This window comes from Dendropsophus ebraccatus, chromosome 1 (assembly GCF_027789765.1).
Source record: "Dendropsophus ebraccatus isolate aDenEbr1 chromosome 1, aDenEbr1.pat, whole genome shotgun sequence".
In the NCBI taxonomy this organism is placed as follows: Eukaryota; Metazoa; Chordata; class Amphibia; order Anura; family Hylidae; genus Dendropsophus; species Dendropsophus ebraccatus.
This window is the reverse complement of record NC_091454.1, coordinates 88,553,266-88,834,650: the sequence shown is the minus strand read 5'-3', so window position 1 is coordinate 88,834,650 and position 281,385 is coordinate 88,553,266. Positions and strand designations below refer to the sequence as shown.

General features: G+C 43.9%; 3 protein-coding genes across 5 annotated transcripts; 2 read left to right on the top strand and 1 right to left on the bottom strand.

Moving 5' to 3' along the window:
• Positions 1-5,919: 5,919 nt before the first annotated feature.
• On the bottom strand, positions 5,920-23,466 carry IRAK3 (interleukin 1 receptor associated kinase 3). The gene is made up of 10 exons (XM_069974684.1): positions 23,308-23,466; positions 21,427-21,603; positions 20,485-20,636; positions 19,255-19,319; positions 17,634-17,748; positions 14,337-14,452; positions 13,678-13,876; positions 12,521-12,580; positions 9,700-9,864; positions 5,920-6,830 (listed from the first exon to the last, which is right to left on the bottom strand). The coding sequence occupies exons 1-10, from the start codon at positions 23,423-23,425 to the stop codon at positions 6,399-6,401; spliced, it is 1,599 nt and encodes a 532-aa protein (XP_069830785.1). The 5' UTR covers positions 23,426-23,466; the 3' UTR covers positions 5,920-6,398.
• A 40,184-nt stretch (positions 23,467-63,650) lies between these two features.
• Positions 63,651-106,966, top strand: TBK1 (TANK binding kinase 1). Its single transcript, XM_069974670.1, has 21 exons — positions 63,651-63,773; positions 68,528-68,644; positions 70,611-70,751; positions 72,865-72,994; positions 73,494-73,675; positions 78,915-79,075; positions 79,996-80,106; positions 84,895-85,074; positions 85,340-85,536; positions 88,030-88,088; positions 88,169-88,260; positions 89,126-89,227; positions 89,425-89,491; positions 93,037-93,158; positions 93,267-93,343; positions 100,391-100,430; positions 102,232-102,333; positions 102,408-102,504; positions 102,817-102,923; positions 104,434-104,505; positions 106,631-106,966. Exons 2-21 carry the CDS (start codon positions 68,558-68,560, stop codon positions 106,680-106,682), a joined length of 2,178 nt encoding a protein of 725 aa, XP_069830771.1. The 5' UTR covers positions 63,651-63,773; positions 68,528-68,557; the 3' UTR covers positions 106,683-106,966.
• A 20,179-nt stretch (positions 106,967-127,145) lies between these two features.
• On the top strand, positions 127,146-276,622 carry RASSF3 (Ras association domain family member 3). Of its 3 annotated transcripts, none has more exons than XM_069974582.1 (6): positions 127,146-127,472; positions 212,154-212,278; positions 271,299-271,406; positions 273,605-273,875; positions 274,379-274,494; positions 276,409-276,622. In XM_069974582.1, the coding sequence occupies exons 1-6, from the start codon at positions 127,190-127,192 to the stop codon at positions 276,556-276,558; spliced, it is 1,053 nt and encodes a 350-aa protein (XP_069830683.1). In that variant the 5' UTR covers positions 127,146-127,189; the 3' UTR covers positions 276,559-276,622. The 3 variants fall into 3 exon arrangements, with proteins under 3 accessions (XP_069830683.1, XP_069830691.1, XP_069830701.1); XM_069974590.1 differs by lacking the exon at positions 127,146-127,472 and adding an exon at positions 206,657-206,739; XM_069974600.1 differs by lacking the exons at positions 127,146-127,472; positions 212,154-212,278 and adding an exon at positions 238,566-238,819.
• Positions 276,623-281,385: the final 4,763 nt, after the last annotated feature.

Sequence of the window (281,385 nt, the reverse complement as noted above, 5' to 3'; positions counted from 1 at the left end):
GCTGGATTTGGATGGAATGGATTTCGAGGGGCCATGTTGCATTCAAAAGGCCTCTGTGTTGCCAAGACAGTTGAAACCCCCCACAAGTGACCCCATTATGGAAACTACACCCCTCAGGGAATGTAACAAGGGGTGTAGTGAGCATATGGACCCCACTGGTGACGGGCACAAATGTGGAACAATGTGGCGTGAAAATGAAATATTACATTTTTTACACTATAATGTTGGTTTAGCCTTGAATTTATCATTTTCACAAGGGGTTAAAAGAGAAAAAAACACACAATATGTGTAGAGCAATTTCCCCCGAGTCCGTAAATACCCCACATGTGGACATAAAGCGCCATGTGGGCGCAGGGCAAGCCTCCGAAGGGAAGGAGCGCCATTTGGATTTTGGAGGTTGGATTTGGCTAGAATGGATGATGAACGCCATGTCGCATTTACAGAGCCCTCCTGCTGCCAAAACACTGGAAACCCCCCACAAGTGACCCCATTCTGGAAACTGCACCCCTCAAGGAATCTAACAAGGGGTGCAGTGAGGATATGGACCCCTTGATGACGGGCACATTTGTGCCATGAAAGTGAAAAAATGAAATTTTTCCCTTTCACGTCACATTGTTCCACATTTGTGCCCGTCACCAGTGGGGTCCATATGCTCACTGCACCCCTTGTTAGATTCCTTGAGGGGTGTAGTTTCCAGAATGGAATCACTTGTGGGGGGTTTCCAGTGTTTTGGCAGCACGAGGGCTCTGTAAATGCGACATGGCCCTTGAAATCCTTTTCAGTGAAATTCAGCTTCCAAAAGCCAATTGGCGCTCCTTCCCTTTGGAGGCTCGTCCTGCGCCCCCTTGGCACTCTATCGCCACATGTGGGGTATTTCTGTACTCGGGAGAAACTGCGCTACACATTTTTTGTCTTTTTTTGCCTCTTATCCCTTTAAGAAAATGAAAAATTGAAGGCTAGAACAACGTTTTAGTGTAAAAAATAAATTTTTCTTTTTTCACGCCATATTGTTGGGAAAATCTGTGAAGCACCTGTGGGGTCCAGATGCTCACCGCACCCCTTGTTACATTCCTTGAGGGGTGTAGTTTTCTAAATGGTGTCCCTTTAGGGGTGTTTTTTAGGTTTTGACACCCCAGAGCCTCTGCCAACCTGAAGTGGTACAGTCAAAAATGACCAAATATAACGGAGGCGTTGAAATTCACTAGGCGCTCCCTTATATCTGAGGCTTGTGGTTGCGTCAAACAATGCATTAGGGCCACATATGGGGTATTTCTATAAACTGCAGAAACGGGGCAATAATTATTGGGGTGCATTTCTCTGGTAATAGGTTTATAATTATGAAAAATATTGGATTACAATAAAATCTCTGCACAGAAAATTAAAATTTTCAAATTCCTTACACACTTGGCTTTTATTTCTGTGACTCCCCTAAAGGGTTAAAACACTTTCTGGATATGCTTTTGCAGAGTTTGGGGGGTGCAGTTTCTGAAATGGGGTGCTTTGTGGGGCTTTCTAACATACAGGCCCCTCAAATACACTTTAAACCTGAACAGGTCCCTAAAAATATCTGATTTTGAAATTTTACTGAAAATTTGGAAATTTGCTGCTAATGTTTTAAGCTTCCTATCGTCGAAAAAAAATGAAAGATAGTTTAATAAATACCGCCAACATAAAGTAGACATGTTGCTAATGCTATTTAATATATAATTTATGTGGTATAACCACTTTCTGTATACGCAAAGAAGTTTCAAAGTTGGAAAAATGCATTTTTTCACATTTTTTCACATTATTTGGGTTTTTTTCATAAAGATTTGTTATGAGTATCGACTCCAATTTACCAGAAATGTAAAGTACAATATGTCACGAGAAAACAATCTCAGAATCAGCCGGATAGGTAAAAGCATCCCGAAGTTATTAATGACTAAAGTGACACTGGTCATATTCATAAAATTTGTCTCTGTCATTAAGGCCATTTCAGGCTCTGTCCTTAAGGGGTTAAAACCTGGGAAAAGGGGGGTGATTCAGACTTTTATTAGGGGAGGGGGCTTTTTACTATTAACAACACTTTTTTTTTTTTTTTACACATATACTAGAAGCCCCCATGGGGGACTTCTAGTATATACACTGTGATCTCTCATTGAGATCTCTGCAGCATAGATATGCTGCAGAGATCCATGAGATCGGCACTCGTTTGCTTTCGGCTGCTGCAGCCGAAAACGAACGAGTGCCGAGCCGAGGACGGCGCCATCTTGGACGCGTCCCCGGCCGGCATCAGTAACGGAGATCGCTCCTCCGGGACAAGGTCCCGGAGGAGCGATCTCCCCCACTAGACACCAGGGAAACGTTGCCTCCGGTAATCGGAGGCAGCTGTCAACTTTGACAGCTGCCTCCGATTAGCTAATTAGCGGGCACGGCGATCAGACCGTGCCCGCTAATAGCGGCGGTCCCGGGCTACACGCGGCACCCGGGATCGCGGCACTTCAAAGCGGGGCCGCCGCGCGGCCCCGCTTTGAAGTGCAAGTGAGGACATAGGACGTACCGGTACGTCCTATGTCCTTAAGAGGTTAAAGTATTATAAGGTTTTTTTTTCGCACGAAAGTCATCTCGTGTAATAGCAACAGAATCCTCCACTCCACAGCTGGGTCCAACAGGCGCGGGTCCAGGTAAAAAAGCATGGCAAAATAAAGTACTAAAAATTTATTTTAAAAAAACAACGCAATGCATTTCAGGATCCTGAAACGCGTTGTCGTTTTTTAAAAATTATTAGTACTTTATTTTGCCATGCTTTTTTACCTGGACCTGCGCCTGTTGGACCCAGTTGTGGAGTGGAGGATTCTGTTCTGTCTTGTGTTGTGTCTTGTATTTGCACAATACCATCAGGTGAGAATCTCTATTTTCTCTTTTTCCTGATGCCCTTCTCCCTGATTTCTACACTATGGAGCGCTGTTCATTTTTATATCCTTTGTAATAGGGCCCTTATATTATTGTGGAGGGGGGTTAAATCTTTATTATCTGGAGTTCCCCTTTAAATACTTGCATGATTAGAGCTATCAAGCTGTAGCCAATTCTTTGTACCAAATTGTTACTTTGCTTTAGACATACAAACTGAATATTGGCATCATGGCTATACATGAGCATAAGATCTTTTGCCATAATAACAATCCCACTCTATAAACAAGTCTGTTGGCTGGGTTTCAGAAAGCATTCAATTAACAGAAAATACTCTAAAATATTGAATATGAAACTGAATCTTTAATTTCTACGCATCTGGCGTTGCAGTCTATCTGTCTTGCAGACTTAAAGCTCCCCCTTGTGGTCATTTAAACTCTGAATACCCCAGCCCCATTTGACTATTCTTTTCAATATTAATTGTCATACCTTAGTTCTGCTTTCTCTTTATTTAATTCTTAAGTATTTATTTGTCTTTATTTATCATTTATATTATAGCAACAAATTCTGCAGTGCTGTACACAGATGTATAAACTCCCATCCATTTTCAGCCCCATCTGGCTATTGGCAGTCTCTGTTTTGTTATTGTTGTTTTTATCTTTCCATGTGTTCTGACTATTGCTATCTTGTTTGCTGAATGAATTCCTTATAGGAATAGGCATCCCAGCGCATAGAAACAACTCTAAACAACACTCTTGGCTGGTTATTTACCAACATTGTCACTAGCGGCGCTCCTGCAGCCGATAACTGGCCCGTGTAAAAGAGACATTGATCAGCGGAAGACCGGGCAAATGCCCTCCGGGGAAGCAGGGCCTGAAGATACAGCCGACGCGAAGAGCAGTGTGGCTGGTATGTATAGACTGCTGTTTGTGATCTGGAAACTGACAGGACAGATATATACATATTTGTGCTATCAGTTTCCTGGGTTGCATGAGCGATACAAAGATCATTCATGCAGCCCATCTGCTCGATTTCTTATGCTGTATAAAGGCACAGCAAACAAGACGCCGATCTCACATACCATAGAAATCCCTTGGTCTAAAAGGACCCTTAGAAGGAAAAGTTTCTAACAATAAAAATATGGCTGCAGGGCTCAAAGATGAATTTTATCAAGCAACTGTAATTGCATGGCTGAATTTTTTTCCACCATTGCTTCACACAGTAATAGTGTCCACTTTGTGTCCCATGAAGTATTTACATTTAATTTGGGTGTTTAAATAGTATTTAGGCTCTACATGCCCTTGTACAGTAAAAAGCAAACAAAAAAAAACAAAAACTAAAAAGCCACATGAAAAACCACATCAAAATCAGTACCACAAACCACACAGCAAAATCTATGCTGATTAGAGATGAGCGCAGCTTAAACACGCTTGAGTCCGATTGTTTGGCATTTGAGTAACGGTGACTGAAGAAGTTGGATACGGTCCTATGGAATCCGGGAAAACATGGATACAGCCACAGGCACTCCCTAGGGCTGTATTCAACTTCAGTCATCAATATTTCAATGCCAAACTATTGGGCTTGAGCATACGAGATTTGCACTCATCTCTAATGCTGATTTTGAGGTGTTTTTTTTTTTCAGACCAAATTTTGCCCATTAAAACATACCTTATAACTGGCTAAAATTATCCCATATACTAGAAACCCCTAAAAAAGTGACTTTACCCCTTCTTTGATGGACCGGGTTCAGTACACTAAACATAGTGTGGGTTGCACTGAGCCTGGACCAGTGAGGAAAGGGTCAAGTCAAGTGATTAGACTCTTTTCCCGCTGTGCCAGGCGCAGTGCAACCCATCTGCGTGCACTCTGTACGGCCAAACAAGGAAGTGGTTAAGTGACTTAACTCTAACTTTGCGGACGTTCGAGCACAGTACGCTCAGCAAGTGGGACAGCTCCAAAAGGATTAACCCTCCGGGGGCCAGCCTGTCCTCCACTTGCTGTGCTGAGTGCACTGCACCTGGCCCAACAAGGAAGGGATTAAGCAACTTAACCCCTTCCTTTTTATAGTAGGTGCAGTACACTCTAGTATAGGGGCCGCAAAGAATCAATCCCAGTGAGGAAGTGTTCAAGTGACTTGCAGCGCTGTGACACCCATCTGCTGTGCTTAGTGCAATCATGAGAGTTACATGCAGAATAATTCCTCCTATTGAAGCCCCTTCTCTTCCTCAATGCTGCAAATACCTCACTTTTGCTCTTAAACTTAAAGGGAACCTGTCACCCCCGGTGCCGGGGTGACAGGCTCCCGACCCCCCGTTAGAGACCCCTATACTCACCTAATCCCGCCGGGTCCTGCTTCTGGAGGTGGTCGGGTGATGAAGATCTCAGCCGCTGCAGCCCGGCGCGCGCGCTGAGAGATGAGTCCAACACCCATAGAGAATGACGGAGCGCTGGACTCTCCTGTCATTCTCTATGGGTGTTGGACTCATCTCTCAGCGCGCCGGGCTGCAGTGGCTGAGATCTTCATCACCCGACCACCTCCAGAAGCGGGACCCGGCGGGATTAGGTGAGTAAAGGGGTCTCTAAGTAGTAATATTCCCCCATTTTGCTCTTGAAGTAGTAATTTTTCCCTCTTGCGTCCCCCAAGTAACAATATTCCACCTTTCTGTGGCCCCCTCCCCTATGCCCCCAGTAGTAATGATCTTCTTCATGTACCCCTAGAAGTGATGATCCCCCTCCTGTGCATCCCATTAGGATGATCCCCCTCCTGTGCCCCCAGTAGAAATTATCCCTCTCCTGTGCCCCCCCATAGAGATGACCCCAACCCCCCCCCAGTAGTGATGATTTGCTGAGTGACCGTGGCAAATACGTCCTGGCTCTAATGACTTGCATTCTTCATTGTGTCTTCTTTTTCAGGCTCTGTACAGTAATCTGGTGTATAAAACCCATTTAAAACATCATTATTAGGATTCACAACTGTTAACTTTGACTGTTAAGAATTGAGAATGCATTTTATATATTTATTATAATATATTTTAAATAAATAAACATACAGAGAGGCAGACAGTATAGAAACATAGGACTCTATTCTCATGATCAGTGTGGCTAGTGGTTGAAAACCCACGGTTAAAAAACTTGTGTGACTATGTGATACCTTTTTAACCTTGGAATAACCTTTTAAATTGAATAATAAATTACACATTAACATATTATAAATAAAACATGTTTATACAACAATTACCACCTGGTAGAAGGCTTTTGAATTATTGTTTAGAAGATGAAAAAGTGCATAAGCGCTGAATGCAACTCATCATGTATGGGGGTAGGCATGAGAAAGGGCACAAGGAACCCTAGGGTAGGCCTTTGTGACACTTTCCTGGGTATAATAAAAGATTTATGACACGTTGTGCTGCTAGGACAGGAATACTTTTGTTATAAGGTATGCTGCTGTGTGTCAAGTTACTTATGAAGTTGGGGGTGGCAGTTTCACTTTAACCTTTATTATTCATTAATTATTTTTCATGGCTTAAGCCATTTGTCAGACATTCCTCACAATATGATGTGCTGTCTGGTCCTGGTGAGCAGCTACACTCCACCGGCCTGCTTGTGTAAGACAGATCAGTCATCTGCAGCTTATGACCATTTAGTGATGTATTCCTGCTATGTATTGGTGTACATAAATCAATTTTGGCACTACATTTTCTGGAGCCTCCTACATATGTCACTTCAGACTGGCTGCATTCACAAGGGGTTATGGTTCGACGTTTTTTTTCAAACAAACTTTCAGACACAGACAAAGTGTCCAGGGTTTCATCATTTTCAACCGGAACATTGGAATTACTCCAAGGCAGTGGACAGAGACAAGGTGGAACAGACATGAGTGTCCTAGGCTGGTCGTCAATGCACTTGTCAGCCATCTTACAGCTTTTAATCATTTCCAGAACCTGCAGGAACATTTACAATCAGTCTCCTATGCAAAAGGAAGGACATTTAACTTTCGTGGAACAACATTACATTTCAATTCCTAATTTCCCACATTATTTATTTTATACCCTGTAGGATCCTAACATTCCATATTTTCCACTATATTATATATATATATATATATATATATATATATATATATATATATATATATAATCGATTGCACACCACATTTTATTTTTAAGTTATTAAAAGAGTGTTCCCATCTCATAAAATGATGGAATATTGCTAGGATATGGCATCATTTATTAATTAGTGGGAGTCTAACCCTTGAAACCCCCCAAATCCTGAGTTTGAAGGGCCTACATTATTAGTTCAGCATTGCAACTTCTTTATGAGCTTTGCCTGCACAGTTGTGCTATGGTCACCTGACATGTATGGGGCTTGAACCGCTGCCGATTCATGTGAATAGGGTCAGGAGCAGACCCTCTCTCTTCTTAGGATTGGTGGAGGTCCAGGAAGTCAGACATCTACAAGTAATGCCATATGCTGAAAATATCCCATAATTTTTTTAAAAGTCTACCCCCTTTAAAAAGGATGTTTTATGTAGACTACCTGTTTTTTATGATAAACCTAGACTGGTGATTGGCCAATCGCTACAGGTCTGTTTTCTTACACCACTGGCATTCCCCCCAAATTATTAAAAATCAAGTATAATTTGCCAACCATTCAAATGAATGTAATAATTGGGCCGGTCAAGACCACCAGGGCAGGAAATGTTCTATGCAAGAGTAGTGTCGTAGCTACCATAGAAGCAAGGTAGGCAGTTGCTATGGGGCCCGTGTAGGAGAGGGGCCCAGGGGAGAAGGTAAGGGCATGTGTTCTTCTGCTTAACCCCTTATGTACTGCAGTGTGTAAGTGACCCAATGTTTACTTACATGCTGCAACACAAAAAAAGGGTTAACAAGCAGAAGACAGAGATATCTGCTTCACTGCACTGATAACCTCTGACCTCTGTTCTCCTGCTGCACAATGAAGTAGGAAAATGTACAGGGGTCAGGGGTTATCAGTGCACCAGCAGTAAAGCAGATATCACCTTGTCTTCTGAATTTTGGGTCACATAAGCCCCTATTACACTGGGCAACTGTGAGGAACAGACGAACGCTATGAGCGCTCGTTTGCTTCTCATTCCCCGCTTGCTGCTGTCACATCCACGGCCGCGGTACATACCTCTCGCCGTGCCGCTGTTGCCCCATCTCCTGCTCTGTGCCGGACCTCCTCCTCCTCCAGCTCCCTGTCAGCTCGACGGGCGCGCCCCTGTCTCTTAGGGAGCACACACGCCTGCTCTGCTAAAATTTAAAGGGTCAGTGTGCCTTTAATTGGTTGCTGCTGTGAAGATCTCCTATAAATTGCAGCCCTGCCCCACCACAGGTGTTGGAGCCTCAACATGCTTCCTAGTGTGTTCTGTCCCAGCTACCTGTTGTTCCTATCCCTTGTTCCTGCACATTGTTTCTCCCATCTGCGGTTCCCTGTATCCTGCTGAATACCTGCCTGTCTCCCTGCCTGCCTGCTGTTCCTGCTACATCTCGTCCACCGTCACTAGCAAGCCAAGCCAGGGGTAGCGACCTGGGGGTCGCCTGCCGCAGCAAGTCCATCCCGCCTTGCGGTGGGCTCTGGTGAAGACCAGCGGCCCCTTAGACTGTGGTGCGGCTTACGCCTCCGCTAGTGACGGTCCAGTGGATCCATGACTCCAGTCATTACAGCTGCCCCCGGGTGAGTACAGAGGATGCCAGCGGCGGTCTGCTGCCACTCCTATTCCTTGGCGTGATGGCAGCAGATCGTTGCTGTATGAGTTGTTTGTCATTCAACATGTTGAAAGACAAATGACTGCAACAATCAGCTGACATCGGTTATGTTGACTGATCTTTGCCTTCTATTACACAGAAGGATTATCGACCGTAACGGACGATATTGGCCAAATATGGCCGAATAATTGTTCCGTGTAATAGGGCCTTTACACACTACAGTACAAAAGAGGTTAAGCAGAAGGTAGTCTGCTCCTGCACCTATGTATTTAACCATAATGGGACCTTATAGGTAACAGTGGACTGACAAAGCAAGCAGCCAGTTGCTCTCTGCTCTGCAAAAAAAATCTAAGTTAGGCAATATATGAGCTTGGGTGCATGTCTCATCGGACCGGACCTAGGTCCGTGTAGAAATCCAAAGAAGTATAGAGGAGAATGCACATCCAAAAGAAATCTTCACTTTAATCACACCAGTGCAACGTTTCGGCTATAGTAGCAGCCTTTCTCAAGCTTGAAACGCTGCCAAAACATTGCACTGGTGTGATTAAAGTGAAGATTTCTTTTGGACGTGCGGTCTCCTCTATACTTCTGTGGATCTCTGCTCTGCCAGTTACTCTTGTGGTTGCAGCCAAGATTCTGCCTCTGGACACAAGATTTTCTTTTTTGGCCACATCACAGAGCATATACTCTATCTATATATGTATCTGTATATGTGTATATATATATATATATATATATATATATATATATATATATATATATATATATATATATATATATATTTCTCTGTGTTGTGCATAGAGGGGGGGGCTATGGGGCCCCGTGAATCCTAGCTATGCACCTGCGCAAGAGACCTTTTTTTACAATATTCATATGCTCTAATAGGACAGATGGATAGTGTATGTCTCATTGAGAAGTCTCCTTTAATGTAATGTACTCAGTACACCAGAAATCCATATTTGATGAGCAGAATCACATCTGGAGTACTCCTTTGAAACAAAAAAGACTAGTCATTCAAATTGCATACTTTAACTAGCATTGGGGTAGGTGTAATTAGTAGGTATAACAGAACATGAAACCTCACCATTTCTATTGTTGGTCTCTTCTTAGCACGCAGTGAAGTAGCTACAATAGATATATCCATAAGTTTGGATGCAACACCAAGGGGCCAGTTTTTAGCCTTTTTATCCACAAACTGGAGAAGAGATTCAACACCACTTTTATCCACATGATTCCAAAACATGTCTCTCTGTTCATGGATCCAAATAAAATTTTAATTCAAATTTAGGACTTGAAATGAGAAGTAAATACACAGATCAGTAGAAAGCCTGATAAATAGTTGCCCAGTAGATATTAAAGTTAAAAAAAGAAAAAGAAGCCATGGGAAATAATGGTTAAAGGTATGGTCACAAGCTACAGATTTGGGCTATGTTCCCACACAGTATTTGTGCTCAGTATTTTGGTCGGTATTTTGCAACCAAAACCAGGAGTGAATTGGAAACACAGAAAGGCTGTTCACACACTTTTGAAATTTAGTGGATGGCCATAATTTAACAGCAAATAAGGGCAATTATTTACCATTAAATGACGGCCATCCACTAAACATAGCCTTTTTGTGTTTTCAATCCACTGGTTTTGGTTGCAAAATACCGACAAAAATACTGAGCAAAAATACTGTGTGGGAACATAGCCCAAATCTGTAGCTTGTGAACATACCTTTAACCATTATTTCCCATGGCTTCTTGAAAGCCATAAAAGCTAACATGTCTAACATGTCTCCTTGATCTAGCAGTTATCTAACAGTGTCAGCAGTTTGGAACTTGAATTGTAGCTGATAGATTCCATTTACATGTCAAAAAAGGGGAGGCCTGGAACAGGCAATAGCTTTTACTGGCTATCACTCTTAGGGTACGTTCACACTTACCGGATCCGCAGCGTATTTTCTGCTGCGGATCCGTAGCGTATCCGCAGCAGATCCGCAGCAGATTTCATTTAAATAACTGAACACAGCATCAAATCTGCACCATCAAATCTGCTGCAGATCTGCTGCGGATCCTGTAGGTGTGAACGCACCTTTAAGGTCCTATTACACAAAACGATTATTGGACGATAATTGTTTAGTTCTCGCCGCAGAATTACGGCCGTAGTTTTGCGGTGTGTAACATAGCTTTATGTTGAATGGGATCCGGGCCGGAGCGTACACACATCGTACACGCTGCGGCTGGGAGCCCATGCGGCGCTGGAACAAAACTGACAGGAATTCAGTGAATTCCAGCCGCAGAAAGACCTGTCAGTGCACACAGTGAAGCGAGCGGCTCGGGCCGGGGTCACGGAACTGCCGGTCTCATACAACGTGTGAACATAGCCTAATAGTTATGTTAAAAGGCAACGATTAGGCAAAATGTACAATGACAGCTGATCATGGTCTTTTAACATGCTGAAAGAGCACGATTTGTGCAGCGCTGGTCTGCTGCACATTGCTCCGCATAATAGCAGACCACCGCTCACTTCAATAGGCAGCCCAAACGATCTGAGGATCGTTCAGACAGCCCCTCCTGATGCTCCCTGTGGTCCCCCCTGCTGCTCCCCGCTCACGGTCTGTGCCTGTGGTAGCACAGGCAACGAGCAGGGAATGAAAGCAAAGCAAGCACTGAGCTGACAGGTGTTGTGCAGGGAACAGAAAACAGTTCAAGCCTTCTCCTCCCCAATGCTAACTACCTCTTTCCATGTCTTAGAAGACACCATCATCACGTGCAGACTAAACCACGTCCACAGAAGTGACCAATAATTGCAGAATGTCTCAGATGTTGTGATAATATGTAACTTAGTCATCTCAAGCCTAGCTGGACCCCTGTATGTATATTAAGGACCCTCCATTCTCTCTATCATCCATGCTTCTTTCTAAGGTATAGTTTATTCAGTATGCATAATGCGGCTCAGCAATGCTAAAGAACCTTGAGTAAGTGACATATCATCATTACTATGTTTTTCATTAAAATGTTAAAGAAGTGGCCAAGCCCAGATAAATAGATTTGGAATTGGACTGTAAATTCTCTTTAGGTCTACACGTCAAATTTCAAGATTTGAACACTGAGACATTTGTGCCAGAGTTCTATCAGCATGAAAACCAGCACCCATTCACTGCAAGGGAAACAACTCTCCTTGTACAAGATGCTGAAAAAACATTTCAGAAGTAGATTGTGAGCAGATTATGTTACATTTTTAGGTTGCGCTTATTTAGTATGCATAATGGGGCACAAATATAGAGGCTATGGGCTTAGCTAAGGTTTTCATTGAAACAGTACAGGCTATTTTAAGAAACTTTGTTATTGGGTTTATTAGCCGAAAAATGCATTTTTATTATGAAAAAGCAGTTTGAAGTTCTCCCCCCTGTCTACATTGTTCTCTATGGAGAGGAGAGGGGAGGGGAGGAGGGAGATGAGGCACCAAAACAGGACAACAAAGAGTTAATTTACAGCTACAACACTGGGCTATCTCATCTTAAGTCAGCACTGACCTCTCTGACCTCTGTTCTCTGCTCTCTGTTGGTGACTAATCTCCCTCCTTCCTCCTCCCCCCTCCCACTGATGTAAAAGAGACGAGATTTCCTGATAACGAGCAGTGGATGAGAGAGAGGGGGGAGACCTGGGGAAAGGCTTTTTGAATGCAGAAAATGGCATATTTGCCTAATAAACCCAATTACAAAGTTTCTTAAAATCGCCTGGACTATTGATTTCTGCAAAAAAAAATGAAATGACAGTGACACTTTAAAGAAGTGGCCTAACCCAGATGGCAAAGTGAACAAGCCCTATAGGCTTACCATGTGCTGTAAACTAAACGTATAGAATTATACATGTTGGTATTTTCTATATATGTATCATTAATTGTTAAATAATAAATCTCACCAGATATGTACTTTTCGATTCATTAAGAACTCGACATGCACTTAAGACTTCCATCATCACCTTCAAAATAAAGGGAAAGTAGCATTAGAAAATTACCCATTATTTAATTTTTTTTTTAAATAAATCAGTCATCGTAATAAAATTATTGATCGATGACTGGAAAAGCATTTCCCCTTGACAATGACACCTGAAGATCTCTGAAGAAGAAGGGTGGTCAATGTACCTCTGCTAACAAAGTTGCGTTGGCAGAAAAGGCTTCATTGATCACAGCAGTATAGGATTTGGTCCTTCATTGGTTTGAATAACACAAGCTTGTGGTAGCAGCATTATCGTCTGGGAAATGTTGTGATGGCATTCTTTGGGCCCACTGTGTAAAGTGCACTTTTGGGTATGAATCCATCCTTGCAGATCACATTCATCCATCCATACATGCTGATCTTTCAGCAAGATAATGCTACATGTCACATGGCTAGAAATGTTCAACACTGGTTGGAAGAAGATGACCATGACTTCCAAATACTACGTAGTCCCCTAATTCCCCAGACTTGGTGACATCTGTGGGACCACCTAGATTGTTGTGTTCCCTCTACGTATCCTCCTTAATGCACACTTCAGCAGTCGTGGGATGCACTGTAGTCAGCATAGCTACAGATAACTGGATTTCAGTTTGTGTGGCACAAACTGAAATCCATGATACCTATGAGATGGCCTAGATTTCTGCCCTAATTTACTCTACTTCTTCATGTGAATTATAGTAAATCTCCCCCTACCCTTCCTCCTAATCGCTACTTGCCAACATTTTGGACTTCATGTTTGCCAACATTTTGGACTTCTGTCTGCCAAATAGTGGCAAAAAGCCTGTCATTTCCCTTCATTGTTTTTATGATTCATATATTTTGAGGTTTATATATTAGCTCATGAGAACTCAAACACTTGCATTTTTGGTTGTTTCTTGAGCAAGACTTCTAAGTTTCAGTAATGCAGGTATTTTAACATTTGCACATAAACGTCTCACTTGGACTCACATGGTTTCTTTATATAAAAAGAGGTATACATTTTAATCAAGCTCAGAGTCACTCTTCCTATAAGTTGATTTGCATAGGAAACCTCTGTGATAAAATTCATCATTAAATGAAAAGCGGTTTTTACACACTCACAACTCCATAGCTGTACACATCAGTTTTCGGTGACAGTTCTCCCCTCCTAATGTACTCCTCTGGCAAGTATCCCAGGAACTGTAGGGTGGAATGATTCATCTTTATGGTGTAATTGTGATTTATCTGGTAAGATCTCAAATGGACCATGGCAAAGTCCGAAAGCTTTGGTTGAAAATGCTGATCAAGCAATATATTTTTGCTGGAAAAAAGGAAAAATTAACTAGTAAGTATAATATATAGAATCTGCTCATTTTAGTTATACATTTCAGACCACACTAATGTAATGACTCACAAAACAAATGAACCCAAGCCTACTTAAAACCTGACATGACAAGGGAGTATATACTTACTACAGCAATACGTCTTTATAAGGCTGGGGCTATGCGGGGCCTTGTTCCACACAAAGATGAAAGGAGAGTGCTGCACAAGTGCGATTTTTGGCTCAGGACAATCCTGCAATACACATTGCAGTAAAGTCAGCTCAAGCCGCCAATTTAGGCAGGGCTGGCTAACTGTGTAATGTGTATAGGGACTCTTGACTCTCGCTTAACAAATGATGTTGACCAAGTTGTGATATTTTAGGCTATTGAAGCTGGAATGCAGCCTGCAACCAGGTAATAGAACCTGATATAAAGATGAAATCACATATTTTGTGTTACCTAGTTATGTTTCCACAGATGACCGGGCAGGGTTTCATTCTGTGCAGATAGTAAATAGCATGTGCTATACCAAGCAGAATGTTGTAACGTTTTTCCCAAGGCAGAGGAGTAATGTCCTGCCAAAAAAAATCAAATAAATATAAATGCCAAGCAAATTATCTACTGCTAGAGTGTTATTTATATAGGGGTTGTGCTATAACAACAACTTATCAGCTATCCACAGGGTAGGTGATAAAGGTCTAACTGGTGGGAGTCTGACAGCTGGCATCCCCACAGTTCACAAGAAGGGGTGTCCAGAGTTATCCTGTATGAATTGTTCGTTGTTAAGTAGACACACTGCCACAGACTGGTTCAGATAGCCAGGTAAAGCACTTGGCTATCTTTACCAGTTCCACATAGCTTAGATAGAGTAATGCTCTTACCTGACAGTTGCTCCATTAACACAGAGTATCACATAACTGTTTTTGTGATTGTTGGGGGTCTCAGCAATTAGACCCACATTGTTCAGACACTTATCAACTACCCCTCTAAGCCAACCACAGCTACTGTATCAGACAAATAATGAGCTGTCCAGGTTCACCTGTACTACACTAAATGTGATCTAAACAATTGTATGCACTAAATATCCTACTGGGATCTCTTTCCAGTGCAGAAGGTTGGAATGAGAATGAAACACACATCGTCACACAACAAAGAAAGAACATATTTGTACTACATTTGACTACATCATGAGCCATCATGCACTTTGGCTTGCTGTATGCAGTGGAGACCCCCAGTGTAACGTGGTGTCCTACCACAGGTGTTATTATTATATACACCCTTTGTAAAAGCCTGTACTTATTGTACTTATGTGGTGATGAAAGTAGTGATAAAGTTTCGCCACTAGATGTCGCTGTATTAGATATGTATGTTCAGTAGCTGCACAGCTGAAGTGTATAAAGGGTTATTATTTGTATGTCACATGGATCTGCAGACCAATAGGAATCCGTACTTCTTCTCTCATATCACCTCTCTCTTTACTTCTTTTGTTTGCACTCTTCACCCACTCACAGCGCACTTTAGATGCCCTGGAGGAAGGAAGTCACCTGGGTACAGGAAGTGTGCATGTCTTTTTGTGTTGGACATTGTAGAGGAAGGACGCAAGCTGCATAGCTCTCTACAGGGGTCCTTTTTGGGCCCTGGCCCTCTGCCAGGTCCCCCATCCCCTAAAGGGTCAGTCTTAGCTAGAACCCTGTATGGGTAGGAAGCAAGACAGTACACAGCTTACAGTTTCTTCTCAGTGATGCTACACAACACTATGCAGTGTTAAACCCCTTTCAAGAGAGGACAAGTCAGAGACAACCTCAACCCACGCCGTGGACTAGGAGAGTCACAGAGCAGGACAGTATCCACAGAAGAAGTTAGGAACTGATCCAGATAGAGCAAAGGTACAGTAAGCCTATGAACTCTATCTCTCTAACTCTATCTCAGGGAAGCCTCAGCATTCTGCTCAACCCAGGTAACAAGGTCTGGGCCTGTGTCCCCATCAAGGACAGTTCAGCCAAATCTAGTAGGCATAAGGTGGTGTGAAGACTAATCAATACATGGGCACAGGTGTTCTTCTTCTAAGCACTATTCTACCTCATCCTCTAACATCCCGGCAGAGCACAGTTGGGTTGAGACTGTCACAACATCCTCCACTTTGCTTCTCTGTATCGCTCCACAAGCACGACTATATCTCACACTGCATTCCTACTACACATTCAGTTGCTGTATGGTCAAGTATCTGTCTAACAAGTGTTATCAAGTGTATTATCTAGTGCTTTATCAAAACTAACATAATTTTGTAACCTACTGTAAGCAAGTACTTTCTAGTAAAAATTAACTTATTTATGGTAAAGAAACTCTGTGATCTTTCGCCTTCCACCGACACAGTACACACCACAACCTTGGGACACTTCCTCTTTCTGTGGGTGGCAGATCCGATAGTCCAGGAGAGTCACTACACCACTCTGGCCATCCATGATCATACTATGCCAAGGGACCCCGTAGCAACCCGGCAGGACACTGACCCCAGGGTAAAAAGGTACAACCGGCCTTGTAAAATAAAAGCAGGTGTGCCCTTACACCTGTGTGCCCAACCGACACAGGTGTCACGATATAACACCTCAAGGCCCGGCTGTATCTTGGCCAACCCCAACTGGGTGGAGTCACACTTCACTACCTAGCAAGTGACCGGACGACCTTCGATATAAACCTACAAAAAAATCTCCACAATGATCAATTTACTCAGAAAAGTTCATTTATTTATTAATTACATCAAGACAAAAAAAGGCCCTCCCATAAAAACATATACACATAAGACATATTAAAAGCACAAACAGGGGAATCTAGTACAGAAATTCCTGTTGTAATTATAGGGGACTACAGGTCACAGGATACCATATACTCAGTTTATAAAATCAGTGGCAGGATGGAAGTAGGAGCATTAATTACGTCAGCTACAATAGTCTCATAAACACATAAATAATAATATTGCACAATCCACTTGTATAATATATTTAGCAGCAATCAAAGTATTAGCTAAAAATAGTAACACAGCCTAATAGCAGCAATATGTTTAAAGTGGTAAACAGTATGTATATCACTTATTAAATATCAATTGCACAATGCCCCTAGGCTGTAAACAGATAGACGCTGAGGTTTGTGGTATAGATCTCACATCCAAACCTACTACCATCCCTACATTTGTCCTACCCCGGATTCCTGCATCCCTTCTACCAATATACTGACCCAGTGGCCATGTTGTACCGGTTCCCCCTCTGCCACACTCCAACGCGTTTCGCAACCGCTTTGACGGGGAGCGACCTTCGATATAACATCATCACTGGGGGCTCACACCACACTATCCCCTTCCCTCTGTGACACGGCCAAACTTGATTCTAATTAAGGGCGCATCACCGAGGGGAGGGGATATCGGTACACGCCCGGCCTGCCTCCAGTGCATAGAGTCGGGCGGAAGGCAGGTAAAAAAACCTGCCCCGATTGCAGAAAACGGGCTGCATTTTGAAAAATGGACTGCGCCACCAAGATCTCCACGCCAACACCAACTAGGTGATGAAAAAAATAATCATTAAGCGAATTGGTACATGGACATTTTAATCCACAACAAGATGGTGAAATCTGGGAATGCATACTCATGAGAAGCTTTGACACCAGCACATCAAGACTCAATATGTATGTGCTTATATATACTAATTTGGTAAGATTTTAATGAAGAATTTACAAATAACAATAATAAAACAAAATACAACTTACAGCACAATGTAGTTTGTGAAAGAGCGATCCATTAATCATATTTGGGTAGACCAAACATGTTAATCCTCCTGCTGTGATGTATCCAACCAATTTTATAATATTCACATGTTGAAATCTAATTATAAAACAAATACTGTGTATAGAATAAAATTTTAATAGTAACAGAGAGTTTAAGACATCATGTGGTACTGTAGTAGAGGACGGAATTGATTTACAATATATAATATCACTATACAAGGGTCCGCTTACTGCATTAGTTTGAAATCAACAACCCATAATTTTAATAAGAATTTGTGCTTTAGTTTATACAACATCCACATGCAGAAAAAAAGAGGAATCTTATCAATTCTTGGCATTAATTCTATTGTAGTAATGGCAACCAGTGGCCCAGATGTGGATTACCCCCCAAACTTTAGAAATATCCATTTGTAAATGTGTAAAGGTATACAGCTCCAATACAGTTCTTTTCCTGAATATGGAACCATTTCTCCTCAGATAATGATGAATACATACTTTATCTGCAGCATATTTCTTTGCTACTAAAAAAAAATACTTATTTATCTGATTTTGACAGATCCTATTTTTTCCTATGGAACTCTAAATGCCAGTGCATCAGTTTACATAAGTCTTTATCACTTTCAGCCTGATCTTTTTTTTTTTTATTAATATAATAGGCCATGATATTTTTCTATTTTGAGGTTAGTCACCTCTTTCCCAGGACCCTAGCTGTTGTGCTCCATAGTATGTCTAAGTGCTAAGCAATTAAAGGGGTTATCAAAAACATGGCCACTTTTGACTCACTCTTGTCTCCAGTTCAGGTGCGGTGTGCAATTAAGCTCCATTTACTTCAATGGAACTGAGTTTCAAACCCCACCTAAACTGGAGACAAGAGTGGTGCAAAAGTGTAGCACTGGATAACCCCTTTAATGTTTTGTAGTGACAAAGAAGCCATATAATGTGACACTGTGTAAATGATAAAAAACAACTCTCTCTACTACTGTACAGGAATGGACTTGCAAATGGACACCCAAGATCTCCCATTGTCAGGGACCATAAAAGTGAGATGCTGGGGTCTTATGGGCAATGCATTGCCTGGTCAAAGCAAATTTTTCAACTTTTGCTGCTAAATACCATATGCATGAATAACATCTAGAAATTCTAGAACATTTACTAGGGATATATACCAAGCCAAATATCTATGTAAAAGGAAAAACTACCCATCTGCAGACGGCTCTTTGGTGGTTTTTGCCCCTTGGTCAGTACAAAGTAGCAACTCTTTGCTACTTTGTATGCCATTGATGCCATGACACTAGGTCTCTCACTTGCCAGTCAACACTCTACTCTGTACTTACAAAGGAGCAATAACCCTGAAACAGCTGTCTACAGATGAGTAGTCTTTCCTTTTGGAGAGATAGTTGGCTTGACATATATCCTTAGTCAATTCCTATCCGCGGCGCGGGTCCGCTTACAATTTCCGACTCTTTTGCATGCACAGGCCCATAGAGTTAAAATTAATATTAGTTTTCTAATGTATTCATATTATTGGAATTACTTAACTGATAAACATTTCAAAAGATAAAATGTTCTAATTATACTAAAGATAATGCTATAAAATACTAGCCTAGGTAGACTTGTCCATTTTGACATAAAACACTTGAGTGTTTTCTGATCTTCGTCTTGATTCTTCTGCAGGAACAGAAAAAGTATAACAATACAGTAATGTGGTTTTAAAATGAATACTCTATATTTTTAAGGGGCTACCCAGCATTAGGAAAACACGGCCACTTTCTTCCAGAGACAACACAACTTTTGTCTACAGTTTAGCTGCGCTTTGCAGTTAAAGAAGTATTCCACAACTTTTTTTTATCTGTTCCCCCGCTGCACGCTGGCACATACACTGTACTCACCAGCAATGATCGGCGCTGCTTTGTTCCATTCCTGCGATGCCATTCAAATCCTGTGTGCGGTGACGTCACTGCTCTTGTGACCCCTCTTCTGTCTCCATGTCAACTGAACGCCGGAAGTCACACTCTCCAATGCATCGCTATGAGAGTGCTCTAATAGAGATGGATTGGAGAGCGTGACTTGTGACCTTCAGTCGACATGGAGACAGAAGGGGGGGGGTCACAAGAGCTGTGACGTCACCGCAAGTGAGATTTGAACAGTGCCGCAGGACCGGAACAAAGCTGCGCAGGGTGACACCGATCATTGCTGGTATATGCGCCAGTGTGCAGTGGGGGACAAATAAAAAAAAAAAATGTGGAATGCCTCTTTAAGCTCTATTTACTTGGAAATGGAACTTACAAGGGAACTAAGTTGCAAAACCTGCATCCAAACTGGAGACAAGAGTGGTGAAGTCTCTAGAAGAAAGTGGCCATGTTTTTCAGCGCTGGATAACCCCTTTATTATAGTAATAAGGAAAAGTTGACATACATAAAAGCTTTGAGCAGTCATCGCTAGGTGTCAGGAGATGTCTGTTAAGTGCTGCCCCCCTTAATATTGCTGCCGTAGGCACAGTGCCTAATAGCAAATACAAACCCGTGTATAGCCTGTATACACATGCATTCTACATTGTTTATTATTGGGACTGAGTTGTCAGGGCACATAGTTCAGCGTTAGGCTAGGTTCACACTGCGTTTTTGCAATCCGTTTTTTTAATCTGTTTTTGCAAAAAACGGATGAAAAAAACGGATGCTTTTGTGTGCATTTGTTTTGATCCATTCTTCCATTGACTTCCATTGTAAAAAGAAAGGATCAAAACGGATTTGTTTCTTTTAACGGACACAACGGATTGCAAGAACGGATTGCAAAAATGCAGTGTAAACCTTATTCATAAATAAATGCATTGTACCTGTTTAAGCAGCTTTACCACATACAATTTTTTCGTAATTTCTGCTGTGAAAATGTCAAAAAAGTGTCCTTGTCTGATTATGAAATCATTGTGAAAGTTGTGAGTTGCTTCTGCGATCTCTTCAAAACTCACGCGTGACAGGATATTTGTCTCTGTGAAAAGATGAAAGCCTAAAATATTATTTCCTACTATTTATAATTTTTAAGGTTTAGTACAATAGTTGGTCAAGAAATGAAATTTGGCTGAATCCAGTGAAACAGATAGTTGGGTACTTTTAAAGCACTTGATTACTGTATAAGAAAAAAGAAATAGGTTCTAGATAAGAAATTTCATACCTTATCCCATACTATACCATATATAGTTGTTGTTATTATTTATTTTTAAATCTGCCTTGAATCCAGAGGCCTGACCTGTATAAGGGGTTACCATAGAGAATGTACACATATAAAGCAAGATTAAAGGGAATGTTCCAGTTGGAGTAGTGTTTGTTTTTTCACTGCCTGGTTGGCGGTGGCGTGGAGAACATATGGACGTGGAATGTTGAGATATATATATATATATCTGCTGCAATCCCTCACAGTTTCTGTTCTGACATCTTTACATTTACCTGCGGAGTAGATGCGTCACAGACACAAAGCAGCAGTGGGAAGTGGCAGGGACTGTGAGCGGGTCAGATCAGCAGGGGTTGGGCAGGTCAGTACGGTAGTAGTTTTTATACCACTTTCATTTTTTTTCTATGGGGCTGAAATACTCATTTAATTCCCAGCTACATTCAGCATTTATATAGTCCATAGCAAATAAAGAACAGGCTCATAAAAAGTTGCTATTGGGAAGTATCCAGCCTTGTCATTCATCAACTTTTTCATTCAACTCCAAGAAAAAAAGTTTCCTATGCTGTTGCTAGATATTTTCTAACATAGGCAATGAAGAAATGGTATATACCAGTAAATAGGGTGATTGCTCTTTGATTTCCCATTTCTTGAAGAACTTCCAACAAGTCACCAACTGTCTTATTTTTGTGTGCCCAGCTCCATAGCATTTCTTTTGTTTGGCTTTTATCTTGTCCCGCACACATTTCAATTTTGCGGAAATTCATCCAATCTGTAGAGATGCGCTCACCTAGAAAAATAATACCAGTATTATTAGACAACAATTATAGTACAAGTCATCATGAGTAGTTTTAAGTGGGACAGACTAAATGGGAAGATGTACTGGAAGGGTAAAGCAAAATTCTCCATCCCAAAGCATTTGCAAAGTCTTCCGACCCTTTTACTTTTTTTAACATTTTCGTATGATGCTACCTTGGGCTAAAATTAAAAAATAATTAAAAAGAAAATTTCACCCATAATTCTGCTCTCAGTACCCCATAATGAAAAAGTGAAAACAGAATGATTACAGAATGTAATTGAGAAGGAAAGACTAGAACGCATCATTAAAGTGGTTATCCAGCGGTACAAAAACATAGCAACTTTCTTCCAGAGACAGCACTGTACTTGTCTCCAGTGTGGTTTGCAATTAAGCTCCATTCACTTAAATGGAACTGAGTAGCAAAACCTGCACCCAAACTGGAGACTGGGTCTACTGTCTCTGTAAGAAGGTGGCCATGTTTTTGTAGTTCTGGATAACCCCTTTAAAGGGGTTATCCAGTGCTACAAAAACATGGCCACTTTCCCCCTACTGTTGTCTCCAGTTTGGGTGGGGTTTTGAAACTAAGTTCCATTAAAGTAAATGGAGCTTAATTGCAAACCACAACTGAACTGGAGACAACAGTAGGGGGAAAAGTGGCCATGTTTTTGTAGTTCTGGATAACCCCTTTAACATATTCAGACCCATTACTTAATACTTAGTTGAAGCAAAAGTCTTCTTCTGTCAGGTTAGATGGTGCCCCAATGGGGCCAAAGACAGTCAGGGGCTTGTTTACATCAGCTGTCTCAGAAGGAAGGGGGGAAGAGGGAGAGACAGAGAGAAATGCTAACACACAGATTTACGTGTTTTTAGCAGAAAGCAGCAGCTGAGAACTGGGAGAAGGAGACTAAACAAATTGTTAGTCTCACCATGGGCAGCTACATATCAAAACTTGTTTGAGTAGAATACCCTTTTAAGCCTTTCTTGTGTTGTCTTGTTGGAAGGCAAAACTTTAGTCTATAGTTCAGAACACTCTGGATCAGGCTTTTATTAAGGATATTCCATTCAGCTTTCCCTCAACCCTGGGCCCAAAGCATACATTTCATATATGGGGAATCAGATATAACTGCTAAATAACATCTCAATTGTATATACCATCATATGACTGCATCCAGCTTCCTTTTCAATACACTCAAAGTAGCCATTTTGGAGTCCCCTACACTAAAATATAGCAGACATCCTCCACAATTTCAAAGTAATACAGTGGCAGTAATACCAGACTGATTAAAGGTTGTGTAAGATTTTTTTAGTATTGTGTAGTACTATTTCCTCATGTGCCAGTCAGCATCACACAGTCATAGTCTTGCTTGCTCTGGGGTGCCGGCTTATAATGAAGTGTAGTGTAGATATGTTGCAGTGGGTGGGGGGGGAGGAAGACTCTGGTTAGAGGGAGGCTGCAAAGTGTTGCTAAGCTTATGCCCCCCCCCCCATACACCCCCCCCCCCATACACAACAAAAGTATTACAGGTTTTAGGATGACAAATGAGGCAACTGGGATGAACAAAAAACTTAGGAGATAAAAGAACATCTTAGCAACTGATACAAGCTATTTCTCATTTTAAGGCAATGGAAAACCTCGTGAATATATTTTCAATGCTTTTTTATAATATTTAGCATCTCAGTGCATTACAGACTTACCTAAACCCTTCCATCCTAAATCTCCATCACTGCAGTCCATGAGTTCACAGAAATGTTCCATAATAATAGGTGAAACGTTGAATAGAGAATCATTTAGACTGATTAAATGCGCAGCCATAGCAAAAATATCCAGATCGACAAATCATAAACTGATGTGGTATGTGTGTGCTCGGCATGAAATAGAAATCCTTAGAGGGCTGGAATTTCCCAGTCCACGCCCCATAATAGAGTGGTTAGTTAAGCAAGGAAATCCTGTAGTTGCGCAAGTTCTGTATGCTTACCAAACAGCTGTAACCATGTGTGAAGGGACACTGTATACCTCCTGGGTATTTGCACTGTTACTACAAATCAGTTATCTTGCATAACTGCTAGGGCATGAAAAATGAATAGAGAGGAAAAAAGTAACAGAAAAAGATCTATGGCATAAAATAAAACACATCAGCTATATACAGTTTCCTTTAATTTTAGATGCATTAGAGGACACTCAGCTTTTTTTAAACTTATTTACTTACTTTTTAACTTACTTTGTTAATAAGCACTCCAGGTTGTTGTTTTTTGGGGGGGGCTTGCCCATATCATGCACACTTATCATCACTGGTCCTACAGCAACATGTGTTTCATTCTAGCGCAACATTTCATTACTATAACTTGATCTTGTAATCACCTGGCTGACCCACAGAAAATCCTAGTGTTTAACCCTTTCACGACCTGGGAGCATTGATGCCTCAATGCCCAGGTCGTTATTTTACATCAGCTTATGGGATCACTGATAGCTGGGACCCGCCGCTGATGACACAGGCGTAGCTCCTACGCCTGTGTCATCCTCTGCAGTAAATTCACATCGCTGCAGGAGTGCAGCAGCGACGAGAGGGGGTTAATGTGTCAGTGGTCTGTCCTCGGTTAGATGATTACCTGTGAACTACAGGATGACATCATCAGATGTCTTTGTTATGTAAGAAAAAAAATCCCAGACTGCTTCTGTAAATGAAAGATACATTTTAAAGGGAAACTATCAGCAAGGCTGCCGATAGTTCCCTCTTGAGCATGGGACACTGAGTATGAAGGTTAGTCTCTTATCTTCATCCTTTGTGCCATTTCCATGCACTTTGCAGTTTAATCCCTTGTCTAGTAAGGCCGTTTGGAGCATTGTGGACGGGGCTTCAACCTTCAGAGCACCGATCTGGCCCACCCCTGTCTGGCCCACTCCACTAATAATAATTTCAAAGGGGCCAGCCAGGGGTGGGTCCATGCTCTAGGGGCGGTAGCTCTACCCTCCAGTGCTCCAAATTACCTTACTACAAGGGGGATTAAACTGTAAAGTGCACAGAAAAGGCCCCCCCAGGGGGGAAGGTAAGAGACTTACATTCATCCTCCGTGCCCCGTGCGCAATAGGGAGCCATGAGCAGGTTAGATTGTCAGGTTAGTTTTCCTTTAATCATTGTACATTGTCTGCTATTGCAGTGTTTCTCAACCTTTTCAAGCCAAGTACCCCCATGTGATGAGATGCTCCAGCTGAGTACCCCCAAGGATGAGATCAATTATAAGTGTTGCCTTAATAAGGCTGGGATCATACTGCTGCCACAGGCCCTGTATAAAGTCTCTGTCAGCAATGGATTCCCAGAGCAGATCCCCCATAACAATGTGACTGATCAGTGGGAGCCAGTTATAATGCCAGTAGTAATGTCTAATATTGCCCCCCTGTAGTCAGTCCCTAATGTCCCTTCACAAATAATAAGTCCTCCATCCCTAGTATTAATGCCCTCTTTCCAACAATAACAACCCCTGTGGCCAGTAATAATGTCCACCCTGTAGCTACAGGCAATGCTTCCTGTAGCCAGATATGACTCTTTAGATAGAAAGACCTGTAGCCAAGTATGCCTACAGTAGCTAGGTATGGCTCTTGTAGCCAGCTTTACCCCCTTCAGCCAGGTATGACACATACATCCAAGTATGCCCACTGCAACCAGATATGCTCCTTCCCGCTAGGAATGTCCCTTCAGTCACATATGCCCCTTGCAGCCGGATATGCCCCTAGCCAAGTATGGCCCCTGTAGATGGATATTCTATTTGTCAGGTGTGCCCCCTGCAACAGGATGTACCATTAGCCAGGTAGCCCCCTGCAACAGGTTGTACCATTAGCTAGGTAGCCCCTGCAACAGGATGTACCATTAGCCATGTAGCCCCCTGAAGCTGAATATGCCTCTTGCAGACAGGTGTGTCCCCATGCAGCCACATACATGTCCCCCTTGTAGGCTGAAAAGCAGCCCGGGCACACAAACCCCACCAGCCTACATATATATCTTTCCACCCCCACCAATTGCATTAACTGTGTGAAGCAGAATTTTTAGCTCTCTTACATATGTAAAGCCCAGAATTATCACAGAGAAAAATAAGTGTACAGTACCGATATAATCACTAATACCACCATACACTGACCATATAGCCACCAGATACCAGGTGTACACAGATGCTGCAGTATTACTCCCCGCAGACTATAGAAGAGAATACAGCAGTGATATCAGATACCACGTGTACACAGATGCTGCAGAGTATTACACCCTGCAAACTATAGAAGAGAATACAGCTGTGATACCAGGTCTACACAGAGGCTGCAGAGTATTACACTCTGCAGACTATAGAAGAGAATACAGCAGAGATATAAGATACCAGGTGCACACAGATGGTGCAGAGTATTACACCCTGCAGACTATAAAAGAGCGAATACAGCAGTGATATCAGATACCAGGTGTACACAGAGGCTGCAGAGTATTACACTCTGCAGACTTTAGAAGAGAATACAGCAGTGATATCAGATACCAGGTGTACACAGATGCTGCAGAGTATTACACCCTGCAGACTATAGAAGAGTATACAGAAGTGATCAGAAGTGATCAGTCACAGGTAGAATACAGAACAATTATAGATGATCTGTCATCTCTCCTGTCATTGTGCTGGTCCCCTGTTATCCCTCCTGGAAATCTAGGAATAAATTGATCACTGGGCGTTAGAGCCTTATTACACAGAGATTATCAGCCAAACAAGGCAGATCTCATCCCGTGTAATAGAAACAGCGATCAGCCACGGAGGCGGAGCTCATCAGCTGATCGCTGTCTTTAAACATGAAAATCATCGGCTTCTGGTCACAACTGATCACAGCAAGGGCTGCACGAACAATTTTGCGGACCCCTAAATACATTCATATCCAAGACCCCTGATTACACGGAATCCACAAACGCTAATCGTTCCCCCCCACTCTTCTCCCCCATTACACTTGCAGTTACATCCAAGGACTCACAGGGGACGTCTTCTCTGATCGGTTGGTCACTTTTATTTTCTTCCCCATTTGGCCAAGACCACCATAAAGATGTCTCCTGATCACAACTCATCTCCACCAATTCTGCAAAACAAACATTTTAGACTCCTGGCTTCAGCACCGTCTCTGTACCGCAGCCTGAAGCAAGTCCCAGCGTGGAACTTACAGAGCTCTCAGGGTATCCTAGGAGTTGTAGTTTCTGAGGGGACAACCCCTTGAGTTCTCTGTTTATATATACTACAACTCCCAGCACATCCTGAGAGCTGCAGACTGTCTATAAATGCTGGGAGTTATGTTTGCAGCTGCTGTAGTTGGAGGGTCCTAGGTCCTATGGGGGGGGGTAATTTTTCCATTATGCCCCTGGCATAAACCAGGGAAAACGTGCAGGTAATGCCAGATTTACTAAGAGGTATGCAACTCTTGCTAAATCCAACAGTGTGTACAGGACGGGGCTTTATTTAAGACTGCTGAACAGGTGCGCTAGTAGAGTGTTCTCACCTGTACTGATCGGGAGAATATGCCGGGAGAGGACCATGCTCAGCGTAGTCCATTTTCCATTCTGTGTCATGTGATCAGTCTGGCTTCATAGACTGAGTTCACATCTCCTTGCAGTCAGTATAGGTCTGAACACTCAGACCCGGAACGATCAAAACTTTTGACATATCTCTGTGACATGGCAAAAGTTTTTTTATAATGACAATGACACTTTTATTACATGGCCTGATCACTAATGTAAGCGAGCGCTGATCGGCACTCGCTTACTAAACCTATTACATTGTGCAGCAAGGGCTGTGTGTGTATCACTAACTATATATATATACATACACTCTGCACAAACCTTCCGGTGTTCTTCTAACTTCTCTCTGGTTCCCAGAGCTGCCGCTGCAAATTCAGGGCCGGTCTCTGCAGTGATAGGCTGCTCAGCTAATCACTAGCCACATCGACCCCATCTCGACCAGTGATTAGCTGAGCAGCCTGTCACTGTAGAAACCGGCTTTGAATTTGCAGTGGTAGCTGCGAGAACCGGACAGAAGTGAGAACACCATCGGGGAGCGTGGACAGGTATGTATAACATTTATAGTTTTTTCTACACAGTCATCAGCCATAGACCGCGCATCACTATTACATGTAGTGATGTGCGACCTTGTGGACGATGATTTTTATGGAATAGACGGCAACAATCTGCTGATGATTGTTGTCTTTATTACTCGGAGCAACTATCTGCCGAATAGTCCTGATAACCAGGAGATTATCGCGCTATGTAATAGGGTTTTTATTATAGGAATATAGGCCCTATACTGTGACTATCTGTAACTTCTCTGGCTCCTTTAGTTTCTTTTTATCAGAGACTTCTTTATTGCAGAAAATGGAAAGGCTTAACTCTTACACCGCCTGCACAGGTAACTGGTTCATGAGCTGCAGGAAGGCAGCGTAAGGGTTAAACTGTCAGCAACAAATAGTTACTGATAAGACGGAAACTAGTGAATTCAGAGAAAGGAGCTACACACACACACACACACACACACACATAATCACTTTCATCCCGTCCCTAAGACCCCCCTCCTTAACACATACACACACACATATATATATATATATATATATAAACACATACACTGCACTGCCGTGACCTCCCCCATACACACACACACATATATATATATATACATACATATATATACATACATACACTGCACAGCTGGGACCCCCCCATTCACACACACACACATAAACACATACCCTGCATAGCTGTGACCCCCCCCCCCCCCCCCCCAACACACACAAATCGATCCATCCTGGCCCTGGCACTGCTGTGACGGGTCGGGGGAGGAGTCACTGTCCCCGGGTGCTGCTGCCTGTGTGTGCAGGGGGAGAGGATTGTCACAGCAGCCGGGAACGGACATCAGGAAATTCCTGTTGCTCTGTGCTCTCCTCTTCCCTGCTGCCACAGGATAACAGCTCTAGGTTGGGGCCCACTGACTGCAGTTTGAGGTTATGCCACCTCTGTGCCCCATAAAGTTGCTATATGCTCCCTCTGTGCCCCCAATATACCAAAAAAACAAACACATTACTCACCTGTCACCAGCGTCTCCTCTTGCAGGGTTCTGCCAGCAGCTCTCCCATCCGTGATGCGTTTTTCTCCTCGGTCTCCTCTGTCAGGTCCTGGAGCAGAGGCACTGCCTGCACCCAATAAGTCCTGCAGCCTCACTCATTCATCTGCACACACAGGTGACGGATGACCCGCACCTCCATTCCTGCTGTGAAGAAGCATGTCCTCAGCAGGGCTGTTAATGTTTTTTGTTTTTTTTTCACTCTTCCCGCGTACCCCCTCAACCTGCGCCGCGCACCGCAGGTTGAAAAGCCCTGTGCTATTGTATTCTAATGTGTACTGGGATTTTCCTTATCTATGTATATCTTGAGTTAAATATGCTGTCTTGTAGTAAATATGTATGTAGTAAATTACCCTTATATCATCCTTGAACAATGTAAGGCAGGGATCACACTATGATTTTCCTTCCATTTAACATATATGTTAAAAAGGGGGGGGGAAACTGATACACTGACATATGGTGGTTGACCACATATTTATGTGTGTGAAAACTAAAACTTAATGAAACAGAAACAGTGAAATGGACAAAAAAAACTCGGTGGGAACCTAGGCTTTAAAAAGGGTTATTGAAGATTAGTAAAAGGTCAGCTACTTTCTTGCATAAACAGCATCACACCAGTTTTCGAGTTGTGTGTAGAATTACAATTCACCCCCATTCACTTTAATAGAACTGAGGTGCAAACCCACACCCATACTGAAAGAGTTGTGCTGTTTCTGGAAGAAAGTGGCCATGTTTTTTAAACCTGGATAACCCCTTTTAAAAGAGACAGATTTGTTTTTAATTATTAGAGCCAAATACTGCAAATATTCTTTCTTTCTAATCTGTTTTTATTGGATGCTGCAATCTTGCCTAAGCTGTTTTAACCCCTTCAAAACCAAGCCCATTTTTCAAAATCTGACCTGTCTCACTTTATGCGCTTATTGCTTAGTGATGCTTTAATGTATGCTAGCGATTCTGTTGTAACATATGGTACTTTATGTTAGTGGCAAAATTTGGTCACTATCTTGTGTGTTTTTTTGTGTGAAAAACATCAAAATATCATGAAAAGTTAGAAAAATTTGCACTTTACAAACTTTGACATTTTTTGCTTCTAGAAACAGAAAGTCATATCACATAAATTAGCTACTAAGTCACATTTTCAATATGAACAAAATAGAAAAGGACAGCGCTCCATAGCGCGGATCAAATTATAAGAGACAGAGAGGGACCAACATGCAAGGAGACCCTCACCTGATGAGGTTGTGCTAAATGAGAGGCACAATACTCGTATTGGCATATACGATGGACCGCAGCCACTCCCGCTATCCAAAGGAATGAATTGCACAAAAACACCTCCAACACCAACCAAGCACGGATCGTGGAGCGCAGGTCCAGTGGAATAAGGATATGTAGTAATAAAATATTTATATTTATTGAGACTCGACGCGTTTCGGAACCGCACCGATTCCTTTCTCAAGAGTCAACATTTTCAATATGTCTTCTTTTTTCTGGCTTCATTTCGTAAACATATTTTACTTTTTTAGGGTGTTACAGGGGTTAGAAATGTATCAGCAAATTAATAAATTTTCATGAAATTTCCAAAACTGATTTTTTAGGGACCAGTTCTTTTTTTAAGTCAAAGAATACATCTTGGGGGTTGGTGAGCATTTTGACCAGGGCCGGGACAAGGAGTTTTGGTGCCCTAGGCAGAGAAGGCAACTGGCGCCCCCCCATTAGAATTGGTGCTCCCCGCACAGTATAATGCCCTGAATGTGCCCCCACACTGTATTAAGAGCCCCAATACATACAGTAAATATCTTATAATGCTATTTCCACCGTTCAGTGATTACATATTGCATGAAAACTGCACTGAACAAAACAGGAAGATATCACCAATGATACCATTACATAATACCGCCACACCATGACCCCTATCACTACAACCCTATAACTGTGCAGTTACATCCAGCAACTCACATGGGGCGTCTTCTCTGATCTGTCACATTTTCTTTTTCTCTCCATCCAGCCTGGGCCACCTTGAAGTCGTCTCCTAGCTGTGAATCTTCTCTTCAGTATCTGTCAGAGAAACATTTTAGGCTCCAACACATACAGTAGTTACCCCCCTCTGTACCCCTATATAGTAGTTACACTCCTCTGTGCCCCCATAGTTTTAAGGTGTCCCTGTGCCCCAGTATTGTAGTAAAGCCCCTCTGTGCAGCCCCAATATAGTATAAACTGCTGTGTGCTGCCCCCAGTAGTATATAGACCCCCCGAGTGCTCCCCCATAAGTATAAAGATCTCCTGTGTGCTTCCCCAGAAGTATATAGACCCCCTGTGTGCTCCCCAGAAGCATATAGATCCCCTGTGTGCTCCCCAGAAGTATATAGATCCCCTGTGTGCTCTCCCAGAAGTATATAGACCCCCTGTGTGCTCCCCCAGTTGTATATATATATATATATATATATATATATATATATATATATAGACCCCCTGTGTGCTGCCCTCAGTTATACATAGACTCCTCTGTGTGCTGCTCCCAGTAGTATATAGACCCCTGTGTGCTCCCTAACCCTTCCCATATAGCAGTAATTCTCCAAAACAAACAAACAAAAAAAACCACTTATACTCACCTGGGCCATGCGTCTTCACTGCATTCTTGTGGCAGAGTTACCTGCGGTCACAAGAGGCCGCTCTCCCCATCGCATAACAGTGCACTCACACACCCCTGACCCTGCAGAACATCACATAACATCGCACCCACACACCCCTGACCCTGCAGAACATCGCATAACAGTGCACCCACACACCCCTGAACTGCAAAACATCGCATATCTATGCACCCACACACCCCTGACCTGCAGAACATCTCATATCTATGCACCAATACACCCCTGACCCTGCAGATTATCACATAACAGAGCACCAACACACCCCTGACCCTGCAAACCATCGCATAACAGTGCACCCACACACCCCTGACCCTGCAGAGCATCACATAACAGTGCACCCACACACCCCTTACTCTGCAAAACATCTCATATCTATGCAACCACACACCCTTGACCTGCAGAACATCTCATATCTATGCACCCACACACCCCTGCAGATCATCTCATATCTATGCACCCACACACCCCTGCAGAACATCTCATATCTATGCACCCACACACCCCTGCAGAACATCTCATATCTATGCTCCCACACACCCCTGCAAAACATCTCATATTTATGCACCCACACCCCCCTGCAGAACATCTCATATCTATGCACCCACACACCCCTGCAGAACATCTCATATCTATGCTCCCACACACCCCTGCAAAACATCTCATATTTATGCACCCACACACCCCTGCAGAACATCTCATATCTATGCACCCACACACCCCTGCAGAACATCTCATATCTATGCTCCCACACACCCCTGCAGAACATCTCATATCTATGCCCCCACACACCCCTGCAGAACATCTCATATCTATGCACCCACACACCCCTGACCTGCAGAACAACTCCTATCTTGCACCCACACACCCCTGCAGAACATCTCATATCTATGCACCCACACACCCCTGCAGATCATCTCATATCTATGCACCCACACACCCCTGCAGAACATCTTATATCTATGCTCCCACACACCCCTGCAGAACATCTCATATCTATGCTCCCACACACCCCTGCAAAACATCTCATATTTATGCACCCACACCCCCCTGCAGAACATCTCATATCTATGCACCCACACACCCCTGCAGAACATCTCATATCTATGCTCCCACACACCCCTGCAAAACATCTCATATTTATGCACCCACACACCCCTGCAGAACATCTCATATCTATGCACCCACACACCCCTGCAGAACATCTCATATCTATGCTCCCACACACCCCTGCAGAACATCTCATATCTATGCCCCCACACACCCCTGCAGAACATCTCATATCTATGCACCCACACACCCCTGACCTGCAGAACAACTCCTATCTTGCACCCACACACCCCTGCAGAACATCTCATATCTATGCACCCACACACCCCTGCAGATCATCTCATATCTATGCACCCACACACCCCTGCAGAACATCTCATATCTATGCACCCACACACCCCTGCAGAACATCTCATATTTATGCACCCACACACCCCTGCAGAACATCTCATATCTATGCACCCACACACCCCTGCAGATCATCTCATATCTATGCACCCACACACCCCTGCAGAACATCTTATATCTATGCTCCCACACACCCCTGCAGAACATCTCATATCTATGCCCCCACACACCCCTGCAGAACATCTCATATCTATGCACACACACACACACACACCCCTCACCCTGCTGACCAGTGCCCTCAATGTGGCTTACCTCCTGCTGATCTTATACACTGCACTCACTGCCTCTTAAACAGCCCAGGAAACCGGCTGCCTCATAGAGAGCCTAGCAGAGGAAGATAGCTCCTCCCACACTGGTCACATGGGCATGATGTCATCAAAGGTCCTTTACACCTCCTGGACACTCTATTCCTGCTGCTGTATGTAACAGTTACAGTGCAGGGCGGGCAGACAGGCAGGGGGCGAGCGGGGGGCAGGATGGATGGGTAAATAAATTAATTACCCATCCAGATGGTGCCCCCTGACGTTTGGTGCCCTAGGACATCGCCTACCCCTGCCTACTTTTTGTCCCGGCCCTGATTTTGACCCCACAAGTATTAGACGAAAGTATTCAAAATTAGACAGTAAGAATGAAAAAAGTTAATTTTTCCAATAATATGTTTGTTTAGTTAAAAATTTCTCAATTTCACTAGGAACAGGGGAGAAGACGCACCCCAAAATTTGTAACGCAGGTTCTCCTGAGTACAACGGTACCCCATATGTGGGTATAAACCACTGTATGGGCACGCAGCAGGGCTCAGAAGGGAAGGAGTGTAATTTTGCTGGAGCAAAACCGCAGCTAGTATCGGTTATTAGAATAGCAAAGTTGCTTAAAAAAAAAAAAAAAAAATGAGATTACATGTAATCTGGATGTGTTTACGGGCAATCTGGGGGTGTTTATTGGCTATCTGGGGTGGTGACGGGCAATCTGGGGTGGTGACAGCAATCTGGGGTGGTGACGGGCAGTCTTTGGCAATCTGGGGTGATTACAGGCAATCTGGGGGTGTTTACTGGCTATCTGGGGGTGGTTATTGGCAATCTGGGAGTGTTTACTGGCTATCTGGGGGTGGTTATTGGCAATCTGGGAGTGTTTACTGGCTATCTAGGGTGGTTACAGGCAATCTGGGGTAGTGATGGACAATCGAGGAGGTTATGGGCAGTCTGTGGAATTTGGGGTGGTTACGGGTAATCTGAGATGGTTATTGGTAAACTGGTGTGGTTATGAGTAATCTGGAGTGGTTACAGGTAATCCGGGGTAGTTACAGGTAACCTGGGGGTGGTTCCAGGTAGCCTGGGGTGGTTACAGGTAATCAGGGGTGGTTACAAGTAATCCGGGGGGGTTACAGGTAATCCGGGGGGGGGGGGGGGGGTTACAGGTTATCTGGAGTGGTTACAGGTAATCTGGGGCATCTGACTTTTTATCCCGTTACCAATCATTTACGGTGACAGGATAAAAAGTGACGGCAGCTTTTGGAACAAGAGATCAGTGGTTTATAGTATATACTGCTGATTGCTTGTACCAGGACCACACCAGGTAGTCCCTGATCATTGCCCCATGCTCTCCGCCACCTCTGGTGGTGGAGAGAATGGGGCTTCGATCTTGTTTAGGAATCAATCACTGTGAACAAACAGAGTCTGTTCACAGTAATGGCGGCTATCTTCCTAAGAAAAACCCACAAAAACTGTCACCACATTGCAAGATCCAGAGCTGGTTTTGGGCTCATTTTTCGCGCGAAGATCTGTAGTTTCTATTGATACCAAGTCTTACACATATGACTTTTTGATCTCTTTTATGACGTATTTTCTAAAGCAGATTGATAAAATACAGCAATTCTGTTGCTATTTTTTTTAATTACAGTGTGTCTTGCAATATATTTAATGATTTAGTTTTATAGATTGGGTTGTTACGGACGTGGTGATACCAAACATGCATAGGTTTTGTGTTTTTGATCTGTTTTATGTAACAGTTCATAGTGTATAGGAAATATAATGCATTTTTATTATTAGGGGGCTGGGGGGTGATCTTTGATCACTGATACAATACATTGCACTACTACTGTAGTGCAGTGTATTGTATTATGCATCATGCTGACATGCAATCTGCATAGCTGGGAATCCTCCGCTCCGGGTAGTTTTAGGGGGAGATCAGCTGTCACACTGACAGCTAATCCCCAGCTCTGCCAGAGCAAGGGGTGGCAGAGCATTCTGATACGTACGCCGTTAAAAGGCGTACATATCGGAATAAAGCCCATTAGTGACCGCCGTGAAAATACGAATTGGCGGTCACTAAGGGATTCATGTAATATTTGTATTGCCAGCGACATTACGCACGCGGCAATACTAAATATGTGAACTTTTTTTTAACATTTATTATGGTATTGGGGGCTATGGGGATTATATATCAATTTTATTTTATTATAAATATATTTTGTGTGTGTGTGTGTGTGTGTGTGTGTGTGCGTGTTTGTGTTTTTTTAACCTTTTAGTCCCACCATGGGGACTTTACTGTAAAATTGCCTGATTACAGGCATATTGCATTGCAATGCTCACGAGCCAGGGCCCAGGTAGGACCACTGTGAACAGAAATCCAGTCTGCGTCCTTCCTCCACAGAATCCCGACTAAGACTCTGTCTTCACTCGGGTGCTCCGGGAGGACGGGGAATGCCCCAAATGCTCGGAACCCTCTAATTAGCATACCAGCAATCATCCAAAATCTGCCCAGTACCGGACCCCACAAGAGTATAAACAGCGGCACTGCAGTCCTAAGGTAAATAGCGGCTGGCGCATATCAGCAGGTTCACTGGCCCGAATACAGGAGGATTACCTACAGGGGGTGGGGGGCTTACTACTCTTACCTATGGAAGAGATTGCCTAAAGTAGGGGCTTATTACAGAGAGATAACCTACATGGGGGAGTCAATTCAAGCCCCTATTGCATTGGGCGATTCAGAGTAGAAAACGAGTACCAACCTGTCAGGTCATCGCTCGCCAGGAGAGATGAGCAAATCGCTCATCTAAACTTCATAAAAAAAAAAAAAAAAAAAAATATATATATATATATATATATATATATATATATATATATACTGTATATGTTATAAACCAGCAGTAAAAGGATGACATGGGCCCCCTGTGCTTAATGTGCACACGGGGGGTGTTTGCACAAAATTTAATCTTTGCCCCGGGTGCAGGAGACCTTAGCTACACCTCTGCCTTGGGTAACAAAGTATTGTGGTTGAGTGTCTAGTATTGACTGGCTTTATGCCAGTTAGCAATTCTACATAATTTGACTGGTCTATAATAGGTTTATACTGTATATCTGTTAGACCTACACATCCAAAAGGATTGGGTCATTTACAGTCTTGTATGCCACTCTTTTCAATGACCCTTGCCAAATATATTGTAGAATGCTTTACCATAGTTGAAGGAAGAAGGCTTTGGGTAAGAAAATAGGTAGTGTGTGCAGCAGATATGTGATCTTAGGGATAATGAACATTTTGGGTAAATTGCAGCAACCCATTCAGGAAATGTATGGGACTCGCCATCATGGTGGTGGTTATCAACAAATCATTGGCTAAGGCCACCATAAGTAAGGTGGGTTTAGGATTCGATGGTGATGCTATTGACGTTGATATGGGAGTGTTGTGGAGTCAAGCAGTGTGTCTAGGACAAACCCAGTTTGTTCCAGGTGTGTTACATAAGGCAAAAGATGCGTCTGTGTATTTGTTAGTAGCTTAGCATTTAGTTTGAGGTTTACATTAAGCAGAAATACTGGGCGGTAGCTACCACAGCATTGTGTCATTGCCTTGTTCATGAACAATGAAGATGTGGCATGGCATGGAAAGCCAATAAATTGATAAATTAAGTTGAGTGTATTTAGTAATCTACAATTGTGGAATTGGTTTTACAGTAGGATATGTTGCCTATTTTTCTACTGTCGTCTATCACAAGTTGGAGTTTTGAAGTTTCTACTTATTTAGAGTGTAGCGCCAGATTTCACAGCTCTCCAGTGCTATCATGTATGTGTGGTGTGGGGGTTGGTCGGAGTATAGCTCAGCCAGTGGTTGTACTGTTGTGATGCCAGTACCAGTTGGGCACACAGGTAAGGAGGCACACCTGCTTTTAGTTTAAGGTGGCGAGCTGTACCCTTTCCCCTGTGGTCAGTGACCTGCCGGGCTGTGAGGGGGTCCCTTGGGTACTTATCACGGTGATCCGGAGTGGAGTTGTGACGCACACAGACTATCGGTACCGCCACCCACAGAAAGGGGAGATGACCCAAGGATAGAGTAGTGATGGTGTAGGTGCCGGAGGAATAATCACTGAGTCCTGTTGTCATAAATAGAATCTTCTTTACTGTGAAAAAATACTTTGTACAATAGCTGATCATAGACAGTAGACGTGACAGAACAAAATCTGCGCTAAGAACCTTTGGAGTAGAAGAGCTGAGGTGACTTGATGCGTGCTGAGAAGCAATGTGAGCTGAAAACAATAGAAAGAAGTTTGTGCTGCAAGTTTGCAGTAGTGGAGAGGAGTTTGTGCTGAGAGTCCCAACCCAGGGTAGAAATGTGCTCTGCCGGAACTTTAGAAGAAGTAGAATACTGAAGAATACTTGAAAGTAGAAGTATACTTGTGCCCGTATTTCAACCTTTGTTGTTGCTGTACCACCTGTTTCCCTACAGTGCCGGGTGACCTGTCCTATTAGGGTGACACAAGCCCCAGACCTTGTTACCTGAGTTTGAGCAAGGTGGACAAGTTTACCTGGTTACACCTGCGCAGCGAGAGGCTTGTAGCAACTTTGCTCTATCCGGATCAGTTCCTCTTGTTTCAGGATACTGTCCTGCTCTTTTACAAGTGTTCACGGCGTGGGTTGGGGTGCTCTCAGACTTGTTTTCTCCTGAGTAGCTTAGCACTGCATACTAGGAATAGGTGTAGCTTTTGACAAAAAAGTGTCTGTGCCTCTTGTCCACTACCACACACTAGACTACAATGGACCGACCGGAGAGGGGACCTGGAGTCCACTGTGAGTGGTGAAGAAGAAAGTGTAAAGAGAAAAGAGGATAGAAATAGGTGAAAGGAAAGAACAGCTCTAATTGGTGCGCAGATTATAAAAAACAATAAAACCTTGTTCACTACAGCTGTGTAATACATAAGTGCATATACAGATAACAGCGACATCTTGTGGTAAAACTTATGTACTACTTCATTACCACGTTTACTTATAAAGAATAGACTTTTGTGAGGGGTGTAAAAACTAATAACACCCGTGGTGGGACAAACGTTGTGACTCATAGGTGGACATTTATCAAGACTGGTGTATGCTAGTCTTAAATAAAGCCCTGCCCCCATTTACCCTGTCAGTCTTACTAAGAGGCACATGCCTCTTAGTACACCCAGCAAGACATGCGCCAGTTGCAGGGCTTGTGCAGGAATCTACACATGCACCGAAGCAGGTGTAGATTTCTGCACAGTTTATGCCTGTTTGCACACCTCCTCCTAGCCTTGCTGTACCCCGCCCCCCATCCAGTCAGCATATATGCAGTTGAAAAGGTAAGTGTCTAAAAGAAAACAGCAGCAGCAGCAGCCTAGTAACATCAGGATGAGAAGGGCCATTTATTTTTATTTTACTAGTCTGCTACTGCACCAGACCAAGACCACCATTTTTTAATGGCCATGGAACTAATAGTGAAATGGACCCACTATACCCACACCCTAAGATAAATTAGCACTGAAAGGCTGTGTTTTGAACATAAATGCAATGTTGGAACACTCATAACTCCCGGTCCTGTGGGCGCCAGCACTCAAAGTGCTTAGGGCAAATACAGACCTGCCACTGCTCCAGGTTGAAAGCAAGTGAGCAGTCATGATGTTCTGAGACTAGAGGGTGAGATGTTTACTGACTTGTGAGGCTTAGGACGAGAGCCTCGCTGTTGGTGATTGGTACAATGCTGAGCACAGCCCGGTAATGGGGAGGTAGCTTGGATGAATAGGGCTCTGGAACTAATAAAGCTTCCCATGTGCCAAGACTGACATATCACAACTGCACCACACTGTTCCCACAGATCTAGGCTTCCTGAACAGTGGTTTGAGAAGCTGTCACTTCAGATAAAGACTTGAGATAGGGATTAACCGCTGGTTAGCGTGAGTTTCTGTGTAGCATGTATTTTCTGCACTGCTGCTCATAACCATTTGATTTGAATTTGTACTGTAATTAATTATGTGTCTATTCTTTATTGCAGTAGCCAATTGGTTTGTCGGTCTGACACACTTGGCTTTATTCCACTGTTAGGGTACAAACCCACACACCGTATACGCAGCTTATTTACTGCTGCGATACGCAGCAAATACGCAACAAACACGCAACAAACACGCAGCAGATTAGATCTAAATAACTGGACACAGCATCAAATCTGCACCACCAAATCTGCTTCAAATCTGCTGCGTTTTTGCTGCGTATCTGCTGTGTATACGGTGTGTGGGTTTGTACCCTTAAGGCTTGATTTACATCATGTTTCAGGGCTTTGTCATACTAACATGGCATGATACTTTCAAAAAAGTTTTCTGGTAAATACTGGTCTGTGTCTGCAGTGTGACCTTAGGCTTTAGTAGACCAGGTGTAATTTCCTACTTATTTTTAGAAATGTATACATTTAGGGGGGGATTCATATGCTGGTCTTAAATTAGGCCCCACCCCCTTTTCCACAGCTGGATTCACTAAGAGGCGCACGCCTGAACTTATGCCCGGCGTAGCAAATCTACACCTGCTTCCAACAGGTGTGGATCATAATTTACACCTGCTCGCAGGCATAAATCATGATAAATAAGGCACGAGAGGAGGCCCTGTCTCCTTCCCACGCCCCCTGAGACCCCCCTGCCCGCCCTTTGGGTTAGTTGGCATTCAGTAAGCATACGCCAGGGAGAAGGGGCAAATCTGTATCCTCAGCCTGGCAGACGCCCCAGGCGTACCTTTCATAAATGTCTCCCTTTGTGTGCAGAACTATTAAAATAGTCAAGGGTGAGTGACTTGACGCCTGCAAGGACATTTGTTCTCTTGAAGTACAAAACAGTATTGTCTCAGAATGGATAGCCAGTCAATTGTGCTGGTGGCTTTAGCCATTACATTGCCAGCAGGTCTGCCAACAGAACTTTATTGTATTTGCCTAACTTTAGGCTTCATACCACTAGTTTTTTTTTCAGCTCATCCATCCTTTTAAGTCATCCATTCATGAGCACATAAAAGCGTACCCATGACGGAAAAACAATGAAAAAAGAAGGCAGAGGTGCGCTGTTACATTTCTTTTGATGATGGAACAACAGCGCTTTCCGCTACAATTCAATTCATCCCTATGGGCTGTGAGACATAAACAGTTTTATTGTACATTTCAATCACTGTGTACTTGTAGTCTCAGGGTCCTGTTGACATTTCTGATGCAGATCACGCACACTGCAAAAGCTGCAGAGATATTGGATAACTTTCCTAATATTACAGGGGGTTTAGTAGAAAGGCTGTAGTCATGACTAGAAATAGAAAATCTGCACTATTGTTCTACACATACCGTATCAAGGCAGATTTCTGTCTACTAGGTGGAACAAAGCATATGTTGTAGTGGAAGTGGATTGTACATTGAAGTAAATTATTACAAGTGAATGTACACCTTCACTAAAGTAATCAGTGAATGGGGGGAATAATAAAATCTACATCACTATGAATTGAATAACCTCTTTAGTACTTCTTTCCTTTATGAGGGCCCGTGCACAGTGCCCCCCTCCAGAGCTAAAACTACCACCATGTCCGGCTAACAGGTCATGATGCGAGTTGGCCACAGGCTGCAGAAGTACAACTCCCATCATGACCTGTCAACAGGGCATGATGGGAGTTGTTGTTCTGCAGCCTGTGGCCATCCAGGTTTCAGAAGTACAACTCCCATCTTGCCCTGCTGACAGGTCATGATGGGAGTTGTACTTCTGCAGCATGTGGACATCCAGATTGCAGAAGTACAACTCCCATCGAGAGTCAGCAGGGCATGATGGGAGTTGTAGTACTGTACTCTGGGTGGCCACAGGCTGCAGAAGTACAACTCCCATCATGACCTGTCAGCAAGGCATGATGGGAGTTGTAGTTCTGCAAGCTATAACCATCCAGTTTGCAGAACTTCATCTCCCATCATGTCCTATTTTTTCTTCTTATCAGGAATTCCTGAAGACATTTCCTGATGGTTTCCTGAAGGTAAAAACGGATTACTGTCAGGAAATCCTGATGCTTTCCTCATGCCATTAAAGTCCTCCTCAGGATTTCCTGAGAGTAAAAACGTGTGAATGGGGCCTAAGGGAGGGAAATGTAACGGTGCTGTCATGAGGAACTTAAGAAAAGTGAACTATTGGTGAGTCATAATTCTGGCTTTTCATTTCGTCCTCATGACAGCACCAAAATTGAGACATACCAACTTAGACTTTAGGGAGGGACCACTGCTTGGAGTACTTTTGTCCCAAAAGCCAGATCTTGGGAAGTGCCAACGTGCATCTGGTAGTGCCTAAAGAAGGAGTGAGGCTAAGACCAGGTAGTAGCTTGCAGATTTGCTCCAGAGAGGCTGCTGTGGCTTTTGTAGAGTGTGCTTTCAGACCAGACAGGGGATCCTTCCCCATAGAAGTATAGGACTCACAGATTGCTGTCTTGATCCACCTGGCATTGGAGCCCTTGGTCGCTTTTTTGCCTTTGTTTGGACCCTGAAATTGGACCAGCAGACTTTCATCTATCTTCCAAGGTTTGGTTAATTCCAGGTACTGGAGGATCGATCAACTTACATCAAGATGATGAAAGGATTCTTCTTTTTCATTTTTAGTTTTGTCACAGAAGGATGGCACCACATGAAGTTCCCTGACTCTTTTTGCTGTTGTTATCGCAATGAGGAATGCAGTTTTTATTGTAAGAAATCGAAGAGAAATTTTGTTGATTCTGGCTACTGCCCTTAAGAAACTTTTGATCCACCTGTGCGCTGCTATTGGGGTGTCATAAAAACATCCTAATGCTGACACTTGTACTTTTAGAGTACTTGAGGATAAGCCTTTGTCTTGCCATCTTGAAGAAAGTCCAGGATTCTGGGGATGTCAGGGTGAAGGGTGAGGAGAGTCCCCGCACCATGAATAAATTTTTTTCCAAAGCTTTAGGTAAATTGAAGAAGTGACCACCTTTGTTGTTTTTAAAAGTGTGTCTATGACCCTGGTAGACAGACCTCTTGCAGAAAGGAGGGACTTTTTAAAAGCCAGACCGCTAGGTGAAAGTTTGAAATGCTTGGATGGTGCAGAGGTTCCTGGATCAACAGATCTTCCTGGAGAGGAAGGAGGACTGGACCCTGGATTGCCAGAATTCTCAGAAGACTGTACCAGGCCTTCTTGGGCCAGTCTGGGGCAATGAAGATCGCCAAGGTCTTTCCTGCCCAAATCTTCTGTAGAGCTCTAGAGATTAGCGGTAGAGGAGGGAAAGCCTATGCCAGTTCGAACTCTCAGACCTGCTGAATAGCATCCAGGGCGTCTGGACGATCCAGGCGATTTATAGAGAAGAATCCACTTTTATGTTCAGTCTGGAAGCAAAAAGGTCTATGACCAGATAGCCCCATCTGTTTGCTAAGGACGAGAATATCTGGGAATTTAATTCCCACTCTCCCGCCTGAATCTGATGGCGACTTAGATAGTCCACCAGAACATTTTCCATGCCTCGTAGATGAACCGCAGAGAAGGAAGGTTTTTTCTGTTCCGCCCAGGTGAATATCTTTTTTGACTACAGCTGAAGAAGAGAAGACTTTTTGCCCCTCTGGTGCCGTAGGTATGCAACCACTGTAGCGTAGTCGGTCAGGCTCTTGACATGTTTCTGTTGCAGAAGAACTTTGGCTGACTTTAAGGTTTCTTAAACTGCATTCGACTCTCTGTAGTTCGAGGATTGCTGTCTGGGTCCCTTCTTCCACTGTCCCTGGAAAAGGAGGCCCTGAACATAAACACCCCATTCCCACTGGCTTGCGTCTGTGGTGACTTGAATCATTGGATCTTGAATCCAATGGACACCTCTGACCAGGTTCTTCCTGGACTGCCACCAAACTAAAGATTACTTCACCTTTGGGGTTTTTCACCTTTGGTTTTCTTGAGTGATGCTGTCACCACGGGACCGCCGGTGTAACAGGCCAGAGTATACCCCCAGCCCAAACTATACCCAGGGTTAAAATGGCCTAAACCAATTCATACCCCCTCAGGATATTTCATACCGCCATGAAATCAGTAGTTGGTTCACACTGTGATTTTGCAATTCTTTTTTTTTTTCCCCATCCGTTTTTTGCAAAATGGATGAAAAAAAAGGAAGTGTTAGTGTGCCTACGTTTTGATCATTTTTTTCCATTAACTTCCATAATAAATAACGGATAAGAGATAAAGTGGGAAAACCAGTTAAGTGATAACATTATGACCTGAAGGGATATATTCTGGCCTAGGCTATTTTACATCCCCTGGTATAGAACATATCCCCTGGGGTATACTGTATCCTGGGCTAGAACTGAGAAAACCAGTGACATGTTAACTTGGAGGGATATAGTCTGACCTAGACTGTTTTACATCCTCAAATATAGAGTCTATCCCCTGGGGTATACTGTGGCCTTGGCTGGACTATACCCAGGTTTATAGTATGGCCTAGGCTATATAACACCCCTGGGTATGATAATATATGCCTTGGGGTATCCTGTGGCCTGGGCCAGGGGTAAGAAAACCAGTGAAGTAATAACATTATGGCCTGGAGAGATATAGCATAGCCTAGGCTGTTACACCCCAGGTATAAATTTTATCCCCCGGGGTATACAGTGGCCTGGTTCGACATTAGATGTATATATTCTGGCCTAGATGGGTATACTCTGGTCTAGGCTATGTTACACCCCGGGTATATTTTGGTCTAGGCTATTTTACACACCAGTTATAGTTTGGCATAGGCTATTTTATACCCCGGGGTATACTTTCGCCTAGGACATTTTATACCCCGGGTATATTCTGGCCTGGAGGGTTATAGTTTGGCCTAGGCTATTTTATACCCCGGGTTATACTCTGGCCTAGGCCAAACTATACCCGGGTATAATCCGGACGGGGGTTAATCTGGCCTGCTACACCAGTTTATGCAGGGTATTCAGGGTTAGAAAATAACACTGTTTCAGAGTCCTTTTCAGTGAATATATATCCGTATTTAATGGATGCTATATCCTTTTAGTGTCTAAGACGATGCACTTGTGTGATGCAGTATAGTAGAAAAACATCTTGGATATATGTGTTGTTTTCTCTTGATTAGAGTTAGGATTTATTCAGGGTTCACACCATGATTTATTCCTTTAAAGGCATGAATACATCAAGAAACTGCCAAAATGACCTGCTGACATATAGCTGCTAAGATAATTAGCCCAGTTGTAGTCAGCTAGTGACTATGTTTGGGTAAATTTCCAAGCATGTTTCAGTGTGAGACAATATATTCAGAAAATGTCCCAAATATAGTCACTAGCTGACTACAATCGGGCTATTAAAATGAATGGAAGCTGTGTGGATCCGAGTAGGGATACATCAGTGCGTCATTTTGACAGTTTCCTGACTTATCCATGCCCTGAGGCTCAAACCGTGGTGAAATGGATCTAACAAAATTCTCATAATGTAAAGTAGTAACAGCACTGGTCCTAAAGCAGTTGCCCACAAAAGACATTGGGGGACATTTATGAAGTCCGGTGTTTTTTACGCCGGGCTTACAAATGTCCCTGCAGCTCCGGAGCTCAGGGGATTTATGTAGAGGCGCACTGTCTCTACATAAATCCCGATCGCACGGAGCTCGTCCCCAAAATCCCAATGAGAAATCCATTATAACATATGTGGTGGCCTATTATCATTATTTCTCCAAAATGAAGGCTTTGGCTGTGGAAGGCAAACAAATCGGAAAGGTAAGACCTTAGTGGAGTTGTATGTTGTAATATGTGTATTCTTGATTGGTATCAGAGGTTTGCGAATTGTAAGGAACCCTTATTTTACATCTGTTGTCTTTCAGAGGTTAGTGCTTTTGACTGATGGTGCAGGTTTTGCATAGATGTACTTTATGAGTGATAGGCGATATTGCAAGAAAGTGAAACTGGCTCCGGGACATGGATTAAAGAAAGGACTGTGGCACCGGTTTCCCCACGCCGGCGCAGTTCTATCCATGTGCAAAACTTAAAGCGAATGTACTAATGGTACATTCGCTTTAAACCGCAGTACTGTTTATACAACAAATCTCGAAAATTAATGAAGTCATTTTAATAAGAAAGAGGCATCAGAATTGCTGACAGCTCAGGTCAGGGAATGGAAAGACTGCTGTTGTGGTTATATAGTGTCTAATTTCCTGTACGCTGTGTACGCTGTCATAGCAAGGGCCATGGAGCAATAATCTGATGAATAAGGCTGTCTCTAATCATTCTACCCTTATTGCTAAATACTCTAAGGCTCTCAGGTATCTCATCAATATCATGTACATATTTCTATTCTAGCAAGAGGGAGTATAAAAAATATGTCAACTTTCTTATACCATCTGTCAAATTAGATTCAATTCAGTACATTACATTGTAGATCATATCATATATACATTTTCATTAAATCATGTGGGGTGTTCGTCTTTAACCATTTAAAACCAATGAAATCAGATTTTTATTTACTCTCACAAATTTCTTATATTGCAATATACCTGACAGAGAACACACACAGACAGCAATTATGTGTATCCAGAACTTATAGCTTTCCCTGCCATTCACACATTCATCACAATGCAGGCAGGTTACATTTACATTTTTTATCTGTCATATAACCCCAACATGTTTAGAAACATATAACATATGGCAGTACAGACAAACAATAGACATACATGGGCCCATTCACAACAGTCTCACAGGAAGCGCAAAGTCACTTCCAAAAAAAACAAAAACAAAAGAGTTCTTATCAACTCAAACTGGAGCTCCAAACAAAAACCAAAAACCTAAATGCGCATTTTTATTCAGTCTGGTGTCTCACTGAACTACAATCTCCAGTATAACTAAATAACACATGTGGGTAGTACTACAAAAAAGAACATTAAGTTTTACTCTGGCCAGGACTCAACAGGTGATATCAAACATGGCTTCTCTGCTAGGATGGCCACTTACTCCTGCAAACAAACAAATCATTAGTTGTAATTAGGGGAAGAAAAAACATAAGCAGGGGCTGTCTCTTCACTTCTGTTCTTCTCTCAACAGCTGCAGAATACAAAACAATAAGGAAAACACAACATGTACACAACACAAAAGTACTGACATTTGGCCAATTTGTTACCACGTGGATTTAAATTAATGTTAAAGGATATCCATTACATCCCAGGTTATACACATACTATATATAGTGTGGACATGTCACTGGTAAAGTGCTCGAGGGGATGTACATCTCACCCAGGTTAATACGTAGCGTGAGATGGTGAGTCCAGGAGGCATCTGTGCTCAGCAGTGTTATGCTGCTAAGCTATTATTTATTATTGCCGGGCCTGGACTTACATGGAATGGCAGGTAGGTTTTGGTAGTGGGACTTGCCATTCCCTTCCCCCCGATCCAAGTCAGGTTTTGGGGTCAGGTGTTTCTGACCCTAATCAGCCTGAGAAGGTAAAAGCCCTGCAGAGGATCCAGTGTTTGCTCTCAGCCAGGAGTGATCAGCCTGGGTGTCTGTTTGGGAGCAACCTGGGAATAAAGCCTCTGCTGGAGCTTGTGTATACCCTGCGGTATCCAGGTGAAAGACGCACTGTGATAAGTGTTAGATAGGTGAGCTAACCTGTTAGTAAGCGCCCAGACGTGCAAGACCTTTTTGTTTGTTTTATTCTTAAAGCACGGTGTTGCTATATTTCTGTTATGGACTGTTTATGCTGCAAAAATGCTGTGAACTGTGTCCAAACACACCATCCCCCGGGAAGATCCCTACAATTGGTGCTGCGGAGCGGGCAAAACGGTTGCTAGGGGCAACGGTGTGCATCAACTTGGCTACAGCTGCTTATGTCCTGGGTGAAGGCTGCTGCTTCACTCCAAAAACAGTCAAGCAACATGGAGGAGATGATGAAGCAGTTCATGCAAGCTCAGACAGACGCTAATCTGCGCCATGAGCAAGCGATGGCTCAACAACAGAGACTTATTGAGCACCTGATAGCAAAGCAAGAGGCGTCTGCAGGTGCTAATCCCCAGCTGGTGGCAGCAGCCGCGCCAGAGACTTTGTCTGTGAGAAGAGCTGTGCAGCGTGCGCTGCAAAAGATGACTGCTGATGACGATATTGAGGCCTACTTAACTGTCTTTGAGCGTGTGGCTGAGCGAGAAAAGTTACCCTCCACTGAGTGGGCAGAAGTCATTGCTCCCTATTTAACAGGCGAACCTCAAAAGGCCTACTATGACCTCAGTGAGCAAGAGGTCAAGGACTATCCTCGGCTAAGAGCAGAGATACTCGCCCGACTAGGAGTTACTGCTGCTGTCCGTGCCCGGAGGGTCCGCAACTGGAGCTACAGTCTGGACAAATCAGCGAGGTCCCAGATGTACGACCTGATTCATTTGGCAAGAAAATGGTTGGAGCCAGACACTTCTACTCCTGCACAGATCCTAGAGAGGGTCGTGATGGACCGCTACCTCCGCGCACTCCCTGCCGATCTGCAACGCTTGGTGGGACAAGGCGACCCTAAGAGTGCCGACGAACTTGTCAACCTTGTGGAGAGGTTCCAGGCGACTGAGGACTACCTCCGTGATGTTCCTGCAGCACCTTCACCTCCCCGGAGTGCCAGACCTGTGCCGTCAGCTGGTAAGAGACTTCGATCTATTGGGGGAGTGTGGAGGGGTGCTGATAGAGGGAAGAGTGCTCAGGAGGCGTCTCAAGGGCAAAAGACTGGTGGTGGTCCCTGGTGGCTAAGTGGCCCTAAAAAGGACTCCCTGCCAAGGAGACCAGGCCCTATCCAGTGCTGGAGATGCCATGAGACAGGACATATGTCTGCCCATTGCCCTCTTACCACTGAGCCCATGGAGTGTGACGCTAGCCGGCGTCAGTCGCTATTTGCGGAACCGTCTTTTGTTGCGGTCACTGAACTAGAGACTGAACCGCAAGTCTGCCACATTACTGTCAATAACTTCCCTGTTAAGGCGTTGCTGGACTCAGGAAGCCTTGTCACCTTGGTGCATGCCAGCCTGGTGACTGGGGACTTTGTGCCAAAAAGACATATGAGCGTCGTGTGCATACATGGTGATACAAAGGTTTACCCTATAGTACTGGCTAATGTCGGGACTGAACTAGGCACTGTACAATATGAAGTGGGTGTGGTTAAAAACCTTATGCATAATGTGATATTGGGGCGTGATTTTCCATTGTTCTGGGCTCTATGGGGAAAACAACAATCCCCTGAAAGGAGTGAGGAGAGAGAGCAGGTCACTGTTATGAATGGGGTACCTCAGGAACCAGAAGCTGAGAAAAAGTTTCCACATTTTTCTATGACTAATGATCTCTTCTATAGAGTCACTAAGATTAATGATGAGGTTGTGGAACAGCTTCTGGTGCCTAAGTCATACCGACGTCAGGTACTCGATATGGCCCATAATCATGTCCTTGGGGGCCACTTGGGGACAGATAAAACGCAGGAGAGTGCCCCATATGTCAGCTTAGCGCTCCAGTGTCACATTTTCGCAGTCCTTTGGTCCCACTCCCCATCATAGAGGTACCTTTTGACCGGATCGCAATGGACTTGGTGGGTCCCATTGTAAAGTCGGCTAGGGGACACCAGTACATTCTAGTTGTGTTAGACTACGCGACCCGCTATCCTGAGGCTGTACCCCTAAGAAACACTGCCTCTAAAACAATTGCACAGGAATTGTTTTATATGTTTTCCAGGGTGGGGATCCCCAAGGAAATCTTGACTGACCAAGGTACCCCATTTGTGTCAAAGGTGATGAAAGAGCTATGCAAACTGTTTAAAATCTCACACCTACGTACCTCTGTATATCATCCACAGACAGACGGGTTAGTGGAGAGGTTTAATAAAACCCTGAAACATATGTTAAAGAAAGTGGTGGAAAAAGATGGTCGGGATTGGGATCACTTACTACCTTACCTGATGTTTTCTATTAGGGAAGTACCCCAAGCGTCCACAGGGTTCTCTCCCTTCGAATTAGTCTATGGTCGTCACCCTAGGGGTTTGTTGGATATAGCGAAAGAGACATGGGAAAGTGAGTCCACCCCATACAAGAGTGTTATAGAGCATGTAGCACAAATGCAGGACCGTATAGCCACTGTAATGCCCCTAGTAAGGGAACACCTCCAGAGGGCGCAAGAGGGCCAAAGCAGAATTTACAATCGTTCTGCAAGAATCAGGACATTTAGCCCAGGTGACCGGGTACTCATACTTGTTCCCACGGTAGAAAGCAAATTCTTAGCAAAGTGGCAGGGTCCCTATGAAATTGTAGAGAAGATCAGTGAGGTCAACTACAAGGTGCACCAACCCGGTAGAAGGAAGCCTTTCCAAGTTTATCACATAAACTTGATCAAGCCCTGGAAAGACAGGGAATCCTTGGTGGCGACAAAACCTGTTGGTCATCTGTCACCACCAATCCCTCCGGTCAGGATTGGTGACACCCTATCAGTGTCCCAGAAGCAGGAAGCTAAGGAGTTCCTGCAGAGAAATAAAGACAAGTTTTCTGACCTCCCAGGGCGTACGCATCTCATTAGTCATCATATTGAAACTGAGCCTAGAAGCAGAGTAAACCTTAAGCCCTATAGGATACCAGAAGCACGGAGGGAGGCGGTATCATCCGAGGTAAAACGTATGCTTGACCTAGGAGTCATTGAGGTGTCCCAGAGCGAGTGGTCCAGCCCGATTGTGTTAATCCCAAAGCCCAATGGAACTTGGAGGTTCTGTAATGATTTTAGAAAGTTAAATGAGATCTCCAAGTTCGATGCCTACCCCATGCCCAGGGTAGATGAGTTGATAGAAAGGATGGGTAATGCCAGGTACATAACTACCCTCGATCTCACTAAGGGCTACTGGCAGATCCCACTCACTCCTAAGGCTAGAGAGAAGACTGCATTCTCCACCCCTGATGGGCTCTTCCAATACATACTGATGCCATTCGGGTTACATGGAGCCCCTGCCACTTTTCAGAGGTTGATGGACCTGATTCTGCGACCACATCGTGATTACTCCGCTGCCTACCTCGATGATGTGGTCATTTTTAGCCCGGATTGGGAAAGTCACCTCTGTAAGGTCCAGGCGGTGTTAGATGCCATAAGTGATGCGGGGTTAACCATCAATGCAGAGAAGTGTGCACTAGCCTTAGAGGAGGCCAAATACTTGGGCTACATTATTGGAAGGGGGTTAGTGAAACCACAACTAAATAAAATTGAGGCAATACAGAATTGGCCTCAACCCCTCACAAAGAAACAGGTCAGAGCTTTCCTGGGTATTACGGGCTATTACCGAAGGTTTGTGCCAAATTTTGCTTCAGTTGCAGCCCCACTAACTGACCTGACAAAGGGTGCAAAGTCCGCAATGGTGACATGGACTCCAGAGGCTGAGAAGGCTTTTCAAAGCCTTAAGTCTGCCCTGTGCCAACAACCTGTGCTAGTTACCCCTGACTTTAGGTGAGAGTTTCTAGTACAGACAGACGCTTCTAATACAGGGTTAGGTGCCGTCCTCTCACAGGTCGTGAATGGCGAGGAGCACCCGGTGATGTACTTGAGTAGGAAGCTATCCCCGGCCGAGAAAAACTACGCCATTGTGGAGCGAGAATGTCTGGCAGTGAAATGGGCCCTAGAATCCCTGAGATACTACTTACTAGGCAGGAGATTCAAGTTAGTGACAGACCATGCCCCCCTAACATGGATGAAATTAAACAAGGAGAAAAATGCGAGGGTGACTAGGTGGTTTCTGTCCCTCCAAAACTTTAATTTCATGGTGGAACACAGGCCAGGGAAATTACAGGCGAATGCTGACGCCCTATCAAGGGTACACTGCCTGTGGGGACGAAACGCTCAGCCCTCCGGTCTGAAGAAGAGGGGGGGGGGGATATGTGGACATGTCACTGGTAAAGTGCTCGAGGGGGTGTACATCTCACCCAGGTTAATACGTAGCGTGAGATGGTGAGTCCAGGAGGCATCTGTGCTCAGCAGTGTTATGCTGCTGAGCTATTATTTATTATTGCCGGGCCTGGACTTACATGGAATGGCAGGTAGGTTTTGGTAGTGGGACTTGCCATTCCCTTCCCCCCGATCCAAGTCAGGTTTTGGGGTCAGGTGTTTCTGACCCTAATCAGCCTGAGAAGGTAAAAGCCCTGCAGAGGATCCAGTGTTTGCTCTCAGCCAGGAGTGATCAGCCTGGGTGTCTGTTTGGGAGCAACCTGGGAATAAAGCCTCTGCTGGAGCTTGTGTATACCCTGCGGTATCCAGGTGAAAGACGCACTGTGATAAGTGTTAGACAGGTGAGCTAACCTGTTAGTAAGCGCCCAGACGGGCAAGACCTTTTTGTTTGTTTTATTCTTAAAGCACGGTGTTGCTATATTTCTGTTATGGACTGTTTATGCTGCAAATAAACGCCAAGCTGTTATTTTACAAGTCCAAGTCTGCTGTGAACTGTGTCCAAACACACCATCCCCTGGGAAGATCCCTACAATAGCAATACTCCAAGAACCTGCAGATAAAACACAGACATATTAGTTATATCATAGATTAAATAATCCCATGAAGTCATCATGTTCCATCAGATTAACCTTTATTTGACTGGTCCACATACAGAAAATACAAACACTAAAACAATGGACAGAGGACAACACTTTGTACAGAGATTAAGTCTATAAATCTCGCCACCAGATAGCCATCAACTTTCCTTCAAATGACAAACAGAGTCCAAAAACTGATATCATTCTAGCCAATATATTCATGATCTTCATTAGTTTCAAATGTGAATATCTAGTAATATTAGACTTGTTGTCAAAACTCCACCAACTCCATGCTACTAATATAAGCCATAGATCAGCTTCAGGGGCTGAACACAGACTGTTAACTGACAAGCTGCTGCTCACTCTGCTCTCCTAAATACATAGAGAAAAAACTTTTCTGCAGTGCAAATACACATGCAACGTCATATACGGACCATTACAACACAAATATACAAGCCTTTATTTATGGATGGAAGTTACACTTTTCACTATCACACTTTACCTTTTACACATTCGTCGTTCCAATACCGGTAAAACAATAACATCCATTCTTACCTGCCAATAACACACAACTTCTACTCATACTCTTTGCAAACACATTACTACAGGTTTCACATCCCTCAAACTCTTAACATGAGTTACTTCAAACCTATAAACCAACACACTGCGACCGCTCATTGGCCAAAACCTGGTGAGGAGCCTGCTCTCACCCTACAATCTCCACATCCATGAAGCCCACTTGCTTCACTTCTTTTTCTTGCATGTCTCTCTCAATTCGCGCCAGCAGACAGATCCATCCCACATCTGCTGCGGTCTTCCTCCATTCAAGAGACATAACAAGGCACCACCAGCCGACTGGGGTCTGTCAGCTGAAATGGTGTCACCACCTTGAGTGCTGGGTGCCCAGGGTCGCGAACTATACACCCACCAGGGGACTGGACTCGCTTTGTCATCTACCCCGCAACTACACATCTCAGCTAACTCATACATTATATTTCTATTATACAGTTATAGCAATTCCTGGACTATTATCCCACTTCTGACACCATTATGTAACCGGTTGCTTTTGATAATAGTCTGAGAAGGCTATAACCACACAGATTTATAGAAAAATAAGAGATTTATTACAGAAAACAATACTTAGCTGCAGTTACAGATGGTACAGATGCATGGTTGTTCCTTCCACAATGAAATGGGGAGCCCCATTGTGTATTATGCACTAATATACACCCATCTCGCTCGATGACAGGGTGCTGGGCACCTTCCATCCATGGTCCCAGCTTAGGCTGACTAGAAGCTACATACCCCTAGCTTTAATAGTAAGTTTGGGTGGGGGGTGATGTGCTTCCAGAAATGTCTATGTAGACCACTGATGACCATGAATGGAAGTTTCCCAGGCCTTATACATGTTTATCAAGCAAAATGGGCACATGGTTTAACAACTACAGCTACAAAGTTTTGACAGCTGAACAACAACCAATGTTGACACTACTGGGGAGGTTTACAGCGGATTGACACGAACATATTGACCATTACAAAAGGGCATGAGTATACATATGGGTTCCCACACACACAACTATAATGAGTTTCACACACATAGCCATACAAGGCCAGCTAATTTATACATATACAATACATTGCTTCCTATCACATCAATAAGACACTTTAATATTCTTTAATAAACCCATCTGGTTACACAGGCCGATGTGGCAGATTATCGCTGCGTGTTATAAAGACAACGATCGGCTGATGACAACCGGCTTATCGTGTCTTTATGTCCTGACTAGAGATGAGCAAACAGTGATCGAATATTTGAATCTAAATTAACTTTACTAAAACTGCTGAACAATTTTACGCTCTGGAATGTAACTGGGAAAGCAGGGAAGCGGTATCAAACCACTATTACAAAGACCGGTATTAGCAATCCCCGGCAATAATACCGATCCCTGTAATAGTTAATATTTAATTAATATAGCAAATTTTCGTTCTAATAAAGCTATTTTTCATTTACAATAGCATAATTAAAACAAATAAATGCTTTTTCCATTAAATATACTATTAATAAAAAAATTAATATATAAATAAATGTATTTATATATTTATTTACAGTATATTTAATAGAAAAAGCATTTATTTGTTTTAATTATGCTATTATAAACGAAAAATAGCTTTATTAAAAAAAAATTTGCTTTGTTAATTTAATATTAAGTATTACATGGAGCTGTATTACCCCTTAGAGGACTGGGCCAATTAGCATTTTTGCATTTCCGTTTTTTTCCTCCTTGTGCTTAAAAGGCCATAGCACTTGCATTTTTTTTACATAGAAACCCACATGAGCCCTTATTTTTTGTGGCACTTATTGTACTTTGCATAAAGTACAGTGCATAACCAGGAAAAAATTCAATGTGTGCTGAAATAGAAAAAAAAAATTGTTTTTACGCCATTCGCCCTGAGTTTAACTGATATATTGTTATATATGTTCCTCCAGTCGATTACGCACGCGGCGATACTAAACATTTTATTAAGGAAGGTTTTTTTTTTATTAATAATAACACTTTTTTTTTTTACACTTATACTAGAAGTCCCCCTAGGAGGTGAGGGGAGAAAGGAGGAGGTGAGGGGGGAAGGATGAGGTGATGGGGAGAGAGGAGGTGATGGGGAAGAGGAGGTAATGGGGGAGAGAGGAGGTGGTGGGGGAAGGAGGAGGTGATGGGGGGGGGGAGAGGAGGTGGTGGGGGGGAGAGAAGAGGTGATGGGGAGAGAGGAGGTGATGGGGGAGAGAGGAGGTGATGGGGGGAAGGAGGAGGCGATGGGGGAGAGAGGAGGTGATGGTAGGGAGAGAAGGTGGGGGGAAGGAGGAGGTGATGAGGGAGAGAGGAGGTGATGGGGGAGAGAGAGGAGGTGGAGAAAGAGGAGGGGGGATGTGCTACTATTAGAGGTGACCGGCCAGCTAGGCAGTCATGGTGCCGGGGGCTCCGGAAATAGTGAGTTGTGGACGGGGGCAGGGAACCTCATAGGGTACGAAGCAGAAGCAGTTTTGGAGCATGTTCTCCCCCTGCAGCTGCTGGATTGGGGAGCAGCATCCAGCCGGGGGCTCCAAGAGGGACGAATCCCAGGCAAGTGGGCGGACGTGACCTGCGCGGGCGAGAGGAGAAGCGGCAGCAGGCTGATGTCCCCGCCGGCGGCAGCTGGACCAACCACCATCCACATAGGGCAGGCCAACAGGGGTGAGCAGCAGTGGCAGCCGGTGGGGGTGCCCCATCTCCCAGTCCACAACTTACTGCTGCTGAAACCCAGGCGGGGAAGCCCGGCACACCACAACACCCTTGCCGCTGATCTTAAGCCCCTGCTGGCTGGTCTGGCGGCCACTGGCGGGAACATCAACCTGCCACCGCTTCTCCTTTCCACCTGCGCAGGTCACTTCCGTCCGCCTGGAACTCGTCCCCAGGGTGCCACCTACCCTCTTGGAGCCCCCAGTTGGACGCCGCTCCCCAATCCGGCAGCCGCAGGGAGAGAGCGTGCACCAGAGGCTGCCACTGCTGCTTCGTGCTCTGTAGTTCCATCCTTTCCCCAGCAGCCTCACCAAGCCCTGTCCCCCACAGAAGGCTGCTGAGCTCTCCCCCCCCTTTCCTTGCTGGTATGGGTGCAATCTGATATCAGTCTGGCCCCCAAGGGGTAAGTGAGGACTCTTACTTAACCCCCTGGGGCCAGATTGTTCAGTATGGCACCCAAAGGGTTAAGGGGAATGCAATGCATCCTCCCTTAACCCCTTGGGTGCCACACTGTAAGCAGCGATCTGTAAAGATGCTACATACAGTAAAGTGCAGAACACCCCTCACAATGATGGGTGTTGTGCTCCTGTTTGTGTGGGTTTTTTGTGTTTCTCCCTTTTTTTTTTTTTTTTCAGATATCGGTATCCTATGGATTACGGCGGATTAGGTGGACTACGTCGATGACCAGCGGTTGTTCAACAAGGGGTGTTTTTATTTGAATTAAAAAAAAAATTTCACTTGTGTCTTGTCTTTATTGCTTTACTATATAGACTTAGTAGTGGAAGCGAGTTGGCCTGCTATCTATTACCCGACACACAGTGATCGGGTAAACCACAGGTGTAAATGTACGCCTGTTTGCTTTAAGGCACAGGCTGCAGGGGCATACATTTACGCCTGCGGTCCTTAAGGAGTCAAATAGGAGAGGAGTCGCTGGAGGTTTGAATTAGGCGCCAAATCACGCTGCGCCGCTACCCTGAACTTTCGGGTTACAGAGGGACTTCCCCGGTGTAGGCTGCAGGAGCACAGCAGATGCACCCGAGGGCCCGCAGCGACTTAATGCTCCCCTGCATCAACTCTGGGACCGCCACAAGGGGAGCAGGGATTGGAGGCACCCTGGAGGATGCGACAACTGAGGCCTAATTCACACGTCAGTATTTCTCATCCGTTTTCCCGGACCATTACAATTCATTATTTTTAATGGTGCTATTCATACATCCGTTTTTTTTGCGGATCCGCAATCCGTGACAAGAAAAAAACGGGCATGTTGTAATACGGTCCGTAATTACGGAACGGACACCCCAATAGAAGTCTATGTAGAGCACAAAATTTACATTGCAATCCGCAAAACCATCCGTATCACGGATCCGTTTTTTGTGACATCACCAAGCTCCTCCTGTAGAATGACCCCCAGATGACCAGGGGACCTTTTCTGGGGGGTTGGGACTGCTTCTGACATCATTATTGCCATCCCCTCTTTTTTCTTCACTACACCTTTTTTGCGGATCCACCAAAAAACAGATAAAAATACGGAACACGATACGGATGCAAAACGGATGATTTTTTGCGGATTGCAGATGAAAAATAGAGGATACAGATTTTCATCCAGGAAAACATACTGACGTGTGAATAAGGCCTGAGGCGGGGAATCAGGAAGGACCCACGGGCCACTCCAACGCCAGGTCCTGGAGACCCATGACCCTGAAGGATCACAGGTAACCTCAGTGTTCCTTGATCCTGTCAGGAACAGGAAAAACACTAAGAGAGATTGTGGGATGTGCCCTTGTAACCTCTGTGTGTTTCCTGTTCCTGATAGTGTCAAAGGTTACGTCCTTCATGTTGGTGCTGTCATGAGGACGAAGTGAAAAATAAAAGCGCAATAGCTCTTTGAAAACGAGGAGGAAAAAAAATAAACATGGGTATCATTTTATTTAGACTCACCTATAGAATAAAAACATGTCAGTTTTATCTTAAAGCGTAAATAGGCTACGGCTACAAAAAAAGTAGCAAAATTGCATTTTTTTCCAATTTCACCCAATAAATAATATTTGTTTGGTTTTATTTTAATTGTTATGGAAAATTACAAGTCATTACAAAGCACAGTTGCTGAAAAAAACAACCCCTTACATGGCCCTGTACATGAAGAAAATTTTAAAAAATTGGCACGGTCATTAAAGGAGAAGTCCGGCCAAAATTATTTTTTTATATGTTATTACTTATGGAAAGTTATACAATTTTCTAATGTACATTAATTATGGGAAATGCTCATATACTGCTATTTCCCTTGATTTAGTGTATCAGGAAGTGTTAGAATTCTCTCAGAACCAGTGACGTCACGACGAAGGGTGTAATTCCTATGGAGTGTCCAGCAGGGGGCGCTCTCTATATAGAAGTCAATGAGTACCATTGACTTCTATATATAATGCGCCCCTGGTGGACACTCCATAGGAATTACAGTGTATGTAATGTAATGTTATGCACTGTACTTTTGTGACTTCATGAATACATTTATGGAATACTTTGGGGAGCAAGTGTCCTTGCTCCTCAAAGTATCTCATAAATGTATTCAGTGAATACATTTGCTGGGCACCGAGCAGGGAGGGAGAGAGGTGCTATCTGCCTCCCCCCTGGGAACATATACAAAGTACTACTCCCCCATTATCTGCAGATAATGGGGAAGTAGTACCTTTTGCTATCCCTATCACCGCCCGCTCCTGTCGCAACCGCCGCTCACACAGGGGCTGCTTTTCATGCCCCCCGCCGCTCCCCCTCCTCCTCCCGGCTTCAAACTTACTATCGCGCCGCTGATTCCCCGCTGCCCGCCCCGCTCCTCACTACCTGGCCGGCCGCTGACTCCCGCCCGCCCGTCCGCACGCCCCGTTCCTCACACTATCTGCTCTTGCATGCCAGCCGCGTCAGCCCGCCCCCACCCCGGCCGGGAGCACGGCGCTTCCTGGTGTCCCCAGCCGGGGTGGGGGCGGGCTGACGCGGCCGGCATGCAAGAGCAGAGAGCGGCGGCCAGATAGTGTGAGGAACGGGGCGTGCGAACGGGCGGGCGGGAGTCAGCAGTTAAAAACATTAAAGGAAGGCATGAAACTCGTTTTTCTCATTCAGTCCAAGGGGACCTGTAGCTTTAAAATGGGAAATAAGATAGGCTTCTCTTCTCAAGAGATATTTGTGTCTATCGCCTCCATTTTCATTTATGTTCACCCTTTCGAGACCGCAGAACCTCAGGCTGCTAGTATCGCTATTGTGTGCTGATCTCATGTGTTCAATGAATCTGGGCGCACCTTTACCTGTTCTTATAGAAGTTACATGCTCTCGAAACCTGATTTGCAATTGTCTGATAGTTTTGCCAATATAAAAATAATTACAACTACAGTAAATCATATAAACAACGTAGGTGGATTTACATGTGATCAGCTGTCTAACACTCCATTGTTTCCCTCCTATGTTAATGTTCTGCAGTGCAGCATTGGATTTACAATGAGCACATTGCAGACACTTCTTATTACCTATAGGGGAATATGGTAGCCAACTATTACTGTAGAAATTCTTTTTAACCTGATTCTCCTTGAGGCGATCCCCTAATGTTGCGTTTTTCCTAAAAGTAATTAGGGGTTTTCTCAGTGCTTTTTCTCGCAGCAGGGGATCTCCCTCAAGCACGTACCAGTATTTATGATTCGCATTTTTTAAGGCGTCATTAATGGGGGAGTTATTAAACGCAAAGCAAAATCTGTCGCTGTTCTCATTATTTTTACTGCGTCTGCGTTTTTTGGGGTCCAAGGTAGCACTTCTGGGAATCTTTTCAGCTCTAATCATTGCTCTATTTAGAACTTCTAACGGATACCCTCGATGGAGAAATCTGTTTTTTAGTTCATGTGTTTGTCTCTGGTAAGTTTCGTCTTTGCTATTAATACGTTTAAGCCTAAGTAGTTGGCCAAAAGGTATTGCCTCTTTTACTTTTTTAGGGTGGGAACTACTAAAATGGAGGTACGAATTACTTGCTGTTTGTTTTCAAAATCCTTTGGTGTACAAAACATTATTCTCAATATATATTCTGACATCCAGAAATGGCAACAATTGATCACCAAACACACCTGTAAAGAGCATATTCATATTATTGATCCGATTCAGATGTTCTATAAAGCCAGAGAACTCCTGTGCCGTGCCGTCCCAAACAATAAGAACGTCATCCATGAACCTGAAAAAATACTTTATAAATTTACAATATGGATTGTTCATGGAAAAAACAAAACAACGTTCAAAAATAGCCAAAAATAAATTAGCGTACGTGCACGACACAGGAGTCCCCATGGCTGTACCGACCGTGTGCCTATACCAAGTGCCATCATATTGGAAAGTATTGTTTTTTAAAACGAAATCCAGGGCTTCGCATATAAATGTACAAAAAGTGTCAGATTTGTCAGTGTCAGCTAGGAATTCACGTACAGCCTCAACTCCTGTTGTGTGGGGTATATGAGTATATAAGCTCTCAATATCGAGGGATACCAATTTGTACTCTGGCTGCCAGTAGATCTCTTGTAGCTGTAGAAGTAAATGGTTAGTATCCTTTAAGTATGTAGGAATCGCCATGAGGAGTGGTCTTAATAACCAGTCAGTGTATTTTGAGATGTATTTGGTCGCTGAGCCGATCCCCGCCACGATAGGTCGGCAGGGGGTCGGCTCAGCGACTTATGTATCTTAGGAAGATAATACCATTTGGGATATTTAGGAGCATTTGGAAGTACTTTTTCCACAGTTTTTTCTGATATAATATCTCTTTCCACAAAAGACCTGAGTAAGGAGCGCAATTTATCCATGACTTTGGGGGTGGGATTACTTAATAATTTACAATATGTAGTTACATTACTACAGATGTAGCCATCCTTACCATGATCGCGTTAACGCATCCCAGCGTCACTGTAACTTTTCCCCGTCAAAGATACTTTAACGTGATAAAGGAAATTCTAGGTTTTTACTTGTAATGCTCACATTTCATGGAGCAATGTAAAAAATACAGTACCGAGGAATCTACGGGTTTTCCAACCTAAGAGCAGTGAACAGTTTCTGAGTTGGCGGCAATTTCAAATCCTTTTCTGGAGGTAGAGTACAGTATGTGAAATGTACTCAGCCATGTGTCAGTCTTGCTATTGAGATCCATGGAAATTGACATTCATTAACTGCAATTGATTTGCAGCCTGTGTGTAGGGAGGATGATGGGAGTTGTAGTTAGTTCTTAATTACCTTCTTCAGAGTTGCAGATCGTTTTGCACAGTGTTTTATTTCCTCTCTGGAGGAAATAATTAAAAACTACTACTGCCCCCATTCTCTCTATGCACAGACTGTAAATCAAGTGCAGTTAATGAACGTCATATTTCAAAGTTCTGAATAGCAAGGCTTTTTTTTTTGTCCATAGGGATCATTGGTGATGGGTACAAATCTTACTAAATCTGGCCATTGGTTCCAATTGCGGCAGTGGCGCGATGGCTAAAGTGACTGCTGCTAGATCTGAGAGGTTGTGGGTTCGAATCCTGGCAAGGTTTATTGATGAAAGTAACTCCTGAAACAACAAATCAATCACAATAATTCTTTAAGTGGTGAGAATTAATTAGAAAGTTATTAATTATAAAGAAATAATTAAAAAATAAACATTCAATCATTTTTAATTTAATGTTATCACATGTAAATCCACCTACGTTGTTTATATGATTTACTGTAGTTGTAATTATTTTTATATTGGCAAAACTATCAGACTATTGCAAATCAGGTTTCGAGAGCATGTAACTTCAAGAATTCTAACACTTCCTGATACACTAAATTAAGGGAAATAGCAGTATATGAGCATTTGCCATAATTAATGTACATTGGAAAATTGTATAACTTTCCATAAGTAATAACATATAAAAAAATAATTTTGGCCGGACTTCTCCTTTAAAGGAGAAGTCTGGCCAAAATAAATTTTTGAATACATAACGTAATAACTTTTCATAAGTAACAACATATCAAAAATTAATTTTGGCCGGACTTCTCCTTTAAGGCCAAAATCCACTGTGTCCTTATAGGGGTTAAAGTGACAACACATGGTTTTTGACATGGAAATCAGCAACCTATTTTTGTCTATCTAAAGTTTGATTGATAGAACAAGTTTGATTGATATCCAAGTTTGACTGATAGAACACATAGATATTTCTGCACTTTTCATTGTTGCTTGTATATTATAAGAAATTGTAGGCATGACTTTTTTATTGTATTTAGACAATATCACTAAGGTTCTACTATTGTAAACAATGTCTGTAATCATAATTATTTTTACATGCTCCTTTTGAGATGTTTTCCTGCTTTTGCCTACTTAATAAAATATTGTTCAAAAAAAAAAAAAAGAACACATAGATAAATTGATCCCCTAAAAGGACTTTCATAGAGGTCATTGAAAAGACACAATAAAAAGTACCCAGGGGTACATTGTATGACAATCTATGTGGAAGTGGCATGTATCTGAGCGTAGTAGTGGATGACAATATATGAGGAATCATACATTTTTGTCCAATTATTTCCTTCCTCAAAAATGTATTACTTTTGGTTCTTGTTCCGACTTTCAAGTAAACAAGTGCATATGGCAGTATAAAATTCGATATTTATAGCTAGTCATCTATGAAGTGCGACTTTTACTTTTTGTGCAAATTTGAGTGCACATCTACACAAGCTCTAAGCAATGGTATTTGTAGGTTTTTTATGTGCCATTGTGTAGGCTCGGTTCATACACAGTGAACTAAGAGCAAATAAGGTCGTAATTTTAAGTGAAAATAAAACAATGTGTGACTGAATGAAAAGAAAACGGCCATATTTTGCAAAGGCAGGTTATGAAGAATGGGCATGGCCATTATTCTATAGAGTGTGTGCACTGACAGCCAATTTCCCATAAACTTCAATGAAGCGTAATATTATATTGAAAGTATGGCCCTAGTTTACCTTTACTTTCCATGCTAGTTTTTGTAAGTTCTGCACACACTACACAAAAACTTAAGCCCCTATTACACTGCGCAATTCAGGGGAGCTAAGGATCTGACAGGTTGGCGCTCGTTTGTTTCTCGTTCCCTGCTCGCTGTAATGCTAAGTTTACACGGAGCGATAATTGGCCCAATCGTACGATTAACGATTTCGAAGTAACGATTTTTTTTTTTATAACAATCAGCGTTTAGATGGAACGATATATCGTACAGAAAATTTGTTTTGCGATCGCTTAAGCCTATCTCACACATAGGTAAAATCAGTGAACGACTGTTTACATGGAACGATCGGCGAATTTTTTTGCGAACGACGAACAACGATTTAAGAACATGTTAAAAGATCAAAATGAACGATTTATCGATTGTTCGCTGTGTTTACACATACGATTATCGTTCGAATTCGATAGTTATCGCAAAAATTCGCCCGATAATCGTTCCGTGTAAACGTAGCATAAGGGTCCATTTATACAGAAAGATTATCTGCCAAAGATTTGAAGCCAAAGCCAGGAATGGATTTGAAAAGAGGAGAGATTACAGTCTTTCCTTTATGCCCTGATCTCTGTTTATAGTCTGTTTCTGGCTTTGGCTTCAAATCTTTGGCAGATAATCTGTCTGTGTAAACGGAGGGTACGTTCACAGGGAGTAAAATAGGCGTAATTCCGCCTGCCTCAGTATGTCATATCATCTCGATGGGAGAGCGCGCGCTCCTCCGCAGCCGCCGCTCTCCACTCAAAGAAGTGACGTGTCACTTCTTTGAGCGGAAAGCGGCAGCTGCGGAGGAGCCCGCGCCCTCTCATTCACTCACAGCCGGACACCGAGCACGGCAGAATTCTGCCGTATTTGCTCAGTGTGAACATACCCTAAGAGCTTGTTAGAGCCGGCGTGTGTGGGTGTGTGGGGGGGTGGGTCGCGAGGAGCTGCCTGGGTGATCGTCTGAGCAGCCCATAGAACATAGCAGCGATCTGCAGCTGCGGCACCTATTCCACAGGGCGACGGCAGCATATTGCTGCTATCCTGATCGCTGATTTTTAAACATATGAAAGACAACAACCAGCGAACATCGAGCATGTCGGCTGCTCGTTGTCTTCTATTACACAAGACAATTGTCGGCCCTAGGGGTCCATTTACACAGAAAGATTTTCTGACAGATTATCTGCCAAAGATTTGAAGCCAAAGCCAGGAATGGATTTGAAAAGAGGAGAAATCTCAGGCTTTCCTTTATGACCTGACCTCTGTTTATAGTCTGTTTCTGACTTTGGCTTCAAATCTTTGGCAGATAATCTTTCTGTGTAAATGGACCCCAACAGTCGATAATCGCTTTATGTAATAGGGCCTTTAGATGGACAAGGCTGAGGGTACATATATTCCTTGTCTCCTGTATAGACTAGTACACCAGTACACAGACAGACTGCTATCCTCTGCTCCTCACTGACATCTTGATGAAGGTCCTTTTAGGGAGTGAATACTTTTGCAAAATAAACTATTTTTCTCTCAATAAAGATGGCTCTTCAGAGGGCTAGGCAGTGAAAATTACATCTGTCTCTATTCTATGACTTTCTGGCGAATTTTGTTCATATCAGGACAAGTATGATAAAGGGTTAAACGCTGCTGAAATCCATTCACTGATGCGTCCACAGACTTTCCCACCATGAGTAATGAAGAAGTCTCCCCACACTGTACACGTAACCCCAGAGGGGGAGAACGTGGTAAACTGGGAGAAGTGTGACGTCATCATTTCCTCCACAGTCACTACGGCTGCTGCATTCCCACAACGAAGATGTCGGCCATGTATCCGTTACGTAGGTTGTTCATCCCTATCACGTAGCCCGTAACCACGTGACTTGACGACACGGAAGCCGTGTAGCTTCACGACGGTGGACAGCTAGTGAGGGGCGCAGGTAAGCAGTGCCGGGGGCCTCAGCCTGCCGCTGTGTGTGAGGCGGGTCTCCTGCTGACAGGGGGCAATGCTGAGTGATCTGCTGTCGTCTCCCTGTAGTCTATGGCCTGAGCCGCGTTACTTTTACTATCACCGATACAGAGTCATGAGGAAGAGGGTTCGGCTGTGCGGCATGGCAGGATTATCCAGTCACAGCCCTATAGTAACCTTCTAGAGGGATATGGTTTCTCAAGGGTTCCCATCTGTTATTGTGTATTCCTTGTTATAAATTCCTTTATTATGCAGAGTACTGCTGACTGATCCTTTATAATGCAGGGTACCGCTGACTGATCCTTTATAACGCAGAGTACCGCTGACTGATCCTCCGTGACGCAGAGTACCGCTGACTGATCCTCCGTGACGCAGAGTACCGCTGACTGATCCTCCGTGACGCAGGGTACCGCTGGCTGATCCTCCGTGACGCAGGGTACCGCTGGCTGATCCTCCGTGACGCAGGGTACCGCTGGCTGATCCTCCGTGACGCAGGGTACCGCTGGCTGATCCTCCGTGACGCAGAGTACCGCTGGCTGATCCTCCGTGACGCAGAGTACCGCTGGCTGATCCTCCGTGACGCAGAGTACCGCTGGCTGATCCTCCGTGACGCAGAGTACCGCTGGCTGATCCTCCGTGACGCAGAGTACCGCTGGCTGATCCTCCGTGACGCAGAGTACCGCTGGCTGATCTTTTATAATAGGGATGGTCCGAACCTGCCGAGGTTCGGGTTCGTATGAACCCGAAAGCTCGGCAGCAGATTCCCGCTTTCTGCCCGCTCCGTGGAGCGGGCGGATACAGCGGGAGTAACGCCTGGAAAACTGGGATACAGCTGTGGCTGTGGCTGTATCCCAGTTTTCCAGGCGGTCCTCCCGCTGGATCAGCCCGCTCCACGGAGCGGGCAGACAGCGGGAATCATTACCGAGGTTCGTACGAACCCGAACCGAACTCTGTTCGGACCATCCCTAGTTTATAACGCAGAGTACTGCTGACTGATCCTTTATAACGCAGAGTACTGCTGACTGATCCTCCGTGACGCAGAGTACTGCTGACTGATCCTCCGTGACGCAGAGTACTGCTGACTGATCCTCCGTGACGCAGAGTACTGCTGACTGATCCTCCGTGACGCAGAGTACTGCTGACTGATCCTCCGTGACGCAGAGTACCGCTGACTGATCCTCCGTGACGCAGAGTACCGCTGACTGATCCTTTAGAACGCAGAATACCGCTGACTGATCCTTTAGAACGCAGAGTACCGCTGACTGATCCTTTAGAACGCAGAGTACCGCTGACTGATCCTTTAGAACGCAGAGTACCGCTGACTGATCCTTTAGAACGCAGAGTACCGCTGACTGATCCTTTAGAAAGCAGAGTACCGCTGACTGATCCTTTAGAAAGCAGAGTACCGCTGACTGATCCTTTAGAACGCAGAGTACCGCTGACTGATCCTTTAGAAAGCAGAGTACCGCTGACTGATCCTTTAGAAAGCAGAGTACCGCTGACTGATCCTTTAGAAAGCAGAGTACCGCTGACTGATCCTTTAGAAAGCAGAGTACCGCTGACTGATCCTTTAGAAAGCAGAGTACCGCTGACTGATCCTTTAGAAAGCAGAGTACCGCTGACTGATCCTTTAGAAAGCAGAGTACCGCTGACTGATCCTTTAGAAAGCAGAGTACCGCTGACTGATCCTTTAGAACGCAGAGTACCGCTGACTGATCCTTTAGAAAGCAGAGTACCGCTGACTGATCCTTTAGAACGCAGAGTACCGCTGACTGATCCTTTAGAACGCAGAGTACCGCTGACTGATCCTTTAGAACGCAGAGTACCGCTGACTGATCCTTTAGAACGCAGAGTACCGCTGACTGATCCTTTAGAACGCAGAGTACCGCTGACTGATCCTTTAGAACGCAGAGTACCGCTGACTGATCCTTTAGAACGCAGAGTACCGCTGACTGATCCTTTAGAACGCAGAGTACCGCTGACTGATCCTTTAGAACGCAGAGTACCGCTGACTGATCCTTTAGAACGCAGAGTACCGCTGACTGATCCTTTAGAACGCAGAGTACCGCTGACTGATCCTTTAGAACGCAGAGTACCGCTGACTGATCCTTTAGAACGCAGAGTACCGCTGACTGATCCTTTAGAACGCAGAGTACCGCTGACTGATCCTTTAGAACGCAGAGTACCGCTGACTGATCCTTTAGAACGCAGAGTACCGCTGACTGATCCTTTAGAACGCAGAGTACCGCTGACTGATCCTTTAGAACGCAGAGTACCGCTGACTGATCCTTTAGAACGCAGAGTACCGCTGACTGATCCTTTAGAACGCAGAGTACCGCTGACTGATCCTTTAGAACGCAGAGTACCGCTGACTGATCCTTTAGAACGCAGAGTACCGCTGACTGATCCTTTAGAACGCAGAGTACCGCTGACTGATCCTTTAGAACGCAGAGTACCGCTGACTGATCCTTTAGAACGCAGAGTACCGCTGACTGATCCTTTAGAACGCAGAGTACCGCTGACTGATCCTTTAGAACGCAGAGTACCGCTGACTGATCCTTTAGAACGCAGAGTACCGCTGACTGATCCTTTAGAACGCAGAGTACCGCTGACTGATCCTTTAGAACGCAGAGTACCGCTGACTGATCCTTTAGAACGCAGAGTACCGCTGACTGATCCTTTAGAACGCAGAGTACCGCTGACTGATCCTCCGTGACGCAGAGTACCGCTGACTGATCCTCCGTGACGCAGAGTACCGCTGGCTGATCCTCCGTGACGCAGAGTACCGCTGGCTGATCCACCGTGACGCAGAGTACCGCTGGCTGATCCACCGTGACGCAGAGTACCGCTGGCTGATCCTCCGTGACGCAGAGTACCGCTGACTGGTCCTGCATTGTGTACTCCAGTAGGGTACGTTCACACTACCGAATCCATGCGGACATGTAAATCCTTTGGGCGGATGGCAGATTCTACCTGCAAATATCATTGAGTCTATGGAAGGTTCAGGACTTCAAGTGGAGACCACCTGGAGGAATCCGTTTGAAGTCTCAGTGTGGATTCCGCAGTGTGAACGTACCCTAATACTGAGTACTGCTGACTGATCCTCCATTGTATAGTCCATGATACTGAGTACTATTGACTGATCCTCCACTGTGTAGTCCATAATACTCACTACTACTGACTGATCCTCCACTGTGTAGTCCATAATACTCACTACTACTGACTAATCCTCCACTGTGTAGTCCATAATACTCACTACTACTGACTGATCCTCCATTGTGTAGTCCATGATACTGAGTACTATTGACTTATCCTCTACTACTCCCATCCTGAGTAGTGGTGACTGATCTTCCACTGTGTGCTTACTGTGGACTGATCCTCCACTGTGTAGTCCATAATACTCACTACTACTGACTGATCCTCCACTGTGTAGTCCATAATACTCACTACTACTGACTGATCCTCCACTGTGTAGTCCATAATACTCACTACTACTCACTGATCCTTCACTGTGCAGTCCATAATACTCACTGCTACTGACTGATCCTCTACTGGGTATTCCATTGCTGACTGACCCTTTACTGTGTAATGTTCACTGTACAGCTTTGTTCTTATGTAACATATGAATTATGTTAAATAAAAAAGCTTTTGCTGTTTATTGTCTAGCTAACCAGCCAATATATATCATCCAGCTAGTATTTCCTTACCAAGTTATTTATTTGGATCTGAGAATCCCTGGAATCCTTTCCTTCAGTTTGGTCATGTGACCTCCTGGAAACTACATATGCTGTTGTGCCCTCAATTGGGATCACCTTCTCAGCTACTCGAGCCTCTTGAATGGTGGAACTACTTTGAGTGTTCCACAAATTTTCCATGCCTTTTGTGTCAAAATCCACATTGTCATTGTTTTCAGTGGAAGACGGGGAACTGTACAAGGACAACATGATGTGTCTGTTGAATCATGTTGTGGCACTCTCATTGAAGTCACACACACACACACACACACACGCACAAAACCCCAGCTCAGCCACTTCACATACTAGGTATGGGCGGGTTCACACTACGGAATTCTCGTGGATAAACTCTGCGGAATTCCGCTGTCTGTCTGCGCGCACGTCCGCATGCCTTTCCGCTGGCTCCATAGACACCATTCTATGGGCCGGCGTATTCCACTATCTGCCGAAAGAAGTGACATGTCCCTTCTTTCGGCGGATAGCGGAAAACGCCGGCCCATATAATGGTGTCTATGGAGCCGGCGCAAAGGCGCATGGACAGCCGACGGAATTCCGTGGACATTATCCGTGAGAATTCCTCAGTATGAAACCACCCTTAGCCTATTTTATGTTGAGAACTTTTTGCCACACAATGTTTCCATAGCCTAACATTCACATGAATGCAAGGTACAGGGTTTGCCAGCAGATCAGTAGCCAGGGCATTACGTTGGCTCTACCAGCTTGCCTTCTTAATGTGTTTTCTAGTGTCATTTTCTCTGCAGATAAACTACACACACTCACATGGCCATCCACATGTAAAAGAAAATATGATCCATCAGACCACACCAATAACATTGTGGCTTTTGCAAAGCCAGTTGTGGGTATTAGAAAAATATTAGTATAAAGCACAGTCTAATGCTGCACCAATGTTAGATTGGCTCTACAAACTGCATGTGTGGATGCAGCCTAATAAGGACTTATCTAACTTATTTTTTTTGCTTGTCTTTTCCAGGATTAATAAGAAGCCGTCTGACCTGGCAAGATGCAGAGCACCGCAAATTATCTCTGGCTCCTCTCTGATATTCTGGGCCAAGGAGCCACTGCCAATGTGTTCCGTGGACGCAATAAGGTGGAATTTGTTAATGAAAAATACTATATATATACAATTATAAAATTAGGCATCTTTATTTTTTAAATAAAAAATATTCCAGATGTAGCTTGTTTGGTATGTTGTTATTATATAATATTATTATATTGTGGTGTTATTATTAAAAAAATATGTAAATTAAAAATAAAAAAAAATAAATAGTTTTGAGCTGTAGTTTTGAATCTGCCTGGTTCCCTGTCACTGTTTTTGGCTTCTTTCTAGTAGCTGTGACATGCTGTCCACAAAGGAACTGTTCACACAGCCAGTCGCTTTCCACAGCGGTGACCAGCCTCTGACAGTGATTGGCTGAGTAGGTAGTTCTTGAATGGTGGCAGCAGCAGGCAATTGGGAGTGCTATTTATTTTTATCACAACAAAAAACAAATATTGAAAAATTGAGCTGCAGGAATATCCCTTTAATGATATGGTCCAGTAAGGTAGCAGTACTATACACGTATAGTCCTGTATGCATCTTACCTGTCACTGGTCTCTAGGAAAGAGGACTAAATGTTCTCATCACTTCCTGCAGGCTATGTTTGTATACTGGTGTTTTTTTATCCAGTTATAAGGTATACTCACATGGCTTAAAAACCTAGATGAAGGATCCACGTCAAAATACGTTCTGAATCTTGAGAGTGATTTTGGTGTTTTTTTAAATTTGGTTTCTATTAAAGATGAGTGCAACTCGAGCATGCTTTGGCCTGTCCAAACCAGAGTGTATGGCATTGGATGCAGCTCTAAGGCTCCCTGGATAACATGGATCCAGCAATAGGCTCTATAGTTTTAAAGGGGTTATCCAGCGCTACAAAAACATGGCCACTTCCCCCCTACTGTTGTCTCCAGTTTGGGTGGGGTTTTAAAACTCAGTTCCATTGAAGTAAATGGAGCTTAAAGGGGTTATCCAGCGCTACAAAAACATGGCCACTTTTCCCCCTACTGTTGTCTCCAGTTCAGGTGCGGTTTGCAATTAAGCTCCATTTACTTCAATGGAACTGAGTTTCAAAACCCCACCCAAACTGTGTCAACAGTAGGGGGAAAGTGGCCATGTTTTTGTAGCGCTGGATAACCCCTTTAATTGCAAACTGCACCTGAACTGCAGTCTCTGGAGACAACAGTAGGGGGAAAAATGGCCATGTTTTTGTAGCGCTGGATAACCCCTTTAATTATGTTTGTTGAGATGAGATATGGTATGTTTACACACACAGATTTATGTGACAGATTTTTGAAGCCAAAGCCAGGAATGGATTTGAAAAGAGGAGAAATCTCAGTCTTTTCTTTATAACCTGCTCTCGGTTTATAGTCTGTTCCTGGATTTGGCTTCTAAGATCAGGTCAGATAAATCTCTCGCATCACGCATCAATAGGCATACCCCTTCAAATTGTCAATTCCAGGTGAGGGATGCAAGGGTTAACAAGCTGCAGGCTATTGCCACTGAGTGACCTATTGGTGTGTTTAGACAGAGAGATTTATCTGACAGATTTTTGAAGCCAAAGCCAAGAACAGACTATAAACAGAGAACCTTCCTTATTTTGCTTTAAATCTGTCAGATAAATCTTTCTGTGTAAACACAACCTAACAGACTTGTATCTAATTGATGAAAATGTCAGACATTCCCTTTTGAACAAGCGTTTTCTTGTGTTGTGTGCATTGTTTATGTCACTGTTTGGCAATTATACAGTTAATATTATGGAATAGACTTATAATAATGGCATTGAGCCATGGTTGGAGGCGATTAAATTTATTTTACTGTACTTAAATAAGTAATATATGATATGATATGAAGAGGAGTTTTGGCTCCAAATTATTAATAATCTTACAAAGATAACTCTGTACAATACCATACTTAAGAATAAACAAATGACAAGGCATTGCCATTTTCTGATATGGAATTGTATATATTGTGGAAACCCTGATGTTTAAATTAATTTTGTCGCTATGTTTTATTATAGAAAACAGGGGATCTGTATGCTGTAAAAGTGTTTAACAATCTTAGTTTCCTTCGTCCTGCGGATGTCCAAACAAGGGAATTTGAGGTGCTAAAAAAGCTCAACCACAAGAACATTGTTAAACTCTTTGCAATTGAAGAAGAGGTAATATTTGTTTGTTTGAGTCAGCTTTGAAAGGCCCTAGTTGCCTTTTTTGTCTTCATATTCACATAAATGATTTATGATGTGTACATGCCATTTGGTTTTACTTGATTATGTTTTACTGTTTTTCGGCTGATAATCTTCCTGTATAATAGAGCACAATGATCAACGATGTCAGCTGATCGTTGTAGTCGTTTGTCTTTCAACTTGTGGAAAGACAAACGACTTAAAAAGCAACGATCAGCTGCCGTCGCTTCTTGGAATAGGAGCGCTGGCAGCAGACCGCTGCTATATGTTATGGGCTGCCCAGACGATCTAGCGACCACCTGGACATCCCCCCCCCCCCCCCCCCCCCCCCGACTCTCACCCGCTGACTGCCGCTGCATGCAATAGCGGCGGCAGCAAGCAGGGAACGAGGAGCAAACGAGCACTGACAGGTTTCTGCTTTTTATTATTTTTCTCTGTAAGCACATAAAAATAGTGTTAAAAAGGTATTCCACACAGTTGTGGAACTGAGCAAAACAAAAACAGCACACTTGCTTGTCCTTATTTCTCACAACGTCTGGTGCCCACTGCTTCCTTTCTTCCTTCCTTCTTCCAGTGAGGTGTCGTCCTCTAGCAAATGCCTCCTTAGCCAGTGACTGGGCACAGAGCTGATGGGCCTTAGCCAGTCAATTGCTGAGCGAGCATTTGCAGTAGTTACAAAACATTACAGGAAGCAGGGGGCATCAGGAGCCATTCATTGCATTGGGATGTACAGAGTATTGCACATGAGTTTTTTTGTGTTTATCTTTTTTTTTTTTTTTTTATTATTATTATTATTATTATTATTATTATTATTATTTTTAAGGTACCCTGAGTCCACCAAGATACCCCTTTTAGTTAGTAATATGCTTCATTTGGTAGTATTTGGGCAACCCATTAAACATTTTCCCTTCCATACACTGCCTCATACATAAAATGGTTAACCCCAATGTTTTGTGATAAGTCCTTAAATATGGTGTATTTAGGATAGATCTGCATATGTTAGTTTAGTGGTTTTAAAACCAGCACATTTGATGATCCTTTTTTGTCACAATTAGTGCTGGAATTGTTGGACTGAAAAAAGCAACCAAAATAGTAGTTTACTCTTTGATGGCCTATGCCGTAATAGTATTGCATAGCCAGGGGTCTTCAGAGAACCTGCATTCTGATAATGTGAGCACTGTCAGATAATGTCAGTGAACCAACATGAACACTGGCAGCACCACAGCTGATATCCTACCATAACTGCCAGGATTGGATATAACTATGATTCCAGCTATTTAAAGGGGAACTGACAGCATGTATATGCATATATCAGTGCTGCCAGTTTCCCATTGCTGATCATACCAGAATTGCATACTTGCCTTCCACTCTGCTCTGTAATCTGGCAAGTTCATGAAAAATAATCTTTATCCCATGCTGACAGTGTCACAGAGTTGTGTCTGTGACACTGTCAGCACCCGGCCCGCTCTCCGGCTGATGCTGTATCTTGACAGCGGGGCCAGCCTGAAGATACAGCGATGGCCGAAGAGCAGGGCAGGCTAAGTTTGTGTGGGGCGGGCGCTGACAGTGTCACAGGTTTACCTCTGTGACACTGTCAGCCCAGAATAAAGCTTTTGATGAACTCGGCGAATCACAGAGTGGCGTGGAAGGTAAGTATGTTCTACTGTGTGAATGGCAAAGAGAAAACTGACAGCATAAATATGCATATCTCCGCGTTGCCAATTTCCCTTTAACCCATTAGATGCATGCATCTAAGCGATTTGACAGGTGAAAGGCAGCACCCTACAAACTCATGGCATGACATAATAGATTGCCTGTCAGCTTTACACTGATAGGCAATAATTCTTTGGAATACAGATTATATTGCAATGTAAAGTCATCTAGTTGGGTTTACAAAAAAGCATGCTTTATAACAGCTGTGTTATAGAAGCCCTGTAATATGTAACTTTGCTTTATGTTTTATAAATCTCTCCCACTGTTGCCTGTGATCTTTGACAAGTCCCCGTGTGAACTAGTCTGCAGTTTCCAGGTATTTATACTATGATTGAAAGGGATATAGCACATTTTACTTTGCATTTTTTCATTCCAGATGTCAAGTCGACATAAAGTGCTGGTTATGGAGTTTTGCCCGTGTGCAAGCTTGTACTCTGTACTCGAAGAACCCTCAAATGCATATGGATTACCAGAGTCAGAGTTTCTTATCGTTTCACAGGATGTTGGTATGTCACTTGTTGTCTTTAAACATTTCACATCATTTAACGTACCAGCATGGATTGATAGATTGCAGTAGTGCTAACCTTTAACTAACTGTGTTAAAAATATTCATAGAAACAGATCGTTCAGCTTTGTTGAGCTAAATGTTCACAGAAAATGGCTGACACATCCAATGAATATTCAGATGTTTTAACTGATCCTGACATATTAGGAAGTAGCATGGCACTGGATGAATGCCGTGAATTGTGCCTGTCAGGGTAAAATGGACAGACAGCTTATTAGGCTCTGTCTCTAAAGGGTCTAATGGGTGTACAGAAGTGGGAGAGCTGGGTGGCTTCATCAAATTTCCAGCTGCCATGGAAACATATTTGTCCCCAACAAAATGTATCCTCATTCTTCTTAATAGACTTGGTGCAATAAAAGTATATTTGTCTTCCATATTAGCAAGATGCATGAATTACACATATCAACCAGTTCAATGCTGACTCTTTTCCCCCATCCTAGTGGCAGGAATGAACCACCTTAGAGAAAATGGAATAATACACCGAGATATAAAACCAGGAAATATTATGCGTGTCATTGGTGAAGATGGGCAGTCAGTTTATAAATTGACTGACTTTGGCGCAGCCAGAGAATTGGAAGACGATGAGCAGTTTGTTTCTCTGTATGGCACCGAAGAATATTTGGTAATTATTGCGCATTTTCTTTGATAAATGATCCACCTTTGCACAGTGTGGCCACATTCATGCATTAAGATTTGTAAGCAAAAATTAGGAGCAGGTTCAAAATGTTGAAGGGGACACAAGCTTTGGTTCACTTGGTAGTTTGCTTTGGATCATTGTCTTGCTGGAAAGTCAGTTGATCACCTAGTTATAACTTGTCAACAGAACGCATCACATTGCTGTTTTAGGCTCGGTTCACACGTTGTAAGAGTGCGGCTGTATGTGCGGCTGTAATTGTGCGGCGGTATTTTTGATGGTTCGTGTGTATGCTGGGAAGTATAGGATATGCGGCTGCACAGTGCACACTATCTCTGAATCTACGGCCCTATCGTAAACGGACCCGTAAAAAATGAACAAGACCATTGTTTGCGGCTGAATATGCGGCCGTGGATTGACAGGCGGTCCGTACGGAGTACTTCAAAAATAGCCGGCAATGATGCCGAATGCCGATGCCTCTAATAGTTAATATATTAAATTAATCAAACACATTTTCTTTGTAATCAAGACACTTTCGTTAATCAATAATTTATTTCTAACGAATCCATCATTTTGCAATTAAATATACTGTTAAAAAAAATATATATATAAATAAATGTATATTTATCTATATATTTATTTTTTGACAGTATATTGAATTGCACAATGATGGATTCGTTAGAAATAAATTATTGACCAACGAAACTGAATTTATTTCAACGAAAATGTGTTTTCTTAATTAAATATTAATTAGTACAGGAAGCTCTATAAGCCGTTAATTCATATGCCGGCAATAGAGCATTCTGTACTAATCATCACTTTACTTTAATGAAAACATCAAATGTTTCTTCTAATTATGTTATGACAATAGCATTATTAGAAGAAACATTTAGAATTATATGTGCGCTCAGCTGATTGGCTGTTCGGCTGAGCGCACATATAATGAGCCGGTCCGCAGTACAGTGACTTCATTGTGCTGCGGACCAGCGAAGAGGACACATCGGGGTGAGTATAGAGCTCTCCCCACCCCCTCCCCGGCACTGCACCCCTCCCAGCAAGGAAGGGGGGTCACTTAACCCCTTCCTTGCTGGGATGGGTGCAGTCTGACATCAGTCTGGCCCCCAGGGGGTTAAGGGGGATGCAATACATCCTCCCTTAACCCCTTGGGGGCCAGACTGTAAGCAGTGATCTGTAAAGATGCTGCATACTGTAAGGAGCACAACACCGCTCACAATGATGGGTGTTGTGCTCCTGTTTGTGTGTTTTTTGTGTGTTTCTCCCTTTTTGTTTTTCAGATATCGGTATCCTGGGGATTACGTCGGATTCCATGGACTACGTCGATGACCAGCGTTTTTTTACTGTTTTTTTAAATAAAATGGTCAATGAGGGGTGTGGGGGTGTTTTTATTTGAATAAAAAAATTTGTAAACTTGTGTCTTGTCTTTATTTCTTTACTTTATAGACTTAGTAGTGGAAGCCGTCTAATAGACGGAATCCATTACTAAGTCGGGGCCTAGTGTTAGCCGGTATAAAATGGCTAACACTAACCCCCTATTATTACCCCAGTACCCAATGCCACCAGGGGTACTGGGAAGAGCCGGGTGCCAGTGGTCCCGGAGCGTCAAAATTGGCGCTCCTGGACCGGGCGGCAGCAGGCTGGTAAGATTTAGGCTGGGGAGGGCCTAAACCAATGGCTCTTCCCACCCTGGTGTTACCAGGCTGCTGTCGTTTGGTTTTTAACCCGGCTGGTTATAAAAATAGGGGGGACCCTATGCGTTTTTTTTTAATTATTTATTTATTTAAAAAAAAAAAAACGCATAGGGTCCCCCCTATTTTTATAACCAGCCGGGTTAAAAACCAAACGACAGCAGCCTGGTAACACCAGGGTGGGAAGAGCCATTGGTTTAGGCCCTCCCCAGCCTAAATCTTACCAGCCTGCTGCCGCCCGGTCCAGGAGCGCCAATTTTGACGCTCCGGGACCACTGGCACCCGGCTCTTCCCAGTACCCCTGGTGGCATTGGGTACTGGGGTAATAATAGGGGGTTAGTGTTAGCCATTTTATACCGGCTAACACTAGGCCCCGACTTAGTAATGGATTCCGTCTATTAGACGGCTTCCACTACTAAGTCTATAAAGTAAAGAAATAAAGACAAGACACAAGTTTACAAATTTTTTTATTCAAATAAAAACACCCCCACACCCCTCATTGACCATTTTATTTAAAAAAAACAGTAAAAAAACGCTGGTCATCGACGTAGTCCACGGAATCCGACGTAATCCCCAGGATACCGATATCTGAAAAACAAAAAGGGAGAAACACACAAAAAACACACAAACAGGAGCACAACACCCATCATTGTGAGCGGTGTTGTGCTCCTTACAGTATGCAGCATCTTTACAGATCGCTGCTTACAGTCTGGCCCCCAAGGGGTTAAGGGAGGATGTATTGCATCCCTCTTAACCCCCTGGGGGCCAGACTGATGTCAGACTGCACCCATCCCAGCAAGGAAGGGGTTAAGTGACCTTCCTTCCTTGCAGGGAGGGGTGCAGTGCCGGGGAGGGGGTGGGGAGAGCTCTATACTCACCCCGATGTGTCTTTTTCGCTGGTCCGCAGCACAATGAAGTCACTGTGCTGCGGACCGGCTTATTATATGTGCGCTCAGCCGAACAGCCAATCAGCTGAGCGCACATATAATTCTAAATGTTTCTTCTAATAATGCTATTGTGATAACATAATTAGAAGAAACATTTGATGTTTTCATTAAAGTAAAGTGATGATTAGTACAGAAAGCTCTATTGCCGCATATGAATTACCGGCTTATGGAGTTTCCTGTACTAATTAATATTTAATTAAGAAAACACATTTTCGTTTAAATAAATTCAGTTTCGTTGGTCAATAATTTAATTCTAACGAATCCATCATTGTGCAATTAAATATACTGTCAAAAAATAAATATATATATAAATATACATTTATTTATATATATATTTATTTTAACAGTATATTTAATTGCAAAATGATGGAATCGTTTACATTTAATTATTGAACAATAAAAGGGACTTTATTACAAAGAAAATGTGTTTTATTAATTCAATATATTAACCATGAGAGACATCGGCTATAGTGCAGAGGATCGCAAACCCCGGTAATAGCAATTCATGTAAACTGTTTCCCTGCTTTCCCAGATGCATCCAGAGGTGTTTGCATCACTTTCTTAACATTTTATTTGTTATTTTTAGTTGAACCAGATTTCCAAGTAAATGACCGTATGTTTTGAGCCGCATGTCTATTTTTTCCCACGGCAGTAGTTTCACCCGCACATTTACAGCCGCATAAAAAATACAGCCGCACAGTTACAGCGTGTGAACCCAGCCTTAAGGGTACGCGCACACTACGAAATCCTGACGGAAAACCTGTTGCGGATTCCGCAGCTCACAGCCGCATGCATTTCCGCCCGTGCCATAGACTCCATTCTATGCACGGGCAGATTCCATGGTCTGTCCAAAGAATGAACAGGTTCATTCTTTGGACGGACGGCGGAATCCGCCTGACCATAGAATGGAGTCTGTGGCATGGGCAGAGACGCGAGCTTGGTATTTATGGGGGTCAATGATGCCAGTTACATTATCAAAATTTCCAGTACCTGCTGCAGAAAAACATGATCAGTTACCCACCTTCCTGCATGGCTGTGGGGATGGCATTCTCTCGGTTACAAGCCTGGCCTTTTGGAAGCCAGAAATACCGATGGTCTGTATGTCCAAACAGTTTGGTTTCATCAGCCCATAGAACTGTTTCCCCAAACTCTGCCGTTTTATCTAAATTCCTCCTGGCATATTCTAGTTGACTTCTGATGTTCCTTGTGGTCAATAGTGGAGTCTGTCTTGGAGTACCAACATAAATCCTTGCTTATTCAGTGCATATCTTTGTACTAGTCTTCACAATGTCATCCTGTAGGTGATTTGCACTTACCCAGCGTTTATTCTTAGTAGTTTTGAGTTGCTAAGCTAAGGGCTCTTGATGAAATTTTGGCCTCTCTTCCACAACAGGCAGGTTCCATATAAACTAACTTATCATGCTTCCAATGGCGCCTATTGGAATGGTTACTGATTTTGAAATCTTATACCCTAGGCTCTTTAGGTGTGAAGAAATAATCTCTTCTCTCAGCTTTTGTAGAAGCTCTTTCCCATGATTACAACTGACCTTGAACACCCTTATAGAAAGAGTTTATATATGCAGTACAGCTAAAGCAAACGAAGGATAGAGTTCCTGAATGCTTACTTATGCTTTAACTACACTTTACCCCATAAAAACCATCATTCAGCTTTAAAACAACAATATTATATAGGGGTTGAATAATTGGGACATAGCTATCGTAATGTATTGTAAATATATTATAATACCTATATACTACATCATGTGAATTCTGTGTTTTGTTTTGTATATCACTGAACTCCTAAAAAATGTATCCAAAGCAGAATCTAATAGTGCGTTTACACAGAGAGATTTATCTGAGAGATTTTTGAAGCCAAAACCAGGAATGTATTTGACAAGAGGAGAAACCTCAGTCTTTCCTTTATGACTTGTTCTCTGTTTATAGTCTATCCCTGGCTTTGGCTTCAAAAATCTGTCAGATAAATCTCTTTCTAAACACGCCATTACTCTTTGCAAAAACTTTAATTGATACGTCTTAAAAATCTTTTGGCGACTTAATATTTCCTTAGAGCTGTATTTGGGCTTGTGTTTTGAGGGCCAAATTTTTTTTTTTATTATTAAATTATTTATCTGTACAATGTGTAAATAAAGCAGTATTCTGGGGAAATGTTTTAAAGGCAATTGTTCCCAGGCCGCTGTCAAAGATAAGAAAAATATAAACTTGCCTTCCTCATTCATTCACCTCCCTATGCTGAAGGAGCCTGGTTCTATTGCACAGCACTTTTGGGGGGCAGCATATGGCATTTTCAACTCTGCTGCAGTCAATCATTGGCTGAGTGGGCAATTCTATGTGCTGACCCTAGAAGTGCTGTGCAGCAGGACTGGGCTTCTGTGAGTATGCGCCACTTTTGCACCAAAGAAAATCCAGGTTTATTTTAAAAATTTTTTTATAAAGTACCGGGAAATGTTCCATTTATTCCCCCCCCCCCCCCCCCCGGGTGTTGTAGTATCAATGTATGCATCCTGAATATCTACATTCTAATTTTTTTGTTGCTAAAATAAGTTAATTTTATAGCACCCAGATATGTATGAGCGTGCCGTGCTTAGAAAAGAGCACCAGAAGAAGTATGGTGCCACTGTGGATTTGTGGAGCATTGGAGTGACATTCTACCACGCAGCAACTGGCAGCCTTCCCTTCAGACCTTTTGAGGGTCCTCGTCGTAACAAAGAAGTCATGTATGTTTGTAACTGTACTGTTGTCATAACTTTACTGTACCTTTTTAATGCCAGTATGGAAACAGATGGAATATTTTGGATCTTCTGAACCTATGCAATGTATTAATCAGCCTGTAGCACCTTTTCTATATTAGCAATTCCCTAACAGTTCATATTATAACATTCAGTTAAAAAGAGCATTGTTACTTAAAGGGAACATGTCATCAGAAATTGATGTACTGTTGAAGTCAAGTTTTTATACTAAACATTTTTTAAAGACTTTTTGGTAAGGGTTTTTTTTTTGTAAATTTCAATTTTATTAGCTATATTTTAGCATAATCCTGAAATCTTTTAGTTGTTAATCTGGCCACTAGGCCTAAAACTACGCTAAGACTTTCTGTTGTCTCTTTAATATATTGGCAGGCTGCTGTAAAGTGACCTGTACAGCATTGCAGAAAAAGCTCCTGTTCTATGTGCATGGGGCTTGCTGTAATGTAGTACTTTTCCTACTGGAGCCTCACCCAACAGACCAAGGGAAAGCCTCACCATCTGTGGTGGAAGTCCATTTAAAAGCTGAAAATAATACCAATATACCAATAAAGCAAATACAAAATAACTTAAATACAAAATGCTAAAATAGAAATAGTTGCAAACAGCGAAAAGACTGTGCACATCATTTTCACGTTTGTAAAAACTGCTGCCCAAGCTGTGCCTCACCAACATCTAGGGAACACTTCACTGGTGATGGCCGCCTTATAGTTTGAGAAGTACTGCTTCAGTATTGATAGCATGTTTACAAACTTTGAATTCCATGGTTCATTGCATATGACCTATGAAATGGTACATATCTTTCATGTAGTACAAGATACTTTTTAGAAATATTGTTTATATCATTAAAACATATGTATAATATTTGTATTACATTTTTGTCATTCCCACAGGTATAAAATTATTACTGGGAAACCATCTGGTGCAATATCAGGTGTCCAAAGAGCTGAAAATGGTCCAATAGAGTGGAGTTGGGATTTGCCCCTTAGCTGTAATTTGTCCTTGTAAGTAAATATAAATGTTGAGTGGAAAAACTGATGCAATTGTTTGTATCCATTTTTTTAACGTACACAAAAACATACTTGTGAATGTTAAAAAAGGGATGCGTTTTGATCCGTGTTTATATATACATAAACTCATAGGATAGGTGATAATTTTCTGATTGGCGGGGTGCTGACCACTGGAACCCCATCAATCACATAAATAGAGGTCAGACATTCCTGGGCTAAGGCCCCATGCACACTTCTGTGTTAGCTTACCGATCAGGAGGTCTTTCAGGAGGCTTCAGAAAAACAAAAGTATTTCTTGACCGTAGAAAACTGAAGAGAAAAAAACATATTTACCTACTGCACAGCTGCAGTGGTGCTTTCCTCTGTCTTCTCCCTCTCTTCCTGCTCTGCAAGTCCACAAGTGATGTCACTCATGCACCTAAGTGCTAAGGGGGAATGAGTGGCTTGTTGTGGCCAGAGGTCTAATGTTGCCTTCAGTCACAAAAGCGATTGACAGGGCAGGAACCAAATAGCTCCTTGCCCTATCAAACACATTGCCACATTTAACTGTTTACAGTTAAAGGACCAGGCTCAAAACCCAGAGGATTTCCAGGCAGTTTCCAGATGCTTCCAAAGGCTTTTATGGGGCAACCGTGCCAGAATTCAGGGTGAAAATAGGACAGGATCTCCTAATTTCCTGACATATTTTCCAGAACGGACACCCTTTAGAAAACATCCAGAAAGATGTCCGTGCCTAATAGAACACATGAGTCTGGAATTTTATCTGGATTTCTTCGCGTCCTTGGGGCCTAATGGAGCATCCAGGACACATGCTCAACTGTTGCTTCATTCACTTAGTATAGGGCTTCCAAAGTAAGCAGAACGCTATATTCTGTGGAATTCTCATACAGAAAATGAGGCAGCAGTCAAGCATTCAAGCTGCCTTTCCATTCCCCAAGGGCCCTCTATTACTGTAATAGGTGGGGTCCCAGTGGTCGGTACTTTTTCAAAGTTCCTGTTTGCATATTTTTTTTTTATAGTCTATAAATAATACCAAGATTTATTAAACTATGTGAGACAGAAATTGGTGTGAATTACCTATAGTAACCAGCTCAGCTTTCAGCTGTAGTAAAATGAGAGCTGAGCTGTCATTGGTTGCTATTGGCATTTTACACCAGCTTCTGTATTAAATACTTTAGTAAATCTGGGCCATTGAGTCTTAGTGGAACCGTTGATGACCTCAGTCATGACACTGTGACTTGCACACTGAAAATATTACATTTAGTTGAATATGAAAATAGGGTTTTTTTTGTCTACATTCTAAATTTGTGCACAGAAAAGGATATGGGCATAGTTCAAAATTCATGATATCTTTTAATTTACTTAATTTAAAATTTTAGTGCACATAAACAGTAAAATCCATAAAAAGATAGTAACAATTAAAAAATTATAACCGATAATACCATGTAAAAAATTATAATATTTAGCCGAGCAGTGTGGGTCCAAAGTACTAAGGTGCTGAAACACTCCTCTCTAAGCAACCTATTCATGTAAACACAACATGAATCACATGCAGAAATACTACAGGTCACTTGTAAACATTGACTGTAACGGACACTCACTACTTTTACTACTGCACTGGCTGGAGCTGTCCCTACGTACATTTCGCCGTACCAGGCTTCCCTGATAGGGACAGCTGGTGCAGTAGTAAGACGGGTGAGTATCCGTTACAGTCAATGTTAACGAGTGACCTGTAGTACTTCTGCATGTGACACATAGTGGAATAGTGTTTACATGAATAGGTTGCTTGCAGAGGAGTGTTTCAGCACCTTAGTGCTTTGGACCCACACTGCTCGGCTAGATATTATAATTTTTTTTACATGGTATTGATTATCGGCTAGGGCTGGGCGATATTGGCCTAAATCAATATCGCGGTTTATCGCACATGTAGCCGCGGTAACGATAATTCAACGATAATTATGACACGCCCCTTTTAGCAAACCACACCCACTTGCCATGCCAAACTGGCGATATTTTGATTAGAAAAAGTAAAAAAGAACTGAACAGCAACCCATGGTTAGTCTATTATCATTATTACTATTTGTCATTATTAGGGGTCTCAGCAGAGACCTGGATGTGTATATACAGGTATACAGCCTCTACAGGATGTGTATACACAGGGGGTCATATAGGAATACATGTGTATAACTATATGGGGGGTGTATACGTGTATATGACTATATGGGGGGGATGGATTGGGGTGCATTACGACACAGGAGGTACATAGGTATAGAAGTGTATGACTATATGGGGGTGGATCGGGGTGTATGACTATACAGGGGGCACATAGGGATAGGGGTGTATGACTATACAGGGGGCACATAGGGGGAGGGGCAGATAGGAGTGTATGACTATACAGGGGGCACATAGGGATAGGGGTGTATGACTATACAGGGGGCGGGGCAGATAGGGGTGTATGACTATACAGGGGAGGGTGGACAGGGGTGTATGACTATACGGGGGGATAGGGGTGTATGACTATACAGGGGAGGGTGGACAGGGGTGTATGACTATACGGGGGGATAGGGGTGTATGACTATACGGGGGGGGGGGTAGGGGGTACTACTATACAGGGACGGCGGACGGGGGTGTATGACTATACAGAGGGGATAGGGGTGTATGACTATACAGGGGGAGATAGGGGTGTATGACTATATGGGGGGTAGGGGTGTATGACTATATGGGGGGTAGGGGTGTATGACTATATGGGGGGTAGGGGTGTATGACTATACAGGGGGGGGATAGGGGTGTATGACTATACGGGGGGTAGGGGTGTATGACTATACGGGGGGGTAGGGGTGTATGACTATACGGGTGGTAGGGGTGTATGACTATACAGGGGGGTAGGGGTGTACTACTATACAGGGACGGCGGACGGGGGTGTATGACTATACAGGGGGGGGATAAGGGTTTATGACTATACAGGGTGGGATAGGGGTGTATGACTATACAGGGGGGATATGGGTGTATGACTATACAGGGGGATAGGGGTGTATGACTATACAGGGGGATAGGGGTGTATGACTATACAGGGGGGGAATGGGGTGTATGACTTTACAGGGGGGGACAGGGGGTGTATGACTATACGGGGGGCACATAGGGATAGGGGTGTATGACTGTACGGGGGGGGCGGACAGCGGTGTATGACTGTACTGGTGGGGGGGCGGACAGCGGTGTATGACTGTACGGGGGGGGTGGACAGCGGTGTATGACTGTACTGGTGGGGGGGGCGGACAGCGGTGTATGACTGTACTGGTGGGGGGGGCGGACAGCGGTGTATGACTGTACGGGGGGGGCGGACAGCGGTGTATGACTGTACTGGTGGGGGGGGCGGACAGCGGTGTATGACTGTACGGGGGGGGGGCGGACAGCGGTGTATGACTGTACGGGGGGGGGGGGGCGGACAGCGGTGTATGACTGTACAGGGGGGGGCGTACATGGGTGTATGACTGCAGTCCCCTCAGTAACAGTACAGGACTGTAACATAGGAGGAATGGATGTGCTGCAGCAGGCAGGATACTACACACTGCAATAACTTATCCTGCCCGCTGCAGCCCATTATTCCTCCTATCCTGTACTGTTACTGAGGGGATGAGATGACAGGTCAGCTGCTCCCAAGTGCTGCTCCTCCACCTTCAGCTCTGACACGGCCGCGTCCCTGCACACACAGGACAACGTGTGTAGCGCTCGCCGGCCGGGTGGGGGTGGGGCGCTCGGACAGGACTGGTCCGGGAGGGGGGACCAGCACAGTCCCGTCCGAGTGCCCCCCCCCCCCCCCCCCCCCCCCCGGCCGGCGAGCGCTACACACGTTGTCCTGTGTGTGCAGGGAGGCGGCCGTGTCAGCGCTGGAGGAGCAGCAGCACGTGAGGGCGGCTGTCCTGTACTCCCCTCAGTGAGCAGGGACGCCGGACCGGACAGGTGGTGGGCGCATGGACGGTGCGGCAGGACGGGGCCTCAGAGAGGGCGGACAGGTGCGCGCACGGGGGGGCGGGGGGAAGGTCGCTTGAACCAGACGGGGGCGGGGCGGGCGATACCGGCGTCCCTGCACATGACGTGCAGCGCTCGTGCCGGGCCGCTTGTGTGTGTGTGTGTGTGTGCGCGCGTGGGGCTCTGAAAGGACGGGCGCGGGGACATAAAAATACAAAAATACCGCAATTACCGTCCTGGCTAAGTTGAAGTCGGTTAACCGACGCCAGTGACGGTATCGGTATTTTTGCGGTATACCGCCCAGCCCTATTATCGGCTACTATTTTTTTATTGTTATCTTTTTATGAATTTTACTGTTTATGTGCACTAAAACTTTAAATTATGTGAATAAAAAGATATCATGAATTTTGAATTATGCCAATATCCTTTTTTGTGTACTTATTTGTATTGATGGGTTGTTCTTTTTAGGATAGAGTGACACCTGGTGGGGAGGTGGTTCATTACAATCCCCTTTGTATACTTGTGTGCCTATTATTGTTCTTCCATCCCAAACCTTTTCTGTAAAAACATTCAAAATTTCTATAAAACAAATAGTTGCTACTTTACTAATACCACTGTCTTATGTTTTGTATTAGTAAACCACAAAATAAGTTGATCATAAAATTCAATTCTTTTCAGTCAGTTATATTGTGTCATGTGGTTATACCATAAATGCATAGTATTGGAATCCTCCTTTATATATTTTACGTAGTGTTTATGGGTAACTTTTTATATGTGCATTATAAATTATATGTATCTTTCCTGTTGTCTTTTCAGTGGCCTACAATCACTTTTTACCCCAGTATTGGCAAATATTCTGGAAGCTGATCAGGAGAAGTGTTGGGGTTTTGACCAGTTCTTTGCTGTAACTAATGATATTTTCCACCGAATTGTGATCCATGTCTTTTCTCTTCAGCAAATGACTCTCCACAAGATTTACATTCATGCATATAATATGTAAGTTTATAAAACAATTTAAAGATCTTTAAATGTTACTTAATATGTTTGTAGTACGGTATTTAAATGTATGGTACTAAAGATGATAATCTGAGGCTAGGAGGACACACAAGTTTTTACAGGTAAAAGAAGAAACTTGTTATTTTAGTTCAAGTTTTGCTTGACACACTAGGTGGGATCTGCAGATATTGTGTTGGAAAGTTTTTCTAGGAATAGGTGTAGTTTTTAATCTCAACCAGAGATAATTTTTTATGATTTATTTCAGGCCTGCAGAATTTCATGACTTGGTGTACAAACAAACAAAAATCCCATCTCAGAACCAGGAGCTGCTCTATGAAGGCAGAAGACTAGTTTTAGAGCCTGGCAGACAAGCACAGCATTTCCCTGCTACTACAGAAGAAAATCCCATCTTTGTAGTAACAAGGGAGATGATGACAGTCATTGGTTTGCGATATGAGGAAAGTAAGTACAGATATTAAAGTTCTATAAAATATAGACTGCAGTAACATGTAACAGTACAAACTAGATCACCTAGTTGCCTAAACAGATGACCTCAGGGGCGGATAAAGTTTACCATGGGCCCCCGGCTGTTCACCAAGCTTGGGCCCCCAAACCCACAGTAACTATGGTGGCACTCGCTATAGTCTTTTTCCTCCATAATGCAGCCTGTAAAGGACCTGTGATGACATCATTGTCACATGATAAGGTCCTTCAGTATGTTCTCTAATATTACTGCATTGTCTCCTGGCTGCAGCTTTGCCCTGATTTGTTCAAAATTGCGGTAAAAAGCAGCGATTTTTATGCAAATCATGGCAGAGCTGTAGCCTGGAGATAATACACCACTGAAAATATAATTTTTTTTGGTTGGCCATGGGCCCCCAGGAGCTCAGGGTCCCGGGCTACCGCCCTGAAACGGACCTATTGTAATCCGCTACTTTATGACCTAGCTGAATTATCAGTTCAGGTAATGAAGCAGTTTTGTGAGCTAAAGGTTAACTTTGTTTTATAGTTTCTTGTTGCTTGGCTCTGTTTCTGCTTACAGAAAAATGTACAATTTGTTATTTTATCCTTGATGTGTGACTTCCAAACTTAGGGTGGCCATACATTTTCCCATAACTGTTGGCAGAACAATAATTCAGATAATATTTATTTCTCCTCGCCTTCTTGGCACGCCCAAATGTTTGTGTTCTCTATGGGGAACTGTAAGCCATAGCCAGGCAGCTCTGGTGCCAGCCTATCCCTCTAAGGGTACAAACACACACACCATATACGCAGCAGATACGCAGCAGATCTGCAGCAGATTTGATGCTGTGTTCAGTTATTTAGATCCAATCTGCTGCGTATCGCAGCAGAAAATACGCTGCGATACGGTGTGTGTGAAGCTACCCTAAGGGTCCTATTCCACTGGCCAAGGAGGGCCCAATTAACGATGTAAAGGAGCGGCGATCTGCTAGATCGCCGCTCTTTTACTGGGCCTAATCCACGGCCCGATGATCGTTGAGCGAGGGCTGCAAGGACATCGTTACCGTGAGTCAGTGGTGAGTCCAGAGGCTGCCATGCACTTTAGATAACTTTTAAGGTGGTATTAGACAGGCCAATATGCTGAATAAGCAAGCGCCAATCAGCTAGATCGGTGCTTGGTTACAATTAAACCAATTATTAGAATGCTTTATTATCCTGCGGCAGGGGCTGCAAGGACATAGTTAATGCTGTCTGTGCAGCCTTTTATGTAGAAAATAATAAATATTTATACTTACCCGTCCATGCCCCTGATTTGGCAGATAATCATCCATTGTAATAGGGCCCTCACTATAAGGGGTATGGGCAACTTTATAGGTATTATTCATACTGACCCTAGGTTTGGTTCCGTTTTGCAAGCATCATATTTTGTGGGTTCAGTAAAAAAAATTTCTGTGATTGAACTATATATGAAATAAAATAATACTTTAAAATAAAATGTATTAATATAGTTTAAAGGGGTAGTGCGGCAGTAAAGAATTATTCACAGAATAACACACATTACAAAGTTATACAACTTTGTAATGTATGTTATGTCTGTGAATGGCCCCCTTCCCCGTGTCCCACCACCCCCGCCCGTGTACCTGGAAGTGTGGTGCGCTATACTCACCTGTCACGTGCTGACCCCTGTCTCCGATCTTTAGCCAGTGACGTCTTCTTCGGGCGGCCGACTGTCCCGAATGCCGGATGCCCTCTGCAGCATCATCCGATGCTCAGCCGCGATTGGCTGAGCATAACTGTGCTCAGCCAATCGCAGCTGAGCAGCTGATGACGCGGCCGCATCATCAGCTGCTCAGCCGCGATTGGCTGAGCACAGTTATGCTCAGCCAATCGCGGCTGAGCATCGGATGACGCTGCAGAGGGCGGCCAGCATTCGGCACAGTCGGAGCTGTTCGCCGGCTGCCCGAAGAAGACGTCACTGGCTGAAGATCGGAGACAGGGATTGTCATGTGACAGCTGAGTATAGCGCACCACACTTCCGGGTTCACGGGTCGGGGTGGTGGGACATGGGGAAGGGGGCCATTCACAGACATAACATACATTAAAAAGTTGTATAACTTTGTAATGTGTGTTAGTCTGTGAATAATTCTTTACTGCCGCACTACCAATTAACTATCATGTTTACTTTAATGGTACATACACACATGCTTGATATTGGTTAGGTCTGCACCGTTTAATTTAATTAGTAACCGCTTCCTGGTTTCTGCGTTGACACAAGTTAGTTGCTGCTGTGCCAGTGATTGGCTAAAAAGCAACTTTTTTGTATTGATACAAAGACCAGGAAGTTTAGTGAGCAGCATGGATCAGGAATCTAGATATTAGATAAGTTGGTTACTGTACGATAATATTAATTATAATAATTTATTTTAAATAATACGCCTAAGTGATGTTTAATTTTAAAAAAAATGTAGTTAATAAAATCTGTTTTTTCCCCAGTAATGATCCCTAAAATTCACTCACAATATGACTTGGACGTTGATGCCAACATGGCCAAGGTTTGTGAATTACTTAGTTTTATTATTATGATGTATATATTTTATGTCATCATGCTAAATAAGTCTTAATTATTCACCAGGCAGTAACTGGGGTTGTGTGCTACTACTGTCGTATTGCCTCATCATTGTTAATCACACAAGACCTCACACGGAAGGGGATATCTTGGCTGATGTAAGGTGTTTTGTACATATATATATATATGTAAATATTTGTGTGTGTATATATAATATCTGTAGAGCCTCATCTTATCCTCTTACTACAGTGTATCAGCATGGGTGAATACATATAGCAGGGTGGAGTCTGTTATTAGAATGGGTCCTATTCTTACATGGCCATATGACCTTACAGGAATCATGGCCTGAGGTTATCTGGATTATACATTTATAGTGTCCCTGTCGTTATAACTTTCAAAAACTAAATCAACAGTAGATGTGATATCAAGCAAGTTTGCAAGATACATTGATAATTTTTTTTGTTGTTATCATGCTGTAAAACAAAGCTGAACCAGAAATCCAGGTCCAGTCTCCTGAGGGAAGATTTTCTGACTTGTGCTGGCTGAAAAAAACAGACTAAACGAAGGAATTCTGGCCAGTACAGAGAGTCACAGCTCAATGTGTCCATCAGTCACATGACTGCCTTCTCTCTGTGAGCGCTCAGATGGCCTGGAAATACACAGGACCTCCTGCTTTCTGACTGTTTGCTGTTTTTGGAGAAAATAAAGTCAGAAAACAGGAAGTGCCGTGTTTTCCGTCGAAAAATCACTTGGGTTGAATAGAGATTCTACAGTGGATTTACATAGCAATAGATGAAATCTGCAGCAAATATGGAAATAGTGACAGGACATGTATAATATTGTACTTTTTAGGGGATTTTCAGTACTAAATTGGTTGTATGTGCAAATGGTCTCAAAATGAAAGATTTTCTGGAATTTGTAATCTGGAAAAAAAATACAGTGTTTAGGTCTTAAATATCAAAACTGAGAATGTTGCTTGCCATTTTCTGCTTTCCTGGTTCTCAAGTGTATTCTCCTTTTCAGTGAAATAATGAAAGATGAGTATAATGAGACTGTTCACAAGAATACAGAAGTCACTCTGAAATTTAACTTCTGCAACAGAACCATTGAAAAAGACCTTAAGATGTAAGTTTTGAAAACATCATCCTAAAGTGCGGTTCGAAGTCAGTCGCCTTTGGGAGTTTCACTTTATTTAAATGAGACCTCCCCTTTCTCTCTGTGCCCTACCGAGTGAATAAGCACTACAAATGAAACAGATCTTTTGCTTAGGCCAAAGATTTATTAATCTTCCCACCTAAATGGTTTGTAATATTTAATTGCAGATATGAACATGTGATGCAGATGAGTGTGGAGTCAGAAATATATGAAATACATTCCAAACTGCTACGGGTGAGTAGTTCTAATCAGAAGAACTGTCCAAATGTCGTTGTGGCTTAAAGGGGTTGTCCAGCTAAAATTACAAAACTACGCTTCTGCCAGGGCTGCGAGTTACACAAAAGTGCTATATACTTTACTGTCCCGCTGTGCCACGGCTGCTGGTTCCAGGACCACTTGCTGTCCTCCTATCTCCGTTTTTGTCCTTATTCGGACAACTTCTGGTGACGTGCCATTTCCCCAGGAAATGGCCGTTTAGCATAGACAGTATAGTATATAATTTTAAGTCAGTGGGGTCTGTCAAGGCACCACTGGTGTCTGTCATATGATTGATCAGACACAGCTTAAAATTGGTTTGTCTGCTCCTTTGATCAAACAAAAAAGTGGCTTTTATGACGCCGTTGTAAGCCTTGGAACATCAGCAACAGCAACATTGGCACTGCCTCAAGGAACCAGTTCCAAGGTCAAAGTCAAGCCGAGTAAAGAAAATACTCCTCAAAGCATTTTTGAGGAGTAATTCTCTATTCCACCAGCCAGCTTTCTTCGCACAAGCCTACTAATCCATATTAGCCCCTTCCTGTCAGTAATACGTATATATACGTTCCTACTGCACATACCCCGTATAATACGTATATATACGTTCCTGACTGAAAGTCTTACTGATGTGTGTGGGACCTCTGCAGTGAGAGCAGTCCTGCACACATCAGTGTGTCCGGGGCTGGAGGTAATGAGAGGCAGCTGCGATCCCGCAGCTGCATCTCATTTATGTTTTAGAGTAAGGGTGCGTTTACAAAGACAGATTTATCTGACAGATCTTTGAAGCCAACGCCAGGAACAGACTATAAACAGGGATCAGGTCATAAAGACTCTTTTCAAACCCATTCCTGGCTTTGTCTTCCAAAATCTGTCAGATAAATCTTTCTGTGTAAACGCACCCTAATGCTAAGTTTACACGGAGCGATTATCGGGCGAATTTTTGCGATAATGATCGAATTCGAACGATAATCGTACGTGTAAACGCAGCGAATGATCGTAAAATCGTTAATTTTGATCTTTTAACATGTTCATAAATCGTCGTTCGTAGTTTGCAAAAAATTCACCGATCGTTCCGTGTAAACAGTCGTCGCGTGATAGTCCGGCCGCCCGCAGCCCCGTCCGGCCCCCCGCAGCCCCGTCCGGCCCCCCGCTCATCCGCAGCCCCCTGAGCCGGCTCGATCGCCGCCGCCGCTCTGATCACCGCCCTGATCGCCACCCCCGCTGCCCCGATCGCCACCCCCGCCGCCCCGATCGCCACCCCGCCGCCCCGATCGCCACCCCCGCCGCCCCAGATCGCCACCCCTGCCGCCCCAGATCGCCACCCCCGCCGCCCCAGATCGCCACCCCCGCCGCTCCGATCGCCACCACCCCCCCGCCGCTCCGATCGCAACTACCACCACCACCACCGCCGCCGCTCCATTGATTGGCTGAAGAGGGGAGCCGGGAATTTCAAACTGCTCCCCTTCAGCCAATCAGTGCTGAAGAGGAGCACTGATTGGCTGAAGAGGAGCCGTTTGAAATTCCCGGCTCATCTCTTCAGCCAATCAATGCGCTGAAGAGGGAAGCAGGGGATCTCTAATACCTGCTGTGCGGAGCAGGTAACGTATGCTCGGCCGCGGCGGTGGGGGCGATCGGAGTGGCGGCGGGGTGGCGATTGAGCGGCGGGGGGGGGGGGGGATGGCGATCGGATCGGCGGGGGGGGGGCCATCGGAGCGGCGGGGGTGGCGATCGGGGCGGTGCAGGGGGCTGCGGTTGAGCGGGGGGGGGGGGGGGCTGCGGGCGTGCAATCGCAAAATTATTTTTCCGTACGATGTATCGTACCGTCTAAACGCTGATCGTTATAAAAAAAAAATTGTTACTACGAAAACGTTAATCGTGCGATCGGGCCAATTATCGCTCCGTGTAAACTTAGCATTAGGGTCTATTTACACAGAAAGATTATCTGACAGATTATCTGCCAAAGATTTGAAGCCAAAACCAGGAACAGACTATAAACAGCGATCAGGTCATAAAGGAAAGCCTGAGATTTCTCCTTTTCAAATCCATTCCTGGCTTTGGCTTCAAATCTTTGTCAGATAATCTGTCAGATAATCTTTGTGTGTAAATGGACCCTTAGTGATCGCAACCTTTAAGGTACCCAGTGCTGCGAGGGTCCCGATCACTCAGTGACAGAAGCTTGTTCTGTCACTGAGTACTTTAAACTTACCTCCGTCCTGTCGAATTGGCGATCTATGAATAGAGTCTGCTCTTAGACATAGCATAGATCAGTATATGCAATCTAATGGTTGTATGTTTTACAGTAAAAAAAAGTGTAATTAAAAAAAAAAAAAGTTTATAAAAAGTATTAAAAAACCCCTTATAACCCCCCTCTCCCAATAAAAGTTTAAAATACCTTCTTGCCCATTATAAAAATAAAAATACCAATAAAAAACTAAACAAATAAACATAGTACATATCGTAGCGTGGAGAATTGTCAGATCTATTTAAATATAACAGTATTGTTCCCGCATGGTGAATGGTGTAAACGGAAAAAAAAACACCAGAATTGCAGATTTTAATAAATTATATATCGGAAAAAAATAATAAAAAGCAATCAAAATTCTTCTGTTACACCAATATGATATTAATAAAAACTAGAGATCATGGCGCAAAAAATGACACCTCAACCAGCCCTGTAGGTGGAAAAATAAAAGCGCTATGGCTCTTAGAAGGAGGGGAGGAACATTGCATTAATTTGACCCTAACATCCGTGCATCAAAGGGCTCTGTCTTGAAGGGGTTAAGCTATGCATAAGCAGGCAGGACCTGTTCATGTACAGTAACAGCACCTGTACAGAGCGGGGCTGTTGTTCCTGCACTGGAACATGGAGATGGGCAGCTACGGTGTTGTATGATTGAACCTGCTAAAATGTATCTACAGTGGTTCCTTTGTTCCTGAACACTTTTGTATTAGAACAATTAGCCGTTCGTACAATAACTTCCCCTGAAGCTTTGTTCTATACTTGAACATTGCTCAGTAACACTGTTTACTGAAGGGGTGAATCCTATCGTAATGAAGGGAATCCCCGCTCTAAAGAGGGTTTTCCAACAGAAAGCTTCTGCTCCTAAGCGGCCAGAGTCAGTACTGAGCCGAAGGCAAACGCTGTAATCACAAAAGTGACAGATTGGAAAAAAAAAGAATGTTCCAGTATCTGGCTTTGACTAGTAAAAAAAAATCTAGGTTATACAGTCTCTTTAAAGCTACACACATCTTATTCCCTAGTCTGTGCTGTAATTAAGATACAAAGTACACTTACACAGAATAATTTAAAAGCTTATCAGATTACAGGGTCTATCTTTTAAAGCATATAACTAATGCTTGCTTTTTGTTTTGAATTTTATTCATGCAATCTCATTCCATGCAATCCCTTTTGAGGCCGAATTTATTTTTCATATGATATTTCTCTCTATTTTCTGCTGCTATACTACAAACATTACTTATTTCTCTATTTTACTTAAATACAGACTTATTTCTATTTTTCCTAGCTTTCTAGTTCTCAGCAAAATCTGGAAACTTCACTGCGGGAAATTAAGAATGAATTGTCTCCTGGTGGTGGTCTCACTGACTCCTGGATCAATGTTGAAGGCACACGCCCAAGTGACAGAAAGTAAGTACATGAGCAGCCACTGACAGCACATGTTATCATTTTATAATATTAAAAAACAGTATTTTTTTTTTTTTTTTAAATTGATAATTGTCATTTGGTTCTTTGTAGTGTGGAAAAGATGCAAGTTTTGCTTAGTTTGATAACTGAGATCAGCGGACAGTTCAAGAAGGATAAAGCACAACGCAGTGAGTCTAATTACTTGGTTTAAATGGTTGATAGAAAGAAGGCACATGTCCATCAAGTTTAACCAAGAGATAAAATGGGCTAAAAAGAGATGAAAGGTGCCGTAGGGTGCTACCATAAAAACAGTGATAACAAGGAAAGCACAAATGGGTATGTGCAGTGTCAGACTGGAGTGCCATGGGCCCGCCAGGGGAAATCATTCTTGGGGCCCACCCTTCTGCCACCATACTTATCTATGGTAATATTAATAAGGGTCCATTAACACAGCGTGATATGGGGCAAAATAGGGCAGCAAATGATTGCTAATCAGCAGGGCAGGTGATGTGCAGCCGACAGCAATGATCTTAGCTGCACAAAAGATCAAATCAGCCGACTATGGGGCATTTGCTGGCATGTCAGCAGATCTCTGGCACTTTTACATGGGCTGATCGTCGGCTGAATAGGCTTCCTAGGAGCGCTTGTTACCAATTATTGGCCGGTGTAATTGGGCTATAAGACAATTTTCTTTGCATGATAACACTGTATACTTAGATACAAGTCATACAGCTACTAATAACACCAGTATACAAAGAGCAAATATCCCCACACATATTACCGCTATACAGTAACTGACCAAATCCTGTATACGAAGACCGATATTACCAATAATACCAGTATACAGGAGGAAAATAGTATCACCATACATATCACCGCTATACTGTTACTGACCAAATCCTGTATACTATGACCAATATTACCAGTATACAAGGGGGAAATATTACCGCCACACCTCAACCATTGCTACCATATTGTCACTGACCAAATCTGGTATACTAAGACCAATGAACACCGCACCAGATTACAAGTAACAAATAATACCACCACATACTGACTAACACCACCACATACTGACTAACACCACCGCTGCTACTGAGTAAAATCCTCTGAACAAAGATCAATATCCCCTCATACAGTCATATAGAAGTAGCCCCAGCTCTACACAGGCTCTATACACCATATACATTACACTGCACATAGATTTAGCGACTCACAGGAGACGTCTTCTCTGATCAGAGATCTTCCCTTTTCATCTTCTTTTCCATCTGCCCTGGGCCATTATGAGAACTTCTCCAAGCCAAGAATCCACAGAATCTGCCAGACAGACATATTAGTCTCCTCACACTGGCACCATCCTCATCTTTCTACAAACTGCACATCTGTATTGGCCCCTTTACACCTTCTCTCAGTGGTTAGCCCTATATATAATATATATATATATATATATATATATATATATATATATATATAAATATATATATATAATGTGTAGACACCTTGTAGATGGCCCCTTGTTCAGTCCTCCATATAGATGGCCCTGTGTGCATCTACTATAGTAGAAACCCCCCTCTGTGTAATCCCCTTACAGTAGATGACAACCTCTGTGCATTCCCTATATCAGGGGTAGAGAACCTCGGCTCTCCAGCTGTTGCAAAACTACAACTCCCATCATGCCTGGACAGCCACAGCTAAAGCTGTAGTTTTGCAACAGCTGGAGAGCCAATGTTCCCTATTCCTGCCCTATAGTATATGGCCCCCTCTGTGTAGTCCCCTTATAGATGACCCCTCTGTGTTGTCCACTAAAGTAGATGCCCTCCTCTGTGCATGCCCTATAGTTACCTTTAGAGATGCCCCCCCATTGTTGTCCCCCTCTGTGTAGTGCCCTTTATAGATGCCTCCTCAGTGTTGTCCTCCTGCCCCCATCCAGTGTCCCTTATAGATGGCCCCTGTGTTGTCCCCCTTATAACTGGCCCACTTGTGTTATCCATCCCCCCATATAGATAGCCCCCTTATGTTGCCCATCCCTACCCCCCATTTAGCCCCTTATGTTGTCTATTCCCCCGTATAGCCCCCCTTATGTTGTCCTTGCCCCATATAGCCCCCTTTATGTTTTCCTTCCCCTGTATACAGCCCCTTATGTTGTCCTTCCCCTGTATATAGCCCCCCTTATGTTGTCTTTCCCCTGTATACAGCCCCTTATGTTGTCCTTCCCCTGTATATAGCCCCCCTTATATTGTCCTCCCCCTGTATATAGCCCCCTATGTTGTCCTTCCCTGTATACAGCCCCCCTTATGTTGTCCTCCCCCTGTATACAGCCCCCCTTATGTTGTCCTCCCCCTGTATACAGCCCCCCTTATGTTGTCCTCCCCTGTATACAGCCCCCCTTATGTTGTCCTCCCCTGTATATAGCCCCCCTTATGTTGTCCTCCCCCTGTACACAGCCCCCGTTATGTTGTCCTCCCCCTTTATATAGCCCCCCTTATGTTGTCCTCCCCCTGTATATAGCCCCCCTTATGTTGTCCTCCCCCTGTATATAGCCCCCCTTATGTTGTCCTCCCCCTGTATATAGCCCCCCTTATGTTGTCCTCCCCCTGTATATAGCCCCCCTTATGTTGTCCTCCCCCTGTATATAGCCCCCCTTATGTTGTCCTCCCCCTGTATAAAGCCCCTTATGTTGTCCTCCCCCTGTACACAGCCCCCGTTATGTTGTCCTCCCCCTGTATAAAGCCCCTTATGTTGTCCTCTCCCTGTACACAGCCCCCGTTATGTTGTCCTCCCCCCTGTATACAGCCCCCCTTATGTTGTCCTCCCCCTGTATATAGCCCCCCTTATGTTGTCCTCCCCCTTTATATAGCCCCCCTTATGTTGTCCTCCCCCGTATATAGCCCCCTTATGTTGTCCTCCCCCTGTATATAGCCCCCTTATGTTGTCCTCCCCCTGTATACAGCCCCCCTATGTTGTCCTCCTCCTGTATATAGCCCCCCTATGTTGTCCTCCTCCTGTATATAGCCCCCCTATGTTGTCCTCCCCCTGTATACAGCCCCCCTTATGTTGTCCTCCCCCTGTATACAGCCCCCCTTATGTTGTCCTCCCCCTGCATACAGCCCCCCTTATGTTGTCCTCCCCCTGTATATAGCCCCCCTTATGTAGTCCTCCCCCTGTATACAGCCCCCCTTATGTTGTCCTCCCCCTGTATATAGCCCCCCTTATGTAGTCCTCCCCCTGTATACAGCCCCCCTTATGTTGTCCTCCCCCTGTATATAGCCCCCCTTATGTAGTCCTCCCCCTGTATACAGCCCCCCTTATGTTGTCCTCCCCCTGTATACAGCCCCCCTTATGTTGTCCTCCCCCTGTATACAGCCCCCCTTATGTTGTCCTCCCCCTGCATACAGCCCCCCTTATGTTGTCCTCCCCCTGTATATAGCCCCCCTTATGTAGTCCTCCCCCTGTATACAGCCCCCCTTATGTTGTCCTCCCCCTGTATATAGCCCCCCTTATGTAGTCCTCCCCCTGTATACAGCCCCCCTTATGTTGTCCTCCCCCTGTATATAGCCCCCCTTATGTAGTCCTCCCCCTGTATACAGCCCCCCTTATGTTGTCCTCCCCCTGTATACAGCCCCCCTTATGTTGTCCTCCCCCTGTATATAGCCCCCCTTATGTTGTCCTTCCCCTGTATACAGCCCCCCTTATGTTGTCCTCCCCCTGTATATAGCCCCCCTTATGTTGTCCTTCCCCTGTATACAGCCCCCCTTATGTTGTCCTTCCCCTGTATACAGCCCCCCTTATTTTGCCCCCCCTGATAAAAAGAAAAAAAAACACAAGACAACTCACCTAACCACACGCTCCCCGTCGGTCGCTGGCCTCCTCTTCTCCTGACTGATGAGCAGCTCCTATGTGAAGTCCCGGCAGCGCCATAACTGAGCTTAGTGTGCGCCGCGGTGGCTGGGACTCCAGCGCTCCATGACCCGGAAGTCCTAGCCGCCGCGGCGCACACGAGGTCAGTGATGGCGCTGCCGGGACTTCGCAACGGAGCTTGCGACACTCTTGTGATCGCAAGCAAATCTCTGCTTGCGGTAACAAGAGTGATTGACAGAACACTGCTTAAATTTAACTGGAAGCGATTGTTGCGATCGCTTCCAGTTAAAAAGGGAGGTGCAGCCCCCGGCCCCCCTAGGAGCAGGGGGCCCACTCCAGCTCGGGGCCCACCGGGGATTTCCCCGGCCCCCCGGTGGCCCAGTCCGAGCCTGGGTATGTGCTCCTTTTAAGTGTTGTAAGGAGGGTACAACACCTTGCAGCGCTATCAGTGAAGATAGAAGGAGGGACAGCAGCAGCCGGTCCAGAAGTTTAGTCGAAGATCTTGAGCCACAGGATCCAAGACTTCAGATAGGTATATTTGTGTCACAGCCTCAGACCTAACCGAGGATGAAGTGAATAGGACCTGTTGCGTCGCTGAATGGCTCTTAGTAGTGACACGAATATACCTATCAAGTTCAACCAAGGCAGGGAATGGATAAAGGAAAGGGGGAGGGATGGAATGATGGATGTAAGAACCCGACGCTGGTTTTGCTGTGACCAGATCCTGGGGTAGACTTCCACAGATTCACTGTTCTCATGGTAAAGAAGGCATGTCACCTTTTGGAGACTAAATCTTTTTTTCTCCAGGTAGAGGCAATGCCCCTTGTCTTTTTACCTGGAACATCTTTTTACCATACCTTTTGTATGAGCTATGTACTGTATATACTTCCTCCTTTTCTCTGAAAGTATTGCCCATAATTAAAGGAGAACTTTCATATGAACCATCACTGTGAATCTAATGACATAATTTCATAGTGATGCTTGAACCTTAATTCTTTTACAAAATAAAGGGCTTTTTACACAGACTGATTATTAGCCAGGAGCGTTGCAAGAAATGCTCCTGCAGACGATAATCAGCCTGTGTAAAACGCCCTTCATTTTGTAAAAGAATTAAGGTTCAAGCATCGCTATCAAATTGCGTCAGCAGTTTCATAGTGATGATTCATGTGACAATAATCAAGACAGGGGAAACACGTGATCCTCAACTGATCAAACAAGGTTATGTGTGGCCCATAATGATAAAAGGGAACTGACAGCACAGATATGTATTTATCTTTACTGTCAGTTTCCAGATTAAAATTAGCAGTGCATACTTACCTAGTGCACTGCTTGTGATCCAGGACATTTCTCCTGTCCTCCAGCCGTCTGCTTTATCTTCAAGCCTCGCCTCCCACAATAAATGAGAATATGATTTAAAGCGGTTTCATAAAGAAGCAGAGTGGGTATAATTTTTTTTTAATCGTACCGTTTCCTGCCCCTGAATAAATAGGCAAACACCCAGAAAACACCTCCAATATGTCAAATACAATTTCAGCTAAGCATTCCTTCCCTAATATAACTGTGCACCACACTATTTTACAGATGAAAGTTTCTATGTTTTTCTTTTCCATTTACTGGTGCCTGTGTAGTAAACTTTCTTTCTCAATTAAGTGAGTGTGTAGGATAAAGGGAAACAAACACTGTAATGTACCTTAAGAATTCTTTTAGAAAATACAATTTGTCGGCCGCGATCAGTGAGATCGGTGCTCGTGTGCAGTGCCTTTACATAGCAGGAGAAATTGAGCTGCCAGGCTACACGAGCGATCCTTGTATCATTTGTGCAGCCCTGGAAACTTGACAGCAAAGATCACAAGCATAGTATACTTACAACCTGGTTACTTGTCTCCCCAGTCCTCCGGCTGCCCTTAAAATACATTACAGTGCTTGTTTCCCTTTATTTGTCTCCTTATCCTATACAGAAATACTAGACAAAGTAAGTTTACTATACAAGTATCAGTAAATGGAAAAGAGAAATATAGAAACATACATCTGTAAAATAGTGTGGTGCACAGTTATATTAGGAAAGGAATGTTTAGCTGAAATTGTATTTGACATATTGAAGGTGTTTTCTGGGTGTTTGCCTATTTATTCAGGGGCAGGAAATGGTGGGATAAAAAAAATCATACCCACTCTGCTTCTTCATGAAATTGGCAAAAGCCCATAAAACAGCTTTAAAGTCATACTCTCATTTATTTTGCTTGTCCCCCACTGTTACTGGGAACAGGGACATAATTAACAAAAAAAAAAAAAATCGCCAGAAATTGAAAAAAATATGTTTAACATAAAAACGTAAACATAAAAAATAAAAAAAAGCATGGGGGTGTGGGGACATAATTAACAAAGTCTTCTTACCTTTCCTCTTGCTCCGTATCGCCGCTCCTGGGTCTCGCTAACAGATGTTGGCCTCCTGCAGCTCTTCCAGCTACAGTGTCATACCCAGCTGATCAATTACCCGCACAGTCAATCAGTGACTGGGGCGGGAACACCCTATTTACTGACTGGCTAAGCTGGACATTGCAGCTGGTGAAGCCAGGTATGTGACGTACCCAGATTCTATATCAAAATTCACGCCCGGCAGTGAGACTTGGGAGCAGCCCTACGGAGGCACGAGGGGTGGTAAGTATACATTGTTTAATTGTTAAAAGGCTAGTGCGGCGCTAAAAAATTATTCACAAAATAACACACATTACAAAGTTATACAACGGATGGAGCGGTTCGGCCGGCCTCCCGAAGACTACCTCATTGTCCCAAGATGGCGGACGGGGGTCGACACGAGATGCGGTGAGTATAATGCACCACACTTCCGGGTGTAGCCTGGGTGGGGGGAAACACGGGGAAGGGGGCCATTCACATACCTAACACACATTACAAAGTTGTATAACTTTGTAATGTGTGTTGTTTTGTGAATAATTGTTTAGCGCCGCACTACCCCTTTAAAAGTCCTCTCCCTTTCCTTTTTTTTCTACTTTCATGGGACTTCCCTTTTTATTTAAACAATAGGCAATTTCCGGACTATACATTTCCTTTAAATGCACTTTATTCTAGAAACCTCTTTAGAAAACTACTCAGCATGTATACAGACCTTCTTTTTCTTTTGTTTTGGTTATTGTCTTTATTAAACTATTGAAGTTATAGATTTTTTTTTATTATTATTTTACTTGTTGGTGCTGTACAGTGTCCTCCTTTATGCAATGTGATTGTATACACTGACAATTTGTTTTGAATGAACATGATCTGATTTTCAAAAAAGCTATACAAAGGATATGTGCCTTATGGTAAACAGATGGTTGATTTCTTTGCTTCTGCGTTGTTTAATTTTCTATGTTTATTACTTGCAGGGCTTTCATACAATGAAGAACAGATTCACAAGTTTGACAAGTAAGTCCTAAAACCTAAGAAAGTTGTTGTAGGCATTGAGCTATTTTTGCCATCCCTGTATTATATTGACATTTGTACTTTCTTTTCTATATTGAACATAAGTGTACAGAAGCAATTAAAGTGAATCTGCCAGCTGCAATTTACATTCCAAACTCATAAAACTGTTGGACTAGGTTTACATCACGTTTTCAGCCCTAATTCAGGAATCTATGAAAAAAGGATGCCCAACGTGCAGCCCGGTGAGGGGCTTGACAGCCCTATTGACTTGAATGGGCAGGTTGTAGTAATTTTGAGACTACTGTCTTTCCGACGTAAACTACTTTTCTGCAAGACTCAAAAGCATGGTCAACCACACTTTTGAGTCCTGCACAGTCCCTGCTTGATAAGTGGGCTTCTCTCACACTTTCCCTGCTTGGACGCATTGCTGGCATTAAAATGACAATCCTACCAAAAGTGTTATGTTTCCTTGAGACACTACCGATACATATTCCTCTTAGTACTCTTAAAGCCTTACAAGCTTCAGTCCTTCGATTCGCATGGGCCCACAGACTCCATAGAATCTCCTAGCGCATGGTGCAGGTCCCCAAAGTTATGGGTGGTCTGGCACTTCCAGACTTTCTGTGCTACTATTGGGCAGCACATCTCTGCTGCATTCCAGCATGGTCAGCTCTGCCAGCCTACGCAAAGTGGATGGAAATTAAAAACTTTGGTTGGCCCTGGCATATCCCAATTTTTTCTTCTCGAGAACATATAGTCCAGCACCTTGAATGGAGTAAAAAATCAAGACTTTATTTTCATCGGGTGATACAGAGGAGCAGATGACAAGACCTGGTTGACACATTTTGGCAACACTTGCCTTGCTCACAACCTCTTCCTCTCTATCACCCTGATAAAAATACAGAAGTTGTGATTTTTTTTTTTTTACTCCGCTCAAGGTGCTGGACTATGTTATCTCTTGGCTTACTCTGCCCCAGGTTTTTCCGTGCACCATTTGAAGGAGAGAAGCAGGTGAGCTCACTGACAAGGGTTTGATCCACATCATCCACATCTCTCCCGGCCTTTACTCTGGGACCTATTGCATTCGCCTAAAACATCTGGAGAACTTGCATTAGGAAATTCCCCCTGGTTTCCAAAGCTTCTCCCATGACTTCATTTCTCTTTCACCTCATGATCCCAGACAGCTTAACTAGCCATATGACTGGTTAAGAAAAAAACTTTTCAGGTTAACGGTTAAAGCTGACCGTCACAGTAAATCAATCCTGTCTTACACTTAAGCTTTTATCAGAATATTAATAACCGCCATATGCCCAATTCCATTATGTCTTCCTTGTTCTAAACAGTCATTGTTTTGACAACAGCTACTGTGGAGGGACTATGCAAAAGCTTAATCGCTGATCTATGGAATTCTAATGAACCCTACCCCAGATAAAGATATTCAATATCCTTATATGGATAAGCGGGCCTCCTTGCTGTTAGCGGGCCTTATGGCCTGTCAATCACCCTAGAGATTGCGCTGACAGGACAGAGAGCTGTGACTATTCACAGCCTAAATGACTAGTTTACGGCTCTCCTCTTGCCTCGCGTGCACGATTAAAAAGTATTTTACCGGACGTGAAGACAATGAAGCCCAGAAGCACAAACAATACAGAAGACCCAGCTGCAAGGTGTGTGCAGCCGTTCTGGAAGCCCAGTCAGCACAAATGTGCTCATTGGTTTCCTTTAATAAGTGGCTGGTTGTATAGGCTTTATTATAAGTAACATCAATGCCAGACTCCTCACATCTAATACCATTTTTGTGCAGGCAGAAACTCTGCATTCATGCAGCCAAAGCCCACACACTGTTCAAGGATGAATGTGTTAGCAAGTATGATGGGTTCCGCAGCAAATCCCAAGAGTGGATGAGGTAAGCGTAACTTCTTTTTCATTTACTAGAGCACTTTTATGGTTATTTTATTAATATTAAACTTTTCCCTCCAGAAAGATGATGCTTTTAAGGAAACAGCTATTCACACTCAAAAGTCAGTGTTTCGACATTGCAGAAGAAGTGACAAAGTGCCAGCTTTACATTAATGAGGTATGTCTTTGCACAGTGGTAATTTTATCCTAAACATCTATATTTCTTTATCATTATACACTCCTGAATTCACACTACAATTCTGCACAGATAAACCAACACCCTGTCATATTCGGTGCAGAGCAAGGACTGGCATTGACCCAATTTACTCGTAAAGGCCACATATAGTCAGCTAGTGATTATGTTTAGGTCATTTCCGGCATGTATGCCATTTTTTACTTGGACTCAAAAGTGCAGCAAAGAACTGCAAAGTTTGTTATGAGCCCTGCATTATTCTCAATCTTCTACTGACATTAATTATTCTAATTGCAGTATCAAGAAAACATGCCTCAGAAAGTGTTTGCTAATCCTGGAGGAATAAAGCCAACAGTGAATCCAATCTACACAAGCCCTAACACCTTAGTGGAAATGACCCTTGGGTGAGTATTTGCTTCTGCATAACTTTAATTACTGTATATAATGATGTAAGCTTTTTTTCATTTTTTAATCCCTTCACATCAGCCATGCAGCTATATACATTCCTACTGACTTAGGAATGTGCATATACATTCCTGACATTAAGTGGTCTTTAAAGGGAATGTGTCAGCTAAATTTTCTTTTACTGATTAGAATGACATACTAAAACTTGTTCTTGTATTCAAATCTTGTTCTATTTCCTGACTTAAATTTTTGTTTATTTTACTATTTGTACATTGTTATGGGGGCTGCCATATTGCCTGGTCTGTTTTAACAGCATTTAGTGACATGCTTTACAGCAAGCCTCATGGACATAGACTGTATTAGATACACTCTGTCCCCCTGTGGAACATTACTTGGCGTACTCTGTGACCTTTGAAAAAGTCTTCCACAGGTAGCTGTTATTGTTGCCTCCACCTACTGGTGTCACATGTCGCTGCAATGCTGTACAGATCACTTTACAGTGATCACTTTACAGCAGACTCCTTTTATCACTACAGTGAGAACAGGAAGTTTCATCTTAGCTTTATCCCCAATGATGAGAATGAAAGCTGCAAGATTTCCAGATAATTTTATAATGTAGATATAAAAATGCAATATTAAAAAAAAGTCACCAAAAATTCTTAAAAATATGTTTAACATAAGTACATTATTTAAACAATAAGTTACATTACAAGTTACAAGACACATTCCCTTTAATATGCGTGGCACTGCTTCAGTCTGAGCAGCACCACACACATTAATGTGCCAGGAGACAGGCACAATGACAGGCAGCAGGAAACATATTTCTGCCTGTCATTAATGCTTTAAACATCACAATCTATAGCGATCACTGCGTTTAAGGGTGTCCGTGACAGGAGCGGGTATCTGTCACTGACTGATTGGAATCCCTGCAGTCATATAGTTTTAATCAGTTTCCCTGACAGACTTAATAATACTTACCTCCACCCTGTCGGATCAGCAATCTGCATCTAAAGTCTGCCTTGGGCAGATGCTACGTGTAAATCGCTGATACCACCGATAAATGCTATGCGCTCCCGTTCTGGCACTTTAAGATGATTTCACACTCCTCTGCTTGGCTCTGTGATTGGCTAAGCAGGGACCAACTAGTTGTCAGAAGCTGCCAGAAGATGTGATAGCAGAAGCTGTGTGGGAGAAACAGGGGTAAGTATACACTAATTTATTGTTTTAATGCAAGTAGAAACAGTAAGAATTTTTCCATTTGTGGTAGAGTAAATGATACTTGGGAATTAGGTCTTTAATTTGCAGGTTATAATTTGCAATGTGTTTCAGCTTTTGTTGTCTAACTTTTAGCACATTAGTTTTTAAGGTGATACTGCAGAATTTAGGCTTTACAGCTGTATAGAGAAGTCCTCATAAAGAAAGGCGGTGACAGTGTCACTGTAAGCTTCTGACCATTGTTAAGTGATCAAAGTTTGAGAAAAGTTGCAAATATTTGTTTATTTCAATCAGAATGCGAAAATTAAAAGAAGAGATGGAAGGAGTTGTCAAAGAGTTGGCTGAAAATAATCACATCTTGGAAAGGTAAACTAGACAAATTTTCATTCTAATAAGTCTTTCATGTTAATTCTGTCAAGTGGTTATACATATATAGATTTCCCACTCCTCAGACTGACTGCTGAACTCTGCATAGATTATTATGCTATGTGTATACTCCTACCTTTAGCTAAATATCTTTGATGAGCTCTTACTTCCCCTATATTGCCTAGAAATGTTTATAATTTTCTGTATGTAGTTTTCCTCTGCAGTTGCTGGACCAAAAGGGTATCAAAACACCAGAAAAAAAAACCCTTTACACACAGCAATGATGTTTTTGAGATGACCAGCACATTCCCATTGAATTCTATGGGGGAAAGACAGTTTGCCTAAAAAACACAACACCCTCAGCATGCTGCATAAACTTCCATTGACTTCCAGTTAACATCTGGTTGGTGGCGTTTTTCCCATATATCTAGGCAGTTTGAAGCCAGCTTCAGTCTAGAGCTGTAGTATTCCGGCAAAATATTAAAAAAAATGCTACTCTTATGTAGAATGGCCATTACTGTCCTGGTTTTCTTAGTTGACTGTTCTTATTTTCCGACATTAATTTTTATTATGACGTTTTTGACACCAAAGCCAAGGAATGAATATAAAATAGGTAAAAAGTCTCAGTCTTTCTTTAATGCCAGTCCCCCATTTTTGTAGACGCCTCCATAAAAATGAACATGCATAGATGTATTTAATATAACTCATATTTCAATCAGCCACATTGACATAAATGTGCAAAAAGTCTGTGAAGCCTCATTTAAGAGTCTCGAAACATGGGACTAGCCAGATATGCCTCCAGGGATGGACCCAACCAAGGGGTGGCTCCTGTAAGGAGACCACCAAAACCACCCTATTAAGTGGCGTTGGTGACTTGGTTCAGGCTGTATAAAAGTGATTGCAGTTTCTCTTTAAAGAGGAACTCCAGGTAGAGGTAAAAATAAAAATGAAACTTCTGCAGAAGCATATAGCATTACTTACCTGTCTATCCCAGTTTTAAAACTACCAAAAATCTATTTGTTTGGGGGGGGGGGGGTTGTTCTGTATTGTGTTTCTGTCCTTCCTGGTTGAGCAGTTCCCAGAATGCATTTCTTTCCCTTAGCTGATCATCACAGTCCCCCACCCATCGCAATCAGTAAAATTAGTGCTGCAACGGCTTCTGGCCATTCAGAGATGGTGGATCACTCAGGGGATTGGAGGATTAAGCCAAGCCTCCTGTGACACCATGCCCTGCCCTATGTCTGCATCATCAGCAAACACACACAATGTGAGACAGAGGCATGGAATATTTGTCTCCTAAGGGGGTATAGCAGTAAGAGACAATGTGGATTGGCACAGGGGCCATTTTTCTTCCTGGACTTCCTGGATTTCTATCAGCTACCAGTGTGGCAGAACCACACAGATACGGTAATACATTGTATAGACACATCTATATAACTTTTAATGTACTTTTAATAGAAAACAAGATTTTCTTATCCGGGGTTCCCCTTTAAACATGTCAGAAATAAAAATATATCTTTACTAATATAAAAACAATGTAAATAATATAATAGCAGACTAGATAGACTATGGGGGAGATTTATCAAAGGGTGTAAAATTTAGACTGGTGCAAATTTCCCACTGCAACCAATCACAGCTCTGGTGAAAGAAAAGAGGAGCTATGATTGGTTGCTGTGGCAAGTTTGCACCAGTCTAAATTTTACACCCTTTGATAAATCTCCCCCTATGTGTTTTTCTTCCTTTTTTTTAATCACCTATGCACAGAATATGTTATAAATTTATGATTGCTTTAACCCACTAAAATCACTAGAACAGGTGTCCTAATGCAGAAATCCTCTTTACGGGTGCCTTCACACATACCGTATCGCTGCGTTTTTTTTCGCTAAAAACGCAGCGTTAAAAACGCAGCGATACGGTACGTGTGAAGCTACCCTACCAGATGACCACACTGCGGAGGAGATAGAATTGAGCTATAATAAAGCATATGCTTTGCACTGCCACTCTGTTGAAAGACTCTTGGACTGGTAGAGGCAGTCATGCATATACTTACCACATATTATGTAGATGATTATTATAGCATCGCAATTTTGCTGAAGTTTTGCTTGTTTTTTTTTCCTTTTCACAGATTTGGGGCTCTGACCATGGATGGTGGCTTTCGAAATGTGGATTGCATATAGTGTGGCATTAACAAAGTTTTGACCTACAACAAGCCTCATATGGCAATTCATTGGACCTTAACCTTTGCCTGCTTCCTTCCCTGTAATTTCAGTGCCAGGAATGTATGTATATATGTACTATAATGTGAATATATAGAAACCTTTGCGTGAATTCTTTCCATTATGTTGAAATAATTGTTGTCAAGTTTCTCCATCTTATGAAGTACTGTAACTTTTAGCTGAACTGTGTACAGAAAATGGATTAATAATGCATCTAAAGTTTAATTAAACATTTAGTACACTTATTTTACTTTTAAAAGTCTACTTTGTATTCATGTATTATTTAGTTATCAAGGTTTTCATCTAAATCTTTTATAATATTTTCTTAAGGGTGCCTTTACACGTACCGTATCGCTGCTTATTTCTCGCACAAAACTCGCATGAAAGGAGCTGCGTTTTTTGTGGTGTTGAACTCGCCTGTGAAAATCATTTGAAAATCAAAACTCGCATGTAAAAATCGCACCAAACACGCAGTGAGAATACACATACATTGGCTTGATAGCAATCAGTATTATTGTAGATTTATGTGCGAGAAACTCGCAGCGATAAATACACAGCGATACGGTACGTGTGAAGGCACCCAAAATGTGCAAAGTACACATAGGGGGATCCATCAATGCTTTCATCAGGAAACTAGTGTGAAAACACTGTCAATTTTTGCGCAAGGCTCTCACAATTTTGTGCAAAACACAGGAAGAGTCACAAAGTTTTGAGCAAATAAACAGTTGCTCAAAAGTGTAATGGTTTAACACCAAAAGCCATTAATAAATTCCCCTCATAGTATGTTGGTTAGTATTTGGCCAGTATAGTATCTTTAGCCAAAACCAGAAGTGGAGCCAACACAAAGGAAACCTATTATGGAATGATTTGCACCTTTCACCTTTCACCTTGCATCCTTTCCTAGTTTGGATAAAAATTGGTGTTGAGTGGAATCTGTCTGGGCTCAGCAACTGCTCAGCATTTGATTCCTGATACACCACCAGGACAGCAAGAACATCTACCTAAATAAAACTAGGACCCAGAAACTGTAGAAATAGGATGTTTTTTTTTCAGTAACGTTCTGACAATATACTCTGAACAGTACCTGGAATATGTCATGACAGATAGCTTCCAAAATGCCACAGCAATAAGTAAACATCTACACATACTGCTCCTGCAGAACACAGAGGCAGTACATAAAAGCTGCTGGCAACTCACACAACAGTGTTACTCTTACTAGTCCAGTGTTACTGCTATGATTGCGACACCTGCTACTACATTGTCACGACAGTGTGTCCCTTGTGGCTACTAATAAATATAGATAGATAGATAGATAGACATACAACTACTACTGCTGTGTGACTGTTGCTTTCCGCAGCTACATTAATTCAAATTTTACAGTATTATGTAGTTCTAGAGTTAAAATTTGTAACATCAATTGTTGTAAAATGACATTTCTCTGTTCTAAAGCTGCCAGAATGGTAAACTAAAATAATAATAACAATTAAAAAAAAAAAGTACATAACTGGTACAAATAAAGCATTTATTTACATGTGTATATCACATTTAGTAACAGTTACTGATTGCACCATGTCTCAGTCCCGAGACCCACTGTGATCCCGAGATACATCCAGAAGTCCCACCTGTTCACCTCATTGAGTGAACAAGTGGGATATTCCTGCAGCTGGTCTCGGGAATGAGATCCAGGACAATAAGTTACTCTTGACATATCTGAGGATGTGTTAAAAATTACTAGAAATAATAGTAACGCGTTAAAGAGGTGGTTCCATAATTATTATACTTGCAAAATGTAAAACAATTTAAATTGAAATAAAATAGTGTGTTTTTGTTCCTAGATATTATTCTTACTTCTTGTTGTGGCGCCTCCCTGGTGGTGTTTTGATCCCCTCTCAGAATGTCCACCTTATGTGTTGAGTGCTGGTGGTAGCACATGGTTAGACCCTAAATCCAGATTCTTGGGTGTACTGGCAGCTACTGTTATGTAGACCAGCCATTAAGGATCAGCGCTTTAGAAATGACTTCTGCTCACGATTACGGCGCCCATTCAGTGTATGTTCTGAGGTGGAGTCAAATAAAGGGGTACCGTAACAAGTATATAAATGTGATATTTAGACACATGAAAATTGTTATTAAAGTTATTTCAGTTGAAACATTAAACTTTTTAAGCTCTTACTACACTACGAAGAGATTTCAGTCATTGGAAGTTTCAAGTCAAGGTCTGTTCAATCACTCTGCATTTGATTAAATGAAAAAGGGGAAATATATTTACCAAAATACTACATGCCCTAATTTAAGCTAGCAAAACAAATAGGAGACAGATGCCAGCTGCTTCACAATTCCCTGAGGGTTTTTTGCCACCCTCTGGATCACAGTAGGGTTAGAGATTGAACTTGGACTCTTGCATTTTTTCAACCCTATTAAAGTGCCGGATCAACAGTGAATTCTTCTCTTAATCTGGAAGGTCTGGTATCCGTGGCTACAAACCACGCTGTGACGTAAATACACGTGACCTCCACTGGGTCAGAATGGAGTATGTGCACATTTCTGTCATAGCGAGGTTTGTAGCTATGGATACCAGACCTTCCAGATTAAGAGAGGAATTCACTGTTGATCCTGCAGTGGTCATACTGACAGGTACTCTTTAACTATGTAACTATGGAATTCTGACAACATATTAGATGGCCCCCTACCCTATTTGACTTTCTTTTTATACCAGGCTCTATATGTAAAGCATACAAGTGGTTTCCTTGAAAGATTGCTCTCTCTTCAGTACACAACTCTCTGTAATCTAAAGGTTAGCCACAGTTGTGTGGTAAACAATATATAGTAGATTTGATCTAGTGTTTCTGAACATATTAAAGAGCACCTGTGGTTTGTATATTATATTATAGCCTCCCAGTGCCCTGATTCCAACACTGATTCCTTCCTCCCCACCCTCTTCATAATTAGGAATGCCACTAAAACATTTTCTCCATGCTGAATCCTGCACAGGTCCTTAACGATCCAGCCCATGTGCCGGGCTGCCCCAGGTGGGGAATAGGAGGCAATCTGCCCGGAGCATTCCTAATGATGAGGAGGAACGGACGGGTGATGCAAAGTTAGGGCACAGATACTCCCGTTGGGCACAGGGCTGCAAGTTTAAAGAGTCACTGTCGTATTTTTTTTTTTTTGCAGAAATCAATAGTCCAGGCGATTTTAAGAAACTTTGTAATTGGGTTTATTAGCCAAATCTGCCATTATCTGCATGTAAAAAGCCTTTTCCCAGGTCCCCCCCTCCTTCCTCTTTTTCATCCACTCTGAAAAATCTGAAAATTGTGACTTGTTGCAGGAGAACCCTGTCTGCTCTAGGGAGAGGGGAGGGGGGAGGAGGAAGGAGGGAGTTAGCCGGCAGCAGAAAGCAGATAACAGAGGATTACAGGCATGGAGCTGGGTGACAGCTGTAATCTGAGCTCAGACAGGTCACTGGTGATGGTCAGAACAGATAACGGGTGAGGGATTTGTAGATTAACTCTTTGTTGTCCTGTTTTGGTCTTTTCTTTAGCTCTCTCCATAGGAGAACAATGAAGACAGGGGGGAGAGCTTCAAACTGCTTTTTCATGATAAAAATGCATTTTTCGGATAATAAACCCAATTACAAAGTTTCTTAAAATCGCCTGGACTATTGATTTCTGCAAAAAAAAAAATCACGACAGTGACACTTTAAAAGTTGTTTTTCAGGACAATAACTGCATCACCTGCCGAACAGACCGCAGGACAGATCTTGGATTAACAGAAGCTATCCGAAGGTACAAGTGGTTTGGGGGAGTCAGATTGTGGGTACAGAGTCGCTTTAAATAAATGAATCATATCTCCCCTTAAATGTCTCTTCTTGAGACTAAACAAATGTAATTCTTTTAATTTCTCCTCATAACTAAGATGCTCCATTCCCCTTATTAGTTTAGTTGCCCGTCTTTGTACCCTCTCCAGCTCTAGAACATCCTTTTTATGAATCTGTTTCCAAAACTGGACAGCATACTCCAGATGAGGCCGCACCAAAGCTTTATAAAGTGGTAATATTATATCCCTGTCTCAAGAGTCCATGCCTGTTTTAATGCATGACAATATCCTGCTGGCCTTAGAAGCAGCTGACTGACATTGTGTGCTGTTCTGTAGTCTATTATCTATAAGTACACCCAGATCTTTCTCCATCGGCGACTCTCCCAGAGTAACTCCCCCCAGGACATATGATGCATGTGGGTTATTAGTACCCAGGTGCATAACTTTACATTTATTCACATTGAACCTCATTTGCCAAGTGGGCGCCCAAACACTCAGTGAGTCTAAGTCATCCTGTAACATCTGCACATCCTCCATAGACTGTACTGTACTACAAAGCTTGGTGTCATCTGCAAAAATAGAAACATTGCTGTTAATTCCATTCTCAATATCATTAATAAACAAGTTAAACAGAAGAGGGCCCAGTACTGACCCTTGGGGTACACCACTTATTACCGGGGACCATTTGGAATAGGAATCATTCACCACCACTCTCTGGGTTTGATTATTAAGCCAGTTTTTAATCCAGTTACAGACTAAACTTTCCAAACCCATAGACCTTAAAGGGGTATTCCCCCCAAAATTATTTTTGCATTAATACGCTGCCCACCCGCAGCTTTTCATCTTTCCAATATACAGTTATTATGGATTCTGCACAGTTTTACAGTTATTTAGCTGCATTCACCCCTACGGATTGCAGAGAATCATCAGACCTCAGTCCAACCCGACACGCTCCCTGCTCCTGGCCCCCACCCTCCGTGTCGGCATCACGTGTCCTCAGTCCCAGCACAGTGAAGTGACTAAGAACACTGATGGGGTGGCTGCTGTTAGAGAGGGAGACAGTAATCAGCGCAGCTGTCACTGTCTCCCTCTCTAACAGCAGCCACCCGGTCACCCCCAGCCCAGAACTCACCCCGTGTCCAGAGCCTCCCGGGGCATCGTCCAGCACTCACCCGCAGCACACAGCCCCCCGCCCCACAACCAACTGCCCCCCCATCATCCGTGGCATCCCTCACTCACCCGCAGCAATCGCACGCGGCAAGCTCCGCCCCCCGCAATCGCACGCGGCAAGCTCCGCGCCCCCCCCCCCGCGCAATTGCCCGCTGCAAGCTCCGCCCCCTCGCAATCAGCTGCGGCAACCTCCGCCCCCCGCATTCACCCGTGTCAAGCTCCGCCCCCCACAATCGCCCGCTGCAAGCTCCGCCCACCCGCAATCAGCCACGACAACCTCCGCCCCCCGCATTCACCCGCAGCAAGCTCCGCCCCCCGCATTCACCCGCGGCAAGCTCCGCCCCCCCACAATCGCCCGCGGCAAGCTGCGCCCCCGCGTGCGCAATCGCCCTGGACAAGCTCCGCCCCCTGCAATCCCCTGCGACAAGCTCCGCCCCTCACAATCGCCACGTTACCGCCAACTCAGCTCTGCTATGCCGTCACCGCCAACTCGGCTCTGCTACGCCGCCACCGCCAACTCGGCTCTGCTACGCCGTCACCGCCAACTCGGCTCTGCTACGCCGTCACCGCCAACTCGGCTCTGCTACGCAGTCACCGCCAACTCGGCTCTGCTACGCCGTCACCGCCAACGCAGCTCTGCTACGCCGTCACCGCCAACTCAGCTCTGCTACGCCGTCACCGCCAACTCAGCTCTGCTACGCCGTCACCGCCAACTCAGCTTTGCTATGCCGTCACCGCCAATGCAGCTCTGCTACGCCACTTCCAACTCAGCTTTGCTACACCGACACCGCCATCTCAGCTCTGCTACACCGCCATCTCAGCTCTGCTACACTGTCATCATCTCCTTCATTGTCTCAGCTCTGCTACTTTACCATCATCAGGCAGAAGCATTGCATGATGGGAAATGTAGTTTCCTATCTTGGATATAGATCGGCTTTTAGAAAAACTTGTAACTCAGGAACGGCAGCAGCTAGAAAGATGGGAGACTTCTCAAAATACTCAGGGGGACATGGTGAGTAAGGCTAGCTAGGTTTGGGAGCATTTCATTTTTTTAGCTCTTGGGGGGAATACCCCTTTAACTTACCCATCAAACGTTTATGAGGAACTGTGTCAAACGCTTTTGCAAAATCCAGGTATGGTATGTCCACAGCTGCCTCCCTATCTAGGCTTATACTCTTCATAGAAACATATGTTCATTTGACAGCTTCTATCCTTTTTTTTTTATAAATCTTTATTTTAATATTTTATCCTTACTTACATTTCAAGACAAGAAAAACGCCATATCACAATGTATTACAACAAAATTACCTCTCCCTTCCTCCCTCCCCCACCCCCAAAAAAATAAAAATAATAATAATAATAATAATAAAAAAAAAAAAATTATAAAAAATAAAAATAAAAAAAATGAAAATAAATAAATAATAAAAATAAGTATATAAAAGAGGCAAAATCCAAACCACAAATATTTACACTTTAAATATCTTCCATTTTTCTTTCTAAACATTAACCTCTCAGATTTTCTCTCTGCCATTGATTCCCATTACATAGACATTGAGTTGATCTTTCATTGGTCTATTCCTATACTCAATTACCATAACATTGTACAACCTTCCAGAGACTGTTTCGGAGGCCCCCCCCCCACTCCCCTAATTACCCCCTACTAGTTATTTACCCATAATGAAATCTAGACAACCCCAAAAAAGTAGAAAGAAGAGCACAGAAGAGAAAAACCCTCCTCTAATGAGAGAATCCTATCCCCCCAAGTTGGGCCGGAGGACGGAAGGACACGGACCCACAGGGTCGCAAGGTCAAGTCAGGTCACCATTCTGACGCCAGGTACCCCTAGTCACTTGAAATACACGTTATAACAACTATTAAACGAAAAAAACAACAAGTACATATACGCATATATATAGGGGATCTTCACTCCGAGGCAGAAGTGCATATATAATGAACCACTAAACCCCGTTGTTACTCCCCCTTAAATCACACTCCAGCTTCTCATTATGAACCTTAACTGATATCAATAATAGTAAACTCCCAGACTCAAGGGCATCACTTCAAGCTCCGATCCATATATAATGAACCAACAGCTCTCAGTATCACCCCTATTATGCTTTAACCGGAAGTTATCAACTGATATTAAAATGTACTCATTATTTAAATTTCTTAGGTAATCAAGCGTCACAGGTCCATGGCTCCTCCCATAGTATTCCGCTCGACCTCACGCCTCCAACTAGGCCACTACCACCCCGTCCCCCTTCCCCCCAAAGCGGGACCAGACCCCTCCTACACCCCCTATCCCATCATTATGCTCTTTCGGGGGTCTCCGATCCAGTCTCCAGTTCACAATCACCAAATCCTTAAATCACTAGGCTTTACCTCTTTTCACAAAAAAACAAATAAATATAAAAATAAAAATAAATAAATAAATAAATTTATTTTTAAAGTAATCTCCTCTCACTCCCTCCCTCTCTCCCACCCCTCCCCTATTCATCACTTATATCAATACCCTCCTCATTCATCCATACACCCCATGTTTTTTTAAATTCCTGAACTTTCTTACTTTTGTTTGCTTTTATTTGTTCAGCAATTATAACTCTATACATCTCCCTTCTCCACTCTCCTACTACCAAAATGATGAAAATAGTAAAGTCACAAGGCACATGGGATTTAAAGAAAAGTGGGAAAGGGATATGGATCAGAAAGATGTAAATTGGGATAATGTATTTTCAGCAGTTAGGTGGTGTAGTGAAATACCTAGTCACAAGATTTCACAGTTATTTATTATTTATAGAGCTCATTATACACCGAAAAAATTATACCAAATGAAATTCCAGCAAACTGATGTGTGTAATCGTTGTAATGGCGAAGGTGGGGATTTGTTACACTTATTGTGGAGATGCCCGAAATTGCATCGATATTGGAGTAATATTAAAAGTGTGATAGAAAACAAACTAGAGATTGAGATCGGTGAAGATCCCGGACTATATCTGCTATCTGATCTAACAAAATTAGAATGTTCTGTTAAAAAAAAAAAGGTATTGCATAAAGCTCTTTTTGCAGCAAGGATGTGCATCCTACGGAAGTGGAAATCACCACAGCCCTTGACAGCTTCTATCCTTAGTAAAACCATGCTGGTTATCACTTATAATTATAATAATAATTACCCACTACATATTCCTGGATGTAGTCCCTTATAAGCCCCTAAAATAGTTTCCCCACAATAGACGTTAAGATTACGGGTCTATAGTTACCTGGAAAAGACCTAGAGCCCTTTTTGAAGATTGACACTACATTTGCTTCACACCAGTCCCTCGGCACAATACCAGTCACCAAGGAATCCCTGAATATTTTATAGAAGGGTAAAGAAATTACAGAACTGAGTTCCCTAAGAACTCTGGGGTGTAATCCATCAGGCCCTGGAGCTTTGGTTACGTTGAGTTTATTTAATTTATCTTGGACCATATCTATGGTAAGGCTGGGGTCACACTGCGTTTTTTCATCTGTTTTTTGCAAAAAACTGATTCATTTGTGTGCATCCGTTTTGATCTGTTTTTCCATTGACTACCATTATAAAAAAAGGATCAACACGGATCAGTTTTTTTTTTAATTGACACAAAAGTAGTGTCACTACTACTTTTGTGTACGTTAAAAAAAAGGATCCGTTTCGATCCGTTTTTTTTTTTATAATGGAAGTCAATGGAAAAACTGATCAAAACAGATACGCACAAATGCAAAAATGCAGTGTGAACCTAGCCTAAGCCAGTTCAGTACATTACACGTCCTAGCAGCACTAGCCCCGCCCACCTCAGTTCCATCCTCTTCTTTTGTATATACGGAGCTGAAGAATCCATTAAGTATTTCAGCTTTCTCCTGATCCCCAGTTATTAAAGGGGTAGTGCGGCGCTAAACATTTATTGACAAATTAACACACATTACAAAGTTATACAACTTTGTAATGTGTGTTATATACGTGAATGGCCCCCTTCCCCGTGTTTCCCCCCACCCACACTAGACCCGGAAGTGTTGGTGCATTATTCTTACGGCATTTGTGTCGTCCCCCGTCCGCCATCTTAGGACAATGACGTCGTCTTCGGAAGGCCGGCCGAACCGCTCCATCCGCGGGACCTCCGATCATGTAAGTGGACCTGTGGCGCCGTCCGGTACACACCGGAACCCGTTAGATGCCGCTTTGACAGCGGCATTTAACGGGTTAAACTGTCCGGAGCGGAGAATCCTCCGCTCCGGGCAGTTACAGGAGGGGGTCAGCTGTCACACTGACAGCTGACCCCCCGCACTGCCGCCGCCAGGCGGCAATTCATTCCGATGCGTACGCCGTTAAAAGGCGTACACATCGGAATAAAGCCCATTAGTGCCCGCTGTGAAAAGGCAGCATGGCGGTCACTAAGGGGTTAAGATATTTGAAGAATTTTTGGGGGGTGCTTTTATTACCTTTTTACAGGTTTTATTGACTTCTTTGTAATGTTTAAAGGCTACAGCTGACCCCTCTGATTTGTATTTTTTGAATGCCCCTTTTTTCTCATTTATAGCCCTTCTAACCTCGGTTGTAAGCCATGTGGGATTTGATTTTAACCGTTTATATTTGTTACCCATAGGAATATATTTGGCAGTACAGTTATTTAATGTGGATTTGAAGATTTCCCATTTATTAGCTGTATCAGTATGTGACAGCAGCCGCTCCCAGTCTATGCCCTGAACCTCTGCCCTTAACCCAGGAAAATTGGCCCTTTTAAAATTAAACGTTTTTGTCACACCAACCACATCAATGGACTCCTCCAGAACCAAGGCCTCCAGCTCCCCCATCTTGCTGGCTGGACTTCTGGCATTAGTAACCATACACTTTATATTACCATCTAATTTAACCCCTTCATTATAAGAAATGGGATTTATTGAAGTGCTGTGGCTATACTGCTCTTATCCAACCCCCCCCCCCCCCAAAGTCCTTTCTCCTCTCACCTCAATGCTCTGACCCCTCTCTCTAACCTACCAGCCTTTTTATTGCATACTACATTTCTCTGAATTGTCCTCCCTCCACATCCCTAGTTTAAAAACCCTTCCACTCCTAGGATTCTCTCCCCAGCACAGTGGACCACCTTTAATTCAGGTGCAGTTTATCTGTGGAAAACAGATTGTACCTCAATGAAAAATCAGCCCAGTGACCTAAAACCCCAAACCCTGTTTTTCTACACCACGACTTGAGCCATGCATTTAACTCCCTGGGCTCCCTCTGTCTTTCCTGCGATGCGCATGGCACAGGCAGTATTCCAGAAAATAAAACCTTGGAGGTCCTTCCCTTCAACTCAGCACCTGGTTCTCTAAAATTATTTTTAACCCCTTAACGACCGCAGGCGTATATTTACGCCCTACGGTCGGTAAGCACGTTCAGAGCGGGGCCGCGCTCTGAACCGCGGCGGTCCCGGGTGCCGCTTGTAGCCCGGGACCGCAGGTATTAGCGGGCACGGTCCGATCGCCATGCCCGCTAATACAGTAATCGGATGCAGCTGTCAAAGTTGACAGCTGCATCCGATTACTGTTTGCAGCGTCATCCCTGGTGTCTAGATGGCGCCGTCCCCGGCTCGGCACTCGTTTACTTCCGGCTGCAGCAGCACCATCACCTAACTTGGCAATTTTGCTTGGGAATAAAGCAGAAGTGGCCTTCCTTTTCTTTGATCCCTTTCTAGTCCCTCTAACTACTTTAGTTGACTGCATTTTTGCATTAGTCAGATGGGTGGGAACTTTCCAAAAAGGGGTTTAAATATATGTACATTAACAGGCTTGCATTCACACCTTAGTCTGGCAGTTACACCCCTTTGTGTATGTGTGTATGTGTGTGTCTGTGTGTGTGTGTGGGGGGGGGGGGGGGGGGGGGGAGTTTCCTTCCAGGAGAAAGTGCAGATAGTTAACCAGATAGTAAAACCCCTATATCTTGGGGATGGGGGAGCATAGGAACAATGTTCAGGGCACCTGGGGCTAAAATATCCTTTTTTAACTCTCTGTGTTTGAGGAGGGTCTGGCTGTGGGACTCAGTCCATTGGCTAAGTCAACCTCTTACATGCATCTTACATGCCATAAGAAAGGAGGAAAACACAGTCAGAAATCCCTGGCACAGAGAGTGGGAAGCATATATAGTGGAGCATATGTACAAGGAAGAACTGAGCAAAGACTCAGTTTGTTTTTTTAAGTCCTCCTGTTAATGTTTTATAACATTTTTTTTGTCTGCATAACAAGGTTCCTACGTACTGCCTTAGGGGACAGGTCAGCATCATCCGTAAGTCTGCTCCAGCATGTCTGGTCCTATGTTTGCTATATGGAAAAAAAAAACTTCCTTTGCTTTATCTACATGTAATTGCAAGGCCTATTTACAAATCACAATTTTAAAAACAGTGTTAAATGGCTGCACAATTTTAACAACCCTAAATTTGAATGCTTACATTAATACTATTAAAGCTCAATGATTTCTTGAACTCATACAGATCCTGATAATACTTGATATGAGTAAATAGTCCATATTATGGGACACCAGATCAAACCACAAAATGTTTTTTTCCTTTATTTCTTGAAAAGTATTTTTTAGCCAGAGCTTCACTTTAAGAAGTGCTCAATGTGTATAGTGTGAATTTCTTCCTCCTTTCTGAGTAATGGACCTGCTCATTGGGTTCTGTAAAGGAATGCTTTAGGACCTGAGGCAAAAAAGCTCACCTTTCTATGTCAGCATTCTATCATCAGCTGACAATCTTGTTTTCTATGCTTTCTCCAAACATTGTTGCTATTTGGCCTCTCTTACTGCTTAGCTGCTGGTAGTGCTGGAGCAATGGATAGTGTTAGTTACAAGATTTGTTTTTGTCCCAAAGGCACATTCAAATGTGGCACCCTATATGATTTACAAGAAAAGTCATTATTAGAAACACTGTTATTATGGTCTCTTTCAATATGGTAGTGACTAAATCCTAATCCTAATACTAAACGCTAGGATTAGGGTCGGGGGTCCGGCAGGGGCTGATTTTAACTGATAGGAAGCCTGGAGTGGAGCAGCCAATGAAATCCGGCTGGGGCGGGGCTTGCCTGGGAGCTGTGTGCGCGCACCCAGTGAGGTCCCTTTGCGGTATGGGATTTAGTCACTACCCTTTCAATATGAAGTGTGTGAAATGGTTGGCCAATAGGCGCCAATCTCAAAAGAACAAGTATATACTGTGCACTGTTATATGGGTGACTGGCATATTTCAATAAGACCACCCAATTACTAAATAGTTTACACTCTTCAGGCAGCACAAAAGGGTTAATCAGATCTCCTTCCTAGATGGGACAGAACTAACACACTAATTTATAAATTGGAAAGTAGTATAAAAGCCCTATGTAAAATGCCATAACAGATGTGTCTTTTTATCCTGCTGGACAGGACCAACTACCTTTTTGAAGGATTAAAGGGGTTATCAAGCAAAATTCTTTTTTTATTTTACATTAACTGGTTTGATTTTATAATGCTTTTATTTGTATAGCGCACACAGATTCTGCAGCACTTTACCTATCTGAATGTTTTTGGTTTTTATGGAGCCGCGTCACAGAGGGGAGGAGTTTCGTCACACTGGGGGAGGGTAGGCCAGTGCTCTGGAACAGACTGGTGCTGTGTGCGGGAACTGGGCTGTAGTTCAAAAAAAGGACGCCAGTCTATTGATGTAAAAATCCTAAAACAATGTACCTTATGGCACATTCGCTTTTCATGAAAATAACCTTATAAGACAGCACCAGCATGGGATTAAAAGAGATTGGTCCTGTTAGCCTATTATGATCAGCTTTTATGTGGATTTTGTATATCTGGACTTTCAAAGGCTTTTGATACTGTGCCACATAAAAGGTTGCTTTAGAAATTGAGGATGCTGGGGCTAGGGAAAATGAGTAAATGAGTGAGTAGCTGGCTCAGTTATAGGAAACAGGGGGTGGTCATTATTCGACCATACTCTGATTGGGTTAGAGTTGCAAGAGGGGAACCACAGTGGTTAATATTTGTTTTCCTTAAAGGGAATCTGTTACTAGGTTTATGATGCCTTAAATGTGGACAGCATAAACTAGATAGAAATGCTAAACTGATGAGTGTATTACTTACATAATTTTGTTCAGCTGTTCTCCTAATATGCAGAAGAATGAGATTCATGCCACACAACTCATGAATATGCCTGCTTCTCATGAATATCCAGAACTACTGAGCTCATGCACATAATGGAGAGGACTACTAATTGTCCATGTTATTCAGGAGGATATCTCAGAATTGACTGCACAAAACAATGTAAGTGATGCTCTAGGCCCTGCTTCATTGAATGTTTTTTGAACGGATAAGTTCCGGCTGATTCCGTGGGTCGTACCCGCACGGATTCCGTAGTGTGAACCTACCCTAACACGTAGTGATGCGTGGTCGGCGGACGATGATTTTTAAAAATGTTTAAAAGGCAACGATCAGCCGATGATCAACTCTTTGGCCGATCGTTGTCTTTATTACATGGAGAAATAATCTGTCGAATCGTCGTGATTGAGCAGAGTATTGTTCCATGTAATAGAGCTCCTAAGGATTGTTAATAGCAAACAGCCTAGGAGGATGCATAAGGTACATAAGGAGTATAGAGTTAAACATGGATAATCCAGCATAACGCCTGTGTTAAAATGTAACTTTTCATTCCCTGCAGGTTAAAAGCCTGATATTAACCCCTTCAAGACCAAGCCTATTTGCACCTAAAAGACCAGGCTCATTTTTCAAAATCTGACCTGTCTTACTTTATGCGCTTATAGCTCAGTGATGCTTTAACGTATGCTAGCGATTCTGAGATTGTTTTTTCGTCACATATGACACTTTATATTAGTGGCAAAATTTGGTCACTACTTTGTGTGTTTTTTGTGAAAAACATCAAAATATCATGAAAAATTTAAAAAATTAGCATTTTATGAACTTTGAAATTCTCTGCTTCTAAAAAAAGAAAGTTGTATTACATAAATTAGTTACTAAGTCACATTACCGATATGTCCTCTTTATTCTGGCTTCATTTCATAAACATATTTTACTTTTTTAGGGTGTTACGGGGGTTAGAAATGTATCAGCAAATTACCACATTTTCGTGAAAGTTTCCAAAACTGATTTTTGTAGGGACCAGTTCTTATTTTAAGTTGATTTAGGAGGTTTGTATACTGGAAACCCCCATAAGTGACCCCATTTTGGAAACTAGACACCTTAAAGAATTAATCTAGGGGTATAATGAGCATTTTAACCCTACAGGGGCTGGAGGAAAGTATTCACCATTAGGCTGTAAAAAAATGAAAAATTTAAATTTTCCAATAATATATATATTTAGATTAAAGTTTCTCATTTTCAAAAGGAACATGAGAGAAAAAGCACCCCAAAATTTGTAACACATGTTCTCTTGAGTACTACGGTACCCCATATGTGGGCGTAAACCACTGCATGGGCACACAGCAGGGCTCAGAATGGAAGGAGCGCCAATTAGCTTTTCCATTGCAGATTTTGCTGAAGAAGTTTCCGAGCGCCAGGTGCATTTGCAGAGCCCCTGTAGTGTCAGCAGAGAGAAAAAACCCCATAAGTCACCCCATTTCGGAAAGTACACCCCTCAAAGAATTCATCTTGGGGTAGGATGAGCATTTTGGCCCCACAGGTATTAGAGGAAAGTATTCAAAATTGGCCAGTAAAAATGAAAAACTTGAATTTTTCCAAAAATATGTTGGTTTAGTTTGAAATTTCTAAATTTCACAAGGAACAGGATAAAAAATGTACCCCAAAATCTGTAACTCAGGTTCTCCTGAGTACAACGGTACCCCATATGTGGGCATAAACCACTGTATGGGCACACAGCAGGGCTCAGAAGGGAAGGAGCGCCAATTTGCTGGAGCAAAACCGCAGCTAGTAACAGTTATTAGAATAGCGCAGTTACTAAAATACAATAAAAAAAATTAGATTACAGGTAATGTGGGGTGGTTACGGACAGTCTGGGGTGGTTCCGGGTAATCTAGAGGTGGTTACGGGCAGTCTGAGGTGGTTACGGGCAGTCTGAGGTGGTTACGGGCAGTCTGGGGTGGTTATGGGCAGTCTGGGGTGGTTACGGGCAGTCTGGGGTGGTTACGGGCAGTCTGGGGTGGTTACGGGCAGTCTGGGGTGGTTACGGGCAGTCTGGGGTGGTTACGGGTAATCTGGGGTGGTTACGGATAATCTGGGGTGGATACGGTCAACATGGGGTGGTCACAGGCAACCTGGTGTGGTTAGAGGCAACCTGGTGTGGTTAGAGGCAACCTGGTGTGGTTAGAGGCAACCTGGGGTGGTTATGGGCAACGTGGGGTGAATACGGACAACCTGCTGTGGTTACAGACAATCTGGTATGGTTACAGGCAACCTGCTGTGGTTACGGACAATCTGGGGTGGTTGCGGACAATCTGGGGTGGTTACAGGCAACCTGCTGTGGTTACGGATAAACTGAAGTGCTAATAGGTAATCTGAGGTGGGTACCTGTAATCTGGCGTGGTTACGGGCAATCTGGAGGGGGTCACTGGCAATTCGGGGTGGTTAGAGGCAAGGTGCAGTGTTCAGAGGCAAGGTGCGGTGGTCAGATGCAAGGTGCGGTGGTCATAGGCGATGTGCGGTGGTCATAGGCGACGTGCGGTGGTCAGAGGCAAGGTGCGGTGGTCATAGGCGACGTGCAGTAGTCAGAGGCGACGTGCGGTGGTCAGAGGCGACGTGCGGTGGTCAGAGGCGACGTGCGGTGGTCAGAGGCGACGTGCGGTGGTCAGAGGCAAGGTGCGGTGGTCAGAGGCGACGTGCGGTGGTCAGAGGCGACGTGCGGTGGTCAGAGGCAACCTGCGGTGGTTGCGTGCAATCTGGGGGGTTACATGTAATCTGGCATGATTACGGGCAATCTGGGGTGGTTATGCCCAACCTGCGGTGGTTACGGGCAACCTGGAGGGGTTACAGACAATCTAGAATTGTTACGGATAGAGTGAAGTGCTTATAGCTAATCTGGGGTGGTTACATGTAATTTGGGGTGGTTACAGGCAATCTGGGGTGATTACGGACAATCTGGAGGGGGTCACTGGCAACGTGTGGTGGTTACGGGCAACGTGCGGTGGTTACGGGCAACGTGCGGTGGTTATGGGCAACGTGCGGTGGTTACGGGTAATCTAGGGGGTTACGTGCAATCTGACGTGATTACGGAGAACCTGGGGGGTTACGGGCAACGTGTGGTGGTTACGGGCAACCTGCGGTGGTTACGGGTAATCTGGGGGGGGGGGGTTAGGGGTAATTTGGGAGTAAACTGTAATTATTACTATAATAAAAAGTGTGTGTTTTATTTTTTTGTATGTTTGTCACTTTTTGTACTTTATACATTCATTTTCACTGTATTACTATGATTACTGTGATATTTTCTATCACAGTAATCATAGTTCAGTGACAGAGACCAAATTGGTCTCTGTCACTTTAAATTTTCAGAGCTTGGCTGGTTGTGGAGCGCATGCGCACTTCATAACCAGCCAGGACACCGAAGAGGAAGGAGCTCCGTGGATCCGGTGAGTATATGGGGAAGGGAGGGTGACTGGGGGACGGGGGTGACAGGGGGGGTGGGGGGCGACTTGGGGGGTGGGGGGACATCACTTTTTATCCCCTGTCACCAATCATTCATGGTGACAGGGGATAAAAAGTGCCTGGAGCACATGGCACAAGCGATCAGCGGTATATAGTATATACCGCTGATCGCTTGTACCGGGACCCCACAGGGGGGGTCCCGATGACTGCCCTATGCTCTCCGCTACCTCCGGTGGCGGAGAGCATGGGGCTTTCATTCATTTTTCTTTTTTGATCACTGTGAACAGACATTAGTCTGTTCACAGTGATCGCGGCGGCCATCTTGGATCCGATGGCGGCCGCGGGAGGGGGGGTTAGTGACTGAGGCACTAGGGGGCTGATCTGGGGTCTGATTTTTACTTATTTCATCTCCCCCCACCGTGGATTCACGGTGGGGGGAGATGAAATACAGCGGCGGCACCGGCCCATTAGTGACCGCCGTTTCGGCGGTCACTAAGGGGTTAATGGGGGTCAGCTGCGGAATCGCAGCTGATCCTCATTATCTCCGGTGCTGTACACAGATGAGAGCGGGATCGCTGTCCCTGCAGCGATCCCGTTCTCATCAAAAAGCCCCTGTCAGTCAGGAACGTATATGTACATTCCTACTGCACGGGGCATGTGCAATAGGAACGTATATATACAGATGGCTGACGTGAAGGGGTTAAACAATGGCTTTCAACTTGTAAGGAATTAAAAGTTAGGTTTTAGGTTGGTATCCTGGATTATCCATTTTTTACTCTATACTACCTATCACATTTTAGCTTTCGTCTCTCAAACTGAACTGTGACAAAAACAAAACATTTTTTTCTCTCAGACCGACTGATAAATTTAGGTCTATATCATTTATAAGAATTTACTATGTATGTCATATACAGAGAAAAGCCTCAGTGAAACTTAACGAAGCTTTCACCAGCAATCCCCTAATCGCTCATGTAATACACTGTACTGTACCGTGCTATTCCTGTTGGCATTGTGCTGGTGGCACTACTGTATACAGGCACATGGCAGGCCTAGGGGTCTTCAGCGGGCTCCTGCTTTCTATGGAAACCCATTAGCAACTGGTGACCCTATCGCCTGGCTGCCAATGGGGGTGAGAGCCACACATCCGTTACATGCCAAGGTCTAAAAGAGAATTCAAACTACATATCTTACTAAAAAACGTACAGTATTACCATTTATAACTGGCACTGCTGTATAGATACCCAAACATGTATAGAAACCAGACAATAGACAATAAAGACATCCACAAAATCATAGAGGGCTCTTTTTTAGGACAAGTTCTACTTTTGAATGTCACCCTTTACCATAACATAGAATATACAACAAAAAAAACAAACATGTTTGTTGGGAAAATTGAACAAAAACAAAACAAAAAACCCCTGTATATTATTTATTTTAAGGGGGTTTTGTTTGATCTTTTGCTTTTCTGGTATTATTTTGGGGTAGGTGGGACTTCCTGATTGCTATGTGGTTCATTTTATAGAATGGGAGGTGTCCAAAAATGCACAATTAGGGTATAAACCCACACACCGTATATGCAGCAGATATGCAACAAATACACAGCAGATTTGTTGGTACAGATTTGATGCTGTGTTCAGTTATTTAGATCTAATCTGCTGCGATTTTGCTGCGAGTTTGCTGCGTATCGCAGCAGTAAATACGCTGCATATACGGTGTGTGGGTTTATACCCTCAGGACATTTGTCTTTTCTTGTTTAGCGCATTCACCATGTGGGATCAATAACCTTGTATTTTACTAGTTCACATATTTCCATGTGGCAATACCAAAGCAGAAAATAGGTTTTATGTGGCTTTCCCTTCAGGGGGCACAGGGTATAGATTTTCCTTTTAGGGGGCACAGGGTATAGATTTTCCTTTTAGGGGGTACAGGGTATAGATTTTCCTTTTTCGGGGGCACAGGATGGAGATTTTTCTTTTTTGGGGGCACAGGGTATAGATTTTCCTTTCAGGGGGCACAGTGCATAGATTTTCCTTTCAGGGGGCACAGGGTATAGATTTTCCTTTTGGGGGGGCACAGGGCATAGATTTTTCTTTTAGGGGGCACAGGGCATAGATTTTCCTTTCAGGGGGCACAGGGCATAGATTTTCCTTTTAGGGGGCACAGGGCATAATTTTCCTTTCAGGGGGCACAGGGCATAGATTTTCCTTTCAGGGGGCACAGGGCATAGATTTTCCTTTTAGGGGGCACAGGGCATAGATTTTCCTTTCAGGGGGCACAGGGCATAGATTTTCCTTTCAGGGGGCACAGGGTATAGATTTTCCTTTCAGGGGGCACAGGGTATAGATTTTCCTTTCAGGGGGCACAGGGTATAGATTTTCCTTTTAGGGGGCACAGTGCATAGATTTTCCTTTCGGGGGGCACAGGGTATAGATTTTCCTTTCGGGGGGCACAGGGCATAGATTTTCCTTTTAGGGGGCACAGTGCATAGATTTTCCTTTCAGGGGGCACAGGGCATAGATTTTCTGTGTGGCGGGCACAGGGCATAGATTTTCCTTTTAGGGGGCACAGGGCATAGATTTTCCTTTTAGGGGGCACATGGCATAGATTTTCCTTTCGGGGGGCACAGGGCATAGATTTTCCTTTTAGGGGGCACAGTGCATAGATTTTCCTTTCAGGGGGCACAGGGCATAGATTTTCTGTGTGGCGGGCACAGGGCATAGATTTTCCTTTTAGGGGGCACAGGGCATAGATTTTCCTTTTAGGGGGCACATGGCATAGATTTTCCTTTCAGGGGGCACAGGGCATAGATTTTCTGTGTGGCGGGCACAGGGCATAGATTTTCCTTTTAGGGGGCACAGGGCATAGATTTTCCTTTTAGGGGGCACATGGCATAGATTTTCCTTTCAGGGGGCATAGGGTATAGATTTTCCTTTCAGGGGGCACAGGGTATAGATTTTCCTTTCAGGGGGCACAGGGCATAGATTTTCCTTTCAGGGGGCACAGGGCATAGATTTTCCTTTTAGGGGGCACAGTGCATAGATTTTCCTTTCAGGGGGCACAGGGCATAGATTTTCCGTGTGGCGGGCACAGGGCATAGATTTTCCTTTTAGGGGGCACAGGGCATAGATTTTCCTTTTAGGGGGCACAGTGCATAGATTTTCCTTTCAGGGGGCACAGGGCATAGATTTTCCTTTTAGGGGGCACAGGGTATAGATTTTCCTTTCAGGGGGGCACAGGGTACAGATTTTTCTTTCATCTGAATATTTTATAGCGTATATATATATATATCAAAAATTTGAGCAGGCAGAGGGCCACACTTTAGAGCGGCAATGGCTGTACACAGATAATATAAAGTTACCGCTGTGCTGTCAGTGTGTGGGGCCAGGGAAGGGGCGGTGCAGGGGGATCCTGGCAGCGGTGGGAGGAAGGAGCGGTGTGTGGTGGAAGTCAGGGGGCGGAGGGATCCTGGCAGCAGTTTGCGGTGTGAGGCAGGGGGCGGAGGGATCCTGGCAGCAGTGTGCGGTGTGAGGCAGGGGGCGGAGGGATCCTGGCAGCAGTGTGCGGTGTGAGGCAGGGGGCGGAGGGATCCTGGCAGCAGTGTGCGGTGTGAGGCAGGGGGCGGAGGGATCCTGGCAGCAGTGTGCGGTGTGAGGCAGGGGGCGGAGGGATCCTGGCAGCAGTGTGCGGTGTGAGGCAGGGGGCGGAGGGATCCTGGCAGCAGTGTGCGCTGGTGGGCGGTGCGGAGGGATCCTGGCAGCAGTGTGCAGTCAGTGTGCGGAGTGGGCGTATTGTTGTGGGCGGGCACAGGGCCGCGCTGTTGGAGCTCTCCATGCCCAGGTGCTGTCACTATATCAGCTCTTCTCGGAGTTGGCAGCGTCATCTGACTCTCATGTCTGCCCTGGCTAGGTCCCCTGCTGCCCGTGTCCTCTTCTCCCCACTAGGTGACAGGCGGGACTCCTCCAGCAATGGCCCGGGCCGTGCGGCTGCGGTACCTGGGGTGCCCCTCGGAGTCCGGCGGAGGGTAAGAGCCCATAGACCCCCGCCTGATGTCCGCTACATCTTCCAGCCTCAGAACCCGGGAGCCGGTCACAAGTTCCAGGCCGAGGCCGCTCTGACCACTTGGTGCGACTTGTGCTGCGGCTTTATCTTCTCTGGGGCTCGGCGCTGTGCAGGTGAGTGGCGTGCGGTACCGTCAGCTGTGTGTACGCGGCTATACATTGTACAGGCTGTGCACGGATAATCCTGACTGTCTACACGGGGTGGCTGTGTCTCTTATTCCTCCTCTCTGGTCTGTACTTAGATACAGCAGTGCTGAGCCGTATAAGTAGCTTAGTGCACGGTCCTGTCCTACAGATGGTGTGCATCACCCCCAATACTGTCTATCTGCCATCCTCAGGTGTGTAGTACTGCAGTGGGACAGGAGGGGGGGCTGTGGTTCTTAGGGGCTGCTGCCCTCTGCTGGCTGCATGTTGTTGCCTATTCTCTCCAGCTCTAGGGGAGCCTCCATGGGTATAGGATAGGGGGACCCCAGTGAGTATACCCCATGCCTACTGAGGGCACACGGACGGAATGACAGCACTAAGGCTAGCTTCACTTGGCAGTGTATTGTATGTGTGAGCATTTACATCTTATACCATTGAGTGGATGCTGCTTTATGCCATCAGCAGGATACGTTTTCCATTGACTTACATTCTAAAGAAAAACAGAAATGTATACGTTTATATTATATTATTGGTCACAGTGCGCATTTTGTGGTATTGCTGGTCACGTGTATAATGTGGGTCTTATATTTATATATTGCTCTTTGGTATTTGGGATTTTGGGATCATTTATCATTAATATTGTACCTGTTCAAATAAAGTACTTTTATTATACTTTACTTATTTGGTGTGCTATGGTATTTTCTGGCATAGTTCTTTCTCTATGATATGGTTATATTTGTTTGTATGCTTACCATTTAGCACCCATTATCATTATCTAGCTGTGCATGCCCTATATTCTTTGTTTTTCCCATGGATGCTGCTTTATGCCATCAGCAGAATACGTTTTCCATTGACTTAGATTATAAAGAAATGTATACGTTTTGTGCTGGATACAAGAGATGTGTATTCAGGAAAAAAGTATTAAAAAGGAATCTGAGAAACGTACACAAAAATGCAGTGTGAACTTAGCCTTAGTACATGTCATCTACTGGATGGTAGGTTGTGTTTTCAGCTCATTGTCCATATACATATACTGTAGATTATTTATATACACTACCGTTCAAAAGTTTGGGGTTACCCAAACAATTTTGTGTTTTCCATGAAAAGTCACACTTATATGAAATGAATAGAAAATAGAGTCAAGACATTGACAAGGTTAGAAATAATGATTTGTATTTGAAATATCATTGTTTTTACATCAAACTTTGCTTTCGTCAAAGAATCCCCCTTTTGCAGCAATTCCAGCATTGCACACCTTTGGCATTCTAGCTATTATTCTGTTGAGGTAAGCTGGAGAAATTGCACCCCACGCTTCTAGAAGCAGCTCCCACAAGTTGGATTGGTTGGATGGGCACTTCTGGCGTACCATACGGTCAAGCTGCTCCCACAACAGCTCAATGGGGTTCAGATCTGGTGACTGCGCTGGCCACTTCATTACCGATAGAATACCAGCTGCCTGCTTCTGCTGTAAATAGTTCTTGCACAATTTGGAGGTGTGTTTAGGGTCATTGTCCTGTTGTAGGATGAAATTGGCTCCAATCAAGCGCTGTCCACTGGGTATGGCATAGCGTTGCAAAATGGAGTGATAGCCTTCCTTATTCAGAATCCCTTTTACCCTGTACAAATCTCCCACCTCACCAGCACCAAAGCAACCCCAGACCATCACATTACCTCCACCATGCTTAACAGATGGCGTCAGGCATTCGTCCAGCATCTTTTCATTTGTTCTGTGTCTCACAAACGTTCTTCTTTGAGATCCAAACACCTCAAACTTGGATTCATCCGTCCACAACACTTTTTTCCAGTCTTCCTCTGTCCAATGTCTGTGTTCTTTTGCCCATCTTAATCTTTTTCTTTTATTGGCCAGTCTCAGATATGGCTTTTTCTTTGCCACTCTGCCCTGAAGCCCAAAATCTTGCAGCCGCCTCTTCACTGTAGATGTTGACACTGGTGTTTTGCGGGTACTATTTAATGAAGATGCCAGTTGGGGACCTGTGAGGCGTGTGTTTCTCAAACTAGAGACTCTAATGTTCTTATCTTCTTGCTTAGTTGTGCAACGCAGCCTCCCACTTCTTTTTTTACTCTGGTTAGAGCCTGTTTGTGCTGTCCTGTGAAGGGAGTAGTACACACCATTGTAGGAAATCTTCAATTTCTTAGCAATTTCTCGCATGGAATAGCCTTCATTTCTAAGAACAAGAATAGACTGTCCAGTTTCAGATGAAAGTTCTCTTTTTCTGACCATTTTAAGCGTTTAATTGACCCCACAAATGTGATGCTCCAGAAAAACAATCTGCTCAAAGGAAGGTCAGTTTTGTAGCTTCTGTAACGAGCTAGACTGTTTTCAGATGTGTGAACATGATTGCACAAGGGTTTTCTAATAATCAATTAGCCTTCTGAGCCAATGAGCAAACATATTGTACCATTAGAACACTGGAGTGATAGTTGCTGGAAATGGGCCTCTATACACCTATGTAGATATTGCATCAAAAACCAGACATATGCAGCTAGAATAGTCATTTACCACATTAGCAATGTATAGAGTGTATTTCTTTAAAGTTAGGACTAGTTTAAAGTTATCTTCATTGAAAAGTACAGTGCTTTTCCGGGTATAAAGTGTCAGTGTGTAAATTAGATTTATTCTAAGGTGCCCAGAAAGCCAAGCTAAAGGTATTGTTTCATCTGAGTTAATTAGTGGAATTAGTGTATACCTGTAGTGCATAGTTGGAGGGGTTCTGTATACCCACATTGTATAGTTTTTAGGGGTCTCGCATATCTGTAGTGCATAGTTGGGGGGCTGTATACCTATAGTGTATAGTTGGGGGGGTCCTGTATACCTGTAGTGTGTAGTTGGGGGGGGCTGTATACCTGTAGTGTATAGTTGAGGGAGGTCCTGTATACCTGCAATGTACAGTTGGTGAAGGTCCTGTATACCTGTACTGTATAGTTCGGGGGTCCTGTATACCTGTAGTATATAGTTGGTGCTGTATACCTGTAATGTATAGTTGGTGGAGGTCTTGTATACCTGTAGTTTATAGTTTGAGGGTCCGGGATACCTGTAGTGTATAATTGGTGGAGGTCTTGTATACCTGTAGTATATAGTTCGGGGGTCCTGTATACCTGTAGTGAATAGTTTGAGGGTCCTGTATAACTATAGTATAGAGTTGGTGGAGGTCCTGTATACCTGTATACCTGTAGTGTATAGTTTGTATAGTCCTATATACCTGTAGTATATAGCTGGTGGAGTTCGTGTATACCTGTAGTATATTTGGGGTCCTGTCTACTTGTACTATAGAGTTGGTGAAGGTGCTGTATACCTGTATTATAGAGTTGGTGTAGGTCCTGTATACCTGTAGTGTATAGTTTTGAGGTCCTGTATACCTGTAGTGTATAGTTTTGAGGTCCTGTATACTTGTAGTGTATAGTTTCGGGGTCCTGTATACCTGTAGTGTATAGTTTGGGGTCCTGTATACCTGTAGTATATAGTTGGTGGAGGTCCTGTATACCTGTAGTATATAGTTGGGGGAGTTCCTGTATACCTGTAGTGTATAGTTTTGGGGTCCTTTATACCTGTAGTGTAAAGTTTGGGGTCCTGTATATCTGTAGTATAAAGTTTTGTGGAGGTCCTGTGCACCTGTAGTGTATAGTTTTGGGGTCCTGTATACCTGCAGGGTCGTATTTACCCGTATGGCAGTGTTATTCAGTCACAGTGTGTCGGTATTGGTCAGGTCTGGTGTGACGGTGTTATCCAGTCATGGTATGGTGGTATTGATCAGGTCTGGTATAGCGGTGTTATCCAGTCACAGTATGGCAGTATTGGTCAGGTCTGATATGATGGTGTTATCCAGTCACAGTATGGCGGTATTGGTCAGGTCTGGTGTGGCGGTGTTACCCAGTCACAGTTTGCCGGTATTGGTCAGGTCTGGTATGGCAGTGTTATCCAGTCACAGTATGGCGGTATTGGTCAGGTCTGGTATGGCAGTGTTATCCAGTCACAGTATGGCGGTATTGGGCAGGTCTGGTATGACAGTGTTATCCAGCACAGTATAGCGGTATTGGTCAGGTCTGGTGTGGCGGTGTTATCCAGCGACAGTATGGCGGTATTGGTCCAGTCTGGTATGACAGTGTTATCCAGTCACAGTATGGCGGTATTGGTCAGGTCTGGTGTGGCAGTGTTACCCAGTCACAGTTTGGTATACCTGTAGTGCCCTGTATATACATGTAATGTATAGATGGAGTAGGGGGTCCTGTATATACATGTACTGTATAGATGGAGTAGGGGGTCCTGTATATACATGTACTGTATAGATGGAGTAGGGGGTCCTGTATATACATGTACTGTATAGATGGAGTAGGGGGTCCTGTATATACATGTACTGTATAGATGGAGTAGGGGGCCCTGTATATACATGTACTGTATAGATGGAGTAGGGGGCCCTGTATATACATGTACTGTATAGATGGAGTAGGGGGTCTACCAGTTATTACTGTGGATGTTGTGAGGCAGCTTCCCTAGCAACCATTGCTCCCTGTGAAAATGAAAGCAGTAATCCTATTGGTTGCTAAGGCTCCAACTGCCGTGTCTGCTGCAGCTAATTATATCACCTGTGTTTGCAGTGAGGAGATTTTCCCGTTCATCTCTATGGGGCGCCTCTCTTTCCCCTCCCCCTCCCCTCCTGTACATCTGGCGGGGACGGGACCTTCGCAATAACCTTCCCGGGCACCCAATGTATCTGTGTGCCAAATTTGGGGTCAAACGGTTCAGGCGTTTAGAAGTCTATAGAGGACAGAAGGACAGACAGACAGACAGACAGACTTTGATTTTTATGATATAGACTAGAAAATGTACCCGGCGCTGCCTGGGTATAAAGTGTCAGTGTGTTAATTAGATTTGTTCTAAGGTGCCCAGGAGGCCAAGCTAAAGGTATTGTTTCTTCTGAGTTAATCAGTGGAATTAGTGTATACCTGTAGTGCATAGTTGGAGGGGTTCTGTATACCCACAATGTATAGTTTTTAGGGGTCTCGCATATCTGTAGTGCATAGTTGGGGGGGGGGGGGCTGTATACCTATAGTGTATAGTTGAGGGAGGTCCTGTATACCTGCAGTGTACAGTTGGTGAAGGTCCTGTATACCTGTACTGTATAGTTTGGGGGTCCTGTATACCTGTAGTATATAGTTGGTGCTGTATACCTGTAATGTATAGTTGGTGGAGGTCTTGTATACCTGTAGTTTATAGTTTGAGGGTCCTGGATACCTGTAGTGTATAATTGGTGGAGGTCTTGTATACCTGTAGTATATAGTTCGGGGGTTCTGTATACCTGTAGTAAATAGTTTGAGGGTCCTGTATAACTATAGTATAGAGTTGGTGGAGGTCCTGTATACCTGTAGTGTATAGTTTGGGGTCCTATATACCTGTAGTATATAGCTGGTGGAGTTCCTGTATACCTGTAGTATATTTGGGGTCCTGTATACTTGTAGTATAGAGTTGGTGAAGGTGCTGTATACCTGTATTATAGAGTTGGTGTAGGTCCTGTATACCTGTAGTGTATGGTTTTGAGGTCCTGTATACCTGTAGTGTATAGTTTGGGGTCCTATATACCTGTAGTATATAGTTGGTGGAGTTCCTGTATACCTGTAGTGTATAGTTTTGGGGTCCTGTATACCTGTAGTGTATAGTTTGGGGTCCTGTATACCTGTAGTATATAGTTGGTTGAGGTCCTGTGTACCTGAAGTATATAGTTGGTGGAGGTCCTGTATACCTGTAGTATATAGTTTTGGGGTCCTGTGTACCTGTAGTGTAAAGTTTGGGGTCCTGTATACCTGTAGTATATAGTTTTGTGGAGGTCCCGTGCACTTGTAGTGTATAGTTTTGGGGTCCTGTATACCTGTAGTGTCCTGTATACCTGCAGGGTTGTATTTACCCGTATGGCAGTGTTATTCAGTCACAGTGTCGGTATTGGTCATGTCTGGTATGGGGGTGTTACCCAGTCACAGTTTGCCGGTATTGGTCAGGTCTGGTATGACAGTGTTATCCAGCACAGTATGGCGGTATTGGTCAGGTCTGGTATGGCAGTGTTATCCAGTCACAGTATGGCGGTATTGGTCAGGTCTGGTATGGCAGTGTTATCCAGTCACAGTATGGCGGTATTGGTCAGGTCTGGTATGACAGTGTTATCCAGCACAGTATAGCGGTATTGGTCAGGTCTGGTGTGGCGGTGTTATCCATTCACAGTATGGCGGTATTGGTCAGGTCTTATATGACAGTGTTATCCAGTCACAGTATGGCGGTATTGGTAAGGTCTGGTATGACAGTGTTATCCAGTCACAGTATGGCGGTATTGGTCAGGTCTGGCGTGGCAGTGTTATCCAGTCACAGTATGGCGGTATTGGTCAGGTCTGGTGTGGCGGTGTTACCCAGTCACAGTATGGTGGTATTGGTCAGGTCTGGTATGGAGGTGTTATCTAGTCACAGTATGGCGGTATTGGTCAGGTCTGGCAGTGTTATCCAGTCACAGTATGGCGGTATTATCCAGCACAGTATGGCGGTATTGGTCAGGTCTGGTGTAGCAGTGTTACCCAGTCACAGTTTGGTATACCTGTTGTGCCCTGTATATACATGTACTGTATAGATGGAGTAGGGGGTCCTGTATATACATGTACTGTATAGATGGAGTAGGGGGTCCTGTATATACATGTACTGTATAGATGGAGTAGGGGGTCCTGTATATACATGTACTGTATAGATGGAGTAGGGGGTCCTGTATATACATGTACTGTATAGATGGAGTAGGGCGTCCTGTATATACATGTACTGTATAGATGGAGTAGGGCGTCCTGTATATACATGTACTGTATAGATGGAGTAGGGGGTCCTGTATATACATGTACTGTATAGATGGAGTAGGGGGTCCTGTATATACATGTACTGTATAGATGGAGTAGGGGGTCCTGTATATACATGTACTGTATAGATGGAGTAGGGGGCCCTGTATACATGTACTGTATAGATGGAGTAGGGGGTCCTGTATATACATGGAGTAGGGGGCCCTGTATATACATGTACTGTATGGATGGAGTAGGGGGTCCTGTATATACATGTACTGTATAGATGGAGTAGGGGGCCCTGTATATACATGTACTGTATAGATGGAGTAGGAGGTCCTGTATATACATGTATATACATGTACTTGGAGTAGGGGGTCTACCAGTTATTACTGTGGATGTTGTGAGGCAGCTTCCCTAGCAACCATTGCTCCCTGTGAAAATGAAAGCAGTAATCCTATTGGTTGCTAAGGCTCCAACTGCCGTGTCTGCTGCAGCTAATTATATCACCTGTGTTTGCAGTGAGGAGATTTTCCAATTCATCTCTATGGGGCGCCTCTCTTTCCCCTCCCCCTCCCCTCCTGTACATCTGGCGGGGACGGGACCTTCGCAATAACCTTCCCGGGCACCCAATGTATCTGTGTGCCAAATTTGGGGTCAAACGGTTCAGGCGTTTGGAAGTCTATAGAGGACAGACAGACAGACAGACTTTGATTTTTATGATATAGATATATATATATATATATATATATGACCCTGTATTGATACTGTCATCTTATATTGTTTATTTTTACTATTAAAATAAACTACTATTCATTTTTACTATTAAGTACAATTAGAATTAAATTCACTCACTATGACTATGTCTATGCAGGCAGTCACCACAGGATAAGTCCTAGTTATTAAAAACTCCATTCCTTTATCTATTAAAATCCCAATAGGCCTTATTTATTTTACATAATCTTATGACTTCAAAAATTACTGTGATTCCCTTTTTTTTGGTAAAGCCAGGTAGATCCTCAGCTGATCATGTGTTTAAATCAGGCTTTAAAATTTATAGTCCTCGGCCACACATCATCCTGTGTAAGCAGAGGATGTGATGCAGATGAGCATAAAGGGAAACCGACAGTACTGATATACATATATCCATTCTCTCATTTTCCATATCACAGAGCAGTACATACTTACCTTTGCTGCTGTGATCCAATATCCTATTCTCCAGCTCTTCCATCCAGCCTGTTAATCATTCTGTAGAAGGCGGGGCCTGAAAACACAGTGGCTGGACAAGAGAGCAAGAGGAACAGGATGCCGGATGTCAACAGCAGCGGTAAGTATGTACCCTTTTGTGATATGGAAACTTATAGCACAAATATAGGTATATCTATACTGTCAATTTTCATGGCTGCACAAACGATACAAGGTTTGTTCGTGCAGGCCGCCCAATGTATTTCTCATGCCATGTTAAGGCTCCACAAACGAGCGCTAATCTTGCTGTCTGGCGCTCCTTGAGACCCCCACGGCCAACAAATGTGTTAATACTAAAGGACCCTTTAGGGCCTTTTACACTGGCCAATTATTGGCCAGAAGCCTTGTAAATAGCGCTTCTTCGGCTGATACCAATGAACCAATCACTAGGAATTTCCTTCTAAAGCTACTAGCAGCAGCTGCTTTACCATGTGTTCTGGGCAGTCTGTGATACCTTTTAGCTGCAGAAATTTGGTCTTTTATTCGTGTGTGCGAGGCAGGGGGAAAGCCGTAAACTAGTCATCTTGGCGCACTTTACGGGGTGATTGACAGGAAAAGCAGACAGAAGCTGCTTTTCCTGTCAATCACCACCTTACTGCTGGTGACAGGCAGAGAGCCGTGACTAGTCACGGGCCAGATGACTTCTTCCCGGCTTTCCCCTACCTCACACGCCTGAATAGAAGACCAAAATCCGGCAGCCAAAGGTACCACAGATATAATGTTTATACATTTTCAATAGTTTTTAAAGATATTGTACAGTCTATGAAAAAAAATTAGGGGTGCCGATAATGGTGAGCAGCACTGTCGACCCCCCCCCCCCCACACACACACACACCAGCAATAACAGCCGATTGTTGGCTTCCTCTGAGTAGGTTGTCTGTATGTCTTGGCAAATACAAATGTATAGAATATGGTAAAGTAATAACATAAAATAATACCTTTTACTTGTAATTAGTATGTGTTTGCCCAGGCACAAGAAGTGGGTGCAGCACCCATGCTCTATAGTACATATTATTATAATTGATGGCGTTTGTTAACATTTTCTACCAGGAAAGTCTTTGATGCTGCTTTGATGCATATTACTACATTGTGCTTTTACTGATGGGGATCTTAGATGCTGTTGTGTTCTACATGTTTTATATAACCAGTATGGAAATACAGTGTATTATATATATATTTTTTTTTTTTATTTTTTTTTTTTCCTGGCAGGAAAGATTATAGTTCACATCTGTTAGTGATTTATATTTTAGTTTTTGACTCTTTATATTTTATGAAACACCAAAGTTGATATAATTGAAATTGATAATTTAATTGCTGACTGGTTTTGGCCTGTCATAGTTAAAGGGATTGTCTAGGGAATTGTTTTTACATTTAAATGTCCTCAACAAGGGATACAAAATTGTAAAAAACAAAAAACAAAAAAAACTGTACTTACCCTATCTCTCCCTCCACCAGTCCCGGTCTCACTACAAAGTACTTTCTAGTCTCAGTCTCAGCATTTATCATTGATTAGTTCAATGTAAACTTCCTAGTGTTGAAACCAAGGCAGTGGTGGATTGGGGCGGGGGAGTCATTCCTAAAGAACTGTTATCTATTTACATGGACATGGGAAATAACAACCATTATTTTATAACAACAATATATTATACAAATAATGGGCTCTTTTTACAGTCCTTTTTTTGTCTACCAGTTGTGGAGGATATAGTGTTGTACCTCCACTGATTCTAAAGAGCCGCGTCACAGAGGGAAGATCGTCACACTGGGGCCTGACACGCTAGCCTCCAGCGATGTATGCCGGGCCGGTGCTTGGGAACACACTTGTGCCGTGCACGGGAACCGGGCGGCAGTTCAAAAATAGGACCACGCCACTGACATTCCCACCCTGGTGCCAGTCTATTTATGTAAGAAACCCAAAGCGATGTACCTAGTGGTACATTCACTTTAAGAAACTTTAAAAAGCTAAAATGGGGTGCTCTATGCTTGTATCCACTTCCAGATGCCTGTAGCATATCTGTCTCTTGAAACAAGAATGATCTTTCCTAATCCCTCTAGCTGACCTGAGTACTTAGAAACCACTCCTACTCTATTAAATCTCCGTAGAAATAGATGCATATTCTTTGTGACAGTCACTGGGTAAAACGATTTTTTTTATTGATAGTAAAGTTAAGACAAATGGCAAAGCTGTAATTAGAGCGGCAGCGGATAATCATGCCAAGGAACGCCCTGACATAGGTAATTTCTTTTAGTCTGCGTGCTTATATAGTTATGATGACTACAGTTATATGTCTGCACATACCGTCTGAGGGTAAAATCCCTACAGGTTATGGCAAACCTTTTCACTATAAATGAACCCCTGATAGCTTGCAATCTGAGGGAAAAGCTCTCTTAAAAAGATTGCTTTAGTGGTTAGTGAAGTTTCCAAAATTGTCCATGCATTTCATTTTATTCCCATTCCTTCACTGTGAATTCCATGGTTGTTGTTCATTGCATGTCATTGCATTGCCATAACCTGGTAGATGGATAGCCTAAAGGGGATATATAACAAGTTTATAACTTATCACATATGTGCACAGGATAAGTGATGGGTATCTGATCTTTGGTGGTCCCTTGTTCACCAAGTAAAACGCTACATGACTGCTATAGATGGCTGAGCACTGCACTCTGCTATCTTTGTTATTATCCTAGCAAGTAAATGAGTCAGACTTGCATACTCTACCGCTGCTCCATGGGACTCTTGTTTTTATGATTGTTCCTAGAGGTTGAACCCCACAGATCAGGCACTTATAAAATACTTATGGATGGGTAATAAGCAGTTTTGGTTTTGGTTTTGTCAGGGAAATTACTAACAGATAACTGCAATATATAGATGTGTTATAAAGCAAGTTTGCATAAAATTTACATTTATTTATTTATTTTTTTAGTTATCATGCTTTATAACAAAGCCATACTTAGGGTGGTATTACACGGGCCGATGGGGCACGGGCCGATCATGGCCCTATAATACCTGTAAATGAGCGCCGATCTGCTAGATTGGCGCTCGTTTACTGGGCCTATTACACGGCCCAATAATTGTTTAACAAGGGCTGCAGGGACATCTTTAGCTATGTCCGTGCAGCCCTTGTTTAAACTGTATACATTTCCTGTCCAGGTGGCAGAGCGGCCTGTCTCAGCTAACAGGCCGCTCAGCCAATCAATGGCCACGGCGGTCCCGGCCTGTGATTGGCTGAGCGGCCTGCCAGCTGAGACAGGCCGCTCTGAAGCTTCAGCGTGCGGGACCTGGGGAGAAGCACAGAGGAAGAGGAGCCCTGCAACCTGGATAGCTATTGATTCCTCTTTGCATATCGTCAGCTGTGCACTGCTATTACTCGTAGCGGTGCGCGGTCAGTGGCCGACGATTACAGGTTAGAACCTATATAAACGATCTTTATTACACGGAACGATAATCGGCCGGGTAGGGCCGATTCTCATTCCATGTAATAGTACCCTTACCAGAAACACATGAAGTCTGATGTGTACAGAGTGTCACAGCTTAATGTGTCCATCAATCACACAATCACATGACTGCCTTCTCTCTGTGAGTGCAGATGACCTGGGAAACACTGGATTTCCTGTGTTTAGACACCATGATAACTAAAAAAAATAATAAATGTATTGCAAACAAGCTTTATCTCATATCTACTGCTGATTTTGGCTCTAAAAGTTATAATGTCAGTGGCACTTTAACTTTGTTGGATGATTGGGTCCTATGAATATGTTTGCTATATATGTTGGGGACTTCCCAACACATATGTTAAACAGACACCATAGACTGGTGTGAAAAAAAGTCTTATAATCTTGGGATAACCCCTATGAAAGTAAAAGAAAGACCAGGTCCAAATTCCAACACTAGACTATTGAGGAAATCTGAAACTTTTTGACTAACTGACTGTTGCAATGAACTTTCCAGTCTCTGTACTATGAAACACTATAGGGAGAATTGTATCCTATATGTGCATTGTAGTTGATAATTATGGGCCACATAAGGTTATAATCACTATGGATAAATGATGGAAAGGGACCACTGCGCTGGTTATTAATCTAGTAAGCCTCCCAATGACAGACCCTGATTATTGTATTTATCAAACCAGTGGCAGATGTATTAAGCCGTATAGGCATAAAAAGATGCATACATCTTGAGCAATCCCACCAAATGTAATAGCTCAATGTGATGGGAATCCAGTCTATAGCAACAAGCTATGGTACTTGGATCTTCTAAGCATTTCCTAGATTTAGTTTGCAGTTATACTGAGTGCTATACTCGTCACCAAGGAGAAACATTGTTTATTCTGTTTAAGAATAGATAACTTATTGTGTCTTCTGGCTCTCACAAACTTTTCTGCACTGAATAAACAGCGTGTTTTACCTTCACTGAATAGTGGCATCTTTTTGTCATGATTCTCCAGTAAGGAAATAGCTCACTTAGCAGTGTCCTTATTCCCTCCTAGGCAGGACCATTGGGGAGATGAGTTATAGCTGGGCACTCCATGCAGTTTCTTTGTATGCAGATGCAGTAGTCAGTGCTTTCTTAATCTCCTTCTGCTGATTAATGAGGAACCTTGGTGATCTTGACCACATTGAGCCCAGTGACTGCGGCAGAAAGATAAGTAGATCAGCAAGATGCATCATCAGCTTCACTCAGTTATCCTGAAGGTCTTTTTACCACGCAGGACAATGGTAACAAAGATTAGTCAGTGCTGCGCTTTTTCATATTCTGCAGACTAGCTGTGCTCTGTGGGTAACAATGGAATGTAATAGCTGTACTCCTGTTCTTAGGAAATATTATTGTAGCAGGAGAATATTGCTCTATAGTGTTTACTATGCCTTTTGTGTATGTTCTGGCCTGGAAGTCAAATCAATAAATCGCACACGTGAACCAAACTGAACTACTATTGTTGAGAAGTTATTGTCTCTGGCATTCAAAATATGTAAGTGTATGTTTGCATAAAACCGGTCTAGTTACTTGGAAAGATGTGTTAGTGCTACTTCTAGAAATGCTGATTTTCTTTCCTTAATTCCAGTACGCGTTTGTAGTGCCATGCGGAAGTATTTACACCCTTGGTGTTTTTTCCTTGTGTGTGTGTTGTTGTTTTTTTGTAATATAACCTAGAGGTAAAATGGATTTAGATTTTATTAAGTGAATTTGAAAAAAAAATAGAATAAATAAATAGAATAGAATAGAATAAAAAAAAAATCTTGTCACTTTAGGGGTAGCCTACAGGTACACAATCCACGTCCAAGTTCACTGTTTAAAGTTCAGCTTGGCTTTACTACCGTATAACGTTCAAGCAAAAATAAATCTAACTGTGAAAGAAATTGCCAAATAGGCACCTGCCTGGCCTAGACTAAATAATGTTGAAAGTTACCAAGGTATGTGTATGTTTACAGATTACCTCCATTGTCACCTAGCCTTGTTGTTTCTGCTCTCCATGTTACACAAAAAATGACTCACTTACTTCATGTAAAGTAGAAGTGAAAGAAAACCTAAGTATGAATCTTTTTCATGCTAGCACTGTACAATATAGAGACAGTATCAGATATTGTGTTTCTCACATTGAAGTCAGGGCCTGCTCCCTTGTGTCCATTCTTTGGTGTATATAGCTGCTGGTGGTCTTTGTGGGGAAATCAATGAAAAATGGCTTAGAGAAGGCTCTGGAGCATAAAGGGGTTGGCCAGTTATTTATTTTTTTGACAGTGCAGTCTATTGCAAATCAAGCTGCCAGGCTGCACAAACGATCCTTGTATTGTTCATGCAGCCCTGGAAACTGACAGCAGGATATGTATACACTGCTTATGATCCGGCATCAGTCTCCAATTCTCCGGCCATTGGGTGTCTTCAGGCCCTGACTCCTCTGGCTGTCAATCATTCTGGAGGAGATGGGGCCTGAAGTTAAAGGAGCAACTAGAGAGCTGGAGTCCGGATCACAAGCAGCGCTGAAGGTATATGCATATCCTTGCTGTCAGTCTTCCTTTATAGTCATCAGCCACAAACCTCTGTTAACACAGGAAGATGTGCCATGATAACAATAAATTTTGAAGCCTGCCCTAAAGACGCCATTGGCTGAAAATCGGGCCCGGTCTTCAGCTGCTTGTTGCTGCTTTTACATGGTCCGATTAACTCCATTAAATTCTGATGATCACACCTGGGCAAAACAATGCCTGCCAATGATGACCAGTAGCTAAACAATGTTGCTGATGTTGTGGCAACATTGTGCAGCTATTGGACATTGCATGCGGGTCTTGTTTTGCTTGCATACGATGATCAGGACTTACACCCACCTCTTTTTCATAGAAGCAACAGGAGTTAGCTGTATTCTGCTCTCCATACAACCCCTTTAAAGGAGAAGTCCCATGAAATGGAAAAACGGGAGGAAGGCTAGGGGGATGCAGGAAAATAATAAAGTAAACTCACCCTTTCCCAAGCCTCTGTGGTGCTGCTCCTGGTCATACTGACAGATGTTGGATGTCATTTTTGGCTGGAGTCAAGGTATGCCACGTACCTGGCTCTTCCAGCTGCAGGGTCATGGCCCAGCTTAGCGTTTGCCTGTGACGGTGTCCTGCCCCAGTCATACCCCAGTCATACCCGGGTATGGGAGTTTGCCGCTGGAAGAGCTGCAGATAGCCAGAGGCTGTCTACAAGACCCAGGAGCTGCGCTACAGGGACAGATAAGAATACTTTGTTGTTATTTTCCCGCATCCCCGTCTTCCTCCAATTTTTCAATTTAACAGGATTTTTAAAGCAAATCTGAACTGGCCGCCACCCACTCCAAACCGCCAATACCTCTCCCTAGTTGTCACCATGTCGTGGCTGGTCCTCCTGGGGCCGGTATTAAGGTTAAAAACAGTCAATGGAGTCAGTGGTGCAGGCCCTAAAGCATCTGTCCCATTGACTCTTCACCTTATCGTGCCGCTGGAATAAAATTAGTTTTTACCCATAAAACCAGCAGAATCAGGAGGAAAGTTGATCCGAGGACTGGACATGGCATGGTGACAACTAGAAAACTGTAGTGACTGATACACATTCACTTTAAGTAATTCTATAGAAAAGAAAGTTGTTTTTTTTAATCAGTAAAATATCTTTCATTTCTGGTCCATGCCACCTGATAAGCTTCTTTGATATGTAACAAGAGAATGAGAGCACAAACACATGTCTCTTGTTGGTGAGAGAGCTATTGTAAAACCTGTTCTTGACAAATTGTGTTTGCTAGTACTTCTCTGAGGTCTGGGGTTGACAAGATCAGGAAATCCCACATTTGTCTGTCATTTTGCAGATTTACTGGCTTTGTGTTTACAGGAAACTACTTGTGAATGACACCGGCCATTGAGATGACCCGAGAAGTTACAAACTAAAGCCTCATTCATACGTACATATTTTTTTTGTCCATGATGGTGGATCTGCAATTATGGACAAAGGACAGTCCCATATGTTTCTATTGCCCAATTTACATGTTTGTTATTTTACTGGTCTGAGATTTGGCCGTGATCCGTGCTACAAAATATACTGACATGCCCTAGCGCAAATGGCAATTGTGGCACGCACCCACAAGTATAAGACTGTGGGATTGTCCGTAATTTGCAGACGTTATAGATTTAAGGTCCGCAAAACACAGACCTGTTATTCCAGCTAGTGACATCCTTTTGACTATTCCTCCTTTACTTTTACAGATCGTCTAAAAGTACAGATGCATTATTGCTGATCATGGACTTAAAATTGTGGACTTAATATATGGTCTGCAAAAAAAGAAACATGTGAATGTAGCCTAACTCTAAAAGCCAGCCATACCGCACTTGGATAAGCCAGACTGTGGGGGGAGTTTATCAAAATTTGTTCTAAATGGGAAGTGGTCTATATTATGTTATATCTTTTTTCCCTTTTGCTATAAATTTGGCATGGACTAAGGCTGTCTCATTTCACCCATCAAAATGGCACATCTTTGCATTTGCACCAAGGCATGATCTGACATATGTAGGTGTGGTCCAAACTGGAGTGGCTTTGTACCATTTATTAAAAAAAAAAAAAAAAAAAAAAAAGCTGCATTTGTGGCACTGAAAATGTACAATTCTGAAAACATGTGAGTGGTGTAAACCTTAGAAAAGTTGCGTAATTAAGTGATTACAGAAAAATTTGGGACTTTTCTACTTCAAAAAGACATGTGTAAAGCGATGATAAATTCCCCCCTATATGTTCACTGCCATAGCTAAAAGGGGATAAGCTACTTTTTGACATTTCTTGTTCATCCTATGTTAGTGAGGAACGGGGGCCTGTTGGTTTTTCACCTACGCAAACATTATTATTCCCTGCTGTCGGGGAAAAGTATATCTTCTGTTGGGGAAAAGTTGGACAAGCTGCTAGTACCCCCAGCTGCCCATAATCCCCAGAGTGGCTGATGAAAAGAAAATGGAGTATTACATGCAGGCTTTAAATAATAAATATTACTTATACAGACTGGGCCTGGCAGAGGTAAAACTTGCTAGTTGCTCTCTGCTTTGGTTCTTGGGGGCTCTTGCTTTGGTTCTTGCTGTTTTCTTTCCTCATCTGGCATATTCACCCTAGTGTTGGTTTATGGGCAATTAAGACACCAGATATACATTTTGGGGAAGATATATCAAAGGATGTAAAATATACACTGGTGTAAACTGCCCACAGCAACCAATCAAATGAAGACTGAGCTGTGATTGGTTGCTGTGGGCAATTTACAGCAGTGTATATTGCCTATATTTACACCCTTTAAGAAATATGAACCTTTGTTCTCTTATTGAAAATTTATATCATAATAATGAAATGATTACATAAACACAAACAATATAGTTTGAGGTTTATTAAATTCCTTCATAAAGATAAGCTATACTGTAATATCCCTATAATGATTATGAAAAATATATACATTGTACAATATAGAGCTGCCCATAGAGGTAACTTTGCTTGTTGGTGCTGTTTTTCTGCCCCAATGTCACCTTGGAACTATAACTTGTGAGATGGGGGGGGGGGGGGCAGTTCTGTATCTCAGTCAAGGGTGAGCCAATGGAACTATGCCCACATGTAGTGACTGATACTAGCACAATTTTTCTGCAGTAATTGCGATACAGTACCTGCCTTCTCCGTCTTGGAAGTTACTCCTTCGAGATGATAACATGAAGGAAGAGGAGTGCAGGGGAGAGAGGCAGGTTAACCTCTTTAAATGTTGAAAGTTAGAATAATTGCCTGTATTAATTGTCTATTTCTAACTTATTTCTCAGCAGTGTGTGTGTGTGTGTGTGTGTGTGTGTGTGGGGGGGGGGGGGGGGGGGGGGGGGGGTGTTACAGGGAGCTCCGGAGGTATGGGAGGGTAGCCCATAGAAGATAGCGGCGGTCTGCTACTGCTGGTCCTGTTCTATGTAGCAACGGCAGCAGATTGTTTCTATTATGGTTGTTTGTCTTTGAAAGTCGTTGAAAGACAACAATCAGCCAACATCGTGCATGTTGGCTGATCCTTGCCTTGTATTATGGTGCATTTACACAGACAGATTTATCTGACAGATCTTTGAAGCCAAAACCAGGAACAGACTATAAACAGGGATCAGGTCATAAAGGAAAGACTATGATTTCTCCTCTTTTCAAATCCATTCGTGGCTTTGGCTTCCAAAATCTGTCAGATAAATCTTTCTGTGAAACGCACCCTTACATGAAGCAATTATTGGCCAAATACGACCGATAATTACTTTGTGTAATAGGGCCTTTAGACTTCTTAACAGCCTTTATGACTGTCCTATAAAATGATATGGAAATGTAATATTTTAGTTAACCTTGGCTTCCTTGCCCCTGTGTAGTAGTAATGTTGATGAATAAATACAGCTGACCTTTGTGTAAATCCTTCTTCTTATAACAGTGCTATTGGCATAATATGTGAATGCCAGTGCTGTTATGTAATGGGTACGCTTTATCATATAAATGTTATGTTTAACCTTTGGTGCCAAAGTCAGCAGTAGCAGATCTGGAAAATACCTGTGTAAAGTATTCAGAAGACTAAACGAATGCAAATCTATGTGAAGGTCGGTGGATATAAAGGGACAGTAAACTGCTAGAATACAAGATGAGGTTGCACAGAGGGGGAAATCGAAAGAAACTCATTCCTTCATGTAATGATATTATTGTTCCAATGTTCTGGGTATAGGAATTACATATGACTTGGCGTTGAACACCCTGCTGTTAGTATGCTATAATTATTGATGTGCAGTTCATGTATTTCTGGCTGTGTCGGGACTCGCCATGTCATTTCTAGTCTATTATCTCAGTATGTGCCGCTACCATATAACCCAGGAAAACAGCAGGAACATAGGCAGCATGGCGTGTATCTCAGAAGTGTAGCTTAATCCATCAGCATGCTGAATCATTTCAATATCCGATTTCCTATAAAATGGTATATATTAAGTCATCCATATAGTTACGGGTTTTAGTAATGATATTTGTCTGTGATAAGAACAGTTGGGTATGATAGGTCCAAATCCAGTACAAATGTATTAGACATGTAACATTTTGATCACTGTTTCATTCTTATTGCACAGCAAAAACTTTCATTTTTTTGATAGACAGAAAAATCCATGTGGTATATTTTTGTTTCTGAGTGACACCTTTACTGGCCAACCAAAAATGGTATTTGGAAGCTTTCACAGCCCAGAGATCTCTTTATAACACAAGCTAACAAGAGGACAAATTCTGAATGGTCAGTGTTTTTTATTTTTTTTATTTGGTGTGTATCAGAGTAGGCATTTTTGGGGGGCATTTTATTTCTATTGCCAGGCATGTGATTCCTCCATCATTTAACTCAAGGATTTCTATTGAAGAATGGGGGGGGGGGGACTTGGTTACATCAGCCATCTCAGGGGGAGACAGAGAGAAAAGCTCACACACAGATTTTTGTGTCTTTAGTAGCAGAAAGCAGCAGCTGAAAACTAGAAAAAGGAGACTAAATAGATACCAAGTATGGAATGAATTGTTAGTCTCACCATGGGCAGCAACATTTTTATGTTGCAAAGTTTTATGTTTGAGTGAAATACCCCTTTAAAGAATGCTCTGTATCTCAGTATTCACACCAATTATTTTTGTCTTTTGTTTCATCAGAAATATTTATAGTCTAAACAGTTCTCGTCCTTGTTGCTGTATGGTAATTGCGTGTTACTGTGGAAACCATATCTATGCTAAGTAGTACTTAGAACCGTCCAACAGTAAAGGGCTTCCAGAATGCTACATAGTAATTTACAAAGATAAAAATAAAAACAATGATTTCTGGCAGTCAATAAGGTTACAACAAATTTATAGACTTCTATGTTTCTTAAAAAGAGTAATGATTAGTAAGACTAAAGCTTTTCTTCCAGTATAATGACTGCTCTGCTTTTGTTCTTCACTAATCCTGATTCCAAATGAAATTAAAATAAAATGCAAAAATATTTTACGGGAGTGGCTTAGCTATGGAGCTGTGAGGACGCATGCACTGGGAGCTCCGTGCCGGCAGCAGTGACAGACGAGCATAACTGAACTCACCTGCAGATATTGGGGATGCCTAGACCTCTGGGGACCCCTGCCAACACCCCAAGCCGCCCGGTAACCCACTCCATTGCCTCCACGGGAGGTATAGACCGGTTCTTCCTGCCCGCACCTCCACACAGCATGGCGGATAAGATGGCGCCTGGAGCAGCGTCCTCCCAGCCGGGACCAGCGACTCTGCAAGACTGCCGCGACTGCAATTCGGCTGTTGTTCACCTACCTCGCCCGAGAGGAGAGATGTCCGGCTCCCCCCCTGACCCACTGGCTGATGAGGATGGCGTATTTTGGGGTATGTCGGCAGCGCGCAGCACACCACCATTGAGCTCCCCCTCTGAGGTAGTGCAGTCGTAGCTGCAATTACGGAGGAGCCTCGTCCAGGCCTTACCATCTAAGCAGGACCTAGATGCGGTGGTCCAGCGGATAGAGGCAGCACAACAACAGGCCTTGGAGGCAGTGAGGGAGGAAGTCACAAGTCTCTCCACACGTACTACCTCTAACGAGGACGCCATTACAGCATTGACCTCGAGGATGGCCATCTTGGAATCGGACTCCACTCACCACAGGTCTCAGGTATGCTCCCTGACAATTCTCTTGGATGACCAAGAAAACCGAGGGAGGCGGAACAATATCAGACTGAAAGGCCTGGGGAGCGAGGACCGCAGGACAATTTATTACAGCGGGTCACAGCCCTATTCAATAAAGTGACCGGCCGCCCTGAGGACGCTACGTTTACTGTGGATCGGGTGCACAGGGTGAACAGAATGCAACAAGATGCAGGTACCCCGAGAGATGTCTTATGCAGGCTGCACTACTACACCGATAAAGAGACTATACTCAGAGCGGCCAGGGAACGGGAGGCGGACATTTTGTTTGAGGGCGAAGTGGTGAGATTCTTCCCAGATGTCTCAGCGCGCACCCTGTACATGAGGAGACTCCTTCAACCTCTGTTGGCGCGTATCCGAGAGTGTGACGCATCATATCGATGGGGACATCCTTTCCATCTCGTGGTCAGGAAGCAAGACAGTACATATATCCTGAGAACCCCAGATCAACTGGAGGGCCTCTTTGTGTTCCTGAACGCAAGACCTGTTTCGGTACCGGATTGGTTGTCCGCAGACCGCATCCCTCCTCCACCGGTGAGACCCCGTCCCCGGACGACCGACAGACGCATCCGACGCCACTCTGATCGTGAGACAGGGGGCTTCCCACTTGGGCCGGACTTATCTGTGGGTTTCCCCAACGAAGCGTGAACACTCCCGATGATAGATGATCTGCTTCAGTGGCCTACCTAGATGTGACATCGACTGGATCTCCTCTAGTAACACTGGGAAACCACAGCCCCCACTTATCAGATTCCTCACACATTGAATGCTAAAGCACAGACTGCGGAGGATGGTCGCACCGGGACTGGTGCACTCCCGCTGGGAACGGAGACATTGGCTGACATCCCTTGCGGCCGCAACCTGCTGCTGCTCCATTGACTCTGACCTCTGTGGGGACCTCACTGGGATGTCCCTCTTCCCCGCTCTTCTGATGGCTCAGGGCCTAAGTTGTCTCTGCCTCAATTCCTACTGAATAACCTGTGGCCCTAGGGACATTGCTACCTGGGGATGGGCGTGGGGATGGGATCCCCGTATCCAGATTGCTTGTCTAGTGTGGGTGGCTTGTTGCACTTAGTTGGACGTTGGTTAAGGGGAGGGTGGTTTAGTTCCCATCTGTGTTATTCACTTCTACATTAATTTCATTTAAAGCAATGTGCCCTGTGGGTCGCATGCCTGCACTGTCCTGCCTGTTTGTGCGGGGGGTGTTCGGCGTGGGACCACACAGTGTCTCTTATGACCGTTAAGTTGCTGCTGGCTCTGGACCTCCCCCATGGTTTTCCACTACCTCTCCATCCTTTCTTTTCTTTCTGGCCCTCTGGGTCGCTGGAGTTCCCTCTAAGGACTTGCTTCCGGGCGCTGCCCACTCTTCTTTCTCTCTTCTCACTCTTTCTTACCCTCTTATTGGCTGCCTTGTCCTTCCTGGTTGGGTGCACCTTTGCGCCCCTCGCAACAGAGGGATCTTTCTCCGACTGACTCTTTGATTCCTCCTTTACAACTAACTTTCCCCACCTCCTCCTTCTGTTTTCTCCTTCCCCTTTTTCACTCCTTTCTCCCTCCCTGCCCCTCTCCTCCCTGCCTCCCGGTCGCTCACCTACTTACTTAGTCTGACCCCCCCTCCGATATAGCTGAGGCGTTTAAGATGTACTATGCTGACCTCTATTCCGTGGACTCAACTAATCCCACTACAGCTAGCCACGACTTTAGGGACCGTATCCGGACCTACATCTCAGAATCAGGGATGCCCAGACTGGGGGGGACAGTGGCGGAGGAGTTGGAGCGACCCATCTCTACAGGGGAGTTTTTGGTGGCAATTCAGGAATCCAAAACGGGGAGGGCGCCAGGCCCGGATGGGTTCACCCTAGCATACTACAAACTATTCCAATCTCGGTTAGCTCCGCACTTCTCCAAGGCCTTTAATGCGGTCTCGGACACGGGAGAAATGCCCCTGGACTCCACACGCGCTCATATTTAGGTGATACCAAAGGAGGGAAAGGATCTCGCGCTGTGCAGCTCATACCGTCCCATATCACGGCTAAATGTGGACCTTAAGCTAACAACACCATACGAGCCATAGACCTAATTCACAAGGCCAAATCTCTTGATCTACCGTTGCTGCTTTTGTCCACAGATGCGGAAAAAGCATTTGATAGAATAAACTGGTCTTTTATGGTGGAAACTCTCACTTATCTGGGCCTTGGTCACAACTTTATGAATTAGATCTCGGCTCTCTACCGCACCCCGCGGGCACGTGTCAGGGTGAATGGCCTCCTCTCCGATGAATTCACGATTAAGAACGGGACAAGACAAGGTTGTCCCTTATTCCCCCTAATATTTATTTTAGTGCTGGAGCCCTTTCTATGCACGATCCGGGCCCATCCGGATGTGGGGGGGAGTACCAATCCGTGACACCACTTATAAGGTCTCTGCGTACGCGGATGATTTGCTCTTCTATATTACCAACCCTGTGATCTCTCTCCCTCTCTGATGAGAGAAATGGAAAACTTTGCCTGACTATCTAACTTCAAAGTTAATTTCACTAAGTCCGAGGCCTTAAATATCGGCCTCTTAGAGACAGTGGTATCCGGTCTTCGGGGCTCCTTCCGCTTTCGGTGGGCTCTAGAGGCGATCCGATATTTGGGGATACGCCTTCCGTCCGACCTGCGTAAAATTTACTCACTGAATTTCCCTCCGTTGCTGTCCCAAATACAGTCTCAGTGCGAGGTGTGGTCCAGGGGCTACTTTTCGTGGTTTGGGAGATGTGCCATACACCCTACTGTTGGCCCGACCATTCTAACTTGTGCGGGGGTAGTCAGCCGCTCTCACATGCTCCCTCATAGGTCTCCTTGTTTTCTGATCCTGAGGAACCCCTCTTTCCCCTCGAGTCTCACTGACCCAGTGTTCAGGGCCTGGATAAAGGCGGGTAGGTTCAGAATGTCCTTTTTTGAAGGGTCTGGGTGGGTCTCGACCTCCAGGTTGGGTGGGATCACGGAGCCTGTCTCTCTAGGCCCGTGGAGAGTTACTCAGATTAGACATTTTTTGAACACTCTGCCCCTACCGACCTCCTATGCCTCCGCTGCCACAGCCTTTGAAGAATTATGCTTGGAAGGGGGGATCTTGAGACATACCCTTTCGAGCATATATGCCTTGCTGATCTCCCCCCCCCCCCCCCCCGGACTTACTGCCCCCCGAGTTCCTTTTGAAGTGGGAGGAGGACTTAGGGGTGACATTATCCTCGGGTCAGAGGGACCGGGTCCTTACCTTAGTCCACAAGTCGTCCATGTGTAGAGGCTATCAGGAAGCTGGCTATAAAATACTTACCAGATGGTATAGAGTGCCTATAAGGCTTCATTCTATTTGGCCAGATGTGGATCCGATGTGCTGGAGGTGCGGAACTTCTGAGGGTACACATCTGCACATTTTTTGGACATGTCCCGTGCTGGCTCCTTTCTGGGATGAAGTGCGGAGGATCATTGTGAAAATTACAAATGTGGCGTTTGAGCTGACTCCCGCCCTGTTCTTGTTACACCATTGCCCACTCCCGATAAGGCTCTACAAGAAGTCATTGCTAAAATTCCTGGTGATGGCAGCGAGAGTATGTATTCCATTATGTTGGAAGAAGGACTCCCCCCCCCCCCCCCCCCCACCACCACCACTTACAATCTGGATTTCTAAGGTCAATGACCTACTGTATATGGAGGACCTGACTTCCTCCCTCCATGAATCTAATGCGAAGTTCACCTCCACATGGTTCCCTTGGATGGTATTCAAAAGTACCCCGGAATATCTTGCCTTGGTGAGTGGGCTAGACCCGGCCTAAATCCTATCTGCTGGCCCGGCGGTGGTATGGCGGTGGCGGCTTTCGCAAGTGTCCCTTAAACCCTTCCCCCTACCCTCTTCCCTCCCCCCCCCTCCTCTTACTACCTCCCTCTTTACTTATCTACCTTACTCTGTTTCTTTCTTATTCTACTTTACCTATTCTCTTCTCGTCCGTCTTTTTAAAGGCGAAGGTAGGTTCCCCCTGAGGGGGACTCTTATCTCCTCACAATAAAACCATCGAGGTTACGGAGGGGGGGCAGCCGCCATTCTCGGCTCTTTCGTAAGCTAATATTTTGGGTTAGGCTGAGTTGCTAACTTCCAGGTAGTTATTGTTCTTACTTCTGCCTATTCGTTTCCCTTCTCTAACTGTTCCGGTTGAACTGCTGTATGATGTGACGGGATATTGTACCAGTTATTGTTTGTTACCCTAGACCATAAGTGTGTGGGAAGGAGCGGAGGAGTGTGGTCTGTTCCTTTCCTTTTTGTGACCTCAAAATAAAGAATTTAAAAAAATATATATATATATTTTACATTTATGGGCTTTACACTTGCTCATAGGGCCCAAACATTGTGCTGTAAACAGTTATACTCTATACCAGTGCTTCCAACCTTTTCCACCTCGGGGCACCCCTTAGCTTGGGGCACCCCTACTAAATAATATTCTACACAATATAATAAACGCCATTTAGTGACTCACAGGTGACGTCTTCTTCCCTTTTCCTCTCCATCCAGTCAAGACCACTGTGACAATTTCTTCCAGCTACATTTCATCTCTTCAGAACCTTCCAGACAGAAATCTTAGGCGCCACACATTTCTAGCAACTTGTTTCCCTTTCTCCCTCCTATAGCCTCCCAAACTGCTGTGTACCCCCACACAATAATAATGCCCCCTGATGTGCCACCTTATACTAATAATACCCCTTGCTGTGCTCCCACATAGAAATAATGCCCCATGCTGTGTACCCCCTACAATAATAATGGCCCATGCTGTGCCCCCACATAGTAATAATATACCCCCTAGTGTGCCTTTCATCATAATAATGTCCCCCATGCTTTTGCCCTTAGTATAAATGCGCCCCTCCCTGATCTGCCTCTAGTAATAATGTCCCCCATGCTGCTCCATCAGTATAAATGCCTCCTGCCTGCCCCTAGTAATAATGTCCACGTAGCTGTGCCCCCACCTGCTGTGTACCAATTAAAAAAAAAATCATACTCACCTAATCTGGGCTGTGTGGCTGCAGGGAACAGCTCTCCTTCCTCTTCGGGCTCTATCTTGCGAGCCGCAGGGATGGAACATCCAGCAGGCGTGATGATGTCACATCATCACGCCTGCTGGAGAGGTCACGCGCCTTCATCCCATAAGGCTGCTGGCATGAAGTGCTGGCGTCCTATGGGATTTAATGTAGGAGCAGGACGCTGACAGTTCCTGCTCTTACATTCTGCTCAATTAAATGTTCCGCCGGCTCACATGTCAAACTGATCGGTATATCCCTAGAAGCTGCGCGGCCGCAGCTTCTGGGGATATTAAAGTAACAGTGTCACAATTCCCACCGGGATCCCGCAGCACCCCAGTGTGCCGTGGCACCCGACTGGAAAACGCTGCTCTATACACTTGGTGGAGGGTAGTTTTATCACTTTCTGTGATAAATGACAGTACAGAATGTTACACGTTACACGTACATGTTATTTTAAAAAAAAATTTTGCACAATTTTGCAAGTTCCTTTTGAGAGATGAAAGCTGAGCTGCAATTAGTTGCTATTTGTTTATCTGAGACAAAAATCAGACTCAATTTTGTCTTACACATACTTTGATAAATCTGGTTCATTGTATTATTTAGTGGATGTTACAAAATGTATTTTGCTCACAAAATGGCTCAAATTTTTTCGCAGTTAAAAAGATGGGACCAAAAACCCTGTGAGCATTGCCTTAGATTTAAGTCACATACTTTTGGATGGGCAGTTCTGATCTACATGCAGTGTCTGTTGCTCCTATTTTATAAGTCAGTGGGTGTTTATCCCATCTGTGAAGAAACTAAGGCCTCATTCACATCTTGTTTTTTGCAGTCCTTTGTCGGTGTTCGTCTTAATGCTGGTAAAACAAGGAATGCCAAAATTTGGTCCAGGCTTATAACATTTTTGATATGCTTGGGGGTATGGGAAAAATGAGTCCTAGGTATCTACCTGTGTCCCACACATCTCACATTTCAGTGCCTATTTCCCTTGTTCCTGGTAGTGAGATTAGTCATCTCAGTGGGACCTACCCGCTGAGGTATTCAGTTGTAGTTTTGTCCTGGCTTAGTCAGTGATTGGCTGAGCAGGCAGGTTCTTCTGAGATGGCTCATCTCAGAAGAAGAAACAAGCGGGGACCAGAATGCTTTGGAATGGCAGCTGTGGGGAACTGGGATGGGCATGACTTATTTTTCATTTTTACTATGCCCTAGCTAAATATAAAGGGTTTTATGCGTCCAGATAACCCACCCTAACCCTTAGAGGACCGGGCCAATTTAAATTTTTGCTTATCTTTTTTCCCTCCTTGTGCTTAAAAGGCCATAGCACTTGCATTTTTTCACCTAGAAACCCACACGAGCCCTTATTTTTTGCGTCACTAATTGTACTTTGCAATGACAGGCTGATTTTATTCATAAAGTACACTGCGAAACCAGAAAAAAATTCAATGTGTGGTGAAATTGAAAAAAAACCCGTATTTCTTTTATTTATGTATTTTTTCAGTTTTTACTCTGCTCGCCGATATGTAACATGTATAACTTTTATTGTATCTGATGGCCTGTAAAAAATTCAAACCATTGTTACAAATATATGTTCCTTAAAACCGTTCCATTTCCAGGCTTATAAAGATTTTATCCTTTGGTCTATGGGGTGTCATTTTTTGCGCCATAATGTGTTTTTTTTATCGGTACCTTGATTGCGCATATGTGACTTTTTGATCGCTTTTTATTACAATTTTTCTGGATTTGATGCGACCAAAAATGCACAATTTTGCACTTTGCAACTTTGCGGTCCCGAGCAGCACCCGAGACCGCGGCAGTTCAGAGTGCGGCCGCCGCGCGGCCCCGCTCTGAACACATGGAGGCGGCCCTGGACGTTCAAGGAGAATAAAAAAATAACATGCTCTTACCTCCCCGTTTTCTACCGCTGCTCTGGTTCACTTGTCCCCAGATGCTTCCTGGATTGACCTGGGATGTGATGTTCCAGGCCCACTCAGCCAGTCAGTGGCTGAGTCAGGAACCCGCTCTGGAATTAGCTGAGACTAGGAGTAGATGCTCTCCCCTGTATCTTTATATAAACAGTAAGGAGCAGTATAGCTGTGAGTGCAGAATTGAGGGGGGGAGTAGACAGTAACACTTAGGGTAGTATTACACAGGCCGATGAAGGGCCGATAATAACTGTAAACATGCACCGTTCTGCTAGATCGGCACTCGTCTACTGGGCCTATTACACTGCCTGATTATCGTTTAACAAGGGCTGGAGGGAAATTGTTACCGATGTCCTTGCAGCCCTTGCTTAACTTTATACATTACCTGTCCAGGCTGCAGCTTCCTCTGGTGGGCTACTTCTTCTCCTCTTCCGTCTCCATATCGATAAGCATGTAACATAGTCCCTCAGTAGCGCTGGTGGTGGTGGGGGGGTTTAAGAGAAGTTGAGAAAGGAATTATATTTTAATAAAAGAAAAAATTTAAAAAAGTTTTCTTTTATTTGCTTGTACTATCAAGTATTATTTTTATTAATGCAATAAATGTCTGATATATGGGGGTCCTATCAATGAAATGTTTGCCTTTTCAAACCTTTATAGTATATTCCATAGTTATAAGGTCGTAAAATAGAAATGTATGTAGGTATTCTTATAGAGGACACACACGTGGCAGAAATGAGTGTCATTTACTTTAGTACTTGCTATTACATTTTTGGTATGTGAAAAATGCAAATAAATGTAGGTGAGATTTCTGCAAAGATTTCGAGTGCATCTAAATGATAGCACTCATCCTTTACACGTAACAAGTTTGGCCTGTTCCACTGCAATTCCTGTATACATGAGCAATGAAAAAGTAGGGGTGGATTATCGGACAAGGTATGCCTAGGTCACTAACATGACATTACATTACATAAGCCTCTTGTGCAAGGGCAAACAAGAACAGGGATTAAAGGGCAGGACCACTGCACTCCAAAACACCAGGTACAGAAGGACTTTTAGCCCAATCTCTTTTTCAGTATTGGGTTATATGGATGTCATAGAAGTGGGTCCTCCCCTCTAAGAGTTGGTATATGTGGACATCTCCCTCTCTCATGGGCTTCACCTGTGCAATGTGTGCTCAGGTGCTTACAATAGTTTTTTTTTTTTTTTTTTTCAGTGGGAAGTTACATGTGTCCGCAGCAGCGCTTATTAGTCACTGATCAGCAAGGTGCCGACACCTGGCAAGTATAAGGGTATATAATCCCATCAACACATGGGCATGTTGGGTTTATGTAGAGGGACAGCTGTCCATTTGCTGTCCATGAAATCTATGTCAGCTTGAAACTGACATAATCTATACTACAGTTTATAAATTATTGAATTTATTGGGAGGTACTCCCCGGGCTCCGCACAGCTGAGCCCCCTGTCCTACCCTGTTGTGGCAATTTTTTACGCAAGTGTGTTTGCTCAAAAACTTGAGACTTTATGCATGGTCCATAGCAGGCATGTACTTGATAATTCCCCTTTATGTGTGGCATCAGTCTAGCTGAGATCAACAAGGTCTTTTTTCTTACCCATTTAAAACCAGGGCCTTAAAGATATATAGACACCTTTTGAATAAATAATATTGCATGGTACTTTTATATTTTTCCATTATACTGTGCTGTACCAGCACCAGGTCCAAAAGCAAAAGTAATCTACTAGCGGCTAATGCCACCACTGGTCTGTCCACAATCATTAAAGAAGTAAAGTCTACCGTAAACTCTGCTATTGGTCAGTCCACAATCTATTGTAAGTACTGTCACTGCTCAGTTCCCAGTATAAAGGTGCCATACAACTCATACTGAACAAGGTGCAGCAATATAGGGTGTACATTAGCCCCCTAACTTTCCACTTACAGATGATGTCTGTGAAGGGAAGGAATGGGTGTGCTGGGTTTTTGCCTCCCAAACCATTTGTATTGGGAGAGATAAGCTTTCTGGCTGCAACTAACCCTGCACCCCTCCCTAGGAAACATAGGACTTTGGGGGAGATAACTGTCGGCCAAACAAGCCTCCAGTCAGCCTATTCTAATCTGTGTGTATAATAGGGCCCAAACACTGTTAATTACCCTTCCATCTATTGTTTTCCACAAATGTGTACAGATTGTGCATATCTGGCTTATACCAGAAAATTATTGGGAATGTACACCTTCTCTAGGGATCTCTTGGCTTTCCTTAGAGAAATATTGAATGGGAATATGGAACTTCTGAACAATGCTAATGGGAATTGAGTCTTAACCATACATCAAGATCTTTTCTCTCTGAAGTGGTTTTAAGTAGGAGGATACGGCCTATGATGAATGCATTTGCTCAAGGGCATCTTAAATAAAAACGTGATTCAGTTTCTTAAATCTAAGCTGTGATCAAACCTTCCCTAAATCCTAAAATGGTCCCTCAGGTTGAAAGCAGTTTTTTTTACTCACAAATTATATTTTTTTGAAATGAAATAAAAACTAAGGATATTTTGCCTTTGGGTGGAAGGGATGAGTTGAAAGTGACACAGCATTGTTTGTTTTTCTCTGGTTATGAAGTCGATGTGTTACTGCTGTCACTATACCTCCAGAGGCCTGTTCATCTGTCTGTGGTTAATATGAGATGATGTTACCTTTCTCCCCGCTGGATCACTTGTTGTGGATATTTCAACTTTCTAAGATCTTTTTTCCCTGAACAAATGCAGAGAAGTTTTTCTACATTCATCATGGCTACAATTCCTTGAAAAACAAACACCTGGCATTATTGTACAGATTAGCTGGGTATCTAGTCCCCTGTTTCACCACCAATATTTTTTTTTAAACATGTTTGTTTGTCAGATAAAAGTAATTACAATGAAATAACTAACATTAATATGTGATATTCTCAAACTACAGTGCAAGATATAAAAAATAATTAAATTAGTTAATTGTTTAATTTGTTTTGTTTTTATAAATAAAGCTGTTTGGTGATTAACCCCTTAACGACCGCGGGCGTAAGTGTACGCCCCCAAAACCCGTGCCTTAACGCAAACGGGCGTTCATTTACGCCCGCGGTTTCCCCGATCGCTGCGTGTACACACGCAGCGATCGGGGAAGATGGCCTGCTATAATGTATAGCAGGCCATCCCTGCTTGTCGGCACGGGGGCTGATTAACCCCTCCCGTGCTGACGATCGCCGCTATTGGCTGATCAATTCAGATCAGCATATGGCGGTGATCTGCAGCTTTCCGGGTCACCGGTGACCCGATGGCCCGGAAAGCAATGGCGGTCTGTGCTGTCCGAGGACGACACCGACCGCCATTACTGTTAAAAGTAACGGTGGCCACGGTGCCACGTCCCAATCGCCGGGATCGGCCGGCCAGGAGCGGCCGGCCGATCACGGCGATATAAGTACCCCATGAAAGGGTTAAATACCTGCTGTGGACACCTCAGCTAGGTAGCTGAGGTGTCCAGAGCAGGTATTGACCCATACTCACCGGATCCAGCGTCCCGATCGCGTCTTCCGGGTTCCGAACGCGTCTTCGTCGGCGTCTTCGTCTTTTTCCGGCGGTCCCCATCGGTAATCATCGGCTCCAGCGTCGTCAAACTTCGGCTTTTTCCGGAATTTGCGTTCTACTGCCCCCTAGCGGCTGATAAGTGTATATAATACACATATCAGTAGCTATAGGGTTGAAGAAAGATTTTTTTTTTTTTTATATTTTCCGCACCCTATCGCCGCCGAGTGCTGATCAGCATCGCACGTAAGTGCGCCGCTTATCAGCAACTCCTCCTTTTTGGCGTAGTGTTTTTTTCCTATATCCTACAGCCACGGTCTGCTTATAAGTGCCGCACATAAGTGCGCCATTTATCAGCAACTCCTTTCTTGGCGTAGTTTTTTTTTTTATACTTAATGTTAAAAAAACATGTAAAAAACACCATTACACTACACCACTACATACCCCATATACCAATCCCCGTATAAAGATGACCCCCAGGGTGTTTTCGGTGTCGGACGCATACGCTATTATTGCCTCCGACACCGAAACAGCCAGTGAGGATGAATGGGGGGGTCCTTTGTTCCTCCATTCATCCTCATCATCCAATGACGTATCTGGGGGTAGCGTAGCGTACGCTGCCCCCCAGACACGTCTTTTCCGCCAGTACCGTCCTAATAAGAGATCACGGTATGGCGTGAAATTCTACAAACTCTGTGAGAGTACCTCAGGGTACACTTACAGATTTAGGGTACGTGCACACTGCGGAATGGCGAAGGATAACCCTTTGTGCATTCCGCAGCTGGCACCCGCCGGGGGACTGATGCAGGCGCGCGTCTCCACCCGTGTCATAAACTCCATGTTATGCTTGGGCGGATTCCATCGTCCGTCCAAAGAATGAACACATTTGACGGAGAGCGGAATCCGCCCGTGCATAGAATGGAGTCTATGACACGGACGGAGACGCTCGCCCGCATCAGTCCGCTGGTGGGTGCCAGCTGCGGAATGCACAAAGGATTATCCTTTGCCATTCCGCAGTGTGCACGTGCACTTAGAGTGTATGAAGGAAGGGACACCCAAATCCAGCCCCCAGATGCCCCCCCCCCATCCTCTGAGTTAGTGGGGAGATCGTTCGGGAACTGATCTTCCCACTGCTGGATAAAGGTTACCACCTGTACGGGGATAACTTTTATACCAGCACCCCCTCTTCCGGTCCCTCGCTGCCCTGTAGCTTGCGGCACGATCCGAACATATCAGAAGTAGTAATAGCGCCCTAATATTTAGCAGCCATGGAGCGGACCCAGCGCTTCTGGATATGAAGGACCCCGTATCGCACCAGGACAACATTTTCCAGGTGACGTCCCCCACACTGGAGAACAGGAGAACCCAGAAGAAGTGCAGAGTGTGGCGTAACAGGGGGATCAGGAAGGACGCCATTTTCCAGTGTGACGCCTGTCCTGATCACCCCGGCCTCTGCATACTGGATCGCTTCAAGGCGCACCACACGTCACTGGGGTTCTACATTATCTAAATTCTGTCCCTTATTCCTATTTCAGTGGTCACGTTGATCCGGGGATTATTCTGATAGCCATTATGGAGTCGGGAAGGAATTTTTTCCCTGTGATGAGGCTACTGTCGTCTGCCTTACGAGGGTTTTTTGCCTTCCTCTGGATCAACACAGGTTGAGTTTGATGGACACCTGTCATTTTCAACCTTATAAACTAATAATTGGCTTATACCCCCAAATAAATTAGAATTGTCCCTTTTTCCCCAGCTAAATAGGTATGGCCGCCATTCCCATTAGAGGATGCCATGATGCAATTACAGAGCCTCTGTGCGGCCAGGACAGTAGAAACCCCCGACAAGTGACCCCATTCTGGAAACTAAACCCCATAAGGAATCTAACAAGGGGGGCAGCGGGGATATGGCCCCCTGGTGACGGCCACAATTGGGACGTGAAAATGAAAAAAATTGTATTTTTTATTTTCACGGCACATGTTCTACATATGTGCCTGTTACCAGTGGGGTCCATATGCTCACTGCACCCCTTGTTAGATTCCTTATGGGGTGTAGTTTCCAGAATGGGGTCACTTGTGGGGGGTTTCTACTGTCCTGGCAGCACAGGAGCTTTGTAATTGCGACATGGCCTCCATCCTCCATTCCAGCCTCTAAATGGCGCTCTGTCCCTTTGGTGGCTTGCCCTGTGCCCATATGGCACATTATGTCCACATGTGGGGTATTTTCGTACTCCGGGGAAATTACCCTACACGCTTTGCGTTTATTTTCTTTTTTAACCCCTTGTGGAAATGGAAAAAAATCAAGGCTAGACCAACATTTGGTGTAATTTGTTTTAAATTTTTACTCTAAATCATTAATCTTGTCTTGATTTTTTTTTCATTTTCACAAGGGGATAAAAAAAAACAAAAAAAAAACACAAAATTTGTAGAGCAATTTCCCCTGAGTACGGAAATACCCCACATGTGTACATAAAGCGCCATGCGGGTGCAGGGTAAGCCTCCAAAGGGAAGGAGCGCCATTTGGTTTTTTGAGGCTGGATTTGGCTGGAATGAATTTCGAGGGGCCATGTTGCATTTAAAAGGCCCCTGTGTTGCCAAGACAGTTGAAACCCCCCACAAGTGACCCCATTATGTAAACTACACCCCTCAGGGAATGTAACAAGGGGTGTAGTGAGCATATGGACCCCACTGGTGACGGGCACAAATATGGAACAATGTGGCGTGAAAATGAAATATTACATTTTTTACACTATAATGTTGGTCTAGCCTTGAATTTATTATTTTCACAAGGGGTTAAAAGAGAAAAAAACACACAAAATGTTTAGAGCAATTTCCCCCGAGTCCGTAAATACCCCACATGTGGACATAAAGCGCCATGTGGGCGCAGGGCAAGCCTCCGAAGGGAAGGAGCGCCATTTGGATTTTGGAGGTTGGATTTGGCTAGAATGGATGATGAACGCCATGTCGCATTTATAGAGCCCTTGTGCTGCCAAGACAGTGGAAACCCCCCACAAGTGACCCCATTCTGGAAACTGCACCTCTCAGGGAATCTAACAAGCGGTGCAATGAGGATATGGACCCCTTGATGACGGGCACATTTTTGCCGTGAAAGTGAAAAAATGAAATTTTTCACTTTCACGTCACATTGTTCCACATTTGTGCCCGTCACCAGTGGGGTCCATATGCTCACTGCACCCCTTGTTAGATTCCTTGAGGGGTGTAGTTTCCAGAATGGGGTCACTTGTGGGGGGTTTCCAGTGTTTTGGCAGCACGAGGGCTCTATTACATGGAAATGTTGTGTGAAAAATTCCTATTCAAATGTAAGCGATAATCTTTCCTTGGAGGGAAACAACTAATGAAAATTTGTTCATATGTTAATCACATCCTTTGAGCTGACCTCAAAATTATTGTTAATAGTTTGCACATCTTTCAGTGTATGTACACATCGGTTGTCCAAATAATAGCGTATATAAACGATCGTTATTGCGATTGTAACTAATGACTATTCTGTGTATTTTGGTGAATTATTTCAGGTTGTTCACAAAAGGGTTTGGTTTCAGTCGTTAATTGTTAATCTGAGAAAACGAAAAACTGCTTTGTCTAATAGGACTGTTAGATAGGAAGAAACTGTTGCCAAGATGGGATCAATAGTAAATAGGGTCAGGGATAAGCGTGGAGATTAATACTTAAAGTGACACTGTCATCTCCTTTTTGCATTCTGACATCTCTACACAGGTGTAAAGGGGTAAATTTAGCGGTTTTCATAATTTATTTTATAAGGTGCTTGTTCAAGTAAAGAGTCATCTTTTATCAACTGCAGATTGTGTTAAGTGGACAGGGCCATCGCTGGCCATTGGAACAGGCTGTCCGAAAGGTCTAGACCCCACCCCCTTTACGTTGACCAACCAATGGGTGTCAAGGGGGTGGGGCCAAGGGTGCAGTTGTGGGCAGGGCTAAGTGGTGCTAATGCCCTGAGACCCCGCCCACTTAACAATCTGCAGTTGATAAAAGATGACTCTTTACTTGAACAAGCACCTTATAAAATAAGGTATGAAAACCGCTAAATTTACCCTTTACACCTGTGTAGAGATGTCAGAATGCACAAAGGGGGTGACAGTGTCACTTTAATGTTGCTTGTCCTTACATTTATGACAACAGCTATCTTTGCTGATTCCCCATAAACATGCCTGTTCAGCTTGGCAGTTTGGCCAAAATGACTAGTTTTAGTAAAAGTGGCTGCCAGACATATTTGGTGCTCTTATTTTACTAGAAAACAGTGACTAATACATAGGCTATTATTCTGATAAATACTAGGTAAAGCAATATTACAGAGTTGCTCAACTTTTTATGTAGACTCGCCCACATTATAATCTGCTACTGCGTCCCCCCCCCCCCCCCGTCCCCCCCCACTGTCCCAAATAAACACTGTCTGCCTCCCCTCCCTGCTGGCCCCAATAAACATAATGTTTGGTCCCTTGCTGCTACCCCCAGTAAGCATTGCCCACCCCACCTCCACTGCCCCCAATAAACATATCGCCACCTCACCTGGTCCCCTGATGTTGCCCCCCCCAAGGTCACAGCAGCACAGAGGATGTCAGGAGAGGAGGGTGCTGATCTTATAGGAGGTCCAAGCAGCACAGAGGATGTCAGGAGAAGAGGGTGCTGATCTTATAGGAGAGGTCCGAGCAGCACAGAGGATGTCAGGAGAGGAGGGTGCTAATCCTATAGGAGATAGTCCCCCTTTATAGATGGTCTCCCTCTTTCCCCCTCTATAGATGGTCCCCCTCTTTCCCCCTCTATAGATGGTCCCCCTCTTTCCCCCCTTATAGATGGTCCCCCTCTTCCCCCCTTATAGATGGTCCCCCTCTTTCCCCCTTATAGCTGGTCCCCCTCTCCCCCCCTCCCTTTATAGATGGTCCCCCTCTTTCCCCCCCTTATAGCTGGTCCCCCTCTCCCCCCTCCCTTATAGATGGTCCCCCTCTCCCCCCCTCCCTTATAGATAGTCCCCCTCTCCCCCTCCCTTATAGATGGTCCCCCTTTCCCCCCTCCCTTATAGATGGTCCCCCTCTCCCCCCTCCCTTATAGATGGTCCCCCTCTCCCCCCTCCCTTTTTAGATGGTCCCCCTCTTTCCCCCCCTTATAGCTGGTCCCCCTCTCCCCTCCCTTATAGATAGTCCCCTCCTTTCCCCTCCCTTATAGATGGTCCCCCTCTTTCCCCCCCTTATAGATGGTCCCCCTCTTTCCCCCCCTTATAGCTGGTCCTCCTTTCCCCCCTTATAGATAGTCCCCCTCTTTCCCCCCCTTATAGCTGGTCCTCCTTTCCCCCCTTATAGATGGTCCCCCTCTCCCCCCCTTCCTTATAGATGGTCACCCTCTTTCCCCCCCTTATAGCTGGTCCTCCTTTCCCCCCTTATAGATGGTCCCCCTCTCCCCCCCTCCCTTATAGATGGTCCCCCTCTCCCCCCCCCCCTTATAGATGGTCCCCCTCTCCCCCCCCCCCTTATAGATAGTCCCCCTCTCCCCCCTCTCTTTATAGATGGCCCCCCTCTCCCCCCTCCCTTATAGATGGTCCCCCTCTTTCCCCCTCTTATAGCTGGTCCTCCTTTCCCCCCTTATAGATAGTCCCCCTCTTTCCCCTCCTTATAGATGGTCCCCCTCTTTCCCCCCCTTATAGCTGGTCCTCCTTTCCCCCCTTATAGATGGTCCCCCTCTCCCCCCCCTCCCTTATAGATGGTCCCCCTCTTTCCTCCCATTATAGCTGGTCCTCCTTTCCCCCCTTATAGATGGTCCCCCTCTCCCCCCCCCTCCCTTATAGATGGTCCCCCTCTTTCCCCCCCTTATAGCTGGTCCTCCTTTCCCCCCTTATAGATGGTCCCCCTCTCCCCCCCTCCCTTATAGATGGTCCCCCTCTTTCCCCCCCTTATAGCTGGTCCTCCTTTCCCCCCTTATAGCTGGTCCTCCTTTCCCCCCTTATAGATGGTCCCCCTCTCCCCCCCCTCCCTTATAGATGGTCCCCCTCTCCCCCCCCCCCCCCCCCTTCCTTCTAGATGGTCCCCCTCTCCCCCCCCCCTCCCCCCCCCCTTTATAGATGCCCCCCAGTGAGTAAATAACACAAAAATAATAACAAAATACAACTCACCTACCCTGCGTTCCCCCGTCGATCCTCTCTCCGGCTGAGCGCGGCTGCCGGGGGTGTCCGGTCCTCTCCCCGGCAGCGCGCGCATCACACAGCTCCTAGTGCCGCCTGGGCCCTGACTTCCGGTACGTGCGCTTCCAGTACCGGAAGTCAGGGCCCCAGGCGGCACTAGGAGCTGTGTGATGCGCGCGCTGCCGGGGAGAGGACCGGACACCCCCGGCAGCCGCGCATCAGACGGAGGCAGCCGGAGACTCTTGTGACCGCAAGCGAAACAATGCTTGCGGTCACAAGAGTGCAGTGGCGGGGGGGCCTCCCGGGCGCCATTATAATGTGGGCGGCAAGGCATGGGCCCCCCCGGAGCCTCGGGCCCCGGGCGGCCGCCCAAACCACCTACATTATAATCCGCCATTGACTGACACACACACACACACACACACACACACACACACACACACACACACACACACACACTCACTGTCTGGTAAAATCATCACATTTTCCAAAAACTGTTCTGAATGATGATTTTTCTGAGTACGGTACATCTGCTTATGTGTATTGTGATAAAGAGTAACAATTAAGGAACCAATTTTTTTTTCCTTTTTTAATTAGAGATGGCCCAATGTAATAAGTTAAAGCGAATCTACCATCAGATACATTGCTTGAGGATTTTTACATAAGTAGACCGGTGCAGGGATGCTGGTGCCACTTTCCTTTTTTTTGAAAGGCACCGGCCTGGCCTGAAGCACTGGAGGTGTGTCCGTCTGCCCCCAGTGTGACAATCTGCCCTCCCCTCTGTGACACTGCTCCATTAGAATCAATGAAGCCGCATCACAGAGGGGAGGGGTTACGTCACACTGGGGGTGGGCCCGCTTCCAGTGCTTCAGGCTGGGCCACTGCCCAGGAATAGACAAAAAGACTGCGGGACCAGTATCTCTGCGCTGGCGCCAGTCTATTTATGTAAAATTTTAAAGCGATGTACCTAATAGTACATTCGCTTTAAGAGATCCTTTTCTTTCCAGTTCTACACTGAACACATGAAATAAAGTATGCAAGTCTTATTTGGATCTGTTTCAGTTCCATCTGAATTTCTTCGGACAAGGCTAAGCTACTGGGGCCAATATTTGAATATAAAAAGGGAGAATCATGTCATGTAAACAACTCATTGATTAAAATGGTCAGGATGCCAAGAATCATCCTGATGAACAGGCAGTGCACAGTCAAGTGACAGTGGCGGATTAAATGTACCCTTGGCCCCGGGCTGTCCACCCAACCTGGGCCCCCCCCATAAACATCTTGCCACCTCATCTGGTCCTTTGCTCTGCCCCCCCCCCCCCCCCAATAAACATCTTGCCACCTGGTTTTCTGTTGTTGCCCTTAGCATATGGCCATCTGGCCCCCCTATGCAGCCTGCCCCAATAATCATTGTCCGGTCCCACTGCCAGGCAGCCTCCCCTCCCCCCCAGCCCCCAATCGTCCATGTTCCGGTCCTAGCACCCCCAGTGCCAACACACACTGCTTACATGTTAGCAGGGCCGGACTGGGACTGAAAATCAGCCCTGGTATTTCAGAGCACACAGGCCCACTCGCTGCACGGTGATAAGTTATAAGAGGTTGTTGTGAGTGCAGCATGGCTACCTGTTGTATCATCACAGCCATGACTGGAATTACAGATAATAACACAGTAAATAGGGTCAGAAGCTTCTGTCTCTGTACTATGTCACGGTGCTGCAGTTACAGATCATCATCACTACACAGTGTACAGAGACAGACTGCTTCTGGCCTCGGTCACCGTGCTGAGTTTAACACCACCACCGCATACTGACTAATTCCACCCACTACTGACTAATACCACTGCATACTGACTAATGTCACTGCATACTGACTAACGTCACTGCATACTGACTAACGTCACTGCATACTGACTAATACCACCACATACTGACTAACGTCACTACATACTAACTAATTCCACCACCTACTGACTAATGTCACCGCATACTGACTAATACCCCCGCATACTGACTAACACCACTGCATACTGACTAACACCACTGCATATTGACTAATACCACCACATACTGACTAACACCACTGCATACTGACTAATGTCACCGCATACTGACTAACACCACCACCACCACCACCACCACATACTGACTAATACCACCTCATACTGACTAATGTCACCACTAATAGTGACTAATACCGCCGCTGCTACTGAATAACATCCATTGTACACAGATCACTATCACCTCATACAGTCATATAGAGGTACCCAGCTCTACACAGGTTCTGTACACCATATACATTACAGTGCTGTTATATCAGATAACTCACAGGGGACGTCTTCTCTGATCGGAGTTCTTCCCTTTTCATCTTCGTCTTCATCTGCTCTGGGCCACGAATCCACAGAATCTACCAGACAGACATATTAGGCTCCTCACTCTGACACCATCCTCATCTCTCTACAAACTGCACATCTGTATTGGCCCCTTTACACCCTCGTTTAGTATGTAGGCTGACTCTATGTGATCCCCCTTATAGTATAAGCCCCCCTCTATGTAGCCACCTTATAGATGGCCCCTTCTCTCCCTATGTTGCCCCCCCTTATAGATGGCCCCTTCTCTCCCCCCCCTTGTAGATGGCCCCTTCTCTCCCCCCCCTTATAGATGGCCCCTTCTCTCCCCCCCCCTTATAGATGGCCCCTTCTCTCCCCCCCTTATAGATGGCCCCTTCTCTCCCCCCTCCCTTATAGATGGCCCCTTCTCTCCCCCCTCCCTTATAGATGGCCCCTTCTCTCCCCCCGCCCTTATAGATGGCCCCCTCTCTCCCCCCCCCCCCCCTTATAGATGATCCTCTCTCTCCCACCCTCCCTTATAGATGGCCTCCTCTATCTTATCCCCCCCCCCCTTATAGATGGCTCCTTCTCTCTTCTCCCCCCCTATAGATGGCTCCTTCTCTCTTCTCCCCCCTTATAGATGGCCCCTTCTCTTCTCCCCCCTATAGATGGCCCCCTCTCTTCTCCCCTCCCCTTATAGATGTCCCCTTCTCTCTTCTCCCACCCCCTTATAGATGGCCCCTTTCTCTTCTCCCCCTCCCTTATAGATGGCCCCCTCTCTCTTATCCCCCTTCCTTATAGATGCCCCCCTCTCTCTTATCCCCCTCCCTTATAGATGGTCCCCTCCCTTATAGATGGTCCCCTCTCTCTTATCCCCCTCCCTTTATAGATGGTCCCCTCTCTTTTATCCCCCCTCCCTTATAGATGGCCCCCTCTCTCCCCCTTTATAGATGGTCCCCTCTCTCTTACCCCCCCCCCTCCCTTATATATAGTACCCCCCCCCCTTATAGATGGTCCCCTCTCTCTTATCCTCCCCCCGTGCAAGGCAGATAAAAAAAAAACCTCACCTAATAACCCGTTCCCCCGCCGATCGTCTCCTCTTCTCCCTGTATGCCGGGGATGGGACTTCCGGCACAGGGACGCTCTCTGTACCGGAAGTCACGGCCACAGGGAGCTCTATGATGCGCACGCTGCCGGGGATAGGACGCAACATCCCCGGCAGCCGCACATCAGACAGGGGTGATGAGCGTTGTGGGCCGGGACTCCAGGGACAGAGCGCCACTGCAGAACATCACTCAGGGGCCCACTGGGCCCCGAAACTGATGTGCTGCTCTGTAATGTGGGCAGTGCGGCATGGGCCCCCCCGGAGCCTCGGGCCCCGGGCGGCTGCCCAAACCGCCACATTATAATCCGCCACTGCTTGCAGACAACTTTAGTGCACCAGGTGTCTTAATGCACAACTGTAGTGGGAAGATTTATACAGCTTCAGAGCTCCTGTCATCATAATGATACATAATGCCAGGAGTTCCAGATGCCGAACTGCCTCTTCACACTCCGTAGCATCCTTGATCTACGGAGCGTGTGAATGCCCCCTAAGACTCCAGTGGAAACGAGAGAGCAAACATTGGAATTACTGAGCAGTGGCAAAACATTGGGGGAATAAATAAAAATGTCTGCAGCAGAATTTTGGTGCAAGATCTCTTGGTTATCAGACTTTTAAAACAAACCAGACAAAAAGAATAGAGTTTTGCACTCTGCTGACAGGTAGGCACAACTTGTCAAAAAGTTGGTTTGGCACAAAAATTTTGTGAAAACTAAAACTAGCCTGGCAACTAGTGCTACTTGTAAAAATCTGGTGCATTTGTACAATGTCTGGCCTAAGCTAGGGATACCCCCATTGTGTGGGCAGATTATTTTGCACCATGCTGATGAGAGGGGCAAAATTTGGCAGAATTAATATGTATCTATGAACCCGATGACACACTGATATGGTTCTGAAGACCAGAAGTGATAACAGTCCCTAATAAAGTGGTATGGTTTACATTCTTTCCATTTTAGGCCATAACTGGCAAATCTATCCAGTTATGCAGTGATGCATTCATTTGCTATGGTTTAACTCTGTAACCTGATAAGATTAAGGTTTAGAAATCTGAGAAACCTTCTGAACCACCATTAAGAACCTGAAAGCTTTGTAGTTCGCCATATTAGCTGCCACATCTAACTGGGTAAAGGCTAAATGTATACTTTAGAGAAAGTTTTTTTTTTTTTTTTTATTCTCCTTCTCCTTATCTATAGTCTTACTGTAAACATTACTAGCAAAGTAATTCTTTAAAGTTTGAAGCCATCAGCAAATAGAAGGGATTCTAGAGCCTGGATGATTTCTAAATGTTAGCTTGAAAAGGATTGCTACCCACATTCTAAAGAATTAACCATTTTCTGAAATTCTTGTAAATTCATGCTTAAAGGGGTTGTCCAGCAAAAAAAAATAAAATTTCTTTCAAATCAACTGGTGTCAGAAACTTTATATTGTCACAATTCACATTAGATATGCACAAGCCAAAAAGACAGAAATGGCTGCACATCGCACCCATGGCTGACACGAAAGCTTATTCAGCTACATTTAAAACCAACATCAGAAGTTAGTATATAATTTGGCCAAACCATATTGCCTCATGTACCACGTGCAGGTCTTCTGATACACATGAGTCCCTAACCAAAAAACATCACTGTGCTGGTCAGCGACCACAATCCCCGCAATACGTGCGCAAGCAGAAAAGGGGGGCCACGGAATGGCTCTGCAACCCTATTGTCACAGGACCAGACCCTAAAAGGGTCACAATTCACATTAGAATATACCTCGGCACTCCCATACGTCCGAACTGGACCTTGTAGAGGTGTATCCTGTACCGCCTGGGATCTTCGCTACTGGAGGTGCTCCCTAGAAAGAAGGACAGTATCCACAGCTCAATCTCTCAGCAAGGAATAGTGGAGGCACTCACCAGTTGTAGCAAATTGTAAATATCTTTATTCCACCATCAGACAACACGTGAAGTTAGCGGATGAGCACTAGGCAACTAGGTTGCCTAGTGCTCATCCGCTAACTTCACACGTTGTTATTTAACAGCTGCTGTATGTCCTGCAGAAAGTATTGTATTTACATTCAGACAGTGCTCTCTGCCGCCACCTCTGTCCATGTCAGGAACTGTCCAGAGCAGGAAGGGTTTTCTATGGGGATTTGCTACTGCTCTGGACAGTTCCTGACATGGACAGAGGTGGCAGCAGAGAGCACTGTGTCTGAATGTAAATAACATTCAGGACATGCAGCAGTTGATAAGTATGGGAAGACTTTAGATTTTTAAATAGAAGTAAATTACAAACCTATATAACTTTCTGACACCAATTGATTTGAAAGAATTATTTTTTTTTTTTTTTTTTTGCTGGACAAGCCCTTTAAGCATGAATTTACAAGAATTTTAGAAAATGGTTAATTCTTTAGAATGTGGGTAGCAATCCTTTTTGATTTGAAATATTTTTTTTTTTTGCTAGACAACCCCTTTAAACTACTGTGTTCTTAGGCCTGATTTAACACTTTTACAGTGTCAGTAGACTCAGTACAGTATTACAAAGATTTAGCTATTTTGGCTCCTCACTCATAATGAACCCCAAAAGCTCCCTACATGTACAAACATCAAGCTGTGCACAACAGACTGATATATATATATATATATATTATAGTTTCTATCATGCTACTTGTTGTGCACCACAGGACCTGATCTATGTGCTGTTCTTACCTTGTAGTTTTCTATACCTTACCTTGTTGAATGAATTAATTACATTGGTGATGTCATTATGTCACTTGTAGTGCATCAGAGTACGTGATCCATGTTTTGCAACTTTCCTGTGAGCATACACCCTTCTCCCCGTGTCCCCATTGGACTAGGTTTGTTTTACTGCATATATATACCCCCAATGTTCACATGATCTGTATGCTTGATAAACACCAATAGCTGGAAACGTCGCTGCTTTGTCTAGTACCTTGATGTGTGAATAAACACACTTGCTACTACCTGTGGATGCTGTGGGCATGTGCTTTTCTTCATATGTCTCTATGACATGTCAAAATTTTTTACAAACTACAGTGACACTTCCACTATATTGTGACCCTTGCACGATATATTTTAAGATAATGTGGTTCCCAAAAAACTTTTACCTCCTATTAAGTTCAATGACGCTCCTAGGTACTCAATGTCAAGACAGACGTTCAACTTAATGGATGAACTGCTGAACTGCATACATATGTAATCGTCTCCACTGGGGGCTACAGCTGTCTGTCACAAACAAGAAAATGATATCCTGATCTAATCATTATGATATGCATAATATGTACCCCATCTATGTAGGTTTATGTCATGCATATTCGCTCTATGCTAACACACATTTTGCAGGGATAAATAACACTAATTTATGAAACAGTGTGAGCAGTGAAATGTGATATCTTTGGGGACAATCCTATTTTTCTGTGACACTGGACGTGTCATATTAGAATTTCAGTATCGCGTCTGCGGTTATTTAGTCATCTATTAATACATCCTACATCATACCAAAAAGGAGTGGTCTGGGAGGAACCAGCTGACTGGCAAAGAAGGAGGAGGATGCTGGACAACAGGTGGTCTTAAGACATGCTGTCTGAGGCACTGCTTAGAGCAAACATGTCACCCATCAGTGTGCAGGGGTTTGCTCTCTTGTGCTGTCTGCATATTCAGCTGATCCTTGACACCAGCTCCGCGTGCCCATAGCGACAACCAGTCATGGCTGTCAGACATGAGCTTGGCAAAACAATCAGGAGGATAGCACGTCTCTTTTTCTGGTTCCCGAAATCACTAAGAATCACAAGGGGAAGAAAGCTAAAGCTTCTATGGAGAGCTGCTGGTAAGATGATTTCATCACCCAGTATTTCTAATGCATGTGTTCTATATAAATGCTAGGTGGGGATATGAGCTTTGCTGCTTTTCTACCACGTTTTTTCCTCACTCATTGAGTTCTAAGTGGATCTTTTCTCTCATGTCTGTGTTTCATGCTCTAGAGGCAGTGAAAGGGTTAGGCTAGTGCTGGTGTTATGTGGGCCTGCAGAACTGTGCATTGCAGAGACATGCACACAATGGAAATGACATTTCTGCACTGGCTCTGTGTCTGCTATAGATAGAAGGGATTAATGGATCACGGGCGCTGCTGCTGCTAATTTGGATCCTGTCTAGCACATGCTATGCAGCACCTCCAGAATGACAGGTGAATGCTTTTTCTTCCTGCATGGTTATACCTCTTAATAGATCTAGCACTGCAGATTACCAGCTATTTCCTTGCGGTGGCTCATTTTTCTGCTATGCATAGTACTACACTGTGGATACAGATGGAAGATTTTTTTATTTTTATTTTATCCTTTTGTAGTCATGTATGCATCACACTGCACTAGGACCAGACCTCGTTGCATGGCCATCAGCCCAGAACCATTGCTATAATAATACCTATAGCAATCTGGTTTGAAGGTTAAATGTGATTTTCAGATTAATGCATGTCTTGTTTAAATATAAGACCGCTATGATGAAATGTTCATGAATACAGATTTTGTCACCAATTAGTTTTTATTGGACCCTCTTCTAAAAGACACATTTTTTTGCCATTTTGCATTTTTCACCTTTTAAATATTTCAGTCGTCCATAGTGTAATGTGAGAATATTTTATTTTTTTCTCTCTTATAAGCTGTTTCACCTCGCTCTTGTGTTGCTGCCATGTTTGAACAGCATGAAGCCAATAAAATAAGGTGAATTCTTCTTGGTGTGTATACTTCATATTGATCCTCGATCACTATATCCTTGAGGCTATGTTTACACTACGTATATTTCCAGCCGTAGTGCGAACCGCGAATATACGCCCGTAGTTTTGAGGTTGATGCGTACGCTTGAAAGTATACGATATCCGGACGCACAATGAACACTAAGTATGAGCTTACCGCCGGATCGTATACGGAGCAGTGAAAAATGAACAAGACCATTGTTTGCGGCCGGAACTGTTCCAACACGGCCGTGGATTTCAATGCGGCCCCGTACGGAATACTTTTTTCAGCCAAATCTAACTTGATTTTTATATTAAAAAGATTCTGTGTGGTTTACGGGGCTGGGCGAAGATTTCCAAGTAAATGACCTGCTTCAGACTGCTTCGAAACAAGCTAGGGAAGCATAACTGTACTACGGGCGTATGTTCGCGGTTCGCCCGTATGTTCGCAATTCGCCCATATGTCTATTTTTCACACGGCGGTAGTTTCAGCTGCACATGTCCGGCCGCGTACGAAATACGTCCGGACATATACGTAGTGTGAACATAGCCTAAACATCAAAATGGCAAAGAATGGCTTATCTGTTCAACCACAACTTGAAAGTTGCATGATGAGAGACCCGGGTGTTGCCACAAAACACATAATAACTCTGTGCAAATGTGTTTAGTAAATCTCTATCTATTGCTAAATACTGTCTGTAGATATTGGCACATAGGGGCACCTTGCTCAGCTTGTCCTTTGTACATGATACACTAGGTCTTGGGTGATTAGTGTTTTGTTGTATGTTTTGTATGCAAGTGTATCTGGAAGATTAGGAATGACAAGCAAAATGCAAAACAGAAAGCATATTGCTGTAGAGTGGCATATATGCCAAAATATCTTTTCATCAGTTTGGGTCTTAGATTTTAGTTGGCACTTTGTACAATGCTTCATTTCCCAGGACATTTCCACTGTCTTTTCATGGGAATTTTTAGCATAAATGGATTTGTGCGGTCAGGCACTGATATTTGATAAGCGCTGACTCACAATTGTCATTCCAGTTCATCCCCAAAGATGAGGAGGTGAGGTCACTGCACTTCTATATCTCCAAACTAAACTGATCACACTCTGGGGGAGATTTATCAAAGGGTGTAAAATTTAGACTGGTGCAAACTGCCCACAGCAACCAATCACAGCTCCTCTTTCCTTTCAGCACTGCCTAAAGCTGAGCTGTGATTGGTTGCTGTGGGTAGTTTGCACCAGTCTAAATTTTACACCCTTTAATAAATCTCCCCCTATGTCTTCTTTAGCTTTGGTGCATTAAAAGGGTAGTGCGGTGTTCGACATTTATTCACTAAATAACACACATTGCAAAGTTATACAACTTTGTAATGTGTGTTATTTAAGTGAATGGCCCCCTTCTCTGTGTTCCCCCCACCCCCACAAGTGTGGTGCATTATACCCCCCACATTACTGTCGACCCCGGCCGCCATCTTGGGACAATGACGTCACCTTCAGGAGGGTGGGCGGACCGCTCCAGCCGTCCCTCATGCCAGCCCCCCTCCAGCACGTCATGAGCTGCTCAGCCGCGATTGGCTGAGCATAACAAGCTGATGACGCTCCAAAAGGGGGGGGGGGTGGCATGAGGGACGGCTGGAGCGGTCCGGCCACCCTCCTGAAGGTGACGTCATTGTCCCAAGATGGTGGCTGGGGTCGACAGTAATGCGGTGAGTATAATGCACCACACTTGCGGGGGTGGGGGGAACACAGGGAAGGGGGCCATTCACTTAACACAACTTTGTAATGTGTGTTATTTATGTGTGTTATTTAGTGAATAAATGTCGAGCACCACACTACCCCTTTAATGATAGGATAGGAAAAGGTCTTCCTCAAACTTTTGCCACACAGTTAAGAAGCATAGGGGAAAATTTATCAAAGGATGTAAAATATAGTTTGGTGTAAACTGCCCACAGCAACCAATCACAGCTCAGCTCAGCTCAGCTCAGCTGTGATTGGTTGCTGTGGGCAGTTTACACCAGACTATATTTTACACCCTTTGATAAATCTGGGCCGTACAGTCTAAGGCTGGGTTCACACTACATATATTTCAGTCAGTATTGTGGTCCTCATATTGCAACCAAAACCAGGAGTGGATTAAAACACAGAAAGGATCTGTTCACACAATGTTGAAATTGAGTGGATGGCCGCCATTTAATGGCAAATATTTGCTGTTATTTTAAAACAACGGCTGTTATATTGAAATAATGGCAGTTATTTACTGTTATATGGCGGCCATCCACTCAATTTCACCATTGTGTGAACAGATCCTTTCTGTGTTTTTTATCCACTCCTGGTTTTGGTTGCAATATGAGGACCACAATACTGACTGAAATATACGTAGTGTGAACCCAGCCTAAAATGTCTCTATATGCTGTAGAACAAGTAAGGAGAATAGTCTAAACCTGGAAAAAGAACTTCATACCATTATCCCAACAAAACCAAATTTTGCAGCTGACACACTAAATTCCAGTAGGTAGCATCCTCTGAGCGTCCTCCAAACCATGATCTATTCATCAGGCTGTAAGTGATTCATCACTTCAAAGAACCTGTTTCCACTTATCCAGAGTGCAGTGGTTGCATGCCTAGTGCCAAAGCTTGGCATTGCACTTAGTGATGCTAGGCTTGTAGCTCCTAAATTACTCTAACAATGGCACAGTGTCAGTCAGCGACCACCACCACCACTGCAAAGCCAGCACCCACCAGGTGTGTGTGGGGGGTGTGCGGCCTAATGGTAAAGCAGACCTTTGGGTTGCCCCCCCTTATCAGGAGACCTGCACGCTGTACACAAGGCAATATGTTTTGCTCAAATTATATACTGACTTTTGATGTTAGTTTTTAATGTAACGGAAAAGCTTTGGTATCAAACATGGGTGAGATGTGCAGCCATTTTCTTGCTCTCCAAGCTTGTGCAGAGGGCAAAAGAAAGCCAATAGGGCTTCACCTGTACAGTATGCCTTTAAAACTGTACTAAGGAAAAAATAAGCGTGTCTGGTCATAAACAAGGAAAACTGGCCCGGCAGCATCATATGCACTTCTCCTTACATCAAAGGCTGTTCATGTGCAACACTTAAACTGATAAGTCAACAATTTGTTACTTAAAAAATATGGTGTCATTTTTCTCCATTTTTTTTTTTACTTGGTCAAGTATATGACAAAATTAAGACTTGAAAGGCCATTATCATTGGGTCAAACAGCATACCCACATATTTAGATTCTTTAAATTAAAGGGGTTCACCACTCTATAGTAAAACTGTTCAGTGTATAGTATTTATAAGTAAACCGTGCTGTAGAGCTAAAATCAGGCTCCCATCCTCCAGACTATCCTGCTCTGCGGTGGTTCTGTCCATAAGATGGCTGACATGGAGGAGCATGTGACCATGCCACACGCCTCCAGTGTCCTCCATAGGGATGTTCAGTCTTAGGGGTGGGGCATGGTCACATGGCTCCCCCCATGCATCTTCCAAGACAGGCAACCTGAAGATGTCTTGGTAGACATATTTAAACACACTTGTCTAACATTACGCCACCTATTGGATTACATGTCACATTTCAAGCCTCATTGCCTCCCACTAAGTTTCTTTTTAACCTAAGGCTGCATTCCCACGTTTCGTGTTTCTCACGGAACACGGACGTGAAATGCCTGTAACGGACTTCTCCCCCGCCCGGGCCGCATCTGTGATAAGATACTGGGAGCGGGGGAACTGTACAGATATGCGCCGTGCTGTAATGAATCAGCCGCACGGCTCTGTCATTATAGCGCGGTGCATATCTGTTCAGTTCCCGTGCTCCCAGCATCTAATCACAGATGCTACCTGGGTGGAGGAGAGTCCGTTACAGGCATTCCTCATTCGTGTTCCGCGAGGAACATGGAACGTGGGAATGCAGCCTAAAGTTAACCAGACACATATGATAACTGTCAACTAAATAATTGCTCAGTCACATCAGTTATTGCCCCCTTACCACCAATTACATGTAGATGATAATAAGTATCTTGTGATCAGCCCCAGCCAGTGCTAAATTAATATGGCCTAAGTGTAGCACTGACCTATGGCTAGTGGCTAGATTGCCAGCAAATTCTTGCCACACCTATGAGGACCTGTCGCTGTTAAAGTGAAACTATAAACTAAGGGAAGGAGACAGAAAAGGTAAAGACATGTATGTAAAGAATAAATTATTGTAAAGGGTAAATATAGCAGTTTTCATACCTTATTATATTTCATACGTCATGGTGCTTGTTCAAGTAAAAACTGATCTTTTATCAACGGCAGATTGTGCTAAGTGGGCAGGGCTTCACGACAACAATGGCACTTAGCCCCTCCCACAGCATCACCTTTGGTCCCGTCCCCTCTGTGACATCATAGGCACATTGGCCCGCCCCTCGCCGACCATTTGAACAGGCTGACTGGGGCTGAAGTGTCACTTTAAACTCTGTCCTGCTCCCCCCAGTCCCCCCCCCCCACGGGTTTCCCCAATAAACTGTGATCTTGCGGTTGCCATGCACAACAGTGCAGTCACTTTTCCACAACCCCCTTGTTTGTCTGTATAGTGAAAACCAACTGCTAGTACAAATGGGACATATCAGGATATTGCAACAGTACTGAGCATCACTGACCCAACCTAGTAGATTCCCAGTAGGCTTTAACCTAGGGCAACAGGTTATCAAAACAAAGCAGGCACATGGGTGATTAGTGAGTGAATGATACATTTTAAGAAATGTTTATACATTTGAAATATATTTAGTTTAACATAATTTATCAGTAAAGACTAGTTTTCTTGGTGACACCACCCCTTGAAGGCTCCCAAGTTATGTGCCAGCTAGATTCACCTAAAATGACACTGTTAGGGGATTAAAGGGGCGTTTCAATCTGGACATGGCAGATTGGGACCTGCACCTATTTCAAGAACGAGAGCCCATCGACCCCTGGTTGTAACTGCTGGAGATGGTCAGGAATTGGGTAAACATCATAGCACCACAAGCACAGCTTGGCTTCAAGTAGGCCAGAGAGGGCTAGGGGCTGTAGATCTTGAGATCTGGTCTCACATATGGGATCCGAATCTATCAGACATTTATGGCGCATCCCCCAGATAAGAATATGTTGTTTATTGTCACCTGAAAGACACCTTGTCTGTTTCGTAATGTGCAATAAGAAATCTTCTGCATACCTGAGCACTGAATACACAGCACTTCAGTCACCTCATTGCCATATCATACGTGACAGCCATTGTCTTGTCATAACATATCCAGAAATTACTAACACATCAGGTTTTGTTGAGTCACGAAGGTTAGTATTTAAAGCGCAACTATAATTTCAGTAGCCAAAAATGAAATTCCTCAAATAAAAAGCCCTCATTTTACCTTTTAAAAAGAGCCCTAAACTGCGTTGATAGCATGTACGCTCGCTGAGATATCCCCAGTTGTTTAGCTCAGAAGAATAAATGAATTTCTCTCCTGGCTGAGAGAAAGTGGGCGGGGCCTATCCCTCATCTCCCTGGCTGCGTCCTTCCATTCACTGACCAGCACCTTAGCAGATGTATCACACATAGCAGGATTAGATACAGCCCCAGCATACAGTATCACAATGTAAGATTAGATACAGAGCCCGTGCAGATGTTATCACACACAGTGGGATTAGATACAGTCATCTGCTCTCATTACACTGTAGGATAATGTCAGCCATGGAGGTGGGGGCACCTGCTGCAGACATCTGATAGTAAATGTTATCTGTACTATGGAAGGACTACAGCTGTGTTGTGCTGGGACTTGTAGTCCTCCCCTCAGTGACTCACCCACTCTCCCTCATGCAGTACATTGGCTGGGTCATGGCTGGGATGTCCCTCCTTGTTGAAGCACTCAGTACTTGCCCCTCCATCCAGCTCTTCCCCTGCGCTGCTCCTCACACACAACACCCTCAGCTCTGCTATGTGATCTCTGTGAGGGGAGGGGGGAGAACGTGCTGCTAGGAGGGGGGAGGAGCAGTGGCGTAGCTATAGGGGTCGCCGGGGTCACCATGGCGACCGGGCCCCTACGCTGGGGGGGGCCCGCACGGCCCCCCCTTGCCACTTGTGACAGTGTCACTTTAAGCATCCCGAGAAGCTGCGGCCGCGCAGCTTCTCGGGATGCACAGATCGCTTTGATGTTCCGCCCGCACAGTAAACAGGCGGAACATTAAAGCGATCAGAATACAGGAGAAGGACCTGTCAGCGTCCTCCTCCTGTATTCTCTCCCATAGGCTGCCGGCACTTCATACCAGCAGCCTATGGGAGGCCGGGCCGTGACTTCTCCGGCAGGCGTGAGGATGTGACGTCATCACGCCTGCCGGAAGTCCCGTCCCTGCGGCTCGCAAGATGGAGCCCGAAGAGGAGGAGGAGAGCTGCTGCCTGCAGCTACACAGCGCCGATTAGGTGAGTAGGATGTTTGTTTTTTTAGGGGCACCTCTGGGGGCATTATTAGTATATGGGGGCACCTCTGAGGGCATTATTAGTTCTTGGGGCACCTCTGGGGGCATTATTGTATGGGGGCACCTCTGGGGGCATTATTAGTTCTTGGGGGCACCTCTGGGGGCATTATTATTGTATGGGGGCACCTCTGGGGGCATCATTATTGTATGGGGGCACCTCTGGGGGCATTATTAGTATATGGGGGCACCTCTGGGGGCATTATTATTGTATGGGGGCACCTCTGGGGGCATTATTAGTTCATGGGGGCAACTCTGTGGGCGTTATTAGTTCATGGGGGGCCACCTCTGGGGGCATTATTAGCTCATGGAGGCACCTCTGGGGGCATTATTAGTTGATTGGGGCAACTCTGGGGGCATTATTAGCTCATGGGGGCATCTCTGGGGGCATTATTAGTATATGGGGGCACCTCTGGGGGCATTATTAGTTCATGGGGGCACCTCTGGGGGCATTATTAGTTCATGGGGGCACCTCTGGGGGCACTATTAGCTCATGGGAGCACCTCTGGGGGCGTTATTAGTTCATAGGGGCAACTCTGGGGGCATTATTAGTTCATGGGGGCACCTCTGGGGGCATTATTAGTTCATGGGGGCACCTCTGGGGGCATTATTAGTTCATGGGGGCACCTCTGGGGGCATTATTAGTTCATGGAGGCACCTCTGGGGGCATTTTTAGCTCATGGGGGCCACCTCTGGGGGCATTATTAGCTAATGGGGGCAGCTCTGGGGGCATTATTAGCTCATGGGGGCACCTCTGGGGGCATTATTAGTTGATGGGGGCACCTCTGGGGGCATTATTAGTTCATGGGGGCACCTCTGGGGGCATTATTAGTCCATGGGGGCACCTCTGGGGGCATTATTAGCTCATGAGGGCACCTCTGGGGCCATTATTTGTTCATGGGGGCACCTCTGGGGGCATAATTAGCTCATGAGGGCACCTCTGGGGGCATTATTATTGTATGGGGGCACCTCTGGGGGCATTATTAGCTCATGGGGGCACAGCAGGGAATCCTACATACAGGGGGCATCCCACATTCCTACTCACTTTACTGCACATTACACCAAACAGTGCAGTTACTATGGGAGCCTACAGGAGGGAGGAAGGGAAGGAAGGTGCTAGAAATGTGCGGAGCCTAAATTGTTTGTCTCGCAGGTTCTAAGGGGATGAAACGTATCTGGAAGGAATCATCTTGGAGGACTGGGCGGGATGAAGAGGAAAAGGGAAAGTGACGCCTCAGATCAAAGAAGACATCACCGGTGAGTCACTGTATGACGGTTTTCTTATTTTGTAGAACATCATTTAGTAGGGGTGCCCCGAGGTGGAAAAGGTTGGGAAGCACTGCGCTAATCTGTCCCGCTGCGCCCGCTGGCACATGCTGTCATCTGATTGGGCCTTTTACCTAATCAGATGACAGCAAGTACCAGCGGCCCCTCCTCCAGACATCTGCCTTGGCGGCCCCAGCTATGTCCTATGGCCGTATCTTTACCGCGTTGAGCTCCAGCTTGTGCTGCATCTACATTATCTGTACTCAGAGATATCACTGTGTAATCTGTGGTGTTACATAGGACTGCAGATGACTACTACATTATCTGTACTCAGAGGGATATCACTGTTATCTGTGGTGTTACATAGGACTGCAGGTGATATCAGGTGACTTCTCCAGGTTGCAGAAGTTCAAACTTCATCATGCCCTGCTGACAGTTTATAATGGGAGTTGTAGTTTTGCAGCATGTGGCTCTTCAGGTTGCAGCACTACAACCCCCATTGTTTCCAACTGGCAGTTCATGATGAGAGTTGTAGTTTTTCAGCTGTAGAGTCAACGATTGGAATACAATGATTAGACAATGACACAGTACAGTCCATTAATTATAGGGGGCAGTAGTGCAGTACATGAGGTGGAGGCAGTGACAGGGCATTAGAACATGGTGGCACATTAGAGTAATTGGATATAACGTTAGATAGGACTTTGCCTGATCGGGTGAGATGGGGGGGCCCCAAGCTAACATTTTGCACCAGGGCCCATCAGCCTTTAGCTACGCCCCTGGGGAGGAGGGTTTGTTTATGTCTCTCTCTGTGTGTCAGGGCTGTTACCTGATCCTCCTGTCAGAGTCCGTACACTCAGGACGGATCTCCAGGGAGGGGGCGTGTCCAGCAGGAATGCAGAAATAAGTCACAGCCAGAGAGGGCTATAAGGGCATAGTCAGCCTTATGTATTTAAAAAACTGTTCATTTTAGGTTATTAATGTATATTGCAAAAAGTCTTATCATGACCTAAGCTAACTAAAACTGAATGGTCAAAATATTTTATAGTTGCACTTTAACCTCTTAAGGACATATGACGTACCCCTACGTCATATGTCCTCACTTGCACTTCAAAGCGGGGCCGCGCGGCGGCCCCGATTTCAAGTGCCGCGATCCCGGGTGCCGCGAGTAGCCCGGGATCGCTGCTATTAGCGGGCACGGTCTGATCACCGTGCCCGCTAATTAGCTAATCGGAGGCAGCTGTCAAAGTTGACAGCTGCCTCCGATTACCGGAGGCAACGTTTCCCTGGGGTCTAGTGGGGGAGATCGCTCCTCCGGGACCTTGTCCCGGAGGAGCGATCTCCGTTACTGATGCCGGCCAGGGACGCGTCCAAGATGGCGCCGTCCTCGGCTCGGCACTCGTTCGTTTTCGGCTGCAGCAGCCGAAAGCAAACGAGTGCCGATCTCATGGATCTCTGCAGCATATCTATGCTGCAGAGATCTCAATGAGAGATCACAGTGTATATACTAGAAGTCCCCCAGGGGGGCTTCTAGTATATGTGTAAAAAAAAAAAAAAGTGTTGTTAATAGTAAAAAGCCCCCTCCCCTAATAAAAGTCTGAATCACCCCCCTTTTCCCAGGTTTTAAATAAAAGTAAACAAATAAATAAATAAATAAACATGTTTGCTATCGCCGCGTGCGTAATCGCCCAAACTATTAATTAATCACATTCCTGATCTCGTACGGTAAACGGCGTCAGCGCAAAAAAATCCCAAAGTGCAAAATTGCGCATTTTTGGTCGCATCAAATCCAGAAAAAATTTAATAAAAAGCGATCAAAAAGACGTATATGGGCAATCAAGGTACCGATAGAAAGATCACATCATGGCGCAAAAAATGACACCTCGCACAGCCCCATAGACCAAAGGATAAAAGCGCTATAAGCCTGGGAATGGAGCGATTTTAAGGAACCTATATTGGTTAACAACGGTTTGAATTTTTTACAGGCCATCAGATACAATATAAGTTATACATGTTATATATCGTTTTAATCGTAACAACTTGAGGAACATGCATAACAAGTCAGTTTTACCCCAGGGCGAATGGCGTAAAAACACATTTCCCCCAAATAAAAGAAATGCCTTTTTTTTTTTCAATTTCACCACACTTTGAATTTTTTTCTGGTTTCGCAGTGTACTTTATGCAAAAATTCAGCCTGTAATTGCAAAGTACAATTAGTGACGCAAAAAATAAGGGGTCATGTGGGTTTCTAGGTGGAAAAATGCAAGTGCTATGACCTTTTAAACACAAGGAGGAAAAACCGAAAACGTAAAAACGAAAATGGGCCCCGTCCTTAAAGGGTTAAGTTTATAGAGATCTGTGCACAGTAGTAATCAGCAAGACATTTCTCATATTATTGAAGGAAAACATACAATCTTATAATGGTCATTCTTCATCAACATGACCTGCATCACCATATTATGCTGTTTTGTCTGCCTGACCATTAAAAAGGAACCAGGTCCCTGGAGCCCTACACGCTGCCCTCAATACTTAAAGGAGAAGTCCGGCAAATTTTTTTATTAAAGTATTGTATTTCCCCCCAAAAGTTATACAAATCACCAATATACACTTATTTTGGGAAATGCTTATAAAGTGCTTTTTTTTCCCTGCACTTACTACTGCATCAAGGCTTTACTTCCTGGATAACATGGTAAAGTCACAACCCGACTCCCAGAGCTGTGCGGGCTGTGGCTGCTAGAGAGGATGATGGCAGGGGGACGCTGAGGGACGCTGAAGGACACAGGGCACTGGAGGGACACTGAGCATCCCTCTGCCATCATCCTCTCCAACAGCCACAGCCCGCACAGCTCTGGGATTCGGGTCGTGACATCACCAAGTTATCCAGGAAGTGAAGCCTTGATGCAGTATTAATCTCAGGGAAAAAAGCACTTTATAAGCATTTCCCGTAACAAGTGTATATTGGTGATATGTATAACTTTTGGGGGGCAATACAATCATAAAGATTTTTGCCGGACTTCTCCTTTAATACACTAGGAGAACAGTGTTCTGATTGCTGATGCTGTTCTCTTATGCTGCCTGCAGTGCTGCAATCTGTAAGAAAAAGTAATTTGTTCGGCCTGTGCCATTTGGAAATGACTGGTATCTAGAGGTGAGCGAACTTCGAGCATGTTTGGGTCTGTCCAGCATTTGATTACTGGTGACTGAAGAAGTTTGATTCAGGCCTAGGGCTGCCTGAAAAACATGGATGTATCCATGGTTTCCAGGACTCCCTAGGCCTGCATTCAACTTCAGCCACCGGTAGTAAAATGCAGAGTTTGGGTTTGGACGAACCCCAATGTGCTTAAGGTTCGCTAATCCTTTATTGTTATCCAATCACGTGAGTAGATGCAGCGGCTTCCAGTAGAGCTGCACCCTCCCAGTCAGGCTTCACTTACATGTCCCTGAGCTTTTTGCACTGGGCAATATTTCTTTACAGGGTGCAGGGTGCAGACGGGTGTTTCTGACCATGTCTTCTTACCTGATCACTTTTCAAATTGGCGATTGTGAAAAATGTTTTTAAATGTATGCGCAAATTTGGTGGCTGTTCCCATTCACAACTTTTTCGCACAGTTTATGGATAGTACCTGAAGGTAAATGTTCATCTTCAGTGCAGAATTCACCATAAGAAGTGCAGCTTGACCTATCCTCTTTTACGTTAAAGAAAAAATATATAGAATGGCCAGTGAAATCTGTTGGTGCCTATAGATATTATGCAGAAGTTGTCTGTACAAAATAGGATTATAGCAATGGGGAAAAAAAAACATTTACTAAGACTCTTTTAATATTGAACATGAGAAAAGAATGAAAGGATTAGCAAATAGCTGAAAACTATAAGAAAAACAAAGCCAAAAAAACTAGCTAGGCTAAAAAGTAAGTAAAAAAAAAAACCTTTAGATATGACACTTTTATAGAGGCAATTTAGTTCTTAAGGAGTTGCTGAGCAGTGTAAATTCAAGAATAGACACGACCCTAAGATTGAGGAGTTGGGAACTGAACATCCAGTTGCCTGGTACCTTGATCTAGGTAAGCTACGCTATACAAATCCTGTCTAGGCCTGCAAAATAAACCTGAATGTTTTGCTTTGCAGCAAGCCTTGAAAATAGTTTCTGTGATCTCTATTCTGGAAATCCCTTTTTTTTTTTTTTTCAAATTCAACTTTTATTAAAAGATTTTTCAGATTACAGAGTAAAGGAAGGAAAAACAGAGGCATATATGTATACGATGGATGTACGAACAGGGGTTGGGGTACACGACTGCCCCTGAGCATGTAGTAAAAACACATTCGGCGAGAAATGCAGTCGAGAGACCACGACATACTGCAGAAACTAATTTGTAGAACCAACAGTGGTGCCAATGCCTATAGACAGGCTTTGCAGCCGTAGCAAAAATCAAGTTGGTCCTGAGCAGCTCTTTAAAAAAAACAGTTACTTAATAGGCATAGAAACACAGCCTTATGTGTTCTAAATGGCATAAATAGAACCAATCAAACAAGCAGAAAAGGGAAGCAAGAAAGAGTAGGGGGAGAAAGAAAAAAACAAGTCGGACGACAATAGTCAGTTGTGGTCGATGTCTGGATGCCCCAGGGTGTCCCTCTCCCTAATCACAGAGGCTGCTGCATAGAGACCGTCCCGTATCTGGGGGACTCCAGGAAATCCAACCACGCAAGCCATGTTGAAGTGTAGGTGGAGGCCTCCTTAGGGTAGACAGCGAGAAGGTCTTCCATATGCTGAATGTGCCCCACCTCCCTGAACCATTCCTCCAGGGACGGGACGTCAGCAGTTCTCCAGTGTCTGGGGATTACCGTTTTAGCCGCCTGCAGGAGGTGGCGTGTAAGGGACATTTTGTATTTCTGTTGGTCCATGGGAAACATAAATAGCAATATGGACTTAGGAATGTTGGAGATGAGCACGCCCGTGATTTCAGCAATGATATTCAGCACAGCTGTCCAGTACGGCTGAATACGGGGACAGCCCCACCAAATGTGTGACATGGTACCCGAGCACCACTACATCTCCAGCACTGATCCGAGACCCCAGGGAACCACTTGTGTAGAGCCACAGAACTCTAAACCATCGCGACAGGATTTTAGAACGATATTTTAGAACGATATAGCAATAGTCGCCTTGTGAGTAAGAAAAAAAGCATCTGGACCATTGTTCTTCAGTGAACTGTTTGCCCAGCTCGGTTTCCCATTTACCGCAGAAAGGGGCAAGGTCTCCAGACCTAGCAGAAATCAATAGATTGTATATAGTGGAGATCGAGTGGGGAGGGGGGGAGGGGGGAGAAGATGTACATAATTTCTCACAATCCGTAAGGGGGCGAGAGAAGTGTTTACCCCTGGAAATGTAGGAGTGGAAGTGTTTAAGCTGCATGTATGCGAATGGCGCCCGAGGGACGATGATCCCTTCTGGGAGGATAGAACTGAGGGGTTTGAGTGTACCCTTGTCCAGGACATGAGTGAAGCTTAGTGGCTTAGAAGAAGAATATCCTAGGAAGGGGGTCAGGGAGGCTCCCGGAAGAAAGTCTGGATGGTCGGTGATCGGTAAGAGTGGGCCAAGGGGGTCTATTAGGGGGGTTGTCATGTTGCCCGTGTGGATACTAGCCAGAGTATGCCAGGTGGAGAAGGACATGGTGTGAGGATCTGACAAGGAGGGGATCCACGTCCACGGGAGCGTGGCCAGGGATTTAGAGGAGAGCGTTTGGGCCAGGCGGACCCATAACTTGGTCTTCTCATTATGGACCATATCTAGGACCCGGGCATGGATGCAAGCCAGGTAGTATAGGTGACAGTCCTGCGCCTACTAAGAGTTTGGGTCTAGTCAGAGTCAGTCTGTTTAAGCGCGGGCGTCCCGTGGCCCAAACAAGAGACCCAAAACACCGTTGCAGCTGGCGAAAGAAAGAAGAGGATATTGAGATAGGTATGGTTTGTAAAAGATATAAGAGCCGGGGTAACAGGGTCATCTTTATTATAATAACTCTACCAAACCAGGAAAATTCAGTACGATCCCACGACTCCAAGTCTTTATGGAAGCGTTGCAGAAGAGGGGAAAAGTTAGCCGAAAAGAGGAATGAGAGATCAGGGGGAAGTTTAATACCTAAATACGTGATCCCGGCGGCTCGCCAAACAAAGGGAAAGGAAGCCCGGAGCAGGGATACAGTCTGGTCAGGTAAGGAGACATTGAGGGCCTCTAATTTGGGTAGATTTATTTTGAAGTTTGACCATGCACCGAATTCTGAACAGCGAGCCATCAGGGAGGGCAGAGAAATTTCAGGGTTTGTGATATACACTAATAGATCATCGGCAAAAGCCGAACACTTATATTCTCTGCCCCCTATTGTGACCCCCCCTAATGCACGGATCCGCCCGAATGGAGGCCAACAAATGCTCCATGACCAGTACATATAATAAGGGAGATAAGGGACATCCTTGGCGGGTGCCGTTATGTATTGGGAATGGATCAGAAAGTGCCCCATTAATTTTTAGTTGGCCTGTAGGGGCATTGTAAAGCGCCATGACTTTGGACGTAAATACTGGACCGAGGCCGATGTGCTGAAGGGTTTGTGCCAGGGAGGGCCAGGAGGTCCTGTCGAAAGCCTTTTCGGCATCTAGAGATAGGATCATAAGCGGGATCTTCTGTGAGCAAGCATGATGCATAATGTCAACCGTTTTGATGGTATTGTCCCTGGCCTCTCTCCCCGGCACAAACCCCACTTGGTCCGGATGAATTAAAGTTGGCAAGAGTTGATTAAGCCAGTTGACCAACAGTTTAGAATAAATTTTTAAATCGACGTTTAGAAGGGAAATGGGCCGGTAGCTACTGCATGATTGGGGGTCTTTCCCTGGTTTGGCTATGACTACAATATGGGCTAGGGTGGAGTATGCCGGGAAGGGCGATGTGGGCGATATTGAGTTAAATGCTGAAAGTAAAAGTGGGGCGAAGTGCGTGTGAAGTTCTTTATAAAATTTAGCTGTGAAGCCATCCGGCTCAGGACTTTTGCCACCGGGTAGGTCGCCAATCACTGCGGCAAGTTCTAGAAAAGAAAAAGGCTCCTCTAGGGAGGCCAAGTCCTCGTCCGGAGGGGGCGTGAAAGGGGAAAGGGGGGGATCAGAAGAAGGAGAGGGTGGAAGATGATACAGATTGGAAATCCCTTTTTTAATGCTCTAATTTTTTTCTTTTATAGTATGTTGACACTCGTCAACATAAAGGAAGTGTCATAAAGCCAGTCCATCTTTACCTTTAATCACTCACTGTGACCCAGTCCGGTAGTCTTATAAATAGCACAGTTTTTGCTGCTATGACTCGACTTCTCCTAAGCTGATTTTCCCTTTCCCCATTGTTGGCACTGTGCCAATCCAGTTAAGATCTATTTAAGCAGCTTCTGAGACGTATTGGGTGCCCTGGCTACACTTTACTAAAGCTACAATGTTTTATATAGAGTTGTCATGCAGATCTTCCCTACACACTGCTTCTCAGCACACAGCCACAGAGGTAATGACTATCTGTGATGGCGGCTGGACTATTTTAAAGTCTTTGATGGCAAGATTCCAATAGGTTATAATCAGAAGTTTTAGTGTGCTCGCTTTGTCACTCTATGCCCCCCCATGAGATCAAAGGATGCAGATTATTATTCAATAAACTCGTCCCTTTTTCAGCTTTACAAATTACATGACCATTAAGAAGCATTGTTATCAAGCGCGCATTTGTTTATACAGAGAGATGTGCGACCGATAATGATCATTTTCACAGCTGAACAAAAGATCAGATCAGCCATTGGGCGGACATTTGCTCGTGCATCAGCTGATCTTTGGCTCTTTTACACGGAGCGAATATTGGCTAATTAAGCATTCTGAGAAAAAGGGCCCTACAAGCCCTGGGTCCTCACTTAGGGGGACATTTATCAAGGTTGGGCTTAATCGTTTGCCAGCCTAAAGGAAAGCCCCACCCCAGTCACCCCACTGGATTTTCTAAGAGGCACAAGCCTCTTAGTAAATCTAGCAGGACCTTTTTGTAGGCACACTATAAACCATGATAAATAATAAATTGAAGATGTTGCTATTCAGGCACAGATCGGATCCTATAGTGACAAAGGCTGCAGTGATTTAGGAGACCTCAAGATTTCTGTTCTGTAACATCCTACTCATTGACGCTATTATCATCTAGTAAAGCAATGGCATATTGCTAGGACAGCCAGACCCAATTATTGTTGTCATGTTAAAGAGAACTCAACGCTATCACTGCTGCATTGTGGTACTGGATACCTTTCTCAACATATCTATATACCATCAGTAATACCCTAGGAAATGCACCGTGAATAACGCCTATTTCCCATGCAAATTAATCTCCTGTGTTTGCAAGCTTTACTTCAGCAATGTCTCCCACATTATCTACTGCCCCCCGCCCCCAAAGAGATGTCAGTCAAGCCTAGATAAGAGGGGTTACCACCCAGGTCACATTTATAGAATAGGCCTACACACAGACATTTTGTAGCACAATGACGCAGTTTATATCAGCTCAGTAGTTGCTCAGTATATACATATCTGCCATGCAACAAAATCAAAGAAAGAATGGCAGTGGAAGTTGTGTGACAGTGGCTATTTAAGTCTGTGTGATTCCCCGCACTGAGAGGAGAACTTTCACTTGAGAAATGGAATACATGAAGTCTTGCACTTATGCTTTTAGCTGAACTTAGTGTGACATCTAGTGGCTATCAGGGGTAAAGCAGTTTATACAGCCAATAGAAGCTTATAGAGCTCTTGCCTTTGGAACCACATGTGTGAGTGCAGTGGAAGGAATTTCTCATTGAAGGTGAACATGTTTTTGTGTGTCATGTCTTTCTGTTTGTGTGTACATGTTTTGTCCAAATATATCAAAATGCACTGCAAAGCATTTTGGTGCACCAAGCAAGCTAACAGACCTAAGTGTGGACCAGACTGGAGTGGGTTTGCTCCAGCACTTACAAGTTTTTAATAAAAGTCCCTATTGTGCTGTGAGGACTAAAGACTACAGCAACAAGATGTACCACTTTTCCTTCAAATCAAACGTGAGTGCTAACTGGTTGCAGATTTTTAACCCCTTAAGGTCAAAGCCAATTTTCGTTTTTGCACTTTTGCTTTTTCCACTTTATGTTGAAAAGTCCATAGCGCTTGCATTTTTTCACCAAGAGACGTATATGAGCGCTTATTTTTTGTGAAACCAATTGTACTTTGCAATGACAGGCATTATTTTTCCATAACATATGCTGCAAAACCGGGAAAAAATCATATGTGCTGTCAAATTGAAAAATAAAGGAATTTATTTTGAATTCTGGGAGTTTTGCATTTACGCCGTTCGCCCTATGGTAAAACTGATTGGTTATGCATGTTCCTCAAGTCGTTACGATTACAACGATATGTAACATGTAAAACTTTTCTTTTATCTGATGGCCTGTAAAAAATTCAAACCATTGTTAACAGATATATGTTCCTTAAAATCGCTCTATTCCCAGGCTTATAACACTTTTATCCTTCGGTCTATGGGGCTGTGTCAGAAGTCATTTTTTGCGCTATGATGCGTTCTTTCTATCGGTATCTTGATTGCGCATATACGACTTTTTGATCACTTTTTATTATATTTTTTCTGGATTTGATGCAACCAAAAATGCGCAATTTTGCACTTTGGAATTTTTTTGCCGCTTACGGCGTTTACCGTGCGAGATCAGGAATGTGATTAATTAATAGTTCGTGCGATTACGTGCGCGGCGATACTAGATATGTTTATTTCTTTATATTTATAAAATGGGAAAAGGGGGGTGATTTGGACTTTTAATAGGGGAGGGGATTTTTAATTAATAAAAAAAAACATTTTTACTTTTATTTTTACTTTAACTAGAAGCCCCCCTGGGGGACTTGTATATAGACAGCACTGATCTCTCATAGAGATCAATGCTGTGTATATACACATTAAAGATCGACTAGATCGGTCATAGATTGCTTTGGCCTGCTGCAGGCCATAGCAATCTATTGCCGAGCCGGGAACAGCGTCATCCCGACGCTGAGGCCCGACACGGGCAGAAGAACGGATCTCGGGGGGAGATCCGTCCCACTAGACACCAGGGATGCACGGAGGAAAGCCTCTAAGTGCAGCTGTCAGAGGAGCCGGCTAATAGAGGCACTGCCCGGCTGCACATGTCAGCCGGGATCAGCGCCGGCGGGACCCCTCTCTGAACACCCCACGCGGCACCGTGACGTATCAGATACGTCATGGGTCGCTATTAAACAAGAAGCGTAGTAAGTGCAGAATATTAGTAACTGATGCATATTAATCTCCATACAATTTGTTGTGTATATACCATCTGACTATATGTTATACACCATCACTGAAATGACCAATGCATTTTCCTCTGAGATAAGTACCAAATGGTCAGTATAGTTTGCATTTTGGCCTTATGGTATATTATAAACCATTTCATATATTTTTACTTAAATTAAAGGATATCTTGATTTTGGAGAAAGGCTTTTACATTGTAATGGAAATATATTATGAGGTGGAGCTAATTATAGAAATCCTTTATCAATGTTATATGAGAACCTTGTAGCTTCTCCTGTTCAAATGGGTTTGCTGTGCTGTGGTATTGTGTTATTTACTTTAATGGAGCTGGACTTTAATAGCATACACCATAACCCATGGACAGATGGAGTACTGTACCTATTAGAAGCTAGACATGTTTTCCTAGTCATGTTGTAAATTGCTATGTGATGATGGTTATTACCAGTTTCTGCCAGCAGAGGGGGATGTCAGCATTCCTACTTTTCTAGTGCCTAGCTGAGTAGTGTTTACCCAAACCCTCCAGATACTCAACAAAGTTTTATTAACCCCTTAAGGACAGAGCATAAAATGGCCTTATGGTGTTTTTACACAGAGAGATTTATCTGACAGATCTTTGAAGCCAAAGCCAGGAACAGAATATAAACAGGGAACAGGTCATAAAGGAAAGACTGAGATTTCTCCTATTCTCACCACTGCAATGTCATGGCATAGTATTGATCAGTGATATCTGTGATCTTGAGACTGAAGACCTCACTACACAGAGGAAGGTAAGAGACCTCCGGCAGTCGGTCAATGTGATCAAGATCCCCGCAGACACGGTGATAGCAGCTGGTCCCCGAATGCTATGAAGCAAGCTTAGCTCCTGAGCTAGCTTCATAGCTCGGTACCCCTGCCGGGCATACATGCACACCTGTTTGTGTTAAGGGAATTGAGTGCTGGGTGCTAAGGATTAAGGTAAGTCGGCACAGTTTCAATTATATTATCTTCTATGCTAATTAGGTGTTTTTGGTGCACTGAGGCAGGGCTACTGATCCATCCTGCCCTCAGTAAGCCCGCTCTTCTGATATCTATGAGGAGGGGCTGAACATTGCACTGGGGGTGGTAGTCTAAAGATAAAGGTAAGAAGTTTTTCTCTACCTCATTCACACATCTGCAATGCTGTCCACAGTCATGGACCCATGATGACAGACCTGCAATTGGGGACTGCAGTTTGTGCCTCCATATTGGCAATTTATGGACCACTTCATTCTAGACAGTGGCCCATTTCGCAATTCCTGATCCGCACTACAGCATGTCCTATTTTTTTCGGCCTATTCATAGATCCGCAAAAATTGTGGCTGTGTGAATAGACGCATTGAAATCAATGTCTATTTGTCCATAAAACTTTACAGTAAAACTTTACTGCAAATCTTCCGCATAGTGACCATGCTATGGATTTGAGAATCCACAATACACCTTTAGGCTATGTTCCCACTTTGGGAACATATCAGGCAAAGGTGGCTGTCTTGTTATATAGATGGCTGCTAATTATGATCATGATCTTCATTGGTGGCAGTCTCTATCAAGATAGCTGCCTTTGCCCAATATATTCCTGAAATGGCAACATAGCCTTAAAGCGTACATAGGATAGGGCACAACATCCTGATCATAGGGTTTTGAATCAATCTCTACCAATCCAATATGCAAAGAATACACAGCTCATGTGTAGCCAGTGCTCATTCATTTTCTGTGGGGCTACCAAACATTTTCCAGTTCAGCGCTTAGAAATGTCTGGAGGCCCCATAGAGAATAAATAGAGAATGATCATTATTAGTGGCCGTCCGTTTAAGGGGAACCAATCACTTAAAAAACGCCTGTTATGCTATGGGAATGTGCTGTAGCAGCACCCAGCGCACTTCCCAAACATGCTTTTACACCCCACCTCCCTGGAATGTACAACACGAAAACTTACAGGGCGCCAAGTTTATAAAGTAAGTTGCCCCCAAGTAGTCATCTGGGCGGTGAGCCTCCCGCAAGTAGTCACTGTCCCCTGGGTGTTCTGGAGCGGTAATCACGCCCCTGCATAATTGTGGTGACATCACTGAGAGGTGTGCCGTCCCTAACGTCAGCACGCAAATGTTCTTACTGCGCCACTCATGCGCAGTTCAGCAGGTCTGGTCTGCGCCGTACTGCGCAGGTGCAGAATAGCCTTGACATCATTGCCAGATCTCCAGCAATGAGTTCGAGGCTATTCTGCATCTGCGCAGTACAGTGCAGAGTGGCCCAGTTGTACTGCACAAGTGCGGCACAGCAAGAACGTAGGCGCAATGATGATGTGGGGGGCAATTTACGCCAAGTTTATAAAGTAAGTTTTTGGGTTGTAAGTTCCAGGGAGGGGTGTGTGTAAAAGCATGTTTGTGTAGTGTGCTGGGTGCTGCTACAGCACATTCCCATAGCATAACAGGTGTTTTTTTAAGTGATTTGGTTTCCTTTAACAAGATGGACACCTTCTGCCAATACTATTACAAAGTGGTAACGTAGCCTAATAATGTCTAGTTTTGGTTACTTTGCTGAGGGGTTAAAACTGAGTGAACTCTTGTGAGGCCAAACTAATATAATATGAGATGGCATGAGACATAGAGAAACTTTTTCCTTATGAAAAGAATAGTCTCTTAATGTTCAGCTGGCTTCCTCCACAGACATCTATAAAAATAGTGGCATCAGCTCATCATTAATTGATGTGTTGCCAGGCTCTGATCTTCCTGCCGTTAATAATGTCAGTTCAGAAGCAGGCAAATCTAGTTAGTTTCAGTATAGTACGTCACCAGTCCTTGGTAACAGAGCTAAGAAACATAGTACACAGATGATTGGACTCTTTCCCCAGCTCTTTTCTACAATGCAATACAATTTCTACAATATTGCCACAAGAGGTACCTGTTTGTTCAATGTGCCATGGTGAAGTCAAGTGTGTATAGGTCCTTTTATTCTTTGTCAGGGAATAAAAATAATGTATGATTTCACAAAGAAAGGTCATATTATGAACGTTATAATAAATGCATGTAACATGCATAAATTGGGTTTGTAAATCCTTCTTTTTTTATATTGGGTGTTCATCTGTTAAACAAAAAAAAAAATAATAATAATATTTTTATTTACCCAGTTAGGGTATGTCCACACTACGGAATCGTGGTGGATCACCTGCCGCAAATTCCGCAGCTATACCTCGCTCACATTTCCACTGGTCCCATAGGTTTCATTGTATATGGTTTGGCAGATTCCACCACCTGCCTGAAGAATGAGCGGGTTGATTCAATCAGTGACTGCAGCGGTGTCCCATCCCAACACCCAATCTTTATTATGTCCACCTTCTGCCCAAACTGATCCCCCTCCCCAGAATTCTCCTTTTAGGGTGCGTTCACACGTACCGGATCTACAGCAGATTTGAAGTTACAGATTCAAATCTGCAACATCAAATCTGCTGCAGATCCTGTACGTGTGAACATACCCTTAAGGGCATTTCTAGGTAAAAAAAAAATGATAAGCCATCTACAAGAAAGCTTATCAGTCTCTGATCAGTAATGGTGCAGATATCCTGCTTCCCCACTGATCAGCTGTTTGGCGCCTACACTACACAGTGAATGGGATGGAAGCAGTTTGTCTCTGTTCACTGTGTAGCGGTGCAGCTCATCAGTCTATTTTGCCAGTCCTTTAAAAACGTGTAAAAAAACGCCACCAAAATATTTAGTAATATACATTAAACATGTTTAAAGGGAACCATTCACCCCGTGGCCCCCGGCAGAAACTGACATACAGTGACATAAAGGTCAATATACTTACCACATTGCTCCTGTTCCCGCCGCGGATCCCGTTGTTGACACAGAGAAATCAACGATTCTTCTTCTCGCACCTATTATGGTAATGAGCGCCGCCGGGTCCGAAGTCCAGCCTTCTCCCCGCCTCCGACATTGATTGATGCCGGGTCCTCTTCCTCCTCGTCGTCTTTCTTCTCGCTGGATCCCGCGCAGGCGCCGTGACAGTAGTTTTCAGCGCATGTGCAGTTCACAATTGAAGCCGCTCCGCAGCTTCACTGTTTACAGCGCGTGCGCCGATTGTCTCGAACACGTATCCTGTTTACCGCGCAGGCGCAGAAGAGGTGACGAGACCATCGCAACGGCGCCTGCGCGGGAATTCGTCTGAAGACTGAAGACGTCAATCAAGTTCCAGGAGGCGTGGATGGGCGGCGACGAGAAGAGGACCTCATGAATAAGTTGGACTCGTCAGTTGTTTCCTATGGACGTTGGACTCATTTCAGCTCATTACCATAATGGGCGGGAAAAGAAGAATCGGTTACTTCTCCATGTCAACAACGGGATCAGGGACGGGACCGGGAGCGATGTGGTAAGTATATTGACCTTTATGTCACTGTATGTCAGTTTCTGCCGGGGGCCACGGGGTGAATGGTTCCCTTTAATATAAACCAGACAGCAACTGGTCCTCTGTAAGCGGTATAAGCAGGCCTCTTGAATTCCAGGGCTGTATTTTAGTCCTAGTCCAGTCCCGGTTGACATCATACTAAGTCTTCTTTAAAGTGTTACTGTCGTTATAACTTTCAAAATCTAAATTAACAGTAAATGTGATAAAAAGCAAGTTTGTAATATACATTAATTTTGTTGTTATCATGCTGTAAAACAAAGCTTTACTTACCAGAAATCCAGGTCCAGTCTCCTGAAGGCAGATTTTCTGACTTGTGCTGGTTGGAAAAAAAAACTGACTAAACACAGGAATTCCAGCCATTCCAGAGAGTCACGGCTCAATGTGTCCATCAGTCACATGACTGCCTTCTCTCTGTGAGCGCTCAGATGACCTGGGATACACAGGACTTCCTGTTTTCTGACTGTTTTCTGTTTTTTGAGAAAAAAAAGCCAGTAAACAGGAAGTGCCGTGTTTTCCATGATAAAAAAGTGTAAATTGCAAACTTGCATTATATCACATCTATTGATTTAGAAAGTTATAATGACAGGTACACTTTAAGCTGCCTTGGTCTTTCTCAGCTTTTGTTTCTTGCACACTAGTACTGTAGTTGATTTTGTGGAGTCCAAGTATACAGGACATTGTTGCAGAAGAGCAAGATATTGGTCCTAAAGAGATCATTGATGCACTGTCCAGTCTTGATTTTATAATCCAGCATAAACTTTACAACCATCTGTGTATTCTCTACAACTCCTTTACTGCAAAGCATCTTCCATATCACATGAGGCCACTTGACACCTGCATTAAAGGAGAGGTCCGGAGCTGGTAAAGATTTTTTAAAAGGCAGGAGTAGGGGAGGAACATATCATTAACTATCATTACGCAACTGTCCTTGTGCCTCTCCAGCGATAAATCGACACTCTGGGTTCTCTTCTGAGCCGATGTCACGACCCGGTTGATGGACTGGCCGCTCAGCCATTCATTGACTGGGGCAGGACACCGCTCCAGTCACTGATTAGATGAGCATGCAATCCATCAGCCGGGTCGTCATTTTCCCCAGCATTGTGACTTTATCAGGACTCTGGAGAAAATGTATTGCGGCGGGGGTCCCGAAGCCTGCAGCTGTTTGGGACGTGTGTAGAGGTAAGAAGTGTTTGATTAACATTCCCCCCCCCCCCCCCCCCCCCCCCTTTGCCGGCTGGCTTTTTTTTTTAAGTGGCTAGACTTATCCGTTAATTCGTTTAGTGAACTTTTTCTAGCATTTATTCTGTTAAAGTTGATGATTATGGATTACAGCCAAGAAAAACCCAAAAGTCAGTATTTCAGAAAATTAGAATAATTAACCCAAAACACCTGCAGTGGCTTCCTAAGTGTTATAAAAGGTCCCTTAGTCTGGTTCTGTATGCAACACAATCATGGGGAAGACTGCTGACTTGACAGATGTCTAGAAGGCAGTCATTCACACACTCCACAAGGAGGGTAAGCCACAAAAGTTCATTGCTAAAGAAGCTGGCTGTTCTCGGAGTGCTGTATCAAAGCATATTAATGGAAAGTTAAGTGGAAGGAAAAAGTGTGATAGAAAAAGCTGCACAAGCAACCGGGAGAACCGCAGTCTTAACAGGATTGTAACGAAAATGCCATTGAAAAATTTGGGAGAGATTCACAAAGAGTAGACTGCTGCTGGAGTCAGTGCTTCAAAAGCCACCACATACAGACATCTGCATGATCTGCCATCAGCTGATCGCCTCCATGCCACATTGCTGCATTGATGCCGTCATTCATGCAAAAGGTGCCCCGACCAAGTATTGAGGGCATTTACTGTGCAGACTTTTTTTATTTGGTCGACATTTCTGTGTTAAAAACATTTTTTTTCAGTTGGTTTTATATAATAATTTCTGAAATACTGACTTTTGGGTTTTTCTTGGCTGTAATCCATAATCATTAACTTTAACAGAAATAAACGCTTGAAAAAGTTCACTTTGTATGTAATGACTCTATAGAATATATGAGGTCACTTTTTGAATTGAATTACTGGAAAAAAACATTTTTGTGGATATTCTAATTTATTGAAAACCACTGTATATGTTGTGGCAGGGTACAGAAGAAGGATTCCAGCCCTTTCTTCTGGGTGCCTTGCTTAGTCTTGACAAGGTGATTAGTCTATTTTTAGTCTACCTTGCATCAATTAACTGTCTCTGTCCTAATTAATCAACTAACAAAGTGCTGGCCACGAAGAGACCGCATCAAAGACTTCTGCTTTTTATTATGGTTATATATATATATGCATGATACATAGGAGTGGTTACATAGTCACATGTATATACAGTGGTACCTTGGTTTAAGAGTAACTTGGTTTAAGAGCATTTTGGTTTAAGAGCTCACAGTTTTACGAAATTGTGACTTGGTTTAAGAGCATTGGTTTGGTTTAAGAGCTCCCGAGTGTGGGGGGGAGAGGCATGGCCTGCATAGCAGGGTCTACAGCACTGTACTCTTACCCAGGAAGTCTCCCTCACCTCCCAAATCATAGCAGATCCACTTCAGGCTGGGGCTTACATAAGGGGACAGGACTGTGAAGGTAATCTCTTCATAGCTGTAACCTCTCTCTCCCCAGACAGAGAGTGCTGCTATACTGTGTCCACATCTGCCCTGCTTATTCCTTCATGCTCCCTGCAGTCTCTGTCAGCCTTTGTGTTTCCCATCCTCTCCATTACTGTACAGTAACTTATAACAACACATATTCTGCTGTTTCTGAATGTTTGTTTCATTAGTTTTTCATGTTATTCAGAATAATAAATCATTATTTTTGGATTGTAGAACCAATTGTCTGCATTTTTATGATTTCTAATGGGAAAATTTGCTTTGGTTTAAGAGTGGATTTGCATTACAACCACGGTCCCGGAACGAGTTATGCTCATAATCCAAGGCACCACTGTATTTAATATAATATGATTGGATAGGTTTAGTCCTTATACATATGGTATATAAAAGTACACAGTAAGGGTATAAACCCACACACCATATACGCAGCAGATATGCAACAAATACGCAGCAGATTTGTTGGTACAGATTTGATGCTGTGTTCAGTTATTTAGATCTAATCTGCTGCGAGTTTGCTGCGAGTTTGCTGCGTATCGCAGCAGTAAATACGCTGCATATACGGTGTGTGGGTTTATACCCTAAAGGGTTATACTATTGCAAAAACATGGTATAAAGCCAGGTCCCATATTAGAGTACATCTTGGGCTCTGGCTTCTTTTGCAGGTTGTCAATATTTTCTTCATCATCCAGAAAGAAGAACTCTTGTCCCTTGTACAGAGGCCTTATCTTGCATAAGCTGTTTCAAGCTGAAGCATATCTGAAGTATTCATTACGAATCATATCAAAGCATATCACATTGAGATGTGTTTTTTTTTTTATTATAATCTATAGTCATTAACCTGAAAGTCTTGCCTCTCCTCATTGAAGGAATTGCAAAGGAATTGAAAAGTAACACCAGAATTTCAGATTTGCGTGTAGAATATACTTTTACTAAAACAGAAGATCTGCTTAGTCCAGATAATTGATGTCCAGACCTGATGTCTGTTTTAGTAAAGATGTTGCAATTATTTCATGAACACAAACATGCCTAGAGCTGCCAGGTCTGCAATGAAGATTTTTTTTTGCTGCAAATCTGCCGATTTCATTGCATATCTGCATCAATATCTATGTTACATGTTGATTTTCTCTGGATTTCACCACTATAAACTGAAGTGGTAAAGGGGTTTATCCAGGCAGGACTCTTTTAGCTTTATGCCAAGGTAGGGGGCGAATAAAAATAACATGTACTTACCTCCCCAGCTCTGACTACTTTGTTCGACCGCATGCACTATAGTCAGCATGGCTCCAGATACCTGTGACCTTATTGATTTGCTCTTAGTCCACCTAGCTGCTGTCAGTAACGTATGTGGCGAATACCCCAGAAATTAGCTGGTAGCCATAATTATATGATTCAACTGTGTAAGATAAGTAGAAAATACACTGAACAGATCTAGTTATGCAGTGTAGACAAATGCTGCTTTGTGCATAACAGGCATTAAATTTTAGGCTATGAGCCAATTAGAGATGAGCGAACCTCGAGCATGCTCAAGTTCATCCGAACCCGAACTTTCGGCATTTGATTAGCGGTGGCTGCTGAACTTGGATAAAGCCCTAAGGCTATGTGGAAATCATGGATATAGTCATTGGCTGTATCCATGTTTTCCAGACAACCTTAGAGCTTTATCCAAGTTCAGCACCCCCCGCTAATCAAATACCGAGCGTTCGGGTTCGGATCGTCTCGAACTCGAACCCGAACCCGGTTCGCTCATCTCTAGAGCCTATTTTATTAACAATTTTGGCCATAAGTCAGCCTTTTTCCAGCCCAAGTAATGGCTGTATATTTCCCATTTAGTGCTATTGAACTCAATGGGAAATCATCCCTTAGTGCTCATGTATTAGTTGTATTGCCGCATGTTTGAAACAGATTTTTATTTTTTTTTGCTTTAAGAAGAACGGGCATTTTTAGGCTATGTTCACACTACGTAAGTACTGTGGAAATCATGGCCGTTGTTTCAACGGCCTTTACTTCCACGGAACTTACATAGTTCTGCAGGCTGAAGGGATCCCGGCCAGAGTGTATACACATAGGGCCACATGTATCATCCGGCGAATGGATGATTTTCGGCGGAAAGTGCCGATTTGCGTCTTTTTTTAAGCAAAAATGGCGGATTTGCGAATAAAATATTCGCAAATCAGCACTTTCCGCCGAGTACGCCAGGGGGCGGAAAAGGGGCGCCAAAAAGTACGCTGAAAACCTACTCCAGTCCTCAGCTGGCGTAGGTTTTCGGCGGTGCGCAACGGCGCGCACGGGATTTATGTAGAGGCAGTCCGCCTCTACATAAATCTCCGTAGCGCCGGAGCTGCGGGGGCATTTTTATGTCCGGCGTAAAAAACGCCGGACTTAATAAATGCCTCCCATAGTATGCACTCCGGCCTGGATCCCTAGTGGCAACGTAGTAAACTGACATGTCAGTTTTCTGCGGCCGATATTCAGTAAATAGCGGGCACAGAAAACCCTGTCAGTGCACACTGTGGAGCGAGCGGCTCTGGCCACACGCTTCATAGTGTGCTGTGGGGAGTTTTGATGTGGCCGCGCATGGATGCGCCCGCTTCAGAACTCTGCGGCGCTAAAGCTCATCCGGCCGCTACTGCAGTTTACGGTACTGCAGTACTGCGGTTCACGGAACAGCCGGTCTCTTACATAATGTGAACATAGCCTTAAGCTGTAATATACATAAAAAAACATAGGTGGGAATTTATTAATATACTTATGTACGAATTCCTGCTGTGGTTATTCAAGGGCTGCTCATCTTTATTATGCTAAATAGGCTATGTGATTTGTGTTACCTGTGATTCATGAATTGCAGCTACAAAAAATGTGCACAAAAGCTATACTATCTTCAAGGTACCATAAATATACACACTGAAGGCTAGCGTATCATTCAAACTTCACATTGCATACCTGTGCATGATTTAAAAAGCTGCGTGCGATTTTTGCTAAGTTTAACTGGAAAGAAATAGTGGGAAAAACAGACTGCTCCATCATCTCCCAGAATGTTTACATAGTAGGAATATATTAGGAAAATTGTCTGAAGAATGGGTTGCCCAAACACCACACCACTCATTTAATCTGCGGTTAAGCGGTAAAGAGATATATTAGTGGTCCTTTAGGCTATGTTCACACACAGTATTTTTGCTCAGTATTTTGCAACCAAAAAGCAGGAGTGGATTGAAAACACAGAAAGGCTATGTTCACACACTGTTGAACTTTTGTGCAAGGCCATCATTTAACCTTATAAGGAAGGATCCAATTTTCGCTTCTGCGTTTTCGTTTTTTCCTCCATTTGCATAAAAGGCCATATCACTTGCATTTTTTCACCTAGAAACCCACATAAGCCCTTATTTTTTGCGTCACTAATTGTACTTTGCAATGGCAGACTTAATCGTTGCATAAAATATGCTGCGAAACCATAAAAAAATTATATGCGCGGTGAAATTGAAAAAGAAAAACATAACTTTTTATATTATTTGTTGGCTTTTAAAAAAATAAAACCTTTTACAGGAAAAAATTGTTCCTTAAAATTGCTCTATTCCCATGCTTATAATGCTTTTATCCTTTGGTCTATGGGGCTGATTGAGGTGTAATTTTTTGTGCAATGATGTGTTCTTTCTATCGGTACCTTCATTGCATATATGCAACTTTTTGATCGCTTTTCATTCCATTTTTTCTCGATTTAATGCTACCAAAAATGCACAATTTTTCCACTTTGGCGGATCTTTGCACTTACACTGTTTACCGTGCGAGATCAGGAATGTGATGAATTAATAGTTCACGTGATTACGCATGCGGCGATACCAAACATCTTTGTTTATCTATTTATTTATTTTTATTTATAAAATGGGAAAAGGGGGTGATTCAGACATTTTTTTAGGGGAGGGGGTTTTGTATATATAGAAACACTTTTTTATTTTTTTTTTACTTTCACAGTAATTAGAAGCCCCCTTGGGGGACTTCTAATATGACTACACTGATCTCCCATAGAGAGCAGTGTACTTGTATTACACAGCACCGATCCATGAGATCGGTGCTCTATTGCTTTGGCCTGCTGCAGACCAGTGCAATAGAATACCGAGCCAGGATCAGCGTTATTCTGATGGTAAGGCCTGGTGCAGTAAGATGAAGGGATCCCACCACTAGACACCAGGGAAGGCTCCATAGAAGATAGTTAGATGCAGCTGTCATGTTTGACGGCTGCATCTAACGGTCTTAATTAGCGGGAGCCGCAATTGCCCGCTCCCACTAATAGCCGCGGTCCCGTGTTGCAGATAGCAGTCGGGATCACAGCAGTTCAGAGCGGGGTCGCGGCGCGGCCCCCCTCTGAACTGCCCGAGCAGACGCGTGACGTACAGTTACGTCATGCGTCCTTAAGAGGTTTATGGCAAATAATTGGCGTTATTTCAAAACATCGGACATTAACGGCCATTATTTGCCATTAAATTACTGCCATCCACTAAATTTCAACAGTGTGTGAACATAGCCTTTCTGTGTTTTCAATCCACTCCTGGTTTTGGTTGCAAAATACTGAGCAAAAATACTGTGCTTGAACCCAGCCTAAGGCTATGTTCCCACTTTGTATGACTCTGGCCGTTCCGTGATCCAGCCGCATTACGGAACGGCCGGTGTCAGGAAAGATCGTCCCGGCCGGTACTGCAGTACTGGCCGGATGATCTTTACTGCTGCTGAATTTGGATGCGTGTCCACATCTGAATTACCCGCTGCTCACAATGGTGAGCTCCATTGTGTGAACTGACAGGGTTTTCTACGGCCACTATTTATTGATGTGTATCTACTGTGGCCAGGATTCCTTAGAAGGTACCACCGCGTAAGTTCCATAGTAATCACGGCTGTTGTTACAACGGCCGTGATTATTACAAAACTTATGCAGTGGGAACATGGCCTTACATTGTAACGCTACTGTATGTTCATACTGAGGAATAGGCGCGGAATTTCAATTAAATTAGCTGCAGATTCCACTTCAAATTCCGCCCTTAAAATATGAACATAGCATTGCCCCATTGTGTTAATTGGATTTCTGCTATGTTGTTAACATGGCAGAATTTCCATGTGGAATTTTCTGCTGCAGATGTTCTTTTATCTTCAATTCCTCGCCTATTCCTCATTGTGAATACTACAAAAGAAAAAAAGCATACGCACAAAAAGGTAGCACATGAAAAACAATATTTATTTATTAGATACAAATAGAACATACAAATATCCAAAAAAGTACAAGAGCATAAAACTAGGGAAACAAGCCCCACATACCACCCAACTTTAAAATGTCAAACACAAGTCCCGTCAGCATCTCAGCTGGGCTGACCCTAGACCACAACACATGGACAAAAGCAACAAATATGCCCCATAACTAGATCTATAACCTTTAAATAATGCAGTGTGTAGGCAAAAAATGAAGAAAAAAAAAAAAAAAAAAAAATATATATATATATATATATATATATATATATATATGTGTGTGTATGTATATGTATATATATATATATATATATATATATATATATATATATATATATATACACACAGTGGTACTTTGTTTTACGAGCATTTTGGTTTAAGAGCTCACAGTTTTTCAAACTTGGCTTAAGAGCATTGTTTTGGTTTAAAAGCTCCCTTTACTGGGTGGAAGGGCGAGTTGGGGAGGGGCATGGTCTGCATAGAGTGGTCTACAGCACTGTGCTCTGACCCAGGAAGTCTCCCTCACCTTCCAAATCATAGCAGATCCACTACAGGCTGGGGCTTGTATCAGGGGACAGGACTGTGTAGGTAATTTCTTCATAGCTGTAACCTGTATGTGCCCACATCTGCCCTGCTGAGTAGGTGGCGAATTTCAGGCAGAATTTGCGCCAACGCGTCCACTTGAAATTCTGCGTGACATGTCAATTCTTTGATTGGATGGCTAATCGGGAACTCCATCTAAAATTCGGCGCCTATTCCTTTGTGTGAACATACCCTGAGTTTTTCAGGACTGAGTAGAGTGGGTAGGAAGAAACTCTTTTCAGAATAAAAGAAGACCTGGGGAGGATGCGTCTAGGCTGCGTCTAGGGCAAAAAGATTTTTTGTACAAAATGCATAGACTAACCAAAGTATAGGGAATCTCATATATTGCACAGTTTACTGTTTGCATTCATGCTTGACTTTGTATATTATTCATCAACTATAACATTGGGTCTATGTTTAGTTTTCGTGACCAGGAGTAAGCTGCAGCTGCTCCTAATACATGGTGATGTTATCCCATTGAAGTGCAGTGTACAGTATGTGACATGTGCTGCTGACCTTTCTCTTGTTCTGACGCAGTGCCCTATTTCTTATAGGTATTGCTTCCATAGATTAAATGACTTAGAGGCTAAGGAGCTCAGTGATTTTGTCCAGACGGATCTGAGCAAATGTCTATTTGCCATGACAGCAATTCAGAGAAATCATGTGTACATCTGACCTTGCTTAGACATCTATTCATGACGCTGTGTTGTGATTTGATGACCTGAAATAAAAGCTGCTGAAGGCCAAGTCTAATAATCCAGCCTGTCTCTATCTTTACAGTTAGTGAAAGCCATACTATTAGCATATTCTTCTTTAGGGCTACACAGCAATTTTGGCCATTAAAAATTGCTGCATCACAGCTAAGATCAGTGAATGGGGTCATGTTGCAACCAAGAAGTGGCAGAAACCATTGCTTGGAAGTGCAGCAAAAACCCCTCTTTGTGAGTTAAAAGGGTTGTCCAGTTTAGAGAACCTAATTAAAGAATTAATTTAGAGAATTCTAAATTAAAGGGGTTTCCTAGGCTAATAGGATTGATGGACTGTTCTCTGAATACACTATAAATCACTAGTATCGGTCCTGTGTAACTGTAGTTCAACTCCCAATTAATTTAATGGTTGTGGAGCTGCAGTAATGTGGTGCCACCACTGTAGTGTACCACTACGTGTTTTCTCTTCTTATGCTTTGGTAAAATTGTATCACTCTAGTGTCACAGGTTAGGACAGGCTGGCTGCTGTTCTTTACTCCAACCACTAGATGTCACTCTTGCACAGCTGCAGATAACACTTAGGTCTTGCTACACATACACTTCCTTTTTGATAGTAACTAACCTTTAGTTAGTTAGAGCAAGGTAGTGACTAATGGTGTGTTTACACAGGCAGATTTATCTGACCAATTTTGAAAGCCAAAGTCAGGGATGGACTTGAAAAGACAGGGAATCTCAGTTTTTCTTTTATGTTTTATGACCTGCACCCTGTTTATAGTCTGTTCCTGGCTTTGGCTTAAAAAATCTGTCAGATAAATCTCTCTGTGTAAACGCACCATTAGTCCTATACGGTAAAGGGACCTCGTTGGATGCACGCACACAGCTCTCCAGGCAAGCACCTCCCCGTCCAGATTTCATTGGCTGCTCCACTCCGGCCCTCCTAGCAGCCCAAATCAGACCCTGCCCGACCCTAATCCGAATGTTTAGTTTTAGAGTTAGGGTTGGGGGTCAGATTAGGGTTACTACCAAACCACTTAACTATCCCCTGTCCACGCAACAACCCTAACCCTCATGGTTGGTGCTAATCAGGAAAGTTAGGGTTAAGGTTAGGGCTGTGGGAAGGGTTAGAAGATGACAAGTGGGACGTAACCCTAATCCGAACCCCAACCCTAAACTAAAACTAAATGTTTAGATTAGGGTGGGGGTCCAGCAGGGTCTGATTTTGGCTGCTAGGAAGCCCAGAGTTGAGAAGCCAATTAAATTCTCCCGGGACGGGGCTTACCTGGAGAGCTGTGTGCGCACACCCAGCGAGGTCCCTCTACGGTATGGAATTTAGCCACTACCGTTAGTGCATGGCTACAGGCCAGGCAGGACGTGTTATTCCTGCTCTAATTCTAGTTTGAGAGGGAAAAGAGAGCAGACCTGTTTTTCATTAGGCTAGCTACCCAACCACCATAGGTTGCTAGACTAGAACTAAAAATTGATGTGCAACACATTCCCAAGGAGTACAAATGTGCTGTGTGTTTGCTTGTTCGCAAAACGTTCGCATTGAATAAGACGTCGTTCGCAGTAGTAATGAACGCAATAGCGACGACAAGACGACAGCAACGATTATCGTTCCATGTAAATGGGTGAACGATTTCAGGTCTTTCGCAATAGCAGTCATTTGGATTGTTTATCGTTAACGATTATGCGAACGATAATCGGCCCTTAGTGTCCTTCATGGTAAAAACTTCTTTTGTAAGAACTGGGCAAAGTGGAGGACCCCTTTAAACACGAGCCCCTCACCACTGAGTCTTACAGTGTGATTAAAGTAACAATCCAACCTTTGCTAATTTACTTGCCATGTGTTTTATACAATCTGGACACCGTAAAATTGAGTATTCATTAAATGAATGAGAAAGCTCTATCTGGGATTGTTCTTTTCATGATAAGCTGTCATGTCTCTATACCCTTGACCTAATGTACAGAGTTGCTTTTATGTAGCCAGCCTCATTTATAGTGTTCCTGGGAGCCCCTTTAGTACCAGCTGTATTACAGATTTCCTATCAATGTGAGTCCAGTAACTGCTGTGTCATCCCTAAGGCGCTTGGATCAGGTTACAATTGTTATAAAACATGTACAGAACTCATGTTTCATTAAAAGGTCATGTGAATATTCCAGCAAGCACAAATGGGGCCACAGTATCTGATTTCTCAGAAGTGTGGCTGAAAGTGTCTTATTACAACACAATTTCATGAAGAAAATGCCCAACACAACCAGAACAGAACATGACTGGATATGAATGTGTAGGGAGAGCTGGACTGTGCTGTAGACTAGATGAGACACAATGCTGCCGGAGACCTTTCCTCTCCAGCATCAGCAGCACTCTGTCTGATCTGTCTGAGTCAGTGCAGAACATTTACCAAAGCCTGCTTGTTATATGAGCCGCACAGCTTCCTGGCTTCACAGTCACAAACACTGCCTGGGATGGGAACCGCAATATATAAGCTATCTAACAAAATCAAAGTCCAGGTCAAGAAGAGCAAAACCTCAGGTAGGTATCCTGATATAAAGCAGTCATATGGTAGTAATATGTTAGAATAAGACTATTCATAGCACTGCAAATGAAATTACAGATGATGTTGTGTCATATGCTCATAATGATAACTGAACTGTAGTTTGCCTCAATAGCTGTATATTTTAGTGGAGTAGTGAGTGGGCTGATGTTGTATAAGGGAAGTGATATATGTTTTCTGTGTTCTCTGGCTATGCTGCAATGTGCTCTCCATCATATTGGATTCCATTCAAAACAATATAAACAAGACATGGATAGATGGAGCAATGCTATACTTTACTACTGTAAGCTTGTTTTGTCACATACCCTGTGTGATGCCGTTGTGAAATATTTACCCAGCAATGCACTTCTCTATGTCAGCTTCTGGAAATAGGAAAGGCTGGAGTGAACTTTTAGGGAATATAGATAGAAAATTACTTAAAAGGAATATGCAGAATCATCCCTGCCATATTTCTTTGTATCCCATAGACTTTCATATTTGTTGTGTTCAATACAGCAACGCATAGACGGAGATGAATTATGCATGAGAAACAAAACAATACTGTATAGTAGATGCATTCCTTATTTCATGATATGTCATAGCTGAATTGGAATATGTAAGCAGCTTGGTTTAGTTTTAGAACCATTGGTTTAGCACATTCGTGGCGTATATACACTGTATAGGTCTTAAAGGGGTAGTGAGGCGTTTAAAAATTTTCACTAAATTACACACATGACAAAGTTATACAACTTTGTAATGTGTGTTATGTAAGTAATTGGCCCCCTTCCCCGTGTCCCCCCACCCCCGGAAGTGTGGTGCAGTATACTCACCAGATTACTGTCGACCCCGGCCGCTATCTAGGGCTATTGCTTATTTTCAGGGTAGGCCAAAAACACTAAGGCCTTATTCACATGTCTGTGGTGCAGCCGATAATTGTATCCATGTTGGTCTGCAATTCACACACCTCTGTATTGATAGTAAAATGTGTTGCAATTGAAAGTCTGTGCTAGGACCTGACCTTTTTTTTTGTATGGCACATATACTGATGTGTGAGCGGGGCCATTGAAAAGTATTGGTCCTATGTTCTGTCCTCAGAAAGAACTATGGACGTGTGAATGAGGCCTAGGATTTTTAAGATTTTTATCTTGTCAGTCCTCCATCATTCCCTTCCTGTACTCTATGGAGTAGCTTGTTTTCTTTTAACTCATGTTGTCTGGTGATAAACATGTACCTATAAGGTATACCAGTTAGAGATTTGCAAATATATTTACAGGTTTGTACTCTGGAGCAGGACTTGGAAGTGGGTGATCGGATTTTGTCCTACTGTGGTGGGAGGTTGCGGGGGGATTGTTGGGAGCTACAGTTTGCCTATTCTCCATGACCAGCTGTACCTAAGGCATATGATAGCACTTAACTCTTTTCTTTGTTGGACAACTACAAAGTGTACAAAAATGTCTCTATATCAAATTGTAGGCATATGGAGGTAATATAGAGGCCCCATACACCTCTATGCTAGCATTATCATAGCTCACTACAAAACAGTGGCCACGTGTAAGATGTTTTAAGCAAAGGAGCGCTGGAAAATCTCAATCCATTGGTTAGGTTACACTTCGGCATACACACCCGAAAAAATAGCTGTACCTTCAGAATGTGTCACCATTTAGGGTGTTAAGACCCAAAATCACAATATATATAATAAAGTCAGAAATAAATGCAGCACTCGTATAGCCAATGCGGTGGTGCCAAGCGGTAAATTCCGGTGACCAACGGTGTAGGATGATATAAATGTCAAAAGATACCGCAGCACTCCAGAGATTTGATTTGACCGCGGTTTTGGGGAAATAAACACGTCTTTAAGTTTATCTCTGGAGTGCTGCGGTATCTCTTGATTATATATATATATATATATATATATATATATATATATATATATATATATATCCTACAGATTGATCAACACCACAATCAAGTAAAGAAACAATTCATCTTTATTGCACAAATGTAATAAACTTATTTATATAAAATTACATACATCACTGGTTACTATACAAAGAAACAACAACCAAGGGATTACACAGGGTACTGGTAAAAAAAAAAAAGCCAGGCCACAATAGTTACCAGTATACGGTGCGGTAACATAGAAAAGTATAAGATTACATAGTACTCTGGTTCCATCTGCTGCCTACACACAATAATGCATATAGAGTAACTGAAGTGCTTCGTGCATTTCTGTGACTACCTATAGCCTTTTCACCAACATCACGGAAAGGAGAAAAAAAAGCAAAAGAAGAATTTAAAAAAAGCCAGAAGCCAAACGGTAAAGAGAGACCAGGAAAAAAAAATTGCAAAAATTTTTAAGGAAAACACATTATCACTGTTGCCTTACTTCACCAGGATCCCTGGAACTGCCCAACACTTGATTCAGACATAGACACAGTGCGTGTCCATGTCTCTGTTTATGAACTACTATAATACCATGTATGCCGCTTGCACCATTATAACTGGGATAAGTGCTTTCATTGGTTTTGTATAAACAGTGTCTGAATTTTGTGTGACAGAAAAAAAGTTAGCACGCAAAGATATAATTAGGACATTCCAAGCATGGGAAGGTGCTGTATGGTAGGTGATTCCCTTTCAGATTTTAGTTTGATTATGATCACAGTTTAAGAGATCTATATAAGCAGTTTTTCTATTTACAATTTATGCTTTAAACTAAAATTAAGGAAACTCTTTTGGCAAAACCTATACTCTGTGTTATGCATAGTGCAGGAATGTAAGAGCACTGTGTGATTACAGCTATTCAAAGACCACTAAAAAGAGAGTGCCTCATACCACTCTTACAGTCCCACAAAGTACTTTAAATTTGTAGATTTAAATGTTCTATTTTAAATAGGCATAATAACAGCTGACTGTGTGTTGCCATTATTAAGCAAATCCAGTCTAAAATATTAGCTCTACTACTACTAAAAGTATTATTATTGAAATAGAGACGTATACAGTATGTAAATTCAAAGGTCTTCCTGCTGATAAGGGTTCATCTTATTACATCTCTGTATTTTAAGATAGGTGGGCAGAATAAGTTATAACAAGTAGCTGTGTAGTGTATGCCATGACTTGGTTGCCTTGTTTACAACTAAAGTTCCTAAGGCTGTGTTCACATCTGCCATGCTGGCTTGGTTTGGAGCCTCCGTCGCAGATGTGGTTCTAATAACTGGATAAAAAAATTTAGTGAGCACTTTTTTTTTGTCCAGTAGAATGGCAGACTCTAGCCAAAAACCCAACAGACCCCATTAGGGTCAGTGGGGTTCGTCGGGCTCCATTCATGTGCAGAGTGCAGCAGACTCATTGTCTTGATTTACTGCTGATAAATCAATTTTGCAACAAAGCCTCCAACGCACATGTGAACCTAGCCAAAGATTTGGTTTTGAAGAGTCCGGTGCAAAGATAAATAAGCCATGGTTGTTAAAAAAGGGCTTTGCCTTAAAGAGTACCTGTCATAAAAAATAACTTTCAACATGTCATCAGGCATGTCAAAAGTTATTGATCACAGCAGGTCTCACTGCTGAGACCTGCTTTGATCAGGTGATATAGCTGGGGAGAGAATGTGGGAGCCATGCGATCCACTCCTCGGCTACATTGCATGAATTTTAGTGGCCGACCAGAAAGTGGATCAGTGCTGCCTCTCCCTCTGGCTACATCTCCTGCTGAGACACGCTGAGCTCAATAACTTTTCACATGCCTGATGACATGTCAAATGTTATTTTCTATTACAGTGACTCTCCAGAGTTATTATTCATAGTAGTGACTCTTTAACTTCACTACAGAATACCTTACATAGCATACAAAACACACAGTAAAAGAACCTCAGACAATGAATTTGCCCAAACAAACTGACCTTTGCATAGTCTATCTAAACAGAACTGGCAGAGAACATAATAAGACGATAGTTAGATTTGTTTTCCCCTGTTGTCGCCAATACCTATTTCTGTCACTGGATTTGTGTACCAAGATAGCTTTAGCTTTGTTTATAAAAGGAAGTAAAGGGTATAGTTATATGACCACACTAAACCCACATCTACCTTACTGTACTGTTGTAGCCTTTCTTACTATGTTCTTGTTGTTTCCCTATGTTCTTTTCCCAGCCTTTAGCACAAGACCTGTCTCTTTTCTAGTAAAGAATCTATTTCTGACTGCTCATAGATGTTGTGCAAGGCAATATACATGTCTGAGCCAAATGAATGCACTGAACAATTACAGAATGCTTCACTCAAAGCAATAGCATTAGGGATTTCACCGGAGTTACATTAATTACATTGGCAATGGAATCAATATAGAATATCTTTATAACATAAGTATAGTAATTATAATGGCAAATAGCAGCCGTTAGTTAAAAAAAAAAAAGATGTTATTTGCTAATAAATGGCGTCCATCCACTAAATTTCAGCAGTGTGTAAATATAGCCTTTCTGTGTTTTCAGTCCACTCCTGGTTTTGGTTGCAAAATACTGAGCAAAAATACTGTGTGTGAGCATAGCCTAAATGTGCTGTGGCAGACAAAAATAGAACTTTACTAATGACAGATGTGAGCAGTGTGGGGCTGGGTTCACACTACGTATATTTCAGTCAGTATTGTGGTCCTCATATTGCAACCAAAACCAGGAGTGGATTAAAAACACAGAAAGGCTCTGTCCACACAATGTTGAAATTGAGTGGATGGCCGCCATATAACAGTAAATAACGGCCATTATTTCAATATAACAGCCGTTGTTTTAAAATAACAGCACATATTTGCCATTAAATGGCGGCCATCCACTCAATTTCAACATTATGTGGACAGATCCTTTCTGTGTTTTCAATCCACTCCTGGTTTTGGTTGCAATATGAGGACCACAATACTGACTGAAATATACGTAGTGTGAACCCAGCCTAAAGGTGAAAAAAGTCACAATTTTTTCCCGCAACAAATGAAATGCAGAAAAAATTGCAACTTTTCTATGTCAAAAGACATACATAAAACAATGATAAATTCACAGCTGACCTGGTGTGGTTCTACTCCACAGCCTGGCTGGGCAGGAATTTGGCCCCCGGAAGGTAAAGTAATGAACACTCCTGACAACTGGAAGCTCTTGTTGCATTATGTTGGGAAATCTCTGTGCAATAACATCTCCACATAATAATAAATACATCCCTTATGTGTTCACATAGTAAACGGTAAAAGTGTGTCCACAGGTCACAATTATTGTTGCCATAGATAAGCAGATGTTTTATCGATTGTCAGCAGGTTTATTCAGTGGCAGTGATGTGCTCAGCTTTACTTTTTGTATATATTTTGCTGTGCTTGCTCACATAAAATACATTTTTGCGCCATGCATATAGGAGTGTTTAAGGTAATTTTATCTTCTTATTTTTTCCAGATTGTAAATACACATGCCACTCACATTGCCAAGGACAGGTACAATTAAACTGTGAACCTAATGGAAAATTAATGGAATGTTTACCTACATACGACACATTGGACAACTCCAATAACAATGAGAAGGTAAGTTTTTTTTATTGTAAGGAAATTGTGTGTGTAACTGTTCTGTTGCTTGAAGTTTTTGGTGTTAGGGCCCCATTACACCAACAGATTATCTGACAGATTTTTTTTCTGCCAAAGCCAGGAATGGACTATAAACAGAGATCAGGTCATGAAGGAAAGACTAAGATTTCTCCTCTTTTTAAATCCATTCCTGGCTTTGGATTAAAAAAAATCTGTCAGATAATCGGTTGGTGTAATAGGGCCCTTAGGGTTTCTATCTACAAGTGAGGGGGTTACCCAAAACATGTCAGATCATTTGTTTTGTGTTCTGCCTCTGTGTACCATTGCATGCAGTGGTGAGTGGAGGAAATGGCCACGGGACCCCCGCTGATGGACATGTTATGACCCGGCTGATGGACTGGCTGCTAAGACAGTCAGTAACTGGGGCAGGATGCCGTTCAAGTCACTGGTTGGCTGAACAGCTGGTCCCTAAGACAGGCATTCCCCCCCCCCCCCATCACAACTTCGGGAAAAATACCTTCCTGCTGAGGTCCTGAGGCCAGTCCCGCCGCTCAGCGCAGGCACGGGGAGAGGTAAGTTCCTACCTGTAATCAATTTCCCCCTGCCGCATTTTAGAAATCGCCAGACTTCTCCTTTAATAAAAAAAAAAAATTATTTTGGTGGGATGTTTAAGCGCTGGATACCTTTTTGAATAATTTACCTTTTGTTGGGTATTCCACTTGTGGGGGGCGATTAGTGTCTGCTGAGATATACCAGTATTCACAGGGTGAGCTGTACCACCTGCATATAAGAGTGGGGAGATTTATCAAACATGGTGTAAAGTGAAACTGTCTCAGTTGTCCCTAGCAACCAATCAGATTCCACCTTTAATTTTCTAAAGAGTCTGTGAGGAATGAAAAGTGGAATCTGATTGGTTGCTAGGGGCAACTGAGACAGTTTCACTTTACACCATGTTTGATAAATCTCCCCCATGGTGTTTACTCCTCATGTACATATACCAGATAGCTTATCCTGAAACAGCTATATAATTCTTGAGATTCTGACACCTCCTCAGTCTGGCGTTATGGCTGGAAAAGGCTTTCATATACAGTGAGATGTACTATTCATTATATATGATTTCTGATAAAACTATAATGGTAGAGAGAATGACTGCTGTTTTACCTAAGAGAGCTTGATAATATGAGCAGGGACGACTACCAAAGCATCAGCGTATGATTAGTGATTCTTCCTTCAAAACGATCAATAGCCACAAAAATAAACAGGTAATTGCTTTAAGGGGAGTGCGTCATTTCCATTAGCTATGGTCCACTTCCTTTCCTATAAGCTTAGCAGTGTAATTATTACAGGAGTAATAAAAAATGCCATCTTGTGCTTTGTCTGCACTGCATCTTCAGTTCTGCTCAATAAAGAGTGAGACTATGGTTAATGTCAAGGTTATTTTCATGGTTTTCCCCCTTTTTAAAATAATGCCTGATTCTGGTATTATGAGGAGAATAAAATTAGCTTGAAAACGTGTTCCTGTCGCGCAGCATCAAGAAAGGGGCTGTCCAGTAGGTTTCTTTTAGCTCCGACATCCTTGCTGGGCTGGACATGCGCAGTACATCGGCGTCCAATCCCTGCTGCCTGTTTCCTGTACTGCACATGTCTAGCTCAATGAAGACGTGGGAGCTCAAAGGAAGACATGAGACAGCCCCTCTATGACGTTGCAGGCTCCTGCACTGGGAATCACATCCAGAGAGGAGTTATTACAGCTATTTCCAGACCACCAGCCTTGACTAGTTCTGAGGAAAAAACTGCTCTAATGCCTAGTTAAGGGTAAATAGAATACGGAGCAGGATATATAAAAAGTATGTTCTTGGGGGTTAGTAGGCCTTGTCAAATGCATGAAATATATGTTAGGACAGATTGCATTGAGCTTTATTAGGAAGTATTTGTAGGTTAATATGCAAAAACATGGTGATTGGTTCCCTTTAAAAGTATTTATATCCTGTTGTGCAACTCACCAAGGACCTGAAGAAAGATCATATCTTATGGTGTGCACTTAGATATGTAGTGTTATAATATAATAGTATCTACACTTGTGGAAAAGATTACTTATAGTCTACACTCACCGGCCACTTTATTAGGTACACCTGTCCAACTGCATGTTACCACTAAATTTCTAATCAGCCAATCACATGGCGGCAACATGCATTTAGGCATGTAGACATGGTCAAGACAATCTCCTGCAGTTCAAACCGAGCATCAGTATGAGGAAGAAAGGTGATTTGAGTGCCTTTGAACGTGGCATGGTTGTTGGTGCCAGAAGGGCTGGTCTGAGTATTTCAGAAACTGCTGATCTACTGGGATTTTCACGCACAACCATCTCTAGGGTTTACAGAGAATGGTCCGAAAAAGAAAAAACATCCAGTGAGAGGCAGTTCTGTGGGCGGAAATGCCTTGTTGATGCCAGAGGTCAGAGGAGAATGGGCAGACAGGTTCGAGCTGATAGAAAGGCAACAGTGACTCAAATAGCCAACCGTTACAACCAAGGTAGGCAGAAGAGCATCTCTGAACGCACAGTACGTTGAACTTTGAGGCAGATGGGCTACAGCAGCAGAAGACCACACCGGGTGCCACTCCTTTCAGCTAAGAACAGGAAACTGAGGCTACAATTTGCACAAGCTCATCGAAATTGGACAGTAAAAGATTGGAAAAACGTTGCCAGCAGGAGGAAGCAGACGCAGCCCCGCACCCGCCGTTTGCGCTCCACGCCTTGTCAGGGACGGCTGGACACATACATGAGCACCGGTCCCCGGAGCACGGCCCAGTCCCTGGAGAGAGGCCGGACCGGAACACCGCGAGCCCGGGCCGATCCGCAACCGCTCGTCGCGACAGCCCGCAGCCTCTGTTCGGCTACAGACAGGGAGACAGCACCACAGGTCCCGCAGGTGGCAACTCCGGTGCGATTCCGTGAGATGGCAGGCGGGTCAACACCATCGGAGGTAGGCCAGGGCCTTGTTTCACCGGCGCCATCTTGCCCATCGCCCCTGACCTCCCTACCTCCTGCAATAAGCCCCGGTCGGATCACTGCAAGCCCGGACGCCGGCATCCTGTCGGCATCAGAGAGCGGCCAGCGGGCTGTGACACTCCGGACTCCTCCATCTTGGAGGCGGGCCCTCCTTCCTCCTCACTGGCGGCACTGGCGGCGCCATTTTCGCCAGGCCACATGGCATCCCTGGCTTCCGCGCCGCTTAAGGGTCCCCTTTCCTCCTCAGCACCCTCTTTGCCCTCCACACCATGGGACTGGCAGGAGCATATGAAATCCCTTCCCACTAGAGGGGAAATGGAACAGTTTATCCAACATCTGGAGAACTCATATAAGCAGGAGCTGAGCTCCATCAAAAATGCCATACAAGAGACAGAAACTAGAGATAAAGAGCTGGCAGCTGATCAGGTGTCTCTGTCTAGACAGGTGGATAGTATTGCAGCAACCTCGAAATCTCATGACCTGCACATTGCCCAACTTTATCGCCTGCATGACGATAACGAGAATAGAAGCAGGCGCAACAACATAAGAATCCGGGGCCTGCCAGAGGCAACACAATCTTCTGATCTATCCCTACCCTCCAGGGGATTTTCAGCATGCTGTTACAAAGGCCGGTCTCAGTACATCCTGACCCAACTAGACCACGGGATGTTATATGCAGGATGCATTATTTTACCACCAAAGAAGAAATTATGCGCAAATCCCAGTCAGTAGAGACTATTGACTTTGATGAGGCCACGATCACATTGCTGCAAGATCTCTCCCGCCACACCTTATCACAGTGCCGTGAAATGAGACCTCTGCTGCAGCTATTGAGAGAGAGGAAAATTCCCTACACCTGGGGATTCCCTTTTCACTTGGCTGTGCGTCACGGCGGGAAATGCGTCACCCTGAAAGAGCCATTGGAGCTTCCTGCGTTTCTGGGTGCCCTGAACCTGCCTCCACTGACCTTGCCGGAATGGTGCCTGATCCCCCCTCCTCCAGACCAAAGAGGACATGTCCGTGCATGCACTGATCATTCGGGTGCGGAAGGCTGAGAACTGCGCCCTGTCCTGTATTTTCTGAACGGTTCCCGGGGAGCGGACTGTTTTGCTGTTTGAAGATTACCCCCTTCCACATATTATATGCTAGGCCTTGAGTTTACAGTTTATTTCTCAGCTCCATGTTTCCACTTATTTTTCTGATCAGCCTCTGATGTTATTTGTTTGTCATGTTGGAACAGAAAGAGTTACCAGGGGCAGTAAAGCCCTTGCTAGAGGGCATAGCTGTTGGATTAAGCACTTTCAATGGGGTTGTGGGGAGGGATGACTATTGCAGGGAGGGTGGCTGGTTTTACTTATTTTTTGCTGGGGTTTATCCTTTCAGTTCAAGCATATTATCTATGACCTTGTGGGGAAGGCTGCTACTGTTATTGGTAGTCAGGCTCCTCTCTAGTTGTAGCGCCTTGAGCGCTGGTATCTTCTACTTCTTTTCTGTAGAGTTTAGTACTCTGCAGTTCCGGGGCCCCTCTGTGTGCCCTTGGTTTGTTAACCTGTCGTCTTTTTTCTCTTGTGTGTGTCTTGTCCTGGTCTGTGTGTTATACCCTCCCCCCGTGTGTCTTCTTTCTCTCCCCCCCTCCCTCCCTTGCCCATCTGGCCCCTTGTCCCGGCTGCACTTACTTAGGATATTTCCAATGGCGGTCCCTTCTCTGAAGTTTTCCTCCCTTAACGTGAGAGGGTTCAATGAGCCTTCTAAACGCTCACACATTACTTATGCTATGCATAAGCAACATGTCCATGTTCTCTTGTTACAGGAGACCCACTTCCGGACCGGTCATGTGCCTCAGCTGCAGACTCGTTATTATTCGCACTGGTACCACAGCACCAATCCTGACTCTAAATCAAGGGGAGTCTCCATTGCGCTAAATAGATCCCTACAGCACACCCTCCTGGACTCCAAGTTGGACCCCCATGGTAGGTTCGCTTGTGCCAAACTACGAATAGCCTCCACAGTATATACTATTGGCAACCTCTACCTACCAAATTCTGATCAGGGAAGGGCGTTACGTGACATACTCTTGGACCTAGACTCATTTCTGGAGGGTACGCTACTTATAGGGGGAGACTTCAACATGACATTGGACCCGACTTTAGACTGTTCTGCTGGGAGATCAATGGTTCCTAAGGCTGCGGTGACTATGGCTCAGCGGGCACTGTTTGCTCACCAGCTGGTGGATGTCTGGCGGGTATTGCACCCCACAGACAGAGATTACACCTACTACTCCCCAGCCCACCTATCTCACAGCAGGATAGACATGTTTTTTCTCTCCCACCGTGCCCTCACTCTCAGTTCCAATGCCTCCATTGGGCAGGCAGTGTGGTCAGACCATGCGCCAATATTCCTGACCTTGACTCCATCTGATGGGGCCCCCAGGAAAGGGACATGGAGGCTCAACAAAGCCCTCCTGCGTGGCTTGCAAGGCGGCAGTTGAATCCGCCATGACTGAATTCTTCAGGGTACACGAACATGACTCCACTTCCCTTCCGGTGCAATGGGAGGCATAAAAATGCGTTCTCCGGGGTATATTCATCCAGCAGGGCACACGCCTCAAGAAGGAAAGGGGGCTCAAAATTAATAAATTAGCAATGGAGTTAGCAGACCTGTCCAAAGCCCATAAACGCTCGTCTGACCCGGCCCTTCTCCTCGAAGTGACATCAGTGTGAGAATCATAGAATTATAGAATTAAGTACCTATATGCCAATGCGAATAAGTACGGTAGGGAGCTAGCGCGATACATACACCCGCGTTCCTCCACTACGTACATCCCGTTCATAAAATCGCCATCCGGGACTTCCCTACATGACCCCAGGCAGATCGCGAATTGTTTTCGGGACTTTTATCGCTCTCTGTATTCTCTGAGAGGCCATTTCGCAGATCTCCCCCCCCCCCCCCCCCCCTCCCGTTTGGATTAGGGATTATATTGAGACAACTGCCCTGCCTGTGATTAGTGAGGAATCAAGAGAGGCTCTTAATTCGCCGTTCTCTGTAGAGGAGCTCACCACTGCAGTGACCTCCTCGAAAAACTGCAAAAGCCCTGGGATGGACGGTTTTACCGCAGCATTCTTTAAGGCCTTTAAAGGTCCCCTTGCTCCTTTCCTCACTAAGGTTTTCAACGGGATTTCCAATACTACTCCCTTTCCCCGGCAATCGTTAGAAGCCCATGTGACCGTGCTTCCCAAACCGGGAGGGACCCCACCCAATGTGGCAGTTATAGGCCAATATCGCTGATCATCTGTGACGTTAAGCTATTCTCCAAAATACTGGCCATCTGCCTCAATTCCATTATCCCGCAGGTCATCCATGTTGATCAGGTGGGGTTCATCCTGGGTAGGGAGGCACGGGACAACACCACTCGTACTATTAACCTGATCTCCCACGCGCGATCAGCTGGAGTTCCCTTGTGCTTGCTTTCTGTTGATGCCGAGAAGGCCTTCGACAGGGTCCGATGGAAATTCCTCACAGCCACAATGGCTCTAATAGGGCTGGGTGATGACTTTATCTCAAGAGTCATGGCTTTATACTCCAACCCTACCGCACAAGTGCGGACCAATGGGACCCTGTCGGAGGCCTTTCAGATAAGGAACGGAACGCGTCCGGGGTGTCCCCTGTCGCCCCTGTTGTACATACTCACTATGGAGCACTTGGCCATCGCGCTGCAAACTAACCCGGATGTAAGGGGAATGGAGCTGGGACAACGTCATCACAAGCTAGCTCTGTTTGCTGACTACCTCCTACTATATGTAACACAGCCACATATCTCTATTCCCTCCGTCTTACATGAATTTAGCATCTTTGGCAGGCTGAGCAATTTTAAGGTCAATATCTCTAAGACGGAGGGTCTTAATGTCTCCTTACCAGCAAAGGATCTGTTAGCTACCCAATCCAACTTCTCTTTCCAGTGGCAGAAGGAGAGTATAAAATACCTCGGGATACAGGTCCCAGCCAAACTGGAACTTTTGTTCACCCTGAATTACCTCCCTTTGCACCAGAAAACCCTGGACATGTTACGAGCTTACCATCGTAAGTTCCTCTCCTGGTTTGGCCGCATGAACGTACTTAAAATGGACATCCTCCCTCTCTTCCTATATGTTTTCCAGACTGTACCGATAACCGTCCCTACAGCCTATTTTAAACAACTGCAACGAGCTTTCTCTCAATATGTGTGGGGTAGTGGTAAAGTTAGGATCAGAGCACAAATTCTCACTCAGCCTAAATCCAGGGGGGGGGGGGGGGGGGCGGCGGGGGGCCGGCTTACCTGACCTGCAGCTATACCATGAGGCAGCTGTCCTCTCTAGGATAGTTGATTGGAGGCGGGGGGCGACAGCTAAGCAATGGGTTGACGTGGAATCACAAATTGCATCTATCGATCTAACCGGGGCCCTGTGGATCATCAAAACAGGGACCCCTGGCCATCCCAGGGACCCCTGCATCTAGGACAAGTGGGTGACCCGGCACTAGTTATCTTTTAGCCCGGGCCCCATGACCCCATTATTCTCTAACCCATCTTTCACACCCGATCTCACTAACCAAACGTTCCTTTTGTGGACACGAGTGGATTCCCCTAGGCTTCACCAGCTCGGAGTGGTGTCCGCTGTCCCCTCTTTGCATGACCTACAAGCACAATGCCCTGACAGAGTGCTATCATGGTTTGCATACAACCAATTTTGCTCCTTTGTGCGAGCCTTTCGAATGGGGTCCTCCTCGAGCCCCGACTACAGAATTTGACTGTTTTTTGTCTGACGAGGGGAGTTGAGGGACACTGTCACAGATGTATTCGCTACTCCTATCCATCTGCAATTCCACTAGAGCACCCTTTTTTGCTGCTTGGGAAAGAGAGCTCAATGTCACTTTCTCAGCAGATGATGTCTTCAAGATGTGCACCTTTTTCCATGGTCTGTCCCTGGACTCCCACTCGAAAGAGAAGAGCTACAAAATACTGTCCAGGTGGTATAGGTGCCCCACACTCCTACATCGTATCTATCCAGAAGTGTCGGACAGGTGTTGCCGATGCCATACAGAGGAAGGCTCTATCTTACACATTTGGTGGAGCTGTGCCAAACTGAGACCATTTTGGAAAGGGGTTCTAAGGGTCTATGAGGCTTATTCGGGTAAGACACTGGCGAACATACCACAGGCGGTGTTGCTGTCTCTGCTGCCGGGCACACTGGCAGGTCAGAAAAAAGGCATGTTGAGACACTTTCTAGCAGCAGCTCGCACGGTAATTCCGAGGCACTGGAAGACCGACCATACCCCCTCTCTATCCGAATGGTACAGCGAACTCAAAAATATTCAGAGGGCCGAGGAGCTGGTGGCTGAGGCACAGGACCGTTCTGGAAAATGCTCACAGGTATGGAACCCCTGGATTTTGTTTGCAGACTCTCCTACTTTTGCCAATCTGATACCTGCTTATATATAAGACGTATGAGAGATGAACTTCCACGCCACTGGCAATCCATCTATCTCTTCCCCCCCCACACTTCCCCCCCCTTTTTTTCCCTCCTCACCCCTAATCTTTTCTCTTTCTGGTCTTGTAAGCTCACATCTTGATCTACTTCCTCATGTTTTCCGTCTTGTAGTGAATGTGTTGTGTCTGTCCTGTCCTGTCCTGTCCTTCCCTAGCCAGGTGTACAGGCTTTGGCTCACTAGTTGGTGCCAAGGTGCCATGATCCGTCCCATGCATTTTCATCTTTCTGAAGCTTCTTGTTTAGCCTGGAAACACCACCTACATTAGGCTGAAAGTCATTTATTTGTCTCCTTCTTTCTTTCAAGTTACGTTGTATTAGTACAATGATTATATGTTCATTATTTTGCATGCACTTCCTATATATTACAAACTGCGTATGTGTGTTTAAACCTTTGGAAAAACTTTAATAAACTCAGAGTTAACATAAATATATATATACTGATAGGTATACACAACTGCTAGCTGCCATGAGCAATATAGAGTATAGTTAGCACCATCAAACCACCAGGATTCAGACCCACAACCAAATCCTGAAATGGCTAACTCTACTCTGAAAGAATGCGTTAAAAGTGTGTCTGTAGACACCAAGCCAAACAGATGGTATGTCAAATAGCACAGGCTCGCTGGTTGACGCTGAGGGATCTTGTTAGGTTGGAAAATGCTTTTTAATACACTAAGTTAGGAGCATCCAAAATGTGTCTCACCAAACCTACATTTACACTTAGACACTGTCAACCTAACCTATCAACTAAGTTTAGAGATCCCAAGACAGCTTAGTAAATAGAATTTTCCCACCTATTAAAATCCCTCAGCATCTACGGGGGAGTCCACGCTATTTGACATACCATCTGCTTGGCTAGGTGTCTGGTGTCTATAAAGAAACTTTGGTTTCATGCTTTCAGTGTGGAGTTTGCCATTTATTCCTCTCTGGATTTGGTGGATATCTCTTGTAAATATTGGACATATGTTTTCATTGGGTGGTTGTGGGTCTGGATTCTAGGTGGTTTAAAGGAAAACTATCAGCATGTTTGTGCATACTAGAGATGAGCGAACTGGGTTCGGGTTCGAGTACATCCAAACCCAAACGATCAGCATTTGTTTAGCGGTGGCTGCTGAACTTGAATAAAGCCCTAAGGCTATGTGGAAAACATGGATATAAACATTGGCTGTATCCATGTTTTCCAGACAACCTTAGAGCTTTATCCAAGTTCAGCAGCCCCAGCTAATCAAATGCCGAATGATCGGGTTCGGATGGACTCGAACCTGAACCCGGTTCGCTAATCTCTAGTGCATACTGTTGCCGGTTGGTCATTTTCCTCATATTCAGTGCTATCAAATTATGCACTGGGGGCATTATGCTTTGGTCCATATTCTTTATACTTTTTGTGAGTGCAGGTGTATGAAGTCTTGTATAACAAGACTGACAGCATTCCAATTTTATTTATTTTTATGTAAATTATAGGAAAAACAGTCTCAACTTCCACAAAATGTAAAGTACCTTAAAAACTATATGCAATACCCTAATATACTTAAATTGCTAGCTGTGTGTGGGCCTTGTCTTATCCAACCCCCAACCTTCCCCAAAGATTTCCTCAAAGACACTTGCATCTGTATATAATAGTATAATATGACATTTTAGGAACAACTACTTTTCCAATATTTTGGATTACTTTAACATGGTGTAAGATAGAAAGTCTTTTTTTTAACTTCTCTCAGATGGTTAATAAATTGTTAAAAAAAAAGTGTCAGAGTGTTAGGAGTAATGAGTGATAAATGTTGGTGCATTCACAACGCCATATACTTTAAAAATGTTTTATCCGTGTGAACCAGATGATGGCACTGTAATGTTAATACACACATCTTACTCAGTACTGCAACACAAGAATTGCTGATCTACGAAAGGGTCCTTTTCTTCTAACACCTAGAAGCCCATTTTAAATCTCATTAGCATAGAGTACCACAACAGAAGTGCCGGGGATTAGTGAGGTGTAAGGAGATTTATGAGCCGCTTGGTTTTTAGGTCTGAGCAGTTCTTAGAAGTGAAATCTACTGCAGAGCTATTTTATTAGGATTATTCATTTATTGATAAACGCTGTGACAAAGCATGACTTCTTCTGACCTTCTGCGCAGCTAGAATATATCTAATGCCCCTTCTACAAAAAAAACCCTGAGCAGATGACCAGTTCTCCTAAAACAGTGCATTATAGTGCAGTGCAGGGTCTGTCTTATAATTCTATTGCATCATAGTTTGCTACGTTTGTAATTTAATAAGAGACCATTAAAGTAATAAAAGCAGTGGTGTATGTCTAGCCAGCATGCGAGTAATGCATGACTGGTTTAGAAAATTCAAATACCACATTAGGGAACTCTGAGTTAATAAAGGACTCTCGTGTACTATATGCATCATTTTATTTAAAGGAGTTATCTAGCCTTTGAAAATTAATGGCTGATGCACAAGATAGGCCATCAATATTTGATTTGTGTGTGTGTGTGTGTTGGGGGGTAACCTTGTCAGTTGGAGATCACATTTGTTTGGGTGCTGCAACCTCTTCAATGTTTATGGTAGCTGCAAACAAATTTGCCATTTTTGTAGGGGCTTGCACGAGTGCCAAGACCCCACTGAGTTGTCCCTTTCCCCCTCAAATTTTGACAACTTCTTTAAAGGGAAACTCCAGGTAGAGGTTAAAAAAATGAAACTTCTGCAGAAGCATATAGCATAACTTACCTGTCTATCCCAGTTTTGAAACTACCAAAAATCCATTTGTTTGGGGTTTTTTCGTTCTGTATTGTGTTTCTGTCCTTCCTGGTTATGCAGTTCCCAGAATGCAATGCTTTCCCTCAGCTGATCACCACAGTCCCCCACCCATCGCAATCAGTAAAATTAGTGCAGCACCTGCTTCTGGCCATTCAGGGATGGTGGATCACTCAGGGGATTGGGAAATATAGCCAATTCTCCTGTGACATCACACCCTGCCCCCTGTCTGCATAATCAGCCTGTCCTCAGCAAACACACACAATGTGAGACAGAGGCATGTAAGATTTGTCTCCTAGGGGGGATAGCAGAAGGAGCAGGAGACAATGTGAATTGGCACAGGGGCCATTTTTTTTTCACTTCCTGGATTTCTATCAGCTACCAGTGTGGCAGAACCTCACAGATATGGTAATACATTGTATAGACACATCTATAAAACTTTTAATGTACTTTTAATAGAAAACAAGGTTTTTTATCCGGAGTTCCCCTTTAAGGTGCATACAGTGATCATAAGCTAAATACAGTAGTCTGCTTTTTGTCCTATTCCCTCTGCTTGTATAGCAAAGTACTATGCTAACTCCAGCCATGGCTCATTATCTAACGTCAGCATTCCATCTTTCTCAGCAAGAGGTAATCTTACTATTGTTCATGTCCATTGGAATGTGTTTGGTATGGTTCATTTTCTGCCAAGCAGTGGCACCGTTCAGAACATGAATTTCTCTAGGAGATAATATAGCTGTGCTTTTTAAGCTGAATCTGATGTTTTATAACATGGAGTCTGTTATTGAAGGAAAACTTTGCACCGAGTACAATGGGCATGTTTGCACTTGTATGCCACTGAGGTCGAACCAGGGAACAACTATGTGCAGTACCACCCTCTGTGCTTTAAAAACACCCCTGCAAATAAGGCAGGTAGGCAGTCTGGAATGTAGATCCTTTTCAGTATCCCATAAAGTCCTAAAAAGTCAAGTGATTTAATCAAATTTTTTTTTTTTATGTTTGTGTATGTAAAGATTACCCATGTATATAACATAGTTAAAAATTGTCCTTCTCCACCTCATTTTGGGATTCTTTATATTGAGGAGTTTTTATTGCTTAAACTAACATGTATGTACTAAATAAGTCCCGTTTGAAGCATATTGTAAAAAAAATATGGGTGCATACTTCATACTGCAATGAATTATACTTTACTTTTTACCCGCTTTCTAACCACTGCCCCAAATATATAAAGCAAGTTTCTACAGAGTTATCACATTGCACATCATTTGAGAGTCCAGTATCGAATCTATAAGTGTCACACACTATGCCTCCTCAATCCCATAATGACACAACGTGCCCCCTGAATCTAACAGAATTCACAAACCAAGCCCCCTGAATCTAACAGTGTCATGCACCATGCCCTCATAGTATCACATCGTGCCCTGTGAATCGCATAGTGTTACATTTTGCCCCCTGAATCTAGTAGCATAACGCCATGCCATCTGAATGTAACAACATTACATACTGTCCCCCCTAAATCCAATATCGTCACACACATTGTGCCTCTGTATTTCTTAGTGGCACACTGTGCCCCCTGAACCCAATGGCATGACAAATGCCATCCTTAGAATATAATAGTGTCCCACACCATTGTCCTTAAGTATAATAATGGCACACTGTGGCTCCTGTTCATTAAAGTGGAACATGCAGCATACACACAGAAAAGATGCACAGTAGAAGCTACGAAAAACGATAATGCCAGGTAAGACCCCCCCCCCCCACACCCAAAAAAAAAAAAAAATGACAGTTCATACATATTGAATAGGTTATATGTGTTCCCCAACCTATGGGTCTCCAGCTAGCCTAATAAGGTGTGTATAGTATATTAGGATCTCAAGAAGTGGAACTGAATTGTGTAAAATTTTGGAATTTAATATAGATGGATATGACAACATAAAATGAAATAATAGTGGAATAAAATTAATGAATACACAATGCAGAGCCGATATATATGAACCTCATTTGGTGGCTGTCATACATGGCCCTTGCAAATATCTGCTCGTCATTGTGTATTCATTGATTTGATTGCACTTATATTACTTTATTTTATGTTGTCATATCCATCTATCGCTCTATAATAGATTTTCCACCTCTTGAGATCCTACTATACGATACACACTTCCATTGCAGGTCTTTGGGTGCAAAGATAAGTAGTGCACCCAAAGTGGAATCAGTCACTTTTTACATTTCTACATCCTAAATATCCCTATATACCATTCAGAAGTCTGGTGCAGCTTACACACTCCTATCCACAACCTAATAAGGATTCCCAGAAGCCCCTCTAAGGCTGCATTTACTCGTTCTGCAAATACGGACAATATTCTACAAATCATAAATCATACCTTAGAACTCCAGGCATAATCATTCATTATGGTGCCATGAGCTCCATAAGAGTTAAATCTACTGTGCTTGGACAGTATAGAGAAAGCGGGCACCACTGTACAAAACAATACAGCAATCGGGGGCAGCACACGTATTTAAGCAAGTTATAATGTAAAAGAGAAGAACAAAGAAGTACGTACAGTGGTACCTTGGTTTAAGAGTAACTTGGTTTAAGAGCGTTTTGGTTTAAGAGCTCACAGTTTTTCAAAATTGTGACTTGGTTTAAGAGCATTGCTTTGGTTTAAGAGCTCCATGTTCTGGGTGGGAGCGCGAGTGGAGGAGGGGCATGGTCTGCATAGCGGGGTCTACAGCACTGTACTCTGACCCAGGAAGTCTCCCTCACCTTCCAAATCATAGCAGATCCACTTCAGGCTGGGGCTTACATCAGGGGACAGGACTGTGGGGGAAATCTCTCCATAGCTGTAACCCCTCTCTCTCCGGACAGAGAGCGTTGCATGTATGTGCCCAAATATGTCCTGCTCATTCCTTCATGCTCCCTGCAGTCTCTCTTAGCTCTTGTGTTTCCCATCCTCTCCATTACTGTACAGTAGTTTATGATATCACATATTCTGCTGTTTCTTAATCTTTGTTTCATCTGTTTTACATGTAATTCAGAAAAATAAATCATTATTTTTGGGGTGTGGAACCAATTGTCTGCACTTCTATAATTTCTTATGGGAAAATTTGCTTTGGTTTAAGAGCAGATTTGGATTACAAGCACGGTCCCGGAGCGAATTATGCTCGTAATCCAAGGCACCACTGTATATAGAAATGTGCACACCAAAATTAGTAGCAAAACATGTATATACTTTATTAGGGATACAGCTCAACCTAAAAACATTTAAAACATTTGTACTGTCACAGATGTGTCAGTATAGAAGTGTAGAGATTTATCAGTTTTGCAACTCACTGAATCATAAAGAGTAATGATGACAGGAGTTCTGAGGTGCAGTCTGTAGCAAATAGTCTGTGCACAGACCATATTTACGGAACATGTGAATGCAGCCTAAGGAGCCATGTGTGTATGTTCAAGTTCAACATGATTAGGACAGGTTTTCAGCCACTTAATGTAAAGCTCTTTTTATACCTCCATCATATTGCTGTGACAAAAGGAACTTTGTAGCCTTTGCCATACATAGACTCCCATGTTAAAAAACATATACGACTTGGTGTGTGTGTGTATATATATATATTTATATATTCTATTTTATTTATTTTACAGAATCCTGCCTACTAAATTTTGCAGGTGTCTGTTATTCCAGCTAGGAGAAATTCACAAACCCCATCAGGAACCACTAAAACATAAGCTAAACTAACCCTTCTCTAGACTCTGTATGCCATGAGCTTTTTTTTTTTAACTGTGTATTGTGGAGTAGGAAGGTGCAGCAGAATATGCTTTCCTATAAAATTGCCTATACACTTCCAGTAACTGTTGCCCTAACAATCGTGTTTTACTTATGAAAAGGTGTAAGCCTGTGGCTTAAAGTGACTCTGTACCTACAATCTGACCCCCCCAAACAGCTTGTATCAGATAGCTGCTTTTAGTCCAAGATCTGTCCTGGAGTCCATTCAGCAGGTGATGCAGTTATTGTCCTAAAAAACAACTTTAAAACTTGCAGCCCTGTGTCAAACTGCTGTGGCCTAAAGTGTCTGTGCCCTACACTTGCAACACCTCTCTGACCCTCCTCATCACTAGGAATGCCCCTGGGCAGTATTTCTTTGTCACTTGTCTAAACACTGCACAAGTGCCTTAACAATCCAGCACATGTGCTGTGTTCAGACAAGTAATGAATAGCAGAAATCCTGCCGTGCGACAATCCTAATGATGAGGAGGGACAGAGAGGCGTCACAGACCTAGGACACAGGTACTCCAGGCCGGTGGGGGTAGATTGTGGGTACAGAGTCGCTTTAAGGTCCGTTTAAACACACAGATTTGTCGGCCATTGGGGCAGCCAACCAGTGCAGCAGGGGAACCAGACAGCACAGATATGTATATAAATGCCTACATCTACCAACTGTGCATATGCCAAAGGACACTCTTTGGATATGCTGGCTGCATTGGGCCTATGAATATGTTCAGCATATGCACCCAGAGCATTTCTGTCATACAAAAAAGATGTGTTTGGATATATTTGTCTATCCAGGGCCCTATTGAGTTGCTGAAAATAAAAATCAAGTATGTTTTTATAGAAATATAGACAGTAAGGGTATAGGCAAAAGTGTCAAGATCTTACTTCAGTTGTCTTTGACCTTGGCACTGCACAATGGTGTTGAAAGCTGTGTGCTTTTAAGAACAATGAAGACTTTCAGATCTTTTACAGGTTTCCTTCCTTTCATTATGGTGTGAATGCAAGCACAACACTGATGTAAGCTGTTGTTGCATATCTGACTGGGTTATGAGGCTTGCTTTCTTATAGATTAGGTTACTCCCCAATCCTATCTCTCAGACCCAATGATTTCAAGCACATACAGTACATACAGGGAAAATGTCTTAGAAAATTATTTTAAATAAGCATATTCTTTAAGAATGAGAAAAAAAGTTTGAGAAATTGTGGGAAATATATTATTATTTAGCATCAGTCAGATTTGCTCACATTTATGTACCTAAAATGTCTTGCTGTGCAGCCTCAGGCATAAGAACCTGTCACAATTCACACTGTCTGTCTTGCATTGTCTTTTGCTGATGCTTAACAGAGGAAGGGACTGAGAATGGGCTGTAACATAAACGTGCCAGTGACATTTTGGCTAAGGCTAACGGTGACGTCTGTCACCTGCATGCAATGCTGTCAAAGCAGTTTGACAGCCCACTTGTTTTGGTCTCCTCTATGATACCACGGATCAGTGTCCCATTGTGTCACAGTCAGGTTCTGTTCACATTTCCTTTTTATCAGGTTTCTGTTGTTTTTAGCACTTTTCTATTTTACACAAAATGTAGTTCTATTATAGTTCTGTGACCCATTATAGTTTGATGGAGTTAAAAAGCATAATAACTGATCATACTAAATCTATCAAACTGATCAATGAATCCACCCTATCCAGCAGTAAAAACAATGTAACAATATCGCATCCATGGCTACCATGTATATATAGTATATCACCTTGTATACTTAAACTTTTTCAGCCAATCCATGGTGATACTGGGGCCACACTGACAATTATAAAATACCATACAATGCTACACAGCACAAAAAAGAAGCCATATTTTCCCCAGCTGCACTAACCTAATAAGAGGTAATGTCCGTAACATCCGCAAAAAATGCGGATCACATAGGGCTCTATTGGTGTGTCTGTACCGCAACTGTAAGTCTTCACCCATTGCAGCTACATAACTATATACACCAGGTTCCTTCAGTGTGTTCACTGTTTTCTGCTCTAAAATCACTTAATTTCATGGATGGACTGTGTCACCTAAGCGGGGCTACACAGCAGCTGGGTCATCTCTCTCCAGCCAGGAGATGTGGCCTAACTGCCCTAAAGCCCCGCCTAGGTGTCACTGTCCATCCATGAAATGAAGCGAGAGTAAGGGGGGTGATAGTATCCCTTTAACAATAGGAGCTGGGCAGACAGGTAAGCTGAGATGGCCATGTGGGCTACGTAAGCTTACAATAAAATCATATGGTGTGTAGAAGAAAGGATGGTAAATTTTTACAGTCATAATGACTGGTAAAAGGAAATGGATGGGAGAAGGTTTCTTGGCCACACACCCATCATTGTGCAATGCCACTTGTTTTGGAAACAGATTTACATGAGTATATGACAGCAAGGCAACCAACTGTAGTACATTCACTATTGTAAGGTAACTGGTTAATCCTGTTTATGGTCCCAGCGATGAGGTCATTACATCCACAGATAACCTAGCTGTTTACCTAAGGATATTATCTTATTTAAGCCAGATGGAAAGAAGAAAAACAAAGCCTTGTCAAGGTTTGACAGCCGCCTTGCATCAGGTGCCTGCTGGGTGCAGAAATACATACACTTTTCATGAGCTCTGTGACACTTTGTCAATGTAAAATTCTCACATAGAGCCCTGGAGTCATTGTTTTTCAGTGATGTTGGTATACTCAAAAAGTTGTATTTAGAATTTAGGTATAAAATGACCTGGATTAGGGTAAAGAAGTATCCTTGTCTCAAAGACAGGGCATATAACTAGGATTGTTTGGGGGTCCCAACCCACTGATCACTATTTTTACTTGCACAAAGGCAAAAGTCACTGCTCCATCCCCTTTCTTGTCAGGTTTGTGAGGGTCCCACAAGAAAGACCCCCTTTGCTCATAAAGTCATAGCATCACTTGTAATAATTGTTATGAGTGGGCATCATCAGACTGAGCAATATACTATACTTTGTCCTCACGGGACTAGTAAGTCTGAAACAGATATTTACAAGTTAAGGTGGCCATACACCTTTAATAGCTGTTAGCTTTTGGGTCAATTAACTTTTTTGGCTATCTCTTTTAATCTTCCCATGCACATGTATGTTCAGCATGGCCAAACATTGATGTGTCACCAGTAGGGCCTTTATATGTGTTATACAACAAGAGTTCTGCATGCTAAGCTCATAACAATCTGTATGCCTCCACCCACTGTACTTTAAAGGGCATCTATTGCTTGAATTTTGTCAAAGGAGAAGTCTGGTGAAAATTTTTATTAAGTATTGTATTGCCCCCCAAAAGTTATACAAATCCCCAATATACACTTATTACGGGAAATGCTTACAAAGTGCTTTTTTCCCTGCACTTACTACTGCTTCAAGGCTTCACTTCCTGGACAAAATGGTGATGTCACGACCCGACTCCCAGAGCTGTGGGGGCTGTGGCTGCTGGAGAGGATGATGGCAGAGGGACACCGAGGGACACAGGGCACTGGAGGGACACTGAGCATCCCCCTGCCATCATCCTCTCCAGCAGCTACAGCCTGCACAGCTCTGGGAGTCGGGTCGTGACATCACCATGTAATCCAGGAAGTGAAGCCTTGATGCAGTAGTAAGTGCAGGGAAAAAAGCAGTTTATATGCATTTCCCGTAATAAGTGTATAACTTTTGGGGGGCAATACAATACTTTATTAAAAATTTTCACCAGACTTCTCCCTTAAAGGGAACCTGTCACCCCCCGTACCGGGGTGACAGGCTCCCGACCCCCCGTTAGAGACTCCTATACTTACCTCATCCCGCCGGGTCCCGCTTCTGGATTCGGTCGGGTCCCGGAGATCTCAGCCGCTGCAGCGGCCGGCGCGCGCGCTGAGAGATGAGTCCAACACCCATAGAGAATGACAGGAGAGTCCAGCGCTCCGTCATTCTCTATGAGCGTTGGACTCATCTGTCAGCGCGCGCGCCGGGCTGCAGCGGCTGAGATCTCCGGGACCCGACCGAATCCAGAAGCGGGACCCGGTGGGATGAGGTAAGTATAGGGGTCTCTAACGGGGGTCGGGAGCCTGTCACCCCGGCACGGGGGGTGACAGGTTCCCTTTAATGATTATAACAAGAAACCTGTTCACCCCATCTGTTTTTTTTCTGATAACTCATTTTCTAAAGACACATTCCCTTTAATTAGAATTAAAGGGAGACTCTGGTTAAGAAAGACTTAACCCTATTCAATCCCCAACCATAATCTTAGTTTGTTTGTAATATGTTTCTCATGCTATGCCTTGAATGTTAATATTGATATGGGTGGAAAAAATAGTGTGTGTGTGTTAGTGTGCCATTGATAAGATAAAAAATTACGAATTTTGATCTAAAAGGACAACTCCGGTAAAAAGCTTTTTCCCAGTAATTCAAACACATTACAAAGTTCTATAACTTTGTAATATGCTTCAATCACCTATCTGCCCTCTTCCCTGTCTTTTCCCCCCTCCACCCCCACCAGAAAGTGAAGTAAACTCATTGTTACCTAATGACTGTTGACCCCAGGCTGCTCTGTGGCAGCCATTTCGTGACAATGACAAATAATCAAGAGGAAACTGGTCTAAGCTCTGTTAGGCCAGCCTTTCTTTGTCAGTTGACTCAGGTTGCTCAGCTATGATTAGGTGGGCAAGCTGTAAGCCCTCTAACATTTCTACACAGTCAGTTAGACATCACAGGAGACAAAGTGCATCATGGGAAACTCCAAACCAGGAAGTGAAGAAAAAATGAAGACACCAACTGGAGCGCCAGAGTTGTCCTTTTAAGGCTGTATTACACGTCATGATAACAAGGCAGAAGCAAGCATCGGCCTTTCAGTTCAGCTATCATTCCCTCGTTTCTTCCTCACTGCCTGTTATACACTTTTATAGACAGACAGTGAGCGCGAAACTGCCTGAGATCCTTAGATCATTCGGGCGGTCCATTGAAGTCCATTCCGCCTGTTTTTACTCAGTGTAAATGGGCCCTTAGATGCAGAAACTAAAAGCATCAGGAGCATAGTAGGTTCTCCAGTTTCTTTCCACATCCCAATAGCAAAACACAATAGGTTAAGTGGTTTCTGGTATGGGCATATATGCGTTTCCATTAGAGATGAGCACTAGAGCGTACTTGCGTCCAGTCTTTTAGCACTTGTTTACCGGTGGTTGAAGTTGCTGGATGCAGCCCTAGGGCTGCCTGGAACACATGGATACACCTTATGGCTGTATCCATGTTTTCCCAGACTCCCTAGGGCTGCATCCAACATCTTCAGGCATTGACATTTAAATGCTGAACGATTGGACTTGAGTACGCTCTATTTGCGCTCATCTCTAGTGCCCATATCTCATATAAGGACATAGGTACTAATGTTGGCAACTTCTGTACAGCACTGGAATATGTTGGTTCTATATAAACAATAAGAAAGGAGAACACTATGTGATTTTATCTGTAGTTGGAATGACCTCTTTTATGATGAAATCTGCTGTTACTGACCGCTTGTTTCAGTGAACCATGCTGCTTTTGATAAGATTGCAGGTAGCATTGAACAGCTCATTGAATGATTAACTACTTAGAGGAGAAGGCATTTGGTGGTTGTACTACCTACTTTACATTGGAATGACCTTGCATAGGCCTACCTTTGTTTAAATACATCAGATTTTTACATGCAAAATCTTTTCAGGTACAAGCCTTGAGGGAAAATGCAAAAAAAAAAAAATATCTAGGATGTGCTGCAAAAGACCCCTGTAGACTGTGGGCCAAATCACACACTGTATCGTAGCGGATTTTCTGCTGCGCATCCGCAGCAGATTTGATCTAAAGAATTGAGCACAGCATCAAATCTGCTCCATCAAATCTGCTGCAGATCCTGTATGTGTGAATGCACCCTAAAAGAAAAAGCAGGAGATTTATCAAAACTGCACTTTGCCTGATGAGCAGGCGGGGAGGGGTTAGACCTTCTTCTCTGCCTGACTTATGCATGCTGGCAGGCGCAAAACATGGTGACAAATAAACACCAGCTGGTATAGATTTCTGCCATTGTTGTACTGCAGCCTCAGATTTACTGAGAGATGTGCAGCTTTCGGTAAATATCTTCTCCCCCCCCCCCCCCCCCAATGATTTATGTCTACTAGCAGGTGTTAATCGTGACTACTCAGGGACCCCCCTGGACATTGCCACACTCCCTGCCCACACAACAGGTAAGCAGGGCGTGCATCGGGAAAAGTTGCATATTTTTGCATTTGGTTTTCCTGACAAACATCAGGTGCGGAGCTGATAATTTCCCACCGTGAGGGCCCGTGCACACTGAGCAGAAGAGGCGGAATTTATGAGTGGCGTCTGCTCGGTGGATTCCGCTTGAAATTCTGCTTGACCACCCTGTAAAAAAGCTGTAATGAAGGCTATATTGGCTATCTAGTGGTTTCTAGAAACAAATAACTATGTTATAAACTAATATGTATGTACATCTGTAGGTGTGAGGTACAATATATAGATTTTTTCCACGAAGGCACCAGACACTGTGGTGAGATAAATTTGTTTTATTTTCACTCTACTCCTTTTAATGGATTACAACACAATGCCCATGTAATGTCTGGACTCAACGTACTGATGCATATACTGTCGCATATATTGATTCCTTTTCCTGCAGTTGCCCCCTGCGTGGGGAAATACATGATCTTGGTCTGTTTTTTTTTTTTCTCTTATTATTGGCACTGTCTTTGATTGTTTTCTTTTTTGTTTTTGTGTAAAGATGTTAAAAAACTTTCAATAAAAATGTATCTGATGAAAAAAAAGAAACCAAATAACTACAGTATATGAGCGTATTGTGCACTGCCCTTGTACTCTGACATAACTCTGTACATTACTTCACAATGTGCATTTTTCTATCACTGTGTGTATAATCTGTGTATTAGGAACCCAGAAAAATCATAAGCTTTTCAGCTGCAGCAATGAAGCTGACTATGTTGTGCATGTAATGCAGTCACTCTTCCTGCCAGTGATTGGCTGCAGTGTCACATTGCAAGGTATGGGATGTCATCACATCACTCATCCCCCGGTCCTCTACACAGGAGCACAGCTAGTGGCCTCAAACCAGGGGAGTATCTATAGAAGGTGCAGACTGTACGGTTGCAGCAGGACCCAGGAGCCTGAGTGGGCCCCTAGTCAACTCAATGAGGAGACCAGTACTATAAATGAAGCATTATAGTTGAGGGGGCCTGTCATAGATTTTACACTGGGGCCCACCAGTGTACCCGTCGTTTGTAAAAAAAAATTTACATGTCATAGAGATATAAAAAAAAAAAAATTGCTGTTGCACTTTCTGTTTTTATGTCATAGAGACATGTCAAAAGTTATGATCACCCCGGGTCTGAGTGGGTAGACCCGTAACGATCGAGAAAACGGGTAAGTGAGGAAATGCTGCAATGTGGTCCACTCCCGCTCTGTGTTAGAAAAAAAAAAAGTCAGGCTCATAATGGAACTCTATGGATCCCAATTCTCTTTTTCTTACACAGAGTGGGGAGAGGACGTGCTGTAGCGCGGCCCTCTTCCCGATCATTCTCCTGATCAGTAGTCTGAGACCCCATGTGATGAGTGTGTATACAGAGCATTAGAGAAACCATGTGAGGAGTGTGTATACATTAGTATAGTACATCTATGTAAGGAGTATACATAAACATATATGACAGTGTGCATACATATTGTGTCACTTGACATTTGACTACAGAACCTGTGAGAGCTGTGCAGGGCCCTAATATTCTAGGATGCCCCAAGTATTTTAGTGAACCCCAAAAAATAAAAACCTCTCCGCTTTCCTCTGCTTCAGCGCTGAGGCTGGGTTCTCTTCCTTAAGTCTTTGCCGGAGCAGGGCACGATGAAGTAATGTCATAGATGAAGACATGCGCCGTTCTGGAGTTCAGGAGCAGGGTGTGCTTGCTTTGTATCTATAGTACATTACTTAGTACACAAAGACGTATGCTAGCAGGGATTTACCTCTGGACTGCTTTCAGCACAATAGTGAATGGTGGTATGTATACATCGCTGCACACTTTTTATTTTTAGCAACCACAATATACCACTGCTGTATACACAGTAATCGATGTGTACACACGTGTTAGGAGTATACATAAGAACATATGTGAGGGTGTGCACACAAGGTTTTGTGTTATTCAGAGTTATTGAGGGGTTTGCATACACAGCATTACTCTGTCAGGAAGTGGGGTGTACACGTGTGTCCGGAGTGTGCACGCACAGCATTCCTGTGTCAGTAATTGGGGTGCACATGTGCGAGGAGTGTGTCAGCATTACTGTGTCAGTAAGTGGGGTGTACACAGGAGTGTGCATACACAGCATTACTGTGTCAGTAAGTGGGGGGGTGTACACGTGTGTCCGGAGTGTGCACGCACAGCATTCCTGTGTCAGTAATTGGGGTGCACATGTGCGAGGAGTGTGTCAGCATTACTGTGTCAGTAAGTGGGGGGTGTACACGTGTGTCCAGAGTGTGCACACACAGCATTCCTGTGTCAGTAATTGGGGTGCACATGTGCGAGGAGTGTGTCAGCATTACTGTGTCAGTAAGTGGGGTGTACACAGGAGTGTGCATACACAGCATTACTGTGTCAGTAAGTGGGGGGGTGTACACGTGTGTCCGGAGTGTGCACGCACAGCATTCCTGTGTCAGTAATTGGGGTGCACATGTGCGAGGAGTGTGTCAGCATTACTGTGTCAGTAAGTGGGGGGTGTACACGTGTGTCCAGAGTGTGCACACACAGCATTCCTGTGTCAGTAATTGGGGTGCACATGTGCGAGGAGTGTGTCAGCATTACTGTGTCAGTAAGTGGGGTGTACACAGGAGTGTGCATACACAGCATTACTGTGTCAGTAAGTGGGGGGGTGTACACGTGTGTCCGGAGTGTGCACGCACAGCATTCCTGTGTCAGTAATTGGGGTGCACATGTGCGAGGAGTGTGTCAGCATTACTGTGTCAGTAAGTGGGGGGTGTATACGTGTGTCCGGAGTGTGCACACACAGCATTCCTGTGTCAGTAATTGGGGTGCACATGTGCGAGGAGTGTGTCAGCATTACTGTGTCAGTAAGTGGGGTGTACACAGGAGTGTGCATACACAGCATTACTGTGTCAGTAAGTGGGAGGGTGTACACGTGTGTCCGGAGTGTGCACGCACAGCATTCCTGTGTCAGTAATTGGGGTGCACATGTGCGAGGAGTGTGTCAGCATTACTGTGTCAGTAAGTGGGGGGTGTACACGTGTGTCCGGAGTGTGCACGCACAGCATTCCTGTGTCAGTAATTGGGGTGCACATGTGCGAGTAGTGTGTCAGCATTACTGTGTCAGTAAGTGGGGTGTACACAGGAGTGTGCATACACAGCATTACTGTGTCAGTAAGTGGGGGGTGTACACGTGTGTCTGGAGTGTGCACGCACAGCATTCCTGTGTCAGTAATTGGGGTGCACATGTGCGAGGAGTGTGTCAGCATTACTGTGTCAATAATTGGGTTGCACATGTGTGAGGAGTGTGTCAGCATTACTGTGTCAGTAAGTGGGGTGTACACAGGAGTGTGCATACACAGCATTACTGTGTCAGTAAGTGGGGGGTGTACACGTGTGTCCGGAGTGTGCACGCACAGCATTCCTGTGTCAGTAATTGGGGTGCACATGTGCGAGGAGTGTGTCAGCATTACTGTGTCAGTAAGTGGGGGGTGTACCCGTGTGTCCGGAGTGTGCACGCACAGCATTCCTGTGTCAGTAATTGGGGTGCACATGTGCGAGGAGTGTGTCAGCATTACTGTGTCAGTACGTGGGGGGTGTACACGTGTGTCCGGAGTGTGCACGCACAGCATTCCTGTGTCAGTAATTGGGGTGCACATGTGCGAGGAGTGTGTCAGCATTACTGTGTCAGTAAGTGGGGGGGTGTACACGTGTGTCCGGAGTGTGCACGCACAGCATTCCTGTGTCAGTAATTGGGGTGCACATGTGTGAGGAGTGTGTCAGCATTACTGTGTCAGTAAGTGGGGTGTACACAGGAGTGTGCATACACAGCATTACTGTGTCAGTAAGTGGGGGGTGTACACGTGTGTCCGGAGTATGCACGCACAGCATTCCTGTGTCAGTAATTGGGGTGCACATGTGCGAGGAGTGTGTCAACATTACTGTGTCAGTAAGTGGGGTGTACACAGGAGTGTGCATACACAGCATTACTGTGTCAGTAAGTGGGGGGTGTACACGTGTGTCCGGAGTATGCACGCACAGCATTCCTGTGTCAGTAATTGGGGTGCACATGTGCGAGGAGTGTGTCAACATTACTGTGTCAATAATTGGGGTGCACATGTGTGAGGAGTGTGTCAGCATTACTGTGTCAGTAAGTGGGGTGTACACAGGAGTGTGCATACACAGCATTACTGTGTCAGTAAGTGGGGGGTGTACACGTGGGTACGGAGTGTGCACGCACAGCATTCCTGTGTCAGTAATTGGGGTGTACATGTGTGAGCAGTGTGCTTACTCAGCATTCCTGTGTCAATAATTGGGGTGCACATGTGCAATGAGTGTGTCAGCATTACTGTGTCACTAAGTGGGGTGTACACAGGAGTGTGCATACACAGCATTACTGTGTCAGTAAGTGGGGTGTACACAGGAGTGTGCATACACGAATTACTGTGTCAGTAAGTGGGGTGAACACTTGTGAGGAGTGTGCTTACACAGCAATACTGTCAGTAAGAGAGATGTACACAGTGGGGTGTACATGCACAGCATTACTGTGTAAGTGGGGTATACACGTGTCAGGAGTGTGCATACACAGCATTACTGTGTCAGTAATTGGGGTGTACAGTGTGAAGAGTGTGCATGCTCATCATTATTGTGTCAGTAAGGTGTACACGTGAGGAGTGTGCATACACGGCATTACTGTATGTACACGTGTGAGGAGGGTGCATACATAGCATTACTGTGTAAGTAATTGGGGTGTACAGTGTGAAGAGTGTGCATACACGGCATTACTGTGTGAGTAAGCAAGGTGTACACGTGTGAGGAGTGTGCATACACGGCATTACTGTATCAGGCGTATACATAAGAGCATATGAGAAGGGCGCGCTTGTATTGTCTCAGTATGAGGGGTGTTGAGAGCAGCGCGTGTCAGTGCGGGGGGCGTGCTTCACCTGCGTGCCGTGCTGTGGGCGGGGCGCGGCTGTGGGATCCGCCCGCTGTAAGTGAGCAGTGCAGGAAACAAGTCTCCCCAGCCGCACAGGAGAGGGTGTCACCGGCGGAGAGGAGCCCGGCCGGCTGGAGGAGCATGTAGTGGACGTGGGCGCTTCCATCCACCCGCGGGTCAGGCAGATGACGTGGAGCAGCAGCATGAGCAGCGGATACAGCAGCCTGGAGGAGGACTCCGAAGAGTTTTACTTCACCGCCAAGACTTCGTTCAAGAGGAGCCCGTGGAGGGGAGCCCGGGGCCAGCATGTGAGTAGCGCTCCCTGTGTCCTGCCCCTAGATAGGCCACCCTCAGGGGTTTTGAGCTCTGTGCTTTCACACCAGTCTCTCTGTGGGTCTTCTGTACCCTCTCAGTTGTGGGGTCCCCCCGCACACGGGCCCGTCCTGCAGCGTGTGTGCAAATTTGACAGAACCAAACTTGACATGTGGCGTCAGAGAGTGGTTGCAGTACATGACATGTGTCGTCAGAGAGTGGTGACTGTCTCCAGCATATGGTGGTGGATGGCAGCTGCATAGTGAGGGGCACACTGTCACACCTTGCAGATTTGCACATGGGAGCTGTGCGGCGGATACAGTAGAGTACATGGTGGGGAGCTGTGCGGCGGATACAGTAGAGTACATGGTGGGGAGCTGTGCGGTGGATACAGTAGAGTACATGGTGGGGAGCTGTGCGGCGGATACAGTAGAGTACATGGTGGGGAGCTGTGCGGTGGATACAGTAGAGTACATGGTGGGGAGCTGTGCGGCGGATACAGTAGAGTACATGGTGGGGAGCTGTGCGGTGGATACAGTAGAGTACATGGTGGGGAGCTGTGCGGCGGATACAGTAGAGTACATGGTGGGGAGCTGTGCGGCGGATACAGTAGAGTACATGGTGGGGAGCTGTGCGGCGGATACAGTAGAGTACATGGTGGGGAGCTGTGCGGCGGATACAGTAGAGTACATGGTGGGGAGCTGTGCGGCGGATACAGTAGAGTACATGGTGGGGAGCTGTGCGGCGGATACAGTAGAGTACATGGTGGGGAGCTGTGCGGCGGATACAGTAGAGTAGAGTACATGGTGGGGAGCTGTTACCAGATCTCCTGGCGGTGGACTTTTTCCCTGGTGTCACCTCAATTGCTGCCCCAACCATGATGTCCTGAATCAGCACATGACTGCTGCGGCCAATCCCATGTCACACACTGGGTCCTCATCAGGTGAATGTGTTTCTTTTGCGTGAGTGGGTGGCAAATATAGCATAAGAGCTTTGCTACATATTGTAACTGTACTTAGTCCTGCATGGGTGGAATACCCCTTTAAGACTTGTCTTTCACTTTATCTTCTGTAAAAAGATTAAGATCAGATAGGCATAGGCTCCCATGACCGGCAGCATTGTGTCGTCTGTCTGTAGCGCTGCCCTTATCCGCCCCCTGACATCATGAAAAGCCTTATGTGATCATTTAGGACTGGGCACCATGTGATACTGCCTGGCATGAGACCAACACTTACAGGATCAGAATGGCTAGAAGAAGTAGGAAAGTCTGAAGGGTTCCCTGAAGTCCCATTCACCATAGATCTAATAAGTCAGAGTGACTCCATCTTATGGACCTGTGATCCTGATTAAATGGGACCTACAGCTGTAATAGGGATTCTGATTTTACATGGCTAATCCAAGCTGTCAATGGGGAAGCAGTACTTGATTCCTCCAGCTTCCAGGTGATAACAGGTTATTGTCATAGCTGTCCCCTCCACTAATAATGCTAAGCAGCTTCCTGTCTAATTCTTGGTGTCTGCTGTCTTCCTAATAACCTGAGGGTGTTTCAAATCTTTCATTTGGCAAAGCTATTCCCTCTGCCCTGTATGTTTATGTACTGGTTTAATGTGGTTTCCTGCCCCCCTCCCCTATCTGTGCAGCCAGTCATTTACAGGATTGCCATACAGCAGTTATGCTCACCATATGCATTAGACTTGTGTCAGCAAAAACTGACAATTTAGGTATGACCGTCTAACCATCTAACATGTATGGCAGTCTGGTGACTCGTCCCATGTCAACTAATATATTTAAGTTAAAGTTTTTTTTTCCTAGATTGATAAATCTAGTCCATAGTGTTTGTATTTATAACCTGCAGAATATATATGCAGAAATACTTAAATTGACATGTTCTCTGAGTATAACTATATTAGTTGACATGGGAATACCCCTTTGCCATTTTGACAGCCGCAGTCAGTCTTCTACTCTCCTATTCCTTTCCTTAGAGAGTGGTAATATAGCCAGTCTCCAGTGTATAGATGCTCAGTAAAGACATTTATAGGATATCCCTAGTATATGCAAACAAAGGTCGCCTGGTGGGAATTTCTCTAGTTTGACACCACCAACTGGCCATTAGGGATATGCCATGAATGTGTCTTTTGAAATCAACACTGTATATTGTATTACTGTACAATACACATGTATAGACATATGAGATGAAGTAATGACTGTATTCTGTGACTCCTTTTGGTAATCCCCTTGTAGAATACTTTATGCTTTAACTAGTCACTGCCTTGTTTAAGTCCTGGTGCACATTAGATCTTGGGTGGAAAGTTCAAAGTAATCGTGAGGTTTGACTTCCATTCTTTCCAGTTATGCTCAGTACTCTTATGCTGTAGTGGTCTTTTTTAGAACATGCTCTGAAATGTATAAATCTTCTTAAAGGTATGTTCACACAGGACAGATACCCTGCTAAAAATATGCAAGTGTAATTGTAAAATTTTGCAGAAGAAATGCTGTGGATTTTTCTTTGCAGATCCTCCCTGTGTGAAAATACCCCACGCTGTGCTATAATGTGAATATGACTGCAGTTTTTGTTGTTGTTTTTTTTGCCATCTTACCCTCCAGTCATATACCTAGTTTATATGTAGTTTACTGTGGCACAGTTGGTATGTGCTGAAACCCTAGAGTGGTTTGATTTAGATGACATGTTCAGCAAGCTGGAAGGTTTGTGATTTGCACTTTATAAACTGGTAATATTAATATGAAGCTTTCTTGATGGATTATTTTAATTCTGTGGATGAGTTTCCACTCATTTTTTTTTTTAGATGTAATGCACGTCTTCTGTTCCCAGATCAGTTTATAGTGCTGTAGTATACATGACTGGCCTGCTGTGTTTCCAGACACCATATGCACTGGGGTTCTGAAGCCCCTTTATGTAGGGAATATATTGTGCTCACGACTAAACAAGCCCCCTGGCCTGATGGCTTTGTGAAATCACATGAGGACGGCAGCCTTCCCTAATCTCCCTAAGGCTCTTTCCTAGTCACTTCAGTTAGGCATATGTTTCCTCTTTTCTTTGGTTTTTTTTTAGAGTTATGCATCTAAACAGTTATTATCCTTGTAGATGTTATTACTGGCTTAGGAATAGCTGAGGACATCTGTATGTTATAAAGGTATTATGTTGCTTTCATGATTGGCTTACTGCTTATATCCCTCTATTTAGGCCAGTACAGGTAAGGGTCTAGTTTATTAGCTTCCCAGATAAATTCTTGTAGTACTGATGTTCAATGTATATGTCTGTCACATAGCACATATACATTCTTTTTGTCCTTTTTACATCCAGGAAATAAACATAAACTTATAAGAGCCAAACAGAGGCCAAAGAAGTAACATTTACTGTATTCACTGGGAGCTTTCATGGCAAGTGTGTTACGTAGTGTGAAAAGAGCTTAGAGCCCTGTTTCACATACGGGAGATGATGGGGTCTTTTAGTGTAGATTGTGAGACAAGAAATCATTGGTGATTGTGAGCCACAGTAAAAAATCATTGGTGATCATCGGCCACAGTAAAAAATCATTGATCATCGGCCACAGTAAAAAATCATTGGTGATCATCGGCCGCAGAAATCATTGGTGATCATCGGCCGCAGAAATCATTGGTGATCATCGGCCGCAGAAATCATTGGTGATCATCGGCCGCAGAAATCATTGGTGAAAAGGTCAAGCATGTTTGTTCTTGCAGATTCTGCACAGAAAAGCCACAGTTTATCCTCATTGAAAGGGACTGATCCTTTTGTGAATCTGCCTGCCCTTCCAATGCGGATATCTGTGTCAGTCTCTGGTTTCTGCTGTGGACCCTCCTTTACATACATGATGAATTTATCAAAGTACTTGTGTTTTTCACTACTGTTAGTTTATTGTCATTGCTATTCAATAGTCAATGGTTGTACACTGTTTTTGTATTGTCATGTTTATATGCTGATTCCACTTGAACTTAGTAGGTTATTAACTTTGTAGATAGGACTAACAGACATGATGGCAATAAGCTGATCTTTATGGTGGAGGAGAGGTCAGGCACAATGTGTCCCCAGTGTACATGAAGGTGTGTCACTTTAGTTGTGAGCTCATCTGATACAGTGTAGCACGTAATTGTGTCTCACACCCTTTTCTCGGGCTGACTCAGACATACTAGGAGTGTTGTAGGATGTTCCTTTTCTTGAAGGGGAAGTGTGTGCTTTCTCATCATGAAGATTACTAGTCAGAAAATACAAAATACATGACCTTTCTGAATGCCAGGCTTGTCTGTACTGTTCAGACCTGTTTTGTGGCTTCTTAGCAAGTATGTGTTGCTGCTGGTACTAAATGTTGATCCTCAGGTCTGCTTGTTAGTTCTCCATTACACACAAGTGACGTCTGACATGTCGGCCCTCCATGAGCGTATGTTATACATTAAATATTCACAGTCTGCTGTGGCTGCTTAGTGACCGCTGCATATACTGTCCTAAGTACTGTATCTTACACTAGAATCCCAGGATCATTGCAGCCTCTGAGGCCATTAGCTGCCAGAGATGAAAGGATGAGGCTTGAATTGAAGGTTATTCTGAAATGTGGTCTTTTCTTGCTTATAGCTAAATGGCCTTCAGCCCAGCAACACATTACTGGTAGAGCATGATTTCAATGTTATGATCATTTTCCTTCAGGGCATAATGGGCTTATGGTTTTACTTGTAGGGAAATGTGCTAAAATAGACATGGTTCTGAAGAGGTAACTAACAGATAATGCGACCATTTGACCTTTTATAATGTCCCTGGAAATGGCTGCATATATTATAAATTGCCTTCCCTAGCCAGTGTTGGGCCATATGTTGTATTACCAAGTGGCTAGAAAGAACCAACCTGGAACCTAGGATAGTTGGCACTTGGTCATATCAAAAACTCTACAGCCTTGGCAGTAGCTGATTTTTTCACTGACAATTTGCATCGTGAATTTGGGCACCTAAGGTATTTGTACTGGTTTGTGTAAATCACTTTATCAAGAGAAAAATCCTTAAATACTACTAGAAAAGTCAGTTTTAAAGAAGTTTATTAAAAAAAAAATGTATACATTTTAATAAAAAAAAATGCCTGGCTGTAAAACAAAACTAAAAAGCATCTTGCTATAGCCGTCATAAAGAATTTGGTAAGAAAATTACATTGAGACAAGGTAAACTGTTTGTGTGTGTGTGTGTGTGTGTGTGTGTGTATATCCAGCCTACTGTCTGGATGCCTGAAAGGTCTGTGTTCTGTCTTTTCCTGTGTATAAGAATGAGTAGGCTTTAGAGCTTGGAAACATGTCATGTATAAGAATTCATTGGATGGCGTAGGCTATGCCAGGACTCTGCATATCCTGTGTATGACTTTCACTTCTCTGAAATAACAGTAAAGCCTAAACCTCAGCAAATGTGTGCTCTCCTGCTGTTTCCTGCCTCTGGCTGCCCTCACATTGCTGAATGTGCACAAGTCCTAACACCTACCGCCAGTGTGAAGCTACATGTCAGCCATGTGGCATTTTATTCTGTTGGCCAATGATAGACTCTGTTGTATTGTTGAGGTTTTGTTTTGATGTTTTTGAGATCCCATCCTGAAATGAACTACTTGCTCATATTTAAAGGGAATCGGTCACCTGCAGTTCAGGTTCCAAATGGCTGACACTCTAGATAGCTGTTCAAGTATACCTGACATTATGTACGCAGACCCGATCTGCATGAAATCCATTCTGCATCCATGAATACAACCACGACAGGCCAGACTTAACAGTAAAGCCACCTTCCTTGACAGTACAAGAAACATTTTGCATATACTTTCAACAGAACATGTAGGAAAATGCTTTTATTCTTCAGTGGTGAACAGTCAGAGGCCTTCCCAAGTCCCTGAACTACAGAGGACAGTAACACTTGGGGCTTGGCTTCCAGATCACTGTTGCTTAAATAAGAATAGGGATGGGGGATAGACATGCCAGCTTTCTGCACTTCAGGAGCTTGGGAAAGTCTTCTGACTCTTTGCCCTAGAGAATAAAAGCATTTTTGTGTATTACGGAAACACAGACAAATAAAAGGTACCATAGGTCCCCTTGACTCATGGCTAACTTAGTGTCAGCAGTTTGGAACGTGAATTACAGCTGACAGATTCCCCTAACTTATATGTGCAAAACCAGGGCTATGGAGTCGGTAAGCCGCAGCTCCAACTCAGACTCCGACTCCTGAATTTTATCAGGACCGACTCCGACTCCTTCATAAACGGCCAGTAATTTACCAGGGGGGGTTATTTATCACACTGGCTCAGCAGCTTCTCCCTAATGTCCTACATGATCCTGGGGCGACTTCTGAGGGAATAAGGAAAGATATAAAGCAGCTTCTCCTGTGTGTGCAGTGGATGCAGCCAGTCTCCAGCCTCCATGTCCTGAACTACTCACAACTAGACTAGATGGAGCAGGTGGTCTTTTCCTGCTGACAGTCTTCTATGTTTCTAACTAAGGCCCCATTCACACGTCCGTGTCAGTTTTTACTGTCAGGAAATCCTGATCAGGAGGCCTTAAATGTCATCAGGATAGTATCAGGATTTCCTGACAGTAATCCGTTTTTACCATCAGGAAACCATCAGGAAAAACCTTCAGGATTTCCTGATGAGATAATATGGTCTAGTATGCCAACATAAATCACAGGTACCCACACAGCCCCTAGTGTACCTGGATGGCCACAGGCTGCAGAACTACAACTCCCATCATGGCCTGTCAGCAAGGCATGATGGGAGTTGTACTTCTGCAACCTGGATGGCCACAGGCTGCAGAACTACAACTCTAATCATGGCCTGTCAGCATGGCATGATGGGAGTTGTACTTATGCAACCTGGATGGCCACCGGCTGCACCGCACTCTGGCCGGCCAGCCCTGTAGTACCGGGCACAGTGTGCGGTGCAGCGGCGGGGGGGTTGCGGGTGATCGGCCGGCGCCTGGTCCCCTGGTAAGGTCCGGGCTCCGGCCAGAGTGCAGGTCCGGGTCCGGGGCTGGCGCTCTATCCGGAATCGCGGGCACTTTCCTGATATACATCAGGAAAATGCCCGTGATTCCGGCGCTCCCATAGACTTCTATGGGGGCGTCCGTGCCGGATTTCCGGACGAAAATAGGACAGGATCCAAAAAATCCGGTCCTATTTTCCGGAACTGACACCCTTCCGGAAAAATCCGGAAGGGTGTCCGTGTCTAATGTTAGCCTATGAGTCCGGAAATCCGTCCGGATTTCCTGATAGGAAATCCGGACAGATTTTCCGGACGTGTGAAGGGGGCCTAAATATTCACCATACTTAAAGAAACACTGCTAACAATGCCAGATACCTGTAATATAGGTCAGCCATAGTGATGTAGAGAGGGGTCACACATAGTGATGTAGAGAGGGGTCACACATAGTGATGTAGAGAGGGGTCACACATAGTGATGTAGAGAGGGGTCACACATAGTGATGTAGAGAGGGGTCACACATAGTGATGTAGAGAGGGGTCACACATAGTGATGTAGAGAGGGGTCACACATAGTGATGTAGAGAGGGGTCACACATAGTGATGTAGAGAGGGGTCACACATAGTGATGTAGAGAGGGGTCACACATAGTGATGTAGAGAGGGGTCACACATAGTGATGTAGAGAGGGGTCACACATAGTGATGTAGAGAGGGGTCACACATAGTGATGTAGAGAGGGGTCACACATAGTGATGTAGAGAGGGGTCACACATAGTGATGTAGAGAGGGGTCACACATAGTGATGTAGAGAGGGGTCACACATAGTGATGTAGAGAGGGGTCACACATAGTGATGTAGAGAGGGGACACACATAGTGATGTAGAGAGGGGTCACACATAGTGATGTAGAGAGGGGTCACACATAGTGATGTAGAGAGGGGTCACACATAGTGATGTAGAGAGGGGTCACACATAGTGATGTAGAGAGGGGTCACACATAGTGATGTAGAGAGGGGTCACACATAGTGATGTAGAGAGGGGTCACACATAGTGATGTAGAGAGGGGTCACACATAGTGATGTAGAGAGGGGTCACACATAGTGATGTAGAGAGGGGTCACACATAGTGATGTAGAGAGGGGTCACACATAGTGATGTAGAGAGGGGTCACACATAGTGATGTAGAGAGGGGTCACACATAGTGATGTAGAGAGGGGTCACACATAGTGATGTAGAGAGGGGTCACACAGTGGTATAGAAGGTCACTGTGGGGGCACGCAATAGCACACGCGCACACACACACAGCCTGCTGCAGCCATAGCATGCACACACTCAGCCTGCTGCAGCTATAGCAAACACACACACCCACACAGCCTGCTGCAGCCATAGCACACACAACACACACACACACACTCGGCTTGCTGCGGCCATAGCACACATACACACAGCCTGCTGCAGCCATAGCGCGCACACACACAGCCTGCTGCAGCCATAGCATACACACACACCCTACTGCAGCCATATCACGCACACACACACACACACACACACACACACACACACACAAACACCAGCAGCCATAGCACACACACAGCCTACTGCAGCCATAGCACACACAATCTTCTCCTAGAGAGAAAACACCACACTGAGGACTGAGGTTACAGCTACACTACTTATTTATTCTTCTCCTCCTCCTCTATATTACACAGGATATCTTCATATTACACTGCTGCTCATATACAGTCATCCAGCATCCAGGAAGAGAACAGCACAGATCTCCCCCCACACGATGGACTCTTCCAGCTCAGAAACAAACTGCCAAATAGTGACCAACAACTTTTCCATGACCACCCTTATGTAATAGGGCAAGTGTCCTATTACTGATATATTCTCCGACCACCCTTATGTAATAGGGCCAGTGTCCTATTAGAATGTTGCATAATATATATTCATGAGTAAAACTTGTAAAATTCATATCAAAATTCAATTCTACTATTTTTTTAAGATTTTTTTTTTTTTTTTAAAGCTGGAGTTGGTACAATTTTTTCTAACTCCAGCCCAAACTAGCTCAGACTCAAGCCAAAACTAGTTCCGACTCTGACTCGACGACTCCGACTCCACAGCCCTGTGCCGAGTATCCCATAGCGCCTGGTTACTTATACTAACCTTTGGTTGGAGTTTTCAGACAACACCATTTCTAAGGTCTCAGAATAGAGAGCTTTATGAATTATGAGTGCAGCCGTTGGCGTGGAAAGTGTAGGAAGCCATATGCTGAACTGCGGCATGGAACAGGTGTTCATTGTTTGCGCTGACAGCATGTAGCCGCCTCTAGTGTCCCAGGTAAACACTTCACCTCCTGTTCACAATGACAGCTTGATTTTCGTTGTAGCAATGGGTCTTTGTAGCCATTGGCTCTGTTAGGCTTCGACCAAGTCATGTTTATACCATTAGGTAAAGGACCTATTACACAAAGCGATTATCGGCTGTATTCGCAGATAATCGATTTGTGTCATAGAAGACAACGACCAACTGACATGCACGATGTCGGCTGATCGTTGTCTTTCAACAGGATGAAACGACAGCGATCAGCCTAGCAACAATCTGTTGTCGTTGCTCTGTGTAATTTCGGCTCCCCGTGCCCCCCTGGCACTTACCCGCTTGCTATCGGCGCATGTAATAACGCCGGCAGCGAGTGAAGAATGAGGAGCAAGCGAGCTCTGACCTGACAGGACAGCGCTCGCTTGCTCCAACTGCCCGTGTAATAGGGGCTTAAGTGTGTACGGTACTACCTACTGTTAATAAGGTCATCCAGGTCAGACTCCTTACGTATCAATATGGTGTGATCAGTTCCATTTATTAGTCATATGGTGTGGCATGGACTGGCCGTATTATGCTCTCCTGAAACCACCCTTGATGAGGAATGTTTATAATTTTTGACTACTTTGCCCATATTTAACCTATTTCCTATGTTGTGTATCTGTATATAAATACATCTATGTATGTGGGTATTTTCTCCCACAACTCCAGTTCTTGGCCTGGCTTTCCCAGGAGAAGTATGTGTCTATTCTTGGCCAGGGAGACGTGTGAATTCTTGAACAACAAGTGCAGCATAACTTCACTGTGCAAATGGTGGGGTTCTTTATTTTTCTCTTTTTTTCTTCTCTCTCCGTGTGACTGATGCTTTTACAGATCTGACATGCCAAGCATGTAAGGTATTCGAAGAACTTCAAGAAATCATTAAGGGTGGGGATTGTCTGAGCTTAGTCATTTAGCAGAATACCTTATGGAGACCTGGAAATAACTATATCCTAAAATACAGCCCTGTGAGAGCAGCCCTCTTATTGTGTCCTGTGACCTGCAGATAATTTACATGCCGAAGGGGATTAGCTTTTGGCAGTCACACTGGATACAAACAGAAGAAAAGCAATAAAAAAAGTGTTAGGTTTTTTCCCTCTTCTATTTTTTTTTGTTTTAAGGGATTTCTTTTGTTACAATGTAATTGTAATTTTGTTCCCCTCTCTCTTCTTGTGGATCCATATGGGCTTGAAGAACTGTTTGGTTTTGGCAATGTTCTCTAAATGTTCACTCACCATCTATGATAGAAGCCCATGCAAAGATAAAGACTGTTGTTCAGTCTTCCCTTCATTTGTCTCCTAATCTCTGTATAACATTAAATAAGCACAAAATGAGTCAGTAATGTTGTTAAGCCAGAGATTGTTGCAGTCAGGGAAAGGACTGTGCAGCTTATAGTCACTTTTGTGAATACTGCCTCACCAGCCACCAGGGGCATCCTCACTGGTGAGGCCCACCTCACAGTTTTAAAGGGGGTTATCTATGGCCACTTTCTTCCAGAAACGGCCAGTTTTTTCAAGAGACAGCCCCACTCTTGTCTCCAGCTTGGGCAGGGTTTTGCTGCTCAGTTCCATTGAAGTGAATGGAGCTTAATTGCAATCCGCACCTGAACTGGAGTCGTTTTGTATCTGAAAGAATGTGGCCATGTTTTTGTAGCACTGGATAACCCCTTTAAGAAGCACTGTTATAGATAGTTTTCCTTAAAGAATTTTTGTTGAATTTTCTATTTTACTATCGGCTGGTTCATACATACAGATTCCAGTGTTGATCTCCTTATCTTCCTCCATGGCGCAGTTTTGTGGCATTTTTTTTTTATCCAAAAGAAATATGAAAATGAGCTGGTTTGGTCCACTGGGGACGTTCCTTTACATGGCTTGTACTACACCTCTTATTTATGCGTATTCATATATGCATAAATAGTAATGTCTCCCTCCCCAGATCTTACGCAGTATTACTGAGCAAGCGCAAGATCTGGGCCGAGGGAGGGAGATGTTACTGCTTATATATATATGTGAATATGCATAAGTAGGAGGCGTAGTATGAGCTGACGGACGGGAAGGTGCGCTGAGGGGCCGGAAAACTCTCCCACTGTGCCTAATGCACTAATTTACATATTTTCTTTGGATAAAAATGACACAAAGCAGCACCACGGAGGAAGATAAGTAGGTCATTTCTGGAATCTGCATGTCTTCCCCTACAGGTAAATATCAGCAGGCTCGTGTATATGAAGCTAAAAGTTTCCCTTTAAATATGTTCAACATGAATACTTGATTAGGTAACTTTCTGAGTAAAATTATCCTAAACCCTTGCTGTTCCATTGGAGATCAATATAAAATATTTACAGATCGTGCACAGAACATGGGAATAAGGTCTAAGGGGGAGTTCACACATTCCATGATTATGGTCCGTGCTCAGAAGGTGTGCTACAGACTGGAATGCGGAACTCCCGGCATCATGTAGCAGTTTTGGAGCTCCTGGCATCATAATGATACATGATGCTGGGACTTTTGCCTTTTGGTCCGTAGCACATCTTCCTCACATGGACCGTAATCATGGAACTTGTAAATGCCCCCCTACTGTAACATGGTAGCTGTAGATTCTGCTGGCTGCTAAGACGAGAGCTGGCCTTAGACCTTATCTAGGTCACTAGTTCTCTTGCCCAGTCCCTGATGAAAGTAGCAGGGGGAGCAACCAGTCTGAGATATTAACATTGGCTGAAAAAAATCCCAACTGTTGAGAATCTTTCACTGGCTCCTCTTATTAGTCTAAATGAAAAGCCTTAGTATTACAATTTCTTGTGACTTTCCTGTCAGCTGGCATGCAAAGTGAGCCTGAAGGGTTAAAAATGTGCATTAATCACCGGTGAACAAAAATGAGATCTGCTTAAGGTCTAAATACATAAAGATGAAAGCTTCTTTCATGTGCTTAGAGCAGTGAACACCTGAGGTTATGTCAGAGCAGAACTATTTGTGTGTGAAGACTGACTAGGAGGAGTAATTGCAGGTTAAATGGCCTTTGTCATGTACCTCTTAATAAAACATTGTCCTCCAGGTCACTTACTTTCCTGGTAAAAGGAGCAATAACGATCGCACTTGGGCGATAATTGGCATGTAAACACAGCGAACGATTAAGCGACGAGCGAGAATTGTTCATGTTCTCAAATTGTTGCTGGTCGCTCACCAAAAATTTGCAGATCGCTTCAAAGATTCACCCTATGTGTGAGATGGCCTTAAGCGATCTTAAAAACGATCTCAATAACGATTTTTCTAATGATATTTCTTACGGTTTATTAGTCTAAACGCTGATCGTTATAAAAACCAGATTGTTGCTTAAATCGTTAAATGATCGATTGGGCGAATTATCGCTCTGTGTAAACGTAGCATTAGTGAGGTCTATCTGGTGCCGTTGGTGTGTAGCATACATAGGACCCTGGCAATTGTCTTCTCAGCTTTAGGTGGCCTGTCATAGTACCTATAGGAGGGGATCAGCTTTACAGAGTGGCTCCCTGCTGTGCTCCTTTCAGACATGTAAATACACTTATCCTACACAATGTAAATGCTTACTAGAGCATACAGAATGGTTTTTAGTGGTTATTCCATTTGTCATTGTATGGTGCACAGCACTGTTTGCTTCTGAATGGAGCCATGGGCTGGCTGTGTTGTTTGCCCTCTCTTCAGCATGCTGTTACAATCTAGTATGGTGTATATGTAATTGGCCTTCTTACTGGATGCTGATAGATTAGACAAGTTTCAGTGAAGGTCATGGACACTGTAAATCCAGTTAAAGAATGGCATGGCTTACCCAGTATATCATTATATTATTCGCTTTTGTTAGTGTTGGCTGCCATGGTCTTGTTTTATGTTGTCAGACTTTGGATCTTTCTGGATATATCCCCTTCTAGGCGTTTATTGTTACTAGACTTGATTGTCAAGCTTTATTGCAGGAACTTGGTAATATCGGTCAGGACAAATGTTATTCAAGTCTTTCTCATGTCACATATTTTTTGAGTTTATTTTTTAAGTAAAAGATGTTTCTATTTTGTTTTAATAACTAGTTAGTTACAATATTTATAATTAATAATAATTATTTATAAACTTTTGTTTTTGGATTATATTTCCCTTTTGTTACCCGTTTTATGGAGGCAACCATCTTTCTGTATGGTAGTGCATAATAGTAGAAATGGAAGTGGCCCTTCTTCTGTAGCATGCTACCTTCATGTATCTTGTACCTAGAGAGAGCAGGCTGAAGAGTAGGGGGAGACAGTCTGTCAGCCCCTAGATGGCATGCTCATCTCACATTGCAATACACAGATTTAGTAGTAGTTGTGTATTCCTGAGCCTGTTATTCTCATGGACTCCCATGGGGAATGCACACCCGTGGCACGTCAATAACACACTGTATTGCATTTGTAGGACACCTGTGGAACAATTCCATAGCTTGCATTGAGTAACAATGCTCATGCTTGACCACTTCACTGTATAACCAAGAGGGACATGCCAGGATACCATATCAATGCACCTTTGGCCACAACTCACCAGTGTTGCAGCCTCTACATAAGAACCCAATATTACAGGAGATGACCTTTATTACTCGCAGGGCTGTGGAGTCGATAAGCCGCAGCTCTGACTCCAGCCGTTTTAAGAATGGCCAGTCAGACACCAGGGGAGTTATTTATCACACTGATGTAAAGTATAGCTGGCTCAGCATCTTCTGTGTAATGTCCTACATGATCCTGGGGTGACTTCTAAGTGAATAAGGCAAAGATATAAAGCCGATTCTCCTGTGTGTGCAGTGGATGCAGCTAGTCTCCAGCCATCATGTCCTGAACAACTCAGAACTAGACTAGATGGAGCAGGTGGTCTTTTCCTGCTGACAATCTTCGATGTTTCTAAATAAATATTCACCATTCACAAAGTAAAGCTGCTAACAATGCCAGATCCCTGTGCTATCAGCCATAGGTCCAGATTTATCAGCTTTCTGTCAGTGTCGGCTCCTGAATCAACGCAGGCCCACAAAAACTACCCGCTCAGCCAGTCAGTGACTGTGTCCCGTCTCATTCACTAAGTGGGGCCGTGACATCACAGGATCGGGAGCCGGACGGAGGGCATGAGCCTTGACTCTACTTGCCAGAGCGCGCACACAAAAACACACACAGCCTGCTGCAGCCATAGCACGCACACTCAGTCTTCTCCCAGAACGAAAACACCACATTGAGGACAGAGGTTACTGTTACACTACTTATGGCTTCTCCTCCTTCTGTATATTACACAGGATATCTTCATATTACACTGCCGCTCATATACAGTCATCCTGCATCCAGGAAGAGAACAATACAGGACACAAATTCATATGAAAACTCCATTTTAAAATTTTGAAAGATTTTTTTTTTAAGCTGGAGTCGGTACATTTTTTTTCCAACTCCAGCCAAAACTAGCTCCGACTCCACATCACTGTTTAAAGGGAACCAATCACACACAAATTGGCCATAAAGATAAGGAAACGTGCTGGTACATCAGCCAGCACGCTTCCTAACCATCCCCCTGTCCCCTCCGTCCCATGAACATTCAGCCCGCAAAGTTAGTTTAATAGTGTCCCGCGCTGTATGCAAATTACCATCTAAGTAGTCAAGGTGGGCGGGCGGCTGGTCAAGTAGTCACGGTGGGCGGGGGCTTCGTCATGTAGTCACAGGCTCCTGGGCCGCCTCCGGTGCTGTAATCACGCCCCTCCGGGCGTGTTGTAAAGCGGCTCCTGGTGACGTCACTCGGGGGGGCCGGCATTGCATGTCGGCCACGCCGACGTCCTTACTAAGCTGCGCATGCGCAGTGCAGCCTGAGAAGACGCTGCTGTACTGCGCTTGCGCGGCGTAGTACAGCAGCGGCTTCACCCACTGTACTGCGCATGCGCAGCTTAGTAAAGACGTCGGCGTGGCGGACGTGCAATGCCGGCCCCCCCGAGTGACGTCACCAGGAGCCGCTTTACAACACGCCCGGAGGGGCGTGATTACAGCAGCGGAGGCGGCCCAGGAGCCTGTGACTACATGACGAAGCCCCCGCCCACCGTGACTACTTGACCAGCCGCCCGCCCACCTTGACTACTTAGATGGTAATTTGCATACAGCGCGGGACACTATTAAACTAACTTTGCGGGCTGAATGTTCATGGGACGGAGGGGACAGGGGGATGGTTAGGAAGCGTGCTGGCTGATGTACCAGCACGTTTCCTTATCTTTATGGCCAATTTGTGTGTGATTGGTTCCCTTTAAAAGGCACTGATTTTAATACTTTTTTTTGTACTTTGTAATAGGGTTGACATCTTAAAGGGGTTATCCACCTATGAGTGAAAAATTAAATGCTATCTGGTCCCAATGAGTATTTTGAGCTGTATTCCTGAGTTACAAGTTTTCCTAAGGGTAGCTTTACACACACCGGATACTCAGCAGATTTCAAGCTGCGAGTATGTATTCTCATAGAAAAGAACTGGCAATTGATGCGCAGCGCAAATTCGCAGCGTGAAATCTGCTGCAGGTCCGGTACGTTTGGTTCGGCCCTAAAAGCCGATCTATAACCAAAATAGAAAACTACACTTCACATCGTGCATCTCCCTGATTAGTCCATTTCCTTACTTGCCCCCTTAGCTTTTTTTCCTGCCCACTGCAGTTACTTTTATTGCACGGTAAACGCAGGACTGTTTTTTTCACAGATTTTTCATCACATCCCCCCAATATGTATTTTATACTAGCTGATGATGTAGCAGAGCTGACACACACATGGTGTAGCTATGTGCTGCATCATGCGCATCTGTTTACTGGGGGTGGGGGTGTACTGTAGGTTTAGATCTCTGCTTGCTGACTGTGAATGAAAACATTTTAGTTCCATCTATAGCACTTACAATATGCAGAGCTGAGATACAAATACAGATACATATGCCTGCATTCACTGACAGCAAGCAGAGATAGGACTATAACTTTTTATATTACAGAAACCTAGGCTCAGGGACACATGTAAGTCAATGGAAGTAGCACAGGTGCATGGAGATGATGCAGATAATGTCTCCTGGGGTTGGGTTACCAAGTCAATAGACTGCTAACTTGGCCTCCAGAGAGGAGATCACATGTCCTGGGACTACAGAGTGGAAGAGGGAGCTGTGGATGGTCAGACTGGACCCAGGGAAGAGGATTTTACACATTCGAGTGAATAACAGCAGACTATAACATTACATGGTGTCTGACACTGTGTGCACCCTGGCTGGAGGGTTGGATGGATCCTGATTCCCTCTTCAGTATTTTGTCGAATAAAGTGCATTTTATATTATCTATTGTGTAATGTGCATAGTTTTGTCTATCTCTGCTCATCTCTAGCGCTGTGCACATATATAGTCATTTAGTGTTGGCTTCCTTTTGCTTTTGTGATTATTATGGGTACGTGGCATGTCATTGCTCCAGGGAAAGGCCAGTGGGGACCCCTGCAGTGGTGGGGAATTTATTAGGTAATTAAGGGAATTCCAGTGCAATCACTTTAATGGTTATGTGCTGTTCATGGTAAAACTACAGTCCATTTAAAAAAAAAAAACCCTTTCCTATACATGTATGCATCATTTTGGCAGTATTGCACAACATCAGCCAAGCCACTCTCTAAGATCTTTACTAGGTGAGAGAGGGTCATTCTCTGGCACCTGGGCCTTACTGCCGTCGTAGCCCTGGTGACTACGGTAGATGTGTTTTTGGGCACTGTTGCATCTGTACTGAAAGCTAAGCTCTGGAGTAGTCTCCCTTTGCCCACTTGTGCCTGCACGTTTTCTGTGGTCTTTATAGATGGATGTGAGCAGCTGTGTGTAGGAATCTCTAGCAGCTGTATTGTTCAGGAAGCCAGCAGTTCACAGGACACAAGGGGTGAACTGCATTGTAGAAAGCGTGCCAGCCATCCCTTTCTGCTAACCCATACAGTTTGGGTTAACACTTCCTATTTTAGTCATGACAATCCAGACAAAGTCTGCTTTTATTACAGATGGGATCCAGGCTGTGTTTCCAGTTGGATGGCCATAAGGGCTTATGTTTAGCTGTGCTGCTGCAAACCTGATTGTGTATGAGTTCTCTGACGCTGGTGGGAAGCTGTTGTTTGATATCAAGTTCCCACGGGTACTGAATGCTATGTTGCATGTGAAACCGAATGGAGATAAAATATTCTGTAACAGTCTTATCAGCATTTTCTTATTTCGATACGGTTGCTGTTTATCCGTTGTGTACATATGTTAAAAATGAAACCGACCCTTTAGAGTTCCTGCTTGTTACTTCAGTCATTTTAACAGATCAGATATGCTTCAGAAATAATTCTGTAAAACAATAAAACTGGCAAACAGTGAAGTCATCGAGGGGTGCATCACCATACTGTTGTGTAAATAAAGAAGTAATAGTGCGCACAATGCTACATCAGGGTATTTCCAGACAAGGAACAGTGTAGGTTTTCCTGTAGTTTTTAGTAGTTCTTTTATAATAACCATGTCACACTGTTAAAGTAGTCTGGACTGTCATTTTGGTCTTGGCAAGAGGCACAAATTGTACCTTGGATGCACAGGAAATTCTCATGGATGTACTGGGGACAGGCATTTCCTTTCTTAGCATGTGATTAAATATTACTTTAAAATTTGTTTTTGTTTTTTTTTAATTAACATTTTTCGTTTATTCATAGAAAACTGAAAGACACTAATTTTGTAGCTTGCTGCCTGTTTTTTAAGATTTAAAGTTTTTATTATTTTCAAAAGCAAAGTATTACAATACAATGACGTTAAGGCAGTATGTAAGAACAGGGCGCGGTTAGCGCCGCAAATATGCTGAAAAAACAGCAGAAACTGTGATATAGTAACTACGGTATCATATAAGGTAATGTTAGGGCAGATACACGAGGGTCCTCATGACCGTGACCAATATCCATATAACAATAAGACATAGACAATAACCATAACCAGATCATTCAAAACAAAGTCAGAAAATATTAACGACAATCTGGCACAATAGTGGTCTAAACAAAGGGGCCTCAGTAGGCCCTGCATAGCAAGTGAGTGTAGGAAGTGGACCATAATTAAAGCATATAGATAGAAAGGAAGAAAAGAGAGAGAAAAGGAAACAGGGGAGAGGAGAATATAGCAGGGGGGGGGGGGGGTAAGGGGGTAAGCCCTCATCCCACCGCAGGGGGGGGTTCATCGGTAAGGTTGCGGTAAGTGTCGGAGTGTAGGAACTCCGACCAATAGAACCAGGTCTTATTGTAGCGCTTGGTGTCTTTGGGAGTTAGGGCAATTAAGTCTTCCATGCGCTGAGTGAGGGAGACTTCGGCCAGCCACTCCGACATAGTAGGTGGATCGGGGGATTTCCATCTACGCGGGATGACTGTTTTAGCCGCCTGTAGCAGGTGGCGGGTTAGGGATTTCTTATATTTGGTGACAGACATGTCAAACATGTAGAGTAGGATGGCCTCGGGTGAGTCTGGAATAGTGACCCCAGTTATTGAAGTAATGACAGTGAGAACCGTAGACCAAAAGTGTCTGATGGAAGGGCAAGCCCACCATATGTGAGTCATAGTGCCCACGTCCGCGCCACAGCGCCAGCAAACATCGGGTACCGTTGGGTACCATTTATGGAGCTGTTCTGGGACCCTATACCAACCGGAGACGATTTTGTAGCTAGTCTCCTGAGCCCTGTTCGCAACCACTGCTTTATGTGACAGAGTAAAGCATTTAGACCACTGGGGTACAGTGAATTGCTTGTTCAATTCCCGTTCCCAGGCTGAGCAGTATGGAGGCAGCGAAGAGGACCCAGCAGACAGCAACAGCCGGTAAAGGAGAGAAATGGCATGTGGGGGGCAAGGAGGGGACAGGCACAGGCTCTCAAAGTCTGAGAGAGGCCTGTGCAGGTTGTGGTGGTTTTTAATGGAAGTGTAAAAGTGGAGGAGCTGGGAGTATGCTAGGAAATTGCGGCCTTGGAGGAGCGGGTCTGGGACAATAGAAGAGAGGGGTAAAAGGCCACTCGGTGAAAGGATTGCGGAGAACCGGAGAGGTAGGAGTTTGGTAGCTCCCAGGAAAGGGTTGGGGGAGTGGCCAGGTAGGAAGGCGGGATGATCAGTGACGGACAATAGTGGGCCCCGAGGGTCCACCAAGGAATTTTTAGTGGAGGAAGGGTGGAGGGCTGAAAGCAGATGGGCCGTAGTGAACGAGAGGGGGGAGAGTGCAGAGGGGGATGGAAGTCCGGACCAAGGAAGGGCAGCGAGTGAGTGAGGATAGACACTGTGTGCTATGCGCACCCATAATTTAGACTCCCGGCTATGCAGTAAGTCCAAGAGACGGGCGTGCATGGTGGCCAAATAATAGAGATGGCAGTTAGGTAAACCTACTCCGCCTGTGTCTTTGGAACGAAAAAGGGTTTTTCGACTGATTCGTGGTCTCCCCGTTGGCCACACAAACAGCCCAAACTGATGTTGTAGTGTGCGCCAGTAGGACATGGGAATGTGAATGGGTATTGTTTGTAGGAGGTATAATAATTTTGGTAGCAGGGTCATCTTGAGAATATTAACTCTACCAAACCATGAGAACTCCCTACGGTTCCACAGAGCTAGTTGGGCTTTAAAATGAGAGAGCAAGGTTTGAAAGTTGCAATGGAATAGTGACAATAGGTCCGGTGGGATGTGTACCCCTAGGTATTTAATGCCCGCTGAGGGCCATTTAAAGGGGAAACTATGTTTTAAGGAGGCTACAGTATGCGTCGGCAGGGAGACATTAAGGGCCTCAGATTTAGTTGCATTAATTTTGAAATTTGACCACGTGCCAAAGGTTGACAGTTCCCGCATCAAAGGTGGTAGAGACGAGTGGGGATTAGTGATATAGACCAAAAGGTCGTCTGCAAAGGCAGAGCATTTATATTCAACGTCTCCGATCTTGATGCCTGAAATGTCAGGGTTGCATCGAATAGATGCCAAAAGGTGCTCCATAATGAGCACATAGAGAAGGGGGGATAACGGGCATCCCTGTCTCGTCCCATTGTATATAGAGAATGGGGCCGACAGGGAGCCATTAATTTTTAGACGAGCAGTAGGATTATGGTACAGAGAGAGGATTTTAGAAGTAAGTGTGGGGCCTAGGCCTATGTGTCGGAGCGTGCTCATGAGAGAGGACCAGGATATTCTATCGAACGCTTTTTCCGCGTCTAGCGATAAAATCATAAGTTGGATATTGTTCGTTTGGGCATAGTGCATGATATCTAAGGTTTTCAGTGTATTGTCGCGGGCCTCCCGCCCCGGGACAAAGCCCACCTGGTCCGGATGGATTAGGTTTGGAAGGTGAGGACCCAATCTGTTAGCTACTAGTTTGGCAAAGACCTTGAGGTCCACGTTTAAAAGAGATATGGGCCTGTAGCTAGGACAAACCTGGGGGTCCTTGCCCGGTTTAGGGAGGACCGCGACATGTGCCAAAGTAGAGTGGGAGGGGAAGGGGGAGGATGGAGAGACAGTATTGAAGGCCGACAACAGTAATGGGGCTAGATCACTACCTAGTAATTTATAGAATTTGGCCGTTAGGCCGTCAGGCCCAGGGCTCTTCCCGCCGGGAAGGGAGGATATGACCCCCAACAGCTCAGTTTGAGAGAATGGGGAGTCTATCTCTTCCGCAACAGATGGGTCTAGTGTGGGGGATCTAGGGTCAGGGAAGGCATCTGGTCGGGTGACGGCGGCGGGGGTGGGCAGGTGGTAGAGGTCTGTGTAGTAGGCCCTAAATATCTTAGCTATCTCCGGAGTGGTATGTGCCACTCGTCCCTCTGGGGATTTAATGCTAGGAATGTGTGTCTGATCTATGCGGTCTCTAAGTGCCCTGGCCAACATGCGCCCACTCTTATTCCCAAATTCGTAGAACCTACTACGACATAGTTGCAGGATACGCTTATGAGAGGAGTCCAGCAAACGCTTGGCTTCCTGTCGAGCGTTTTGAAGATCTCTGAGAACGGGGGTGGAGAGGGCGCGTTTGTGGGCCAGTTCAAGATCCGCCACTTTCTGTAGTGCTAGTTTCAGTGATTGCGCATGATCTTTTTTGAGACGGGTCCCATGTTTTATAAAGATCCCCCTGAGCACACATTTGGCCGCCTCCCATTTCATCATAGGGGAGGTGGGGTCCCGAGAATGGTCAGCCATGAAGTTGGCAATTGTCTGGCGTACATCTGCAACCAATATGTAGTCCAGCCGACTGTACGAGTTATGTGGGGGGGAGTAGAAGCTATAATTCCTGTCCGTCGGGTGTAATAAACGCCAGACATCATGCACTTGGAGGAGAGCAAACGATCGTTTGAGCTTTTTGATGGCGGAATACGAATGGGAAGAGCGACCAGTGGAGTTATCAAGGGTGGGGTCTAAGGTGAGATTGAGGTCTCCACACAGCACTGTGGTGCCCCTAAGCAGCGGTAATGCCACGTCTACAAAACCAAGGAGATAGGAGATTTGGTTAGAGTTTGGAGCGTATACATTTAACACTGTGAAGACATGGCCCCCTATGGACAGGGAGAGTACAATGTAGCGGGCAGCAGGGTCTATGGTGCAGTTCAGGATTTGGTGGGGCAGGGAGTTATGAACAGCTATAGCTACCCCGCGAGACCTAGATTGCGGATTGTTGGCATAAAACCATGTGGAGTAATGGCGGTTTTTAATGGTAGGTGCATGACCCTCTTTAAAATGCGTCTCTTGGAAACATATTATGTGAACCTTTTGTTTGTGGAAATGGCGAAGGATTTGTGCTTGTTTTTCAGGGGTGTTGAGGCCTTTGGCATTAAAGGAAGCAATTTTAAGGTCTGCCATGGCGTCCGAGGGGGGGAGTGAGGGATAGTGTAATCAGGGGAAGGGGGGAAGGGAGTCCCTGCGGTGGGAGGAAGAAGGAGAAAGGGAGAGAAGAAGAGAAATAGAATAGGAATGTCCACGTTACACCTGGCGCAGATATCGGAAGAAGGCGTGAAAGAGAGAAGGAAGAGAGAGGAAAAGAGAAGAAGGACAGAGAGAAAAAGAGTACAAGCAGTAATGTAAACTGCAGCGTAGACTATTTTATAGAAAGACTATAACAAGGGACCAACAACAGGCCCTTCACCTATTGGGGGGAAAAAAATACGGTGTTAATGGCATCAAATCGCTACCGGAACCAAGAAGAGAAAACATATAATGTAAAGGATACTTTCAGTCCAGCATATGTAATACATGAATGTTGCAGTCAGGGTCAGGTCGCTGGTATGACCTGATAAGCAATATCAATCGCCATTACTGGCAAAGGTACTATCAGAACAAGGGGAGAGACCACTGGGGCTCGTTGTACTGATCACCGGCGTGAAAGAATCAAGGGGCCTCTCCAGAGGCTTGCTGCCTGTTTTAAACTGTTATCCAGGATTGGAAAAACATGGCCGCTTTCTTCCAGAAACAGCATGACTCTTGTCTCCAGTTTTTGTGTGGTTTTGCAATTAGGCTCAATTTAGGTTAATGGAACTGAATTGCAAAACCTACACCCAAATCGGAGACTAGTTGTGCTGTTTCTAGCCAAGAAAAGGGCTGTGTTTTTCTAATCCTGGATAATCCCTTTAAGATCCCTTATTTTAAGGCTCGGCCACCACGCAGTGATCACTGGATTGTTTGTGTGGTCCTCTGCTGCCATCATTGGCCAGCTGTGCATTTCCTATTAAACAGATGGCAAGTTCAAAACAATGATATCAGCTGACAGATGAGTGTGCGCTTTTTTTGTGGCTGATTGTTGGCCCTGTTGCTGAGGATGATGTTGGCATATTTGCCCAATAATTGCCCCATGTAATAGAGCCTTAAAGTGTCACTGTCGTGAATTTTTTTTGCAGAAATCAATAGTCCAGGCGATTTTAAAAAACTTTGTAATTGGGTTTATTATCCGAAAAATGCATTTTTATCATGAAAAATCAGTTTGAAGCTCTCCCCCCTGTCTTCATTGTTCTCCTATGGAGAGAGCTAAAGAAAAGACCAAAACAGGACAACAAAGAGTTAATCTACAAATCCCTCACCCGTTATCTGTTCTGACCATCACCAGTGACCTGTCTGAGCTGAGATTACCGCTGTCACCCAGCTCCGTGCCTGTAATCCTCTGTTATCTGCTTTCTGCTGCCGGCTAACTCCCTCCTTCCTCCTCCCCCCTCCCCTCTCCCTAGAACAGACAGGGTACGTCTCCTGCAACAAGTCACAATTTTCAGATTTTTCAGAGTGGATGAAAAAGAGGAAGGAGGGGGGGGGACCTGGGAAAAGGCTTTTTACATGCAGATAATGGCAGATTTGGCTAATAAACCCAATTACAAAGTTTCTTAAAATCGCCTGGACTATTGATTTCTGCAAAAAAAAAAAATACGACAGTGACTCTTTAAAACAGCTGTGCAGCCATCTCTCCATTCAGCTTCAGGTTAGAATATAGTTAGAATTGAGTTGGAAGATAGTCTGTCCAGACAAGTTTCTTCTAGTCCCCAGTGTACCATCTTGGTGACCTGCCTTAGCCAGTGACTGGCTGAGCTGGCGCTTCCTGTATTTCAGTGAGAAAGCATGAAGTACTGTTCACCTGGGGACTGTTGGGACAGATGGTGCAGGGAATTAGGGCAGGTGAGTACAACTTGTGTTTTTTTTTTTTTTTGTGTGTGGTGTCAGACAACACTAGTGAAATAGGTATTCTAGTGAGCACTCCAGGCACAGGAACACCTGAGAGAGGTGAGGTGAATACTTTTTTGTTTACTCTACAAGGCTTCAGACAATCCATTAGAAAGAAAGAAGGAAGAACCAAGTGACTTATGACAGTATATAGTATTTTTTTTCATTGTGGAATTTTTTTGCGTTTAAAAAAAACAAATGTCTGTTCTCTGCTGAGCAGGTTCATTCCAGCTGTGTAGGGAACTGCAGACATCCTCTCCTGCTGCGGGTCCTTTTAACCATCAGAGACACTACTACTTCTGTTTCCTTCAGAGAAATATTGGTGGCTTAAAAGCCAGCACTTCCCCCTGGAGTTTTTACCAGATGAAGGAAAGGCGGATCAACTGCAGAGTTTCCTGAACATTCGTTGAAGGGAAAAGCCCAAAGAATGTTTTGATGTTAAATTCATTGTTTACTGCTGAATGTAGTGGGACCAAGTCATCCCTCCAGGGGTAAAGAACATCTTGTACCTGTTTATTAGCAGCAGGTCACTGCATTACACAATTGTCAGATACTCTGGTGGTAACAGCTGGAAATCAATTCAGCATAATATATCTGGTTATATATTTGTTTAATGGAACCTAGTTATCGGATAACCCTACATGTCCTATACTCTACAGACAGGTAATCTATTACAGATGGCTGTATTTCCATCTTAGACCTTATATTCTGTTAGCAGTTATGTGTAATATAGAGAAGAAAAGTTTTGCTGTTTAGGGTACAAACCCACACACCGTATATGCAGCGTATTTACTACTGCGATACGCAGCAAATACGCAACAAATACGCAGCAAATACGCAGCAGATTAGATCTAAATAACTGAACACCGCATCAAATCTTCACCATCACATCTGCTGCTTATTTGCTGCGTATTTGCTGCGTTTTTGCTGCGTATACGGTGTGTGGGTTTATACCCTCAAAGGGGCCTACATCTCTGACCTTCTCCACATGTATGCTGCTCTGTCAGCCACAACCATGGTTAGCAACTCCTCCTCACAAATGAACTTTCCACCCAACTCTAATGGTGCGTTTACACAGACAGATTTATCTGACAGATATTTGAAGCCAAAACCAGAAGCAGACTATAAACAGAGAACAGCTCATAAAGGAAAGACTGGGATCTATCCTCTCTTTAAATCCATTCCTGGCTTTGGCTTCCAAAATCTGTCAGATAAATCTTTCTGTGTAAACGCACCCTAACTGATGGGTCTTTACCATTTCTAGCTGACTGGAATACACAAAAAAGACCTTCTTAAACTAAACTTCATTACCTACTCCATCCATTTAAAGAAACTAGTCCTATTTTATACCTCAACTTACTACCTACATTGAGACCTTTTCTCTTCTCAAAGGTTTTTCTCCCTCTCTATGCCCTCAAAAAATCCCCTCCTTACTTTTACTCTTATTACTAATGGAGTCCCCCTTAAAAGACCTTACATCTCCCACTGGGAAAGAGATCTCAAGGTTAGGGCCCTATTCCACCGGACGATTATCGTTCAGATTATCGTTAAATCGTTCGAATCTAAACGATAATCGTTCGGTTGAAATGCAGTAACGATTAACGACCGAACGAGAAATCGTTGATCGCTTTATAAGACCTGGACCTATTTTTATCGTTGCTCGTTCGCAAATCGTTCGCATTGAATAAGACATCGTTCAGTCGTTCGCAATAGATACGAACGCAATAGCGAAGAAATACGGAAGAAGAAACGATCGCAATTACGATCATAAGTAACGATTATCGTTCCATGGAAATGAGTGAACGTTTTCAGGTCTTTCGCAATAGCGGTCGTTTGAGATCGTTAATCGTTAACGATTATGCTAATGATAATCGTCCGGTGGAATAGGGCCCTTAATCTATTAGAATGAGAGGTGTTTCTTATATTTAACTTTTCTCCCTTTTAAGTGTGTCACAATCTAGGATGATCTTAATATTGTCTAGATCAGTTATGTCAAACTCTGGCCCTTGGGCCTAATCTGGCTAGTGGTGCCATTATTTTTGGCCCACCAGGCAATTCAGAGTTTTTATTACATCTGGCCCGCTATAGCTACTATATAAGAGACTATTGGGGAGGGCTGGCTACTATATGAGACTATTGGGGAGGGCTGGCTACTATATGAGACTATTGGGGAGGGCTGGCTACTATATGAGACTATCGGGGAGGGCTGGCTACTATATGAGACTATTGGGGAGGGCTGGCTACTATATGAGACTATTGGGGAGGGCTGGCTACTATATGAGACTATTGGGGAGGGCTGGCTACTATATAAGAGACTACGGGGGAGGGCTGGCTACTATATAAGAGGCTATGGGGAGGGCTTGCTACTATATGAGACTATTGGGGAGGGCTGGCTACTACATGGGAAACTGAGGGGGCTGGCTACTATTTGTGAACTATTGAAAGGGCTAGCTAATATGTGGGGAAATTTTGGGAGGATTGGCTATTATATGGGTTGGGGTTAAATTGCTATGACATGATTAATCATGTCATTTATCATAGTGCACGGGGCTGGCAGACGCACGCTGCTTTGACAGTGCCAGCACCGTGGCATTCACACTTCAAAAATTATGGTTGGCCCGCGACTTTGTCCAGTTTTTTAATTTTGGCCCACTGTGTATTTGAGTTTGACACCTCTGGTCTAGATGGTACATGACCCCAGATCCTACACATCTTTGCCTTCCAGCGGGAGTGCAGGAGTTTTGCAGACGTCACGTCAGGAACGATTTCAGGTTAACGATAAACTATTTTGTTTGAGATCGTTAATCGTTAAAAATCTATTTGTCTTATAGGAATCTTAGGTCCCTATTACACGGAGTGATAAATGGCCCAATTTGGCCAATTATCACTTCATGTAAGGGTCCGTTTACACACACAGATTATCTGACAGATATCTGCCAGATTTTTGTACTCAAAACCAGAAATTGATTTGAAAAAAAGAGAAATCTCAGTCTTTCCTTTTATGGCTTGTTCCCTGTTTATAGTCCATTCCTGGCTTTGGTTGCAAAAATCTGTCAGATAATCTGTGTGTGTAAACGGACCCTAATAGAGACAGCAATCAGCCGATGAACGATCATCGGCTGATAGTTTCTTTAGGCCCTGACCTAAACAAACAGTTAATACATTACCTCTCCACGCTCCCGGTCTTCTCCTGTGCTCGGCTTGTGTCCTGCTACAGCTTCCAAACCAGACTCTGAATGGTCCCAGCCAATGATTGGCTATCCGGCCTGTCAGCTTTAGAGACCACTCTGAAGCTGCAGTCACGGGATTGGAAGGCAAGCAGAGCGCAGGTGAAGACCAGGAGCGTGGAAGTTCCAGAATGTTTATTTCATGGAGAATACTGATACACTCTGGCAATATTTACAGACTGCATTAAAAATAAAAAGTGAGCAGTGCTTGTGAGCTGTTATCGGGCCTTGCACCTACTGCAGGGTCAAAGTACACAGTATTTGTTTCCAGTGTCCTTAATAAATGATAAACCTCTGCAGAGAAGCTGTAGACACACAACAGTAGATATAAGCGTTTTGTTTCTGTACACATAAGTGACAAAATTACCGAAACTTAAATATTTCACGTTACACAAAACAATAGAATTGGAATGGCTGTACATAATTTGTATTTGTTATACTGTTCTTTTATGAAAAACAGCAACTCCCCGGACAGTTGAACATGTTAAATGTGTGTTGTTGGGCCCCCCCCCCCCTTCTTGTGATGGATTGCCATACAATAGTTACATACTGTCGCAGAGCACCCCTTTGCATCAGTGGGCCCTTTGGGTTTGCTTTTGAGCATGCTCTGGATCTATGTGTTCATTTTCCAATGAATTGACAAAAGAGGAAGTGTTAGAATAAGCATGTGATACAGTCATGCCTTTAATTCTGGCGTTAGTGTTTCTTTGAATGTGGCAAATGCTTTTGTCTTTGTAGGGTTGACAAGAGAGAATACTTTGTTGTATCTCTCCTGTAATACTTACAGAAATAAAGAGTGTAATTGGGCAGTTTCATTATTTATTAAACCTGATTTTGAGCAAAATCATAGGCATCACAATGCGCTAAACTACCCTGTTTTCCCCGAAAATAAGACATTCTCTGAAAATAAGGCAGAGTGGAGGATTTACAGGATAGCTTAAAATAATGCGATTTAAAATAACCTCTTCCCCTCACAGGGCGCACCGCATAGGCTGGGTTGCTGGACATGACCTCGGGAGTGCAGTGGGATGTGCCACAGGTTGTGAGGGCCATAGACCATTGGTATGCCTGCAGCGTCAGGTAGAGGGTGCGGGTGGCAGCGGGTGGGGTCTTACTTTCGGGAAGGTGGGATGCCTTAGTTTAAACGATCTTGTTAATCCCCCACTATGCATTATTTTCGGAGGGTGTCTTATTTTTGGGGAAACACGGTATAACTGCCTCTATCTATCTTGTGTAAGAAAACAATAGGTTTCCTTTTCTACTAGCAGACATAGCTGCAGGCATGTATCTTTCCCAAGTGTTAGTTTTTGTCCTACCATTGGCATATCTCCCCCTTGTAGGGTTTCTGGAACCGTGTGACAGAATGAGCTCATTTCATATTGATGAAAACACTAGAGAAAACACTTTTGCCATGCACACAGTGTATCCTCCACACAGGTCTAATAATAATTCTGGTTATTTGCTTTTACTCCCTTGTCTGTAGCTTGTAGTTGTGGGCTCCCAGCTCTCACATCCTTGCATCTGCCACAGGTGTATGTCTATATCAGTGATGACAGGAAGAAAAGCCACTGCCATATACCTACAACTGTACACATTGTAGAACAAGCTGAACACTGTTCTTCTTTTTCCCAGGATATTGCACTGTAAAAAAAGACCAATACCACTATTCACACTATGTAGGTGCACACTACCATGTCTGACATACCGTGTACATAATGTAGATATTTAGAATGGCAAAACTGCTATAGAAAAACTAACCTGTTGATAAGCCCCTATTGCGCACAGGCTGCTGAGGAGGAAAATATGTCTCTTACCTTCCTCCTCTGCACTGGTCCTGTGCAGCTTGCAGTTTACTCCTCAGTCTGAAGCACCCTTAGGAGCACTGCCCAACCTTCATAGCGCCGATCCGTTGATTATCATCAGAAGGAGTATGACAACTCTGCACTATGTGGGTGAGACAGTGTTCCTAACTGTGCTCCAGACCAAGGAGTAAACTGCTAACAGCACGGGAACAGCGCCAAGATTGAAGATAAGAGACATATCTTCCTCCTTGCCCTGTGTGTGCGATAGGGGGCTATCAGCATGTTAGATTTGTCCCATTTTAACATGCTAAGAACCTAATTTTTCTTAAATATTGCTATCTGTTTTGCCATTCTAAATATCTATATTATGTATACGGTATGCAGCAGTTGCAGCTTGTTGTTGTCAGGGTATAAGACTGCTACTGGCAGACTTGGAAATGGTTAGTTTACATAGCTGCACAATTGTTAAAAGCAACAGATCCAAAGGGGAACTTTGTTCATGCCTTGTAAAGGCATAAATGGTAAGAAAAAATAGTTTCTAGCAACTTTCTATACCTGTGTATGGTGTATGGCCAGCTGGGTAGCTCTGTAGTTTTTTATGCATGTATGACAGTGGTATGCCTAGCATCAGTACAGCAGTATAGCTCTGCTTCAGCTGGGGAATTCTTTGAATTCTGGAACAGATGGGTTAAATGGAAGGAGAATGAGTTTTTAAGTCTTGGCTTAGTGGTGACATGTTGATGAGCTGGTCCTCTACCAATCTCAGACTATTACGGCTCCTCTCTTTGGGCACAATGCTGTCTGAGATGAAGGCGGCTGGGGAGAAGATCACAGCCTCAGACTATATATGGGCCTTGAGTAAGTGCTTGTGCTTTATTTATATCACTAGGCTGCTCGAGTAGTTGCAGAGTCAGAACAAATGTTGCTTTGGAAGCTGTCCAGCCCTGAAGGCAGTTTCATTCTATTAAGCATAACATTTCACAGCGGCTTGCAGAGAAGCCACAATCAGGCAGCAAAGAGTGGGAGCATGAGATGGGGTTCTGTAGGATTCCTAGAAATACTTCATTCCCAAGTCCAAGGAGCTGTCTACAGATGAGAAAATTTAGTTTCAAGTCATACTTGTTGGCTCCTAGATTTGATTCTGTCTGAATCTGAAAGTGCCTAGGTAATCTTAAAAATTGTGTGAGTCTCGTAGTGTTCATGGTTATTATATTGTCCCCTATGCAGGGTAGGATCCAAATGAGCACCTCCCACTGTGTGCGTTATTAGGATTTCTATATATCCAACAACAATCACCTTTTTGAGCGGAGATTCATGTAATAGCTGCTGTGAGAAATTGCTAGGAATTTGGTTTTCCCACTGTTGCGTTCCTTGTCACCGGCACCATTTATGGAAGACTTTCTCTTGAGAACTGAACACTGCAAAGCAATTCATTTTTACTACATGATGGGAGACAAGTGTCAAATATTATACCACCCTCCGTGCACCGATGCGGTCCGCCCCATCTAATCAAAGTTGGGGTAACGCTCTGCAGTGACGTCACTCCATCGCCCATCACTGCAGAGTGCCGGATGAATATTTATAGAATGGAGGGGCTAGCTGAGGCAGGTCACTGCACTGACTGTGGTAGCCTTCATCTTCAGTGCCCTGTGCGTGATAGGGACATATGAGCAGGTTAGATGCTTCTAACCTGCTGATAGTTTCCTTTTAAAGTAGCATGTATATCTGAATATGGCAAAAAATATTATAAAGGTTTTCTTTTATTAATGTAGTAAAACACAATAAAACTACACTGTAAGATGCACAAGTCCCAGAGAGTCCTCTCTCTGGGACTTGTGCATCTTACAGTATAGTTTAAAGGAGATGTCTGGCAAAATTTTTATTAAAGAGGGACACAGGGCACTGGAGGGACACTGAGCATCCCTCTGCCATCATCCTCTCCAGCATCCACAGCCCGCATCAGATCTGGGAGTCGGGTCGTGACATCACCATGTTATCCAGGAAGTGAAGCCTTGATACAGTAGTTAGTGCAGGGGAAAAAAAGCACTTTATAAGGATTTCCCGTAATAAGTTTATATTGGGGATTTGAATAACTTTTGGGGAGCAATACAATACTGTAGCAAAAATTTTCGCTGGACTTCTCCTTTTAAATACTTACCTAGCTATAGATAACATGCTGTATGCAACACAGCAACATCTCTGCATAAGTGCCTCCAATCACCAAATGAACTGGATCTCAATTCACTTGCAGGAAACAAGGATAGTGTCCTGACAATGTCAATAAAAACTATACAATCACTGTAACCATACTGCCACAGAATAAAAGTAGCCTGTTTTTCCCCTTTGTGGGGAATGCCTTAAATAATAGCAGTACTACAGAGTTTTTAAATTCATTTTGGAATAAGGAAATCTTTTTATACATTAAAAAAAAAAAAACCTCAGTAATTTTGTTCCATTAATATGGCTAAGGACATGAGTCCAGCTGCTATTAGCCCTATACAACCACCCCCCCCCCCCCTGCGTTATCCATCATGTTTCATACTGTACTGCTGCTGCCGCTGCTGCCACTGCTGCCACCACTACTGTTTAGTGCAGTCCATAAGTTGCTGAGATGTCTTATAGAAACAGCACAGATGTGTAGTCTAAACACTTCAATACACGTGTGCCTCTGATTCTCTATCAATCCCTTAGGCTCCTTTCCCACTGAGCAAAACTAGCGGAATTATGAGGCGGACAATTCCACCGCGGAATGCCGTTAGCCCCCCTCTCATAATGGGAGTCTATGGGAGGCGCGCGCTCCTTTTCTGTCCTCGCTGAGGAATGAACATGTTCATTCTTCAACGCGGACAAAGCAGGAGCGGGAGGGAGGCTAACGGCAGGCTAATGGCATTCCACTAGTTTTGCTCAGTGGGAACGAAGCCTTAGGATTCCTAGGAAGGCTCATTTACCAGATAATTGTCCATGTATAAGGGCCAGTGATCAACACCAGCAAACACTCATATCGGCTCATTAAATCTCTTGTGCATCCATATAAATTATTAGCCACACATCTATCTGTTTAGGCATGGCATGTGTGGCCCATGATAATGTAATTAAATGGCTGCATAGCAACAATTCATGGCACCTTGTAAAGGCTGTGCAAATGAGAACCTAAAAGTAGTCCTTAGGCCTTATTCACACATCCCGTAAAATTGTCCGTGGTCGCGGATTTTAGGGCACATGAAATCCTATGTATGCATTCACACCATGCGTGCCATGATCTTGCAGCGAAAAGGACAGGTCATCGTGCGGATGGGGCACGGATGTCTCCCCCCGCTCGCAGCTCTCACCTGCCCCGCCTCTGTCCCCCGCTCCCGGCTACAATCTCCCCGCTCCGTGAAAAACACTGGACATGTGAATGAGGCCTAAAATCATAGAGGAAAATCTGTTTCCCTTTTGCTTAAAGGTTTCCTCTCCTTTATTTTGTATAGGATGTTGAGAAGGAAAGAGATCCCTTGTCGTACCTTAGTAAGGAAGAAACCAAAGAGAAGATCCAGCTTTATAACACAGCAGTCACCGACAAGTTAAAGATGACCCTGGTAAGTGGAATAGTGTACATGATCCGTGGAAATAATCTTTTTGGCATTTACCATAAACTGATTATATAGTTTTAGTCTTACACGTCATTTTATAGTAATTGGCTTTACTAAAGGAAGATCCAATAATTAACAACCTTTAATACTGGTTTACTAGTCTGCTGGTAATGTGTTAAAGCTTTAAGCCTTATTTTGGATTTTATATCCCTTGGTTGGTTTTTAGATATGTGCTGCACTATGCTTTTGGATTTTATAATATTGGTGCAATATGAGATTGTTAGTTGTTTGTTGCTTACTTGAAACCACTAGTATTGTTTTTGCTAATCCATATGAAAGCAAACACACCGCTGAAAAAGCATGTACATCTTTCGGGTATGTTCACACTGAAGAGGGAAATGTCCTTGCTGAAAATTCAGCTTAAAATACGGATTCTGCTTCATGCAGAATTAAAATGGAATTGAGGCAAGTTTTGGAGCAGAATTGCAAACTCCCACTGGATGTTTGCTAGCAGATTTCACCTCATGAATTGACATCTCAATACTTTAGGAGGAATTTGGATGTGACAGATATCCATGTGGAAATTACTGTATTAACAGAGTCATGGATATTCTATTGAACTCAATGGTAGGCTTATTCCAGGTACAATTTAAATAGCTTTAGAGTGGGGACATGTAGAAAAAACATTAATAATGTGTTCTTAATCCGATCCTCCGCAACTGTTGCATCTCCTGGTCCCAGCTTGTGATTGCAGCTTCCTAGGTTCTGATCTTGGCAAGAACTGTCCCTTTAGCCAATCTGAGCAGTCATGCATTCTAAATTTGGAATGGGGAGGTAAGCCGCTGCTAGACAGCTCTGGAGGCGGTTTATCTCCCCAGAAACAAAAGGGATGGGCAGTTGAAATCTAACATGCCTGGCTCTTCTCTGCTCTGACACCATCTGTTAGGGAGGAAGTCAGTAAGCCTCCATTCACATCACACTGTCAGCTGATCCTCTAAAATTGGCAGGGTTTACCAACATTTTACTAATTGGTAGCAGGAGTTTGGAGCAGGTAAGTGACCCAGCCTTGTCACTGTTAAAAATGAAAAGTCCTTAGACAGCCCCATTAAACAGATACTGAACAGATTATAGTATTGCCAGACATAGGACACTGATTATCTGATTATTAAAAAGGCATTGTTTTATATAGGTATTTTGTGAAGAGTATACAGGCAGATCAAGTTGATGTGGATTGCTGTCCTTTTGACCCAGTATTAGTTAAAGTGAACCTGCACTTTTAAACGTTTTTTTTTTTTTTTTTAAATCATGACTATGTTTAGATGATTAAATGGTTTTGTTACAGCAATCATTTGTGTGATTATAATGTGACTTTTGGGCTTTTACCGCTGTTGTTGCATCCCCTCTTTGGCGCACAGCTCTTCCTCTTTTGCTGCACAATACCCACACCTCAGCTGTGCCACAGCATAGTGTTGGAGTGCACTGGGCAGAACAGGCTGGTAATGTACAGGACTAATACATTCAGTACTATAGATGGCATTTGGAAGGGGTTATTGATTTACTTGGTTTCAAGGTACTATGTTAGCAGGAAAATGACAACAGTGTCACTGCAAGTAACTGTACATCAAATGCCCAGGGACTAAATGATGAACTGATGATGACAGGCTAAAGGGAGAAGATTACAACTAGGAGGCAGCCCTGTATACATACAGTAATAGGTAAATACCACTGCTCCTAAGAGACAGCTGTGCAGAGCTTGTTTTGATTTTAACTTTTCTACCTTACCTATATTATGCACACAATCACCCTGACCCCTGCATAGTGCTAACTAGGCCTCACTCCCACCTCCTGAGTACCATCTTGATAGAGATGGAATTCCCCTAAAAGGCAGTGAACAGCAGTTTGCAGAGAAGTGAGACACCTAGTGGGCAAAACTTCAGAACAGGGGTGCACAATCTTTCTCCCTCCAGCTGTTGCAAAACTACAATTCCTATCATCCCTGGACATCCTTTATCTTATGGCCTTTTTTTTCTGGTGTTCGGGTCATTTTTGGTAAATGAACTGGTGGAGGAAAGTTGTTTGAAATGATAGTGACTGTTTAAGTCATATGTGTATGTGATGTCTTTAGAAACTATAGCATGGTTTCCTTGAAAATATTACTGTGGGCGGAGCCTTTATTGCTTTTATTTTTTTTTTTTTTTTAACAGAACTCCAATGGGATATACACAGGCTTCATCAAAGTACAGATGGAACTTAGGCGACCAATCACTGTACGGACACGAACAAATGCACAAAGCCATGCCAACGGCAACGGAAATGATACTGCCTTCTACTTGCCCAAGGGCAGTATAAATATTTTACACATTAGCAGCACCAACACTGTTCGAGAAGTCATTGAGGCCTTGTTGAAAAAATTCTTGGTTGCAGACAATCCTGCCAAGTTTGCACTTTATAAGCGCTGTCAGAAAGAGGATCAAGGTAAGATTCCTGACCCAACATGTGTAACCTGTAGACAAGCAGTAATGGTTTAGGTCGCTATACCCTTTCATCTCATGAATTTGAAGTCAGTGCAGACTTAAGCAGACAAAGTTTGCCATTGCCTTGGCTGACTGGTTGAAGAAACTACCTGCTCAATATTAAATTCCCTTCTCTGGACTGGCAAGAGGGCATTGGTGTGTAACACACAATCATACTAGCATTTGTAGTTATGTTCAGTGTATATTAAAAAAATAACCATGTGAAGTAGTATTGGCCAATCTATCTATAAGTGTACATTTGAAGGATTCATATGCATGTCTCGTGTTTCAGTAAAGCAGTGGCAACGTACATTTTTAAACTCTTTGACTTGTTTTGGAGCTTTCCCTATCCTGTATACTAGTAGGAGTGCTCTGATAAAAGAAAAGCAGGTACAGAAAAATTGGCTTGTATCATGAACATGTACTAGATTGAAGCTAAACTGTTTGTATGTCTTTCCTTACCAGTGTACATGTGCAAGTTGTCTGACAGAGAGCATCCACTCTATCTGCGACTGGTCGCTGGACCCAATCTTGAAACGCTAAGCTTTGTTTTAAGAGAACATGAGACTGGGGATGTCATGGTGAGTAATAAAAATACATTAAAGGGGTTATCCAGCTTTACAATAACATGGCCACCTCCCCCCCTTGTCTCCAGTTCAGATGTGGTTTGAAATTGAGCTCCTTTTACTTCAGTGGAACCGAGTTTGACACCCCACCCAGTCTGGAGACAAGAGAGGGGGGAACGTGGCCATGTTTTTCGAAACGAAAAGTATTAAATAGAAAAAGACCGGCACAGCATGCTTTTTTATATATAAAAACGCTATTGGGGAGCACTATGTGCTTAGCTGGACTTTATATTCAGACCAAATGTCTCTTCACGTGTGGGGTGCTCAGCTATATGATAGCTTTAGAAAACAGTCACAATTCATTCATCAAAGGATAGAAATGAAGCGGCATTCACCACTGTATACGTGCAAAAATATCAGTGCTTGTTTATTCGTCCACAAATGGCAAGCATATTTTCTTTTAGCAGACCTGTAGAGGTCTGTAGAAGCTTAGTAAAGCGAAACAGCTGTCACCTGTTATCATCATGAAGTGTTGGCGTCTTACCTGCTAAAAGAAAATATGCTTGCCATTTGTGGACAAATAAACAAGCACTGATATTTTTGCACGTATACAGTGGTGAGTGCCGCTTCATTTCTATCCTTTGATGTATGAATTGTGGCCATGTTTTTGTAGTGCTGGATTTCACCTTTAGGGTATAAACCCACACACCGTATAAGCAGCGTATTTACTGCTGCGATACGCAGCAAATACGCAGCAGATTATATCTAAATAACTGAACACAGCATCAAATCTGTACCAACAAATCTGCTGCGTATTTGTTGCGTATCTGCTGTGTATACGGTGTGTGGGTTTGTACCCTTAAAACCTCTTTGAGAAGACCCCCTGTCCCCTTCAAGATACAGCATTTTTGAACCTTAATGATACAGTGGGGTTTTATACTATAGGGGACATTTATTAAGTCTGGCTTTTTCTGCACTGGACTTAAAAATGTCCCCGCAGCTCCGACAGTACAGAGATTTATGTAGAGGCGCACTGCCTCTATATAAATCCCTTGCGCACCAGGAAACCTACGCCAGCTCAGAGCTGGAGTAGGTTTCCTGACTATCTTTGGCAGAATAAATTGATAAATCGAGCGGACTAGAGTCCGCGCTCCCTCCACACCCCCTCCCTGGTGTACTGGTCGGAAAGTGGCCAGATGCGAATATTTTATTCACAGAACGGCCATTTGTGAATAAATTTATTTGCATCTGGCCACTTTTCGACTAAACCTGTCACCTTAGTGCTGGTGATAGCATTTTAAAAGAAGATAATTTTTTAATGTGCCAGTCAGGACCAAAGCAACCAGATTTCAGCTCTCATTTGTCAAAATGGAATCAAAAATCTGGATGGTTGCTATAGTCGGCTTCTCTGAAACTGAGAGGAAGTTGAATGTTACTGGGTTAGACATGGAAGTCATTGTGTCTTTCTTCGATATTTTGTCATGATGATCTTTACCACAGTTCAGCCAGCGAGATGTGTTTGGAGATGAGTTTTACTTTAATGGGGTTTTCTGACTCAAACTTTTTTTTTTCCCCCTTGGCTATAAACATCCTACAACAGTAGATGCTCTTATGCCGAGGGCTGTGGATAGGCACACATTAAGGAGTATGTGTACACAGCTTAAAGGTGGCAGCACAGGATGTTTCTGTTTCACAGCCAAACTTTACAATGGGCGAGGATGCAGACTGGTAAGAGTAGTGGGCTGCATTAGGCCAGAGAACTACTGACAATACCCCAGCCATGAAGTAATGTGGAAATAATAGAAAGCACAAAAAACACTATAGAAAAAAAATCTTTATTTATGCATATATCCACATTTTGCAGTGCGTTTGACTACTTAGTGGGCCAGATAACACCTTTTTAAGTGTCTTTGATTTTTTTCTTTGTAGTGGGAAGCCTTTACGATACCTGAGTTGCAGAATTTCCTGCGTATCTTGGACAAGGAAGAAGATGAACAGCTGCAAAGTTTAAAGCGGCGCTATTCCATCTACAAGGAGAAACTGGAGGAAGCATTGAGTGGAGTACGCAAACCCGGCTAGGGTCATGGCCAAGAGGACCTGTGTTTTACAGTATGACAGAGCGACTTGCACTCTGTCCAGTGGAGACTTGTTTGGAAGGGAACATGTCCATGGGAACATGCTTGTCTGACTTGTCATAAACTGGCCACGTGGATATGATGGATTGACTTATACTGGGACTTTAATAGCTGCCACTGAACGTGTGGTGTTTGCTGCAGACAATCCAAAAATCAAAATCATTTTTTTAGATTTTGTTTTTTGTTAAATTTTATTTCATATAAATTATTCGAGCTTTAAGTCTGACAAGAAATGATTGTTTTAACACATCAGGAATTATAAGTAAGGTTTTTGTCTTTTCTTTTTTTTTTTTTTCTCCCCAAAAAATGTTCTTTGCGACAAACGTCTGTTTATAAGGTTGGGCTGTTTCAGGTCAGCACCTGAGGATTCAGAAGAATTCATGAAGGTTGTAAGATGGTTCAGCCCAGCCAACAGAATAGCAAGTGATGATCCTGGAGGCTCAGATAAGTGGGGCCACTCTGACGCAGTGTTCTGGAGGGAAAACTGATAAGGATGTTGGCCTGTGGAATGTGCGAAAGCCAACAGCTAGGCAGACAACTGTGTATAACTGCCCTGTTGGCTATTTGTTAAGCTGCTAAGATATGTAGTCTTTCTGGAATAATGGGGTAAAAATCCACATTTCAGATGCTTGATGAACTGATGGGTAAAGGAGGTGTAATGACAGGAGTCTGTAAATTGGTTTAATGTATGTAGGGTTAAAGTGCAAGATTTTAGTTTGACAGATATAATATGCTGATGAGCCTGTCTGCCAGGGCAGTGACACAGCTACAGAGGGTAAGAATTTGATAGACAAGGTATAAGTTAACAGTAAGATTGCGTATGGTGTTTAGAAATGCAATGCTGCTGCCTCTGAAGCTTTTGAATGGAAAATTCATGTTCTGAGAAAACCAAAGAACAAATGGATCTGATGGTGTTACTATAATTTAGTTTTGTCATTTTAAGAAGTATTGTTCTTTGATACTTTTTTTTTTTTTGTGTTTACAAGCAGTCACTATGTTTTTGTTTTATTGTTTACCTGGTGCATATAGCTAGTGCTGCTGAAGACACATGCATATAGAGCGACTCCTAGTGGCTGGACTTTAAGCTGTAGTTTTACCACTTCATCTCATGGTATAAAAACCCTGGCTTACAATGTCATTGATATCTGACTTTTGGGATACTAGATGTTTGGTGGTTTTTACAATTGCAGGTTATATATCAGTCAGTCACACAAATTCCACATGTTCAATGTAAGGGACGCTCAGCTGTTAGGGAGATATGTCACTGATTACTAAGAGTTAGGAGACCTTCATTTAAAGGGTTGGGTTATAGGCCTATGTATTTGCTCAGATAGTCTAGTGTATTTTCTTGTTATGTGAATCGGGGGAAGTCTGGATAGCAGTGTTGCCTGCCTAGGAACACTTGTTGCCAATAGTCTACCCGTGTGAAAGGGCCAGTGATCAGTCGATGAATAAGCATTTGGTCATTCATTGGCTGATGGAATCTTTTGCATTGCCCATAAAATAATTATTTGCTGCACATTGCCCTGTCTAAACAGGGGATGTATGGCTGATAATGATGAATTATATTGGCTGCACAATGAATTTAGCCTTGTAAAGGTTAGGTAAATGAGGTGTTGGGGAGTCTAAAAGGGCCCTTACCCTCTAATTCACACTACACTGTTATCACAGCAGGATGAATGCTTCTCTCTGGTTCTTTACTTTTTTTTTTTTTGTTTTGTTTTGTTTTTTTTGTTAATTATTGATGATTTTATTAGCTGTTTAAAACTATAATTGATGAAATGGTCAACTGTGAATGTGTGTATTTTTATTTTTTTCTACTTGAAATCTCATTTGATGGGCATATCCAGTACATGCCTCTGTGATACAATGTCTTATGCACTACACATGGTCTTTGATCAAGGACAATTACTGTATTAATGTGTCTATATACTTATTTGTTTTGCCATTTTTTGATTATTTAAACAGTAAGTAAATTTATAAAAAATCCCTTTGGAAAAGAAAGCAAATTCATATACTATGTGGGTATTTGCATGTCTTCCGCATAGCCCTTTGTGACCACGGTGTGTGTTCACTGTGTGAGAACTTCTACAGGACTTGGCACTGGAAATTTTTTTTTTTTTTACCCTTTTTTTTTTTCTACCTTTTTTTTTTTTACCTTTTTTTTGTTAAATTGAATGCACCTATCATCTGGATATGAGGACTAGGATATGTAAGGTCTTAACTACTTCTACCAAACTGCAGTGCAGACACTGCTTCTACCATATGCCTGATGGTATCAGGAAGTTACAATTACAGGATGTTATAGGGGTTAAGAAACTCTTCTAATAAAGTTCTTCTATTTATAAACTTAAGAATATGGTTTATTTTTTTCATACAATTGTTTCAATATTTATGCTCTCATTGAATTGGAGTACTGTACTTTTATATGCATGTAACATTATTCCCAACATGGGATTCTGTTTTCAGAGCTATTGCAGATCTTTATAAGGTTTCTCTTGAAATGTCATGAGTGCCCAATAAATAAAGTCTTAAAATCAGCAGCTTTATTCCTAACTTTTATTGCTGATTGGTCCTCTGAAAGTAGCCAGGGCTTACGTAATAGAAAATATTTTCTTTCAGGGGGACTATATCTTAACGGTAAATATTCCACATTTTGTGTTCCGCAAATATGATCACTAATATTTCAAACAAGCAGTCAGAAACTAACCTTGTAAGAGGTTGTCAGGAATTAGAAATCCAGTCTATGGGCTGTGTCAAATACTGGGAACTTTTCTACAGTGTTTGAAAGAGATTTCTAAAGCCCATAGCGTATAGCAGCGAACAGCCGATTACACAGGACAATTATCTGCCAAATACGGCCGATAATCGTTATGTGTAATAGGGCCTTTGGACTTTGGATACATTTTGCTGATACTGCAGTACTGAATTCACAGCATATCTGCTTTATGTGCAATAGGCCAAACACACAGTGTGCATACACTTAGGGAAAAAACCTTTGTATAGGTCCAGGGAAAGCTATGGGTGTTATTTTCGGCATCGGTGTATGACTCCTTATTCTGTGCAAATGAAAAGGAATGTATCACACTCACAGTGCCGGGCAGTTCTGTATTGACTAGACACCTGCCCACACTGTAACCCCACCACCAAAGGTAACAGTCCCTGATGCATAGCACTCTACTTGAAGTCTCCATCATTGGCGGCCATCATTTCTGCTCAGCATGAATCAACTTTAATTAGTGAACAGCACCGAGGCCCAATGGTCTCTCACCCAACGGTGAAGCCTCCTGGCCCATACAATACGATGAGCCTCAGGTAGTGGTGTAGTGTAACAGTGTGGGCAGGTGTGTCTAGTCAATAGAGAACTGCCCTACACCTTATGAATGGTACAGTGACAAGCCCATACTACACGAATAACATTATTATTCCAGTCATTGTGCCCCTGCATGAACAACACAGGCCTAATCTCATCTTCATGAATGACAATGCTCCAGCTCGTCGAGGTGCATTTATTAGGGAACAACTCCTGGAGACTGGGGTACATCAAATGGAATAGCCTTTACTTTAAGAACCAGAATCCCATAGAAAACCTATGGAATCAGCTGAGTCATTGGGGGAGATTTATGAAAGGGTGTAAATATACACAGCAACCAATCACAGCTCAGCTTTCAGCTCTGGTAAAATATAAGAGGAGCTGTGATTGGTGGCTGTGGGCAGTTTACACCAAATGTATATTTACACCTTTTCATAAATCTCCCCTATTGTGTACAGGATTATAACTCTGTGACCTGGGGGCTGATCTTGAAGACTGGGATGCCATGACTCAGCAGACAATAAGGCGACTTGTAAACTGTATGATACATTGTTGTTAAGCTGTAATTGATGCTCAAGGGCACATGACAAGTTACTGAGACAGTGGCATTTTTTTGTTAGGGTATACCCACCACTGTTGTTGGCTTTTGTTTCAATGAATTGTTTGGGATGAGGAAATCACCTGTGCATGCTTCTATCTTAATTTCCCACTGACATGATATAATATCACTGTAACATTAACTTTTAAAATTTTCCATACACTTCACCCACAAGCCAAATATCCCGAACTTTTTGTCAGGAGTGTACGGCCTTATTCACACCTCTGTAGTTCTGTTCGCAATTGCAGACAAAACATAGAACCAAAAGATTTCAAAGGGCTGTTCACGCATGTACGGGGCCGTGATCTTTGTACAGGTCTTAGTGCGGACCTGCATTTGCGGCACGGATTGCTATTTTCTGCGTAATGGTCCGTGAATACTAATGCACATTCATAGTGTGGTCTGCAAGTGGGCCCCCCTATGGACATGTTGAGGCCCATGTATTCCTACAGTTGGTATGATTATAATTAATACTCAATTTGTAGAGTTCTGTCTAGAGATGAGTGACCTTTGGCTGTGGATTAAAGGGGCTATCCTGTGCTACAAAAACATGGCCACTTTCTTCCAGAGACAACACAACTCTTGTATCCAGTTCAGGTGTGGTTTGCAGTTAAGCTCCATTCACCTCATTGAAACTGAGCAGCAAAACCCTCCCAAGCTGGAGACAAGAGTCCCCGCAGCCCTGGCCCAGAGCATACATCACCTGCTCCAGGCTCCTGCTTGCTTCGGGGCCTCCCAGCGGTCAGCCAACCAGTGCACTGCCCCACCGCAGTGCACTGATTGGCTGACTGCCGGGAGATGCTAGAAGGCTCCAAAGCAAGCAGGGGCCAGGAGCAGGTGATGTAAGTTCCAGGGCTGCC

Excerpts from the sequence above, each read along its gene's own strand:
- IRAK3 (XM_069974684.1), bottom strand. The coding sequence starts at position 23,425 with ATGGCTGCGCATTTAATCAGTCTAAATGATTCTCTATTCAACGTTTCA. Across the intron at positions 21,604-23,307 it reads TTTAGGATGGAAGGGTTTAG|GTGAGCGCATCTCTACAGAT; the intron begins GTAAGTCTGTAA and ends TTATTTTTCTAG. Across the intron at positions 20,637-21,426 it reads AGCAATCACCCTATTTACTG|AGACAAATATCCTGTCACGC; the intron begins GTATATACCATT and ends ATCTTTTCACAG.
- TBK1 (XM_069974670.1), top strand. The coding sequence starts at position 68,558 with ATGCAGAGCACCGCAAATTATCTCTGGCTCCTCTCTGATATTCTGGGC. Across the intron at positions 88,261-89,125 it reads AAGGGGATATCTTGGCTGAT|TGAAATAATGAAAGATGAGT; the intron begins GTAAGGTGTTTT and ends TCTCCTTTTCAG. Across the intron at positions 104,506-106,630 it reads AATAATCACATCTTGGAAAG|ATTTGGGGCTCTGACCATGG; the intron begins GTAAACTAGACA and ends TCCTTTTCACAG.
- RASSF3 (XM_069974582.1), top strand. The coding sequence starts at position 127,190 with ATGTCTGCCCTGGCTAGGTCCCCTGCTGCCCGTGTCCTCTTCTCCCCA. Across the intron at positions 273,876-274,378 it reads CTGTCAGAAAGAGGATCAAG|TGTACATGTGCAAGTTGTCT; the intron begins GTAAGATTCCTG and ends TTTCCTTACCAG. Across the intron at positions 274,495-276,408 it reads ATGAGACTGGGGATGTCATG|TGGGAAGCCTTTACGATACC; the intron begins GTGAGTAATAAA and ends TTTTCTTTGTAG.